The 288,358-nt window shown below is 40.5% G+C and overlaps 4 protein-coding genes and 1 non-coding gene across 17 annotated transcripts in view; 2 read left to right on the top strand and 3 right to left on the bottom strand.

Annotated features, from left to right (window-relative positions):
* GPNMB (glycoprotein nmb) overlaps positions 1 to 11,982 on the top strand; it is a 25,479-nt gene extending 13,497 nt beyond the window's left edge. Inside the window, exons 7-11 of the mRNA XM_061165073.1 lie at positions 3,117 to 3,215; positions 4,004 to 4,106; positions 6,466 to 6,680; positions 10,360 to 10,453; positions 10,894 to 11,982. Coding sequence (XP_061021056.1) covers positions 3,117 to 3,215; positions 4,004 to 4,106; positions 6,466 to 6,680; positions 10,360 to 10,453; positions 10,894 to 11,047 — 665 coding nt within the window. The 3' untranslated portion in view covers positions 11,048 to 11,982. The remainder of the gene's footprint in view (positions 1 to 3,116; positions 3,216 to 4,003; positions 4,107 to 6,465; positions 6,681 to 10,359; positions 10,454 to 10,893) is intronic.
* Positions 11,983 to 34,925: 22,943 nt separating this feature from the next.
* MALSU1 (mitochondrial assembly of ribosomal large subunit 1) lies at positions 34,926 to 62,432 on the top strand. Of its 2 annotated transcripts, none has more exons than XM_061165077.1 (4): positions 34,926 to 35,217; positions 36,406 to 36,584; positions 59,965 to 60,046; positions 62,220 to 62,432. In XM_061165077.1, exons 1-4 carry the CDS (start codon positions 34,962 to 34,964, stop codon positions 62,405 to 62,407), a joined length of 705 nt encoding a protein of 234 aa, XP_061021060.1. In that variant the 5' UTR covers positions 34,926 to 34,961; the 3' UTR covers positions 62,408 to 62,432. The 2 variants fall into 2 exon arrangements, with proteins under 2 accessions (XP_061021060.1, XP_061021061.1); XM_061165078.1 differs by lacking the exon at positions 62,220 to 62,432 and adding an exon at positions 61,893 to 62,213.
* Positions 62,433 to 62,935: 503 nt separating this feature from the next.
* Positions 62,936 to 206,335, bottom strand: IGF2BP3 (insulin like growth factor 2 mRNA binding protein 3). Of its 3 annotated transcripts, XM_061165075.1 has the most exons (16): positions 206,318 to 206,335; positions 205,173 to 205,365; positions 203,905 to 203,965; positions 165,731 to 165,779; positions 101,087 to 101,138; positions 100,930 to 100,993; positions 88,800 to 89,078; positions 85,088 to 85,222; positions 83,685 to 83,807; positions 81,395 to 81,530; positions 79,708 to 79,833; positions 72,418 to 72,537; positions 68,866 to 68,940; positions 66,306 to 66,437; positions 65,490 to 65,603; positions 62,936 to 65,198 (listed from the first exon to the last, which is right to left on the bottom strand). In XM_061165075.1, the coding sequence occupies exons 2-16, from the start codon at positions 205,345 to 205,347 to the stop codon at positions 65,100 to 65,102; spliced, it is 1,740 nt and encodes a 579-aa protein (XP_061021058.1). In that variant the 5' UTR covers positions 205,348 to 205,365; positions 206,318 to 206,335; the 3' UTR covers positions 62,936 to 65,099. The 3 variants fall into 3 exon arrangements, with proteins under 3 accessions (XP_061021058.1, XP_061021057.1, XP_061021059.1); XM_061165074.1 differs by lacking the exon at positions 206,318 to 206,335 and having other exon boundaries at positions 72,418 to 72,534; XM_061165076.1 differs by lacking the exons at positions 203,905 to 203,965; positions 205,173 to 205,365; positions 206,318 to 206,335 and adding an exon at positions 201,026 to 201,194.
* LOC133073233 (U2 spliceosomal RNA) lies at positions 106,651 to 106,841 on the bottom strand. The gene has a single exon (XR_009696936.1). It is a non-coding gene; the product is annotated as a U2 spliceosomal RNA (small nuclear RNA).
* A 26,480-nt stretch (positions 206,336 to 232,815) lies between the features above and the next one.
* Positions 232,816 to 252,146, bottom strand: TRA2A (transformer 2 alpha homolog). 10 transcript variants are annotated; one of them, XM_061165086.1, is made up of 9 exons: positions 251,927 to 252,145; positions 251,330 to 251,397; positions 241,703 to 242,425; positions 238,341 to 238,440; positions 236,985 to 237,173; positions 235,126 to 235,241; positions 234,015 to 234,143; positions 233,633 to 233,700; positions 232,816 to 233,473 (listed from the first exon to the last, which is right to left on the bottom strand). In XM_061165086.1, exons 4-9 carry the CDS (start codon positions 238,371 to 238,373, stop codon positions 233,463 to 233,465), a joined length of 546 nt encoding a protein of 181 aa, XP_061021069.1. In that variant the 5' UTR covers positions 238,374 to 238,440; positions 241,703 to 242,425; positions 251,330 to 251,397; positions 251,927 to 252,145; the 3' UTR covers positions 232,816 to 233,462. The 10 variants fall into 10 exon arrangements, with proteins under 10 accessions (XP_061021069.1, XP_061021072.1, XP_061021068.1 ...); XM_061165089.1 differs by having other exon boundaries at positions 241,703 to 241,836; positions 251,308 to 251,397; XM_061165085.1 differs by having other exon boundaries at positions 251,308 to 251,397.
* Between the last annotated feature and the right edge of the window lie 36,212 nt (positions 252,147 to 288,358).

Consider the following 288,358-nt stretch of genomic DNA (forward strand, 5'->3'; position numbering starts at 1 on the left):
TAAAATTAATGCATATTCGTTAGTAAAAATTCAAATTCAGAAATTTCAAATAAAAGTGAAAGCTCCTGCTTATTCTCTCCTCCCAAGAGTAAAACCTTGTTAAGAGTTGGTAGTGTTTGTTTCCAGATCTTTTCTGTCCATTTACAAACATATTCCATAAATACAAATAGGATTTGTGGTTTTAATTTTTAGGTAGATGGGCTCACACAATATATATTGCTTTACAGTTTGCCTCTTTTCATTTAACAAGCATCACAGACATCTGTCCATTATAAGTACATGTAAGTGTAATTCACTTTATTCAATGACTTCTTTATTTAACCGTTCTTTTACTGATGAACACTTAGTTCATTCTAATTCTTATTATAAATATAACTGCCTTGAACAACTCTAAACATATAGCTTTGTTTTGGTATTTCTGGAGAAGAGTCAGTTTATTTATCCACAAGAATTGATGGTCTTCCTTACAAATAAGGACATCAAGTGTAAAATTCAAAATAAATTACAGATGCTTGCTTTGTCTATGTAGAAATTCCTGAATGGTAAAGGTTTTAATGTTAGTCTATTTTGAATTGCATTTTTATAAAGCAAGATTATTTTTCTTAGAACATATTTGTATCATAACATATGCAAAAGATATTTTAAGTCAATGAAAGGGTATTTTAAATGTGTTGTTATTTTCTATAGGTTAAACCATAAGATAGAAGGTAGCAACCTTATGAATTCATTACATTTTATAGTGAAAGGAAGCTACTTGACTTCATCTAAAGGTGTTAGATCAACCATAATCAATCCCAAAATGCCGTTGAACAACTGTGAGACATGGATGGACAGAAATATGTAATGGGACCCAAGGTGATGATAGGAGTTAGCCCATGACTTGAGAAAGGGGTTAGAGTGCTTGTCCTCTGGGGAGAGAGCATTTTTAACTACATAGACCATATTAACAGGCTGGGACTGTTGAGCACTGGATTGCTATTTGACCAGAAATTATGTTGTCTCTGCTTTGGTAAGTGGCTTCCAAATAAGTACAGCTATTACATAGAAACCAAATGCAGCCACAGGAGTGAGACATAAGCAAAGTTGAAGTGGTGACTCAGGGGGATAATTACGTTATAGGATAGACAGGTGTGCACTAGCTTTAAGCCCCAGAATTCTCTTCCCTTAGCTAACAGTGCCACTGATCATTTTTCAGAATTTTGTGCACAAATCTAAAAAGATAAACCTTTCCAAGACTGATGCTAATCAGTGTTATAATATGATATATGTATTTATGCATGGCTTCCCTGATGACTTCAGTGAAAAAGAAGCTGCCTGCCAATGTAAGAGACTTAAGAAATGTGGGTTCGATCCCCGGGTCAGGAAGATTCAGTAATGGCAACCCACTCCAAAATATTCTTGCCTGGAGAATCCATGGACAGAGGAGCCTGGTGGGCTACAGTCCATGGGGTCACAAAGAGTCCTTCACGACTGAAGTGACTTAGTATGTGTGTGTGTGTGTGTATGTGTGTGTCTGTGTGTGAGTATAATGTGTATATATATATATATCATGTTATATATATATCATATATATATTATCTATGTATGTGTGTGTGTGTGTGTGTGTATATAAATAAAATCTCCTTGCAGTCCCGGGGACTCTCAAGAGTCTCCCCAGCACCATAATTCAAAAGCATCCATTCTTCGGCACTCAGCCTTCTTTATGGTCCAAACTATAAAGAAGTTTTCTAGGGAAGAGGCTGCCACCCCTAATACCCTTCACAAACATATCTTTTGCTTTGAAGCCCATCCGTTAAATCTCAGAATACAATGAATGATTACCCTGCAACTTCCAAACGACCACCTTGAGACTCAAGGAATATAGCCAATCTGCCACAGCCCGCGCTGCTGATAAACCACACCTACATCTGAATCTGACATGGTGTCAGAACCTTTCTGAGTTTTACCCAAACAATGTTTCCAAAGCACTCATTTCCAGAGTTGCTCTGAGAGCTGTTCTGCGAAGTTCCCTCAGCATAGGAGCATCACAGACACACTCGTTCCCCACTAGAGGCTCTGAGGCCCTAGAGACATCTCCCAGTTGACTCCATCCTTACATACTCCTATGTTAGAGCTGCACCTCTTATGAAGTTTTGATTCCCCCCAAACTGGGTCCATTTTCATGTCTTTGGAAATTTAAGAGACAATGATGTTGTATTTTCAATATTATATTTTCTTTCCAGTCTTTTTATCTTGCTAATGGAACACCAACACCTTATTTAGAGCCTTTTAAATTGTAACTAATAGAGCATTAAATTTTTTGCTCTAATCACATTCAAAGGGCTATTTTTCAAAAGTATCTTGTATTCCCTTCTTTCCTTCCTCACACCTCTGCTCATCACAGTGACTGTAAGACTTCGAGAATACAAACCTAGAATCCATGAGACATCCAAATGGGGAAAGAATTGCCTTTTTACACGTTGTTTGCTTCTTAACATTTAAAATTACATGTCATATATGCTATAACACACCTATATCTAAATAAATATATATATATATAAGAGCATATTGGGACAAGGAAATGAATATTTATTAATTACTTCCTATGTGGCAGGCATGAGAAGCAAGTTTTATATGTCTTATCTATTTAAGTTTAATAGTTCAACCCTGGTAGGTCAGTAAATATTGTTCCTGTTTTACAGATGGGCAAATTGAGGCAAGGAGAAGTTAAATGATCTGCCCATGGTCTGAAAGAACTGAAAGCAAGGGGCCTAGAATTTGAGCCCAGAATACCTTCTTCCAAAATTACAATATAATTTTATCTATTGTAGCCTGCTTTATTTCATGATTATTATGTTACACATTTTAAAATGGCTTTCACCTTTCATTTGCTATTTATATTTGAATGAGACATGGGACTGTGTTTGCTTACATAATTTAACAATTTTATAATGTAGCTCTCACGTCTCATGAATTGTTATGCATTTAGTTCAAATTTCTGAAGCAATTTAGTAGTATAGAATTATTGATGTTTTTCTAAAGAGCAATAAACAGAGGTTTAGATCTTTAGTTATATCATGGACATCTTTTGCATTCTCAGAAACTTATCTAAAAATCTTTCTATTTAAACCCTCTAGTACCTACTGGTGACAATACCCTGGAGCTGAGGGAGATTCCTGATGAAAGCTGCTATATTACCAGATATGGCTACTTTAAAGCCACCATTACAATTGTAGGTAAGACCATGGGGGAAAGATGTTAGAATCCACCTTGGGCAACCCACTCCCTTCCCTGACTCCAGGGAGGGGTGGGGTTGGGAAACGAGGGCACCCACTCAAGGTGCTACCACACGTGCACAAAAAAGACTCCACTAGCTTCTAAATTTCCACCTGCCTTTCCAGCCTTCCTTAGACATCACTCTAAGAGATGAAACGAGGTCCTCGGTGGAAACAAGCCCTCAGTGAGGCCCGCTTAGCGAGGAGCCTACAGGGGGCCTGGACCTCCTCACCCTGTGCAGCTCAGAAATCTGAATGAATGTGGCCTGAAGGAAGGCCAGCTGCAAGTTCCCACAGCTCCTGCTTTCCTCTCCTGGGTGATTTCACAAAGTCACACCTCCTGTGTGTGAGAAAGGGGTGGAAAAGAACAGCCACGCAGGGCTGTGCATGAGGGGCACTGCTCACTGGTGCCCAGCAGAGGAGCTGGGTAGGGCTACAACTCACGTTGTATGCTCTAGGGCTGAGCCCCTTGGCAGGAGACACAGTGGATGCGGCCTCCCTTCCTCCAGGGTCATCTGCCTCCTGACACGTACACAGGCTCCAGGAATGAAAGTCAAGCTTGGACTGAAGAACAGTTCAGTTTGACTTTGAAAATGCAGCCTGGACATGTATCCAAACTCTGGGATAGCTTCCCAAGTCTGGCATGGTGCACAGCTGTGTTCATTTTGTTTGGCCTTCTGATTTGTTAAGAGGTGGTTTGGTTTTCATTGTATTTTGATGTGTTTTTCTATGGGGTATTGTTCCATTAGAGGGCATTCTAGAGGTTAACATCATCCAGGTGACAGATGTCCTGATGCCTGGGCCACAGCCTGACAATTCCCTGGTGGATTTCGTCGTGACCTGCCAAGGGAGGTGAGTACACAGTCTCTGAGGAAGGAAGGGGCCAAGTGAGAACCCCAGGTGGAACAATGACCTTCGCACACCTCCCACCTGTTAGGTTGATTTGGAATCTGTGTACCCAGTTGCTCACTCAGTTCTGACTCTTTGCAACCCCGTGGACTATAATTTGTCATGCTCCTCTGTCTGTGGGAATTCTCCAGGTAAGAATACTGGAGTGGGCTGTCATTTCCTCCTGCAGGAGATCTTGCCAACCCAGGGATCAAACCCAAGTCTCTTAGATCTCCTGCACTGGCAGGCAGACTCTTTACCACTAGTGCCATCTGGGAAGCCCCAGATTTGGATTCTAGTTCCTCACTAAGCCAGAACGAGGACGGGCCCTCCCAAGTACTCTCAAGTGTGCACTTGCTTTGCTAGAGTTGAGCAATGCTCATCACCTTTAACTGTTGAATAATTACTAATTGGACACTTACTGTGTCCTTAACATTTTACTTCTGTTTTCATGTCAAATCCTCACACAATCATACGAGTCTTCTCATTTTACAGATTGGGTCACCAGATACACAATGATTATAGTACCTCTCCAGATGGTGGGTACCTGGCAGAGCAAGGTTCGCAGGCTCAGAATCTCTGAAGTTCCCTGAGGCTCCTCTGGGGTCTGGGGAGCCAGTGTGGAAGGGCTGTGGCCTTGTGCTAATGCATAGCAACGCCTGATTAACCTGTCTCTCTTTAAACTTATAAAACTCTTTCTAACGTACTACATAATTTGACTTCCTGTGGTTTGGTTACAACTATAATCAATAGGGGCTTCCCTGGTGGCTCGGTGGTAAAGAATCCACCTGCAGTGCAAGAGACGTGGATTTGATCGCTGGATTACGAAGATTCCCCTGCAAGAGGAAATGGCAACCCACTCCAGTATTCTTGCCTGGGAAATCCCTTGGACAGAGAAGCCTGGCAGGCTACAGTCCATGGGCTCCCAGAGAGTCAGTTGTGACTGAGCATGCACATAGATAGATAATAGACTAAATAGAAAGTAATTACTATATAAATACTTTATCAATTAACCCATTAAATATTTACATAATTTAAATATAATAAATGAATCAAGGAATTAAAATGTATGTGTATATGATATATATGGGTTTCCCTCGTAGCTCAGACGGTAAAGAGGTTAAGAATTTGCCTGCAATGCAGGAGACCTGGGTTTGATCCCTGGGTCAGGAAGATCCCCTGGAGAAGGAAATGGCAACCCACTCCAGTATTCTTGCCTGGAGAATCCCATGGACAGAGGAGCCTGGCAGGCCGCAAGAGTCGGATATGACTTAGTGACTATATGTATGTATGTATGTGATGTATAGATTAGAGAATGAGCCGGTATAAAAATGAGGCCATACTTGATTCAAAGGGAGAGCTCCAGGGAATTCTCTGGTGGTCTAGTAGTTAGGACCCCACTTCCACTGCAGGAGGCATGGGCTCATCCCTGGTCAGTGAACTAAGGTCTGGCAAGCTGAGTGGTGCAGTGCAAAATAAGAAAGGACTAGCTCCAAAGCTCTCTGAGTTGGGGAGAGAATGGGAGGACAGAGAGAGAGAACATCCTGACTGGAGAGGCAAAGGTGCTACCAGAGGCCTGGGGTGAAGAGAGCATGAACTCATCTAATTCCCTGAGCCTTTATCAGCCTCGCTTCAGAGCCTGGTCTCTCCATTCAGGAGGTCTACTCAGACGTGAAACAGAGGCTAAGACAGTAATGCATGGGAGCTGAATGGTTACAGGGACAGCTGTCAAATATCTTTTATGCAAATCCCAGCTCCACCTCTAACTGCTTTTGTGGCCAGTGAGCTCTCCTCCCAGGGCTGGTTTCTCACCTGCTGCATTAGGCTACTATGACTTGCCTCGTCAGGTTGCTGAGAGGAATAGACAAGGCCGCGTCGCTTATCTGAGACTCAGAGCCCTGCACACAGCAGGTACTGCATGAACAGCTCCGGCCGCTGCTGCTACTGTAGTCAGATATCTGCACGGGCCCACACAAGGTCGGCTGACATTTAGCACTACCTTAGCCTAACACTTAAGCCACCTGCATCTTTGAGTGTCTAGGGAGCCAAAGAGAAGAGGCAAGTTCCCAGCAGCCCCTTGGCTTGGGGGAAATAAGTTCCTCCTTCTGCAGTCCTAGGGCCTCACCTTCCCGAGCATATAGAGGAAACAACGGCTCACACACCCAGGCTTGTTTAAGAGTAAATGGTATGTGACAACTTCACATGATATAGTTTGAGTAAGACTAAGGTGGGATTCAGTTTCACAGGAGTGTAATGATGTTTTCCTCTTAAACTGAGGTCGTACTCCCCTCTCTCTCCCTCTGGATGTCATTCATACCCCCAGCATCCCCACAGAGGTCTGCACCGTCATCTCTGACCCCAGCTGCCAGATCACCCAGAACCCAGTCTGCGACCCTGTGGCCGTGGAGCTGGGCGACGCGTGCTTGCTGACGGTGAGGAGAGCCTTCAGTGGGTCTGGGACATACTGTATGAATCTCACTCTGGGTGATGATGCAAGTCTGGCCCTCACGAGCACCCTTGTCTCTATCGCCAGCAGAGGTAAGTTTTGTTTTATGGTTGTACGAACATTTCATGTTGCAGATAAAGCATGTGTCAGATACTACACTTCACTCTCATTGTTTAGCTTTATTCCAGTGTAAAATTCATTGAACTGTCATTAATGTGGATTTGAGAAATGATATTACAATACAATAGCAAATCTACTTAGGGAAGGGATGAGAGAGAGGGAACTTATGAAATAATGGCCAAAGGAAAACCTTTACATTTATTTATTTATGGCTGTGCTGGGTCATTGTTGGTGTATGGGCTTTTCTCTAGTTGCGGTGAGTGGGGGCTACTCTCTAGTTTCGGTGTAAAGGCTACTCATCGCAGTGACTTCATTTCTTGTGGAGTGCAGGCTCTAGGCAGTCACTTGGGCTTCGGTAGTTGTGGTGCATGGGCTTAGTTGCTCTGCGTCATGTGGAATCTTCCCAGGCCAGGGATCAAACCTGTGTCCCTAAATTAGCAGGAGGATTCTCAACCACCAGGACCACAAGGGAAGTCCAAGAAAAGCCTTTTGATGAAAAAAATCAGCTATCATCATGGACAAGTAATAATGGGATGTGGTCACTGAATGCTTGGATAGGTTTGTATTTCAAAGGGAAACTGTAAAGCCCAACATCAAAAAATAACAATGTTCTCCAATTAAACTATAACAAAGGGGAGACTGCTGTCATGTCCTCAGAATCCACCTGGACAAAGACATGACGCCAAGAAGAGAAATGAGAAACCAGGTCGACTCTTGGCTCCCTTCTAAGTTACCATGGACCCTTCTTTTCTTTCCCAAAGTCTACCAAGCATTATGCTGAGACGGAAACAAACCAGATTACTCAGTCCTTAAATTTTCAGCAGACAGACTACTCCTTGTCCCCTTAACCTCAGAGGGGTAACATGTTGACAAAGTGGATGAAGGAATTTCACTGAGAAATTCCCATTCACTGGTGGCTGTTTATTTTCCCTAACCCCTAGGGACTCTACCTGGTGACCCTAACTGAATTTCACATATAACTGGCTATGTTGTAAAATATTTCTTTACTTCTTAAAAGAAGTGCTACATTGTGGAACGGAAGGGACAGGTAAAATTGTGCACACAAGACAGCATGTATTTTGCTCTTAAATTATTTATTTATTTATTTGGCCGTGCTGAGTCTTAGTTGTGGCACACAGGATCTTTAATCTTTGAGGCAGCATGTGGGATTTTTAGCTGCGGCGTGTGGTTCTTCACCTGTGGCATGTGGGATCTAGTTCCCTGACCAGGGATCAAACCCAGGCCCCCTGCATTGGGAGCATGGAGTCTTCGCTACTGGACCACTAAAGAAGTTCCCACTTTGCTCCTTAATTTGAGTATTGTCGGGTATAATCTAATGACTAACTTACAAATAATTCTTTTGGTCTTGGAGTCTATCTTATAAAGTGAAACGTACTTAAATATATATTTACTCATTAACTGTATAAAAGGCAGCTTTAACCTTATTGAAAGAAAAGCATAAGTAATAATGCATATAATTATTTGCTTGAGCTTTTATTTTTGGTGAGAGCCAAGGTGTACATAAAAAAAAAAGGATGCAAATATACCCTGCTTCCTTGAAGGCAGGATACTTGGGGCTTGGGGTGCAGGACTGGGGAGCATGGGAAAAAAGAGGTAGCCAGAGCCTCTGTATCCTACTGAATGTGGACCTTCTATGCCGTCACTTTTGGGAGCTACTGGGGTCATTCTTCTTGTGTTGCCGCAGCTGATTTTAAAACTGCCTAACCTAGTCCATGAAGCTTCCTCAGTTCTGGCAAATCACCATTCTCTTACCTGGATTAGATGCTTGGATATTTGCTTTCCTTTAATACCTACTGTAGTTAGTGATAACTTTAGGTGTGACCTGAACTGTGTGTGTGTGTTTTTTTAATGTATTTATTTGGCTGCATTGGGTCTTAGTTGTGGCACGCAGGACCTTTGTTGTGGCATGTGGGATCTAGTTCCCTGACCAGGGATCACATTGGGGCCCCCTGCATTGGGAGCACGAAGTCTTAGCCATTGTACCAGCAGGGAAGCCCCTGAGCCATTCTATTTATTTATTTATGGTTGCGCTGGGTCTTAGTTACCACGTGCATGAGCTTTCTCTACTTGAGGCAAGTGGATAGTCTTTGCTGTGGCGCTCGGGCTTCTCACTGCAGTGGCTTCTTTTGAAAATTTCAGAGCACAGGCTGTAGAGTGTGGGTTCAGTAGTTGCGGGGCATGGGCTTGGTTGTCCTGTGGCATGTGGATCTTCCCGGACCAAAGATCAAACCCATGTCCCCTGCATGGGCAGGTGGATTCTTAACCGTTGGACCACCAAGAAAGTCCCTCCCTGAGCCACTTTTAAAATCCAAAAAGGAAGGAAAGAGAGCTTTTAATTCAATGGAAATTGTAAACTGATGGCTTGTTTCAGAGTCAGAATTTCCAAAGGTGACCACTGTTCAAAGGCGAGTGCATAGACTTTTGGCTGAAACGACTTTTAATCATTGATTCACTAAATGTTCATGAAGCACCTGGGATGTTTTCAACAAATATTCATGGGGTATCCACTCCATGCCCAGCACAGCTCCAGGCACCACAGAGAGAGTTGTAGATAGAGTGAGAACAAGGTAAGGAAGATGCCTGCTTTAGTAGGCAGAAACAGGGAATAAACCAACAGGATGATGTTTTGAAGACAACGAAACAGAGCAGGCAGGCTGACAAGCAGGGAAGAAAGGAGACAGACGTGGACTCTCGATCGGGAGGTCAGGAAAGTGTGCCAACCTGGTGGTGCCTGCTTGGCAAAGGGCCCCCTCCGAACTGAGACCTGCATTTCCAGAATGAGCGGCCCACCTAGATCTTTATGTGCACTGATAGGGTCTGTGTTTATTCTGTGTGTAAGGGGAATCGCTGGCAGGGTTGGAGCGTGATACGATTAATACTTTTAGATGATCATTCAGACTGCTGAGTGAAGCCAGGGTTATTGGAAGGTAACACTGCAAGTGAGCAGATGGTGAAGATGTCCTCACAAGGGAGAGGGCTGGTGGCTGGAACTGTGATGGTGGCGGAGAAGACAGAGGGAAAAGAGACCAACTTTGCTTACACTTTGGTGGCAGAGACAAGGCTAGTTGATTTGCTGGGTTCTGGAAGAACAAAGAAGACATAATCCAAAGAAGGAATTGTGATAGAGTGTGGTGGAGGCAGAGGAAGGGTGACAAGGATAGACTTGACAAAGGAAGGCATGACCCAGTGCCCTCATGCATGTCTGGAAGGCGTTGCAAAGGGTGAGATGCTGGCAATGAGCTGGGGGATGGAAATTTGAAAGAGCATGGGGAGGATGGATCTACAGCTGGAAGGTAGGCAGTGGAAGATGAGGCCAGAGAAGTGGGCGGAAATTTCGTGAAGCCCTTTGCTGCATGGGCGTGGCTGGGTTAACTCAGACCAGAGCAGGTGTCTTCAGGACATGACATCTTCTAAGCCCTTAACACAGTGTTCCAGACATGCTAACTCATTCTCTAAATGGAAGGTAAGCTGCCCTGAAGACTATGTATTATGTAATGGGAAAGATTACTGAGAGCTCAGAGGGGCTATATATCTTCTGTTTGCTCCCTTCCTCGTTGATTTAATTACATTACAAGCAGCATGTCCTCTAGGTGGAAGCTGTCACTAATATGACCTTGCTTCTGTTTTAAGACCCAGCTTCCCTTTCAAGAGTGGCAAATGGTATCCTGGTCTCCCTTGGCTGCTTGGCCATACTCGTCACTGTGATTGCCTTTTTGATGTACAAGTAAGTTGCTGGTTCTAACACTTTAAATCACTAGAGTATATTGTCAAAAATAAATGGCATATTTCTGCACAAGTGGGCTGTTTTCCCTTTTCTGCTTTGAAACATTTTGTGTGTGGGAAGAAAGTCTTCTACTGAATGATGAATAGCAAACTAGCCTATTAATTTTGCTGTGGTTTTTTTTAATCCCTAAAAATGCTACCAAATGTCAATAACTTTACCAAATTGTCAGTTTAATGCTTAACATATAATCTCAAGTTATAGTAAGCAGGCACATTTCTTGCATGAAGAAGAGAAAATGTATTTTAATAAGATAACACTGTCTTAAAAGCCATAAGTTAAATGGAATGAACGATTCTGCACTTGACTTGTGAAAGACTTATAGAAAGCAACCTTTTCCAGCTGGAGATCTCTTTTTAATCTGTCCAACACATTGCTTTCAGAAAACACAAGGAATACAAACCAATAGAAAACAGCCCTGGGATCAAGATCAGAGGCAAAGGCCTGAATGTTTTCCTCAATCATGCAAAGACCCTGTTCTTCCCCGGAAACCAGGAAAAAGATCCACTGCTCAAGAACCAACCAGGAATTCTTTAAATCTTCAGCCTTACTTCTGACCAACAGCTCATCCTCAGCACCATTTATGTCAGCTTGCTAGAGTGGATGATGATAACTTTTTAAAAAGATTAATGTAAAATATAGATTGTGGGTGAGGGAGGTTCAATTTTTTAAATTTTTTATAGGTTAAGTGACATTTTAGGGACATGGCTGAGGTTGCATGTAGTTTAATTCTTTTCCATGTTGTATAACTGATAAAACCAATTAATAGAGCTTCCTTTCATGATGATTTATGTTTCACTTACAATGTCTTAGGCAATCAGTAGGATAGATACGCTATATTCAGAGCAGCAGGAGAAGGTGCTATTCATTAGAGTCTGACCTAAGTTAATTGGAAAGAGAGGCTGGACATGTTCTAGCTTTCCATATAATCGTATACATAAAACCAGTGAATTCCTGTTCTGAAGGTCATGATCCAAGCTCCCTGAATCCTGTGTCCATGAACATGCATGAGCTCCCAACAGAACACTGACAGGTCAGCTTTTAGTAAGCTGTGCATGCTTGCTATACTAAAAAAAAATACTAGGCTAATAAATGTGTGAATATTGTCATGACTGCCTGCCCAGTCCAAATGTGTAAAGGATCAGTGCTCATTCATTCATTTTTCCCATGGACATTTATGTAGCACTTTCTGTATACCAGGCATGTTGCCAGGTACATAGCCCTGTACTTGTGTTGACAATCTTGTGGACATACCTGAATTTCTGTAGACTCTGGCACTCATAGTTGAAATGATGTATTATGATTTCCCAAAGAAGGAAGTCTTTCTGGTTTTCCTACCCATTTCTCTATTCAAATGACACAGAAACTTAATCAGTAAGGATTTTACTTTCATTTGTAACTGAAACCACCATGTGTCAGTCATGACATTCTTTTTCTCCTTCCTGAAAAATAAAATATGAGAAGAGACCAGATCTTGGAAATATTTTTCTAATTTTTGTGTGCCTTTCAATTTCCTGTACACTTTTAACACATAAAAAGTTGTTTAACTTTGCACCGTGGAATGCTGATAATTTATGAGTATTTTATATTTTAAGTATATTAATACAATATATGAAATTTTGACTAATTATATATATATATATAATTACACCAATCTAAAAGAAGATTTTATACAAACAGTTGTTCTGGAGTCTTTGTTTGAATAGTCAGTATTGTAATAAAAATAAAGGGGAGAGGATAGTTCTAGGTCACAGATTAGCAATCATTTTCTGTAAAGGGCCAAGTAGTAACTATTTTAGGCTTCATGGGCCATATGGTGTCTGTTGCAACTACTCGACGCCAATACTGTAGCAGAAATGCCATCATATACATAAATGAAAGGGCATGGCTTTGTTCCAGCCTGAGCATATTGACAAAAGCAGGTGGCGGGCCAGATTTGGCCTATGGGCCATAGTTTGTGGACCTATATTCTAGGCTAAAAGAATATAGAGATACAGTAACCAAAAGCAGTTTAGTAACCTAGATTGCATCCTAATATTAAAAAAAAAAAAAAAAACAGCCATGAAAGACATTCTTTGGGGCAACTGAGGGAAATTTGAGTACACTCTGGATACCAACTGATATCACAGAATTGTTATTAATTTTCTTAAGAATAGGTAAAGACTTTCTTAAGGAGTTGGTGTGCTGTGCTTCCTATGCTTAGTTGCTCAGTCGTTTTGGACTCTTTGTGACCTCATGGACTGTATCCTGCTAGGCTCCTCTGTCCGTAGGAATTCTCCAGGCAAGACTGCTGGAGTGGGTTGCCATGCCCTTCTCCAGGGCATCTTCCCAACCCAGGGATTGAACCCAGGTCTCCCACATTGCAGGAGGATTATCATCTGAGCCACCAGGGAACTGAACTTCACAGGGCTCCTGCAGGCCGCTCTGAAAGAATGAATGGACATGAAAAGCACTTGCGTATATGGCATAATGGTATGGATACTACATGGGGGAAGCAGTGTGAAGGGGCTTTGCCATTTTTATGATAACTAGGAGGCCAGGACATTCATACCTGAAGCAGAAAAGTAATATCAAGTTGCAACAGAATCACTTGTAGGTTTATTAAACACAGGCTACTGAACCAAACCCCCAAAATTATGGGTCCAGGCCCCATAACTTCTGTTTCTTAACAGTTCCCATGTGATGTTGGTATAGCTGCTCCCAGACCTAACTTGGAGAAAATAGTGGTCTTGAGAGCCACTCTTGCCTTCTATCAGCAGAGGGCAGCAGAGAGCAGCAAATATGCAGTCCGTCACCAGGGAAGCCAGTTGAAATCCTCAGGAAACCTCCCTCGGATTCAATCTAACAAATGGCAGGAGAGAGAACTGGAACCGTGAATTATTTAGATTTATATTCTCCGTGTGACCTTGGCAACAAGTCGTCTAACTTCCGCCCAGTTGCTATCTGTGAAATGGGGAAAGTAACCTAAAAGAGAGTGGGATGGCTTGATTAATGTCTGCTGAGAATTAGAACTTCCGAACAAAATTGAAATGTGTTCTGGGAATTTCTTACTCCTCAGACTCTTTATAAATGTCTGCATTTTAAACACTTCCGACTCATTCATAAATATTAGTTGCCCTTGTTGAATTTTCAATTGTTTAACAGTTTAGAAGGCAATACTTTAAATGCATTCATTATATCCGGAATGTGTGAGAACTCCAAATCTATGTGACAGGCTTAGATGAGAAGACAGCTATCCAAGGGATGAAAGTGCCCACCTTCTGACAGGGCCTTTGGGAGGTGGGAAATCATTTCAAGTTTTTTCAGAGTGGTCCAAAAGCTGCTGGAATAGATAACCTAAAAATTCAGAGACTGCTTCCCAGGAATCACCCCTTATAGACTGATTTTGATCCTTTAACCATCATTTATTGAGTACCACTATGTCCCAGGCTCTGGTCTGAAGGCGACAGAGCCATGAATAGGAAACAAGGACTCTGCTTTCTCAGAGTTTGAATTCTTACTGCAGTGAGAGCCCTACTCCCTGGCCTGGAGTCCCCTCATCCCGTCCACCACATTGGCCTCATCTAATCTGCAGACTCATCTAATCTGTTTCCTCTGCTACTCACAACAGAATTGCCTTTCCTTTTTGTCCTCAAAATTCTGGAATAAAATTTGCTCTGGAGATCTTCATAAGCCTTTTGGAATGTAGATGCCTTAATGGTATTTTGTATTTAACTTTAATTCTCTGTATAACTTGAGCTTACTGAATCCTTAATTTTAAGATATTTATTGGAATAAATTCCTTTAAAGTGAAAAAAAAAATATGATGAACTGCTGATGAGAAATGGCAGGAGGATTTTGTGGCTGTGGATGAAATCTTAAATTTTGATTTTTGGAACCAAGTGGGAGAAGGTAGGTAGGACTTAAATCAAGACACCCAAGCTCCAGCCTGACACTGTTACTCACAAGCTGTATGGCCTGAAGTCAGGCACCAAAACCTCCTCTGTGAAACAGAGGAGGAGAGGGAAACTAATCTGGATGAGGTCTCAGGTTCTCACACTCTACTGCATGAAGTGGTGAGGGTGAAGTTAGCCACTTGCCTCATGATGATGTCAGGAAGATGGGTTCTAAAGCCAGGGTTGGCCAACTCTGCCTCTGCCTGTTTTTCTATGGCACACAAGCCAAATTTGGTTTTTATATCTTTTAATGTTTGAAAAAAAGAATATGATTTTTGTTTCACACAACAGTTGTGTGAAGTTCTAATTTCAGTGACCGTAAATAAAGTTTTATTGGCACACAGCCACAGTCATCCATTTCTGCATTGTCAGCAATGGCCTTTGCACTCCAACAACAGCGTTGAGTACTTGGAACACAGATGGTATGGTCTGCATAGCCTAAAATATGTGCTATTTAGTCCTTGATCAAAAAAAAATTTGCTGATCTGTGTTGTAAAACACTCTTGAACTCCATTCTGAGCTGAATTGAGAAAACAGAATTCTTCAGAGAATTTCAATTCTATGAAATGTACATTTCTAAATTGAGCACTTTGAGCTCTTACCCTCAATTTCATGTCACATTATTCTGTAATGACAACACACACTGTATTATCGATCATAGTTAAGTGTACATTGCCTACAAACTGCTATGGGAAAATATCAAAAAGGCCTTTCAGAAGAAAAAAAAAATCTGATAATCCTCGCAAGAGAAATTACAAATAGAATCACAATATGAATAAGCAAGTGATGAAGGATTTTGTAAATCCCCCAAAACACCAACCATAAAGAAAATGATTGATATATCAAATTATGTCACAATTTTAAAGTACTGTATGAAAAAGATGCCACAAACTTCTTGTCTAAAAACCTACAGAATTCTCAGACTCCACTAATGAAAGTGCAGGAAAGGAAACAATTCAGCCTTTTGGAAAATAGCTGTGCAGTTCCTTATAAAATTAAATATGCAGTATACCATATCATATGGCTCTTCTACTCCTGGGTATTTACCCAAAAGAAATTAAGACATATGTTCACACAATGACTTTTATGTAAGTGTTCATAATAATGTTATTTGTAATAGCTACAAGCTAGAAACTGCCTAGATTTCTGTCAACTGGTAAATGGATAAATGTAGTGTATCCATACAATGAAATACTACTTGACAGTAAGGAATAAACTATTGACAGGTGGAAGAATATTGATGATTTTCAAAAGCATTATGCTAAATGCAATAGTCAGATACATTGAATGAGTCTGTTTGTATGATATCCCAAGAAAGACATGACTATAGTGACTGAGAGCAAATCTGTGCTTGCCTCACACTGGAGGTGGGGGAAGGAGAGTGACTGGGCGCATGAGGGAAATTTGGGGGGCGAGGGAGACATTTTATGGCATGATGTTAGTGGTTAGACAAGGGTATCCATTTGTCAGATAGCAAATTGTAGGCTTAAAATGGTTAAGTTTATTTTGTAGAAATTTGTTGTTGTTTAGTCGCTAAGTTGAGTCCAGCTCTTTTTTGATCCCATGGACTGTAGCCTATCGGATTTCTCTGCCCATGGGATTTCCCAGGCAAGAATACTGGAGTGGGTTGCCATTTCCTTCTCTAGGCAATCTTCCTGACTCAGGGACTGAACCCACATCTTCTCCATTGCAGGCAGATTCTTTACCACTGAGTCACCTGGGAAACCCTTTTGTAGAAATATACCTCAATAAGGTTAATTGAAAATTGAAAGGTACAGAGTGAAAGAAGATTATTTGCAATACATGTAACTGATATAGATTAGTACCCAGATTACATAAAGAATTGTTCAGTTCAGTTCAGTCGCTCAGTCATGTCCGACTCTTTGCGACCCCATGAATCGCAGCACACCAGGCCTCCCTGTCCATCACCAACTCCCGGAGATTATTCAAGCTCATGTCCATCGAGTTGGTGATGCCATCCAGCCATCTCAGACTCTGTTGTCCCCTTCTCCTCCTGCCCCCAATCCCTCCCAGCATCAGGGTCTTTTCCAATGAGTCAACTCTTCACATGAGGTGGCCAAAGTATTGGAGTTTCAGCTTCAGTGTCAGTCCTTCCAATGAACACCCAAGACTGATCTGCTTTAGGATGGACTGGTTGTATCTCCTTGCAGTCCAAGGGACTCTCAACAGTCTTCTCCAACACCACAGTTCAAAAGCATCAATTTTTCGGCGCTCAGCTTTCTTCATAGTCCAACTCTCACATCCATACATGCCCACTAGAAGAACCATAGCCTTGACTAGACAGACCTTTGTTGGCAAAGTAATGTCTCTGCTTTTTAATATGCTATCTAGGTTGATCATAACTTTCTTTCCAAGGAGTAAGCATCTTTTAATTTCATGGCTGCAATCACCATCTGCAGTGATTTTGGAGTCCAAAAAATAAAGTCTGACACTGTTTCCACTGCTCCCCCATCTATTTCCCATGAAGTGATGGGACCAGATGCCTTGATCTTAGTTTTCAGAAGTGCAAATCATCACACAACCAGATTGGTATCATACCCACCAGACTGGCAATGAAAAAATATCTGATAAAATCAAATATTGGCAAAAGTGAGAACATAGGATCACTTGTACTTTGCTGTTGAGAATTTAAATTGGACCAGTGGTTTTGTGGAGCAATTTGGCATTACCTGGTAAAGGTGGAAATGCACAAAGCTAGGAGCCAGTAGTCTCACTCTTTGTTGTAGAATGCCCCAGAGAAACCCACAGGTGTTCCAGGCAACACGGACAAGAATGTTCAGAGCAACATAAGCGTCCCTCCACAGGAGAATGGCTGAAGCAGTTGTGACATACAGTGGAATCCTAGTCATCAGTGAAAATGAATAAACCCACAGCTATAAATACCCAAAGGAAAGACTTGCAATGTAATATCGACAGAAAAAAAATGATAAAAGGATGCATGCGATATGATACAATTTACATCAAGTTTTCAAAAGCATGGAAAACCAAGCAATATAGGAATGCATAGAAACATATGTAATAAACCTATGGAAAAGAAGGCAAAAGAATTGTTGTGTGAAGCTCAGCACAGTGGTTGCCTCTGGGGAGGAGAAACAGGGCGGTAGCTAGTGGAGCAGTACTCAGAGGGCTTCCATAGCGCCAGCCATGTTTTATTGCTTAAGTTGACTGATAGATTTGTTTTACTACTCTTCTTTATATTCTATCTTCATGCTATATGTATTCTTTAATAGTTTTCAAGTATTGCCTTTTAAAGCATTTTTATTTTATCAGTATATTGGTGTATAATTGATTTGCAATGTTGCATTAGTTTCAGGTGTATAGAAAAATGATTAAAAAATAAAGAAAAATGATTCAGCTACATATAGCCATTCTTTTTCAGACTCTTTTCCCATATAGGTTATTACAGAATACTGAGTAGAGTTCCCTGTGCTATGCAGTAGGTCCTTGTTGATTATCCTTTTTATATATAGTAGTGTGTGTATATTAATTCCATACTCCTAATTTATCCCTCACTGCCTGATTTTCCCCGTTGATAACTGTAAGTTTATTTTCTATGTCTGTGAGTCTGTTTCTGTTTTGTAAAAAAGTTCATTTGTGCCAGTTTTTTGGATTCCACATGTGTGATCATATGATATTCATCTTTCTTTTTCTGACTTACTTCACTTAGTATAATAATCCCTGGGTCCATCCATGTTGCTGCAGATGGCATTATTTCACTATTTTTTATGAAATACTACTTGTTTTTTAAGTGAAGTAGAATAACTTCTAAAAGAAATTTTAAAATAAAGACAACTCATTATAAAAAATTGACAATGGCTTGTGAATAGACAGTCTATAGGAAATCCAAATGCTGATGCACAGATGAAAAGATGTTCAACCTAAGTTGTTCAACTAAGTTCCCCTAGTAACTGGGGAGATGCAAATGAGGAGAACAGAGATATGTCAACCATAAACCATTGGTACAGTATGATAATATTTAGGTAAAAGTTTTAAACATTTAAAACAATACTGTAAATTGTTTACACTTACATATAAAGTAAAGAATAGAAACATGCATGGGAATGGTACACATCAAATTCAGGGTAGTGTTTGTCTCTTTGATGGAGGGATGCATGGGATTAGGGAGGGTTGTGAAGGTGCTTTAGCTGAATCTGTGACATTTTATTTCTAAAGAAAAAAAGAACGGAAACAAACAGTAAAATGGGTTCCCTCAATCTGGTGTTCATTTGTTTTTCTCCCCACTATATTATATGTTTAAAAAACTTTATAACTTTTTAAAAGAATGAGTTCTTAACAATCTTTTCATTCCTCATGTGTGGTGTGAACAAGGGGAATGAAATATAAGCTCTTTCATTCCAAACTGTCCAGAGCTTTGGAACCCAGCGTTCTGATCTCTTTGCCTTTTTCTGCAAAGTCCACCCTTCAACTTTTTAAAAACTTTCACTGGAGTATAGTTGATTTACGAGGTTGTATTAGTTTCAGGTGTACAACAAAGTGAATCAGTTATACATATGCATATATCCATTCTGTTTTTAGATTCTTTTCCTATATAGGTTACAGAATATTGAATAGAGTTCCCTGTGCAATACAGTAGGTACTTGTTGTTTATCTATTTTATATTTAGTGTATATATTAATCCCTATCTCCCAATTTATCCCTCCCCTCTTCCTCCCTGGTAACTGTAAGTTTGTTTTCTATGACTGTGACTGTATTTTTGTTTTGCAAATGAGTTAGTTAGTACCATTTTTTAATATTTCACATATAAGTGATATCACGTGATATTTGTCTTTCTCTGACTTACTTCACTGGTATGATACTCTTTCTCATACTAGTGAAAGAAAGCTGAGCACCAAAAATTTTATGCTTTTGAACTGTGGTCTTGGAGAAGACTCTTGAAAGTCCCTTGGACCACAAGGAGATCCGACCAGTCCATCCTGATGGAAATCAGTCCTGAATATTCATTGGAAGGACTGATGCTGAAGCTGAAACTCCAATACTTTGGCCACCTGATTTGAAGAACTGACTCATTGGAAAAGACCCTGATGCTGGGGAAGATTGAAGGCGGGAGGAGAAGGGGACGACAGAGGATGAGATGGTTGGATGGCACCAACTCGATGGACATGAGTTTGAGTAAGCTCTGGGAGTTGGTGATGGACAGGGAGGCCTGGCGTGCTGCAGTCCATGGGGCCACAAAGAGTTGGACACGACTGAGCGACTGAAGTGAGCTGATGATACTCTCTTCTGCTGCTAAGTCCCTTCAGTTGTGTCTGACTCTGTGCGACCCCATAGACAGCAGCCCACCAGTCTCCCCCATCCCTGGGATTCTCCAGGCAATAACACTGGAGTGGGTTGCCATTGCCTTCTCCAATGCATGAAAGGGAAAAGTGAAAGTGAAGTCGCTCAGTCGTGTCTGGCTCTTGGCGACCTCGTGGACTGCAGTCTACCAGGCTCCTCTGTCCATGGTATTTTCCAGGCAAGAGTACTGGAGTGGGGTGCCATTGCCTTCTCCAGATGATACTCTCTAGGACCATACATGTTGCTGCAAATGGCATTATTTCATTCTTTTTTTTTTTTCATTTATTTTTATTAGTTGGAGGCTAACCACTTTATAATATTGTAGTGGGTCCTGTCATACATTGACATGAATCAGCCATGGAGTTACATGTATTCCCCATCCCGATCCCCCCTCCCACCTCCCTCTCCACCCGATGGCATTATTTCATTCTTTCAGTGACTGAGTAATATCCCATTGTATATATATACTACATCTTCTTTATCCATTCCTCTGTCAATGAACATCTAGGTTGCTTCGATGTCTTGGCTACTGTAAATAGTGCTGCTATGAACATTGGGGTACATGTATCTTTCAAATTATGACTTTCTCTGGATATATGCCCAGGAGTGAGATAGCTGGATCACATGTAGCTCTATTTTTAGCTTTTTAGTGAACCTCCAAACTGTCCTCCATAGTGGCTGTACCAATTTACATTCCCACCAATAGTGTGGAAGAGATCCCTTTTCACTACACCCTCTCCAGCGTTCATTGTTTGCCAATTTTTTGGTGATGGGCATTCTGACCGGTGATACCTTGTTGTAGTTTTGATTTGCATCTCTCTAAAAATTAGTGATGTTCAGTATCTTTTCATGTGTTTTTTGGGCCATTGGTATGTCTTTTTTGAAGAAAGGTCTGTTTAGATCTGCCCATTTTTTGATTCAGTTATTTGGTTTTTTGACACTGAGTTGCATGAGTCATTTATTTTGGAGTGCCCTCAAACTTAAAGATGTTTCTGATTGGATTCATAGTGACTGTTGGTGAGTAATATCCCAAATTTACTTCCCCTCACGTACAAAGTGAGGGGACTTGACCTCTGTCACCCCAGGAGCCCCTGACAAGAGGTGACCTTAGAAGCTCCACAGCAACCGACTCCTCACAGGGTCATGGCAGAAGGCTCTGCTTGGAGAACCAAAGTCTCCCTCAGTACACATGCTGGGTTTCCAAGCTGCCCGCTGTTTTTCTTCCTTACTTTATACCATATACTGCTATTGAGCTATTTCCCAGTTGGGCCTGAGCCCCAGGAAATCAGACCATGTTCTGAGGGTGCAGCTGATTCTACAGCCAGTGACATTTTGATTCTAGTCCTAGCCTCAGTCTCCCCTAAGCAACCCCATAAGGTTATGAGGAGAGCAATGGAAATGTGCTTGGCCATACCATTTATCCCCTGAGAATGCCCTTTAAAATATCCTTAAATGACGAATGCTCTTATGTGGCCCTTTAAAGAATATGCACTTCTGAGACTTTTTTTTGAAAAACAGAAGTTCTCGCTTTTCTTCTCCAATGTACTTCCATCAGGCTGTTATCACTTCAGATCCGGATTACTAATAACGCTCTCTAAACGGCTCTCCCAGTTCTTTCTCTGTGTGTCTCTGTCTTTCTCTCCATATTCATACTGCTTGGTGCTTCCAAGGCCTGCTTTTAAAAGATAATTTTGGAATTGTTGAGCTGGTATTAAGGAGTCTTCAGTCGCCACCCCATCACCTACAGGGAAAACCAGACACTCATGTGACCTTGAAGATTGTCTATGGTGTCAGGTTGAGAGGCATATCATCTGTAAGTAATAAAGTGCCTTTCTTCAGATGAGGATTCAGTTTAACCCATAAACCACTGCCTTGCCCTGGGATGAGGACAGAGCAGAACTGAGGTGATATCACAGCTCATACCTCAGGCCTGCATTTGGGTTGATGACCCACATACGATGGGCCTCACTGTGTCAAGATTGAAAAAGGGGTACAGTCGTGCTGCAGTCTGGCCCCCACTTTCCTTTCCACCTTCATGCTCTACTCCTTGCTGCCAGAACCTTCCCTGTTCACCATTTGGTTTATTCACTCTACCTAGAATCAAACATATCCAGCCTTGGGCCCCCACTGTCTTCTCCTCTCCTACCCAGCAAAAAGTGCTTTCTCCTCTGTTTCAACAAAATGTTCCTCGAGTACACGTGAGCTGGTCTCTCTGCTGAACTTCTTTCGCACAATTTGAATGGTTTGTTTGGAGGTGAAGTGGGTGTCAGTTACCATGGCTGCATAACATCCCTAGCTTAGTGGTGTGAAGTCTCTATCGTGTTGACCAATCCCATGTCATAGGGGCTTAGACAAAGCACTACAAGTTCGGCTTTTTTCTCCTTCATGATGTCTGGGGCCTTGGCGGGAAGACTAGGGGCTGGAATCATCTGGAGGCTTCCCCAATCTCATGTCTGGGCACCACCTGGGCTGCCTGGAAGGCTGAGTTCAGCTGGGACTGTGGACCAGAGCAGGTTAGTGTGGTGTCTCCATGCACACCAGACTTCTCACCAGGCGAGATTTGTATTCTGTGCGGGAATGTCCCAAGAGCAGTCATTCAAGACAGCCAGGTAGAAGTGGCATCGCCTTTTCTAACCGAGCTTCAGATGTCACATGGCGTCACTTCAGCCGTGTTTTGTTGGTGGAAACACTCACAAGCCCATCCAGATTTGAGGGGAGGGGACACAGACCTCACCTCTCAATGGGAAAAATATCGAAGAATTTGGAGTCATATTTTAAAACAGCCGCATAGCATTATGCTGTGGCAGTATATGTGCTTTTTGTGCTTGGGTGCTCAGTCGTGTCCTACCCTTTGCAACCCTTTGGACTGTAGCCCACCAGGCTCCCCTGTCCAGAGGATTTCCCAGCAAGAATACTGGAGTGGATTGCCATTTCCTTCTCTGGAGGATCTTCCCGGCCCAGGGATCGGACCTGTGTCTCCTGCAGTGGCGGGCAGATTCTTTACCACTGAGCCACCTGGAAGCCCCTGTTGCAGTCTATGCTGTTAATTAAATCCTGTCTTGTTATTTTCCAACCTCACATATTTGTGTCTTTTTTTGCACTGCATGCTAAGTCCAATGATGCCAAAAACTGGGTCTTAGACTCGGAGTCCTTGGAGTGCCTTATCCGTCCCTTTCTAACACAGAACACCTTTTGAAAAAAATCTCACTGAAATCAATAATCATTAAGTGGCTGCTCTGAGGCAACTTGCTGGTTACCTACTGTTTAAAATACCACAGACTCCAGGTCATTAGCTAAGGTATTTTTTTCAGCACAGAATAAGAGGCTGAAGGTCAGCCACTGTGTTAATAGCATGGTTGGGGAATTAGGGCTACACATAGACTAATTAGTCTAGTTAAAACTCCTACCACCCACACCCATGGGAGCTTCTACAGGAGCTGTCCTGTCATCATGCAGACAGAAGACCTCAGAGAAACATGTCTCAAGAACCCCACATTTCAACTCTGTCACAACCCAAGAGACAACTTTTTGTTTTGTTTCGGTTTTTTTTTTTTTTAATTAATTTTTGTTGGAGCATAGTTGCTTTACAATGTTGTCTTCGTTTTTTGCTCTACAGCAAAGTGATTCAGTTATACGTATGCATCTACCTATTCTTTTTCAGATTCTTTTCTCACGTTGGTTATTACAGAATCTTGAGTGTGTAGTTCCCTGTGCTATATAGTAGGTACTTGTTGATTATCTATTTTGTATATAGTAGGATATATAAGTTAATTTCAAACTCCTAATTTATCCCTTCCCTACCCTTTCCCCTTTGGTAACCAAAAGTTTTATTTTTGAAGTCTATGAGTCTGTTTCTGTTTTGTAAATACATTTATTTCTATAATTTGTTTTAGATTCCACATGTAAATGATATCATATGATATCTGTCTTTCTCTGTTGGACCTAATTTACTTAGTATGATAATCTCTAGGTCCATCCATGTTGCTGCAAAAGGCGTTATTTCATTCTTTTTAATGACTGAGTAACATTCCATTGTATATACGGACCGAATCTTTATACATTTCTCTGTCAGAGGGCATTTAGGTTGCTTCCCTGTCTTGGCTGTTGTAGATCCTGCCGCTATGAACATTGAGGGGCGGGTATCTTTTCTTTTTTAAAAAAAGTTTCTGTTTTATACTGGACTCGAGTTGGTTTACAATGTTGTGTTAGTTTCAGATGTACAGATCTTGCTTCAAATTCTGTCAGTGTTCTGTCTGTGTTTTCCCCAGAGGAATCACTTTTGATGTGGTCGTCTGGCAGAGGGGAGCAGACCCAGTGTGAAACAAAAGCAAAGCAGAGTTCAAGCCATTCTGTCCTCGAGCAAGGGAAAAGCCTTTGTGTGGCGTCTCAGCGTGAGAAGCAGGCTTTCCAGGCAGCTGCAGACACACGTTGTCGTGTGTTTCTCGTGGTCATTGCCTGTGTGGTGAGAGCCTGGACATTTCAGAGAGAAAGAGATGTCGAGGCAGGGGGTGCTCAGTGAAAGAGAATACAGACTTAGAATGCTTCTCAACTGGAATCCTTTCAATGTAGGATTGGCTTTAATTTATTGTCTTACAGTCAGTCCAGGCCACTGTGATTTGCCCAACATGAGTTTGTCTCATCACAGCTGTTGATACTCTTAACATCTTACCATGTGTCCCCCTGGGAGAGGTGTTTGGGTCTTACTTTGATCATAACCATATTATTTCAGAACCCTAAAGAGAGCAACAGGAATGAGAAGAAGGAAGCAAAGATTCCCACCATGGCTTCAGTCAGGAAGCCCCCCACCCCACCAGCAGAAGCCTCCTTCTTAGGAAATCATAGATATCTTATTTTGTAGAAATAAGGGCAGGGTAAATCCTCTCATTAAAACAAAGAAACAAACAACTGCTGCATCCTGGTATGATTTAGATTATGTAAGATTCTTCTTGGTTATTTAAGAAGCATTCTCCTTACGTTTAAAAAAGAAAGTTAAAAATTGTACCCTGACTGTTATGCATTGGGTTTTGGTTTTGGACTTTGAAAGATCCTCTAAGGGTAGAAAGTGATCTAATTTCCTCAGTGTCAAGTTCATCTGCCGCATCCCTGGTTTATTATGTATATAAACTTGATATACTTTAAAAAAAAACTTCAGACATCACAGAGGCTTGAATTTCAAAGGAATAAAGGGTTGCTTCCTAAGTGTTTGTAAAGTATTGGAAAGAAGAATGAATGAAACCTAGAGCCATGAAAACATTTGTACTCCTTAAGTTCTTCCTTTTCACAAGCAATTAAGGCAACTTTATCCTTGGAAATGGGAATTAACAGTTAGCAATGTGAAAGTTTTTCTTTCTGAAAAAAAAAAAAAAAAAAACAATTTGTAGAGCTGGAACAATAATAACCCAGTACCCCTGTGACTCTTCAGATGATTCCAAGACCTCTGACTAGCCCTATAACAAAGGACTTGCATAGGAGTCAGGACTATCTGAGGGTACAGGGCCCAGGCATCTGCTTCTGAAGGCTTCAGAACAGTGGGGCTGAAATTGAGGCAGGCCAGATTGAGAGGGGTTATCTGCTAGTGCCCATGTCGTGGGCGATCTTCAGTGTCAGATGAAAATGACCCTTTGGGGGACTAAAAAAGATAAAATCCCAATTGTTGATTCAGTTCCCAGTATAAGATGGACCCAATGCTCAAAGATATTCCTCCCATTACAACTCGACTGAAAATATTGAATAAGATATAAAATCATGTTTTTAGTGTATGAGCAAGCTGGCAGGAAAGTAAGGAGAGGCTTTCATGACCAGAATCTATATCAAAAAAACACACATCTAGAGAAAACAAGAGAAATCAAGCAGTGGAACCAGAGTTCTTTCTAGGGGTTTTGTGTGTGTGTACACACACCCTTAGGATGCCAGCTGCTGCTGCTGCTAAGTCACTTCAGTCGTGTCCGACTCTATGCAACCCCATAGAAGGCAGCCTACCAGGCTCCTCCGTTCCTGGGATTCTCCAGGCAAGAACACTGGAGTGGGTTGCCATTTCCTTCTCCAATGCATGAAAGTGAAGAGTGAAAGTGAAGTTGCTTAGCTGTGTCCGACTCTGCGACCCCATGGACTGCAGCCTACCAGGCTCCTCTGTCCATGGGATTTTCCAGGCAAGAGTACTGGAGTGGGGTGCCATTGCCTTCTCTGCTAGGATGCCGGTGCTTGGGTTTAAAGACTTGCTCTTTGGGTTAAAGGTAAACACATGAAGACCAGGCAGAAGGGAAGGACAACCCTCCTCCACCCCTTTCTTGCATAAAGTCAGAATTCTGGAATGATATCCTCGCTGGGTGAAATAGACAAATATGCACCTCATTGGTGTAGAGAGTGGAAATGTTTGACTGAGCCGGCTCAGGACTCTGGTGGTGCGGGTGGAAGTGAGGAATGAAATGAACAGTCCCCTCTGAGAGTTCCGAACCACAAGCCTGTACTCATGTGGTTTTAGAATTGGTATTCACACTGAAAAAATTCATAGTTAAACATTTCGTTTAAAGTGGCCCTCGGTGAGTAATGAATGGCTCCATACACCTGGCAGAAGCAGTACAAACTTTCTCTTCAGGAACTCTAAGCTCTAGAGAATTTCAACAGATAAAATCTCAAGATATATGGGATCATAATTAAAAAACAGAACAATAACTCACTAGACATATGTGCAAATAATCCTTCATGAATGAGTCTGCAGACATGATAAAAAGAGTCAGGCTGGCAACCACTGAATATATTGGAATGGTCAGATACAAAACATAAATTTCGTATGCTCCATACATTTAATGCTATAGACAAGGAAATTGAAAGTATGTTGAGGGAAGGAGAGACAATCAACATTGGCTTAAATGGACTTCTTTCTATTAATAAAAAGCTTCTAGAATTGAGAAGCATACTTACAGTTAGAAACAGTGAGCAGAGTTTCTGTTACTGTGATTTTGTTTTAAAAGTAGAAAGTTTCAGATGCATACAAAAGGAGAGAGAAACCACTCTCAAGACATAATGTAGCTTCAACAATTACTCAACCTTAGTTTTTTGTTGGTTTATTTGCTTTCAAGACAGAAGGTTTTCCCTGGCCTCAGCCACCCAGTCTGATGCTACTAATGCTCCCATGGCAGCCTGTATTTTATACCCTTTATAGCACTTATCAGTGGGATGGTAATCGCCTGGCTTCTGCTCTTATTGTTGTTTATTTATCTCCCAGACCAGAAAGGAAACCCCTTCAGGCCAAGGATCCTGTTTGCAGCATCTGGAATAGTGCCTGAAACAGAGTAGATACTGAGAAGTATGTTTGTGAAAATAAGTGAACCTGATAGAGCCATGCAAATGCTATAAATGTTATTGGCCCCTGAAAGGCTGTGCAGTTGGTGTTGTCACCTTGGTCTTGACAGCAGCAGCTGCATGAGGAACAAGTAACACAACCAAGAGAGCCACAAGGAAACGCAGAAGCCCCAGAAGCCACTCACACAATAACTGGCATCCCAGGGGACTAAGGAAGCCCCTCTGTATTTTAAGCAGCCTGAATGGAGCACTCCTAAACTCACTGGTTACACTTCTCTGAATTTTTCTTGTGGCATGAATTTGGGAAGCCACCAAGGAGATAAGAGGATTGATCTGTTGCAACAGTGGAAATGAATGTGTATTATCACGGCTGCCCTTTAGATGTGGTCCAAAAGTGGTTGTTATTGCTGTTTAGTCACTAAATCATGTCCCACTCTTTGTTATCTCATGGACTGCAGCACGCCAGGCTTCCCTGTCCTTCACTGTCTCCCAGAGATTGCTCAAATTCATGTCCATTGATTCGGTGATGCCATCTCATTCTCTGCCATCCTCTTCTCCTCTGTCCCTCAATCTTTCCCAGCTTCAGGATCTTTTCCAATGAGTTGGCTCTTCGCATCATGTGGCAAAGTATTGGAACTTCAGCATCAGTCCTTCCAATGAATATTCAGGGTTGATTTCCTTTAGGATTGACTGGTTTGATCTCCTCGCAGTCCAACCGACTCTCAAGAGTCTCCTCCAGCACCACCGTTAGAACGCATCAGTTCTTTGGTGCTCAGCCTTCTTTCTGGTCTAACTCTCACATCCGTGCATGACTACAGGAAAAACCATAGCTTTGACTATATGGACCTTTGTCAGTTTTGCTGTTTTAAAGATGAGGTCTCAGGTTCAAAGAGGTGTCCCCTCATCTCCTCTGACGAGTGCCCCTCTGGGCACCCTTCCGCCAAGGTGACTTGGAGTGAGATTGCAAGCCCTCGAAGGCGAGGATCCAGTCAGAGGAGGGGGCCACTGCTGAGGAGTCTGAGCTTGCTTGCTCTGAGCCAGTCCCTGGGAGGTCAGCCGTCAGTGGTCAAACACATCTACTCTTTTGAATTATTCAAGTCTTGGAATAATAATTACAAAAGGGAGGCAACTCATAAAACTGGGATTAAAAAAAAAAAAAAGGAAAATCTGAGCCAAATCTGTACTGGATTGTCAAGGCATCTGATCAGAAAAGAAATCAGAGGCTCATCAGAAATCAGGTTTGGGCTGAAAGAAAACAACTCAGGGTCTTTTTGTGAGGGGGCAGGGGTGGGGGGGGTCTGATTTCTTGGGGGGTCAGGAGGGCCACAGAGCCTCTGAGTGAACATATAGTGCCACAGGTGGAGTTTCACGGGGCTGCGGTTGTCGTTAGTCAATCACTCAAAAGGGTTGTGTAAACAAGGGGGAAACATGTCCTGTTATTAATACTGTTTCAGATTCCCTTAAGAGTGTCACCATCTAATGACCAGCAGGGCTGAGCAGCACACTCAGGGGCCTTGCTCGTTAGACTGCGCAGTTGAGGTAAATGTAGAGAGTTGTCTCTGAAACACCTTTATCTGAAGTGTTGCTTCGGCCGCAGGAGGGATAGCAAAACCACTTCTCAGTGTGAACCGACCCACATGCATCGAGTTTTTAGGCATGAGTGGGATGTTCCATTCTCATGAAAATGATTCCAAAATAGCAGTTTCTCATTATCTGTGATTTATCATTTTCTGTGATGTTAGACCCAGCTTGTTGGCAACAAGTCCTTAAAGTTAATTAATGAAAGCAATTTTTACAGGTCTTCTTTCCTACCTGGTAAAGACTCAGGGGAAAGACTGTTACCCATCAGAGAGGTTCTCAGAGATGCAAAATGTCCCTGTTTGAGAACAGAGATATCTGCTGTTGGGTGTGGACTTTAAGTCCTTGGTTGGTTTTTAAAGACAGAATCAGAAGGGGAGGATGGTTTGATAATCTCTCTCTTTGGGGTGCTGAGAATGGAGGGCTGAACGGCTTCCTGAGGGCATCAGGAATTATAAATTAACCAGTGTCCATGACTACATGGAATTTGAAGTTTGTGGATCTTAATACACCCTTGGTGTGTTAACTGAGGAGCCTCCTGTTCGTTCTGTTAGCAGCAAAGACAAGAGGTTTCTGAACTTGTTTCCTGGAGCATTGTGGGAAGGTAGGAAGGTGGGAAGCTGCAGCTAGCTTCAGGTATTGGGGAGGGATCAGGGGTGCTGGTTTGGAGATGAAACCAGAGGTACCTCAAGACCCTGCATCAGAGAGAACAGAGAGGAAGAAAAAGAGCAGGCTGAACTAGAGAAAGGCTGAGCAGGTTTCTCCGATGGACCCACATTTGACTCCAGGACGCGTAATGCTGCAACTAGTACATCATTGTTTAATAAATGAATGGATGAATTCATACAATTTGGGGACTAGGAAGTTTATCGAGTCCGGTCTTTGCTTACTCCATGCATGAATTTACTATGCTTCTGTGTTTCCTAATGGCTGGACCTTTTGGTTGCAAAGGATATATCACAATTCAATATAATTTTATTATATAAAAAAATTTTATCTTAAAAAGTTGCTTTGTTCATAGCAGCTTTTTGTCATGCATGTGTTCAATGACTAATACTTAAATAGCCACAATTTTTTATTATTCATTGTAGTGAAATAGGTGGGGACCACTTCTCTGCAGCTCAGCTACCCTTCCCGACCTCACAGGCAGCTCATTCCACAACTGGGCAGTAACTGGGCAGTAGCAGCTGTTGGTCAGTATTCCTGCCTCATTTTAAGTTTCACCTATTTCCTCAGATTTCCATTGTCGTACTGTTTCTGCTTTCGGGAGAGCTTGCAGAGGGAAGGGCTAGTATTAAAGTTACCTCTTTCATAAATCAAATTAATTCTGGATGTGCTACGTTTGTGTATTTCTATTTAAAAGTTACTTTGTCCTCCTTTTTGTAGTCTCCTGATTGGAAGAGGGAAAATCCATTTAAGCAGAAGTTCGGTGACAGGGACTCATTGTTTTATAAACCTAGAGGTCGGCACTTCTGTCTTTCTTCACCCCACCTCCCCGCAGAGTGTGGAGTCTGTTTTGCCTGCTGCTCAGATGTTTGCTGTTCATTTGCCAGTCATGTCCTCTGTGCTGCAAGGACACGAGTGCAACCTGGAGTGGGTATTGAGGTTTGCAATGGGATGAACGGTTGGCGTCCCAGGAACCATGGAGCCTGTGCCTTAAGAGCATCACAGAGTCCCGCCTGCCAGGGGCCTTTCAAGGAGGAGGCTCCTTTGTGGGAAGAAACTCCTCCACCATTTTTCCAATGAGCCTGTTTGTTGGGCCAGAGTGCAGGCTCACATTCCCACCCCTTGGCTTAGGCAGGTCTTTTCCCTCAGATTTCAGAACTGTCGCTCACTCCAGAGCTGGGCCTCTGAGCAGCCACATTGTTCCCTCGGTTTCCTGGGTGCTGGCAGGCAACGAGGCTATCTTTCCTCCCACAGCCGACAGGAATTGACAGGGACTTGGAGGCTACCAGCCCTACATGTACTCATCTTCACAATGAAGAGTATGCTTTCTTCTTAATGTGCAGCTTGCATACAGTGGGTCACCCGCCTATGCAGTGATTCACTCTCTTCTCAAGGACGCTCACCAAGGTTTCAGCCAAGCCATTCCAGTGCCAGGCGCAGGGCGTGGGTAGGGAGGGCAAAGGTGAATAGTCCCCGCCCCTCAGGAGCTTCCAGACAGGAGAGAGGATGAGTGGAGTAAATGTCCTCCCTATCACATGGGGCTTTCCAGGTGGTGCAACGGTAAAGAATCTGCCTACGAATGCAGGAGATGCAAGAGACATGGGTTCAGTCCCTGGGTTGGGAAGATCGCCTGGATTAGGAAATGGCAACCCACTCTAGTATTCTTGTCCGGGAAATCCCATGGACAGACGAGCCTGGCATGCCACGGTTCATGGGGTCACAAAAGAGTAGGACTCAACTGAGCAACTGAGTGTGTGCATGCACACACACACACACACACACTCACACTCACACATCCATATCATATATTTGTATTTGAAAGTCCAAAATGTTGTGGGATCACGTCAGCAGTTTTATCGGCGCTGGAAAAAGCACTGAGAGGAAGTGATAAATAAAAGGCTCAAGGAGATTAATTGACTTCAGTGTTATACTGCTAGTAAACAGAAGAGCTGGATATCTAAGTCTTTTCCAATGGGTTATCATCCAATCAAACATGGTAAATGTTAAAGACATTTACGAACAAAGGGATGAAGGGTTGTGGAAGGACCATCTGAGAGAGTCAGGGGAGATATCTTAATGTTTAAAGTAGGTTTTACAGAGAGGGGTCTGAGTTTGCCATGTGCAAAGGTGGAAGAAGTGCTTTCTTGAAACACGGAATGGAATAGTGCTTGCAAAGCTCGGCGTGGAAAGGTTATGGTGTGTTTGGAAAACAGCAAAGACCAGATGAGGCTAAAATAATTTTAGTTGGCAGGATATAGGATGGAAAGAGTAGAGATGGATTAGAGACAGGAGACCCAGGTAGGAGTCTGTCCCAGTAATGAGCCAAAAGTTATTGAGATCTCAGACTAAGGAAGGAACAATGAGAATGAAGACAAGAAGTTGGATTCAAAAAATATTTTGAAAGTAGCATAAACAGGATTTGACAAGGGAATAGTTGTTGCAGAAAGATCCTGCAGTGAATGCAGTCCAGAGTTTAGGAGATTTGGGTGTGTGTGTGTTGATGATCCCATTAAATGAGATGGCAAACATAGGTGGTAAAACAGTTTTGGGATGTGAAAAAATAGTGGAACAGGGAACTGATAGCAAATTCTGGGAGAAGCACCAAATTCATGCCTGCAGGTAAATGGAAGTGAAGAAGATGAGACTTAACTTTATCTGTAACACTTTATTTTTATTATTTTTAAAAAATATCTTGAGGGACTTCCTTGGTGGTCCAGTGGTTAAGAATCTGCCTTGCGATGCAGGGAATACAGGTTTGATCCCTGGTCAGGGAGCTGAGATCCCACATGCCAAGGAGCAACTAAGCCTGTAAGCTGCAGAAACCAAGCCCACATGCTCTGGAGCCCATGCACCGCAACGAAAGATCCTACACGATGCAGCAAAGATCCTGTGTGCCACAACTAAGACCCAATGCAGCCAAATAAATACATTAAAAAAAAAAAAAAATCTTGAAGCAATGTGAATATTAGTGGTGGTACACACAGGTGCTTATTATTAGTTTCTGTGGTTTTTAAGTTTTTAAAAGGAATGCCTGGAGTTCTTTAAAAGAAAGTAAGTAAGGTATCGAGTGTTTGGAGTAGCTACTATGTACTTGGCACTGTTCCAGGTACTTGAGCTATAATATTTGCTCCCTTCCTCTCCTAGCCTCTTCCTTTCAGAAGTTAGCACGCTGGAGTTCAGAATCAGCTTCTGGTTCCAGCTTGGCCCCAGGCAAATCAATTTTCCTCCCTGGGTTTCTTTCAGCTCTCACATCCTACAGTTCAATATGAACTGCACCTCGTATTCCTTATTCTCACTGAGGTGAGCCCCAGGGTGCAGTCCATTGGTATAAAATAAGTCCACTGGGGAGTGTAACTAGGGGCTGACCTAAGCACGTGTTCCAAATGGTCCTTTCTACCTCTGCCTCCCACCCAACCCCATCCCAGGACAGGAGAGTTTCCTCATGGGATTTCCAATTTGCGAGGGAATCTTGATAATTTCTTTGGTAATGGGCTATGTCCTAATTCCAATCTCATCAACAGAAGCAACTTTTGTACATTCAACTTTAGACGCCATGGAGAGAACAGTTACTAAACAAAAATTTCTGCCTTCATACTGTTTACATTTTGGTGAATGGAGACATCAAGAAAAAATAATAACAATAAAAAGAGGACACAGCTTGTCACTACAGTGCAAGGCAACGCAAGGTGAGTAGTAAAATGCTAGTGCTCTGACTCCTACAAAACCTAATTCCTGATCCCTAAATTCTTCTTTTTAAACTGCTAGAATCTAGATGTTTTATTTTTAAATTTTATTTATTTTTTTAAAAATATTTGTTCATTGCTGTGCAGGCTTTCTCCAGTTATGGCCAGAAGGGGCTACTCTCTGGTTGCGGTGCATGGGCTTCTCATTGCAGTGGCTTCCCTTGTTGCATAGCAGGGGCTCCAGGACACGCACACTTTAGTAGTAGGCACATGGGCTCAGTAGTTGCGATTCCCAGGCTCTAGAGCACAGGCTTAATAGTTGTTGCACACAAGCCCAGTTACTCCAAGGCACGTGGGATCAGGGATCAAACCCTTGTCTCTGGCATTGGTGGGCAAACTCTTTACCACTGAGCCACCAGGGAATTCCCTAGAATCTAGATATTTTATTGAAAAGGAAAAATTATTTCTAAGGAAAAATTCATAGAAGTAGAATTGTTTGAAGAAGGAACAGATGTATTTTGAGATTTCTGAGAAAGAAGCAGTGACATTTTACACCCTTTCACAATGTATCAGAATGCCAATCCCCTCTTGCTACTGCCACATGTTATTGATTGGTGCCAATTTTATTGACTGGAAAAGGGATCTCTTTGTTGCTTTTATTCACATTTCTTTGATTGCTAGTGATGTTGAAACAGTATATCCAGTAGTGAGACAGAGCCTGAAGTGAGGGAGAAAGAGAAAGGCTTCTTTTTTTTAAGGTTTACATTCTGATTAATGTTATTAAAATGTGTAAAAATAATTTCTGATAAAATTCTCCACTTTTAAACTAACCTGTCTGTTCCACAACACCTTTTCTATTTAATTATCCCTCTATTTTGACAAATTTCAGATTTCTAGGTGGATCTGGAGGCAAAAGGCATAAAGTGAGGCCTAAGAGATTGGGAACCTTAGGATTACATTGAATCAACTAGTACATTTCCTTTTCTTTCCCTCCTCTTCTCCCAAATGTTAGATTAGGAATTAGATACATATATATTGTGATAATTCTACTCTACTTTTATAGTAAAGTCAAAAACTCCTACTAAATTTTAAAATACTTTTGTATTGTTGCTTTAGTGGTAATAAAACACAAAGAAACCACCACTGGACAAAGAAGGTTAATGGGAAACTGTTTCTCTTCATGTGTTTCAGCAGCTTGTATACAGTAAACATTTTTTAAATGTAGAAAGAGTGAATTAAGAAGAAAGCAAATGAATGTTTACTTGAAACATCTGAATGCTAGCCTGGGGAAAAAATAATTCATAACCAAGTAGGAAAAATCTTAACTGGTTTAACTTTATTTTATGTTGTTTTTTAACTTGAAAGGTTAGAAGTTTGATTCATTAGAGACTCAATTAGTAAAATATTAATTTAGAAAAGATATGATTTTCATATTGTCCAATATTATGTATGTTTAAGTGCCAATGTCGTTTGTCAAAAGCAAATCCAGGTGTTTGGTGGAAGACTGCTATTGAACATCAGTTACTATGGCTCAGTTAGTAATTAGAATAATTACCTATGGTGAGAAAAATCACTCAAAATATTATCAAAGAAAAACCTACTCTGATGGATACGCATTACTTCAGATATTTATCGATGTGTTATACCTAAACGTAAAATTAGCTCTCAAGCTTGCGATCTTATATGTTTAGAAACAGAATCATTATAGCAAAAATGTAGTGTAAATTACAAAGTCACTTAAAAAAATAATTAATATTTGCCTAATACCTAAATTCTTCCGGGTCACTGTTAGGTTACCATCCTCTTCCCCTGCATAGTTTTCATACTCCGCCCACGGCCCACCTTCTGGCCACGCCCACGCTCCTGACGTCAATTTTCCGTGCCGAGCCGCATTGACCTAGCCAATCGAAAGCCGCACACCTGCACGAGCCCCCATTAAGCCCCGCCCTGTGAGTCGACGCAAAGCCGACGATGGGGCCTGGCAGTTTTGTGGCGCTGCGGCTCGGGGCGCTGATGTGCTGCAGGGCCGTTTTCCCCCGCGCTTCGCCCGCGGCTGGTGCCGGGGGTCGGCTTCGGCTGCTGGCCGTGGGAACGCCTACGGCGAGGGCAACACTCAGCAGGGCCTCCCTGGCCTCGGACCGAGCGCGCGGCCTGCACGGCGGGCCAGGCCTGGAGGAGCAGGCGGAGGGGACAGCCGGCGAGGGACTCCCGGAGTCTGGCACCGCAGGCACGGTGATGGAGAGGGGAGGCGGGTCCTGCTGAGTTCTTCTATTTTTCTCGGGGTCACAAAACTTCTACAAAGCAGAAACGGAAGGGCTGCAAAGGTTGTTGGCACCAGCTTTGCATTTCACAGTGAGACCAAGAGATGAACTGAATCAGTCTCCGAAACCCCAGGCGTCCGTCTGAACAGCCACGCCGGACTCTTGGCATTACACCCTCAGCGTCCTCATCTCCCTTCACTCTCTTCCTAGGGTCCCGAGAAATGGACTTGTCAAGAGTGTTGGGGCGTGAGAATTCTGAGGTGGAGCTGGGGGCTGGGGTCTAAAGGGTGCGGTAAGAAGCGCTAATAGGAGATATGGCCAATTTAAGGGCCTCTGACTTGTGTACGTTTTTAGACGCTTGAGAGATGGTAAACAGATCACACCTGTGAAAGTATGAGAGAGAGAGGTTAACATCTAGCGCCTTGGAAGTCAGCTTTAAAGCTTAAGAGAACCGTTAAGTCCAGAAGCTATAATACATCACGGTGACAATCCGAGTATCTAAATCTCCAGAGAGGGGGGAAAAAAAGATTTTCACAGATAACAGTTGTTACATAACCCAAATGGCATTGTAAGAAAAACTTGAGAGTTCAGGATGAGAACTGCTGTTAACTTCTTGCCTTCGGTTTGGTAGCTCTGGGGCCACACATACTTGGCTACGTCTGAGTTTCTCAGATGAAGGTTGTGGGCCGGGTGCTACCCAAGAGCCCTCCCAGTTCCCAGTGCTAGTTCTCTGACCCTTTCTGGCTGGAATTCAGTTTAATATGTCCCAGGGTGTTACCACCTCCCCAAATTGTGCTTCTGTTTCCCTCTCTTTGTGTAGCATTCTCTGCTTGAGCAGTGTTACTTGTTTCCTCAAGTACTGGGACAGAAGCGGTTATTGCTGGTGTATGGTACTACTTGCATTTGCTAATAGGAAAGGATGTGGTGGCTCTCTGTGACCTGAGCACATTCCCAGAAAAGTCGAGCAGTGCTATATGAAGCCAGAGCCCGCGTTCAACTTCCAGGAGGCATGGGCCCTGTTGTTTTACAAAACATTTCAGATCTGAGCACTCTCCCAGAGGAGCAGTTTCGCTGTCAGCGGCCTGCATTTCTGAGTGCACAGCATGTCTGTCTTCACTTAGCCACCTGACACAACCAAATATTTTGCGTTTCAGATCACGCTGGTCCCAAGTTTGACATCGATATGCTGGTTTCACTTCTGAGGCAAGAAAATGCAAGAGACATTTGTGTCATCAAAGTTCCTCCAGAAATGAAATATACAGATTACTTTGTGATTGGTAGTGGCACTTCCACTCGACACTTACATGCCATGGCCTACTACATTGTGAAAATGGTAGGATGCTTTCTTTTTCTTTGAAATCTTTAACTTAATGGAATACTGTCAACGCATCAGACTGAAGAGCAGCACTTGAAAACTAAACCCGTCACAGAGATTATATGAGAAACCCAGAATTGGCACAAGTGTTTTATGTTCTTTGATGGTGAAAAAGTTATAAGGACCAATATCTAGCCTTAGTGGGTCATGCTATTTCATATTCTTGTCTCTGTGTCAAGTAACGTGAGACAGACTAGAATACAGTATTACTGAGGGATTTCTGGAGCAAAACTGTCCAGTTACCCACTAGCCCTATGTGACTATGTAATTATAAATTAAAACTAAAAATTCAGTTCTTCAGCTGTACTAGCCACATTTCAGGTGCTTGGTGGCCACATGTGGCTTATTTGTACTGAACAGCGCAAATATAAAACATTTCTACAGTTGCAGAAAGTTCTGTTGGATAGTGCTGGCCTAGAGTTTAATTTAAATGAAAAGATTTAGTCCTTGTCTTCTGAATTCACAAGTCTAATTGAGGAAAGTAAAGGTAGTTCATTTTCCAACTAGACTGAATAGGAATCAGAATGAGGAAGAAAATATACTTGGACGCTGATTCTGATACCACTCTAGAGGGAAACATACTTCTTTCACCCTGTTGAAAATTAGTCATGGAGGGGACAGTCAAGACCAAAAGAGTACCTGGGATTGCTTTAGAGAAGAGTGGCAAAATAAGGAGACTGAGAACAAAACCCTGGTGCAACAGGGTAGAACAAAGGAAGATTCTTAAAAATGGGGTAGTTGGAGAGGCAAAGAGAACTAGGAGGTCATGGAGGAAAAAGGACCTTAGGGTCTCTGTCAGATATAGTAGTAGAATAGAGTAAGTAAGACTTAGAAGTGACCATTGAACTTGGAGCTGTAAAAAGAATGAGAGATTTTTCAGAGAAAGTTTCTGTGGAAGAGCAAGGGAGGGGAATAGAAATGAGTTTTACAGAAATTTTAGGTGAGAAGGGAGAAAAGGGCCAAGTCAAGAAAGTTTTGTTGTTCTTGTTTATGGGATATAACATGAAACTTAACATTTTAGTCATTTTTAGGTGTGCAGTTAAGTGGCATTAGTTACATTCACATTGTTGTAGGAAGGTTACCTCTATCCATCTCCAGAACATTTTTCATCTTGCAGAAAACTCTGGACGCGTTAAACCAGAACTCCCCATTCTTCCTTCCCCTAGCCTCTGGCAGCACCATTCTGCTTTCCATCTCTGAACTTGACTACACTAATAAGTACCTCCTTTGATAGAATCATACTTTTATTTGCCCTTTTGACTTAGTTCACGTAGCATAATACTTTTCAAGGTTTTTCTGTGTTGTCGGATGTGTTAGAATTTTCTTCTTTTTAAGGCTGGATATTTATTTTAATGTATGTGTATACCATATTGTATCTTATCCACCCAAATGGTGGGCATTTGGGTTGCTTCTACCTTCTGACTGTTGTGAATAATGCTGCTGTAAACATGAGTTCATGTTCCTGCTTTTAATTTCAGAAGTGAAATTGCCAGATCATGGTGATGCTATGTTTAATTTTATGAGGAACTATCATATTCTTTAACATAGTAGCTATACCACTTTATGTTTCCACCAGCAGTTCACAGGTGTTCAGATTTCTCACCACTTGTTATTTTCCGGTTTGTTGATAAATGAGTCTGAAAGTGTGAAAGTGTTAGTTGCTCAGTTGTGTCCAGCTCTTTTTGACCCCGTGGATTGTGGCCCGCCAGGCTCCTCTTTCCATGGGATTCTCCAGGTAAGAATCCTGGAATGGGTTGCCCTTACTTTCTCCAAGGGATCTTCCCTACCCAGGGATCGAACCTGGGTCTCTCGCATTGCAGGCAGATTCTTTACTGTTTGAGACAGTCTAAGGATCATGAAGTAGTACTCCTGATTTTGATTTGCTTTTCCCTGATAATTAGGTTGAGCATCTTTTCACATGGTTATGAGCCCATTTGCAGCACTTGAATACGGTCCTTTGTCCATGTTTTAATTGATTTGTGTGTGTGTGTGTGTGTGTGTGTGTGTGTGTGAAGTTGCGGGAGTTCTCTGCATATTCTGGATATAAACCCTATGTCGTGTATGTGATTTGCAAATATTTTCTCCCATTCTATAGGTCGCTTTGTTACCCTGATAGTGTCTTTTGATGCACAAAAGTTTTTAAATTTTTCTATCCTTGCCTTTGGTCTCATATCCAAGAAATAAATGCCAACTCCAGAATCGTGAGGCTTTCCCCACCATATTTTCTTTATTTTGGCTGTGTTGCATTGCAGGTGGGATCTTAGTCCCCTGACCAGGGATCGAACTCACACCGCTTACGGTGGAAGCTTTGAGTCTTAACCACTGGACTGCCAGGGAAGTCCCTCCACTGTTTTCTTCTCAGGGTTGTATAGTTTTAGGTTTCATGTTGAAATCTTTGGTACATTTTGAATTCGTTTTAGTAGACAGTGTAAGATCTTGCATGTGGGTATCTAGTTTTCCCAACACAGTTTGTTGAAAGGACTGTTGAGTGGACTTGGCACCCTTGTTGAAAAAAACATTTGAACATATGGGCTCTTTATTGAATTGGCCTGTAAGTCTGTCTTGATCACTGTTTTGATTACTGTAGCTGTGTAATAAGTTTTTTCTTTTTCTTAAGTTTTTAAATTAGGAAGCTTGAGATCTTCAACTGTGCTCTTGTCTTTTAAAATTGTTTGTGGCTATTTGGGGTCCCTTTAGATTACATATGCATTTTAGGATAGATATTTCTGTTTCTACAAAAGAAAAAAAGTTGTGGGATTTATAGGGATTGATTGTATTGAATCTGTAGATGGTCTTCACAATATTGTGTTCCAGTTCATGGGTACAGGGTGTCTATTTGTTGATGTCATCTTTGCGGCGTTGTATAGTTTTCAGTGTACAAGTCTTGCTCCTTTGGTTATGTTTATTTCTAAGTATTTTATCCTTTTTTATTCTATTGCAATCGGGATTGTTTTCTTCATTTCCCTTTCAGGTTGCTTATTAAGTATACAGAAACACAACTGATTTGGGGATGTTGATCTCATATCCTGCAACTTTGCTGAATCCATTTTTTCTAACAGGTTTTTTTGGGTGCAGTCTTTACGGTTTTATGGTATAAGATCATGTCATCTGCAAACTGAGATAGTTTTATTTCTTCCTCTCCAGTTTGGTTACTTTTTTCTTTTCCCTTGCTCTAATTGCCATGGCTAGAACTTCCAGTCCTGTGTTGAATAGAAAGCGGCAGAAGTGGGCATTCTTGTCTTGTTCCTGATCTGAGAGGTAAAACTTTCATTTTTTGTGATTGAGTTTGATGATAGCTGATAGCTGTGGGCTTTTCATATGTGGCCTTTATTATCTTGAGATTTTTTTTTTTAATCTTTGTTGAGTTTTTCTCATGAAGGGGTACTGAGTTTTGTTAAATGGTTTTTCTGCATGTATTTGAGATGATTGTATGGTTTTTGTTCTTCATTTTGTTAATATGGTTTATTACATTGATTGACTTTCACGTGGAAACGTCCTTTCCAGAGATAAATCCCATGTGGTCTTGGTGTATTATTCTTTTAATGTGGTGGTGAATTTGGTTTGCTAGTATATTGATCTGCAGTTTTTTTCTTCAACCAGGTAAGCCCCACATATACATATATCCACTCTTTTCTAGGTCATTACAGAGTCTTGTGTAGAGTTCCTGTGCTATAAGTAGGTTGTTGCTGGTTATTTTATAGTACTGTCTGTATGTCAGTCCCAGTCGCCTAATTTATCCCTCTCCCCGTCCCCTTAATGATAATTTCATTTTTCTTTAATTGGGGTGTAATTGCTTTACAATGCTGTGTTGCTTTCTGCTGTACAGCTAAGTGGCTCAGTTATAGGAACACAGCCCATCACCTCCCTCTGAACCTCCGTCCACCCCCTAGGTCACCACAGAGCGCTGAGATGAGCTCCCTGCTCAGGTGGGACATTCCCGCAGGTTCCCACTAGCTAGCTGTTTTACCCATGGTAGTGTACACGTGTCAGTCCCCATCTGCCAGCTCGCCCCACCCCTGCTTCCCCCTCCCCATCCACCGTGTGTGCGCACCTCTCTCCTCCACACCTCCGTCTCTGTTCCCGCCAGCAAATGGGCTCACCTGCATTCCACGTGTGTGCCTTAATACACAGTACTTCTTCCTCTCTCTGACCTCCTGCACTCTGTACCGTAGACTCTAGGTCCGTCCCCATCACGAGTGGTGACCCGGCCTCGCCCCTCTTTGTGACTGAGTGACATCCGTCATGTGTATGTACCACATCTCAGTCTCTTCATCTGTCGCTGAACATCCAGGCTTCTGGGTCCTGGCTGTTGTAAACAGTGCTGCAGTGAACACTGGGGTGCATGAGTCTTTTGAGTTATGGTTTTACCAGGTTATGTGCCCAGTAGTGGAATTGCTGGGTCACACGGTAGTTCTAGTTTTAGTTTTTCAAGGAATTTCCATACTGTTCTCCAGAGTAGCTGTGTCAACTTAAATTCCCACCAACAGTGCAAGAAGGTACACTTTTCTCCACACCCTCTTAGACATTTAATGCTTGTAGATTTTTTGATGATGGCCATTCGGAAGTGTGAGGTGATGCCTCATTGTAAGTTTGACTTGCGTTTCTCTAATAATGAGTGATGTTGAGCATCTCTTCGTGTGTTTGTTGGCCATCTGTATGTTTTCTTTGGAGAAATGTCTGGTTAGGTCTTCTGCCATTTTTTGTTTGGGTTTTTTTTTTTTTTTTTTTTTTCATATTGAACTGCATGAGCTACTTGTTTACTTGGGAGATTAACCCTTTGTCACTTGTGTCCTTTGCAAATATTTTCTCCCATTCCGAAGGTTCTCTTTCTGTCTTGTTTATGGTTTCCTTTGCTGTGCAAAAGCTTTTAAGTTTAATTAGTCCCATGTGTCTTCTGTTTTTCTTTTCATTTTCATTAATCTAGAAGATGGATCAAAAAAGATCTTGGCTATAATTTATTTAAAGTAGTGTTCTGCATAGGTTTTCTTTTCTTTTCTTTTTTTTCAGTTGGAGTATAATTGCTTTATTGTGTTGTGTTAGTTTCTGCTATCCAAAAAAGAGACTCAGCTCTACATGTGACTGTATCTCCTTCCTCCTGAGCCTCCATGCCACCTCTCTAGGTCACCACAGAGCACGGAGCTAAGTTCCCTGTGCTCTCAGCAACTTCCCAGTAGCTATCGGCTTTACATGGGGTAATGTATATATTTCAGTGCTACTCTCTCAGTTCATCTCACTGTGATGAATTGTGTCCCCATCCCCCACTGTGTTCACAAGTCTTTTCTCTATATCCGTGTCTGTATTCCTGCCCTGCAAATAGGTTCATTGGTGCCATATTTCTGGATTCTAATTAGGATATTTATTTTTCTCTGTCTGACTTATTCACTCTGTATGAGAGGCTCTAGATACAGTTCAACTGACTCAGTTCCTTCCTTTTTATGGCTCAGTAATATTCCATTGTATGTATGTACCACCTCTTCCTATTCCATTCATCTGTTGTTGGACATCTAGATTGCTTCCATGACTGTCGTAAATAGTACAGCATTGAACATTGGGGTGCATATGTGTTTTTTTTTTATTTTGGTTTTCTCAGGTTATATGCCCAGTAAGGGATTCCTAGGGCAAATAGTAGTTCTGTTTTTAGATTTTTTCATCAGTAATGATCTTCTGTTTATTTTTTAATGGGCGTGGTGGTGGTGGTGGTTTAGTCACTAAGTTGTGTCCGACTCTTGCGACCCCATGGACTGTAGCCCACCAGGCTCCTCTGTTCATCGGATTTTCCAGGCAAGAATACTGGAGTGGATTGCCATTTCCTTTTCCAGGGGATCTTCCCGACCCCAGAATTGAACCCAGGTCTCTGGCATTGCAGGCAAATTCTTTACCAACTGAGCTATGAGGGTTTAATTGCTTTAAAATGATATGTTAATTTATTCTGTCCAACAGTGAATCACCTGTATATACATATATCCCGTCTGTTTGGGCCTCCCTCCCACCCCAGCCCCTCTCCATCCCTCTGGGTAATCACAAAGCAGTGAACTGAACTCCCAGTGCTATGAGCAACTACCCACTAGCTAGCTGTTTTACACATGGCAGTGTATTTATGCAATTCTACCCTCCCAATTGGTCTTACTCTCCCTGTCCCATGTGTCCATACCTCCATTCTCTCCTTCTGCAACTCTATTCATGACCTGCATATAAGTTCAACTGTATCATTTTTCTAGATTCCATGTATATGCGTTAATATATGAGACTCGTTTTTCTCTTTCTGAGTTCACTCTGTATGAAAGGTTGTTGCTGAACCATGAAAGACGCTGGATTTCTTGGCCTCTGGAGGAGAATTCTATCCGGGGCCAGTGATGAGGCTTGATCACTCAGAGTTTTTGTGTAATAAAGTTTTATTAAAGTATAAAAGAGATAGAGAAAGCTTCTGACATAGACGTCAGAAGGGGGCAGAAAGAGTGCCCCCCCTGCTAGTCTTTAGCTGGATATTATACAGCTACTAGCAAGCTTTTAATTATAGAAAGGAGATGTCTCAAACTCAGAGTGGCACCAGGCCACTCACCCATAACATGCATTTTGAGATAACATTGGCACCAGATAAGTCATCCCAGGTCATAAAACGATTGACATGAATCTTGAAGAAAGGCAGGTTTCCAAGTAAATACTTAGTTTTATTAACATAGATTAGGAGAACAATGTATGAGTAAAACATACAGGTTTAAGTCCATTCTGAGTCTTAGGTAGAACTGACTTGAAGACAGTGTCTAGGGTAAATATGTAGTTCATTAACATAGCTTAAAACATTTCCATAAGAAAAATGCTTTGGTTAGCTCAAGGTTTGAGAAAAATTAAGTTCAGGTGGAACCAGGTGTTGTCATGGCAACACAGAATTTTAAAAGAAAACTCTTTAAATTTGAATAGAGAAGGGGAAAAAGTATAACACGAGTAGTTTGTTTCCTCCTGCTGCTTAACAGAGAGAAAAAATGTCTGACACTTACAGCCTATTTCTTCCATTTGGAGACCCCTGGCCTTCCTGCCTGTTACCCTCTAAGAGTCAAGGACCATCCACAGCACAACAAATGACCCAGTTTCTTTCCATTTTATGGCTGAATAATATTCCAATGTATGTATGTATTACATCTTAATCCATTCATCTGTTGCCAGACATCTAGGTTACTTCCATATCCTGGCTTTTGTAAATAGTGCTGCGGTGAACATTGGGCACCATGTGTCTTTTTTAAAAACAGTTTTATTTATTTATTTATTTTTGGCTCAACTGGGTCTTTTTTGCTGCGTGAGCTTTTCTCTAGTTGTGGTGACTCTCTAGTTGGGGTGCATGGACTTCTCAGTGCCTTGGCTCTAGGGCCTGTGGGCTTCGAGCCTCAGTGGTTGCAGCATGTGATGTGGGCCCAGCAGTTGTGGTTCCCGGGCCCCAGAGCACAGGCTCAATTGTTCGGTGCACGGGCTTAGTCACGATGAAGTACCTGATATCCTTCCAGACCAGGGATGGAACCCATGTCTCCCGCAGTGTCAGGCAGATTCTTTACCACTGAGCCACCAGGGAAGCCTCATGTGTCTTTTAGTTTTTTTTCCCCCATGATTAATGATCTTTTCTTTTTTAATTGGAATATAATTGCTTTACATTTTATGTAAGTTTCTGCTCACCAACAAAGTGGTGTCATTCAACAAAGTGAATCACTTGTGTATATACATATATTCTCTCCCTTTCGGCCTCCCTCACACTACCATTTCCCTCATCCCACCACGCCGCTAGGCCATCACAAAGCACTGAGCTGAACTTCCCGTGCCTTCTGTCAGCGACCCTCTAGCTACCTGTTTTACCTATGGCAGTGTGTATATGGCAGTGCTAGTCTTCCTGTGCGTCCCACCCTCCCCATCCCCTGTGTCCACAGGTTTGGGTACTACTTCTGTGACTTTATTCCTGCCTGCATATAGGTTCATCTGTACCATTATCTGTACAAATATTAATATACACTTTTGTTATTTTGTTTCTGACTTCACCCTGTATGACAGACTCAGGGTCCGTCCATGCCGCTACAGATGACCTAATTATCTTCCTTTTTATGGCTGAGTAATATTCCCTTGTGTATATATACATACCACATCTTTATCCATTCATCTGTGGATGGGCATTTAGGTTGCTTCCATGTCCTGGCTATGGTGTATACTGTTGCAGTGAACACTGTGATGTGTGTGTCTTCTTGAATTATGGTTTTCTCTGAGTATATGCCCAGTAGTGGGGTCACTGGGTTATGTGATAGTTCTGTTTTTAGTTTTGTTTCATGAATAATGGTCTTTTTTTAAAATTTATTTTTAATTGGAGTAAAATTGGTTTACACTGTTATGTAGTTTCTTTTGTACAACAGTATGAATAAGTTATAAGTATACATATATCCCTTCCCTCCCACCCCCCGCCCCAGCCATATGGGTCATCACAGAGCATCGAGCTGAATTTCCTGTGCTACACCGCAGCTTCCCACTACTTAGGTATTTTATTTATTTATTTTTTTTAATATTGTGAACCATGACTCATTACACATTTTATTCAAAGCTTAATTAATAAATATTTCTTCTTGCTAAGACAGCTTTTATTGTCACTGGGTGCTACTGATTTTTGAGAAATAGAGCCGCTCCACACTGAATCCACTGGTCTTGGTTGCCCCCACACGGAATGTTGATATTGATCACCACTCGATCCCTTTCAGCACTTGTGTAAACAGGCAAAGATATGCACTCATCAGGGTAATACGGACCATATGCAGCCTGTGGAATCCAGCCCATAAAACAAGGGAGAACTGACGATACACTAGAAGAATCATGCTCATTTTCAGAAAGTCGATTTCCATCAAAACTGCATCCTTCCAGCAGTAAGCCACTGATGTGCCTCAACTAGTGTAGATGTTAATAGCTCAGTTGTGCCAGACTCTTTGCGACCCCATGGACTTCAACCCACCAGGCTCCTCTGTCCATGGGATTTTCCAGGCAAGAATGCTGGAGTGGGTTGCCATTTCCTTCACCATACTTCCGTATTTTATACATGGTGATGTTTATGTGGCAATACTACTCTACCGATTTGTTTCACACTCCCCATCCCTTGGGTTCACGTGTCCACTCTCTACTTCTGCTGCTTTATTTCTGCCCTGCAGAAAGGATCATCTGTACCATTGCTCTGCATGTCGTATCCGTGTGTTAGTATGTGGTATTTGTTTTTATGACTGGTCCATCTGCATCACTACAAATGACCCAATATTGTTCCTTTTTATGGCAGAATAATACTCCATTGTGTACATATATGTATACACACACACACACACACACACACCCCAGGCAGAATAATACTCCATTGTGTACATATATGTACACACACACACACACACACACACACACACACACACACACACACACACACCCCACATCTTTTTTGGGGATGATTATCTATTTTTAAATGAAACAAAGATGAATATTCTTAATGGTAAAAGGTACTATTCACAAAGAAGATAGACATCATAAACCATTAGACACCGAATAACAAACAAAAATACATAAAGCAAAAATCAGAAGAAAATAGAAGCGAAAAGAAAAAATATATAGTCATAGTGAGATGTATTAACATTTCTCTGAGAGTATTTTATCAAGTGCAGGAAAAATAAGAATAAAGGCATTTTGAATGATGTCATTAATAATTTAAAATATAATAGATTTCTATTTATATGAATTTGTATTAATCTTATATCCTACACAAATATATTTAAAATTTTGTATCTCATACATTGTTATTAGATGTCCATAGGACATTTAGAAAAACTGGCAAAAAGAAAAACAGTACTAAATTTCAAAGAGTAGAATTCTTTTTTTCTTGTGATTCAGTTAAACATATATTATTTTTGAAATTATTTTCCATTTCAGGTGATTACAAGATATTGATTATAGTTCTGTGTGCTGTATAGTGAACCTTTGTTACTTTTTGGATATCTTTTTTTTTTTTTTTAATTAAAAATCTAGCATTCTATACTAAGTCAAACAAGTGGAATCAAAATGTAGATTTTGATTTGATAAATTTTTTAGTTAGGCAAAACTTGTAAGTTTTCTAAAATATATATAGTTATACATATTATCTATATATATGTATACAAGGGCTTTTTTTCTATGCTTGATAAAGCCTTGAGAAAGAACATCCAAATAAAAGAGATGGAGAAGGTGGAAAACAAACTAAATGAAATGGGATCAGTGAAAATGAAATAGAAAAAATGAAATAAATTGGATAAAAGATCCTCATATAGTCCAGTTGTTTTTAAACATGGCTGCTCATTAGAAACGTATGGAACTCTGACCAAAATACAGCAATACCTGGGTATTTGTATTTTTCAAAAAATTCCAAGGTAAGTTTGATGTGCATTTGGATTTTAAAAAGTGATTATAAGGTTTTCTACTAAATGGTTGTTTTGGTGATATAGAATTCTGTTCTTTTTCTGTTAATCAGTCATGATACACTGAAGTGAGTAATAGTTACATAATCACAATATTGAAAGATGTTTATCAGTTTTCACAACCAATAGCCAGACAAAAAATAAAAGGTAATTGCAAACCATAATGGGAGCATGATTAACCTAACAGTATAGAATAATTACATACACTTTGGGGGGTCAGGTGGAGTGATGTGGTGAGTGGAAGTGCATTATGCACATGCTTCCATCTGCTCAGTCTCTGTCGTTGGTTGGTGCGTTTAATCCATTTACATTTAGGGTAATTATCGATATGTATGATCCTATTACTGTTTTCTTAATTGTTCTGGGTTTATTTTCTGTAGGTACGTCTTTTCCTTCTCTTGTTTTCTGCCCAGAGAAGTGGTGCTGAATTCCCTTTACTTTTGCTTGTCTGGAAAGCTTTGGATTTCTCCATCAAATCTGATTGAGTGTCTTGCTGGATAGAGTATTCTTGATTGAGATTCTTCCCTTTCCTCACTTTCAGTATATCCTGCCATTCCCTTCTGGCTTGTAGAATTTCTATTGAGAAATCAGCTGATAGACTGATGGGAGTTCCATTGTATGTTGTCGTCTTTCCCTCGTTGCTTTTAATATTTTATCTCTGTCTTTAATTTTTGTCAGTTTGATTACTGTGTGTCTTGGTGCGTTCCTCCTTGGGTTTATCCTGCCTGGGACTCTCTCTGCTTCCTGGGCTTGGTTGACTATCTCCTTTCCCATGTTAGGGAAGTTTTCAGCTATTACCTCTTCAAGTATCTTCTCAGGTCCTTTCTCTTCCTTCTGGGACCCCTTTAATGCTAATGTTGGTGTGTTTAATGTTATCCCAGAGGTCTCTTAGGTTGTCTTCATTTCTTTTCATTCTTTTTTCTATATTCTCTTCTGTGGCAGTGATTTCTGCATTCTATCCTCCAGGTCATTTATCTGTTCTTCTGCCTCAGTTTTTCTGTTAGTGATTCCTTCTAGTGTATTATTCATCTCTTGTTTGTTTGTGCTTTAGTTCTTGTAAGCCTTGGTAAACATTTCTTGCATCTTCTCAGTCATTGCCTCCATTCTTTTTCTGATGTCCTGAGTCATCTTTGCTATCATTATTCTGAACTCTTTTTCTGTAAGGTGGCCTACCTCCACTTAATTTAGTTGTTTTTTTTGGGGGGGGGGGTTGTCTTGTTCTTTTATCTGGGACGTAACTTTCTGCTTTTTCATCATGATTAACTTTCTGTAATGTAGTTTTTGTTTTAGTTGCTGTAGAACTGCGATTCTTCTTGCTTCTTCTGTCTGCCCTCTGGTGAAAGGGGCCAGGCTTGTGTAAGCTTCCTGGTGGGAGGGACCGTGGTGGGGAAAAGCTGGGTCTTGCTCTGGTGGGCAGGGCCTTGCTCTGATCCAACTATCTCCTAGTGGATGGGGTTGCACTCTCCCTGATACCTTTTTGGCCTGAGGCGCCCCAGCCCTGAGGTCTGTGGACTCTGGTAGGGTTAATGGTGACCCCCAAGAGGGTTTATTATTCCAGGGGGGACCTTCCCAGACAGCTGCTGCCAGTGCCCCCGTCCCTGTGATGAGCCCCTGCCAACCCACGCCTCCACAGGAGACCCTAGCAGGTAGTTTTGGTTCAGTCTGCTGTGGGTCACTGCTCCTTTACTCTGAGTCTTGGTTCACACAAGGTTTTCTTTGCGCTTCCTAAGACTGGAGTCTCTTTCCCCGCCTAGTCCTGCGGAAGTCTTTTAATTGAATCCCTTTGGCTTACCAGTGAAATTACCTGGGGATTCCCAGGCCCTCTGTCGGATGCCCAGGCTGGGAAGCCTGACGTGTTTTAGAACCCTCACAATAGTGGGAGAACTTCTTGGTATTATTGTTCTCCAGTTTGTGGGTTATGCATCTGGCAGGTATGGGATTTTATTTTATCTTGTTGGACTCTGTCCTACCGTCTTGCTGTGGCGGTGTCTTTGTCTTTGGACATGGGTTATCTTTTTCTGGTAGATTCCAGTGTCCTCCTGTCGATGGTTGTTCAACAGCTAGTTGTGATTTTGGTGCTCTCGCAGGAGGAGATGAGTGCACGTCCTTCTACTCCACCATCTTGAATCCGAAGCCTACCACACCTTCTTAAGCCATTCATCTGTTTATGGACCTCTAGGTCGCTTCCATACCCTGGGTTTTGTAAATAGTCCTACATTGAGCATTGGGGTCACTGTGTCTTGTTGAATTATGGTCTTCTTATATGCCCAGTAGTGGGATTGCTGGGTCATATGATAGTTCTGTTTTTAGGGGATTTTTTTTTTTTTCATGAAAAGTGGTATTTTATTTAATTTTTAAAATATATTTTAGTTGGAGTAGAATTGTTTTGTTGGTTTTTTTGTGTTAGTTGTGTTGTGTTAGTAGATTGTTGTGTTAGTTTTCGATGTATGGCACTCTGAATGACTTACAAATATACATATATTGCCTCGAGTGTCCCACCCATCCCATTGCTGAGTCCCTCGCCTCTGCGTCATCATAGAACTTGAAGCAGAGCTATCTGTTTTACACATGGCAGTGTGTATATGTCAACGCTAGTCTCCCAAATCATCCCACCTTTGCCTTTCTCCTTGTCTACATGTCCCTTCTCTATGTCTGCCTCGCTATTCCTGCCCAGCAAATAAGTTCATCTGTACCATTTTTCTATATTACTTATATATGTGTTAATACACGATACTTGTTTTTCTCACTTCATTCTGTATGACAAACTCTGGGTCCATCCATGTCACTGCACATGCCCGTTTTGTTCCTTTCTATGGCTGAGTAACACACCATTGTGTGGGCTTCCCTGGTAGCTCAGTTGGTAAAGAAACTGCCCGCAGTGCAGGAGACCCGGGTTCAATCCCTAGGTCCAGAAGATCCCCTGGAGAAGGAAATGGCAACCCACTCCAGTGTTCTTGCCTGGAGAATCCCATGGAGAGAGGAGCCTGGTGGGCTACAGCCCATGGGGTCACAGAGGTGGACACGACCTAGTGACTAAACCACCACCACCAATACACCATTGTATGTACGTACCACATTTCTTAATCCATTTATCTGTGGGTGGACATCTAGATTGCATCCATGTCCTGGACATTGTAAATACTGCTGCACTGAACATTGGGGTGCATGTGTCTTTTTGAATTACAGTTTTCTTAGGATACATGCCCAGTGAGGGATTCCTAGAGCATACGGTACTTCTATTTTTGGTTAGTTTTATTTGTCCAGCATTATTGGTCTTTTAAAAATTCTTTTGAGTTTATTTTAAAATTGGACTACAATTGCTTTACATCGTTGTGTTATTTTTTGCTGTCCAACAGAGTGAATCAGGTGTGTGTATACATATATACCCTACCTGGTGCCTTTTTCCCACTGCCACCCCCTCCATCCCACCCCTTTAGGTCATCACAAGGCAGTGAGCTGAAGTGCTGTATAGCAGCCTCCCACACATGTCACTGTATATGTGACAACGCTACTCTCCTTAATTGGACGTACCCATCCCTTTCCACGTGTCCATGTGACGTTCTCCACTTAAGCAGATCCATTCATGACCTGTATGTAAGTTCATCTGTATCATTTTTTAGATTCCATACACATGTGTTAATATATGATACCTGATTTCTGAGTTACTTCACTCCGTGTGACAGACCCTAAGTCCATCCACAGCAAACTACAGGTTACCCAGTTTCCTTCCTTTGGGGGCTGAGTAATACTCCATTATATGAATCTACCACATCTTCTTAACCATTTGTGGATGGACGTTTAGGTTGCTTCCATGTCCCGACCGTTGTGAATAGTGCTGCAGTGAACATAGCAGTGCGTGTCTTTCTGAGTTGTGGTTTTCTCTGGGTATATACACATCAGTGGGATTGCTGGGTCATAGTACAATTCTGTTTTTAGGTTTTTTCTTTCCATGAATAATGGTTTTCTATTTTTTTAAATTTATTTTTAATTGGAGTAAACTTGATTTTGAGTGTTATTTTCTGCTGTAAAACAATGTGAATGAATTATACACATATCCCCTTCCTCTTGAGCCTCCCTTCCACACAACCCTTTCCCCATCCTGCCATTCTGGGATATCACTGAACATTGAGCTGCGCTCCCTCTGCTTACAACTGCTTCCCTCCATGTATTTTACACGTGGTAGTGTATATGGCAATGCTGCCCTTTTGTTTGTCCCACCTTCCCCTTCCCTGTGTCTGCATATTTGTTCTCTGCTTCTGCCTCTCTCTTTTTCCCCCGCAGATAGGTTCATCTGTTTCAGTTTTCTAGATTCCATATATTTGTGTTAATATGTGATACTTGATTTTCCTTTCTGACTGACTTCACTCTGTTTGAGAGTCTAGTCCTACATCACTACAAGTAGCACAGTTCTGTTCCTTTTAATGGCTGAGTAGTAGTCCATTGCATGCGTCCCACATCTTTATCCATTTACTGTGGGTAGACCTTTAGGTTGCTTCCGTTTCCTGACTTTTGTAATTAGTTCTGCAGTGAGCGTTGGGATGCCTGTGCCTTGCTGAATGATGGTTTTCTCAGGGTATATACCAGTAGTGGATTGCTGTGATATAGCAGTTCCATTTTTAATCTTTTTTTAAGATTAGTGATCTTTCGTTTCTTTAATCTACATGTTAACTGGAGTATAATTGCTTTACAATATTGTGTTAGTTTCTGCTGTTCAAAATAAAAAGAATCAGCTGTTTGTATACATCTATTCCTTTTGTGAGCCTCCCTGCACCCCAGCCCACGTTGTCCCACTGTTATCGTCACAGAACACCAAGCTGAGCTCCCCGTGGTACACAGCAGCGCCCACCGGCTATCTGTTGATATTTCACACGGGCCGTGTGTGTATGGCGAAGCTCCTCTCCCCGGGCGTCCTCTCTTTCCCTTCCCTCGTGTCCATATGTCCGTTCTCTACTTCTGTGTGTCTGTTCCTGCCTTGCAAGTCATTTCATCTGTACCATTTTTCTAGATTCCATATATTTGTGATAATATATCATATTCGTTTTTCTCTTTGAGTTTTATCTGTATGACAGAGTCAGGGACCATCCACAGCTCTACAAATAGCCCAGTTTCATTCCTTTTTATGGCTGAATAATGTTCCATTGTATGTATGTACCACATCTTCTTAATTCATTCATCTGTGGATGGACATCTAGGTTTCTTCCATGTCCTGGATATTGTAAATAGTACTGCATTGAACATTGGGGTGTATATGCCCTTTTGAATTATTGTTTTCTCAGATTTTATGCCCAGAAATGTGATTACTGGGGCTTATGTTAGTTCTTTTTAATTTCTTTTTAAGATTACTGACCTTTTTTCAGTTTTTTTAATTTGAATTTCTAACTGACTCTAATTGATTTAGAATGTTTTGTTAGTTTATATTGTCCACCAGAGTGATCAGCTATATTTATACATAATCCCCTCCATTTGTGATTTCCTCCCACCCCTCTAGGAAATCACAAAGCACCAAGCTGAGGTCTCTAGCTCTACAGCAACTTCCCACTTACTAGGTGTTTTTCACATGGCAGTGTATATATGCAAGGCTGCTCTCTCCATTGTTCTTACCCTCCCCTTCATGCCTGTCCAAATGTCTGTTCTCTACTTTTGCAACTCTTTTCATGACCTGCATATATGTTTATATGTCTAATTTTTCTAGATTCTATATATGTGTTAATATGTTAATATACAGTATTTGGTTTTCCGACTTATTACTTCACTCTGTACAACAGACTCTAGTTCCATCCATATCTTTTAATGACCCAATTTCCTTCCTATTTATGGCTGAGTAATATTCCATTGTATATATGTACCACATCTTCTCAACCATTTATCTGTGGATGGACATTTAAGCCGCGTCCTCGTCCTGGCGTTTGTGAATAGTGCTGCAGTGAACATTGCGGTGCGTGTGTCTTTTTCAGTTACGGTTTTCTCTGGGTGTATACACAGTGCAATTACCGATTCATGTGAAAGTTCTGTTTTTAGTTTTTTTTCATGAATAATGGTTGTTTTTTAAAACTTTATATTTAATTGGCATATAATGGATTCCCAGTGCTGTGGCCGTTTCTGCTCTACAGCAGTGTGAAGGAAATATAAGTATACATATGGCCCCTCCCTCCTGAGCCTCCCTCCCACCCCCCAAATCACACCCATCTGTCTTCACAGAGCATGGAGCGGAGCGCCCTGCGCTATAGAGCAGCTCCCAGGAGCCATGTATTTCACGGATGGTAGTGTATGCATGGCAATGCCACTCCACCAGTTCATCCCCCCTTGCCCTTCCCCCATGTCCACATGTTTGTTCTCTGCTTCTGCATCTCTGGTTTTGCCCTGCAGATAGGTTCACCTGTACCAGTTTTCTAGATTCCGTGTATATGTGTTAATATATGGTATTTGATTTTCTGGTCTGACTTACTTTACTCTGTCTGTCATATGACAGACTCTAGGTGCACCCATATTGCTACTTTCTGGCTAAATAATATTTCATTGTATTTTCCATATCTTATCCACTCATCTGTGGATGGAGATTTAGGTTGCTTATATATCCTGGCTGTTGTAAACAGTGCTGCAGTAAACATTTGGGTGTGTATATATCTTGGTGAATTATGGTTTTCTCATCCCCACTAGTGGGATTGCTGGGGCAGACAGAATTAACAGTATGAAATTTTAATTTTATTAACATACAGTATTAACTTCTAATTTTTTAGGATTATTAATCTGTTATTTATTGCTTTAAATTTATTTTTAATTAGAGTATAATTGCTTTACACTATTGTTTGTGCCGTCCAACAGAGTTAGCTATATGTATACAAATATCGTCTCCTTTGCATTTCCCTCCCACTGCTATTTCCTCTCGTCCCACCCTCTGCGTTCTTTATTCATTCATCTGTGGACACACATGTAGATACCTTCTGTGTCTTGACTTTGTAAGTAGTGCTGCAGTGAACATAAGGGTGCATGTGTCTTTTTGGATTATCATTCTCAGAGTATATCCCCAAGAGTGGAATCTCTGAGTCATGTGCTAATTCTGCTTCCCTCATAGCTCAGTTGGTAAAGAATCTGCCTGCAGTGCAGGAGACCCAGGTTTGATTCGTGGGTCGGGAAGATCCCCTGGAGAAGGAAATGGCAACCCACTCCAGTATTCTTGCCTGGAGAATCCCCATGGACAGAGGAGCCCGGGATTGCAAAGAGTTGGACACAACTTAGAGACTAAACCAAGTGATATTTCTATTTTTAGTTTTCTTTTTCACAATTAATGATCATTTTTAATAAATTTATTTTTAATGGGAATATAATTGCTTTACAATATTGTGTTAGTTTCTGCTGTCCCAGAAAGAGAATCAGCTGCATATATCCCCCTTTTCTGAGCCTCCCGCCACTCCACCCACCCAGTCCCACTTCTGCAGGTCGTCACAGAGCACCGCTCTGAGCTCCCTGTCCCTACAGCAGCTTCCCACTAGCTCGCTGCTTTATACACGGCCGTGTGTGTATGTCAGCGCTGCTACTGCTGCTGCTGCTAAGTCGCTTCAGTTGTGTCCGACCCTGTGCGACCCCACAGACGGCAGCCCACCAGGCTCCGCTGTCCCTGGGATTCTCCAGGCAAGAACACTGGAGTGGGTTGCCATTTCCTTCTCTAATGCGTGAAAGTGAAAAGTGAAAGTGAAGTCGGTCAGTCGTGTCCAGCTCTTAGCGACCCCATGGACTGCAGCCTACCAGGCTCCTCCATCTGTGGGATTTTCCAGGCAAGAGTACTGGAGTGGGGTGCCATTGCCTTCTCCACTGACTCAATTTGTCTCAGGCTCCTCTTTACCCATGTCCACACGTCTCTCTCTATTTCTGCGGCCCTATTCATGTCCTGCAGATAGGTTCATCTGTACCATTTTTCTAGCTTCTATACATGTGTATTGATATATGGTATTTGATCCTCTTTCTGACGTACTTCACTCTGTATGACAGATCTCAGTACATACACATACAAATGACCCAGTTTAGTTCCTTTTCTCTCTGAATCATGTTCCATTGCATATGTCTGTACCACATCTTATTATCCATTTATCTGTGGGCGGGCATTGAGTTGTTTCCATGTCCTGGCTATTGTAAATAGTGCTGCAGTGAACATGTGGTGGTGTGTCTTTTTGAATTTTGGTTTTCTTTATGGTTATACCCAGCGGTGTGATTGCTGGGCTGTATAACTCTTTTTTGTGGTGAATAATGGTGATCAGAATGTTCGGTTTACATTGTTGTGTTTCCGCTATACAGCACTGTGAGTGAGTTATAAGTATACACACATACCCTCCGTCCCCAGCCTCCCTCCCACGCTGGCCTTTCCCCGTCCTGCCCCTCTGGGTCACCACAGAACACGAGCTGAGCTCTCCACGCTACGCGGCAGCCTCTCACTAGCTGTGTGTTTTACATACAGAGGTGTATATATGGCACCCCTCTTCCCGACTCATCCCTCCCTCCTCTTCGCCCGCTTGTTCTCCACTTCTGCTTATCTGTTTTTGCTTTGTAAATCAGTTCATCTATACCATTTTTCTAGATTCCATGTGTTACTATACTGTATTTTTCTTTCTGACTAAAGTCACTCTGTATGATAGACTCTAAGTCGGTATCACTAGAAATGACCCAGTTAAATATTTTTATGCTGAGCAGTGTTCTTCATCTCACCCTCCCCTTTCCCTGTGTTCACATGTCTTCTCTACTCCTGTCCAAATAAGTTCATTTGTACCATTTTCCTGGATTCCATATATGTATGTTACTGTGTGATGTTTGTTTTCCTGATTTATTGCTGTGACACTCTACCCATGCAGATTTACTGCAGACGGCCCAAGTTCATTGTTTCATGGTTCGGTGGTACCCCTCTGTATACATGCGCCACGTTGTCTTTATCCAGAGGTTGCTTCCATCTCCTGGCTGTTGTAAATAGTGCTAAAAAGAACACTTAGATGGGTGTTTAATGTTGATTATGGTTTTTCAGAGTATATACCCAGTAGTGCAACTGCTGGGTTATATGTTAGTTGCATTTGTCATTTTTTTTTCAAGATTACTGATCTTTTACTTTTTAAATTCATTTTTATTTGAAGTGAAATTGCTCTACAATGTTGTTAGCTCTTCTGTCCAACAAAGTGACTCCCCTATGTATATATACAGCCCTCCCCCGTGCCGCTCCTCTGGGTCATCACGGAGCGCTGAGCCGAGCTTCCTGTGCTGTGCGGGAACCTCCTGGTAGCTGTTTACACATGGCAGTGTGTATGTGACAGTGCTACTCTCTCCGTTGGCCCCATCCTCCTTTTCTCTTGTGTCCACATGTCTGTTCTCTGCTTCTGCATCTGTTTTTGCCCTGCAAATAGGTTCATCTGTCTCAGTTTTCAGATTCCATGTATGTGTGTTAATATATGACACCTGATTTTCTCTTTTTTACTTCTCTCTGTAAGACAGACTCTAGGCCCATCCTGTCACCGCAGATAGCACAATTTCATTGCTTTTATTGTTAAAAATACTCTATCGTTTCCAACTATTCCAAATTTTCAACATCTTATCCATCCATCTATGGATGGACATTTAGGTACGTCCCACGTCTTGGCTTTTGTAAATGGTGCTGCAGTGAACACTGGGGTGCATGTGTCTTCTTGATTTATCATTTTCTCAGGGTATATCCCTAATAACGGGATTTCTGAATCATATGATATTTCTATTTTTGGTTTTCTTTTTCATGATAAATGACCTTTTAAAATTTATTTTTAATTGGAGTATATATGCTTTACAATATTGTAAAGCTGACCCAGAAGGAGAGTCATCTATGTGTGTACACATATCCCGTTTTTGAGCCTCCCTCCCGTCCCACCCCCGAGGTAACCACAGCACCGTGCTGAGCTCCCCGCCAGCGCTTTTACACGTGGCGGTGTGTGTGTTAGTACTGCCTCCCAGTCTGTCCCCTGCTCCTTCCCTTGTGTCCACACGTCCATTCTCTGCTTCTGTGCCTCTGTTTTTACCTTGTAAATAGGTTCACCTGTACCATTGTTCTAGATTCCATGTATATGTGCTAAGATATGATACTCATTTTTCTCTTTCCTACTTACATCACTCTGACGCTCCAGTTCCATCCATGTCACTATAAGTGACTCAATTTTGTCCACTTTATTAGTGAGTAATATTACTTTGTATATATGTACCACACTGTCTTACCCATTCATCTCTGGATGGGCATTAAGGTTGCTTGTGTCTTGTTGAATTATGGTTTCTCAGATTACATTCCCAGTAGTGGGATTGCTGGGTTGTGCGGTAGTACCATGTTTAATTTTTCTTTATTATGGACCCTTTTACAATTACATTTTTTAATTGAACTATAATTGCTTTTCAATATTGTGTTAGTTTCTGCTGTCCAGCAGAGTGAATCAGCTGTATGTTTACATATATCCTCTCCCTTGATGCCTCCCTGCGACCACCACCCCATCTGTCCCCCCTGCTAGTCATCACAGAGCACCAGGCAAGCTCCGCGCTGCGCAGCGGCTTCCCACAGCTCCCTGTTGACACGTGGTAGTCTGTGTGTGGCAGCAGTACGCTCCCAGTTCATCTCAGCCTCCTCTCTCCCCATGTCCACACGTCCCTTCTCTCCTTCTGCGACTGTCACATCCTGCATATAGGTTCTTCTGTACCATTTCTCTAGATTCTATGCATATGTGTTAATATACTATATTTGACTCTTTCTGACCTACTTCACTCTGTATGACAGATTCTCAGTACATCGACATCGCTACAAATGACCCAGTTTAGTTTATCACTGAATGATATTCCATTGTATGTAAGGACCACATCTTATTATCCATTCATCTGTGGATAAAAATCTAGTTGCTTCCATGTCCTGGCTGTTGTAAATAGTGCTGCCGTGAACAGTGGGGTGTGTGTGTCCTTGAATTGCTGTTTTCTCTAGGTGGTGTGAGATCCATCCTGTGTTGTGATTGCTGGGTCATATGATAGTTTTTTTCCCCCCGTAGATAATGGTGATCAGAGAATATTTTACATTGTTGTGTTAGTTTCTGTGAACGAGTTGTAAGTGTACATGTGTCCTCTCCAGCCTCCCCCCCCCTCCCCCCCCGCCCCGTGCACACCTTCCCCATCACCCCTCTGGGCCACTGCAGAACATGAGCTGAGCTGTCTGTATTTTACACAGGCCAGTATATATTAACAATTCTGCTCTCTCAGTTCATCCCACCCTCCTCTGTGCCTGTGTCCACCTGTCGTTCTCTACTTCTGCTTATGTTTTTGCCCTGGAAGTCAGTTCATCTGTACCATTTTTCCAGATTCCATATTTTATGTCTTCCCTGGTGATTCAGTTCGTAGAGTTCGCCTTCAATGAAGGAGACCTGGATTCAGTCCCCGGGTCGGGAAGATCCCCTGAAGGAAATGACAACCCACTCCAGTACTCTTGCCTGGAGAATCCCATGGACAGAGGAGCCTGGTGGGCTACAGTCCATGGGGTCACAGAGTCGGATGCGATTGAGTGACTAACACTTTGACTAGAAATAGCCCAGTTTTGTTCCTTTTTATGGCTGAGTTATGTTATTCATCCCATCCTCCCCTCTCCCTGCGTCCACATGTCTTTTCTGCACGTCTGCTTTTCTATTCCTGTCCTGCAAATAGGTTCATCTGTACCATTTTCATAGATTTCATGTATATGTTATTTTTCTGATCATTGCTGTGTGACACTCTAGTCTATCCACATTTACTAAAATGACCCAAGTTCATTTTTTTTATGGTTCAGTGATATTCCATCGTATACATGTACCACATCTTCTTTATCCATAGGTTGCTTCTATCTCCTGGCTATTTATTGTAAATAGTGCTGCCATGAACATTTGAGTGGGTTTTTCTTGTTGATTACAGTTTTCTCAGGGTATAGACCCAGAATTAGGATTGCTGGGTTACACATCTAATTGTTTTCAAGATTACTGATCTTCTGTTTTAAAATTCATTTTTATTTGGAGTATAATTGCTTTAGTGTTGTTAGCGCCTCTGTCCAACAAAGTGACACCCCTATGTGTGTACATGTAGCCCCTCCGACCACCACTTCCCCATCCCACGCCTCTAGGACATCAGAAAACACCAGACTCTGCTCCCCCCTGCTGTGTGGCCACTTCCTGCTAGCTGTCTGTTCACACATGGCAGTTTGTATATGGCGGTGCTACTGTCCCAATCCGTTTTAGCCTTCTGTTTCCCTGCATCCACCTATTTGTTCTCTACATCTGCTGCTTTATCCTTGCCCTGCAAATAGGCTCATCTGTACCTTTTTTCTATATAATATAAAATATTAACATTAATATATGATGTTTTTCTCTTCCTGTTTTCACTCTATTAACAGATTCTGGGTTCATCCACATCACTACAAATGACCCAGTTTCGTTCCTTTTTATGGCTGAGTAGTATTCTATTGTATATATGTACTACATCTCATCCATTTGTCTGTGGGTGGACACACAGGTTGCTTTCATCTCCTGGGTATTGTAAATAGTGCTGTATTCAATATGGGGTGCATATGAATAGCCTGAGCCCTGAAACAGGAAGAAGCATCTGTCTCCCCTGAGGGTGAAGGGAAGCTGTGATGGACAGAAGGAAGTTGGTGAGAACTGGATATTGAATTTAGGCTTGTCTACCTCAGAGGCACTTTGATTGCCTATCAAAATGGTTTGGGCTTCAGGAGAGAGCTGTAGGATGTGGGTAGGATTTAAGGGGGGAGCTGTTATTAAGGGGTTTGGCATAGCTGTGAGGAATGAATAAGCATGTTCCCAAGTAAGTCCAAGACTCCTCAGTAAGAACAGACTTCCCCCAACCTCTTCCCCTTTAACATGTCACCTGGCTTTTTACAGTACAAACACCTGAAATGTAAAAGTGAGCCTCACGTAAAGATTGAAGGGCAGGACACTGATGACTGGCTCTGTGTGGACTTCGGTAAGTTACTTTAGCACATTCTACAGGTAAATAATTGATAATGCACTAATCGCAAACTATGTTCAGTTGTGAAAGGATCAAGGTCTGGATGTTTTTCCGCAAAAAGTTTTTGATAGTTGTTTGAAGTTCTCTTTGGTTTTAACCCACTCACTCGGTCTTTTTCCCATCTGAAATCCTCATCTCACCTAGTGTGTATTAAGTAGCCACACAGGTCAGAAAGCTGATGGAGAACAGGATGAATAACATCAGAGAGATCCCCAGTGGCGGTAGAAGGCTCCTTGGTGTGCATAGAACCTTGGCCTTAAGTAACTCCCATAAGTTGAAGGGCGTTCTAGGCACAGGGAATGATAAGAAAAGCAGACTGGAATTCTGAGAAGACCTAACAGATTTGAAAATTAATATATACATAGTTTCAAAGTAACTCCCCAGAATGTACTTAATACAAAGGTAAAAACAGTACCTGTAGAACTGTGCAGGCTCTGAAATCTTGTGAGCTGAAAGAGTTATTCAGGGGTTGATAAAACAGTTTGTTCCTCAGCAAGAGCAGTAGCAACATCAAGCAGCATTTTTGTACCAGGTTCCCCGAACAGCACAGCACCGGATGGCACCTGCCCACGGAATTCAGAGAGATGAACCCAGAGATTAGTGCGCCCCTATCTTTTGTGTGGGCAGGAAGCAGGTCTGCAGTTACTCTGGGAGAAAACAACAGGGTTTCTCAGCCATGTCACTGTTAGCACTTTGGGCGGGGAGGATTACTCTGCGTTGTAGGAGGTTTGGCAGCATCCTTTCTCCTCTCTGCACCCTGTAAAGGTGACAATTAAAAATGTCCTGACGGATGCTCACTATTAGAGGGATGCAGCTCAAAACTACAATGAGCTATCACCTCACACAGGTCAGAATGGCCATCAAAAAGTCTACGAACAATAAATGCTGGAGAAGGTGTGGAGAAAAGGGAATGCTTTTGCACTGTTGGTGGGAATGTAAATTGATACAGCCACTATGGAAGATGGTATGGAGATTCCTTAAAAAACTAGGACTAAAACCACCATATGACCCAGTAATCCCACTCCTAAGCATATACTCTAAGGAAGCCAAAATTAAAAAGACACGTGTTTCCCATTGTTCATTGCAGCACCATTTATACTAGCTGAACATGGAAGCAGCCTAGATGTCCATCAACAGATGAAAGGATAAAGAAGTTGTGATACATATACACAGTGAAGTATTAGCCATAAAAAAGAATGCCTTAAAGTCAGTTCTAATGAGGTGGATGAACCTAGAACCTATTATACAGAGTGAAGTGAGTCGGAGTGAGAAAGATAAATCTCTTATTCTAATGCATATATATGGAATCTAGGAAAATGGTACTGAAGAATTTCCTTACAGGGCAGCAGTGGAGAAACAGACATAGAGAACAGACTTGTGGACGTGGGGAGAGGGGAGGAGAGGGGGAGAGGCATGGAAAGAGTGACGCGGAAACTTGCATCACCACAAGTGAAATAGAGAGCAGTGGGGATGTGCCGTGTGGCTCAGGAAACTCAGACGAGCTCTGTGTCAACCTAGAGGCGTGGGGGGGACGGTGGGGACGTTCAAAAGGGGGGAGATGTGTGTACCTACGGCTGAATCATGTTGAGGTGTGACAGAAAACAAACTTCTGTAAAGCAGTTACCCTTCAATAAAAAAATAGGTGAAATTAAAAAAATAAATTAAAAAAATGTCCCTGATTGAGAACCACTGTTGTAAGGAAACTTTCCCTTTGTTCCGGAAGGAGACAGTATTTTTAAGAATATTTGCCAGCATCCTCAAAAGTACAGTCGAGGATAAAACTCTGTTGTTTTGCTCACAGGCTGTGCAGAATTACAGTACTTCTGGATTGTCTACCAGGCGAAACCTGATAGCCCCACCTCTGGTTGTGTAGGTTATCCACAAGCAGTGTTACATACTGACGTTATATAGCATGTGTCTGATGCACTGAGAGAAGCGCAGCATCACTTCTGCAGTGTTTTTGCTAGATGGTGTCCACAATTTACATTTCTAGTAAGTTCTCAGGTAATGCTGATCTGGGGTTCACACTTTGAGAACCACTGCTCTAACTGTCACAGATTTGTGACATCAGAAGGATGAAAGTAAATGAACTGCTTCTTCACTTATGATTTTTATCTGTCCTTGGTAGGCAGCATGGTGATTCATTTGATGCTTCCAGAAACCAGAGAAACCTATGAATTAGAAAAATTATGGACCCTACGTTCTTACGATGACCAGTTAGCTCAGATAGCACCTGAGACCTTACCTGAAGACTTCATTCTTGGAATAGAAGATGACACTTCATCTCTGACTCCTGTGGAGTTTAAATATGAATAAAATGAGCTGCTTTAGTCATTTCAAATTTGGATTGAGTCACTTCTTTTAACCTAGTTGGTTGTTATGAAAACAGGTATTCTCTTTGGGTTCTAATCCTGACACATGGAAATTGTAGGTAAGTGAGCTCATTTTCATACCACGAATCGTTACATTCAAATTAAATATATTGTCTTTATTTTTGAGACTCCAGCAGATCACCTAGAAGTTGCATTGGCCCCTGTGTTTCACTTGAACTGTCTGCTCAGAGTGTAATCTTACGTTTAAATCTTATTCTATAGAATAGTATAGCCAAAATTTTTTTAAAAAGCAAACAAAACCACCCCACAGGTCCTGTAACTTACCTTTTCATTCTCAGTTCATATGCAACAGTATTATTATCAAGGTTCACAGTAAGGCCAGTAGTAGATACTGGTGCCTACTTTGAGACTGACATGGATTTTTAGCAATACGAAGTTTATATTTTGATGAAATTCAGGACATTCAGAGTAATCTGAAAAGCCAAAAATAAAACATACCACACACCAAGGCTGCACCTAATAATGAAGTACTTTATTCTGCATCAAGGTATCTGGAAAATGGAGCCGCATTTGGGGCACATTACAGGTGAGGAATGATCCATATGTGGTGAGTACAAAACTCAATTACAGAATTACTTCCTAGTATTACCAGATACTCCATTACCAATACTTCATTGAAAGTAAAACATGATTTGCCACACTAGAAGGCTAGAAGTGAAATATGACAGAATTTAAACAGGCAGATATAAATGTAGCACCTATCTGTATTTTAAAAAAAAAAAAAAAGCTTGAAAAATCAAATACTGAGGAAAAGCTCTGGCCTTAAGCCCATTTTACCCAAAATCCAACCAGAAAGCCAATCCATTACTTTTTTTAAGCAATTCATTGTATAGAAAAAAAAAGCTTGATGAATTCTGTGACAAAAAGGGCACTTTTTGGCTAAAACTACAAAATAAACTGGTTTTCTGAAAACATTTAGAAAAACATTTCAAGTCATTTTCAAAATGTTTAATTGATACAGTGATCTTCAGAAGAACTTACCTAGTCCGTGTAGAAATTCATCTTGAAATACAAATGAAGCAAAATGATACTTTAAGGGTTATATCTGCCCTTCAGATCGGTATTATATGATGACTGTGATTATTTAATGAACAAAAGCAACACAATTCTGAGAGCAGTGTGGCCTCGGAGACCACTCACACCCATGTAATTGTACATACCAGGCTTTGCCATCAAGTTAAGGAATGGGTGAATGCGTTCAGTAGCAAAGGTCAAATGTATTATCACAGTCATTGAAATTATATTTCCAAAGGTCTTTTCTTTTTCTACCTTTTGACTTATTTTCAGATAACTGGTTGCAGAGAATACAGAAATCCTCCTGCATTGTATGTAATATTTTAGGTGGCCTTTCATTTATCTTGATTTATCATTGCTTAAAATCTTCAAAACAGCTTACTTTGAGGCTCACGACAGTGCCTGGCACATGGAGATGTAGCCTTTTTATTGCCTTTAAACACTGTCACACCATCTGACTGCCCCACTGGTCTTCACAAAGCAACTCTTTTGGGGTCTGCTCCAAGCATAGACCAACTGGTCTGAAGTGTATTGGCAAACTAAGCATCCTGTAAGGCAAGCTAAAGCTCTCTTCCTGCCAGTCAGTTAAGTTCACGGGGGCTGCATGTCTCCATAGATACACTTACTTTAGGTAGTGATAGTCAAAAGCAGAAAGCATTTATGCGTTCAGTCACATAGCCAAACAGAAAAACTAGTCGTTCCAAAACCTCCTGCAACCACTTTGCTCTGTTAGTACCATCAAAAACTTCCCTACCACAAACAAAAGGTATTTGCTGCTCTCCAAATATAGGCACTGCTCCGTATCACTGAACATTTATTGGATTTTCCAACTAATAACTGTCAGAAGCCTCAAAAAACGTGAAATTTTTCCAGCTTTACTGTCACCAGCCAGAAGTAAAATTTTTCAGTTATTTGCCTTGTTAGCTAATTAAATTTATTTTTAAAAAACAGTTGGACTTATCTTTATAAAGTATATAAAATTTTCAGAAAAACAAAACAAAACAAAACAATTTTGCTTTCATTGCATTACTGAGTACCTGAGGTAGTTGAGTAAAAATGCACGTTTAATACCCCTGCCAACACCATTCAGCACTTCCCTTAGGTTATTTGTGTTAGTGTTAAACTGAGAACAGTCTTTCTATGCTAATAGGTTAACATTTAAGTACTTGTAATAATTCTGTTCTGATCCAATTTTAACAATTGGACTTAGGAGCAATCTAGTTTTATTTGATGAGTTTCATGAATGCACCATTTAAACCAATTTCTGGCATCATGGGGGAAATGAGTATTTTAAAAAATTAGATATTTGTTATACTGAGAAATGCAACAAAAGGGAAGTGCAGAGTTCGTCTCTTTCCCTCCTTCCCCCCTCATTTTTTTCTTTTTTCTTTTTTTTAAAGCTGGGTGTCATACATTTCAGAGAGCATAAAGTATACATTCTCACAGAGACAGGAGTTCGAAAGTTGCCTGGTCCTCAGAAACAACTGGCTAGGTAAAAACTTGTGCATGTGATGCTGGGTGGGGGTCAGCGCCCGGCTGTTGGTTAAGCAGTCTGTCTTTGGTTTGGCGTCTGCCTCTGTGGTGGGCTGTTTCCTGAGCCTTCACTTCCGCCTTGACTGAGATGGTCCACTCTGCAGAGCTTTCTGCTGTTGGTGCTGCTTTACCTGAGTCAGAATTTCCTGAATTTTTCTCTGGGCAACCTGCAAAAGGAGAGGGCCTTGAAATTTCTACCCGATCACATATTCTAGGAAGTTATTTTACCTCTTCCATTTTTTAAATTAACTTCAAATTAAAATTTATTTGAAGATTAAAGATACGTACTAATTAGTTTGCTAGCAGAGTCTCTAAAACCACCTGCTGAAAGGGGGATTTACGTATTAAGCATCAAACACAGCCTTGAATATTTATATGACGTGGAGACCCCCATGGAGAATGGCTTCCGTTCGCGAGGGCAGCAGCAGCGCTGCCCTGATACACTGGAGCCCACTTGCCTGGCAAGCATAGAAGTGACCAGTTATTTTGACGACCACCTGGTCATTCTCATCAGGAGTCTGGTCACGGGGAACAACAACTTCTGCACTTGACAAATTCTGGAGCTCATTCACCTGAAGGAGATAAACAGAAATCATGTTAAGTGGAACTGTTGGGTTTTTTTTATTTTTTAAAAAAATTACCATTGCCTGAACACTTGTACCAAAATATTGAGCTATGTCTTTGTAAATCTCATCTAATATACTAATAATTCTATTTGGTTATTAGTATTGTCCCATTTCACGATAATTAAAACTAAGCCCCAAAGAAACTGACTTACCTACAGTTACATAAATTAATGACAAAGCCAAATTCAAACCCTAAAAATCTGATTCCAAAAATAATTGCAGTCACTTCCAAGTCATTTTCAAAGCTGTTTATGATTTTGAAGTTATATATGTTAAAGAGAAACTGGAAACCAGTTTTCAGTTATAGAGGTGTAAGTTATAAACGTAGATGAAACTTTTTAAAGCTTTCTTTTCATGTCATTAAGTATTTTTGCACAATAGAAATAAAAAGCTGATGTTTATCAACAGAAAAATGCAAAAGGCCCCTCATGAGACAGTCCTCTCCCACAGAGTGGCCTGAAAGAGAGGCACTGCTTTCACCAGGAGCTGACACCCAACACTCAGGAGGAACAAAGGCAGTCTTCTCCAAACCTTGGCCCAGATGTCCTGCTTTTATAAGTTAGCCAAAATTCAGGGACTTGGAACTCCTAAGTACCTTTCAATGCTTTCCCTTTCATACCACTGCACAGGTTTTGCTGAAGTACTTGCCGTTTTGCCTCCTTTTCCAATAACTCTGCCAGCAGCAAAGGATGGCACTCTGATGTGAGCTTCAAGTTTCACCTCTTCTTTAGGACTAACAAAATTTTCTTCTTTAATTTTTCCATAAATTCTTCCCTGAGCCTACAGACGAGAAGATAGCCTATCAGTGTCATTCATGCAGGAAAGGCCAAAAGGTTCCTTAATTTTACAGTGGGTAAAATGAATGGCCTGGACCCACTGGAGCAGCGCTTTGCAGTGATGCATCTGCACCTGATGGTGGAACACTGCCCGAGAGATGGCAGGAAGCCCTAGAAAAGGTTGACGACAGTGGTGGCGACATCACAGATGAGGCAGCTCTCCAGTCTTGAAAGGTGAAACTCTCCTGCTGGCAATAAGATAGTAACTGCATTTTTCTTGAGTAACAGAGACTGAATGAACTCCAGAGCCACCTACATGAGGCTCACAAGAAGCCAAGCTCATGTCTAAATGGGCCAGCAAGGAATATTTTCTGTCAAACATTTCATGAGCCAGATGGTTTCTACTTTGAAGCTACAAAATCAAGTTAACATATACAACTGATATAGTCAAACATATCCTGTCAATTGCTGCATACAACCAGAAATTATACATAGTAAATCTCCTATTATGTATAACCACAAATTTGCCCTGGTATACACCAAAGGAAAAAGAAACCAGAGTTGGTTTCATCCAACAGGCTGCCACAGCAGAGAACAAAAACACAGGTACAAAACATGTTTTCATCGGTGCAGAGGTAAGCTCGTTTTAGGGGGCTACAGACATTTAAAAAAACTCATCTTAGTACCCTATATTTCAGTCATCCTCAAAGTCTCAGGCCACAGGTAATAATTATTAACACAGCCGAAGGACACAAAGGATATATATTGTCCTCCAAAACAGTGTTTCTTACGATTTTATTTTTTTCATTTATTTTTATTAGTTGGAGGCTAATTACAGTATTGTAGTGGTTTTTGCCATACACTGACATGAATCAGCCATGGATTCTTTCTAATATTTAGATCTGTTTCTAATACTTAGATCTCTAAAATAATTTGTAATTATCACTGATCACATAACTGATATTGAAGCATTAGAGCTTTTCTTATATGTCCCATTTAAGACAAGTGCACAATATGGGCAATGGAGGGTATAGAGAAACAACTTCTGAATTTCCCAGCATACAAGCATTATAAAAATTACAAGATCCATTTATAAAACAGTAAAGATAACTGATGTTTGTATTCATCTTTTAATATTTCAGGCTAAAAGTAGCTGGTCCTGTAAGTATCTGGGGGAGGATGTAGTTTTCAGCATTTCTGAGTTTTGATCTGAACTGCTGGGACCACAAGGCTGGTATGAAGAAGTAAATTTCTTGACCTGAGTCTGAGCCTAGCCAACTGTACCTACATCTCAAAGCACCTCCTTTTGTTTCCTGTACCCCGTAAATGAAAAAAGTTGCAGATTTTTAGTGAAAAATGGCCCATGGAAAAAGAGAGGTGAAAATGATGGTTTATAACTTAGCTACATTTTAGAGCTAGGAGAACTAAGGCTTAAAGAGTTGTTCTGTTAACACAGCTGCTAAGTAGTAGAAACAGGACAGGGGTTTCGGGTAAATTACCCTGAATTGAGCAGCTGCTTTTACCTGTGACAAACCAGACACCCTAACTGAGTTCTGTGGAAGAAATCATAGACTCAAAGGTATGTATGTATGTGTGAATTTGAGGATCTGGCATGGTCTTAGTCTGATTCATCCCAAGTCCGCTTACCACCACTGGCGCATTTATACTGTTTCCTATGTGTCCAACACTACTTTAACCACTTGATTTATTAAACCATATAACCTTGTTTAAACTTTGTGGATGTTTTTAACCCCAATTTTACTGATGAGGAGCTAGCCAGGAAAAGGTTAAGTAACTTGCCCAAGATCATATCACTAGTAAATGGCAGAGCTGGTACTTGAACCAGCAGCCTGGCTGCAAAGGCTCTGGTCTTCATCCCCCTACTACACCACCTCTCAGGACAGAGTGGGAGGCATTCTGGCCCCAAGCCCCCCAAAATGACTGATGGTTCATACCAGGACAGATGCCTCAAGAGTCCCTGCCCTTTCTACGTCTAAAATTCTGAATATTAGAGTGTCTAATAGAGAAACTGTGGACCAGGGAGTTAACTGAAGTTAACTCAAGGGTAAGAGGAAAAAGGAACATTTGAAGTCAAGGTCGAAGATTCTTAGGGACAGGAGGAAAAATCTGAGAGTAACAAAGCATACAAACCATTCTAACCACGTCACCTTCACCTGTGCTAACAAGGCACTGAGCAAATTCTCCCTTGGGAGATAGGCAAACCCAACAACCATAACTGTCACACAAAGGTTTTGGTTTATTTTTAAAATGTAATGTGGGGAATGTCTCTACTCTGTTCTTAGTCTTAGCAATTTTCACTGAGAGATTCCTTCTACTGAGTACTGGATTTATTTAAGGGAGAAGCCAGGTTATAGAGTTTCTGAAAAGAAGGCATTCACCTGTCACCTGTGCACACACTCCAGGGCACGTACCTTGAACTGAGCCTCCGGCGGCCCGGTGATAATCACCATCCTCACTTTAGCATCTGGTGCTTCAGCTGGAGCGATCTGTAACAGACCAGAAATGGTCACAACACTCTCCAGTTCCACTGATAGAAAATGTTACACAAACCAGCCTGTCTTTGCACATGACTTACTGAAATGTAGAAAATACGCCTTCTGGAAGAAAGTTACAGAGAGGCAGTGATGACTGTGGGTCCATTAGTTATGGCTCCTGCCACATCCTGCATGCTCACACTACACCTGGCCCACTTCACCAACAGGGAGACCAAAGGCTAGAGAGTCACCTGGCCCCTGATCACACAGGCTAGTGGAGCTGGAGGAAGAGCTGTGTCCGGCTCCACCACCGTGTTGCTCCTCACTGCACCACTGGGTGCTCAATGTGTGGTCCTTGGTCCCACACGCAGCGTCACACCCTGGGCTTCCCACATGTGCAAGAAACTGCTTGGGTCACAAATCTGCAACGTGGTGTGTATACATACGTATAGATATGTGGTAGTAATGTCCCCCCAAAGTACACTCCCTGGAGTAACACATAGAACATACATTAATCTGACAGAAGAGTGAACTCCGACTTCTATTTTGGCAGAATGTATGAAATCACATAAAAGGCCAGGCCAGGGATACACTGCAGAGACTGTTGAAGGGGAAAAAAAACCAGCATTCCCTCAGTAAGAAAGGATTTAGGCAGTCTGGCTGGTAGGAATTGTTTGAAGAACAATATTTTGCTAGACATTTGCTATGCAAGAAGCAACTCCCTATAGTAAATAATGGGAGTAGGAAGCAAAACCCACAATAGAAGCCGCCGCACTTACCATTCAGCATGATCACTATCAATCACTTACAGTCTAGCACACCCTGTCCTACACAGGTACAAATCAAGACCAAGTGTTTTCTGTTAACACAGTCATGCTTTCTCACTCCCTGAAAATAAAGCTAACATTTCTGTTACTTAGAGGCCCAAAATATCATTCCTTCTTTACGCTGGGCACTAATTTTGAATCTGTAAAAAAAAGCCAATAATTATTTTAGACCACACTCTTAGAATTATTCACAGAAAACCCCTAGAAAGAAGGTATCATTCTGATTTCCCTCCCCCGTACCCCTCACTGGGCTACCCAGCCTGCAGGATCTCAGCCCCCTGAGCAAGGATCTCACCTGCACCGCCCCTGCGGTGACAGCACAGAATCTTAGCCACTGGACCACCAGGCAAGTCCCTGGCTTGCTTTTTTAAAAAGAACCTTTGTTTTTGTCAGTCCTGGTGGTAGAGGACTGGAGGTGAGAGCACTCATATACTGAGGTTCAGTTTGCTTGAGTCGCTCAGTCGTGTCTGATCTCTGTGACCGCAGCACGCCAGGCCTCCCTGTCCATCACCAACTCCTGGAGTTTACTCAAACTCATGCCCAATGAGTCGGTGATGCCATCCAGCCACCTCATCTCCTGTTGTCCCCTTCTCCTTTTGCCTTCAGTCTTTCCCAGCTTCAGCGTCTTTTCCAGTGAGTTAGTTCTTTGCATCTGGTGGCCAAAATATTGGAGCTTCAGCTTCAAACATCAGTCCTTCCAATGAATATTCAGGACTGATTTCCTTTAGGATGGACTGGTTGGATCTCCTTGCAGTCCAAGGGACTCTCAAGAGTTTTCTCCAACACCACAGCTCAAAAGCATCAATTCTTAAGTGCTCAGTTTTCTTTATAGTCCAACTTTCACATCCATACACGACTACTGGAAAAACCATAGCTTTGACTAGACAGGCCTTTGCTGGCAATGTCTCTGCTTTTTAATATGCTGTCTAGGTTAGTCATAGCTTTTCTTCCAAGGAGCAAGTAAGTGTCTTTTAATTTCATGGCTGCAGTCACCATCTGCAGTTATTTTGGAGCCCCCCAAAATAAAGTCTCTGTTTCCATTGTTTCCCCTTTCTATTTGCCATGAAGTGATAGGACCAGATGCCATGATCTTAGTTTTCTGAATGCTGAGTTTTGATATTGAGTTTAATACTGAGGTTAGGAGTACAAACTGCTCTAATGTTTGAGAAGCTGAAAAAAAAAAGCACATGCCCTGAGACTCACCAGATCCACTTGTGTAGACTCATGTGAAAGAATAAGGTTGTAATGACAATATGACCAAAGGAACTTAGTCCATCACTGTGCAGGAGAAATTGGAACGATCTTAATGTGCAGTAAGTTAACAAATAACTATGGTTTGGTGATGCCAGACGTGCAGGTACATATTAAAGTACCTACGTGGGAATTTACATTAGGAATCTAGCCAAGTGCTAAGAGTGCTAATGCACTTTGCACATTATGCATGTTTCAGACTTTTTGGAAAGAAAAATAGTTTGCCGTCATCATCAAAACTCCAAGAAAGACAAAGAAAAAGAGCCCGGTGTCCAAATACCCAATTCTTGTTCATAAAACATTCACTGCAATTTTTCCAAAAACACAGTATCTGGCAGGTTCTTTTTTGTGCATGAACATGTTTTAATTCATTAATCAGGAAACTAACAGGACAGTAAAGTTAGTTCACCACTTGGTCTTTTTACCATGTCTCTTCCTTTACCTGTCTGTTTATTCTGGCTGCATTTTCTGTTCAGGTATTTCTCTTTTGCTACGAGAGCGCATATGAGGGCTTTCCTGTGTATCTTGCTTTCTGACTAACTGTGAAGTCTGTGTACACTAAACTCACTTGGTGACAAATGCAGTTGTAAGCTCCACCACAACCGACAGTCTGGCACTCTCAAAATTTCCTCATGCTGCCTCTTTGTTTCCACCCCTTCCTCCAACTCCTGGCAACCACTGATTTTTCTCCTCCATTTCCATAGTTCTGTTTTTTCCACAACTTTCACAAGTGGGATCATACAGTATATAGCCTCTTGAGTCTTCTTTTTCTTAGCATAATATGTGTGGTCTTTATCAATAGCTCCCTCCTTTTTAGTGCTGAGTAATCTTTGTTATATAGATAAGCCACAGTTTATGCATTTGCTAGTTGACTCCTTCCCCCTTTCCTGGTTATAAATAAAGATGTTATGAACACTTGAGTGCAATGTGGGTTTTTTGGTACTATTCAAATATTTACTTGAATATTTATAAGACATAACCAAAACAAACCCTCCAGCACACTGATGTTTTCCTGACGAAAGCTATGACTGTATCAGGACTTTGTCAGTTTGTGTATTCCTTAAAACGCAAGCATTACAGCCTTGATTGTTAGGATGCACAGTAGCATCATCTGGGAGGGAGGGACTAAGGCCACCCCCAGGGAAGATGTGCTAGAAGGAATGTCTACCCAAGGTCACGGTGGAGCAGAACCCCACTCCAGGGCTGGGCTCCTTACCTCCAGACTGCTTTTTCTGGAGAGAGAATTTAGCTTACCTTGTTTAAGCTAGTGTTGTTACACGGAGTTTCCCATCACACCCTATGTAACCCCAGTACAGACTGCTACATTCAGTTCACAGAAAGTGGCAGACTCACATCTCTGTAACGTGCTGTCCTTAAAGCAGCAGGAGAGCCGCAGCTCGCAGGACAGTACCTTAATAGATGCTCCTGCGAAGCGAGAAAGCTGTTTGATGTGCTGCCCTTGCTTGCCGATGATGGCGCCTACAGACAGCGCTGGGATGAAGAGATGGACGGTCTCTGTTTCAGATTGCTGCTGGAAAAGACAGGACATCCATGCTTAGTGGATATAGATCAGGCTGTGGTGTGGGCATAGGGATGGGGGCATTCTTCTACTGTTAGGAATATTAGGATAGTTTTAGGAAAAAATCACCACAGTAAGTTGACATGACTACCTAACAGGCTGGGAAGTTCTCATATTCATCCTGAAAGTATTAGTATTTAAAACAATACCACTTTTCTGTGTAAAATTTCCTTAAAGCTTAGAACGTTGAGTTACAGATTTACAACAAATTGTGTGGCACTTAATTTAACGTTCGTCCACCAAATGACATAACCACTCTTGGCACACAAAGATTACGAGTGTCAATAACCACTTCCTTTCCTCCCTGTAAGCCCTGTGTGGGGACAGAGAGCGTGCCAAGTCTTCAGTTTCTTTCTCTGAATCACCTGAAAATGTATGTCAGTTATACCTCAATTAAAAAGTTCACCCCCCCCCCCAAAAGAGTTTAATTGAATCACAAAGGAAAGATGCTCTACTAGACCAAGGAAAAGAAATCAACAGGTTTGTTGTCTCATCTGCATACATCCATCTAAAGCATGTGTAAAACACTTTTAACTGAAATTTTTAAGGATTATGAGAATAAAACACATCACAGAAAAGTTGCCCCCCAAAAAACCCAATTACTATATGTTTCCCTGACAGTTATATTGTTCTATCTGAGGACTTTTTGGGGAACACTTCAAGAAAGTATGGTTTCCAGTTTCTCACTAATTTGTCTAACACTACAGTCGGGTCTTTTAACATAAATCTTGTGCCCATGTACAAATACTTCTAAGATTTTATGTAAAAAAATAAAAAAAGATTTTATGTAATAAAAATGCTGGGTTGCAGCATGAACATTTAAAATTTATATTTCTAAACTCTCATGCTAATTATCTTACAGTCAATAAATGTGTACAAGACAGAGGGAAGTCATTTTGGTTTAAAACATGCCTTTCCCACATACAAAAAATTAGAGCAGTGTGTGATTCTAGACTTCATGTCTTGTTTCCTACACAGAAAAATCGGAACTCTGCTCTCCTAAGCCCCTTTCTTTTTCTGTTAACCACCCCTGCCCCACGTGCCCCCTTAGTTCGTATCCAAGTTAACCTAGCATTCAACTCTAGAAAGTGTTCTTGACAAAAGCCATTGTACTTTTCTCTGATCATGACATTCTGTTTCTTCAGCATCAGCATAAACAGATGTGCACACACTACATTCTTTACAACCTGGCATCCCTGTGTCTCCCAGGATGCTCTAACACACTTTACAACCTGGCATCCCTGTGTCTCCCAGGATGCTCTAACACACTTTACAACCTGGCATCCCTGTGTCTCCCAGGATGCTCTAACACACTTTACAACCTGGCATCCCTGTGTCTCCCAGGATGCTCTAACACACTTTACAACCTGGCATCCCTGTGTCTCCCAGGATGCTCTAACACACTGCAGGGCTTCATACAGTGTCAGCCTAAGGAGTCTCCCTGGGGGCTCTGTAAGCATTCTTGGAACACACAAACCAGAAAAGGTTTTGCCTTCCCACTAAACTCTTGCCTATAGGGATTTGTGGAAAAGGCCTGTTCTGCACAGCCTGGCCAAATTAACTTTTACTGCTATTCATCAGTGAAGAACAAAAATAAAATTAGTTCACCCTTCAGTATTTCCAAGTCATAGGAACAACGCCTCTCTCTGGAAAGCACCATACATCACAGCCTGCCAGGGTGTTACACAATTACCATATACTATTTATTCCAGGGGCTTCCCAGATGGCACAGTGGTAAAAAAAAAAAATCCACCTGTCGGTGCAAGAGATGCAAAAGACACAGGTTCAATCCCTGGGTCAGGAAGATCCCTTGGAGAAGGAAATGGCAACCCACTCCAGAATTCTTGCCTGGAAAATCCCATGGACAGAGGGGCCTGGTGGGCTATGGTCCATGGGGTCACAAAGAGTCAGACACACCTAAACACAGCACCCAACTCATTTATTCCAGAGGTACAATTTAAGGCCTCTCTTAGTAACGACAGAACTGAATTAATGGTGACATTGCCTATCAACTGTGCTCAATGTTAATACCAATTTATTTTGTCATTCCGGTCCTTAAATTAAAATTTGTATATTAACCAATTTTCTGAAGTAAAGTGAAAGTTGCTCAGTCGTGTCTGACTTTTTGCGACCCCATGGATGTCCATGGAATTCTCTAGGCCAAAACATTGGATTGGGTAGCCTTTCCCTTCTCCAGGGGATCTTCCCAACCCAGGGATCAAACCCAAGCCTCCCGCATTGCAGGCGGATTCTTTACCAGCTGAGCCACAAGGGAAGTCCTTCTAAAGTAAAGATAGGATCTATTTTGTCTTGCTAAGAACATCCATGTAATGTTCTTCTGAGTTCACTTTTTTTTAAAGGGGGTGGTGAGGAGTCAGGGGTCTGGCAGTAATAAAGACCTTTCTTGTTTTGTTTTTTTAAAGACTTTTCTAAGGATCAGACTAAATCTATCATGTACCTTGCCAAAATCTGCCCCATTGTATTTTGCCATGACTATGTCATTATTTGCTTTCTGGGCCATGTTCCAGGAATACTTTATGCTGCTTACAAAATACAGAAGATTTAGAAAGACAAAAGAAGTGAAGAAATAAGAGCAGAGGGACCTCAACAGAAAAGATAAAATCAGAAATGCTGTTATTATACAAATTTGGCTCTATGCTTCTTAGCAGTTAATTAAAGCTAAGAAAAAAATTAACAGCATGATTTACCATATCTTCAAGAGAAAAGCTATTTGTTTAGTAAAAACTAGTTTTCCTGGGACTGACCCCAGAGATCAACTTCTGAATGTTCTTAGCGGCCTAAAGCACCAGGATCATCAGACCAGAAGTCCCAGAGCCTCACAGGACAGCCTGAGCATCTCAGCCTAGAAGAAACATGCTGACCACCACAGCTATGAGAAAAACCCATGGGCATAAATAACTACTGTCATCTCAAAAGCTGAACAAAAGCAACCATCTTTCCATACAATGATGGATGAGAGGCTACAGGTGCTTTTGTTTCACTGACTTTGGGGAGGTGGGAGTGAGGTAGGAGATAATGAATGAACACATAGATTAAGGTGAGTGAAGCTCTAGGAAAGCAATGCTGGTGAAGAGACCAGGACTGAGAGGATCAAGCAGAAAGAAGGGCAAAGTCATGAAGCAAGCATCACTCTGCAGACAAAAAGTGCTCCACGCTGGGATGAAAGCAGAAGCAACAAATCTACAAGGCGGGTTAGCAGGAAGTGAAGGATGCATGCCGGGAGGCGGTGCCCCGGACTCAGAGACTGTGGTGTGTGCTCTTGACGATAGCACCTTAATGAGAAGGTGACTTTTCAGGTGTCTGCAGCCTGATGAAGACCTCTCTGAATGCCACCCAGATCCCTCTGTCCAGTTTCACATCCAACAAGCACATCCCTGACCATAAATTACTTCTCAAGCAAAATTTCCTCCAGGAGTATAAGGCACCTCACATAAACCTCCTGTCTACCGGAGAGTCATTAAACCGGCCCACTCTTGTATGGGACTCTGTGTGGTAAGCCATGCTTTCAGCGTTAGGACACCCAAATAAGTAAATAGTTTTTACTTATAAAGTTCAGAAGCCATAACAATGGGTTATGACAAGTCTCTTTCACCTGTGAATTTAAGACTCCGAGGTGGTTTTGAGAAGATCCATCAGCTTTACCTTTTCACGTTACACATTCTTCGCATGGAAGTTAATATTCACCTGCGTTACCCTGAACCCTTCTCCCTAAACCCTCAGAGGTGAATGATACTCAGGCCACAAGCCGCTTCCCAGTGGATTTCTGCCAGATGCCTATTGGCAGCACTTCCTCTGGAGTTCTTGGCAGCCTCCGGGCTATAGCTTGAAATAACAGAAGAACAAAGCTGCTCAACTGAAAGTTTGCTTAACTGGTGAAGTCTGCCAATGAGTAATTTCTAATCATCTATCATGAGGAGATAGAAGAATGAGCAAACAGTAAGGTTAAGTGTATTTACTTAGTGGGGAACAGAACCTAAGACACCACAAAGGCACGGACACAAGCATGCCGGCCAACAAGCCCAGCCTCCAGGAACCTGGCAGGATGCCAGCAACGCCCTGTGGCTCGTATAGACATACTCCTGGGGGTTTTGTTTCATTTGTTGTGTTTTAATGGATTTTGGCCTGGAACTGGAATCGAATTTACTCAACTTCATGACCTGAACTCAAGTCTTTTTTTAAGAAAGGCAAAGAAAGTTTCTCCATATACTAAGTACAAGGCCTCTTAGAGATAACATATGCAATGAGTTATTTACTTTGAAACTGTTTACTAGCAAGTGAGTCACACCCGCTATAAGACATCCTCAAGAGGAGGACTAAGACTCCATGAAAGTCATTTAATCTAACAGTCCCTTTCAAATTACAGTTTTGCTTCTTAAAGACCACTTCAAAGTAGATGAGACCCAAGAAAGTGTTCACCTTTCTTGTCTCTTCCATAAGCAGAAAGTTAGCAATTTTAAGATTACACTGTTGTTCTAGAGGCTTGGGAAGACTCCAAAGGCGCTATCAAAATGATGGAGAGGACAGCTCTTGAGCTAAGTTCTGCCAACCCCAACGCAAGCCGCCAAACCACCCAGCTGTGGGTGGTGGCGTGTGTGATGCCGATTCCAGCTCCTCCTCTGCTCACTAGCTGCCAACTGCCTCTTCCCTACTGTTCCAGCATCTCTGAAAGGAGCATTTCCTGTCATTTATAAACTCGAAGTCTGCCAATTAAGTACTGCATGAGCCAGCTGCTAGGCAGGAACTAGAGACTTTTTGTCTGCTGGAAGAACCGACTCTCTGGCTCTACTGCAAACATCAGCCTGGCAGGCTGCAGGAAGAAGAGTGTGTTTTAGCGGGAGAGACGGGCAAAGTTCTGGAACAGAACAGAGACGAGGAATTTGTCCAAAGACGAGATGCATCAAGTTCTACTTCACGTTACAAAGCAAAAGTGAGAAAACATGAGCAGAAAAAAGGAAACAATTCTCAAAGAGGAAGCAGTGCATAAAAACAGAGTCAGTCTTTGAACCATTTAGTCATCAATACCTACTCCTTGCCAGGCAATGTAGAAAGTAAAAACAGAGATTTGCTACTAACCTACAGGCATCGAGGATAAAGAGACTATCTTTGTGAGTAACCTGACTTCTCGGTAAGAACGTCTACAAAACAGTAATGGAGGAGAGTGTTGTCAGTGCCGAGAGCAAACACCTCCCGACCTTTAATTCTCTAACCCAGTTTTTAAATACAGGCACACCCCAGAGACACTGCAGGTTCAGTGCATTAGATGGAGTATCAGAATAAAGTGAATCGCACAAATTTTTTTGTTTCCCAGCGCATGTAAGTTATGTTTCTGCTATACTGTTGCCTATTAAATGTACAAGAGCATTATGTCAAACTGTACATACCTGATTAAAACTAATGCTATTGGAAACATGTTACCAACAGATTTGCTCAATGTGGGGTGCTGCAGACCTTCAATTTGTAAGAAAGAGTTTCAAATTCTGTAAAAATTAAAACTGTTGGAAAGAATAGTTCTTAGAGATAATTCATCTAGCTCAGTTTTTTCACCATGTGGATGAGAAACCTAGAGCAAGGAGGAGACTGACCTACAGTGTCAGAGAGACGGTGGGGCCCAGGGTCTCCCTCCAGGGCTCGCTTCTTTTCCACCCATCCCCTATAGCACCAAGTTGTAAACACATGAGCCACTCCACATCACTCTCAGCTGTGGCACAAAGCCATGGGTGTCCGACCCTGTCCACGCCAGACTCTTCTGTCCATGGGATTTCCCAGGCAAGAATACTGGGGTGGGCTGCCATGCCCTCCTCCTTCTAGACCCAGGGATCGAACCTGTGTTTTTTTTAAGTCTTCTGCTTTGGCAGGTGGGTTCTTTACCACTAGTTCAACCTGGGAAGCCCCACAAAGCTTTAGAATCAAGTCTATTCACACCTGATATGAAATTCTGATGCCTATCTTTAGATTAAGGAGCTTTGTTACATGGTTTCTAGGCCCCAAAGAGGTTTGAAGTGGCAGGTGAGCTGGAGGGGAAGATGCAAATGTCGCCCACAGCAGTGGCAGAAACACACACGCTACAAGACCAGAGCAAAAGCTAATAGCACACCCAGCAGCCGGGTGGCTTCAAGGACAGGCAAAGGCAATTCGCATTCTTACAGGGATAAAATGTGATCAATCTCATAACCCGTGTTCTTCGCAGAACTCCAGTGGCTTTTTATTCTACAAGTGCTCTAAGCACTGACAGAGCAGAACCCCCGCCTTTTCCCTGAACACTTCCCTCAGTTTGGTGTAGCAGGTACCACTCACAACTTTATGTCATAAGAGAGTCAAATAGGAAGAAAGAGATAGAAAAACAAATTCAAGAAGGAAGATCCTAGAATGTTAATTTTATTTCACATGCTTGTCTTCAATTACTGTTGATAATGCAACTGAGCTGAGAACTTCTTTCAAAAAAAATTCTTGTATACAGTGTCTGCTAGGCTGCATTTATTTTCATACTATCACTGGCCTATTTCTAACCTCAGGGAAAATGCTACTCTTAAAAAGCAAATATAAAAATTATAATTTCTTAACAACACGATTATTTCTTAATGACACACCTGTTTACAAAACAAATAAAAGCTGTTTAATGTCTGCACACAAACACACACACAGCACATTTGTGGGCAAGACTATCTGAGCTCACCACTTAATAAAGCACAACATTCAAAATGGAAAATGTGTCTAGGCTTTACTGACCTTTCAGGTGAAGTTCAGGATGAAGGAAGCCTATTCAAAATCCTCTCCTTTACATTTAAAAGTAAGAAACCTCTTTCCCCCTCCCCAGAGTCTCAAATTTTTCTTTTGATATTTGAAAATGCACGTTGACAACCCTGCCACCCAAGAACTTCAAAAGAAATAACTCATGTATGTCTATGAAGAGAAGAAGGTCCTTGTGACAAGAACTGGAAAGCCCGTGCCAGATCCAGACTGACAAGTGGTCACACAGGGGTCAGGTTTTACCTTAAGATTTTCCCCAATTAGCATTTAATGTCACACCACTTGAGGGCAACAAAGTCTGACTGTGTCCCTTGACGTCACCCCCCTCAACCATAAGGAAAGGATATGTCTTACCTCAAACTGTGGGTAAGGAGGAGTCATAGCTGATGGGGGCCCTGAGGTGGGAGGTGGCATCCCAGACGTGGGTGGGAACAGACCCAAGGCGTTCAGATTTAATCCAGGAATTAGATGTGCTTGAAGCTGCAATGGTAAAAAAAGGTCCCTTCATTTTACAGTTACAAGATCAAGTACAAGCAAGCATTTATACGTGATAATATCCAGATTGTGACCTCTTGTCAAGTAAAGAAAAAAATCATTTTGTGAGTTAAATTTTAAAACAAAGCAGATGTTCCATGTGATTATACTTCAGGTCACAGGTTATGTCTGTACATAATTCTTGCTATTTTAAACTCCATGTGCTGTCTTCCTCCTCTTTGATCTGAAGGCACACTGGGTTTCTCAAAGCAGGGAACACAGCCTTCCTTGCCTTTACGAGCAGCTCTCAGTGCTGACATACAAGTTATCTGTACTCTCTGAGCACACAGTAAAGAGAGACTGAGTATCTTGCATGAATTGAAGAAGCAAAAAAACAAGATATGTTCATTGAAAAGCAGAACAGATAACAGATATTAAGAGATCTTTACTCCATGAAAAAACTTGGTGGTCATGAATCTACAGACCTAAAACAAAATCAAGCTCTTTGGGAATCAGGTTCCATGCTCATGTCCCTTCAAATAAACTGATCTTTGGAATGGATCAAGAGCCAGAAATGGGATTTGGTTTTGGTTTCATTTGCCAAGGGTTGAGAAAATAAGGTGAAGACTACAGAGTTCAGACTTGAGCATCCTCAAGCATGTTTTTTCAAGGCCTGTGTGGGCTTGGATTTACTCCCAAGTGACCCTGAAACACCCGGATGAGCAGTGATCATATGAAGGTAGGGAGGCAGTCATGTGGGGGTAAAATGATTAGCATTTAAGGCACTTCTCACAACGGCAGTATCATTTTTACACTTTCCCTTCTTTCAAAGTGTAGTGTTTCAGATGGCAGGCCCAGCTGATGAACTTTTTTTTTTTCCAATCGTTTACTTGAAAATTCAAGATGGACTTTTGATATGCTACATTTTCCATACCATTCCATCCGTTATGGCACGTCAGCAATGCACTTTAATTGCCTTACCTGCACTACACAGATTTGTTTTGTCACTGGAAATTCTTTTATCGCCAAGCTTTACGAGTAACCAGGTTTTGAATTTATCCTCATTACAGTACTTTTTATGTATGCACTGTAGCTATTATAATCCTAATAAGCATGCAGTGTAGGCAGCAGCCCCATTTTACAGATGAGGAGACTGTGCTCAGAGAGACTAAGTAAGTCGTCCATGAGAATAAAGCTACAGCTAATAAATGGTTGAGCTAAGATTCAAACCAGTTCACACACTCCTAAAGCCCACATTCCTATAATACTATAATCTCCCTCAATTCACACTGTATGGGAGAGATTAGCCTTTTTTAGGGAGGTATTAACCTTACCTCACAGGTAAGGAAGCTAAGGCACAAAGTTAGCTAAAATCACAAAAGAGGGCCAAGCCTGAGGTCCAAGTTTGTGTCTGCCCAACTATCCCAGGGCACTCACCGTGATGCTCAAAGTCAGTTAGAAACCACATCTAACAATGACGCCATTAAAGAAATCAATGTTAAGGCAATTGAAAACATCTCTGAACTGTTGATCAAAACAAAGACATTTCCTTCACATGAAAACTAACATTCATGGAAGCAATGTCGTTTTCGTAAGACTCCCTGATTTTCTTCATTATCTCTTCCTCAGCCCTGGCGCAGGTTTCCACGCTGCCTTTCACCGTGATGGTGCGTTCCGGATTGTACAATGTCAGCTCCTGCAATCTGCGGATTGAAACGGAGAGGCAAGGAAAAGACTGGAAATTATAGGAGGGAGACAGTTAATAACAGTTCAACCACAATTGGCAATTCAAACCCAACTGTGGAGGCTGGCAATGTGTAAAAGGAGGTGGTTAGACATCATGAAAAATGAGTATGCCCCAAAAGTTGTGAATACAAGAATTGTAAAGCTGCAGGGGAATAGAAAATACTGCCCCTCCCACCTTCTCAATAAGTATCTCTGGGTGTACGCAGTTCAATTAAGTCCATGTTTTAAACAAATTATACTTCTTGACCACTTAAGGTGAGCTTTTTTCACAACAGTGAAATGTAAAGAAAATGATCCAGAGGAACCTATAGTTTTAGTGGAGCCCAAGAACCAGATGAATATAACCTTTAATAAGTGCGTTTCTAGTCTGCCCTGACCAATTTGGGGTGTAATTGGCCTTGTCATGCAACTGCATTTTTTGGATCACCAAGCAAGGGATAAGCAAGAAAATATTCCAAAATGGCACGCAGAATTCATATGTCTAAGCTTACTTTTGTTGCTAATTTTAGAATTTAGATTGACGTACGCTTGAGGAAGTAACACAAATCCACCCATTTTGACTGAATTTTAAAAATAGTCCCTCGATGACCATTTAGACAACTAAAAAGCTAAGATGTAACAGCAATATTCAGAAACTCCCTGCTTGTCTCAGCTCCTGTAGAAGCGTCAAAATCCATTCAGATGACACTACCACCATCTAAGTCTCAGCCATTCAACAGCCTTGAAGGGAAACCCATGGGAGGTACTTACCATGGAAACAAGACTCAGGAAATGGATGGAAAGGATAGAGAATATTGGGACCGTTTCCTTTCATATTCTTAGGGTTAAAACTCTCATTTTCACTACTAGCAAAGTGTCTCAAGCTAAACGTAAGGCAGGTGAATGGGATGCTATTCCTTAACGTCTTCCTATACTTGTTAAAATATAAACATCCACACAATGAAGATGCTTCGTCTCAGACCCCGTACACAAGTGTATGTCTCCTCTTCAAGCTCAACCGATTCTCCCCTGAAGAGCATTTTCTATTACAGTTTTTAAAATAGCTGCTTCCAGAACAGCCTTTATGATATATTTTTTTCCTCTTGAAACCTTCTCCTTTCTGAGCATAAAATTCAAGAGAGGGTAGGATCCCTTGTTCTCTTTACTGGTTTGCAGTTTTTCCTTTCCCACCAAGCGGGACTCCCCACTTCCCTTCCACTCCCACTTCTACAAAAACTCCTTGCTCCATGAACATACTGCCCCAGTCTTTCTCTACTATTCTTCATTAGTTTGTCAGTCTCTTTCCCCCTCAACTTTTTAGCGTGCCCTGAAGGAAGTAAAAGTCACCCTCAGAAAAGAAAGGCCTTTCCACGTAATTTCATAGCACGCATGGACTGTAGGCATGGGACTAGCCTCCATGATCCCCACTCCCCAGTGACTGCCCCTCCCACACTGACTGAAGCTGACTTGTGTCAACAACAGCAGAAAAAAATGGTAAAGAGAGTGACTTCTGAGACTATGTCACAAAAGACACAGCTGCTTCTGTCTTGTTGTCTCTTAGGTTGTTCACTGTGAGGGAAGAGAGCTGCTATGACTTGAAGACGCCCCCAACAGCCCTGTGGAGGAGCTGAGCTGAGGTGAGGAGCTGAGGCCACATTCTAAGAGCAGCCATCAGCTTGGCAGCAACATCAAGAGACCCCCCCAGACCAGGACTACCCAGTCGTGCTGTGCCCCCGAATTCCCGCTCCACAGAAACCAGGTGAGCAATGAACGTTTACCCTTGTCTTTAGTGGCCAGTGTTGGGGTAATCTGTTATACAGTGATGGATAATACGCAGGGTTATACACTCCAGCTTTCAGAGCAGATGCCAGAAAACCCCAGCAAGACCTCAGTGAGGAAATACACACGGCAAGCATTAGTGTGTCCTGCCTCTGTAGTGGGAACAGAGAATGCTTTCACTGTGGGTTAGAAACAGATAGCAGGCAAGAGGGAAATGGGTTTGAGAAGTGAAGCATAAGCAGGGTGGTACAGGCCAGCTCCAAGAGTTGTAATCCACTTAATATATAACCTATAGCTTGGAAATGGTATTTCTCAAAGTTTTCTAATTCTAAAGAAAGCAAGGCAGCACTTACGGAGATATTGTGATTTTAGTGTCAGTGTCCTGCTCAATTTTTTTAAGATTCCGTCCTTCCTTACCAATGAGACGTCCTACAAAGTTATTATGGGCTAAAATCTTCAAAGGAATCTCTTCTGTGCTGTAAAGAAAAAGAAAATAAAAAGGCCACCAATCAGAGTAAGTGTACCTATTCTAGGGTAAAAGGACAATATTCATTCATTAAACATTGACTTCCTGCCTACCGTAGGGGAAGCATTCTGCCAGGGACACTGTAAAGCCTGCTGACCATCAGCCCACATTCTAGCAACGCATGAAGAGAGGGGGATGAAAAAACACTGACAAGTATTTGGACAGGAGTTAATTTTTAAAAGTTTTCTTTTATTCATCTCAGGGAATGCCTTCCAATAATGGCTTCTAGTTAGCTCTTTGAAAACACCTTACTCAAACCCATATTCTGAAACCCCCAATACCAGAACACCACCGACAACACGAAATAGCACAGTTTTAGAATAATGTTTAAATACACCCCTGGAGATAAAATGCACAACTTACAGAGGGAAACAAGAAACTCAACAGGGTTACACTTTGGAGGGAAGAGTGTAAGAGTAAGAGAGGGGACTTTCACTTTTCATTTTGTACCTTTCTGACTTTCCAAGTCATGTACATAGCACTGTGTTAACATGTCACTGGGGTCATCTAAGTGGTGGGCTTTTTCTTCACTTTTCTCTATACTAAAAAGTAATTTTAATCTTATAATAAAGCAACATATAATACCTTCTAATTAAAATACATGTAATGTACTTCAAAGGTCCCTCCAAATTAAATGCCGGTCATTAGGTCCCCAGGCTAGGAGCAGCGTCTTACTCTGGACCCTCCTTTCAGCACACCACCATGCTAGATGCTACAGGCAGCAGAGAACCCAGCCTCTGCTCAAGGCTCCCATGCACAAGAGATTTAGAGTTTCAACCTGAAGCACCCGAATCAATATCCAGTTTCCCACGGTACAAGACTGGGGCCTTCCCAGCTCCATTCTCCTGCTCCTGCAGGGGGGCTGGCAGACACAGGCCGAGCTCCTTTGAGCTCCAAGCATAGGAGTGAGGGTTTGGGGTCCCTGCTTTGGGTAAATCCCAGGGATGCTTCTTGGACCTTAGGTGAGCTTCCTGTGACCCCAACTGCCTTCTTTTTACAGCTGGACTTTTCCCATCAACACCACTCGCAACATTGCCAAACATGAACGAAAATGAAGCGTTTAAAAGACTTATGCTCCATAACCACCAAAACAACACTGCTGACCCTCTGTCGCTCTTCGGGACAGCATTTCCCTTTGTCTGCTGGCAATTCCCAAAATTATGTCAAAGCATCCCAAAAACAGGACCGCATAAATATCAACCTCCCCACTGGTTAATCCTCTTTACTCACAATTTTATATCTTGAGCTTCTTTATGCATAATCTCCAGAATAGACTTACAAGCTGCAGAGGTGCCCTCGGGGGTAGAGAGGATAGTAATGGACTTCTCGGCGGCACCTGCATTCTCCTTCCGATGGACATCAATTCTTTGGGTGGGCACAAGGGGAAAGGGAAACGAGCTGTAAGCATGTATTCACAACAGTCTGTCATCACCACCTATACAGTCACTGCACTTCTGGGCAAAGAGTGGGTGACGCACTTTCCTCAAAAGCAAGTCTTGATAAGCCGTCACCATGGATGAGACCAATGTTAAGTCCAAGAATATTTCCCTCTCTCTGCTCATGCAGGGGGCATCTCTTTATTCTGGCCAAGCTGCACATGCTTAATTTTCCTTTTCAGGGCTACAGGTCAGTCATCTCACATCCAGGAGTCTGGGTTCAAGCAAAAGGCTTTCTTCCACTCAAAGAACAAGGGAGCCTGGAACACAAGCCAAGAGGACTGGTGCTGAAATCCCACAAGTCGGGGGCTCCTGACTCCACTCACACAGTGTGACCACCATCCGTCACAGGTGGGGATTTCACTCCTCGGTTTCCTCTTGCCGGGGTCTTTCTACATTTTGCCTTCCTGATCAAGGAAAAGTCCACAATAAACAGTGATAGGAGTGGACCCCAAAGAGATGGCAGCGGTTCTATATAAAAAAAGAGCAAATGGCCACTAAACACGCAGTGATATTCAATCTCACTGGTCCTTGAAACAAGGTGGTGTTCTCTTCCAGACCTGCACAGATGCGATTCAGTACTGGCAAGAGGATGGGTGTCTGGGACACGCACACCTCTGGCATGGTGCGGAGTACAGAACAATCTGCTGAACTGCTTATTATCTTTTGACCCAAGAATTCTACTTCCTGTAATATCTCCTACAGATGAAGTCTCATACGTGGGCTAAGAGTGGTGTTTCTCACCCTCCGGCAGCATTGGCACTTTGGATCAGACTAGTTCTTTGGTGTGGAAGCCAATCTGTGCATTGCAGGATAGTGAACAACATCTCTGGCCTCTACCCAGTAGATACCAGTAGCACCCCCGCCCCCACCTAAGCATGACAACCGAAACTGTCTCCAAACACTGACAAATGTCTGCTGGGGGAAAACATCACCATGGGTTGAAACCACTGGTGCAAGCATGTTCACCACTGCACTATTTGTAATAGAAAGAAAATTGGTATTTCCAAGATATTTCCAATAAGGAAGAAACGGTTAAAGAACATATCCGTATCACACAGTTGTTCATAAATGTGGTAAAATTACAGGTGCCAACAAAGCAAAAGGTCCTCGATCTTATGTGAAAAAAAACACACTACATACCATGATATAAATTCTCTTTTAAAGCTACATGTGTTAGTAGATATGAGGAACAAGTCTTATAAAGACATATTCCCAGCTCAACAGTGGTCACCTTGGGGGTTAGATGGAGGTTAACTCTTTTATTTTAATGTACATACTTGTACATTTTGAACTAAATACAAAAACAAGTCTTCTGTTTAAAAAGTACAAGAAAGAAAATCAACTATTCAAAAAAGTGTGTTCAGGGAAAATTATTTTAAGTTCCTTTGGCCACTCAAACTCTAGATGGAAAGGCTATATAACTCGTTGTCATGAGAATGACCACTACATCTTGCTAATAAAATCAGGGTTTGGATTTCATTTTCCTAAATGCCTAACTGAAAACTGAAGATTTATCTCAGAATTAAAACCTATAGCTAAAAATAAGGGCAATGCAGAAGTGAAACAAATAAGGAATATCTAGAAATGACCAATAAAAAGAGTATCTTGTAACAGATCTGATCTCAGGAACCATCTCTCCAGTCACTGGTTTTAGTTTCCAGTCACTGTAAGTATTGCATCTCTTCTAGTCGGTGATGTGCTCATCTCCCTCCTGGTTTATTTCCACCTGCTCACTGTGCTAAGGATTACCAAACTCTGATCCTCTGAGAGTAAGGAATGTTGCTTTACAGATTAGGGCAGCCCTGTGAGGCTATTACAGAAGCAGAAGATCTGATAATGACGAGTTTCAATGGCAAGAGTTAATTAAATCTGTTGGCAGAGCTGCAAGTGAATCATGGAATACAACTATCGCTTCCCTTCCCTCTCCATCCTCCATCTTCCTGCTTAAATAAAACAAACAGTTTCATTAAATCACAGAATCTCTTTCCTCTGACAGGGAAATGAGCAGCTTTAATTTAAAAGGAGCAACTTTCATCTGCCATGTGATGAGGAAGGGAAACGACTGAATAATTAGTTTCTGCAGGTAACAGGGAATCAATGCAAGAGAGACGCTCTTGAAATAGAGAATTAAAGAGAAGCTCTTGTATTAAAATGAGGCAAATCTGAGATGAAAACTGATTGGGCCATGGTTGTCTTCCCTACCCTCTAACATTACGAAGTCAAGGCCACCGACTTTGCACAAAGGTAACCAGCACTCAGCATCTCTCCCACTCCCAAGTGTGGGAAGGCAGGGCCAGGCGCCACTCTTCAGGGGGAGTGGGTGGTGACCACCACTAGACACAGTTCGTTTTGCTTCTACATCAGAAATGGGCCAGCCACCTGAAGGCTGGCATGGGGCCTGTGATGAACGTGGATAACCTCTTAAGCCTGCTGGAACAAACACAGCACCATAGTTGTACTTTCCGAAAAAGGCTCTGCTTAACTCCTTGGACCACACAAAATAATTTTTCTCACTAAATTTAAAAAGCAAAATGATCCACAATCATCTCTGTAGCTGACCCAAGGCCGTCTCCCTACCCTTTTGTGTAGAATGACTTGAGCGGTGTGTACACACTGCCTCTTCTCCCTTACATCCACAGTTCTTCAGGAAATATGGTGGCAACTGTCCCAGGGATGTGCCTGATAGCAATTTACAGAACTAAGGGCAAGGACAGAGTTCACCATCAAGTTTTTTTGGGTTATATTCTTCACAAACAGCATAACAGGATGGTTACTAAAGCAAAACCACAAATATACAATCATTGGAGCTCCAAAACTGAGACAGTGCCTTAGATGTACTTTAACAGAATTAAACATAATTCATATGCAGTTATTTCACTCATTTGACAAAAATGAGAGCCATCAACAGATCCAGTGTTGGGACTACAGTGGTAAATAAAAACAAACAGCTCCTGCTTTCTACTCCTAAAAAGCCTGAGTATTTGATGGAGAATCTTCTAATTCCCAAAATCTGCAAATTAAAACTATCAAACAACATCCTAAAGAAAGAACCATTCTAACTACATGGCTTAAACACAGGATAACTACAGATCATAAACTGAATTATTCTTCATTGAAGTAAAGCAAGACTAAAAAACTCTTCTGTGTTGGACCCAGAAAATTACTTCTAAAAGCACAGAAGGCAGTATCAGTGGAGGTCGAAGAGGAGATGGGGGAGCAGAGAAACACCTAGAAGTTGCCCTTTTGTTGGTCAGGGCCTCCCCCATCAGGAGTAACATTTATTTTCCATTCATGTGTGAAAATCTAAAGTTCTCTTTGAGATTAAGGTTTAGCCCCAGGTTTTTAGAAAATGAACACTAAAGATATCACATCACAAGGTTTTCCCAGATTCCCAAGTAGCATACAAGAAGGGATCATAACCATGTTCAGGAGGACATGAAGTAGCAAACAACAGACTCTCTTATGAAGATTCAAACACCCACCGCGCCCCAAGAAATACTCACTTAGACTGGGTCTGTTTGGTGATATTCCGAATGGTGGCGCCTTCTTTTCCTATAATGGCTCCAACGAACTGGGTGGGAACCAGCAGGCGCAGAGGCAAGTCGCACGGCTTTGGCTTGGACACTGACCCTGGAGACCCCTGCCTCGAGGAGCCCCGCTGCCCAAAGCCACGTCGGCCACGAGGCTGCTGCGAGGGGCTCTGCTGGGCTGTCTCATCAGGGATGTAGGCCACTCTCAGCGTGAAGTTCTCCAGCTGGAACCCGTTCAGCTTGTCTAAAGCTCTGCAAGTGAACAGGGAGCAGGGGTGGGAAGAGGAACCAGGCTGGGTAACAGCAATACCACCTCTTCCACTCAGGATTCCTGGCTCTAAAGCTCCTGAATAAAGCCACTGAGCAAACAGCAAATCCAGAACACACCTAACACTCCCCGCCCACATTCCCTCTGAAGGACACATGGGGAAAACAGACAGGTTTCCAAGGGAACATATTAGCCATTTACCAGTAAAGTAAAACAAAACAAAACAAAAACCATTTTGTCAAACTCTAACTAGGGAATTCCCTGGCAGTCCAGTGGTTAGGACTTGGTGCTCTCACTGCTAAAGTCTGGGTTCAATCCGTGGGCAGGGAAGTAAGATCCCAGAAGATACACAGTATGGCCAGAAAAAAACCCAAACAAACAAAAAACAACACTCTTGACTAAGCTATTCACCATGAAGTCAATAACAGTTTATGAGGACCCACACAGAACAAGAGGAGGGGGCTCTCCTTCTCCTGGCTAGTCTTTCCAAATCAGAATAGAAAAGATGTTACAATACACACCTCTCTTGCTTTAACGTCTTAAAAACAAATATTTAAAACACTTTCAGAATCAAAGGACAAAAATCTCTGAGCCACTCACTAGAGGAAGTAGAATTTAATAGTCATGTTACTTACCACTATAAAATCACTCAATACCTATTACGAGCCTGTTCTTAAGGGAAAAAAGCAATCCATGACCTTGTGGAATTTATGATCTGATTTGAGGCAGGGCGACAGGGGTGGTGGTGAAAAGAAAACAACAAAAGCTGTCTTCTCCCTATCTATCCATCCATCCATGCACCCATTCATCTATTTCAAGAGGAGCTTTACTTTTTCTGGTTTTTTTTTTTTTTTTTCATTTTAGAGCCTTGTTATGGAAAAGTACAAAAATTAAAAGACACTTGTTGCTCCCTGGAAGAAAAGCTATGACCAACCTAGATAGCATATTAAAAAGCAGAGACATTACTTTGCCACTAAAGGTGCATCCAGTCAAAACTATGGTTTTTCCAGTAGTCATGTATGGATGTGAGAGTTAGACTATAAAGAAGGCTGAGTGCCAAAGAATTGATGCTTTTGAATTGTGGTGTTGGAGAAGACTCTTGAGAGTTCTTTGGACAGCACAGAGATCAAACCAATCAATCCTAAAGGAAATCAATGCTGAATATTCATTGGAAGGACTGATGCTAAAGCTGAAACTCCAATACTTTGGCTACCTGATGCAAAGAACTGACTCACTGGAAAAGACCCTGATGCTGGGAAAGATTGAGGGCAGGAGAAGAAGGGGATGAAAGAGGATGAGATGGTCGGATGGCATCACTGACTCAATGGACATGAGTTTGAGCAGGCTCCAGGTGTTGGTGATGGACAGGGAAGCCTGGCGTGCTGTAGTCCATGGGGTCACAAAGAGTTGGACACAACTGAGCAAGTGAACTGAACTATGTAAAAGTACCCAATCTTAAGCAAACATCTCAATGAATTTTCACACAGTGAGCATGCATCTCCAAATTCAGAGCTAGGACACCCAGTGTCCCAGAAGCCCCACCAGGACCTCCTTCCAGTGACTGCCCCTCCCCTCGGCTCCTCATGCCATAGACAGATTCTGCCTGTTTACACGTCTATGTAGATACCCATGTCTGGCATCTTTAACTTATCATTTATAAGATAAATGTGTAAGATTCCTAAGTTTATAAGATAAATTGGTGTGTTCTAGCTTACCTACATATTTTAAATGTGAAGAACTCAATAAAAGTTGACAGAAGATACTGCCATATAGACATCACCATAATAATACATACTCCCAGTGCACAACAAAATTAAAAAAAAAAAAAAAAAAAGGCCTCACACTTTCTCCAGGGTTACTCAGAATCTTTGCTCAGATGGTATTCCAGTGGGCCCTGAGTTCGACCCAGGCAAGGAGAGAAGAACAGGCATAAAATGCTCTCTGTCTAGTTGCTCAGACTGATCATTTGTGGTTCACATACTGCTTTCTTTATCTGGAGAACTTTCCTTTTCAACTTTAAGAGATAGGCCCAGCACCAAAAAGGGTAACAAAACCATGAAACTGCATGGCAGATGCAGAAAACCAGACAATGTCCTCAGGACTCAGAATTCTGCCCTTTTCGCATGTCAGTGGCCATGGATGTTCCATCACTGTCCTACAGTTCCATGCATACGAATTAACTCTTTAAAAGATCCCAGTCATACAGACTAACAAAGTATCAAGAAATTTCTGTCACCATGACCTCCAAGACCCTTCCCAGAGTAACTGTTAACTGTGACAACTTCTGCAAACGGACCAGTTCTTTCCATATGCTCACAAAGGTATGTAAGTGTTCAGTACCTCCTTAAAAAAGTAGTAACTGAGATCATGATATAGTCTTGTGATTTGTTGTTTTTCCAAATACAATATATCTTGGGATATTTCCATGTGAGTTCTGTATCAGACGACATTCTTTTCCCATGTATGTGTGTGTGTATGTAACTGAATCGCTTTGCTGTAGACCAATTAACAAGACATTGTAAATCAACTATACTTCAATTTTTTTTTAAAAAAGTAGCTAAAGACGGCATTCTTTTCATAAGCTTTATAGGTGATAGCAGACACACAGAAAAACTTGTTTTACCAATACCCCTATATAAGAACCTTCAGTTAACACATTTTTCCTGCCTTCTTCCCTCTCCTTTTTCCTAATGAATACATGGATTAAGGGCCCTAAAGTATTTTGGCTATTTCTAAAGGAAGACAACAGCTAGAAATTTTATTAACATCGATGATGTACATTTACTACAGGAAGTTCGGAATTACAGATGTTTCAACAAATTAGATAAAGCTTTTCAAAGCCCAAGAGGAACCTATCCCTGAAGGTTACATGAGGAGGAGCCCAATGGAATGAAGGGCTCAACTCCACCTGGGACGTAAAAGGCGACAGTTCACGTATGTTAATCCTTCCCCACTCTAAAACTGAGCACTTCAGAAGACAGTAAGTGACTGTGCAATTAAGTCAGTAACGTTACTTTAAAAAAAGAAGTTGGGGGCGGGGGAGCCCTTCCCTGGTGGCTCAGAAAGTAAAGAATCAGCCTGCAATGCAGGAGATGTGGGTCCCATCCCTGGGTCAGGAAGATCCCCTGGAGAAGGAAATGGCAAGCCACTCCAGTATTCTTGCCTGGGAAATACCATGGACACAGGAGCTTGGCAGGCTATAGCCCATGTTACTAAAAAGTTAATTAGCTTCTTTCCTGATTAAGAGACATATACAGACAGACAGACGTCCTTCTCCATGGAAATAAATAGAGATAAACATATAGGTCACCAGATGCTTCTGTGTAGCCAAATACAGTCAAGTGTGTCTGGAGAAACAACTCTCAACTTGGAATAAACTATAACTTACCAACTTCACTGTACTGCTTAAAGATTTCTTTGAGGGGAAAAGAAAAGACGCTCTTCATCGGGAGCCCAGGTGGCACAGTGCTCCATGACCCAAAGACTCCAAACTCAGGTTGTTCCCGTCAGAGAGCAGAGCGCGTGCCCTGTGTACGCCGCACTCCTGAGCCCTCACCGCAGGGCACTCCACTCCTGGACACAGCTGACGGTGCGGGAGTGAGTAAGCTGCCAGCATGACTATCTCATGACTGAAGACTGTGTACTTATGAGTTTACAGCCTCTCTATTAACCTCTCTACGCCACGTTATCTAGTGGGCTGCTGATTTCAGGGAAAAACATTCTAGTATCTTCACCAACCTTACTGTACATGCAAGATGCATGATCAAAAGCTGTCATCTAATTATTCAAAACATATGCATTCAGTTCAGCAGAACTCAAGGATGTTTATCCCACATGTGTATTACTCAGAATGCTGTTTCCCATCATCACTTGATTGCTCTGCTGTGAATTTGAGTCAATCAGAAGACAGTGAGTAGTATTTTTTGTTTTGCTGCACTGGGTTCGAAGCTGTGCCTCTTGCATTGGAAGTGCAGAGTCCCAACCATTGGACCACCAGGAAATTCACACCCATGAGCAGTTTTACTGGCTAGCAGCACTTAATCGCATTGCTAAGTTTATTGGCGTAGACCACAGGGTAGCAGTGAAAGGGCCTTGCAAGAAAGAATAAGTAGTTTATCTCGAGGATTAAAGAGTAAGAAGAACTGAGTCTCAGAGAAGTTGAATGTATCCAATGGTACACACATACAGAGCTGAGTAGTGAAAGAGAGACCAGAATTCTAAGCCAACTTGAATAGTAAGTAGCCAAGGAGCCTCGGAAAGGTCGTTTTGTGATTTGGCATTAGCAACCTCACCAGAAAAGCTATAAACGACCAGATTTATGGTCTTTCAACTCTATAAATTCCACGTCTAAAATCTTTTCCTTATTCCTAGATCCCACTGCTGGGTATCATGTAGGTCCTAACAAAATGAGGCTTAGCCATCATCCCATTTTATCCTTGTACCAAGGGTAAGAAGTTGAAACATAAAATTCAATAATTACCAAAAGCCTGATAATACCACTGCAGGGAGGCATCTTAAGGAAACAATGAAAGACTTCATTACCAAACTAGTTCTAATGGCAAAAAACTGCAAACAACCTAGATGCCCACCAGAGGACTAGCTACATAGACTGTGGTAGGGATGACATACCAGAGAGAGATTACTAATAGTATAAATACAGCTAATGGAAAGACAACCTGCACAATTCTACAGAATGATCTTTGGCATTTTAAATGTTGTAATGATGACCTATATGGGGAAAATCTAAAGACTGGATATATGTATATGCATAACTGATTCCCTGGTGGCTACCTGGCTTGTAGCTACCAGGCAGCTAGTAGCTGCTGCCGCTGCTAAGTCGCTTCAGTCGTGTCCAACTCTGTGTGACCCCATAGACGGCAGCCCACCAGGCTCTGCCGTCCCTGGGATTCTCCAGGCAAGAACACTGGAGTGGGTTGCCTTTTCCTTCTCCAATGCATGAAAGTGAAAAGTGAAAGTGAAGTCACTCAGTCGTGTCTGACTCCTCGCGACCCCATGGACTGCAACCCACCAGGCTCCTCCGTCCGTGGGATTTTCCAGGCAAGAGGACTGGAGTGGGGTGCCACTGCCTTCTCTGAGCCAGTAGCTACCAGCTGCTCACTCAGCTGGTAAACAACCTGCCTGCGATGCAGGAGACCCCGGCTGGATCCCTGGCTTGGGAAGATTCCCTGGAGAAGGGAACAGCTACCCATCCAGTATTTTGGCCTGGAGAAGTCCATGGACTGGAGAGTCCATGCAGATGCAGAGTCAGACATAACTGAGAGACTCTCACTCACTCACTCATAACTGATTAACTTTGCTGTATAGCCAGCAACTAACACAACATCATAAATAAACTATACTCCAACAAAAATCAATTGTAAATAATAAATAGTAAGTTGTAATGCATGAGACAACGTCTATCAAACTTGATGTCAAATTTCACAGTGGTTATGTCTGCATGGCAAAAAAGGCAAGAAATTTTTTTGTCTTACTACTTGATCTATTATTCCTTTTTCTAGAATAAATTTTCCGTTTACATAATTTTCAAAGTTTAAGAGTCAACATCCTAAAAAAAAAAAAAAAAAAAAAAAGAGTCAACATCCTCCCCTTAGCCATCGGCCAAATTATTTCTAACACCTCTGTGTGTACCTTATACAAATCTTCAGGCTGATATGAAAAGATCTGCAATAATAGCTGCAATATATAAACTATATTTCTATTCCCCAGCAAGAAAACACACCATAAAAAGAATCCATGGACAACAAAGGTCTTACCGTATAACACAGGGAACTATATTCAATGTCCTGGGATAAACCATAATGGAAAATACAAAAAAGAATATGTGTGTGTGTGTGTATGTATGTATGTATACACACACACATATATATGCGTGCTAAGTCACTTCAGTCATGTCCAACTCTTTGCAACCCCAAGGACTGTAGCCCACCAGGTTCCTCTGTCCATATGATTTCCCAGGCAAGAATACTGGAGTGGGTTGCCATTCCCTTCTCCAGGGGATCTTCCAGGCCCAGGGATCAAACCCGCATCCCCTGCAGCTCCTGCATAGTAGGCAGATTCTTTATCACTGAGCCACTGCAGATAACTCAGTGCATTACATATAATACACACATACATATGTATGCATAACTGAATCACTTTGCTGTACAGATGAAATTAACACAGCATTGTTAACAACTATAGTTCAATTTTTAAAAATAAAATGCCAAATTTATCTTTAGAAAAACCTTAGGATCATCGAAAAAGCAAGAGAGTTCCAGAAAAACATCTACTTTTGCATTATTGACTATGCCAAAGCCTTTGACTGTGTGGGCCACAACAAACTCTGGAAAATTCCTAAAAAGATGGAAATACCACCTGACCTGCCTCCTGAGAAATTTGTATGCAGGTCAGGAAGCAAGTTAGAACTGGACATGGAACAACAGACTGGTTCCAAAGAGGGAAAGGAGTACGTCAAGACCATATATTGTCACCCTGCTTATTTAACTTATATGCAGAGTACATCATGAGAAACGCTGGGCTAGAGGAAGCACAAGCTGGAATCAAGATTGCCAGGAGAAATATCAATAACCTCAGATATGCAGATGACACCACCCTTATGGCAGAAAGTAAAGAACTAAAGAGCCTCTTGATGAAAGTGAAAGAGGAGAGTGAAAAAGTTGGCTTAAAACTCAACATTCAGAAAACTAAGATCATGGCATCTGGTCCCATCACTTCATGGCAAATAGATGGGGAAAGAGTGACAGACTTTACTTTTTGGGTTCCAAAATCACTGAGATGGTGACTACAGCCATGAAGTTAAAAGACATTTACTCCTTGGAAGAAGTTATTACCAACCTAGACAGCTTATTAAAAAGAAGAGACATTACTTTTGTCAACAAAGGTCCATTTAGTCAAGGCTATGGTTTTCCCAATAGTCATGTATGGATGTGAGAGTTGGACTATAAAGAAAGCTGAGTGCAGAAGAATTGATGCTTTTGAACTGTGGTGTTGGAGAAGAGTCTTGAGAGACCCTTGGACTGCAAGGAGATCCAACCAGTCCATCCTAAAGGAGATCAGTCCTGAATATTCATTGGAAGGACTGATGCTGAAGCTGAAACTCCAATACTTTGGCCACCTGATGCAAAGAAATGGCTTATTTGAAAAGACCCTGATGCTGGGAAAGATTGATGGCAGGAGAAGAAGGGGACGACAGAGGATGAGATGGTTGGATAGCATCACTGACTCAATGGACATGAGTTTGAGTAAAGTCTGGGAGTTGGCGATGGACAGGGAGGCCTGGCATGCTGCAGTCCGCTGGGTCGCAAAGAGTTTGACACAGCTAAGCGACTGGATTGAACTGAACTAGATAACAAACAGCCCTAAATACAAAAGAAAAGAAAAGAAAAGAAAAGAAATAGGAACTCTAAAATAAAAAAAAGAACTAAATATGTAGAAATTCTGAAAGGTTACTTCTTTGTCACCCATGACAAATCTTTCAATGAATTAGTGTCTTTGTTATCTGAGCACCCCCAGAAGATGGAAGGAATAGGTTATCCATGAGATCCAAGGCTGTCTTGCTTCCAAGAACAAGAAACACTAAATACATATTCCTGATTTAAATACGTTTTCATTATTTTTACTCGTTTACTATTCTAAGAAATTAGTAATTTGAGGCTTGTGGTTAAAACAAATATATGTTATTTCCTAGTACTATTAGCACTGTTAACTTTTGATTTTTTTCTTATCCACAAGGTGGCAGGAATTTCCATGTTAAATTCTGTCTTAGAGACATAGCCTTACTGAGGAATCCTCTTAAAAGTGTCATTCATTATCAAAGAAAGAAAGAAAGAAAGAAAGGTGTCATTCATAGAGCTTTAAGTAAAAAGAGGCTTTTGAACTAGGTCTCTAACTCCTGAGGGTTATAATAACTCCAGTTATTATCTGAAATGAAGTATCCTGTACAATAACAGGGCATTCTCAAAAGCAGTGAAAAATGCTGGGTAAATGTTTAATAGCTATTGACTTTCTACCTTCGCATCTGACAGATAGGATTATATTAAGGAACATTAACTTGAGCAGAGTCACAGCTAGAAAAGTGTCACAGGGAGCCCATTCCCTGGAACCAGACTCTGGAAATGAACCCTCTTAGTCTCCACACTGTACTCACACCTCCACAAGCGCAGCCCAGTTACAGAGAGGCCTGTGTTAACACACGCTAAGGAAAAAGAAAAGAAGTCAACTGGGAATGTCAACTCAGCCCTTATCACCTAGAGAAGTAAGCTTTGGATGGCTGCCATGGGAAAGGCAGGAAGAAATCATGTCAGCTTAGCTGAGGCAGCAGACAGTCTTGGTGGAGCTCAGAACAGGCTCGCTGTGTTCAGCAGACAAGTCCTGAATGGACCCGCCTTCCCCCGTGCAAGCCACGTCTGGCTGCTCTGTCGGTGCCCAGAACCAAAGGGTTGAGCCAGAATTATTATTTACTGGGTGCCAGGCCATTTGATAAGACCACTGTCTATAAATATGGGCATATATGCACAGATATATTCGTTTCTTGTCAGCCCTCATTTTGTAGCTGAGAAAAATGAAGCTCAGAGAGGTTAAGGTTACAGTCAGAGCTGCCTGACTTCAGAGTCTATGCTTTCTCCACTTTATCAAATGCCTCTCAAATACAATTAATTCTGCTTTAAAAATGAAAGTGCACTTCCTATCTTTAAAAAAAAAACTTATTAGAAAACTGATAGCTTTCATAACACTGTCCACAAAACTGATTTGTCCATTCTGTTAACTTCCTGTGAATACTCACTTTTTGTCTAATTCTTTTTGATCTTTGAAATTTTTGAGGTGGAGAAAACCCAGGATTCTTAAAAGGAAAATTCAACTTGGACAAGAATTAAATCAAGTAATCCCTCTCCAAATATTCTTCCAGCACCAGAGGGCACACCCTTGAGGACAGAAACTTTGCCTTTATTCATCAGCAACCTTTGGTCAGTAGTTGACACTCAATAAATGTTAATGAACTGACTACCAGATAAAGGACATGATGACTTTCCCTCCTTGAAATGCCCCACTGATTTGTTTAGATGCTATAGTTACCTAAACCACAAACTCCTAACAGTCTTTTCTTCCCTCCATGTGATCCACAGGATCCTGACGATCTCTAACAATCATTACAAAGTACTTTTAGAATTACAGTGTCTCCACATTTGCTAGGCAAGTCTTCTGCCCTGACGAGCCGTCTACCCTGTGCCTGTACTCCTCATGCTTCGGGATTTTTTAAGGGGGGTAGGGGTGCTAAATGTCAACCTGTCCCCATTCAAGCTCACTTTAAATCTCTTCAAAGCTATGGAAAGCTATGTAGGTATCCTGCATTCTCCCATATGGCTAAATAACTAGTTACACTAAGCATTTCCCTCTTTACCAAGCTAGCCTCACGTAATAAATCATCAAGTGAGGCAATTGGGACTGGCCTCTGACAATCCTCAAATATCCTTGGGTTTATCACGTCCTCCCTCATTTTCCTTCTACCAGAGAGCTGGCTCTGTCAAGTCTTTAGCAGACCTCTTTGTAAAAACTGAATCATATAGATGAACAGAGCACCTGTGTTTCTCACTGCACACTTTTACCCTTACTCTACTTCAGGTATAAAGTGTGAAATTTTCCTGTTGTTCCTGTCATATCATGATTAACGAATAAACTTTGTGAGACATCAGTTTATTTTACAACTCAGACTACAATTCTATGTCTTCATATAAACTGTTGAGGCTTCCCAGGTGTCTCAGTGGTAAAGAATCTGCTTGCCAATGCAGGAGACTCCAGAGACACAGGTTGAATCCCTGAGTTGGGAAGATCCCCTGGAGGAGGAAATAGCTACCCATTCCAATATTCTTGCCTGAAAAATCCCATGGACAGAGGAGCCTGGTGTGCTACGATCCATGGGGTCGCAAAGAGTTGGACGTGACTAAGCATATAAGCGACTAAGCATATAAACTGTTAACATTTATGTTAAATAAATGAAAGATTCAAAGAGAAGGAAAATTTGAATATTTTAAAACCTATTAAGAGTCTCTACAGACATGGAGATCAGACTTGTGGTTGCTAAGGGTAGTGGGAGGGATGGACCAGGAATTTCGGGTTGGTAGATGCAAAACAAACTGTTGCATTTAGAATGGGTAAACAAGGTTCTCCTGTTTGGCACAGTGAACTATATTCAGTCTCCTTAGATAAATCATAATGGAAAAGAATATTGAATAAAGAATGTATATATGTATAAAACTGAGTCACTATGCTATAAAGCAGAGTTAGCACAACACTACTAATCAACTATACTTCAATTTAAAAAAATTTTTAAATATACATTAAGAGTCTCAAATTAAAGCATTAAAAGTGAATCTCGAGTCTGGCTTCTGAGAAAAATGTGAAATTAACATGATTAGATACTACTTTTTACTCACTTGACAGGCCAGGTTTGATAAAGCCCTGTGTTAGGGAAAATTAAGGAGAAATGGACACTCTCATAGTGCTGGGGGAAAATTTAAACTCATTCAAGATCTAGAAAGGATAACTCATCAACATTCAACAAAAAAGGCACACCCTTCTTGACTTAGCAAATTTACTTCTAAGAATTTAACCTATGACTGTACTTACAAACTTGCAAAATGACTGCAAAAGGGATTCACTACATCTTTGTTCACAACTGCAAGAGACCTAAAAATCTAATTTGATACTAAGACATTCCACATCTATACAACCAAATTCTATGCAACTATAAGAGACATGTTATATACGTACAAAACCTTCAAATGCTATGGTATCATCTGTGTAAAAAAGGAGGAAGAATACACAGATGTACTAGTCTTCTACATGGTTATCTCCAAGGAAGCAAAGTAAAGCAGCTGGGGAACAACACTGGAAGGAAGATTTGCAGTACACACATCCAGACTTTAAAAATTCTGAGCTATGTAAATATGACTGACTTTTAAAAACAAAAGTTCCCCTTGTGTTATGCACATTTCCATCTCTTTCCCCAGCCCCATCTTCCTTCTCATAGTCCCTCCACGGGCGAGCACTGCCTTTGGTGGCCCAGCTGTATTCCCACCCGTGCTGCTGGTTGTGCCCTTCCCCTCTGGGGCTCAGGGTCCGTCGGCATGGCCCTTGCTCCCCCACAGAGAGGACAGTGGCTCCGCCTGAACGTGAGCGCAACTGGGCACCCTGTGTGCCAACCGTCCACGTTTCTGTTCTGAGCAGACAGTCAAAAGCAGTATCTGCGGGAACCTCATTTCTTCTCTACAGTGGTCAGTTTGTTAGATTATTCCCAAGCCTACAGAATTATCTTTTCCTAGGGGAAATTTTTTGATCTGTGAAATTTTGCCTGTCTGTTGCATTGGAATATTTTTTTTCCACCAAATTACATTAGTCCCATGCCTACACACTTCTAAATGACATTTGGTAATTATCAGAAAAAGAAGTGAACAGGTAAATGTAACATTTAACACATGATCAACTCAACAGCTTTGGGTAAAACAGCAACAATGTATGTATCATACCAATAATAAGGGGAAGAAAGGTCTTTAACGTAATTTGGCAATGATACCCAGGTGCAGAACATTTTGCAAACAGGATATAATTCAGCATCATATTATAACTATTATTGGCATTAACATTATATTGAAAATGTAGTAAAACTTTAACCGATGTAGATTCTTATCAGACATTCAAACTTAGATTTGCAAAGTCAAACTTCACAAAATAAAGTTGTCTGCTACCCACTAGCCCAAAATAAAAGTACTATATTTAACCTTGTTATTACATAGAGATTAGAAGCTTCAAACTGCTTACTGTCTGGCTTGCTCCTTGTTGGAATAGGTTACATTGACGACGGCAGTTTCCGAGTCAGTGTTCACTACAGGAAGAAAAAAAGAAGAGGAAAAAGAAGTTAGTTTTCTTCCTACTTTCTTCCTTTTACAAATTTGAAAGCAATTGAGAAGACATGTACCTTGCTCACAGCTCTCCACCACTCCATACTGGACTAGTAAACTATCCAGCACCTATCAGGAGGGGGAGACAAAATTACAAGTTTTCAGTTTCCTGTGTTATTAGCAAGGGCAGGAGAAGGTTTTTAAGTAATTGTGATGGAAATGAGCCCCCTAAAATTAACTGGGATTTGGGACTACAGGAGTGCGAGAAGGGCCCCAGAGAGAGCATCTGGTGGGTTTTCACTCCTGCCTCTCCAGAGGTCCTTGACTTCAAGCTCATCTAACCAAGATGTACGGATGTGCGTTGACCATAAAGGAGGCTGAGCATTGAAAACTTGATGCTTTTGAATTCTGGTTGCTGGAGGAGACTCTTGAGAGTCCCTTGGACTGCAAGGAGATCCAACCAGTCAATCCTAATGGAAATCAACCCTGAATATTCATTGAAAGGACTGATGGTGAAGCTGAAGCTTCGATATTTTGGCTACCTGATGTGAAGAGCCAACTCTCTGGAAAAGACCTTGATGCTGGAAAAGATTGAAGGCAAAAGGAGAAGGGGATGACAGAGGATGAGATGGTTGGATAGCATCACCGAGTCAATGTACATGAGTCTGAGCAAACTCCAGGAGATAGTGAAGGATAAGGAAGCCTGGTGTGCTGAGGTTCACGGGGTTGCAAAGAGTTGGACACGACTTGACAACTGAACAACAACAAAAGGCACAGAAAGCCAGTGTTCAGAGCTACAGCCGCTGGTTCTGAGGCGGGAGGACAAAGACGCGTGTGTTTCTCATACACACACCACCAACACACAGTCACACTTTCTCCTTGCAGAGAAGGGCCCAAGTTAAGGTTTATTTTTTAAGATTTTCCTTTTTAAAGAACTTCCTTCTACAGCTTAAAGGATGTATCAGAACAGACTACTCTCAAGGCAGGCCAGCAAAATGAAGAAAGATATCCTGCCTGGAGTCTTCAACTAAAGACTAATCTAAATGGTTTATCAATTCCTGAACAGTAGAAAATATAAAAAGAAGTGCATCTATACTAAGAGTCTTCTAAGCCTAGAATGGGTTGGAAAAAAGTACAACAGGAAACTGTCTTTCCTGTGGCTGCATTATTACACATGCATGATAATGTAACAAAAGGCTGTTAAAACAGTAACTAAATTTTATCATACTATTAACTGTAGGCATACACCTCATCAGTATAAACCAAATTCAACTATCTTTTGTTCCTAAGAACTGTAACAAGTTTTTCTTAAAAAGTAAAACAAACTAAGCTTCTATTAGTTTATAGTAAAGCACTTACTCATCAATTTTATTGTAAAATTTGAAGGACAGCCCTTAAAAATGTTTTCTGGCCCCCCCAGGACACAGTAAACCATCAAGAAACACACTGAATAAGTTTCAATGGCAATTTCCTACTAAACTTTAAGCAATTTCTTCTAAAGGAGTGTTTATCTTACATGGTACATTTCAGGCTTTTGTCTGCTGTGCTGAGTGCAGACTGAAATCTACAGCAAGGTTTGTCTGGAGATGAACTTTTAATTGTTTTTCCATTTTAAATAAGGTTAACCCCTATTTGTGAATGGAACTATTAGTATTTTCATAGGTTAAGCTTTGACATGGTGAATTTCCTGTGGGTGAGATCTAGAAGCACAACGATCTTTGTCTCAAATTACAGCTACTGTTTAAATCATAAAGCTTCATTTTTTTTTTGTTTTGTTTTCAACTCAAAACACTTAACTGACTACCTAAAATTTCATTTGTCTGTCTTAGTCACTAGAAAGCATGCTCAGTGTGAATAGAAATTTTTTTTGTTTGTTGTACTATCCCCAGTACCTAAAAAAGACATTCAAATAGTTCATAAATGAAGTGACTAGTTCTCAGGAGGAAACACTAGTATAACTTAATAGGAACAATATTCTGTATAACAGTGTTTACCTGTTCTAGAGATAAGTTTGCTGTGCATGTAATGTAGGATGAGACATAATTTTTAATAAGGGCCAAAAAAACAGGAAATTATCCTTAATGCCATGAAATAGGTAATACACAACATGTAATTCCTTTAAAAAAAAAAAAAAAACTTTAAACATAAATCTACTTATATTTTTTAAACTAAAAAAAAAAAAAAATTTTTTTTTTACCAATAAATGGTTTTCTGTGTCACTTAACAGAATTCTTAAAAAACATTTAACTCACCCCAATTTAAATAATTAAAACAGCAGGAAAGACATCTGCCATTTAAAATTTAGCTTTTAAATGAAAGTCACTCTAATAGTAGAGCTTTAAGGCAACTTGGGTATCTTGAGGGGCAGGGGTACTGAGGCGGCTAGAGATGGTGGAGGAGGCATGTAGAAAATAGGGTGTAAGTGCTAATTTAGTATGATAGTTTAAATAAACATCATTAATTTTTCCTAAAGGCAATTTTTTCACTAAATACAGTAGCCACCACATAATTTAGCTTATACTACATTAACTTTTACTATTAAGAGAAATTACTAGGAAAGTTAAATACTCATGACTTACAAACAATGCTGACTAAACCTGCAACAATGCTCATGTAACTAATGTCTCCAAAAGGCCCATTGGCAAAGTGATATATTTTATATATACATTGATATGTATTTATATGTGAATACATATACACAGACATAAATAAATAATACAAGTAAATTCTTAACTAAAATTGATGAAATGTCCAAGTTTTTCACTGCATATATTATATAAAGTTTAGTATGTTCAAAACAAAATTGCTTATAAGAGTTACTCATCCTATTCCTAAGTAATGATAAATGCTATTGGTTGTCAACTATCCCATGTGTAAAATCTCTAGGAATTAGAAACTATAGCCCTTATATGTTAAATCATATGTAAAAAATTTTTTATTGTATGTAAACTTGACTCTAAAACCAGAAGAAAAAAAAACAAACAAACTATAACTCTAAAAGAGTCAAGCATCAATCTTGGTACATCAGTTCAGTTCAGTAGCGTCTGACTCTTTGCGACCCCATGAATTGCAGCACGCCAGGCCTCCCTGTCCATCACAAACTCCCGGAGTCTACTCAAACTCATGTCCATCAAGTCGGTGATGCAATCCAGCCACCTCATCCTCTGTCGTCCCCTTCTCCTGCCCCCAATCCCTCCCAGCATCAGGGTCTTTTCCAATGAGTCAACTCTTCGCATGAGGTGGCCAAAGTATTGGAGTTTCAGCTTCAGCATCAGTCCTTCCAATGAACACCCAGGACTTATCTCCTTTAGGATGGACTGGTTGGCTCTCCTTGCAGTCCAAGGGACTCTCAAGAGTCTTCTCCAACACCACAGTTCAAAAGCATCAATTTATTGGTGCTCAGCTTTCTTCACAGTCCAACTCTCACATCCATACATGACCGCTGGAAAAACCATAGCCTTGACCAGACGGATCTTTGTCGGCAAAGTAATGTCTCTGCTTTTTAATATGCTATCTAGGTTGGTCATAACTTTTCTTCCAAGGAGTAAGCGTCTTTTAATTTCATGGCTGCAATCACCATCTGCAGTGATTTTGGAGCCCCCCAAAATAAAGTCTGACACTGTTTCCACTGTCTCCCCATCTATTTCCCATGAAGTGATGGGACCAGATGCCATGATCTTAGTTTCTTGGTACATAGTTGAGAACAATTTAACAACACAACCTCAGTGGTTTTGACCTAGACATAAATGGATGCCAACTCAAAGCTTTATGGGGGTAATCACAACTGAGAGATGGGAGAAGTCTGTCTACTGTCGGTAACCTCGTCAGATACACAAATCCCAGAAGGGTTTCCAACCCCTAACTGACTTGAGCAATGCCATGGTAACCAGTTCTAAATCTGCTAGGTAGGCACCTGGACGTGCTTCAGGACTACTCCACTGTATCACGACACCACAACCCATGGAACTCTCACAGAGCAACCACCACTTGGACCTGGAGAGTTCTAACGTTTTGACTCATCCTGCGTTCACTAGGAGAAAAGACAAAGGCTCCTAGTATCTGTCACAGAAACCACCTGCCCCTAGGTTCTTGTCTCCTCTCCGCTCCTAGAACATCTTATATTTTCCACCTCTCCCTTCTAGCTCAGCCACTAAATGTTTTCTTTTAAACAGCCTTGTGTAGAAGTTAAAACAAAAACACCTACACTGCTCATTTCCAACATTTTCTTTAATCTCTTAATAAACCCCAATTCTTATTTCTAAATACATTTATTTTACTCAAACCCAAAAGGAAATATTTCTCTATGACTGGAGAGTTCAAATTCCAGTTGGAGGAGAAAGAAGGAATCGAAGCAAATTAAAGCCTCATAGGAAATGTCTTGGTCGAATTCCTCCTTTTTATACATTTAGGACTTAAAAATCCCAAATGTTCAACATTATTTTAAAATAGTCATCCAAATGTAGAAAACAGCAAGGAAAGAATAACAGGATAACTGCAAAGATCATTGCTTGCCATCAGAGAGCAGTAAGAATTAAACTTATAACAGAATGAAGTGGAAGCAATATAAGTGTGCATCAACTGATGAATGGATAAACAGATTGTGGAACAGCCACTCAATGAAATTTCATTCGGCCATAAAAAAGGAATGAAGAACTGACATATCTCTACAAACTGAATGAACCTTGGAAAACTTTGGCTTCTTTCACTTACAAGTTTTCCAAGGCTCATCCATGTTGTAGAGATATGTTGTAGAGATATGTCACGAAAGACCACATACTGCATGTGAAATATCCATTACGGAGAACTCCATGGAGACAAAAAGTAGTGGTTGCCTAGGGCAGGTGAGAGTGGGAGGGTGGAGGACAACAGCTAAAAGTTTCTTTCTGAGGGGATGGGAATGTTCTCAAATGGACCGCGGTGACAGCTGCACATACCCGTTAACATTAAAACTACTGAACTGTACACTTTCAATGGGTGAATTATATAGTATGTGAATTCTATCTCAATAAAGTTGTTAAGAATAACTAAGGTCAATATTACTAGATAATAGCCTTGTTTTTTTTTTAAACCTTGAAATATTATTGAAGGACAACGAACTGCACAAAATTTGATCAGTTTTGCCTTTGTGTATACGTTCATGAAACCATCATAATTAATAGTTTCTTCTTGCCCCTCTTCAATCTAGAACACCAAAATAAAGAACTGAAAATCTTCCTTTGAGCTTTACACATCAGATTTCCTCTGCCACAGAACTCCTCCTTCCACCCTCCATAAAACCATATTTCAGCTCACCCCTTATGGTTGCTGTTGTTTAGTTAATAAGTTGTGTCTGACTCTTTTGTGACCTCATCATGGACTGTAGCTTGCCAGGCTCCTCTGTCAAAGGAACTTTCCAGGCAAGAATACTGGAGCAGGTTGCCATTTTCTTCTCCAGGGGATCCTCCTGACCCAGGGGTCGAACCCAGGTCTCTTGTGCCTCCTGCATTGTTGGCAGGTGGATTCCTCACCACTGGGTCAACAGGGAAGCCCGACCCTCTATGGGCGTGGTGTAATCCATGATCTGCAGATAAATCTACTGTTGATGACTTATTCTTTTTTTTTTTCTTTTTCCTTTTTTTTTTTTTCTTTTTCTTTTTTTTTTGTTTGGTGCACCGTTCCTGGAAGTACTGCAATACCAGGTCGATGCGTGGAGTGGACAGAGCAAGCTCCTATTCCAACTCCCAGCTCCAAAAATCCATTTAATATATTGTCCTCGGATAGAGGATGTATCAGATATTAAACTGATTAGAACAGATACTACACTTGATCTTAGCCAAAAGGCCTAGAAGCGATGATGACTTATTCTTTATACCCACTGCTCAGGTCCCATCAATTCTGAATCATCTGAAGCAAGGGTCTGATTGAATCCTTTCTTCCAGCCCAGTAACTGCCCTCCTGCTAGAAGTTACTTCTCTTTGGTGTCTTCAAAATGCCAAGCTTCTACCTGTGCAGGAGGTAATCAATGATCTGGTACTGCCCACATCTCCCATCATCTTCAATATCCTTCCCTCACACACTTGCTGCAGCCATACCCTCAAGACTGTGAAAAGCATCCCCATTTCCATAGCACCTGAGCTGACCTAATCCTGGGGAAAAAAGCAATGTCATTTCATGATCTCTTCCCTGATCTTTATTCTCCCACCGGATTAGTGATTATTAACCATAGTGATGTGATTATTTGTCAGGAGTGTCACAAGTAACCTCTTCCTAAATGTTACACTGGCTCTCGTGCTCCAGATAATGGATAACACATGCATGGCCCTAGATTCCAAGTCCTCCTTACTGAACGTGTGCATTTCTGAAGATGATAGGATAGTGTTGGGGATACAGTCCAGGCACCCTCTTCAGTGGGAGCAAAGGAAACAAATTCCAGATTCACTAAAAAGTCCACAGTGATATAAAGAAGTATTTATCATGAATAGATATAAAAAGGGCTTCCCAGGTGGCACTAGTGGTAAAGAATCCGTCTGCCAAAGCAAGAGATAAAGAGAAGCAGGTTTGATCCCTGGGCTGGGAAGATCCCCTGGAGAAGGGCATGGCAACCCACTCCAGTATTCTTGCCTGGAGAATCCCCATGGACAGAGGAGCCTGGCGGGCTGCAGACCATAGCGTTGCAAAGAGTCGGATACAAATGAAGTGACTTCGCACGTGCACACACACATATTAAAAAAAAAAAGTACACGTGGAAAGTCACAAGCATTATAAAAGCCAGTAAAATTAAAACTAAAAGCAGAATATTCAATACTCTTGCCCCAGCACACTTTTTGTTCACACGCAGACACACACACACAAGAACCTCCCGAACCAAAATCAAACTCAATCTTTAAGGAGGGGTTACAAGAATGATGTCATTCTGCCTATTCTTCATTCCCACAGGAGCAGAAGAAAAGCCATCAGACATGAAAGGAACTTCCTACAAACACAGCTCAACAAACTTTACGGGAACAGGAACCAGTTGTTGCCAGCTATGGCTAAATCATCCCAGGAACTTTGTTCTCTTACATCTGTCTACAGACAACCAGCTACATAAATTAAAAAAAACAAAGAAAAATTCTATACTGCACGTACCAATTACATTTCTAGTAAATAATGGTACAAATTTCAAATACAAGATAATTTTTAAAAATATCTACCTTAATATATATTTCTCTTAAATGTTACCATTATAACTACTTGGATAACATTCAAACCATTCCTGTGAAATGGACTTTCAACTCAAAGGGATCAACATACACAGACAGACCAGATCACTGCCAACCTCACAAGCCATGTAGCACATCATCTTCATCACTGACAAAACCTAGAAGGAGCAAATTCCCTGGCAGTTCAGTGGTCAGGACTCCACACTCTCACTGCCAAGGGCCAGGGCTCAATCCCTGGTCAGGGAATCAAGATCCCATGGTGCAGTCAAACACAAAACCGACAAAAAGCACGGCTAGAGGTTTTAGAAAGGGGAAACCATGGAAACAGTGCCAGACTTTATTTTCTTGGGCTCCAAAACTGCTGTGGATGGTGACTGCAACCATGAAATGAAAAGATGCTTGCTCTTTAGAAGAAAAACTATGACAAACCTAGACAGCGTACTAAAAAGCAGAGACATCATTTTGCCAACAAAGTCTGCATAGTCAGAGCTATGGTTTTTCCAGTCATCATGTATGGATGTGAGAGATCGACAATAAAAAAGGCCAAGTACCAAAGAACTGATGCCTTTGAACTGTGATGCTGGACTCTTGAGAGTCCCTTGGACGGCTAGGGGATCAAAGCAGTCAATTCTGAAGGAAATCAACCCTAAATATTTGCTGGAAGCACTGACGCTTAAGCTGAAGTTCCAATACTTTGGCCATCTAATGCAAAGAGCTGACCCTGATTCTGGGAAAGAATGAGGGCAGGAGAAGAGGGCAACAGAGGATGAGATGGTTCTATGGCATGATCAACTCAATGAACAATGGACTGACTCAATGAACATGAGTTTGAGCAAACTCTGGGAGACAGTAAAGGATAGGGAAGCCTGGCGTGCTGCAATCCATGGGGTCACAAACAGATGGACACGACTGAGTGACTAAACTGAACGAACATCCAGAGGCAGCCTCCAGTGTAGCACACGGATCTCCCAGTCCTCACAACTTTCTAGCCATCTTCAACTGTCAAAAGATAGACTCTCTTACACGGGGAGGCGACTATAAATTTAGGATTCCATAAAATACGGGATTAGAGCGATTGAGAGAAAGAACAGTCCAAGTTACCCTCCACTCACACAGATCTCGAAGTCACAGAGAAAGATGATCACCTTCTTCAGGCGATGCTTGAAACCTGACACCTGGGTCCAAGCCCAATAGTGAGTCCCTTTCTCCTCTGTTACTACATTTCACAGTAAGTTGGCAACACCGTCTACAGTCACGTATGCCAGGAGCCGTGCATTCAACCTGGGTAACTGCACCTGCATTTCCCTCAAGCTCATCAACAGAAGTCCACCTACACACACCACCTCCCATCTATTGCCTTGGGCCTGCCAGCTGCTTTCTTCTCTGCCACCACCCTGCCTCCAGCATCTCTCTCTGGACTACTGCAACATGCTCCCAAGTTGTCTCCCATATTCACTTTTGTTTCCAGTTGTTCTCATAATAGATCTTCATCATCCAAAGTCTGTATGTAGCTATTAAGCACTGGGATTGTGGCTAATCATGTCCGAGATGAGCTTAAGTATAAAACAAACAGCAGACTTTGAACAGTTAGTACAAGAAATATAAAATCTCAATTTTAAAAACACTGACTACATGTTAAAACTGTAACATACTGGCTTAAATAAAATATCAAAAATATTTTTCATTTCTCTTTTGCTTTTTTAACACGGCTACTGGAAAATTTTAAACCATGTAAGTGGCCTGAACTAGCTTTCTATTGGACATCATTGGCCTAGACTAATTTTTAAAAGCTGAGCTAATTTGGGACACAATCCAAAGTCCCTAATAAGGACTTCCCTGGTGCTTCAGAATTCCCATGCTTCCAACCCAAGGGCTGCATGTTCGATCCCTTCCTGGAGAACTAAGATCCCACATGCCCGTGGGGTGGCCAAAAAACAAACAAACAAAGACAACAAGAACAAAAACCACAAAGTCCCTACTGAGAGCCTGAAGACTCCAGGTGAGGGGCCCATCATCTACAGCACTCTCGCTCCAACTACACTGGCCCTTTTTTGGTAATAAATTATGAGTAATAACATTTCAGTGCTTTCTGGTGGCAGCACTGTCCCAAATGTTTCATCTATTTCAACTCAGTTAATCCACACAAACCCCATGACGTAACATCCCATTTTACAGATGGGTAAATTAGACATGGAGAAGTTATACAGTATTTGAAGCTGGACAGACAGAGAAGTAATGGAGAAATGATTTAAACCCCAGGTGTCAGATTTCAGAGCTCACACTCTTGAGCACTTGGTCAAATAAACTGCCTCATTTCCCTGTACAATTAGAAGAAATATAATGGTTCAGATGGAAAGCAATCTAAGCCTTACTTTGCAGCAAGATCAAAATCATCTTTCAGAAGGCAAAGAACTACATCAAATCTTTGGGTCCATAAACCTCCCCACCCCGTTCAAGTGCTCAGTTTATTATGTACCTCAATCAGACGAAGATATTAACCAGCATGAACTTGTTCTATAGTTTACTAACAGAAATACTGGCTACACACACCCACACACACACTCTCTAAATGATGCAAAGCTAGGGTTCTTATTGACTAGGTAATCACTTTCAAACCAGTTATTCCCCCAAGTGCTAAAAGAAACCATGGTCAGCTTTGACGGGTCTTTCCAGGTGTTTTTAGAAGTATGTGTGTTACATGAAAAGATGCTCAAAACCATTAGTCATTAAGGAAATGCAAATCAAAATCAGTGAGACAACATTTCATACCTACTAGAAAGGCTATAATAAAAAAATAAAATATGAAAATAACATGTCTTGGCAAGGTGTAGAAAAATTAGAACTTTCACACATGCTGGGAGGTATGTAAAATAGTGCAGCCTCTACAGCAAACACTACAGCAGTTCCTCAAAATCTAATAAAAGAATAGAATTACCATATGATCCAGCAGCTGCACGCCTGGATACCTACCCAGAAGAATGGAAAGCAGGGATCAGAGATATCTGTACACCCATGTTCACAGCAGCGTTATTCACAATCATCAAAGGGTAGAAGCAACCCAAGTGGATACAAACAATATGGCCGGATCACCACGCCAAACAACGACAGGAAACAGAGAAGACATGGGCTCAGAAGCCTGATGAAGCTGCCGATGTAATTCTGCATAAAGGCACTAACTGATGAAGGGACTTATCTACCTTTTCCAACCCAAGGCAAAAAGAGGACACTATAATAAAAAGTTACCCATATTTTCTCTTTCCCTCAATATCTGCCTTCTTTCTCATTAAGGTAAATATCAGAAGTTCAATTTCCCAGTAATTTCTTTAATCTTCTAAGTACTTGCTTGCAAGAACTGCTTCTAGGCCCTAGGAAGGACCTTGGCAATAGATTATACAGTTAATTGTTCTTAAAGCTGCAAGAGACGAACACATACTGTGATTAAAATAAACACAACAAACCCCTATTTCTACTCTGAACTGACCTGTCATACACCCGCTAATGAGTGGGGCTGGAGTTTGGGGGATCCAGTTAGAGGGAGCTGGTTGGACAAACACCAAGTTAGAGATTAGCAGGATATCTTAAGATTCACATTCACATAGCCTATAGTTAAACTGGCAGCAGATTGGCCCCAGGGCAGCCACTGGCAGCAGAGAGACCAAGGAGCCCTCCATTCCTGGGCATCCTCCAACACTGGCTCCAGCCTCCCCTGGACCCCCTTCCCAGCCACTCCAGCAGGGCCTCTGCCTCTACCCCAGGCCGCCCGCTGATCAACACTTGACAGCCACTGAAGGTTTCACACGATCAACGAGAACCAGCAGGGGAACAACCAGGGCTGAAGGGCATGTCCCTGCTAGTTAGGGCCTGACAAAACATGGTCCACTGGAGAAGGGAATGGTAAACCACTTCAGAATTCTTGCCTTGAGAAACCCATGAACAGTATGAAAACACAAAAAGATAGGACACTGAAAGATGAGCCCCCCCAGGTTGGTAGGTGTTCAATATCCTACTGGAGAAGAGCAGAGAAGTAACTACAGAAACAGTGAAGAGGCTGAGCCAAAGCAGAAACAACACCCAGCTGTGGTTGTATTTGGTGGTGAAGGTAAAGTCCAATGCTGTAAAGAGCAATGTTGCACAGGAACCTGGAATGTGAGGTCCATGAGCCAAGATAAACTGGATGTGGTCAAAGAGGACACGGCAAGAGTGAACATCGACATTTTAGGAAACCAGTGAACTAAAATGGCCAGCTGTGGGCGAATTTAACTCAGATGACCACTGTATCTACTGCTGTGGGCAAGAATCCCTAAGAAGGATGCAGTAGCCCTCAGAGTCAACAAGAGAGTCCAAAATGTAGTACTCGGCTGAAGTCCCCAAAATGACAGGATGATCTCAGTTATTTGCCAAGGAAAACCATTCAACATCACAGTAATCCAAGTCTATGCCCCAACCACTAATGCTGAAGAGGATGAAGTTGAATGATTCTGTGAAGACCTACAAAACCTTCTAGAACTAACACCGAAATAAGGTGTATCCTTTTCATCATTGGGGACTGAAATGCAAAACGAGGAAGTCAAGAGATACCTGGAGTAACAGGCAAGTTTGGCCTTAGAGTACAACATGAAGCAGGGCAAAGGCTAACAGAGTTTTGCCAAGAGAACACACTGGTCATAGCAAACACGCTCTTCCAACAATACAAGAGGTGACTCTACACATGGACATCACGAGATGGTCAATACTGAAATCAGATTGATTATTTGCAGCAGAAGATGGAGAAGCTCTAAACAGTCAGCAAAAACAAGACCAAGAGCTGACTGTGGCTCAGATCATCAGGTCCTTATTGCAAAATTCAAGGCTCAAATTCAAAAAAGTAGGGAAACTACAAGGCCATTCAGCTATGACCTAAATCAAATCCCTTATAATTATACAGTGGAGGTGACGAAAAGATTCAAGGGACTAAATCTTAAAGACAGAGTGCCTGAAGAAGTATAGATGGAGGTTCGTAACACTGAACAGGAGGTGGTGACCAAAACCATCCCCAAGAAAAAGAAAAGGAAGAAGGCAAAGTGGTTGTCCGAGGAGGCATTACAAATAGACGAGAAAAGAAGAGAAGGGAAAGGCAAAGGAGAAAGGGAAAGATATACGCAACTGAAGGCAGAGTTCCAGAGAATAGCAAGGAGAGATAAAAAAGCTTTCTTAAGTGAACAATGCAAAGAAACAGAAGAGGACAACAGTATGAGAAAGACTAGAGATCTCTAAGAAAACTGGGGGAAAAAAAGGGGGTGGGGGGAAGAAAACTGGAGACACCAAGGGAACATTTCATGCAAAGATAGACACAAAAAGGACAGCAACAATATGGACCTAATAGAAACAGAAGAGATTAAGAAGAGGTGGCAAGAATACACAGAAGAACTATACAAAAAATCTCTTAATGACCCAGATAACCACGATGGTGTGGTCACTTATCCAGAGCCAGACATCCTGGAGTGCAAAGTCAAGTGGGCCTTAAGAAGCATCACTACCAACAAAGCTAGTGGAGGTGACGGAATTCCAGTTCAGCTATTTCACATCCTAAAAGATGATGCTGTGAAAAGTCACACTCAATATGCCAGCAAATCTGGCAAACTCAGCAGTGGCCACAGGACTGGAAAAGGTCAGTTTTCATTCCAATCCCAAAGAAAGGCAATGCCAAAGAATGTTCAAACTACTGCACAATTGCACTCATCTCACAAGCTAGCAAAATAATGCTCAAAATCCTTCAACCTAGGCTTCAGCAGTATGTGAACAGAGAGAACTTCCAAATGAACATGCTGGATTTAGAAAAGGTAGAGGAACCAGAGATCAAATTGCCAACATCCACTGGGTCATAGAAAAAGCAAGGAAATGTAAAAAAAAAAAAAAAAAAAACACCTACTTCTGTTTCACTGACTGCGCTAGAGCCTTTGACTGTGTGGATCAAAACAAACTGTGGAATATTCTTGAAAAGATGGGAATATCAGACCACCTTACCTGCTTCCTGAGAAACCTGTATGCTGGACAAGAAGTAACAGTTAGAACCGAACTTGGAACAATGGACTGGTTCCAAATTGGGAAAGGAGTACTGTCATCCTGCTTTTTTAACTTATATGCAGAGTACACATGAAATGCTGGGCTATTTGACTCACAAGGTGGAATCAAGACTGCCAGGAGAAATATCAACCTCCTCAGATATGCAGATGATACCACTTTAATGGCAGGAAGTGAAGAGGAACTAAAGAGTCTCTTGATGAAGGTAAAAGGAGAGTGAAAAAGCTGGCTTAACTTAACATTCAAAATAAAAGATCATGGCATCTGGTCCCATCACTTCATGGCAAATAGATGGGGGGAAAAATGGGAAGTGTCAGATTTCACTGAGGATGGTGACTGCAGGCACAAAATTAAAAGACACTTGCTCCTTGGAAGAAAAGCTATGACAAACCTAGACAGCGTATTAAGAAGCAGAGACATCACTTTGCTGACAAGTGTCTGTATAGTCAAAGCTACGGTTTTTCCAGTAGACATGTATGAATGTGGGATTTGGGCCATAAAAAGGCTGAGCACTGAAGAATTGATGCTTTCGAACTGCAGTGCTGGATAAGACTCTTTAGAGTCTCATCCAAGAGCAAGGAGATCAAACCAATCAATCCTAAAGGAGATCAACCCTGAATATTCATTGGAAGGACTGGTGCTGAAGCTCCAATACTTTGGCCACTTGAGAGGAGCCAACTCATTGAAAAAGAGCCTGACGCTGGGAAAGACTTAGGGAAAGAGAAGGGGGCAACAGAGGATGAGCTGAATGGATGGCCATCACTGACTCAATAGACATAAGTTTGAGCAAACTCAGGAAGACAGTGAAAGACAGGGAAGCCAGGCATGCTGTAGTTCATGGGGTTGCAAAGAGTTGGACAGGATTTAGCAACTGAGCAATAATTAAAATTGCTAGCTTCCAGAAAAACCCCTACCACCCTATGCTGCCCCATCAGACATCTGACACAAAGTGTGCAGGGCTAGAGGTTGCATATCATGACACAAATGCACCTACGGCCCCTTTCCTTAAGACCTATCTGGTAAGGGGAAGAGAAACCAGGTTTATGATATATGAAATGAGAATCTAGCCAGTAGAAAATTTTTCCAGGCATCAGAAATGTGAAACTAAGCAGAGAATTAGGTTCCCATTTTGTCTATTCAAAATGGAAGCCTTTCTTATAGGAATACAGTAGATAGTGCGTTTTATATCTTTAAAAAAAAAAAATTTCCCCCCTGATTTTGTGAGAATGAGTAAAATAAAACTTTTCAGTATTCCTGTGGGAAATAAAAGAAATGACTTATCTAAATGAGGTGAAAAATATTCAAAATTGTAGAGGCCTTCAAAAGTGGTAGCAGACCGTCCCACTCCCCCAATTAAAGCTTATTTAAAAGTAAAAAAATAGCATCTGGAGAAGAAAAAGAAAGGTTGGTTCCAAAGTAAATACTGATAAAATATTTCCTCCAGATGTGCAGCAGTTCTTCTACTAGGTCTATGGGGTCTTATAGTAACTGGAACTGATGAATAGGTCAACAATACATGATACATTCATGCACTGGAATATTATCAGAGCTATAGGAAAAAAATGCAGTAGGGCTTCCCTGGTGGTCCAGTGGGTAAGAATCTGCCTTGCAATGCAGGAGACGTGGGTTCGATCCCTGGTACGGGAATATCCCGAGGATTCCACATGCTGAGGGGCAACTCAGCCCATGGAGCACTACTGAGCCTGTGCTCCAGGGACTGAGTCACAGCTGCTGAGGTCGTGTGCCCCAGAGCCTGTGCTCCTCAGAAAGAGAAGCCTGCACCACCAGTGAGCAGTCCCTGCTCTCTGCAACTAGAGAAAGCCCACGTGCAGCAGCAGAGATCCAGCGAAGCCAAAAATTAATGTAAAAAAAGAAAGAATGAAGTACATATTACAACACAGATGCACCTAGAGAATAGTATGCTAAGTGAAAGGGAATACGTATAATTCCATTTACATGAAATATCTAGAATAGGCAAATCCATGGAAACAGAAAGATTAATTGTTGCCAGCAGCTGGGAAGAAGCTGGAAGGGGAAGGGCAGTGCCTGTTAACGCTGTGAGTTTATTTACTCTTTGGGATAAAGAAAATGTTCCAGAATTAGATAGTGGTGATGGTTCCTAGCCTTGTGAATACACTAAAAAACACTGCAAGATAAACAAGTGTTAGTTGCTCAGTCGTGTCCGACTCTTTGCAACCCCACGGACTGCAGCCCGCCAGGCTCCCCTGTCCATGGGATTCTCCAGACAAGAATACTGGAGTGGGTAGCCATTCCCTTTTCCAAGGGGTCTTCCAGACCCAGGGATTAAATCCAGGTCTCCCACATTGCAGGCAGATTCTTTACCATCTGAGCCACCAGGAAGCCCAACTGTATGCTTGCAAGGGGCATATTTTATGATATGTACTTCACAGCCCAAATTCCCAATACAGAAAATCTGAAAGCATAACAGGATATAAACAGACATGACCCAACCTTGTAAAAGCACCTACCATACTAGACTGAACCTAGAGTCTTACATTACAATGTGGCCATCAGGAGAAAGGCTTTTTCTTCTGGTCACTTTCTAAACTTTCTACAAAGAACAAGTAATCATGCAATCAGGGAAGAAAAGAGGTCATTAAATTAGATTATATTGGCCTTTACACTGTTTTCCAAAAAGGTAATTCCAAGAAATAAGAGTTGGGAATTCCCTGGCAGTCCAATGGTTGGGACTCCAAGCTTCCACTGCAGAGGGCATGGTTTGATCCCTGGTCAGGGAACTAAAATCCTACACGACTCAAGGCCACAAAAAAGAAAGAAAGAAAGCAAGAAAATGAGGGTTCTCCTCTCCTATTCTTAAGACTCTCACTGGAGAGTGCTAAAGAAACAACTGAACCCAAAATTGGTTAATTCCTTAATAACCATCTTCAAAATAAAACACATTTTTTGTTCAACTGAACAAACTGAACGTTTGAACCAAAACTTTGGCTTATTCCTTAATGACCATTTTTAAATCATCTTTAAAATGGAACGTGTTTTTGGTTCAATTGAACAAATGGCAAAGCCACACCCATGAATTATTTGGGGACTGGGCAGAGGAAGGAAAGCGTCTACCCACACCAATCCTCCAGAACAGTACTGCATAGACACTGCTAAGACAAGGTCAGGGGGCTAGAGGGGTGGCCTGGGGGTAAAAGTCGAGTGAAATCCTCTCCCCCCATGGCTTAAGTATTCCTGTGACAAACATGTATGTCAGAAGTTGAGTTGCTTTTGACCAGTGGTGTGGACAGGCCATCACAGCACTGCCAACTTAGTGACAAATGTCGCCTATACAAAGGTCCTTGGCATTTCCCCATTCTGAAATGCTTTGGTCAGCTGGGGCAGGAGGGTCCCCCAGGGCGTCCCCACACTCACCCAGGCTCTCAGTCTCAGGCAGTGTGTGTTCAAAATCAAGGCTTTACTTGGAGCGCAGACATACATTTGCTATACTTAAAAACTGCTAACTAAGCCCCTAAGTATTGCTTTCGGTACCAAATTCTGCTGCACGAGCTTTTCGCCCAGACTGCACGCCTTGCACTGTAACATGATCCTCCTCCATTCATGCTGTTTAGAAAGATCTGGGTACCAACTTGGATAGCATCTATTACTGATAAATTGGGACTGGAAGTGGACATGCTTAAGTAACTGTAGAGGTTTTAATAAATAACAAAGTTCCATCAACAGTCAAGGAGAGGGACTTCCCTGGTGGCCCACTGGCTAAGACTCTGCACTACCAATGCAGGGTGCCCGGGTTTGATCCTTGGTCAGGGAACTAGATTTCACATGCCACAACTAAGACCCAGCACAGCCAAAAAAAAAAAAAAAAAAAAAAGTCAAACAGAAGTTATACTTGAGGAAGACAATTTAATTAACTGCCAACTTTTCAGGAAAGCAAGTCTATAAAATAGCAAATTCACCTCTTAGAAGTTCTGTTAACTCACTAACCAGGGTCACCTGGGGTTTGAGAAGATGCTGGGGGTCTGAGAAGAGGTGGGTCTCAATTTTCTGCTCTTCCAACCACTCCTCTGTGCTTCCTTCAACTTCAGAAATTCCCAGAGTCCTGTCTACAACTCATCACCTCTAGCACATATTTGGTTTGGAAACTGTATGCTCTGTGGCTTCTACTTGGTCAGTTTAAAACAGACCTCCACGTACTTGCTTGTCCACATGGCAACTCCACGTCTCTATTATTGCTCACTCAATCGAATTCTTATAGAGGTATATTTTAGAAGCAAAACCATGGTCAGCTCTCTACATCCTAGTAGCAGGGGGTGCTAAAAATTTGAACACCAGTTTTTTAAGATGGGTTGGAAGATCCATAACCTGGTGATTTCCTCAAATATAGAAAAGCTATTTCAAAATTAATATTCAGCCATGAGTACAACAAACACAGCCACTATACTATGTGAATTTTAAATTTAAAACCCTTGAACCTCCCCTTGGCTCTCGGGCCGGGGGCGCGCGGGGAGGAAACCATGCAATTTCATATGGTTCAAAACATTATCACGAATTACTCTCCAACCTCATCTCTCATCAATTTTTAAAACAGAACAATTATTGGTTCTTATTATTGTCTAGAATGCCATCCTTCAGTCTCTTGTTCTAGGTTGAAGAGTGTCTGTTAAAAATCCATGTCCACCGGTACCGGTGGTGGTTTCATCACTAAGTCATGTCCAACTCCTTGCAACCCTGTGGACTATAGCCTGCCAAGCTCCTCTGTCCATGGCATTCTCCAGGAAAGGATACTGGAGTGGGTTGCCATGCCCTCCTGCAAGGGATCTTCCCCATTCAGGGACTGAACCTGGGTCTCCTGCATTGCAGCTGAATTCCTTACCATTTGAATCACCAGGGAAGCCCCACTAGTACTTGTGAGTGGCCTCTAATCCAGTGACTGGCACCGTTTAAGAAGAGGGAAAACCGGACACGAAACACACAGGTGGAGCTCCACAGGACCACACGGCAGAGCCTAGAATGACCCAACTACAAGCCAAGGGATGCCCACGATTGCTGGCAGCCACCAGGAGCTGGGAGAGGGGCTCGCCACCACTTGATTTCAGACTGCTACCCTCCAGGACTGTGAGAGATGACATTTCTCTTTTAGCCCTCAAAGTCTGTGGAAATGTGTTATGGCAGCTTTTTGAAACAAACACACCCCTCCCCCATCCTCCACACAGTAAGCACCTTATACTTAACTGTGGGTCTTGTCTTTACTATAATAGGCCATTTATCTGTTCGCTTTTGAATCAGAATGTACTTCATGGTGCTATCTTTGCAAACAATTAATTACAGGACTTTGCAAACAATTACAGACTGGAAATTCCACACAGCAACAGAGAACCCAGGTCACTGGCAGCTCTATGTACACCCAGAAACTAACCTCCAAATACTCTTTCAATTCTTCACATCGACATGAGTCATAAGGGAAATGCAAACTAAAACTGTAATGAGGTATCACTTTACACCCACTAGGGCAGCTATAATCTAAAAGTTAGATAATAACAAGTGTCAAAGAATGTGGAGGAACCAGAAGTCTCATATGTTACTGTTAAGAATGTAAAATGGTGCAGCCACTCTGGAAAACTGTTTGGCAGTTCCTCAAAACCTTAAGCAGAGTTACCATCAGTCTCAGCAATTTCACTACTTGGTATATATGCAAGAGAAATGAAAACATATGTTCACACACCAAAAAAAAATTGTACGTAAATGTTCAAAGCAATATCACTCTCAACAGCCAAAAAAATGCAATCAACCCAAATATTCAACGGCAGATGAATGAACAAACATGCTATATCCATATGATTCAGTATTATTCAGCAATAAAAAGCAATACATACTACAACATGAAGAAGTCTTGAAAACATTTTGCTAAGTAAAAGAAACCAGACACAAAGGCTACGATGATTACATTTTATATGTCCAGAACAGGCAAATCTATAGAGATCGCAAGTTTAGAAACTGCTTAGGACTAAGAGAGATGGGGGTGGGGGGAGTGATAGCTAAAGGGTACAGGATTTCTTTTTTGAGGTGATAAAAATATTCTAAAATTAATTGTGGTTCTAGTTGTACATATCTGAATATACCAGAAAACACAGAATCGTGCACTTTAAACAGATGAATTGTTTGATATGTGAGCCATGGCTCAATAAAATGCTATTAATTAAACAATAGGGGGCCAGGGGGCCCTATTTGTAAGAATAAGAAACCAAAAACAATCTACACACAAGATAAATAAATTAGTTTTACCAATTATACAGACATTAAAAAAAAAATGGTCATGAACTGTTCCCACAGCATATCTGGTAGGTACCCAAAACTAGCTTGCAAAAGAGCCCTGCCCGTATCATCCTCTTTGTGTAGACCACATGTGTGTAGCCAAAACTTAAAGGATGTTCAGAGAGTTGTCCACTCAGTCCCCTAGCCAACTGAAATTGTGACTTTTTGTGTGGTATTCTATCTAAGCACCCTGTATTTTCTTTACAACAATAAGGAAAACTTTTAGTTCACAGTGTTATTTATATGTCAGCTTCCTTGCTTTAATAATGAAGACAGCAGGTGCACTTTCAAAAGGACCCAGGAGCCAACTTGAAAGAACTCCCAGAGGCTAAAAATGAGACAATTTGACCAGAATTTGACCACAGTAAGGCTAACAAAAAATAGACTGAAACAGAAAGTGTTATTATAAACTCAAAGTATTTCAAGAAAAGTATCAGTTACTACTGGAGATCAGCAAGTTGGTAAATAAATATTAGCACATATTCATCTTGCCATTTTTTAAAGAACAGAACGTCATGATAACCATGCAGTACATCTGAGGAAGTTTCTTTTTATGAGAGTGGTTCAATTAATAAATGAAAAAATAATAAAATCAGAAAATCACCCCTTTGCCGTTCATGAAATAGATTTCTCAAAATCTATGGCTGCTACACCATAGAGAAAACCAGGTATGCACTTCCTGACCAAAGTCTGTGCCTCCACCTATGAATAATTCTTGCTTAAAGAGAAGAGGAGGAGAGGAGGAAGAGGAAAGGGAAGCTGAATATGATCAAGCCTTTTGTGGTTCTCTACCTTACCAAGAGAGCAGAATCACTTGAGAAGCCTAAAATACTGTGCCTAGGTCCTAATACCCTGGAGATCAGATTTAATTAGTCTACAATATAGCCTGAACACTAGAATTTTTTTTTTTTTTAATAAAAATCCCCAATTGATTGTAACATGCAGCCAAGATTAAGATCACTGCTCTAGATCTAACTACCAATACACGGGACTATAGAGGACTAAGAAACAAAAGTATAATGCAAGGATCAATCAGCTAATCGACAAAAGATGGGGCAGGACCAAAAAACTGCAGTTTAACAAATGGCAAGGAAACAAGAAACAAAAAGGAGTGGCCATCCCAAAGATCAAGAGGCATAAGGGAGAAAAAGAATAACAAACTGACTATCTGCAAAGTATGAACCTATTTGGGTCTTAATGGAAACAAATTTTGTAAATGTGTGGGGCAACAACAATATCTGAATGCTTCAAATTTTATAATATGAATTTGTATGATGATACTGCTTTATTTTCTTAAGTTCTTATATTTTAGAAATACATGCTGAAATAATTATCAGTAAACTTATTTAGGAAGGTTTATTCAAAATTATCTGATGGGGGAGGAAATGAGATTGGCTATAAACTGACAGTTGTTAACATTAGGTGATAGGTCTATGGGATAGTTTATTATACTGGTCTCTTTACATTTGTATATGCTTTAAACTATCCATTTTAGAAAGCTTTAAAAAAATGAAACATTTTTGAAGTTAAAAGATCTAATATAACTAAAGAATGAGGACACAGTTCATGCAAATCAATAAGATAATAAGAATTACCACCAATATTCTTTGAAAGACACTTTAGAACACAAGACAACAAACCAGAGACTGCAAGCAAAGAAAATATCTGATAAAAAGCCTTTATCAAAAAAAAAAAATAGCCTTTATCAGAATATATATTAGAAATTTCAAAACTCAGTGATAAAAACAAATTTTTAAATGTTCAAAAGATTTATTTTTTTTTAATGTTCAAAAGATTTAAACAAGACTTCACACACACACACAAAAAAAGATCGAACAATAGCAAATACACACATGAAAAAAAATTCAATTAGGGAAATCTAAATCAAAATTATAATGATACTCCTTCATACCCTCTGCTGCTACTGCTAAGTCACTTCAGTCGTGTCAGACTCTGTGCGACCCCATAGACGACAGCCCACCAGGCTCCCCCGTCCCTGGGATTCTCCAGGAAAGAACACTGGAGTGGGTTGCCATTTCCTTCTCCAATGCATGAAAGTGAAAAGCGAAAGTGAAAAGCGAAAGTGAAGTCGCTCAGTCGCGTCTGACTCTTAGCGACCCCATGGACCGCAGCCTACCAGGCTCCTCTGTCCATGGGATTTTCCAGGCAAGAGTACTGGAGTGGGGTGCCATTGCCTTTTCCGTCATACCCTCTAGGATGACTAAAATAAAAAGACAGAAAATAAATGCAGGCAAGAATGTGGAGAAATTGAAACCCTCATGCATCGCTAGTAGGAATATAAAAGGGCCCTGTCACTTTGGAAAATAGTTTGGCGGTTCCTCAAAATATATTGTTGCCATATCACTCAGCAACTCCATCAAGAATTATTCTACTAAGTCTATTATCAAGCGAACTGAGAATATATGCTCACACAAAAGCTTGTATCTGAAAGGAATGTTCACAGCAGCATTATTTGTAACATTCAAAAAGTGGAAACCATCCAAATGTCCATCAACTGAAGAAGAGATAAACTGTGGTACAGGAGCACAAGGGAATATTTAGCAATTAAAAGAAATGAAGTATCAGTAATATTTAGCTTAACATAGACAGCTACACATAGATACTCATGGACATTTGTAACACAGGTTAGTATAAACACATGCATGCCCTTGCTCTGTCATGAAAGCAGTAAGCACCCCAGGAGCAAAGGTCATAACTACTGCCCAGATCTTGGCTTCTAATACCATTCTCAAACAAAAGGAGCCAAATCTCCTTAGAGAAATGGCTGATTCTAAGACTGAAGCAAAAATTATACAGGATGATTATGGAATATCTTCTAGTGCCAAAAAGAAAGTACTTAAAAAAACAAACAAGCAACCACCAAACACATACAATGGTGCTTAGGGACCCAGGAGCTAACTGAAAGTTCTCAACAACCAAAACTAGACCAACAAAACCAAGCTAACACTGGAGTATAATCCAAGGTACAAAACAAATATCCACGAGTCCAAATGACTGAATAAATGAATGGGGGCGAATAGATAAATATATACGGAGAAGAAATCCTAATAATTTACACAGACACTCCACTCTCATGGAAGAGCGCAGAACACCCTGCTCCCCTAGGCTGACTTCTTTCCATGAGTACAGTATGAAAGGGGGCTTGGGGTGGGGAGGAGTTTTACAGTGGAGCAATCTAACATACATATTTCATCAAGGTTAAATCAACAGCAATGTCATGTTGATGGTATGCACTCTTTTGATACGATGTAATAGGAATGACATTTTATCTCTCTGGTCTCCCTCCCCAGGACCCATAAAACCAGCTTAATCACAAGAAAAACTTCAGACATGTCCCAACTACGGAATTTTCTACCAACAGGTGACCAGTACTCCTCTAAACTGTCAAAGTCATCAAAAACAAGAAGAGGCTACAACGACTAAAAACGAAAGTAAGGAGGAACTAAGGAGACAGGACAATGAAATGTAACGCAGAATCCTGCATGGGATCCAGAAACAGATAAAGGTTGTTAGGTAAGAAGGAAGGAAATCTAAACAAAGTATGAGCTTTAGCTTATGATCAACCAGGACCCAACAATGTTGGTTCAATAACTATGATAAATGGGGACTCCCCTGGTGGTCCAGTGGTTATTAAGACTTTGTGCTTCTAATGCAGGGGGCATAGGTTTGACTCCTGGTCGCTGAACTAAGATCCCACATGACTCATGGTGCAAAGAAAAATGATAAATGTACCATAAAATGAATGAAAGTTGTTAACAACCAGAGAGACTAGGTGTGGAGAAAATGGGAACTCTCTCTTTTCAATTCTTCTATAAATCTATAACTATTTAAAACAGTTTATTTTTTTAAAAAGGAATGAAACACTAGAACACACTGCAACACAGAAGAACCTTGAAAATACACCAAGTAAAAGAAGCTGGTCACAAAACGCTGCTGCTGCTGCGGCTAAGTGGCTTCAGCCGTGTCCGACTCTTTGCCACCCCATAGACGGCAGCCCCCCAGACTCCTCCATCCATGGGATTTTTCAAGGGCGAGTACTGGAGTGGGTTGCCATTGCCTTCTCTGACAAAAAGCTGCATAATGTAGAATTCCATTTATATGAAATGTCCAGAATAGGCAATCCATACAGACAGAAAGTAGATTAGTGGTTGTCAGGGGCTAGTGTGAAGGGAAAACCAAGTGAATGTTAATTGCTTGTTTTTGGAGTGATGAAAATATACTCTAAAATTACACAGTGGTGATGTTCCAAAACTCAGTGAATATACTAAAAGCCACTGAACCGTACACTTAGGACTGAATCTCTCATGCCCTGCTACTTTGGAGAAGTTCGGCAGTTTCTTAAAATGTTAAACATGGACTTACCATATAACCCAGTAATTTCACCCTAGAATTCCCACCAAGAAAAATCAAAGTGTTGGGAGGAAAAAGCTTATCATCTCCCAAATTAGGTTCAGTGATTGGTGGCTTGTGAATTTAGCTGACAACAGACAGATTAACAGGAGAAAATATAAAGTTTGTTGATACATGTGTGTTGAAGCACACAAAAGAAGTGGCTCTTTAAATAAAGACAGGCATTTATACTCCTAACTTGATGAGGGAAAAGGAGGAGGAGAGAAGAGGTTTCATCGGAAAAACAAATGGGAGATAAAGCTTGTGATGATGTTTGCTTATAAAGGAGTGAGTGGTCTTCATTTCTTTTCAGACCAGTTAAACTTCCCAGGAAAGTATTTATGGCAGCCTCACTCCCAGAAGCTTCTGCCTTTAGTCAGATAAGGAAAGCTCTGAAAAGGCTTCTTTCTGCATCTGTTGAATTTTAAATGTCTTTAGTTTAAAATAAGTTTCATTATCAACCTTGGTGGTCCAAGTGAGTCCCCACAAAATCATACATGCATACAGAGGCCAGCTCATAAATGCTCATATCGGCTTTGTTTATAGTAGAAATCAAAACAGAAAACAAGCTAAATATCTATCAGCAGATAGATAAACAAATTGTGCTATGTCCACACAATGGAATACTACTCAGATCTTAAAAGGAAGGAGCTGTTGATTCACTAACTTGAGTTGAACTTAAATCATGCTGACTTAGAGAAGCCAGACCAATAGAATATATATTATATAACTCCTTATATACAACTCCAGAAAATGCAAATTAATTTATAACGAAAGACAGCAGAGCAGTAGTTGCTTGAGGATAATATAAAAGGGCATAAAGAAACTTCTAGGCAGTAATCGTTACACTCTTTTTTAATGTGTGTGGTGATGGTTTCATGGATAAACTTTTGTCAAAACTTAAAGTAAACTTTAAAGATATTACTGTAACATATAAAATATTTACTAAAATGGCTTAAATTGTCATAAATTGAGAAAATAAGATTTACTCCCAATGTCTGACACGCGGAAAAAGTTCTAGGGTTTTTGTTTTTGACATATAGAATGTTTAACTTCTAAAATATTTCACACATTAAAAGAAAATGAAAGTAGTTCAATTAACCCTTGAGTGCCTATTATCCATTTTAAGAAATAAATCAAACCCATGGATCTAAAGTCACTTTGCAAAGCCGTCTTATTCCATTTTTCCACAAAGGGAACCACTGTTCACCATTTTGTGCTTATCATTCCCCTACTCTTCTTTAGAGCCTTATCACATATGTATTTATACAGAAGTAATATACTAAGATACATATTCTTGAAATTTTTTGTATTCCGTGAAAAATTTTTTTCTATTCAACGTTTATGTTTTGAGTTTCACCCATATTAAAAATAGCTATTTGTGCCTTAACATTTTTTCTTCCTCAGTATTGCCAGAGACTCATCTGCTTTATCAGTTTTTTCAAGGAAATGTTTGTCTTTGCTGATTATTGTATCTTCACTTTTCTATTTCACTATTTTTCCTATTTATATTTTTATCTTTCTATAAATGTCTTCTATTATAATTATACATTTATATTTCTATAAATGTCTTTCTATTCATTCTATGAATTTCTTCTATTGTTCTTCATCTAAGGTTAAAGGGTGGAAAACAAAAGCAGGATATTAAGTTACATACAGCAGGATCAAGACTGATTTTTAAAAATTTCAAGCCTGCAGAAATGGAAAAAAGAAACAAAGAAAATGGATGATAAATCTTTTAATCACAAACTTTGACACACATTAACTACCGTATGCCCTAAAAGTGTGAAAAGTTATTATCAAGACATAACTGGAGAACAGAACTGACAGCTAAAAATGGTTAACATGCATTTAAAAATTTTCATCATTGGTCAAAGGTATGTAAATATACCAGCTGAAATAACCATGCCAGTTTTTGCAAGTAAAATTGGTTAAGATTTTTAATTACTTTAACATGAATTATGCTGGAGAGGATAAGGGTGAATAATTAGTCTCATCTCTTCATGGGGGACTTATAAAGGAGCACAAAATTTTAGCCTACATTTTCTAACAGTAAATGGCCTAAAAATTCACACACTGATCTGCCAATTCAATATGTGTATTTCTGCATAGGAATATGAAAGGTATGCTAAAACTATTTTGTACTTTACTTTCTAAATATTATCCAATGAACCTGCATTTCTTACAATGGGGGTGGGAGCAGGACAGTTATTTAAGTCATTCTTTTGACAGAAGCTTGGGGGGGGGGGGGGTGGGGTGGGGAGCGGTGAATGCAGCTCAAATCAAAACACCAAATGAAAAAGAGTTGGCCTGTCTCTTGACCAGCCAGGATACGAAGGATGAAGCCATGAGAATATCGCGAGATGCGGCAGAGCACCACACCTCTATCAGGAGCAGCTAACTGAAAGAATCAGGGAGCAGGCAGCCCCTCCAGGACACCTCATTTCCGCACGTGAATGAAATCCCTCAGATGCCAGCTAGAGCTAAATACAGAATCTCAAAGCACACAGCGCCCTTACCCCTTCCCTCCCTCCTCAGGGTGTATATGCAGGACACAGATGCCATACCACGATTTTATAGTGCACAGAACTCTTATTTATGGAAAGAAGCCTAAAAACTTCACAGCTGCTTGTTACTTTGATTTTGTCTTTGCCTTTTCTTAGTTCTGTGGCTACTGATGTAAGATCTGTCACCCACAAATGGAGGGGGGAGCCTCTCCACAACACTTTCACTTTCCAGGGCCGCAAAGACAGCTCTGACTATGATCGGCTTTGAAACACACGTAGACATTACTATTCCAGACCTAATACTGGAAGCCCACACTATCCACTTTTAACCCCTTCAGAACCGAACCCCAACAAAACACAAAACTAGGAATTACATTACGATGACCAAGGAGCTACAGACGGCCTTTCTTAGAATCAAATATATCACCAAAACAAGGCAGAATAAGAAAAAGACATTTCATTCAAAAATTACAAACAAAAAAAACTTTTCTGTGGGTAGAAACAAAAATAGCTAATACTGACACATGTCTGTAGACAAGCCCAACATATACTGTGGTTGACAAAATCATAACATGTAGAAAGCAGAATAAAATCAAGATGAGTAAGATGAAGCAGAAGGAATGCTGGTGGTTTTACAGTATCCACCACTTCTAACCCTTACTCTCAAATTACTACATTGCTAAGTATCTGTAAACAAAGCTTAAAAACACAGTAAAATCTCATTACTGACCACTCTGGGATATCCATGACATAAAATACAGTGCATTCAGATTAAAATGCACACCACCACTGTCATCTGCTACACATCTTACCCAGCTTAGCTAGCACTACAAAAATACCAAGAGACAACATTCGAGTCCAGAAATGATTTGGGAGGAAAGCATACAAAAAAAGAAGAGAATGCTCCTCTCTCCTTCGAGAATGCTCCTTGATTGTAAATACTGCCTATAGTGCCACAGATGTGGCCAAAGCCAAAACTCAGGCAGACCTGCGGAACCGTCCTCACTGACCTGTGAAGAATTCCCAATGCCTGGCTAAGCCTCACATGAGAAAGGAAACACTGGAGTGAGCGAACTTGTCAGAGTCTCAGATAGCACAAAGGCTCAGCTCAAGAAAAAGCTGCTTCACTCAGTGCAGAAAACCATTTTGGAGGAAAAAAATGCAAGGACAGTTAACAAACTCACCCTTTATACAGATCAACAAAAATACCCAATTAGTAATGATAGCAACCTCTGGAGAGTAACATTATAGGTGCTTTGGGGGGGCGGGGGGAGATTTGATCTTTTTCCTACAATGAACACAAAATTTATTATTATAATTTTGACTGCAGTGGGTCTTCGTTGCAAGCGTTTGGGCTCCTCTCATTGTGGGCAGGCTCTAGAACATGCAGGCTCAGTAGTTGCAGCATGTAGGATCTTAGTTCCCACACCAAGGACTGAACCCGGGCCCCCTGCATCAGGAGCACTGAGCCTTATCCAATGTACCACTATGGAAATCCCAACATAAAGTACCTTTAATTTTAAAAATTTTAATTTTAAAAATTAAAATGGACAACACTTGTTACTATCAAAGGCCAGTGGTCAATTTCTTAGAAGTTCATAGTGAGAAAAACCCAGTTCCTCAAGGGGACTTGTCTCATTAAGTCTTGTCACCTTGCTTAGAGTTAACACACTCTAGCTTCCATGACTAAGAACTAACTTTCCCTCCAGACCAGGGTCTCTGCTGTGGAAAGGAGAGGCAAGGCAACCCAAGTACCATGGATGTCCCACCACTGGTCCTTGATCATTGAACTGGGTCCTTCAGAGGCAAGAGAGTTGCCATAGAGTTACTGACAGAATACTGGAGTGGGTAGTTGTTCCCCTCTCCAGGGGATCTTCCCAACCCAAGGATCAAACCCAGATCTCCCGCATTGCAGTGGATTCTTTACCAGCTGAGCCACCAGGGAAGCCCAAGAATACTGGAGTGGGTAGCCTATTCTTTCTAGAGGGGATCTTCCTGACCCAGTAATCAAACCAGGATCCCCTGAATTGCAGGCGGATTTTTTACCAGCTGAGCCACCAGGGAAGCCCAGAGTAATTGTAAGGGGTATATAAATCCATACACACTTTCATGAATTTTTGGCAAGCTGAATGAACAATGAGTCTTACACATATGCATATCATAATTTTTGGAGGTATATATGGGTCATTTGATTTTAAAAACTAATTAGAAACTGGGACTCTGACAACCTAGAATGGTGGAATGGGGTGGGAAGGAGACTCATATGTATATCTATAGGTGATCCATGTTGATATATGGCAGAAACCAGCACAATATCATAATTATTCAATTAAAAATAAAGAAAGAAAAAACTAAGAGTTATTGAATCTCCTTTTCTAAAGGTAGGAGACCATGAATCTACTTCATACACCAAGGTCTTCTAGCTATAGAAAAATCTACACTTTCCAAAAGGATGAAGCAACTTACAAAGACAACATTTAAAAATTTCTTTTCCATGAAAGAAAAATAAAGCCAGAGGAAGTTAAGAATTTAAAAAACTAGTATGAAGTTTGTGAGAAATTAAAACCAAAAAACATACTATCAGGTGGAGGTGAACCTGAAGCTCAGTAATAGCACTAAGCTGCACCCAGTAGAAAGCAAGATTCTGTCGTGTACTAAATACACAGCTCAGTCTCTGGAAGCAGAGGGAAGCACAAGACCAAAGGTCCTCTTATTAAACAAACATTAATTAATACCAAGTCAGAATAAAATTTCTGGCATATAGAAACAAAGCTGTGTCTGATTGAAGACTTGCCCATGTTTAATTAAGCAACAAAGAAACATGATTAAGTTGTCTTATGGAAAAGATGTCATGAAGATTATTTAAAATAATCAGAGATGTTTGTTGAGCTGGGCCACTTCACGTAGCATTCAACAATAGTGGAATACTGGAGGCGCAGAGAACTTGCTCAGAGCTGATGGGCATCCGATTTGCTGAGAAAGGAGAACGTAGAGGTAATGATGGGTGTAAACTCAGGAGGACTTAGCGTTAATCCTCCCTAATGAGCCTGGCATCTGGGAGCACAGCCTGCTCGGCAACAGCCAACGGGAGCATCACTCAGTGATGCGTCTGACTGCTTTGTGACTCATCGCTTCGACATAAGGTCTGAGATTTTTTCTTGGGGGTCGGCGGGTGGGGAAGGAAGAAACAGCTTTACCTCAAATACAAAGCTGAATTTTAAGGTAAAATGGTATTTAAAAAATTAACTCAAAACACTTCAACTACTTACAACATTAAATCAAGCAGCCAAAGCAAGATAAAATACCAGCCAGATTTCTCACTAAAACACTTGTTCCCTGCTAGCAAAGGGCCCCATATTGCTTGTAGCAAGATTTCAATTTGCTTCTGCCCACCCCTTCAAAAAATCCTCAAACAAAACAAGCACAAGAAACAAAATCAACACCATTAAAAAAAAAAAAAAAGACTTCAATGACTCATTCCTCCTTCAGTAAACTCAATGACTTGAGACAAAAAATTTCCATCTTATTTTCTTCTACCTACCCTCTCCATCCCTCCCAACATTCCCCCCTAAAATTCAGCCGACTATTTAAAAAAATTTAAAAACCCATTACAGAGTTGAAAAAGTTTCCAGCCAAGAAATGTATGTGAATGCTGACTAGCTTGTCTACACCAGGCTTGGTTCTATGTCTTTGATGACAGCACAGAAGACAGCCCCTGGTCCCCAAGTTGAGTCCGATGGGAGAACAGAAGTCAGTCGGAAGGCAATTCAAATATCAAGTGCCGAGTGGTGCTATAGTGTTAAGTATAAGAGAGATATAGGAGACACACCAAATTCAGATATGGCAGAAAATATAAGGCGTTGTGAAAGAAATGACGTCTTAAAGGCTAAGTAATTACGGGAATTAAGGAAAAAAAGAAAGGAGCAAATGGATTACTGGCAGAGAAAACGTGTGTGCAAAAGCCTTGAAACGAAGAGAGTATGGGGTTTTGGCTCCAGCCAAAGAACGAAATCTGTTGAAGAAGTTTATTAATTCCTAATAAACCATGGGGCGAGGCACCTGTGTTATTTGCTGGTTCTCATGGTGACCCTGAAAGGGAGAGGCTCTGTCAGGGTGAGTCACCTTCACACAAAGTTCCCAGTCTTCCACTCCATCATTCAGGGGTTAGATGTCTGAACACAGAAGCCCTGTCACCTCTGCCTTATGTTCTACTAAGACAAGTCTTCAGACTTACTGGACAAAAAGCAAAGCCCTGGAAGCCTCTCCAGCTCCCGCACATAGTAGGGACTCAAATCAGTTTAATAAAGGCTTATACGAACAGACAGAAGCAGAGATGGGGAGGGACTGGGCTCAGCAACCCAACGAGAGAGAGATAAAAATGACCCTAGGTCTGGGAGAACAGTCACGCAGGCTGGTTAAGGTCAAGCCCAAGAGAGGGCAAGCACAGTACCACCTTGAACGTGATGTCCGGAAAGGCACCAAGTTATTCACCAGCACGTGCTTCCTTCTTCCCTGTTATCGGACAGAAAAGGTATGTCCTCAGTGCAAAATGACAAGCTGTATTCTGAATCGAAATCTCGCTAGGTTTGGAAGAGCTTGGCCTTCATGTGTTTCCCAGTGATTAGGGCCCCTCCTCTTTGAGACTGTGTCCCTACTATTAATTTGACATCTGAGTGCTGACCACAGTGTGGTCCTACTGTGGCACTGTGAATAATGCTTTCAAATGTGTCTACTTCCTAATCCGTGAAGTATCTCGTATGGCAAACGAGACTCTGCAGACATGATTCAATTAAGTGTCTTGAGCTAGGGAGCTTATGCCTGGTGATCCGAGTGGGCCGGATGTTCTCACAAAGCTCCTTACACAAGGGTCACAAGAAGCATCAAAGTCAGAGAGATGACCGTGTGATAACACAAGCAGAGACCGGAGTGACATACTCTGAAGATGGAAGAAGAGGCCACGAGCCAAGAAATTCAGGCAGCCTCTGAACACAGGAAAAAGGCAAGGAAATGGTTTCTCCTCCACATCTGGAAGGAAGAGCCCTGTCAACGCCTTGACCTCTGAGACTGAGTTCAGACTCCTGGCTTCTAGAACTGAAAAGAGAATAAAATTTTGTTTTAAGCCACCGAATTTGTGCTAATTCTTACAGCACCAATAGGAACCTAGCATGCCTATTTTTATGTTTGCACGTAAAGCCAATGCTCTGTGCCAGTCAACCCTAAATTGCTTAAAATAGTCCCCCCAAACCAAAGTTAGGGGATATAGATAATAAAACAAGAACAGAATACGGATAATCTTTAAAGCTGGGTACACGGAGGTTTATTACACTATTTTCTGTATATGTATGTATTTGGAAACTTTCAAACGACAGAATTTTACAAGTCACTTTAAAATTCCTAAGGAAGACAACATACAGATGGCCAAAATGCACATGTTCATCCTGATGGATTATTAGAAAAATGCAAATCAAAACTACAATGAGGTACCACCTCTCACTGGTCAGAACTGGCCATCATTAAAAAGTCTGCTAACAGTAAATGCTAGAGAGGGTGTGGAGAAAAGGGCACTCTCCTACACTGTTGGTGGGAATGTAAGTATGACCCACTATGAAGAACAATATGGAGGCTCCGTAAGAAACTAAAACCAGAAGTAGCATATGATCCAGCAATCCCACTCCTGAGCATATATCTGAAGGAAACCATAACTCAAAACGTACACACAGCCCAATGTTCACTGTAGCACTATCTACAACAGCCAAGTCATGGAAGCAACCTAAATGTCCATCAACATAGGAATGGATAGACAATGTGGTACATGTATACAATGGAATATTACTCAGTCATTAAAAAGAATGCAATAATGCCATTTGCAGAGACATAGATGGACCTAGACATTATCATACTAAATCAAGTCAGACAAAGGACAAACATCATATGATTATCACTTATATGTGAAATCTGAGAAAATGGAACAAGTGAACTTATTTACAAAACAGAAACAGATTCACAGACTTTGAAAAGAAACTTACGGTTACCAAAGGTGGTGGTGGGATAAATTAGGAGTTTGGGATTAACATATACACATTACTATATACAAAATAATCAACAAGGACCTACTGTATAGCAAAGGGAACTCTACTCAATAACCTGTAATAGCCTATATGGGAAAAGGATCTGAAAATGAATGGGTATAAGTGTATGTATAACTGAAGCACTCGGCTGTACACCTAAAACTAACACAACACAATACTCTAATACAAAATAAAAATTACATTTTAAAGAGTCAGTTTTAAGATAAAATTTCTAAGCAGAATACCACATCTCTACACCATCCCCAACATCTTAGTCATCTCGAGGTGCTGCAGCAAATACCAGAGACTGGACGGCTCACACAACACAAATGGACTGCTCACAGTTCTAGAAGCTGGAGTCCCAGATCAGGGTGCCAACCTTGTTAAGTTCTTGCTAAGGGCCCTCTTCTGGTCTACACACAGTCCCTTCCTCCTATAGTCTCACGTGGCAAGAGAGAAAGAGTCTCCTGTGACTCTTCTTGTAAGGGCACTAATTCGATACACAGGACTCTACTCTCCCTATTAATCTAATTACCTCCCAAGGGCTCTGTCTCCAATGCCAGGACATTAGGGATTATGGCTTCAACGTGAAAATTCTGGGGAGACAAATATTCAGTTCACAGCACCCAGGAAGGCCAGACGAGCCAGCTATTCCTCCAACACTGGAACAAATCGTTCTTTCTTTACAGGGTCTCTCGGCTCAAGATGGCAGAGTAGAAGGACGTGAGTTCACCTCGTCTTACATAAAAATCACAACCAACTGCTCAACAACCATCAACCCAAAAAACCACTAGAACCTATGAAAAGAGATACCCTACAACTGAAGACAAAGAAGAAGCCACAACAAGACAGCAGGCGGGCCTCCACCGAGATAAAACCAAATCCCATAAATACCATATCAGGTTACTGGCTAGTGGTTATGGGACACGTGACAAAAACTACAGATCTTTCAAGGCTGTAAGAGAGGCACACGGGAGCTGAGCAGCTGAAGAAGCATTCATATTTCTTGTACCCCATTTCCCTAGGATGGAGGATAGTGGAGTAAAACAATATACAGAAATTCTCCACCCAAATTGTTATACTGCTCTTTATTGCTGACCACATATAGGTAAATTCACCTAGGATGAACACAACTCAACTCCGTAAAAGTCAAAGAGCAAGATGTATCTGAGCCATATCTGAACAGGTGGTTTTAGGTACAGAGAGCCCCAGCTGACCGTGCTCTGCTCCTCAGGACACACATCTTGAGAGCCAGTGCTTTCAACAGAGCTTCCCCAAAACCACCTCTGCCACACAGCTGTCACAGCGAAAGGGGGCTTCTCCAACGAGGCCGACCTAGCCTCACAAGGCAAGGTAGGTAACAGAATTATGCCCTTCCACCAAACAGCATGCGCGTGCACGTCAAGTCACTTCAGTCGTGGCCAACTCTTTACGACCCTATGGACAGCAGCCTGCCAGGCTCCTCTGTCCATGGGATTCTCCAGGTAAAAATACTGGAGTGGGTTGCCATGCCCTCCTCTAGGGGAACTTCCATCCCAGGGATGGAGCCTGCGCCTCTTATGTCTCCTGCATTGGCAGGTAGGTTCCTTAGGGACACTTGGGAAGCACAAATAGCATGTTACATGCACCCCAAAAAAAATTTGTTTTATGTTCAGATTTTATTTTTTTAATTCTTTTGGCCACACCACATGGCTTAGGGATCTTAGATTCCCAACCAGAGATGGAACCCATGCCCTCGGCAGTGAAAGCGCAGAGTCCTAACCACTGGACCTCCAGGTAAAAATTCCCTAATGCACCAAAACCTCAAGGCCCCAGCATTTCTGGTTCATTTCAAAAGCCATCTCGTGGCTCTGTGCCCGGGCCCACCCCTTATGCACTTACACAATCACAGGCCAAGGCCAGCTGCATGCATCATAGCAGAAAGACAGAGTGTAAGCAGTCAGTTGGAGGAGGGAAGGTATTCAGGATGGTATCACACACAACTCAGGTTTTTAACTTACACTTGAAGGAAGAGCTCTACCAAAAAAAAAAAAAAAACAACCAACTGTTCTGTTTCAGACAAACCCAAAAGGTAGGCAAAGGAAGCCAGTCACATTTCAGATTCAGTCACTGAGCCAAAAGCATCCATTCTCTCGGGCAGAGCTTGCAGTTTCCCCACAGATTCTCAGAACACAGGTGCAGGGCCCCTGCTGAGGGGGTTCTGCCACCAGTGTCGCCAACGTGAACTGCTGGAGGCATTTTGTCATCTTGGCTTGTTGTAAAAATTTTCGTCATTCACTAAGACTCTTCACAGTATCAAAAACATTGCAGGAAGTCCTCTGAAGATTGGAAAAGTCACTGCTTCTCTATGGATTTGCATAGAGAAAATGCAGTAGACTTCAGTATATAAAGCTAATGAGAGATCAAACCAGTCTGAGTTATGCCTGTCACACAACACTGCAAATTTGTGTCATGGAATAGGAAGTATCCCTGGATAATGAAGGCAGTTAAAAGTTCACTTCCAACAGTAAGAATTTTTATAAAAAGTAATATCTATGGACAACAAAGGAGGTGTTGTGAACAAAACCTTTTAGCGCTTGGTTAGAGAGAATGAAACTATAATCTTCCAAAAGAAAGACTTTTTCAGATACATACATTCAATTTGGATGACATCAGGGATAGAAAGACGGAGAGAGAGAGACCATACCGTGACAAGGTAGGTTCAGAGTGAAGATTAAGCATTTAGAACTTTTACAACTTTTTACAGGACATCCCCTGGCAGTCCAGTGGTTAGGACTTAGCACTCAGTGCTTTTACTACAAGGTCCAGGGTTCAGTCCCTGCTCAGGGAACTAATTTGCAGAACAGACAAAAGGATAAAAAGAAAGAAATTTTTATGGCAGATCTCCAGGCATTTATTATGTCTGCTGAGTCTATTAATAAAAGTCAGGACCTGCCTTTTGGACTGACTTTTAAAAGTTCATTTTCCTAATAATTTTTGCATTAAAAAGTCAGTGATTGATTAGAAATTTCAAAAACTCGTTCTTGGAACTTCCCTGGTGGTCCAGTGGTGAAGACTCCACACTCCCAGTGCAGGGGGACATGGGTTCGATCCCTGGTAGGGGAACTAAGATCCCGCATGCCACATGCAGAGGTCAAAAACAAAACCCAAAAAACTGATCCTACCATTAAGCTGGGGAAGGAATGACCTAGAGCAGTAGTTCTCAATGGAGAAAATCACACAACTTAGGGGGTGGTTTTAGAAATCTGTGGGCCCTCTGGGGTAGGAGAGGGCCAGTCTATCACACTGGACAGGCAGGGACCAGATACATCACTCATCCTGACTCAAGCAGGACAACCTCACACAGGGGAGATGCCCCTGCCACGCACAACTCTTCAAGGTCCGTAACATTCACATACACAAAAAACACATATTTTTCTCAGGATATACCCTAAGGATTTATTGCTCAGTTTTAATATGTAGTCTACCTTCCAGAACTGCATCCACCAAGTAAGTCAAGATACAATTATGTTGTGTTTTTTTTCTTTTATTTACTTGCTGTGCCAGGTCTTGGTTGCAGCACACAGCATGTGGGATTTTAGTTCCCCAACTGGGGATCAAACCCATGTCCCCTGCATTGCAAGGTGAATTCTTAACCACTGGACCATTAGGGAAGTCCCAAGATGCAATTATATTTTAACCTGCTTATCACCATCATTGCTGAAGAATTGATGCTTTCAAACTGTGCTGCTGGAGAAGACTCTTGAGTCCCTTGGAGACCAAACCAGTCAATCCTAAAGGAAATCAACACTGAATATTCGTGGGAAGGACTGATGCTGAAGGTCCAATACTTTAGCCACCTGATGCAAAGAGCCAACTAATTGGAAAAAGACCCTGATGCTGGGAAAGATTGAGGGTTGGTAGGTGGAGACAGGGAGACAGAGGATGAGATGGTTGGATGGCACCACTAACTGAATGGACATGAGTTTGAGCAAATTTTGGGAGATAGTGAAGGACAGGGAAGGCTTGCATGCTGCAGTCCATGAGGTCACAAAGAGTCGGACAGAACTGAGCAATTGAACAATGAACAATAAATCACCACTATGGCACTTCCCTTAGTGAAGAGGTGGCAAGAATACACAGAAGAACTATACAAAAAAGATCACGATGGTGTGATCACTCACCTATAGTCAGACATCCCGGAATGCGAAGTCAAGAGGGCATTAGGAAGCATCACTACGAAGAAAGCTAGCGGAGAAGGCAGAATTCCAGTTGAGCTATTTCAAATCCTAAAAGATGATGTTGTGAAAGTGCTACACTCAATATGCCACCAAATCTGGAAAACTCAGCAGTGCCCACGGGACTGGAAAAGGTCATTTTTCATTCCAATCCCAAAGAAAGGCAATGTCAAAGAATGCTCAAACTACCGCACAACTGCACTCATCTCACACGCTAGCAAAATAATCCTCAAAATTCTCCAAGCCATGCTTCAACAGTATGTGAACAGTTAACTTTCAGATGTTCAAGCTGGATTTAGAAAAGGCAGAGGAACCATAGATCAAATTGCCAACATCTGTGGATCATCTAAAAAGTAAGAGAGTTCCAGGAAAACATCTATTTCTGCTTTACTGAGTATGCCAAAGCCTTTGACTATATGGATCACAACAAACTGTGGAAAATTCTGAAAGAGATGGGAATACCAGACTACCTTACCTGCCTCCAGAGAAATCTGTATGCAGGTCAAGAAGCACCATTTACAACTGGACATGGAACAATAGACTCATTCCAAAATGGAAAAGGAGTATGTCAAGGCTGTAAACTGTCACCCTGCTTGTTTAACTTATATGCAGAGTACATCATGCGAAATGCCAGGCTGGACGAAGCACAAGCTGGAATCAAGATTGCCAGGAGAAATATCCACAACCTCAGATATACAGATGATATCACTTTAATGGCAGAAAGCAAAGAGGAACTAAAGAGCCTCTTGATAAAGTAAAAGAGGGGAATGAAAAGCTGGCTTATAACTCAACATTCAGAAAACTAAGATCATGGCATCTGGTCCTATCACTTCATGGCAAATAGAAAGGGAAAAAGTGGAAGCACTGACAGATTTTATTTTCTTGGGCTCCAAAATCACTGCAGATGGTGACTGCAGCCATGAAATTAAAACATTTCCTCCTTGGAAGGAAGGCTATGACAAACCTAGACAGTGTGTTAAAAAGCAGAGACATCACCTTGCCGACAAAGGTCTTTATAGTCAAAGCTATGGGGATTTCTCTGGTGGTCCAGTGGCTAAGACTCTGTGTTCCCAATGCAGGGGACCTGGGTTCAATCCCTGGTTAGGGAACTAGATCCCATCTGTCGAAACTAAAGATCCCACATGCTGCACCTAAGACACGGTGCAGTCAAATAAATAATTTTTTTAAAAAGCTACAGTTTTTCCAACAGTCATGTATGGATGTGAGAGTTGGACCATAAAGAAGGCTGAGCGCCAAAGAATCAATGCCTTTGCATTGTGGTGCTGGAGAAGACTCTTGAGAGTCCCTTGAATAGCAAGGATATCAAGCCAGTCAACCCTAAAGGAAATCAACTCTGAATATTCACTGGAGGGATTGGTGCTAAAGCTCCAATACTTTGACCACCTGATTTGAAGAACCAATTCACTGGAAAAGACCCTAGTGCTGGGAAAGACTGAAGGCAGGAGGAGAAGGGGACGACAAAGGATGAGATGATTGGATGGCATCACCAACTCAAGGGACGTGGGTTTGAGCAAACTCTGGGAGATCGTGGAGGACAGAGGAGTCTGGCATGCTAACATGACCTAGCAACTGAACAGTAACATCATCACTATATATTAAAAAAAAATCACTTAACTGAGAGCAGCACAACTGTCACGCATGTCATTCCTATCTATTAGTGTTGGTTTGCTGAGGGCTGTTGTGTAATAGTACAAGTACCAGCCCTTGATTATTTCACTGTGCCTCAAGCTCTGGTCATCCTCAAGTGTTTATGTGTGGAAAAATTATTTTGTATAAACTATTTACCTTTTATTTCTCCTTTCTGATATTACTAGGACACTATATTGATTTTTAAATGATATATATTTTAAAATATTTATATCATGTATAATTGTTACATTTTCTATGAATCTCACTTCAGCAGTATAATTGTGACATCAGAAAATATTTGGTAAAAAGAGGGTGCAGGGACTGCCCTGATGGTCCAGTAATTAGGACTCTGAGCTTTCACTGCAGGGAGCATGTGTCCAAATTGCTGGTAGAAGAACTAGGATCTGCACGCTGTACAGACACAGAAACAAAAGCAGGGTGTAGGTCTGAGGGTTGAAAATGCAGGTCTATTGATTTAAATATCTCAGTATTTATTATAGGCCAAACAATTTAAATATCTCAGTATTTATTATAGGCCAAACATAGTAAGAAATTATAGTCTATTTAAATAAAAACATGCTGATAAAGCTGATGTTCAAAGTCATAAACAGACATGCTGGGACGTGAAAAGTCATATTCCTGTATTTACATATGAGATGACAAAACTACTGCAGTTTAAGCTCCAAGACCTAGGCAAGTCTCTCCATTTCTCAGCTACCTTCCTTCCACCCCACCCCCTAAAGTCAGGATAGCACTATTTCCTTCCTATATCTAGGGTTGGCTGGATGAATCAAATGAGAACTCTTTTAGAGAGTTTAGCATCCTGCCCTGCTCATGGTCAGGGCTTCCGATGTATACGCCACTAAGCTGACCTAAAACTTAAAGGCAGAGTAGTAAAGAAAAGAGGGAAATGGGAGCTAGCAATGGGATCATAAGCCTAAAAATGAGTAAAAAAAGGACAAATATAGGACTTGTTAAAAAGAAAAAAGACTGAAATATCAATTCATTACCATCAATTCAACTAAGCTAACTAAATAACTTTCATTTTCTTATACTTGTACATGGAGAAGAAGTGATACAAAAAAACATCAGACCATGAAAGAATCTATTAAGATGAACACCGATGTCTGTCTGAGTTATGGTCATGTCCTGAAATGCATCACATTACTTTCTCAGTTTAACCAAGGCTTTCTGAATACCTCCTTTTGTCTGTAAGTACTAATAGCTGAGGAATCCTCAAAAGATGTCAGTGCATGTATATTATACATCTAGGGACGACTACAGAAAATTATAGCCTTTCTCATCCCCACATAAGAAGAACTCTAAATAGTAAGACTGTATTTTGGGTAAGATCAAGTAGGCCATTCAGCAACACAGAAACACAAAGGGAAAAAATTGCCCTGAGTACTGAGGCAACCCTGCCTCTCTGGTTGCTGATGCTAAAATTAGAAATAGGATTAAGAGTGCCCTGCCATTCCCAGTTGGTTTTTGTTCTAAACTCCTGCCTGGGAACCTTTCCCTCCCTCGTGTTAACCCTGAGTATTTTGTTCATTAACATCAGAGGTGGGAAGCAACAGGAAAGAACCAAAAGTAAAGGCTTTTATAAGTTTAAATGTGAAAGGATCTCTTTTAGCATTACACACACACCTTCAGTACTGGATCACATGGACACAGGTTGAATACAAGTTTCTTTTTGTATATGATAGCTAAGTTCCTGCTCAGCCTTAGTTCAACCAAGGGTTACCTATGAAAAAAAAAATAAATAACTTTAAAGCAAATTACTTAGGAATAGTCATTCTATTCTTGAGAAACAAATGATATCGAATCATTTATCACTAATTTCACCTTTTGAAATTTAGAAGTAACAAGAAAACTATAAATGGAGTGGGGATGTTCTACCCTGTTTCTCCCATGGAATGATGATAAAATCTGGACAGAACATATGACACAACTATTTGAAGACTCTGAAATGTGTATGACAGCAGGTGGAATGGGGAGTTTGAAGGGCCACTGAATGAAAGCTGATTTTTTCTGCCTTTCTTCCCTCTGGGATGCCCCAGCCTAGACTTGAAACAGTTTAAAATCTTGGAAACTCTCCTAGACAGAGCTCTAGGAGAAGACCTGTAGCTCTGGTTCAAGAAGCAGGAAAGGGTGCCTAAAACTCTGATGATGGAAGGAGTTCTGGTCCCCAGGGGTGGGTTCAATCATTTCGCTTTTTTGCCCCAGTCTTCCTGCCACTTAGTCCCAGACATGAATGCAGTCATGAGAAATACACAACCACGCACAGTAACTAAGGCTGTATCTTTTCTGGCTGAAGAACCAGAAAGAGAAGCCCTTGGGAATCAAAGCCCTATTCAGTTGATGCAAAAAGAGGAGCTCAGGAAAGCAACAGCATGAGGTTGTTTAGGAACTCCTGGATTTAGCCCCAGTGCGTGCATGCTATGTCAGAACCCAAACAGCATACCCAAGACTTGGAGAGCAGAACCATGGGAGAGATCACCACCCAGGGCCCAAACTGGCCACCCCTGAGTGCTACACACAAGAGACAAATCCAGACAGCACTTCAAAGGCTTCAAAAATAGAAGTGAAATTGCAGAAGGCTGGCTGCAACTCACAGCCTGAAGCCAACTGGGTCGAATTGCACTCGAAAATGAAATTATCAACATTCTCCACAGGATGTGAACCAAGATCCAGAGTCTTATAATACTATACTCAAAATGTCCAATACACAATCCAAAATCACTTACATAAAGAACTAGGAAAATCTCAACTCACATGGGAAAAGTCAATCAACAAATGCAAATGCCAAGAATGACATAGATGATGGAATTATGACAGACTTTAAAGAAACTGTGATAAAAATGTTCCAAAGGGTGAGCACCCTTGAAAAGAATAGGAAGAAAATGTCCATGAAGCAGGAGATAAACAAGAAATAAAAATTTAGAACCAAAATAAACCTGAAGTAAGCTCATGGGATAAACACAATAGCAGACTGAAAACAACAGAAAAGTGTCACTACTCACAAAGAAAGATCAACAGCAATTATTTAATCTGAACAATTTGAGGGAAAAAAACGAAGAGAGGCTAGGAAGACTCATGGGAAATTACCAAAGGTCCAAATTTTATGTTATCAGTATCTCAGAAAGACAGGAAAAAAAGAAAAATGTTTGTTGAAAATACCTTTGAGTAAATGGTTATTGAAGACTTTCCAAATTTGGTAAGAGATATAAACATATAGATTGAAAAAGTTCAGCAAACCCCTGTGAGATAATAGAAAATACATATATTGGTCTCCCTACCTCAACCTCTTCCCTTCCAGGCACAGAGCTCCTAAAATTCTTCTAATTTCCTAAGTGGTAAGAGCATTAGGTATATCTCCTGTTCTACAGAGGAAACTCTAGGTGGGTTCCTGGATGGCTCGTGGTTAGAAGCTGGTCACCAGGAAGAGCCAGCCATGATCAGAAGTTTGGAATTTTCAGTCCCATCCCTCATCCTCCAGAGAGGGTAGAGGCACTGGAAATGGAGTTAATAACTGAACCTACCTACATGATGTCCCAAGAGTAGGGGGTTCACAGAGCTTAAAGGTGGTGAACACATCCACAGCGGCAGGGTACCCCAGCTTCACAGGGACACCAGCTCCCGCTCTCAGGACCCTCCCAGACCTTGCCCTATGGATCCGTTCATCTGGTTCCTCATCTCTATTTTTTATTACATCCTTTAACAAACTGGTTGTCGTTACTGTTTAGAAGTTAAGTCATGTCCGACTCTTTGCAACCCCACAGACTGGAGCCTGCCGGGTTCCTCTCTCCACGAGATTTCCCAGGCAAGAACATCGGAGTAGGTGTCATTTCCTCCTCCAAGGGATCTTCCTGGCCCAGGGATTGAATCGAAGTCTCTTGCATTGCCAAGCAGTTTCTTTACTGCTGAGTCACAGGGTCAGAACAACATTCACCTTTGATTCAGTTCAACTGCCCTCTAATGAGCATCACAAGAAGCAAAAACTTCAATGGAGGACTAGTTTTGTTTTAATATAGTTCTGTGCTTTCAAAACCAGGAAGGGAAAAAAAAAAACTAGAGGGAGGAAAAAAGTGAAGCATACAGAAGAGGAGGAAGCCCCATGCCCTCCCCCCTTACCTTTTGTGACTCTTACATTTGGCTGTTCTTAATTCAGATCCTTTATGATAAACTGGTAACAGCAGCAAGGGGCTTCCTGGGTAGTTCAGCAGTAAAGAATCTGCCTGCCAATTCAGGAGACATGGGTTCAATCCTGAATTGGGTAGATCCCCTGGAGAAGGAAATGGCAACCTACTCCAGTATTCTTGCCTGGAAAAACCCATGCACAGAGGAACCTGGCAAGCTACAGTCCATGGTGTCGTTAACAGTTGGACTTAGCTACTAAACAACAACAATAAATAAACTGGTAAATGTAAGCATATGTTTCCCTGATTTTAGTAAGCCACTAGCAAATCAATCAAAACCAAGAAGGGAGATCTTTGCAACCTCTTATCTACCGCTGGTTGGTCAGAAGCATAGGTAATAATAACCCAGATTTGCAACTAACATGTGCAGTCTCCTGGAACTGAGCCTTTAACCTCTGGGATCTGACACTTTCTCCAGGCAGAAAGTGTTAGAATTCAGTTAAATTATAGGACACCCACCAGAAGCTACAGAGAATTGCTTGTTGAAAGTAAATTTTCCACGTAGTTTGGTGACTTGAGTGACAGAAGTGAAGTGTTCTGAGTGATAAAGGAGACACTCAGGGAAGAAAAGACAGAGTCAGAAAGAACTGGGTTTTTCCCAACATAGGAGGAAAACTGGGTGCTTCCTCTTTACAGCCTCAACAAGATAAACCCCCAAAATCTATCTTCAGACATATCATCAATTGTTTAAAATCAAAGACAGAGAAAAAGAACACATTACTTACACAACAGTGGTTCTCAGCTGGGGATTAAGTTGTCCCCAAGATGATCTTTGACAATATCTGTTGACATTTTTAATAGTCACAACTTGGGGAGGTAGGGAGCTGCTGGTATCTAGTAGGTAGAGACTAAGGATGTTAATAATAATAAGCCTACAAAACCATGTGCTACCTTAAAGAAACTCATTCAGGGCATTCCCTGGTGGTCCAGTGGATAAAACTCTGCATTCTTCTTTTTTTTTTTTTAATTTTTTTTTTTTAAAACTCTGCATTCTTAATGCAGGGGGCCCAGGTTCAATCCCTGGTCAGGAAACTAGATACCACATGCCACAACTAAGACCTGGCTCAGCCTAAATAAAAAAAAAAAAGAAAGAAACTCATTCAAACTTCAAGGTTAAAAAAATAGTGTAATAAGATACCATGCACACATTAATCAAAAGAAAGCTAGAGTGGTATTCAATCTCAATGTAGAGTTCAGAGCAAAGAAAGCTATCAGAGATGAAGAAGGTCATTACATCATAATAAAAGGGTCAATTCACTTTGAAGACATAGCAATGCTAAGTTTATATAGACCAAACAACAGAGCTTCAAAATATATGAAACAGAAACAAACTGAGAGGAGAAATAGGCAAATGACTGTTAATAAGAGATTTAAATACTCCACTCTCAGGAGAGGATGGAACAAGAGACCAAAAATCAGCAAACATACAGAAGAACTGAACACTATCAACCAACTGGAACTACAACATTCGTAGAGCCCTCTACCCAACAACATGAAACATTTGCCAAAATATGCTATATCTATCTAAAATGAAGATATAAAACAAGTGACAATCAATTAATGAAATGTAAGTATACAAGGTATATTTACCAACTGCAGTGTAATTAAACTATTAATGCAAGTTAAGGGATTTCTCTGGTGGTCTAGAGGCTGAGACTCTGTGCTCCCAATGCAGGGGAACCAGGTTCAATCCCTGGTCAGGGAACTAGATCCCACATTCTGCAACTAAGATGCAATGAGGCCAAATGAATAAATAATTAAAAAACAAAAACCTACAAGTTATTAAGGAAAAAAGTCCATAGGTCAAAGAGCAAGTCTCAAGGGAAATCAGAAAATACTCTGAACTGAGTAAAAATGAAAAAAAAGAAAACAAAACCAAGATTTATGGCATTGTTATTTAAAGGGAAATTCATAGCATTTACACTAGGAATTAAAAAAGGGTCTCCAATTAATAACCCAAGCTTCCATCTTAAACTAGCAAAGAAAAGCATAAAATAAACCCAAATAAAGTAGAAAAAATAAAATAATGAAGAGTCAAATCAATGAAAAGAAAAAAGCAGGAAAAAAATTAATGAAACCACATACTGTTTCCTTGGAGAAAAAAGATAAAATGGATAAACCTGTGGCAAGACTGACAAAGATGATGAGAGAAAGAGGAAGAGTGTGTGCACACAAGAGAATACATTACCAATATCAGGAATAAAGGAGATAATACCACAGACCCCACAGACAATTAGAGGATAATGAGGGAATACTGCAAAATTTTGTGCATCTCTATTCAACAACTTGAATGAAATTAACCAATTCTGAAGCAACTACAAATCACCAAAACTACCCAAGATAAAATAGCCAAAGAAGCTCTATAACTGTGTAAAAAGATTGAAATTGAACTAAAAAAATAAATAAAACATCTTCTAAGGAAGAAATCTTTATGCTCGGGTGGTTTCACTGGCAAATGCTATCACACATTTAAAGAAATACTGTCATCTCAGCACAATCTCTTCCAAAACACATAAACAAGCACTTCACAAGACAGTTTGAGAGATATTACCCTGATAACAAAGTCAAAGACAACACACACAAAAAATAAAACTACCAACTAATATCCCTCATAGACAGAGACACACTAAATTGTCAACCACAAAGTTAACAAATTGAATCAAGGAAGAAGTTCAAAGAATAAAACACCACAACCAAGTGGAATTTATCTCAGGAACCTAAGATTGGTTCAATATTTGAAGAACAATGTAATCCATCACAGTAACAGTCTAAAGCTACTGCATGATCATATCAATTTGTACAGAAAAACCATTTGACACGAACCAACATTCACTCACTATAAAGACTGTCAACAAACTAGGAACACAAAGAATATCCTCAACCTGATAAAGGGAATCCACAAAAATACTACAGCTAACATTTTACTTTATTGAGCCCATCTTTGAATGAAACGTTCCCTTGGTATCTCTAATTTTCTTGAAGAGATCTCTAGTCTTTCCCATTCTATTGTTTTCCTCTATTTCTTTGCACTGATCGCTGAGGAAGGCTTTCTTATCTCTCCTTGCTATTCTTTGGAACTCTGCATTCAAATGGGTGTATCTTTCCTTTTCTTTGCTTTTCTCTTCCCTTCTTTTCACAGGTATTTGTAAGGCCTCCTCAGACAGCCATTTTGTTTTTTTGCATTTCTTTTTCTTGGGGATGGTCTTGATCCCTGTCTCCTGTACAATGTCATGAACCTCCATCCATAGTTCATCAGGCACTCTATCAGTCCCTTAAATCTATTCCTCACTTCCACTGTATAGTCATAAGGGATTTGATTTAGGTCATACCTGAATGGTCTAGTGGTTTTCTCCACTTTCTTCAATTTCAGTCTGAATTTGGCAATAAGGAGTTCATGATCTGAGCCACAGTCAGCTCCCGATCTTGTTTTTGCTGACTGTATACAGCTTCTTCATCTTTGGCTGCAAAGAATATAATTCAATCTGATTTTGGTGTTGGCCATCTGGTGATGCCCATGTGTACAGTTTTCTCTTGTGTTGTTGGAAGAGGGTGTTTGCTATGACCAGTGCGTTCTCTTGGCAGAACTCTATTAGCCTTTGCCCTGCTTCATTCCGTGCTCCAAGGCCAAATTTGTCTGTTACTTCAGGTGTTTCTTGACTTCCTGCTTTTGCACTCCAGTCCTCTATAATGAAAAGGACATCTTTTTTGGGTGTTCGTTCTAAAAGGTCTTGTAGGTCTTGTAGAACCGTTCAACTTCAGCTTCTTCAGCATTATTGGTTGGGGCATAGGTTTGGATTACCGTGATATTGAATGGTTTGCCTTGGAAACAAACAGAGATCATTCTGTCGTTTTTGAGATTGCATCCAAGTACTGCATTTCAGACTCTTGTTGACTATGATGGCTACTCCATTTCTTCTAAGGGATTCCTGCCCACAGTAGTAGATATAATGGTCATCTGAGTTAAATTCACCCATTCCAGTCCATCTTAGTTTGCCGATTCCTAGAATGCCAATGTTCACTCTTGTCATCTCCTGTTTGACCACTTCCAATTTGCCTTGATTCATGGATCTAACATTCCAGATTCCTACGCAATATTGCTCTTTACAGCATCAAACCTTGCTTCTATCACCAGTCCCATCCACAACTGGGTGTTGTTTTTGCTTTGGCTCCATCCCTTCATTCTTTCTGGAGTTATTTCTCCACTGATCTCCAGTATCATATTGGGCACCTGCCGACCTGGGGAGTTCCTCTTTCAGTATCCTATCTTTTTGCCTTTTCATGCTGTTCATGGGGTTCTCAAGGCAAGAATACTGAAGTGGTTTGCCATTCCCTTCTCCAGTGGACCACATTCTGTCAGACCTCTCCACCATGACCCATCCATCTTGGGTGGCCCCACACAGCATGGCTTAGTTTCATTGAGTTAGACAAGGCTGTGGTCCTGTGATCAGATTGGCAAGTTTTCTGTGATTATGGTTTCAGTCTGTCTGCCCTCTGATGCCCTCTCTCAGTGCCTACCGTCTTCCTTGGGTAAGTAAGTAAATGGTATGAAGCAGAAGATATTAAGAAGAGGTAGCAAGAATACACAGAAGAACTGTACAAAAAAGATCTTCACAACCCAGATAATCACGATGGTGTGATCACTCACCTAGAGCCAGACATCCTGGAATGTGAAGTCAAGTGGGCCTTAGAGAGCATCACCACAAACAAAGCTAGTGGATGTGATGGAATTCCATTTCAAATCCTGAAAGATGATGCTGTGAAAGTGCTGCACTCAATATGCCAGCAAATTGGGAAAACTCAGCAGTGGCCACAGGACTGGAAAAGGTCAGTTTTCATTCCAGTCCCTAAGAAAGGCAATCCCAAAGAATGCTCAAACTACCGCACAATTGCACTCATCTCACACACTAGTAAAGTAATGCTTAAAATTCTTCAAGCCAGGCTTCAGCAATACGTGAACTGTGAACGTCCAGATGTTCAAGCTGGTTTTAGAAAAGGCTGAGGAACCAGAGATCAAATTGCCAACATCCACTGGATCATCAAAAAAGCAAGAGAGTTTCAGAAAAACATCTATTTCTGCTTTACTGACTATGTCAAAGCCTTTGACTGTGTGGGTCACAATAAACTGTGGAAAATTCTGAAAGGGTTTGGAATACCAGACCACCTGACCTGCCTCTTGAGAAATCTGTATGCAGGTCAGGAAGCAACAGTTAGAACTGGACATGGAACAACCAGACTGGTTCCAAACAAGAAAAGGAGTACATCAAGGCTGTATACTGTCACCCTGCTTATTTAACTTATATGCAGAGTACAACATAAGAAACGCTGGGCTGGAGGAAGCACAAGCTGGAATCAAGATTGCCAGAAGTATCAATAACCTCAGATATGCAGATGACACCACCCTTACGGCAGAAAGTGAAGAACTAAAGAGCCTCTTGATGAAAGTGAAAGAGGAGAGTGAAAAAGTTGGCTTAAAGCTCAACATTCAGAAAACTAAGATCATGGCATCCGGTCCCATCACTTCATGGGAAATAGACGGAGAAACAGTGGAAACAGTGGCTGACTTTATTTTTCTGGGTCCCAAAATCACTGCAGATGGTGACTGCAGCCATGAAATTAAAAGACACTTACTCCTTGGAAGGAAAGTTATGACCAACCTAGACAGCATATTAAAAAGCAAAAACATTACTTTGCCAACAAAGGTCCATCTAGTCAAGGCTATGGCTTTTCCAGTGGTCATGTGTGGATGTTGAGAGTTGGACTATAAAGAAAGCTGAGTGCAGAAGAATCGATGCTTTTGAACTATGGTGTTGGAGAAGACTCTTGAGAGTCCCTTGGACTGCAAGGAGATCCAACCAGTCCATCCTAATGGAGATCAGTCCTGGGTGTTCATTGGTAGGACTGCTATTGAAGCTGAAACTCCAATCCTTCGGCCTCCTGATGCGAAGAGCTGACTCACTTGAAAAGACCCTGGTGCTGGGAAAGATTGAGGGCAGGAGGAGAAGGGGACGACAGAGGATGAGATGGTTGGATGGCATCACCGACTCAATGGACACTGGTTTGGGTGGACTCCGGGAGTTGGTGATGGACAGGGAGGGCTGGTGTGCTGCGGTTTATGGGGTCGCAAAGGGTCGGACAAGACTGAGCAACTGAACTGAACTGACTTTATCTGTATCTGACACAGTATGTACACTTGCCTGACCATCAATCTTAAAGCTTCCTCTTGGAACCTAGAAAAATGGTACTGATGAACCTATTTGCAGGGCAGCAACAGAGACAAAGACAGAGAACAGACCTGTGGGCACTGGGGTGGGGGCAGAGAGTGGGATGAATTGAGAGAGTAGCACTGAAACATATACATTATCATACATAGAAAAAAAAAAAAAACCAGTGGGAATTTGCTATATGATGCAGGGAGCTCAACCTGGGGCTCTATGACAACTTAGAGGGGTGGGGTGGGCTGGGAGGTTGGAGGGAATTTCAAGAGGGAGGGGACATAGGTATACCTGTGGCTGATTCATGGGGATGTATGACAGAAACCAACAACACTGTAAAGTAATTATCCTCCAATTAGAAAAATCAGGCTTATTTCTCTCCATTTTCTTCTTGGACTCAACAATTTATCCCTATTTTGGTTATCAAATAAGCCCATATTCATCCTTAAAGTACACTCAACCTTAGTTTCCAATTAAGAGTGTTTAAGTTACATCCTGTATAAAAAATAAGGGTCTTAATGATGAAACAGAGATCCTCTGAAGAAGATAAAAAATAAAAGTTACCTACAAGGCTCTCACAGGACTGTTAGCGTTCTGGTTTTTGCTCTTCTGGCCTTGTCCTTTCACATGTGTTCTTAGATGGTCTGTATGAGTAAACTAAGCATTCTTCATGTTTTCAGTATTTTGAAACAGTGTACTCTTTGTCTCCTTAAAGTGAAGTTTTCACTACCATTTTGTTTGTTTTTTATTTATTCTTTTGGCCATGAAGAAAGGCTTATGAGATCTTAATTCCCCGGCCAGGGATGGAACCAGGGCCACCACAGTTAAAGTGCCAATCCTAACCACTGAATCGCCAGGGAATTCCCTTCACTGTTGTTTAAAAACGAAACCCTCGCTGGGTGGCGTGGGGGCGGGGAAACGGGGACACACACACACAAATGTCCCATTAAATTACAGGCTAACTCTCACACCTCATTTTGATGACATTCACTGAGTTTGATCCACTTTTGTATATACCACAGAATTAATAGATCAAAACTCACCTTTGATTTAGTTCAACTGCTCTCTAATGACCATCACAAGAAATGCAAATCTCAGTGTGGGACTGGGAGTTTTGTTCAAATATAATTCTGTGCTTTCAAAAACAGGAAGAAAAAAAAAAGCAGAGGGAGGGAAAAAGGGAAAGCCTCTATGAGGAGAAGAAGCCCCATGCCCTTCCCCCATACTTAGCCCGATGCATCCATTTCACTTGGCTGTTACTTATTTGGACACTTTATAATAAACTGGTAATAGTACCAAGAGGTAGAAAGGGGAGGGAGAGCTCAAACTACCATATGGGACACATGGTGTGACTTTCAACCTTACTCCTAACTCAGAACTCTCACCAAAGGTTTAGTGGGTTTTTTGGGGTTTTGTTTTGGCCTTCTTTTTCAACTCAAGCTACTTGGTAATCTACTGGGTTTGGGAATGCCTTCTTCTAAATGACCAGAATGCCCTTGTACAATAAGATGGTTACAACATATGGCTAGAATTCAACTTGTTCTTCTACCATTTCTACTTTGAAAAGTTTTGTGTCAGGGATGCCAGTCACGGAGGATAAATCTGTCTCCTGAGGCAGAAGAAATATGTATTTGGTCTTCGTCCCTGGTTCCCAATACAGAGATCCTTTTGTTTCCTGAATGACAGGAGTGACGAGGAATATCTTTCACCCTGACGAGGCCTGTCTCAGTGGGTCCCTAGATAGCTTCAGGATGAGGGACTGGTCGTCAGAAAGACTAAGGCACAATTGGAGGTTCAGAACTTACACTCTCATTTCTCCACGCCTGGCAAGAGGAGAGGGGCTGGAGATCGAGTTAATCACCAACGGCCAATGACTCCATCAAGCATACCAGTGTGAGGAAGCCTCCACAGAAGCCTAAAAGGACAGGGCTCGGAGAGCTTCTGGGCTGGTGACTATGTGCAGATGTGGGGAGAAGGCAAACATGGAACGGGGACGGAAGCTCCACACCCTCTCTTCACACCCTACGCTCTGTGCATCTCTTCCACTTCGCTGTTCCTAAAGTGTATCTTTCAGAGTAAACTGGTCATGGTAAGTAGCGGACATTCCTGAGTTCCGTGAGCCATTCTAGTGAACTGTCAAAGGGCAGTTGGGGCATTGTGGGACCCTCCATCCAGCTTTGTGGTCAACCAGGAACAACTGTGAGTAGCCTGGGCATTCCTCTGCACCTGACGTCTGAAACGAGGGTGGTCCTGTGGAGTCTGATGCTAAACTGAATAACATCAGAATTGAACTGAACTGTTAAGACACTTAAGTTGGTGTTGGAGGAACAGAGAAGTGGTACTGGAAAAGATGCCATGTATTTGAATCAGAAATGTCAATAAAATGACACAGGTCCTCTGTCTTTATGGCCTCAATCAAGCAGACAAATCTCTTACTTCACACTCAGGGTACCATTTTGCACCAAAAACAGCAAGGGTTAGGTCAGTGTTTTTAGGGCTCTTGGCACATTAAAACAAAGATCTACTGGATCCTGTGAAAATAAAAGATGACAAAGTTTTAACATTTTTAAAGCTTTTTAAAAGTCACTTTTTCTGGCTACGGAACATTAAAGTTTGAATAACTATAACACTACTTCCCACCCACAAGTACTTAACTTCTTTTCCTCTCAGTGGTTTTTCATGGGATTGCATTTATTCCTCATCACCAATCTAAACTTGAAGCAGTGCAGCAATCATGTAAATCAGAAACAGAGACTTACCAATTATTTCTTCTTTAATCTCCCATGACTTGAAGCGAATACTACTGAAACTGAAAACTTCTTTTTATGACCTTTCCTGTTTACAACCATAAGCAATCTGTTTGTGGTTGTGAGTAGTTTAATGTAATTCAGACAGAAAAGGGCCAACGGTTTTCACGGGAAGTATTATAGGACTCATCTGCAGGTTGTGAAATTGAAAGAGCTTGGCACTTGGCAACTTGGCCAACTAACACAACTTGGCAATAACACAGCATCTTAAAATTAGTGCTCAGGCACCTCTAAAAATTATCTTAAAGCTTGAGAACACATGAAGAGCAGCCCTCCATGGACACTCCTCCATAGGATGGTTGTGCCTACAGGCTGTTTTCCCTATTTACACATGGTGAGATGCTTTCAGTGGCTGACTTACAGGTGAATCCTACACAGGGTGGTCATCAGGAAAGAACACCAAACCAAAGGAAGCATGGGGCTGGGAGTGGGGGAGGGGTGCTTCATGACACCTGGCGCCCTGTGGTCAGAGAGCAACCGGGAGAAAGAGAATCAAGAATAACGTCAAGGCCAAGCCCAAACGACCTAAGTAATATTACATTTCACAGAGAAAGCAGAGCAATGATTCAAGAGAGAAGATTTGATTTTAGACACCTTAGTTGAATGGATATTTAAGTAAATGTTTGCTTCCAAATACAAAGCGAAAACAAAAACAGTAGAAACAAGTGGAATTTTTCAGAGAGAGAAAACAAAGAGTGCATAGAACTGTTCACATCTAAGAATGGAGAAGCATGGGACTTCCCTGGTGGTCCAGTGGTTAAGACTCCAAGTTTCCAATGCAAGGAGTGCAGGTTCAGTCCCTGGTGGGGGAACTATGATGCTGCATGCAGCTCAGCATGGCCAGAAAAAAAATAAAGAATGAAGAAGCACATGTTGGGGAATAATATACAAGAGTAACCATGACTAAAGCCTGCAGGGAGGGGAACTGAGAGCATACATGCTACAAGAAAATGAATGACCAGGGAAATGCCAGTGGATGTGGTCCAAAGAGGGGTGTGATCACACTATGATCTCTAAATACCATTTGCCAAGAGAGCAGGCTTTTGGAGAAAGGGCTTATTCCAGTCCTTGCAACAGGAAATGTACAAGACAAACTTAGAATTTCTTAAACCAATGATCAAGGAAGCTATTAACTACTAAGGAGGCATCAAGAGGACAGGCCTCTCAGGTCTGGATAACCTGATCATCAGTAAGAACGACTCTAGTAATTTTGAAACCCACGTATGTTTCAGATCATGAACTCACAACTACACACAAAACCTCATTGGTTCAAAAACAAAAACAACTCATTGTAGGATGCCAAGGCACCCAATGTTTATAAGGAAGTAAATGACTAGAAAGAATCAACCATTTTTCCTCTCTCCTACACAGACTATTGCTGCTGCTCAGTTGCTCACTCATGTCTAACTCTTTGAGACCCCATGGACTGCAGCTCACCAGGCTTCCCTGTCCTTCTCTATCTCCTGGAGCTTGCTCAAACTCATGCCCATTGCGTCAATGATGCCATCCAACCATCTGTCCTCTGTCATCTCCTTTTCGTCCTGCCTTCAATCTTTCCTTTAATAATTCAATAGCTAAGAAGGACAAGTTCCTCTATACAAATGCATTCTAACTGATATAGGAAGAAACTGTAGAATTAAGAGTAATACCATCCTACAGCCACAAAGTATTGAATCTAACAATGATCAACGGCATTTTACAACCCAAAAATGTGAATTATGTTAAAACAAGCCAAACGTGAACTTGATTCTAATCCAAGTCCCACAAGGGTCAGAGGAACGTGTGAAGTGACCACACATGGATGTAGTTCAGCAAAAAATGTGAAACATTCTGAAGAATAAAACCAACTTCAACAAATACACTACACCCTCCCAAAAAGATGAACCTATTAACTGTCTTAAAAAAAGATCCTATCTGGATCCTGACTCAAAAAAATTTTATAAAAGATAACCACGAAATATGATTGGATTTGATATTAAGAGTTACTATTCATTTAACACATGAATTTTTTAAAGACACTGTTAAGGACTGAATTATATCCATCCTCTCCAAAATCCATAGGATGAAGTCTTGATTCCTAGTACCATAGTTCAATTGTATTTGGAAACAGGATATTTACAGAGGTAGTCGAGGTCATTAGGATGGTGCCTAATCCAATATAGCTGGTATCCTTATAGAAAGGAGACATCTGGGGACTTCTCTGGTGGCCCAGTGGTTAAGACTTTGCCTTCCAATGCAGAGGGTGCAGGTTCAATCCCTGGTCTGGGTGTTGAGATCCCACATGCCTTGCCGGCCAAAAAAAACAAAACTAAATATAAGGCAGAAGCAGTATTGTAACAAATTCAGTAAACATTTTAAAAATGGTTCAAAATAAAAAAATCTTAAAAAAAAAAAAAAAAGAGAGAAAGAAATCTGGACGGACAGACACACAGCAACACCATGTGAAGGTTGGATTTACAGTGTCACAAACCAAGGAACTGCCCGAACAGAGAGCCCTCGAACAAATCCTTCTCTCACAGCCCTCATGCATGCGTGCCAAGTACACTTCAGTCCTGTCTGACTCTTTGTGACCCCATGGACTGCAGCCTGCCAGCCTCCTCTGTCCATGGGGATTCTCCAGGCAAGAGTACCAGAGTGGATTGCCATGCCCTCCTCCAGGGGCTCTTCTCAACCCAAGGACTGAACCTGTGTCTTAGGCATCTTCTTCATCGGCAGGCAGGTTCTCTATCACTAGCGCCATCTGATATCAGACTTCCAGCTTCCACAATTGTGAGACTGAAAAATTGTTGTTTACACCACCCAGTGTGTGGTGTTTTGCAGCAACCCTAGCAAACTAATAGAGACATTAACTTTTAGAGATGAAGTCACTGTTTACTGAATTAAGTGCTGTGATGTCCAGGATGTACTTCAATAATCTGGGAAAAGATGGAAGAAGCTAGAGTTATTTTAAAAAGAGAGAGACTGGGACTTCCCTGGGGGTCTAGTGGTTGGGACTCCATCTTGCAATGCAGGGTGGGGGACAGGTTCGATCCCTGGTCAGGGAACTAAGATCCTGTATCTCAGGGCAACTAAGCCCTGCTACCTTAGCTACTGAACCCGAGCCACAACTAGAGCGTCAGTACGCAGCAACAAAAGAACTTCGTAGCACAACTGGGACCCACCTGACGCAGCCAAACGAATAATAAAAATAAATACTTTTAAAAAGAGGGACTGACTGACTGCACATTGATAATGGTTGCAAAGTATCATTAATTTAGCCTTTTTGTTTGATATTTTTCATAATAAAAAGTTTAGATAAAGGACATGGAGACCTTTGAGATGACTATCTCAGAAGGACTATGAAGCACAGGACACAAAAAGTCCAGGCATCACATGCAAGGGTGCAGTAAACACAGATAGGGAGCCGGTTAGGACCAGAGCACATGCCTCGTACACCGCGCATCTAGGGCTCACAGGCAAACATGTATTCCCCGAACAACTTGCACCAGCTCATTTCAAACGAGGCCAAGTCTGGGCCCTCCCAGAGCAACGATGCATGAAGAACTCTATTGTCCACAGTTGGCTAAACAGAACAGTTTACCAATAACTTCCCCAAATAATCTGTCTGAGCCCATTCATTGCACATAACCATATATTTCCTCCAGACCCAGGGAAGATCCAATTTCTATTGGGTTCACTGTCAAACTTTCAGGGGCATGCTGAAAGCAAATAAATGATGATCATTTCAAGAAATAGAAACTTACCTTTCAGGGGAAGTGTTCTGTTTGAGTAACCTGATTAAGAGCAGAAACCCTACCACTTTCCAGCTGCATGACCCTGGGCAAATTACTTCACCTCTCTGACCTCAGCTGTCTCCTCTGTAAAGTAGGATCATGGGACTGTGGTGAAGATTAAAACAAGTCAATTCAGCAGATTAGGACCAGAAATACTGGCACATTAGTGCTCAGTAAGTGTCAGCGGTTTATTGGCCAGTCCTCAGAGTCAGGCCACGGGGAAGAAAGATCACTTAGCAGAGTCAGTGGTCTCATTGTTGCCTATTATGTCCCTTCAAAATTATTTGATAGACATCAACTACTTCTAACAACTCTTCGTACTCAAATTCACTGAAGCCATGATGATTTTTCAAACAATCCAACAAAACCTCCTCTTTCAGGACTTCCCTGGTGGTCCAGTGGCTAAGTCTCCGTGTTCCCAATGCAAGGAGCCCGGGTGCAACCCCTGGTCAGGGAACTAGATCCCACATGCCACAGCTAAGAACCAGTGCAGCCAAATACATAAATATTTTTTTAGAAAACACTTTCTCTTTCAGGTTGCTAGGTCCAATTCCAACACGTGGAGGGGGTGTTTCCCACACCAACAATAACCAATTCTCAGACACGAGATGCGTGTCCTATGGTTCAGCTCAATTCTGACACTTCCTACCTGGAGATAGAACCTGACTCCACAGGTTAAGGGTTCAGTCCCACAAGATTGCCCTCCACCCTTCAGAGGCCAATTGCCCACGCTGTCATTTACGCTTCAGACCAAACAACTATGGCTATTTATATTTCACATTAATGCCTATGACTTCTTGCTCAGGTATTTTTTTGCTGTTTGAGTTAAAGGACCTCATCATGTTACATTGTTGATTATATTTAAGATGCTTTGGTCTCATCTAATTTTTGTATGGCATTCATTCGCATACCCATCATGGACCACACAGCACCAAACCACGCTGACCAGGGCACCAAACAGGACTCAGCACTTTGAGAGATGAGTATGAAGGACAGATCCTGTGGTTTTAAGGACATCAGCCTTCACTGGGGACTTCAGCTCACAGACTCCAAGGCCCCTGCCTCCTCCTTCATTTGGAAGTGACCCCACCCGAACCGAGTCTCTCAGGCAGTCTGGTTCTCAGCACACAGTCATCCAAGGCTTCCCATGAGGGAGTGGTATGAGTTAGTTCTATGCTATGCTAATATTCTATGCTATGCTTCTAACTATGCTATTATTTATTTCCCCCCAGACTAGTTAACAAGGCACCACTACTTTCTTGCTTCCTTCCTTGTTTCTAAATAAAGACCCCTTTGTTTTCCCTACTGCCAGCACCCAGCATAATGAGATTGCTATTTCTATATCACAGTAGTGAATTCAGGGAGGTCTCCTATTATCAGCCTTTCTTACTATATCCAGAGTCCACACAGAAAGAAAGAAACAGTCTTCACAGAGATGTTACCAGCTTTAAGAAACTGTTATTAATCATATGGAAATTTCTGACATCTACAACTCACCCTCATTAGTAAGCATTTCTCCATTAGAGGTACTTGCCTTATCTTATAAGAAGATGTCTGATCAGAGTATATTTTTCAGTACAGTCTGAAATGCGGGCATCTCTCTCAAGTTTGGGCCCTTCTACCACAGTGGCCGGGACTCACTTTGGTGTAATTTACAGGGAAGTTTCGCTTCTTCATACTACATCTTACACTAATGCCATGCTCCCCACCCCCGAACTTCAGAGGGAAAAAAAATGTCTTTTAATCATTGAAGGAAGCAAAGGCTTTCTAACATTCCCTACGCCCTAGAAGTCAAGTTTCTCCAAACTAGGAGGTACGTTCAAAGTGACAAGCCTAAGTGTTTCAATAAAGAAAGTGCTGTTAATACAATCCTAGGTCCCTACAGAAAAAGCCTTGCAAGATTTCTGACAAGATCCACTTACTACCAAAAATTGCTTCAAGCTTACACAGAAGAACCAAAGAGACCTCTGAAAGAGAAATTAAGATGACTCTGCTGAGAAAAAAAAAAGCAAAGAATATTTTATATTACAATGTTTAACTTAAAACTTTGAGTTTTTATTTTCAGTGTACTGGCTACTTGCTTTCCATGCCAAGAACCAGAGGCTAATCCACTGGTATGTCAGAAGCCTGGATGCAAGCCGAGGATGCTTTAGTTATGAAGGGCCCCCCCCCCCCTTTACTTCCCTACGTTGAGACCAGGAGACAGCTCCTACTTCCTTTATTCCATCACACCAGACAACGAACGTGGCAGAAAAATGAACTTTACACTGTGGAAACCTCTTCAGAGTTTCTTCCTGAGATATTCATCTTCTCACCTCAATGAAGTCCAGGAAATATCTGATATCTGGGCCTTGAGATAAAGCCAACTTACATTCTTCAGTTTCCAGCAAACTGTAATTTTCTTTTTTTAAATTTTTCTTAATTTATTTTAATTGGAGAATAATTACAATACTGTGGTGGTTTTTGCCATATATTGACATGAATCAGCCACGGATGCACATGCATCCCCCCATCCTGAAACCTCCTCCCTCCTCCCTCCCCGCCCCATCCCTCTGGGTTGTCCCAGAGCACTGGCTTTGAGTGCCCTGCTTCATGCATCAAACTTGCACTGGTCATCTATGCATTCCCCATCAGTATTTGTCAGATCACATATTCAAAATTCTGCCTCCGAAAACACATATTCAAAATCCTGCCTCCGAAAATACCGTCGCTCCAGGCAAGAGCAGACCATTAACCCAATAGCTCAGTGTATTTTCCCAGACAATAACCTCTGTGAGAACATCATTCTGCTTTCAATACGTGACCCCCAAATGAGAACCTAACTTGCCCTTTACTATAGACACTTCATTTAGGTAATTAACGGGTCTTACACTTTCCTTCAGGGGAGTCTCCCCTTTTAACATGTTGTAAGTACCAGTAACCTTGACTGGAGAGTAGCAGTATTAAGACAGTAAGATTAGGAGTAACCCTAACAAGCCCTTTCCTGAGGCCTTGACAATTCATTTTTTTAACGAAGAAAGACACTCCTTAAACTCAGAAAATGGGACCAATTTAAGACACTGAGTTAGGCAAAAGAAAAAGGATTCTCAAAGGTGTTTGTTTAAAGTCAAGCGCTCTGCTGGGGCTCTATCCCCTCCTCACCTCTTTGATGTTTGCACAAGAACCCTTAAATCCTTGTCCCATAAATCATGTCTATGTCTCTTGAGGCATCTGAGGATCCAGGTCTGCCCACCATCAGGACTATCTATCTTTAGAGGAGCCCTTCCAGTTCTGGTCACATCACAAATCTACTCTTCAAGTACTTTAGCCAAGTGGGTGGCTTGAATATTACATAATTTTGAATCTGTGATCTGAAAAATACTTGAGAAACGCACACTTTAAAATTACAACTTGCTGGAAAATGCAGAATGTATGTTGGCTTTACCTCAAGGCCCAGATGGTTCATTGACAGAGGAGTAGATCAAGAGGATGTGATACGTGTACATAATGGAATATTACTCAGCCATAAAAAGGAAGGAAATGGGATCATTTGAGGAGACATGATGGAACTAGAGTCTGTCATGCAGAGTGAAGTCAGGGGTGGGGTGGTGGGGAGGCAAACATCATGTATTAGCCTATAGATGTGGAATCTAGAAAAATGGAACATATGATCTTATTTGCAGGGCAGAAATAGAGATACAGATGCACAGAACAGGTGTATAGATACCTAGATTAGGAGACTGGGATTGGCATATGTATAGTTGACACTATGTATGAAATAGATAACTAATGAGAACCTGCTGTATAGCACAGGGAACTCTGCTGAACACTCTGTGGTGACCTAAATGAGGAGGAAATTCAAGAGAGGGGATATATGTGCAGGTAGAGCTGATTCACCTTGCAGTACGGCAGGAACTAACACAACATTGTAAAGCAACTATGTTCCCCAAAAAATTAATTTTAAAAAATCAGTTGATTTCAATAAAAAAGGCCACAGGGTAGGAGGTGGAGAAGAAACAGTTTCTCCTAGTTCCCTTCTACACTCCGCATGTGTGGGGGAAGAAACATACCTACCTCTCCGGCAGCAGGTACTTCCAAAAGTTAGTTTCCCATATTTTACCTACTAAGACACATCAGTGAAACCCTGAGCCACTCCAGAGTCCTTGAGTGCACTTTATCATCATCCAAAACAAAACGGCTAGAAATCACTTAGCGCCCGCATGACCCACAAAGCATGCAGGAGGTGGTATCCCAAGAACCTGGGTCCGCTTGGGTCATTCGGTAGAATATAGTGGTGTAAAGATACTATAAATAAGAAATAGAAAGTAAGCTATCACAGTGGTGTAAGGATCATTCACAATCCAGTTACAGACTTTATAAAATGCCTCAGAGCATCATGGACCCAGAGCCTGTCACTTCTTTGATGACCCCACAGAAAACGGCCTAGAAGAGAACCAGCAGCACAGGGGAGGGATCTCTGCTTCTGAGATGCAGCTCCGACTGGCTATTAAGCTCTCAGTTCCAAATTCACCTTTCAACTCTGCGATGCTGGGGGCTGGGGCTTGGCACCCTGTCGCACCTCTGTCAGCGGTTTCCTGTTGGCTTCTGCTGATAGGAGGCACTAGAAGGCGGACCTCACTAGTGGTCTTGTGGCTAGGCCTCCGTGCTCCCAATGCAGAGGGTGTGGGTTCGATCCCTGGTTGAGGAACTAGACCCCACACGCTGCAGCTAAAAACCTGGCATAGCCAAATACATACCCACATATATAAAAATTTTAAACAGTCAAAAAAGAAGGCACTAGAGGGAAACGGGAAGACAGAAGAAGAGATGGCACATGTTCTTCCCCATTAATCAGCTGTTCCTCTCAGCACTGTCCTAACAGCAAGGGGTTTCAGACTCCAGCTGCTCTGGGCATTCCCAGAACCGGCTTCATCACCTCCCTTCTTCCCCATCCCGTCCCTTCCTCCCCATCCCAAGCACCAGCCACAGCCAGGCAGCATCCCTTTGCTCACTCTCAGTTACTTGAGCCCTTCGTTCCAGCTTCTGGTATCTGATCACCTCAGCCTCTGCCCTTGACCCCTCTCTTCCCCACTCAGCCTCCAGTGTAACTGCTCTCTACAGTCCGTATCTATGGATTCCATCTTCGTTCGTTCAGCCGTCTCGCACGTGTGTACCCTGCACATTAAATTTCCCTTGGTGTGATACCTAGTGGTTTTGTGTGTTGTGCTGTAGGCTGGATCTGAGTTAAGCACAAGAACTTAAAGTTGGGAGGAAATGAATTCGTTGCTCATTTTGCAGCAAAAATGTAGCATGTACTTGTATGTACTAAGCATTTTTTAAAGGCTTTAGCATATATAATCCTTCTAATGCCCACAGCAATTCAATCAAGTGGCTATTATTATCCCCATATTAAAAAAGGAAGAAAATGAGACTGCAAGAATTAAAAAAAAATCACTTCAGACATCACCTAACTAGTAAGTAGTGGAGCTGGGATATAATTCTGACTCTAAAAGCCTTCTGCAAAAAATTGAGGCTTTTCAAGAAACTCCACACTGCTCCTTCCAGACTGTTTACAAGGTTCACAAATAATTTAGTGCAGGTGTATGATTGCTTTTTTGTTATCCTCATAAATTTCATTCCTTAACAGTCCCCTTCCCTTTTAATATGCCATCGCTTGATAAGTAAATAATGTCGTCTCTCCTGTGCAATGTCCCATATACTGGAGTTGGCTATTATGTTTCTTCACGGTATCATTTCACCTGTGCCTCTCCCTTCCATACTTTTTATAAACTCAAAGTCAGATTGCTATATACTTCATATTGTATCAAATCAGGAAGTATGCAATGTGTGGTGATTCCACATAGTGATTCTAAGATTAATTAGTGGAGTCAAAGTCTAACATCTCCATTGTACACGGAGTCCAAACCTGTCAGTGCAAAACCATCCTCTACAAGGCTTTGGCATCAGACAACTGCCACACTCAATGTGTTCAAATCAAATGTTACACAAAGAGACTCCTCAGAGTAATGGAAATAAAAATGAAAATAAACAAATGGGACCTACTTAAACTCAAGAACTTTGCACAACAAAGGAAACAATAAACAAAACGAAAAGACAACACACAGATTTGGAGACAACATTTGCAAATGATGTGAGCAACAAGGGATTAGTCCCCAAAATTTATGAACAGTTCATGATGCCTCACAGCATCAAAAACAACAATAAACAAATGGGCAGAAAACCTAAATAGACATTTCTCCAGAGAAGATACAGAGATGATCAAAAGGCACATGAAAAGATGTCCGACATCACTAATTATTAGAGAAATGCACATCAAAACTACAATGAGATACCACCTCACACCAGTCAGAATGGCCATCATCAAAAAACCCACCAACAATGCTGCAGAGGGTGTGGAGAGAAGGGAACCCTCCTACACAGCGGGTGGGAATGTAACTAGATATAGCCACTGTGAAGAACAGTACAGAGGTTCCTTAGAAAACTAGAGACAGAGCTATCATATGACCCTGCACTCTCACTTCTGCACAGATATCCAGAGAAAAACATGATCCAAAAGAATATATGTACCCCAATGTTCACTGCAGCACTGTTCACTATAGCCGAGACATGGAAGCAACCTAAATGTCCATCAACAGAGGAAGGGACAAAGATATGGTACATATACATATGGAATATTACTCAGCCGTTAAAAAGAATGAAATAATGCCACTTACAGCAACACAGATGGACCTACAGATTGTCATACCAAGTGAAGTCAGAGAAGGAGAATTATCGTACGACATCCCTTACATGTGGAATCTAAAGAGAAATGATACAAACGAGAGACTCACAGACTTAGATACAGAAAGCGATTCAGACTTAGAGAACGAACTCATAGAGGCTGGGGGCGGGGTGGGGGATAGTTATGGAGCTTGGGATGGACGTGTACACACTGCTGTATTTAAAATGAGTAACCAGCAAGGACCTATAGTATAGCACAAGGAACTACGCTCAGCGTTATGTGGCAGCCTGGACGGAGCGGAGCTTTGGGGAGAACGGATATGTGTATGTGTGGCTGAATCCCTCCGCTGCTCACCTGAAACCATCACAACATTGTTAACGGGCTGTACCCCAATACAAAATAAAAGGTTTAAAAGCAAAGACCCAAAAAAACTTGACTCCTCAAAAAGGAAATAACAAGTGGTGCTCATTCAAGTCTTCAAGGAAAGCAAAAATCCCAACAGTTCATCCTACTCCTGACAAACCCTCAATAAATTTTGTTAATCAGTATTTCAAACTACCCTTTAAATTTCAAAGGGATCAAAGGTCAAGAGTTTCAAAGTCTAGTTCCATGCTTCTTTAAATTCTGTATCTGTTCTTACTTAGTTCTTTGAACTCTGTGGGCCCGTATTTGCCCAATTGAAAATAGAGATAATGTCTCCAACTTTACTTCACCTCAAAGGACTACGGGGAGGGTAAAATGAAATATAAAAGAAAAAGTTAGATATGACAAATAAAGATTTATTATCATAGATTAAATTTTACCCAGAATAAGGAAGAATGCAACGAACTGAAAGCTTGAGAAGCCACCAAAAGTAGAATCAACAATGCTTGAGAATCCACTGCAATCCAAATTTGAAGCAATAGGATGGATGAATTTTAAGGCAACAACCACTGCCTACAGATGATATGCTAGAACACTTGTAACTCGCCTAAAAGTGGCTGCCACCACTTGACTCTTTCATCGAAAGCTATGTTACACCAGATATAGTTCCCAGATAGAAAATCACGTTTAACACTGCCCATGTTAAAATGAAGAGATTAATGAATACAGACACACTACTATAAATAAACTAACAAGGACCTTCTGCATAGCACAGGGAATTATATTCAGTATCTTATAATAACCTATAGGGGCTTCCCTGGTGGCTCAGTGGTAGAGCATCCACCTGTCAATGAAGGTGTCACAGGTTTGATCCCTGGGTGGGGAATATACCCTGAAGGAAATGGTAATCCACTGCAGTATTCTTGCCTAGAAAACCCAATGGACAGAGGAGCCTGGTGGGCTACAGTCCATAGGGTCGCAAAGGGTCAGACACAACTCAGCGACTAAACAACAACAAAATAACCTATAATGGAAACTAATCTGAAAAAGAATATATATGTGTATATATGTGTGTATGTGTATATAATATTGAATCACTTGGTTGTATACCAGAAACTAACACAACATTGTAAATCAACAATACTTCACTTCAAAATAAATTAATAAAAATTGGGATTAAACCAGTAATCTTGATACAGTAGCACTCAATTCAGGGACCCACCCTTCAAGATACTGAATTTCTTAAACAAATGTTAAACTAAAACAAGAAAACACATTGAGTTTAACCTAAGAAGCCACTGATTCTGTCTACAAAATATACCTTTTATACATTGTGTAACTTGAAAAATGTTCAGGACAGACCAAAGAATCAAGTCCTCCTGCAAAGATTAAATTCAGTAATACTGTTCTGAAAATACATGTGCTGCAAAATACTGTGAGTATAAGCGATCTGTTACCAACTGGGACCTTGGAGAATGAGACCTCAGGCCAGCTTCCCCCAACTCAAAGAAATCTTTTAACCATTCTGTGCATTTTGATGACAGTTATAGTTTAGTTTTCTAAAATGACATTTGAAGAGTCTCTAATGTTAAACACACAAACCTAGTTACTCCTGATTTTTATATTAAAAATACATAAAAGCTGAGCAGTTTTCCCTGCACTAATATCTCCAAAGTAGGTTTTAAGAATTTTCACATTCCATTATCTGAAAGAGTCAACAGACATTTTCTTTTATCTTTTCAACTACTGGGTTCTCAAATTCTCACCTTGACATCATCAACATAGTTTGGAAATTGCTGACACAGACTATTCAACTGTGCCAAAAGATTTGGGTTTATATACAGTTACCACAGTGCCACCATCTGAGCAAAAGAAAGCACAGTAACATTTTAAAATAAAGCATAAATAGCAGTATTTATCTTTTTAAAAAAGACTGCCAAACAGAGAACTTCATATTTAAATACAATTAGCAAATCTCATCAGAAAGATCTCAAACAAGATTCTGTGGGATGTGATTGAATGAGGAAGTTTGCCCAGTTACACCAGAACCTATTTCAATTTCTTAAAGTATCTCAAAGAGCAGATTGTTTTCAAAGAAGTAATATACTGTTACAAAGAAAAGCCCAATGCAAGACAAAGACCATAATAGAGAAGGATTGTGTTCAAGCACATCCAAGAGGCGGAAAGAGGAGGAAAATCTTCGGAAAAACTACCAACAGGCTTAGATACTAATATCTTAGTTTTAAACATAGAAGTTCTTACCTCCCACTGTAAATGAGGCGGGATATTTCGTATCTGAAGTTTCCGAATCCTGCAGAAGAATTAAAATGTGTTTTAAAAGAAAACAAAAAAAAAAAAAACATAAAAGCAAAAGATACTTACAGCCAACATGGATGTTTTGAAACTACCTAAGATATATTTATTCACTACGTATCCATACATACTAAGAAAACACAGCCCAAGAAAGAAAAAAGAGACCAAGTTAATCACAAGATGCACACTGAGGTTTCACAAGACCATTGGAAACTGAGCATCATTGGATGGTTGTGGCTTACTCTAAAGTCACTAAAACTGGCAGATACAATGTCTGAACACATTTCATCTAATGACTATATGCTAAGTTCAAACCCTTTAGCCTCAAAGTAAGCATCCCAGAACACAAACAAAACCTTAGTCCAGATGTTCTTAATCTGAGATCACAGCCAAAGGGTTCATGGACAGAATTTAAAGAAGGTGGACCGGAGCAGTGGGGTGCAGTGGGGTGGGGGGGGGGGGTCACATTTATTTTCACTATCCCCTAAGTGACATTTAGCCACCTTCAATAGTGAATGTTGGCCTTAAACCACAGTAGAATTACATGTCTTGTACTCTTGACATTAAAATAAATAAGTCAGGCATTTTCATTTCACATTAAGGTGTTGCAGATCTTGTATATTCACTACTGTGATAGTTAGCTGTGTTGCTAGAACTTGTTACTTCTTATGTTAAGAAAGACATGTTATTATCAGCTTTAACATTTTCTAACTGTATTTCAAAATAATTTCCTTTATAATCCTATGTGCTTTATTTTATGCATTTAAAACTATTCTAAGAGGTCCACACATTTCAGGCTGCCAAAAGAATAATCCAGGGTACAAAAATAAAACATTAAAAATCCCCCACCTGAGTTGCAATGCCTACACATATTCCTATGTATACACTATGAATATAAAACACAATATATACTTTGTAAAATAATAAAAACTATTATACTATACATCTCCTCCTCTTCTATCCCCTCCTCAAAACTATCAGAGTAAGAGAGGGAGGATGGAAAGAAGGAAGCAACATGAATTATGTGAGACTGTACTATGGAATACCACACACCAATCACTCTCTTACAAGGGAAAGGAATTTAAAGTCAACTAGCTGTTTTTTAAAAAGAGACTAACAAGTGGGCATGACACCTCAAGTGAAATAATTAACCTCCTCTAGATCTACAGTTAATTTCCCTTTCCAGGTCCAATGATCCACTTCTAGGTATCACAGCGCAGACTCCATTGATGGTCTAGTTCTTTCCCAGTCACCACAAAACTTACATGAATCTCACAGACACTGCCTATCCCTTCGCTGTTGTTGTTCACTCGCCAAGTTGAGTCCTAGCGACCTCATGGACTGTGGCCGCCTTTAGGGAACTCTCAATTAGCATGTAAATTAGCCAAACTCAGGTATGTCCTGTTTGTAATCATAAAATAGAGGATGAAGGAAAAATCACTTTTACATTATTTTTATTAGTAAAACAAAGCATAATCACCAAGGGCAAAGTATCAGAGATAGTGAGAGAATGTCAATTTAAGAAAACATTTTCAAACACCATGTAGTCTTAGATTTTACACATCCTATCCTGGAATTTGTTTACAAGATAAATCATGTGCTAATAATTGTTAAAGCTGCTGAAAGCATATTATATCTCTGCCTTTGTATAAGTTTTATATTCTTCTATAAAAACCTTTAAAAAATACACCCTAATAAAAGTATTCCTAAAACACAGATTTCAAATCTTCCATGTACCGCTTTAGCAAGCAGAAAAGTTACTCACACTGTGTAAATATTTACCCTGCCTAACTAAGAAGTAAGAATTATTTACTACACATTTGCAAGTACTCATCTGTCTTAAGCAACTGACACATTAAGAAATAACAGCACAATGTTAAGAAATGCAGTGTTCAACTATACTGGACTGTTTTGGGATATATGTATTACTAAAGAAATTTCCCCAACGCACACACCAAAGGGTACATACAGTTAAGGTCACCAAGCAGGTAATTCTTCTTTATTACAACAACAAATACCTACTTCACAGGGCTCCCAAGAATTTCTTTAAATAGGACACCAATTTTTGTACATTAGAAGTAATCCATTAGCCATGTTTTCCCCACATATTCTTCAAAATGTACATCTGACACCTATTTACTTATTAGAAGTTACACCAGAATAATTATTTCCCTTAACTGACTGTCCAGTTTCCATTATCTCTCTAAAGTTTCACTTTAGACAAACACCAGGATTATTTTCATAAAGTGAGTATTTTGACGGGCTTCCCTGGTGGCTCAGAGATAAAGAATCTGCCTGCAATGCAGGAGATGCAGGAGATTCATGTTCGATCCCAGGGTCGGGAAGATCCCCTGGAGAAGGGCATGGCAACCCACTCCAGTATTACTGCCTAGAGAATCCCATGGACAGAGGAGGCTGGTGGACTGCAGTCCATGGGATCTCGAAGAGTTGAACACGGCTGAAGCGACCAAGCACAGCGCAGTATTTTGACATCTAGAACTGTGTTTTCCCACTTTGTTTTCTCAGCTCCCATCTCCCATCTGAGCTTTTAGAATTAGGTTATATTTACATTAAATTCTAAATACCTAAGAGTCAAGAGAACAGATACTGGTATTTGTTTCTCCTGTGTAATCACCAAATCATTAGAGTTTAATTTTAACTACCAGCAAAATAAGCTGGCATTTCACCTCCTCCTAAAACACACCCCATAGAGGCAGGGACTTGTTAGGCTGTCTTGTTCACTGTCGCATTTAGAGCCTGGAACACTGTTTGGCAGCTGAGAAGCACCCAATTGACAGTTAAATTAACATTTGTTATAATACAGAGAGGGGGACGAGAACACAAGACACACAGATGCACCATGCAGAAACTACCAACATTCCCAATGATTTTATTACAGCTGATGTAATAAAATCACGGTGGGATTACAGTGAGAAGACAGTGGGAATATAGAAAATTACCGTGTGAAGATCAACAGCCCCAGAAATAGGAGAATAAGAAGTTAATCACCTGTGCTATTTCAAAGAAAACTTTGAGGTTTTTGAGACCAGAAACAGGAGGAAAAAGAAGTTAACCACCTGTGCTATTTTCAAAGAAAACTTCCACACAATCTATTTATAAGTTAATCATATAGAATTTAAGACTTTTCTGCCAACAGGGAAAAATGAGGTAAAGTTTAAGTTCTCATTTAACCTTTTTTTTTCTTTTTTGGCCTGCCACTCACTCAACCTGTGGGATCCTAGTTTCGTGATCAGGATCAAACCCACACCCCCTGCATTGGAAGTGTAGAGTCTTAACCACTGGATCACCAGGGAATTCTTTCATGTAACCTTTAAAAAATGCTTATTATGCTTGAAATAGTTTCTATAAAATCCAGTACTCATTATTTATTAAAAGGTGATTTAAGGACAGGATAAAGAGCCAACAGAACTCATGTAGACTTTCAAGGGCATCTTCAAAATTTTTAGCAATAAACAGAACAGATTTAAATTGATTTTATACAAATTTTCATATTGACACCAAACTAGAGAACTTGTATCAACCTCCATAAGCCTGTATCAGTTTATCAAGTATGATTACCTACCTAATCTTATTTCTACTCAAATATGTACCAACAAATCCCACACACACGACCTGTCATGCTACAGTACATCTGGAAAAACCTACTAAAGGACTTTTTCACTTTAAAAATAACTGTCACCATAATAGTTTCTTAAAATGATTAACAAAAATTCCTTAAGAACAGAACATTTTTGGTGTTCAGTCACTAAGCTGTGTCCGACTCTTTGCAACCTCATGGACTATAGCACACCAGGCTCCTCAGTCTTCCACTATCTCCCTGAGTTTGCTCAAACTCACGTCCTCTGAGTCGGTGATGCTATCTAACCACCTCATCCTCTGTCACCCCCTTAGCCTCCTGCCCTCAATCTTTTCCATCCTCAGGGTCTTTTCCAATGACTTGGCACTTCACATCAGGTGGCCAAAGCATTGGAGCTTCAGCGTCAGTCCTTCCTATTCAGGGTTGATTTCCTTTAGGATTGACTGGTTTGATCTCCCTGAAATCCAAGAGACTCTGAAGAGTCTTCTCCAGCACAATTCACAAGCATCAATATTTCAGCGCTCAGCCTTTTTTATGGACCAACTGTACATACTTCATCTCACATTGTATATGATGAGTGGAAAACACAGAGGTTTGACTATATAGACCTTTATCAGCAAAGTGATATCTCTGCTTTTTAATATGCTGCTTAGGTACAGAATACCCACTCTATTTCCAATTGCTTAATTGCTATTTTACAGTTGATCTGCTCATATCAAGATCCCAACAATATGCCCACATGTGTAGAGCAGATGTCTCTTAAGGTCTGTTTGACACAAGAAAATCCCTTCACTTCATTTTCTTGCTATTTATTTGAAGATCAAGGTCATAAACTTTGTACAAGTACTCATTCTTGGTTTTATTAATTGCATTGAGTCATTTTAAATATTAATAATTGCTTGCTATGTTGAATTTGATATACACAGATGCATAACATCTTTATATTGTTAATACAAAACACAGACATATATGAATCCACCCACCCAAATAATTAGAACAAGACAACTGAAACTACCATGCTCTTCCCCAATGCCTACCTCCCAGAATGTAACCATAACCCTCATATTATTTGTCATTCCCATGTCTTTTAAAATAGTATTTTTAGTAACTCTTTAAGTCTGTCTTTAAGTTACTCTTTAAGTAGACAAATAGCAAGTAGAATATCAAGGAGAGATAAGAAAGCCTCTTTGCAACCCCATGGACTATACAGTCCATGGAATTCTCCAGGCCAGAATACTGGAGTGGGTAGCGTTTCCCTTCTTCAGGGGATCTTCCCAATCCAGAGATCAAACCCAAGTCTCCTGCATTGCAGGGGGATTCTTTACCAGCTGAGCCACAAGGGAAACCCCCTGTTGTCTGACCTGAGGCCAAACTATGGTGGAGGTAATGAAGATAACGGCGAACTCCCTCAAAAGGTCCCATGAATGGACTGCCGCACTCAGTCAGGAAACAAAAAAACACAAACCTGCAATTCTCCTCTGGTTTCTTACTGCCTGGCTTTTGCTACATACACTCCCCATGGTGGTGTTTAATATGTTACTCTGACCCTATAAAGAGTAGTAGTTGGATTTGAAGGTTGTTGTTTGGTTAGGGAGAGGTTGTGTACTTCCATGAAAAGATACATTATCTCTGGCTGTCTTCCTGTGATACTGCCGTCACTAATGATCAATCCCTAAATCCACTGTTTCATTCAAGGTTGAAAATGGATTTCCTCCTTGTATCAGGCCTTCCATACTTTTTTAAATTTAGCTGGAGTTCTTCCATGAATAACAACTTTCCTTTATTATGTTTCTGGAGACTCTGAACCACAATGAATAGAGTGAAGGCAGGATAAACATTTGATTCTTTCCTTTCTGCAGCAGATGGTTTTGTGCCACTTATCACATCCCCTAGCTCATCTCTGATTTCATCCACCACCATGGGACAGCCCTGGGCACAGGGAAATTGTCCCACCTTCTTCTATCCCTAAGCACCCCTTCAGTTCAGTTCAGTCGCTCAGTCGTGTCCAACTCTTTGCAACCCCGTGAATCACAGCACGCCAGGCATCCCTGTCCATCACCAACACCCAGTGTTTACTCAAATTCATGCCCATCAAGTCGGTGATGCCATCCAGCCATCTTATCCTCTGTTGTCCCCTTCTCCTCCTGCCCTCAATCCCTCCCAGCATCAGGGTCTTTTCCAGTGAGTCAGCTCTTCTCATGAGGTGGCCAGAGTATTGGAGTTTCAGCTTCAGCATCAGTCCTTCCAGTGAACACCCAGGACTGATCTCCTTTAGGATGGACTGGTTGGATCTCCTTGCAGTCCAAGGGACTCTCAAGAGTCTTCTCCAACACCACACTCTAAGCACCCCTTAGGCATCTGTTTTTCCTCAGGTTTTTCACCCAAGCCTCAGCAGAGTTCAAGGATAGCCCAGAGGAAGAGGAGAGATGAAACCCTGAAGACAATCTGCAGATTACAGAGGAGAATGTAGGAGCCAGGAGATAAATGCCCTTGTCTTCCACCTGGGAGGCATTTCTGTTCATGTCTCAAAGGTCCCGTTTCCTTCTGGCAACCTCAATAAAGTGCCCTTCGTTGGCTTTTCCTAAACCTCCATTTCACTCTTCCCACTCCCTCACTCTTGCTTCTTGAAACCATCTCCAAAAACAAACCAGCTTCATGCAAACCCTCACCTCAGTGTCCTCTTTCTGTAGTTCAAAGCCATTGTTATTTCAAACTTTTCAGAATAATAAGTTGGTCCCCTGGCATTGTCCAAAGAGGGCTAAATGCTTATTTTCTACCGGCCTGCCAATGCAGGTTAGACAAAAGAGACGCGGGTTCAATTCCCGGGTAGGGTAGATCCCCTAGAGAAGGGCACTGGCAACCCACTCCAGTATTCTTGCCTGGAGAATCCCACGGACAGAGGAGTCTGACAGGCTATACAGTCCATAGGGTCGCAAAGAGTCAAGACATGACTGAAGTGACTTAGCACACACACACGTTATGTATGCATGGATATTTGGTGTTTATCAACCCACTGCACTAATTGGCCAAAGGTGGGGGCTTCAGCAGAAGCCTCTGCACCAGATCCTGCATCTTTTGAAATGACGCAGCTCTCCAGTAATCTTTGAGAGCTTGTCTCTTTTGTTATGATTACCCAGGTTCCAATTTGTACACTTCCTGCCACCATCTTCAACCAGTTCTGTCTACATAAAACACTGGTTCCTTTTAGTCAGAAATAATATACTGAGACACAAGCTGGTCACTAGGGTGCTCACTGATATTGGGCTGGTCATTGCTCCTAGGCCAGAACTAGACAAGATACATTTTTTTTCAAAGAGAAATAAACCACATGTCCATGCCGTTTACAGTCATCCTTCCACCGTATTCAAAGGGATTGGTTCCAGTAGCCCTCCCCCGCTGGCCAGATACCAAAATCTACATATGTTCAAGCCCCTTATATAAAATGGGTAGTATCCCAAATACTTTAAATCACCTCTAGATTACCTATAATACCTAATGCAAAGTAAATGCTATGTAAACAGATGTAAATACAATATAAATAAAAGGTAGATGGTTGCCCACACAAAGCAAATTGAAGTTTTCCTCTTTGGAACTTCCTGGAATTTTTTTCCATTATTTTTCATCTGCAGTGAGTTGAATCCATGGATGCAAAACTCACAGACATGGAGGGCCAATTGTTATTTTCTTACTTATTTTTAAAAAATACTAAAAAAATACTTATTTCTTTAAATGGCTGCTCCAGGTCTTAGTTGCAACATGTAGACTCTTTTAACTGCAGCATTTGAGATCTAGTTTCCTGACCAGGGATCGAACCCAGGCCCCCCACCTTGGGAGCAAGAAGTCTTAGCCAGTGGACCACCACGAAGTCCAACTGGTTATTTTCGACTTAAATTTAGATTACTAGGTTTTTGCCAAAAGTCTTTGATCTCTACTTTCCCCCCCTCATATTAAAGCTTGACACCAGGAATAAATAAAAATGTAAACAAGAAAATGCTTTATGTCCACTATGGACTGAATGTTTATGTTTCCCACCCCAAATTCTTATGTTGCAGCCCCTTTCCGTATGCAATGGTGTTAGGAGATGGGCCTTTGAGGATTACTTAGGCTTACTGAGGACAGGGGCATGGAGCCCCCATAATGGGACTACAGTTTTTCTAATAAGAGAGACCAGTCTTCACTGCACACTCTGAGGAAAGGCTATGTGATCCCACACCACAGCAAGAAGGCATCGGTCTACAAGCCAAGAAGGGGGCCCTCAGCAAGAACTCAAAGAACCCACCTGCACCTTGACCTTGGACTTCCCTATTTTTAGAACTGTGAGAAATAAACATCTGTTAAGCCATCCAGTCTATATAGAAGCCCAAGCTGCTTAAGACACCATCTGTTATCTAACCTCACAAGTCAGCATTTTACAGATTCTAAGACAAAAGCACAAGTTTACCTGTCCAAGGGCTTCCCTAGTGATTCAGACAGTAAAGAATACACCTGCAATGCAGGAGACGTGGGTTTGATCCTTGGGTCAGGAAGATCCCCTGGAAAAGGGAATGGCAGCCCACTCCAGTATTTTTGCCTGGAGAATTCCACGGACAGAGAAGGCTGTCGGGCTACAGTCCATGGGGTCGCAAGCATATGCCCGAGTGACTAACACATACAAAAGAAAGAATATTACATGAAACAACTGACTAGCTCAAAATTGGGAACGGAGTACAGTAAGGCTGTATATTGTCCCCCTGCTTATTTAACTTATATGCAGAGTACATCATGTGAAATACCAGGCTGGGTGAATTCCAAGCTGGAATCAAGATTTCCAGGAGAAATATCAACAATCTCAGATATGTAGATGACATCACTCTAATGGCAGAAAGTGAAGAGGAACTAAAGAGCTTCCTGATGAGGGTGAAAGAGGAGAGTAAAAAAACTGGCTTAAAACTCAATGTTCAAAAAAGTAAGATCATGGCATCCAGTCCCATAACTTCATGGCAAATAGAAGGGGAAAAAGTGGAAGTGGTGACAGATTTTATTTTCTTGGGCTCCAAAATCACTGCAGATGGTAACTGCAGCCATGAAATTAAAAGACATTTGCTCCTTGGAAGGAAAGCTACGACAAATCTAGACAGCATATTAAAAAGGAGAGACACCACTTCGCTGACAAAGGTCTGTATAGCCAAACTATGGTTTTTCCTGTAGTCATGTACAGATGTGAGAGTTGGACCATAAAGAAGGCTGAACACTGAAGAATTGATGCTTTCAAACTGTGGTGCTACAGAAGACTCCTGGGAGTCCTTCGGACAGCAAGGAGATCAAACCAGTCAATCCTAAAGGAAATCAACACTGAATATTCACTGGAAGAAATGATGATGAAGCTGAAGCTCCAATAGTTTGGCCACCTGATGTGAAAAGCCAACTGGTTGGAAAAAACCCTGATGTTGGAAAAGACTGAGGGCAGGAGAACAAGGGGGCAACAGAAGATGAAATGGTTAGATAGTATCACTGAGTCAATGGACATGAATGAATCTGAACAAGCTCCAGGAGACAGAGAAGGACAGGGAAGCCCGGCATGCTGCAGTCCATGGGTCACAAAGAGTCAGACATGACTTCGCGGCTGACCACCACCATCTTGTCCAAACACACACATTAAGGAGTGGCAGAGTCAGAATCCAGCTCTGGGGATTCTGGCTCCACAGTCCATCCTCCTAACTATATTCCATCTTACTGATTTCACTCATAATCCAATCAATCACATAACTATTATCAAGAAAAACTTCAGAAAAAGTACAAGGTTGCATGTCAAACCCAAAGATCAAAGATATGCCAACCTCAAGCAAAATGCTCACTTTGCCCCACAGCTTTAAACCATACAGTCAATTCACATACTTAGAGTCAATACTGACATTAAACGGACATGTGTGAACACCAAGAAAGTATGGAAACCATCGTTTCCAACTATGCCGGAAACTCAGCTAATTCAGCTGCCTCAAGATATATTATGAAAATTTTATACACTGGCACCTAGGCACTTAGTCATTTCATGCTAAGTCCTAATGCAAGACACGAAAGTGTGTGTATCAGACTTGCAATCTTCCATCCAAATGAGCTGTAAGTCTTACATGTTCATTTTCTTTATTCCTCCCAAAGACCATCCGTGCTTGCTCTTTCTACCATCTCTTAAACAAATCAAGAGAATCACCAATTTCCCACATCACAGATAAAGAGACTGAGGCTTCAATCATGATGTAACACAGCTAACACCGGCTGAAGTCGGGAGGAGAAAACCAAATCTAACTAAATCTGTGACATATTCCTCTTTGCCTTGATTTCTTACACAAAGAGCTGGGACAGGAATTCCCTGGTGGTCCAGTGGCTAAGACTCCTGAGTTCCCATTGCAGGGGGCGTGGGTTCAACCCCCCATCAGGGAACTAGATCCCACATGCCACAACTAAGAGTCCACATACAGCAGCTAAAGATTCTGCATGTTGCGACGAAGACTAGGTGCGGCCAGCTAAAAAAAAAAAGAGCCGGGACACATGATCCACATGTGCACCGTCTGTGTTAGTGGCTCAGTCATGCCCAACCCCTTGCAACACCATGGACTGCAACCTGCCAGTCTCCTCCATCCGTGGGATTTACCAGGCAAGCATACTGGAGTGAGTTGCCATTTCCTTCTTCAATGTGTGCACTGGTCACTTTCAAATAAAAAAACCAAGGCTGTGGACTCAGAGGAGTGTGGCATGGCCTCTTCAACCTGTCACCCGGAGACACTCTTTACCTGCTGCAGATTTTCATTCTTACCTGTATCCAACCAACACAAGCTACGCCCAAAGAGGAACTTGTTCAACCTGGCCAAATTCAATACAATTATCTGTACTAATTCCAACATTCAATAATGTCTTAATAATTAAATCTATCTTTTCTTATTTTATACAGTTAAGAATGAGCCCCTTAAAAGGCAGACCTCAATTTTTTTTTAAGCAGAACACCCCAGTTAGATGAATTCCAGGGGAAATGACTCATTTCACACTGCTGGTGACGGGCACCAACCGGCATAACCTTGCCTCTTGGGTGAGCCAGCAGTCTCTTATGAAGTCCTCAGACAAGCGGCGCAGCCTCTCAAGCTCTCTCCCCTTACATTCTCCCTCTAGGCAAAGCTGTAGCAGGCTCAAAAACTTAGCTATAAGTTTGTAAATGAGGAAAACTGGGAAGAACCCAGATGTCCAGGCGAAAGGGCTAAGCTCAAAGGAAAACAAGTAACCTCCCCCCTAAAAAATATATATACACATTCAGGGATAGAAGTGCTCCACATCTTGACAGTGGCCGTACTTTCACGGGTGTACACAGTTGTCAAAACTCACTGCTTTGCACCGTTTTAAAAACATGCACTTGGAGATGGCAGGGGATAAGTTGGGAGTCTGGGATTAACATAAACACATCATTATATATAAAATAGGTAAACAACAAGGACCTACCGTATAGCACAGGCAACTCTTCCAGTATATAGGTTACCTTGTAATAACCTATACTGGAAAAGAATCTGAGAAAGAATAGATCTATATATGCATAACTGAACCACTTGCTTGTATACCTGAAACAAACACAACACTGTAAATTAACTATGCTGTAATTTTAAAAAGATGCACTTAGACAATAAAATAATAAAAATAAGAGATGCTCTTGAGTCTAAACCATACCTCAATAAAACTGTTGGACAAAAAGGGGTTAGCTAAACAAGTTACAATATATAACAAAATCTCAGAGACATTACAAATGTGTAATATTTAATGAGGACATATGTTCATAACATTGTTCATTGAAAAACAGCATATTATAAAACATGGAATATGATCTCATTTTAAAATGGGTTTTACCACAATAAATGAAAAAATGTCCCCAAGCATAAACAGAAAAAATGTGCACACAGTCACATAAACAAACAGAAATAAAGAAGAAGTATAACACCAAAATACTGACTATGATGAGCTCTGGCTGGTAGACTCAGGGGCAGTTTTCAATTTCTTTTTGCTTTTATGTTTTATAAAATAAATGTTACTAATTGTTAAGGGAAAAATAAGATATTATTTCCTATCCATAAGATTAATCAAGAGAAAGCAGTTACAGATTCCAACAGTTCTAACTAGTTCTCTAACATCAGTTTTTTCTGTCTCCCAAAGATTTCTGAGTCTTGCAGAAGAAATTAGACATTTCAGGACACTCTTCAAGAAGGGTCAGTAAAACTGGGAAGGAGGGAGCAAGGTTGAGAGTTAGGAGTGAACTGAGTAAACCTCAGGTTAAGAATCTCTACATAAGACCGAACCCCATCTACTGGACTGACAGTTAAGAAGTCACATGTCCTGTAAAGAAAGCATATTTGCTGCAACACTTAAAGGCAATGTCAGAGCCTAGTGAATTTAATTCTGGATGGAGGAAAGGAAAAGAAAACAAATTGTTCCCCTCCACTGTACCAGTAAAGAGACGTCATTCCGGAAACAACGTAAAGGTCCACTGATAGCTGAGCGGATAAAGCTGTGCTGTGTAAGCGTAACGGAATACTACTCAGCCATTAAAAATGAAACACTGCCATTCACGGCAACATGGGTGGGCCGAGAGCGCTTATCACACCAAGCCAAAGTCAGTCAGAGAAAGGCAAACACCGTATGACATCACTTACATGTGAAATCTAAAATATGGCACAAATGAACACATCTACAAGACAGAAACAGACACACAGATAGAAAGAACAGCCTTGTGGTTACTAAGGCGGGGAAGGGGCGGAGGAGGGAAGGTTTGGGAGGTTGGAATTAGCAGATGCAAACTTTTATATATAGGATGAATAAATACAATGTTGTATAGCATAGGGAATTATATTCAATATCCTGTCATAAACCATTATGAAAAAGAATATGCATAACAATCACTTTGCTGTCGAGCAGAAGTTAATACAACAATATAAATTAACTATACTTCAATAAAATTAAAAACTAAGGAGATGTCATTCCACGTGTGGTCTAAAGAGCATCCACATTACCATCACCAGGAAGGCTTACTTAAAATGAAAACGTCAGGGCCCCACTACAGACCTCCTAAATCAGAACCTCTGGGGATGGGGCTGGGAACTGCGGTTTCACACACACTTAAGTTTGGGGGCCACTGAGCACCCACGCACCCATGAGGTCTGTTTAATAGGGCAAGTCCCATGAAGGCCAAGTCATTTTTATCTTATTCACTATTGTATACTACAGCGCTTAGCCGACTGCCTGGTTCGTGACCGGCAATTACCACAGTCTCTTTAAACATTACAGTTCTAAGTGAGAAACTAAGGTGATTCACTTTGTCATTTCCCAGCTTCCAGATCTTCATGGGAGTAACATCCATGTCCCCTTCACGGAAACAGTGGTATTTCTCTTTTAAAGGTGCACACTCTCATCTTCATCTATAGGGAACAGTCTGACAGCCCTAAGTGTATGGCTGGAAACTTGGAAGAATCAAAGAAAGGCTGGGTGTTCTTCTGCGTGCCATTCCTATTACTAATGTCTGCAAATAGGCACTGCCATCTCTTTTCCTTGTGGGAGATTACATGTCCCATAAAGTTCTTGAAATTTACTAGGATATGTGCAAAGCAAGATTTCAGATCACTTTGAAAAATAATAGTTGAATTAATAGAACACAAACTGATCCTTAACTCCTGAATAACCAAAAGATTTCTCTAGTCTTCACACTGAGAAGCTGAAAATGTGTCTTTAACCAGAAAAGTCACCATGAGTATTTCAACCAACCAGAGAAACACATGTAGCTGAACATCAGAGACAGTGTCTATTTAAAGAAAAGACTCTTTGCCTGTATGACTCCAAATGGTAGCTCTTTCAAAAGGGTAACATTAGCTGCCTGAGATTCCCTATTTGAACCAGGGCACCTGCACCAACCGAGAAAAACTCTTCTCCCTTAACAGAAATTTCAATATGTAAACACACATGCTCATACACACACACACACATACACAATGCTTCTATGCATACTTATCTGCATAGAAAAATATCAGAAACAACCTAGATGTGTATCAATAGAGGACTCACTAAATCAGCTGTTACAAAAAACGAGCTAGTTATATCTTGATAGAGAAACAAATTCAAGATATGTTTTTAAATATATGGGGAAGAAAGCAAGTTGCAGGGGGAAAAAACTCCATCGCTGAGTAAAAAAGAAGGGAGGAAAAAAAATGTATGTTGGTTTTTGTTTGACTATGAATAAAGAAACTACCAACATGGACACATGGAAGAGACTGGGGATGAAAACTGAGTGCTTGAGGTACAGGAATAAGAAAGAACTTTCTTTTAATGTCTCTTAAAATATTTTAAACCATGTACTATAAACCATGTATTCGAAATTAAATTTAAAAAATTTGAAGTGTAACATAACATAGCAAATTACACATATATTTCTTGAAAATTAGGGTGGTCACAAGGGAATGAAGTACTAAGATATGAAATCTCTACTTTGAGTCACCCTGAAAATTAATCATTCCCACATTTTTCCACAGTTGAACTAATTTTATAAATACCCTTACATTTTTTTCCAGCAAGACTCATATTTTTAACAAGTGATTTTTACAAGCCGTGTATCTTAAAGCTACTCTGTCCAATGGACTTCTCATTGGCCACACCCAGTCCAAACTGAATTGTTCTATGAGTGTAACACATTTAACAGATTTTAAAGATGTACAAAAACAGGAGTATAAAATTACTCAACAATTTTTATAATCATCCCACATTAAATTTAAACATTTTAGGTTAGACAGTATAAAACAGTAATTTCACCTGCTACTTTTTACTTCTACCTGAGGCTACCAGAGAAGTTTAAATTTTATATATATATATAGTTCACATCTTTCAATTAGACGAGCTGATCTAAAACTTGTTGTTTAGTCCCCAAATCATGTCCAACTCTTTGCAACCCCATGGACTGTAGCCCACCAGCCAACTGTAATCTATGGGATTTCCCAGGCAAGAATACTGGAGTGAGTTGCCATTTCCTTCTCCATGGGATCTACCTGACCCAGGATGGAACCCCTATCTCCTGCATTGGCAGGCAGATTCTTTACCACTGAGCCACCTGGGAAGCCCAGTATAGTTGTAACTCAGGGCCAAAACTGATTTTTATTTCCATTTATCAAGGTAATTTCAGGATCTAACAACATTTTATATAGAATACTTATTTTCCATATAAAAGTCACCATCACTAAGTGAACTATACCTACAAGAAGGTGTTTTAAGAGGACTAAAGTTACCCAAGTTTTGTATTTTGAACATAGGGATATCCCTATATTAACATTTTATTTCATATTACTCCTACCTGGATGTGGTCCTTACCCAAGACAAATCCTCGGATTTGTGTTTTTTTCTTTTTTAAGTGAGAAAGTTGCAGTGGTCATTATCAAGTTGTATCTTCTCATTAACTTTAGTAACTACAATAATCTCAGTACACCTGAGAGTCTGAACAATGAAGTTTAGATGCCTTGCTTCCAAGTAGAGTTATACAATGCACATGGTTTATATTTCCAATTGTAATACATTTTGTATAATCAAGCAAATAAAATAATAATTGTTATTGCTTGCAAGAGAATCTGTTGAAAATTCTGCATTATGTAATTGAAGAATTTTTTTTCTGATTTGGGGTTTTTTTAAATTGAAATATAGTTGATTTACAATGTTGTGTTAGTTTCTGGTATACAGCAAAGTGATTCAGTTATACGTATGTACTATTTTTCATATTCTTTTTTCATTATAGGTTATTGTAAGACATTAAATATCATTCCCTGTGCTATACAGTAGGACCTTGTTGTCTATTTTATAGAGAGCAAGTTTGTTGTGTATCAAGAAAACAAGGTGGACAAGTTTAATCCAAGTCTCTCTGACATTCCTCATCAAAGGCAACTCTTTTCTAGGCTTTGCAAATAACCTAACCTAGATAGTCTAATAGACTTTGCAGATAACCTTTCAATGTGATAATACACAAAAGCACACTATCGATGACTAACATCTCCAAGCCCATGGAGGACAGAAATCTCTCAAAGGAAGAAACTCCTGGTCATCTTTATTATATGGAGATGACTGGCCAACAAGTTTAGCATAAGCCAGAAGGAGAGGACACTGAGAGCATAGGTATAAGAGGCTCTCACCTTTGCAGAGTAATCACTAATTACCCTCCAGGGTACCTAGAGGTCATCCATCTGCTCTCAGACTTCCTCCATAACACAGACACTGGAAGTTTTACATGGCCCTTTCTCCTCCCACTCCCAAAATGTTGTAACCCTTTTGAAAGCTTCACTATTAGAAAAACCACCATAAACTAAATCTGTCATTAACAATCTGTACAGGACATTAAATTTTAGTGGGCTGGACTTTAGACTTTAAGATCTTGTAAAATGTTGAAATAAAAGCTTATGCATTTTCAAAACACTTAAGAACATGTAAAATAGCCAAGCACTATAATTGCCTAAAGACGGACTTGTAGAAACAAGTGCAAAACCTATGCGAGCCAGACAGACCATCCACCAGGGGGCAGCACACTAGGCCTCTGATCCACCTCTCTCACCACCACTGTTCACATATCGGGTGGTTTTTACTTTTACACAGGCTTCAGAAGGGCTGGGGAAAGACCTCGGTCAAAATTTTAACTTTTTTTTCCTAAGAGGTTCTACATTATACACATACACCTACATTTAGCACATTCCACTGATGATGAATACCAGAACACATCTTAAATGTATCAGTTACATTCCTCCAGGAACTCTCATTGCCAAAGGCGCAGGTTCAATCCCTGGTCAGAGAACTAAGATCACACAAAACCAAGAAATGAAGTAAAAAAAAAAAAAAAAAAACACAAACATTGAGAATCCTAAATACCTTCCCTATACATTTATCTGTTGGACATCACTAAAATAGTTATTTACTCTACATTTATAACTTTAGGTATTTGGGGACTGGGGAAGACTCTAAATATATAGTGGGTAAGTTTTTAAAAACTAGCTACAAAATTCTATCTTCAGTCTCATACAAGCAGAAAAACCAACATGAAAAATACTATATATACAACTTGGTCTATCTTTCCAAGAGCCTATAAATTCACTCTTAACAGTTATGAGATCAAACAAATAGCATCAAGATATCCAACCAGAACCAGATCTGACTTATCTGTAACAACACACACATTAAAGTTCTATAGATTATATATAAACACTTTCAGAATCTTAACAGCTCTTCCAAAAACTGCAAATTACCTAAGCAGACCATCTAAAAAACTCAGTCCAGCAATGCATTTAACATTATTGCCAATTACGACAATAGCTAAAAATGTTAATGTACATATCATTCTTTAAAATTTGCTTTCTTAACTGAGTTAAGATTACTATAAAATGTTAATCTTCCTCTTTCACAACTGGAAGTTACTGCTTTTGTGTCTCTCTAGCACCTGGGCACACTCAACTCACAAGCTGAAAGAAAATAAAACTGCAAATTCACTACAGACCTTTTAAAAGGCCATCTCTTGAAGAAAAGTTTTATCAATTGGCTGTGGATAAAAGGCATCTTGGAAATTTTTCAGTTTTGCGAAGTCAGTAAAAACTTTGCAAAGTCAGAACTATGTATTTTTTTTAACTTTATTTTCAAAAATTTCAATTCTTAGCATTTTTTGTGTTTTCTTCATTACTAGAATAACAAGAAATATAAACACACAAACTCAGATTTGATTAAACCAATTATGGATTCTAAAAAGTTTTAGTGTTTCAAGTTTAACCAAAAAGTTAAATATTCGTTTTTAGGTTTTCTGATGTTACTAAAATATTCATTTAGTCCTTTCATAAATATAGAGATTTAGGGTGGCAGTATTTAAACCAAATTAAAAATTACAATGAAACTAGTTAACTGGAATTTTATGTTTGACCAGACCATTCAGAAGCAGTTTAGTGAAATTTTAACTTTTAAATTACACTATCATAAAATTTAACACTTGTTATGAAAAAGTTAAACACTAATATTACTAATACAAAAATCTAACATGAGCAAAACTGAGATGTGTCAGATCTACATATTTATACAGTATAAACAGCGATATTTTAAAATAAACAGTGAGTCATTTAAAACTCAAGACAACTAATCTTAGATATATTGTATTATGCAGTAATGGATTGCCAGCTATAATTCTATTATGAGACGGTGAGTAACAACTATTTTATTACTTAAAACCTATTAGTTTAAACAAGTCTATAAAGAATCAACCAGACTGATGGACACTAAATGTCCTTCACTTCTATTTGGAATTAAAACACATCGTTATTTCATCTCACTTGTTAAAAACTCATTAATGTAACTTCACTTTAAAATGTTTATACTGAAGTTTAAAAACTAAAAATAATTATTTAAAATCCTAACCTATTACCTTTTAACTAACAGATCAGTTTCAGTATTTTCCAGAGTATTTTAAAGATTTCTCTGTAAAAAAAAAAAAAACCCTAATTTTAAATAGCTGTTTGGGAACCCAAAAAAACAATTCAAGAACACCATTAAAAAAAATAAAAACAAAAAGTAAAAAGACTAAAAGTAAAGTTAAAGTTTTAAAGAAATTTTCATAAACAAAACGTTGGGGGAAAAATCAATTAAATTTAGAGCACTCAATGAGTTCCAGTTAATCTAACATTATGTAAATACTATTTTAAAAGGACTAATTTGAGGTTTTTCAAGGGCTTGGGGGTTTTTTCATTCTTTTTTAAATTTTTGGTTTAACACTGCACAACACATTTCTTCATTCTGTAACTGATGATAGAGGTAAACCACGTGCTGGAGTTCTCAGAAAATTAGAATAATCTATACCAAGTACTAACAATGAAACCTAACATACTGTTAACATTCTATTAATAACAAACACATTTAAACAAGCTTTAATGTATTATCAGCACATATATAGGTAAGTATACTTTATTCTTACCCAAAGACTCCACAATTTTAATAGTATCGAACATACATGGATTATCACAATTTTACCCCCTCCCAGGTTCCAAAGCACCTTTAAAACTGCTCTTTAAAACATCAAAATGGTAAGGGGCAGAACTAAACTACTTTTGTAAAAAATAAAGAGTCATAGATGCTTGTATATGTATAAAAGTCTTGTCCCCAACAATAAAGCCACAAGAAACTCCACAGTGGATCCATTTGGGGAAGGAGAAAAAAGATTATAGCCATCATTTTAGCCATTTTTACAGTTTAAACTTTACTATATATACTATGTTTTTTTTTTAAATCTTCCAACTTTTTTAATTACCACACACAAAAAAAAATCTAGTTTTGCTTTATTCTGGTGGGTATTCTATATACAATATATTATCTCCAAAAAAAGTTTAAGATTTCATTTTAGTGTGCACACAGCTTACCAACAGCTCTAAGGTTAAAGAGAAATAACAAAGAAACAGATGGCAATATTCTTCCAATTTCATACCTATTATAGAATTAGTACATCAAAATGCAATCAACTGGGGAAAATACATGGTCATGAGCGAAAACAAAGTTAAAATGGTATGGAAAAAACAACCTACATATGATTAACAATTATTGTAAGTGGTGCACATACTAGGTGATTATTACATTTTCAGGGGCAGAGTTTAAATTATCTGAATTTAGACTTCATGTGTCATATTCATGAAGAATGACCTTTCACTAGTTGTAAGACAGCCCCAGAAGAGATTCAAATATATTAGATTTATGGCACTTAGGCAGCTAAAGTCTGTTTTTAAGTACAAAGCCGCTAAAATGAGGTACAAGCACGCACAGATTTCACTTGGTGTTGTGGACAGTAGATCATCACAATCATTTTTCCACGTGTGCTGAATCATGTCTTCAGCACACATCACCAGGCTATAATACCTCTCACCTTAAAGACCTTCACTGTCACAGAGCCACAAAACAGCAACATGTTACGCTCTGTAAAACAATAATGAATCCATACCAATATAAAGGAATAAAATAAACGGAGTACGGATAGGGTGGGACGAATTGGGATGGCAGCACCGACATACACGCTACCATGCGGAAAACAGACAGGAAGTGGGAAGCCGCTGTCATACCGGGAGGGCAGCTCAGGGCTCTGTGACCTCGGGCGGATGGGGGTGGCCAAGGGAGGGAGGCTCCAGATGGAGTGGAGAAAGTTCTTCTTTAAAGTAAAATTCTAACTAATGTAACAAATAACAGAAGTGGAGAGTCACCATTTGGCAGCCACTACAGACAATAGTAGTTTCAGGTAAGAATCACCAATGAAATCTAAAATCAATGAAAGCATGATGAGAACAGAATCTTTATATTGTCTCAAAACATTCCCTCACAAGAGTCTTCATACAAAGGAGAAAATAGTAACTCTACACTGGAGAAGTCTGGCAGACACAGCTTAGCCAATTGGCAACATCTCCAGGAGTACCAAAAAAAAAATCAGCATCTCAAACCTCCTGGTGAGATACACTGACCACATCATCTCTGAAAGAACATAACCAGATTGTAACCACAGGGAGATATCAGACCAACCCACACTGAGGGATATTCTACACCATAACCAGCCTACACTAATCAAAAACATGAAGTCCATGAAAGACAAAAGACTAAGGAACTGCCCCAGTTTGGGGGGGGGGAGAAACACCCAACTAAATGAAGTTTATAATCTTGGATCCGATCCAGGATCCAAAAAGACCATTTGTGGACAACAGGCAAAAGGTGAATAACATCTGTAGAGTAAATACCATTGTCTCAATGTTAATTTTTTTAAAAATAATTTCACTATAGTCATTTAATAGAATGTCCTTGTTTTTAGAAAATATACACCGAGTACTTAGAGACAAATGGTAATTCTGCAACTTACTCTCAAATGACCCAGGGAAACTGGAGTAGTCAAAACCAATATTTGGGGAAACCAGATGGAAGGTACATGTATAATGCGTACTGTTTTTGCATCTTTCCTACAAACTGAAATAGGAAACTTTTAAAGTCCTCCTTTAAACTACAACCCCTCCCAAGTACCACCCCATTTCTCTGCAGTCTTCACAGCAAATCCCGTGAAAATTAATCCACGCTCACTGTCGACTTCCTCTCCGTCTATCCATTCCTACATCCCCACCACTGAGGGCTCCAAGCCCTACCGCTCCATCACCACTGCACCTGTCGGGATGCCAGTGAGGACAATGTTGCCACCTCCAGCTTCACTCTACTGCACATCATTTGTCACAGCTTGTAACTCTTCTTAAACAGGTTCCTAACCACCTCCAGGAGCTTCTTTCAAGTCTCTCCTCCCAGCTCACGAGCTGTTCCTTGAGCTCCTTCCTTCCCCACTCTCCTTCACTTCCTCACCATCCTCTCAGAACCGCCACTCACACTGCCTCCTGCCCTATATACTGTTTACTCACTGTTCTCGCTCCACGTCTTAACAGGCATCTCAAACCTGGCCAAACCGAACTCATCTCCCTCTCCCCTCATCATGATGCTCTCATAGTCTAGCTCATCACAATTAGTGGAAACATCATCCTTCCAGTTGCTTGAGTCAAGGTTATCCTTGATTCTTCCCTCATTCCCTGCACCCACTCCCTCCATGTTCAAAACACAATATTCTAACCATGCATCACCACCAACACTGTGGCCTTTTCAATTGTGTGGGCTCAATTGTTTCCAATTCTTTGGGACCCCACAGACAGCAGCCCATTTTCTCCTAACTGGCCTTCCTCATCACCCTTCACCCACCATAGTCTAACCTCAGCAGAGTTCCCCCCTTTTTTGTGCCACATCCTGTGGCGTATGGGGTGTTAGTTCCCCAACCAGGGATCGAACCCACACCCCCTGCATTGGAAGCAGAGACTCTTAACCACCAGACCGCCAGAAACAGAGAAGTTCCAGCAGAATTCCCTTTTAAAGGTTAGACAGGACTTAGCGACTGAACAACATCCAAAGTGTCCATTCTGTAGACCCTCCCATGGGTTCCTCTCATCCCATCCCTCCCCGCCAGCAGGCACTCCATCCCCTACGGTGTTCCCCCTTCCTGCGCTGACTCAGCCACGATGACTCCGGGGTGACTGGAAAGGCAGTGAATATGTGCAGGTGTTGGTACTGCTGGGTTCATCATCCCCTCTTGCTTCTGTCCCTCTTCCCTGGGGCACCCACCTGCTCCACTCACACCCCCTCACCCCCTATAAACCTTTGCTCATGAAGCACCACATAGATGAGGCTTCCCCTGATCATCCAACCTGAAAACCCTAAACCCAAACCCTTGCCAACTGTCCTCATCCCTCCTTACCCCGCCTTATTTTTCCCTCTGTAGCCTTTAATGTGCCTCACATGGTGTGTTTGTCCCCTCTTATCTAAAGCAGTGCTGTCCAAGAACATAAAACAAGCCACAGATGCAATAATATTAAATTCTCTAATACCACACTCAAGTAAAAAGAAAATAGGTAAAATTAATATAAAAGTTATCCATGAGACATTTTATATTATCTTTTTGAACCAACTCTTCAAAATCCAGTGTGTATTTTACACGTACACAATCTCAATTTGGACAAGCCACATTTTGACTGTTTGACAGTCACATGTGGGCAGTGCAGTCCTAGACGCTAAACTTCATGAGAGCAAGTTACTATCTTCTGTTCACTTCTGTCTCCCAAGAATCTAAAGCAGTACCTGGCAGGTAAGAAAAATTTTGTTGAATGGATCACTTAAAAAATACCAAGATCTCTAACACAAAGCCATTTGAAAAAGAGAACCTGATAGCAAGCTACCAAGGTTTCTCAAGCCAATAAAAATACAAGAAATGGAAAGACTTGTGAAATATTAATACTGTGAAAGGTCCTTGTTGTATTTAATCCTTGAAAAGGAAAAAAAAAAAAAAAAATCATTGCCTAAGAGAAGAAAACTACCTCTCCAGAGATATGAACAAAAGTAGTTATTTTCTAAAATTAACTAACTTATACAGGACAAGAAAAGCTGGCTGAAATGTGTCAGAGGCTTGACTCTTCACTGGTCACCCTTAAAATATGAGTCGCCACAAGCTTCCAGCCTCAAAACATCTCAACTGCCGAAAGAAACTTTGATGTTGCTCCTCCATTCTAATAGTTAGGTCTTTTAACATTTTAGGAATAACCAAAGGTTATCATACTGAAGGCTGTTCATTTTCTCAGGCAAGACTTGTAGTCACCACGTGGGGTTCACTTTGGTTTGAGGAACTTAAAGCCGAACTGTGATTGCCCAAATGTCCACACTCACTCCATTTTGCTCAAGCACACTTAAGTGCTCCCTAACTATTTAATTATCTTGTATACACCTATATTTTTCTTTCATATTTAGTTTCTTGTATTTTTTTCATCTTTTTTTTTTCTCTTCACACTTGTTTTTCACAGACTGACTTGGGTAAAATTCCCTATTGAATGGCTAACATGTCATGGAGCTACATAAAACCCTCACTTTCTCTTGCCATCTGTTGTGTTATGATGCAAATACATATTCACACGAATACCTAATTCAAGTAATTTCAATTACTAGAGCAGCAATTCCCAATATACAACATGTGGACTCCTGGGGGTCCTGGAGACATTTTCAAAGAGGTCCAAGAAGTCGAAACTATTTCACTGAGATGTTATTTGCCTCTTCTACCGTGTCGACATTTGCCCTGATGGTGCAAAACCAGTGGTAGGTAAACTGCTGGCACCTTAGCATGAATTAAGGCAATGGGACTAACCTGTGGCAGTCGTAATCACAGGCACTTGCAGTATAACAAGTTTCTTTTTTTAATTTTAATTAATTTTTAATTAACGCCACACCAAGCAGCATGTGAGATCTTAGTTCATGGACCAGGGATCAAAGCGTTGACCCCTGCATTGGAAGGCAGTCTTAACCACTGGACAGCCGGAGAAGACCCTTGAGTTTCATTTTTAAATGTCCTTAATAAAGCGGTAAAAATTAATTTTCTCAAGTAACCCTTGAGAACATAACCTGTTAAAACCTGTGTGAAGAGAACGGCTGTACCCAGGAAGCACATGGGCTACCTAATACGGCTGTCTGCAGAAAAGGCACTGTGTAACAGTGAGCCACTCACTTTTTTTCATGGAGCACCATTTTTACTTGAAATAACAATAGACTGACGATGGTTATTGAGCTTCCCTGGTGGCTCAGATGGTAAAGAATCTGCCTGCAATGCAGGAGACCCAGGTTCAATCCCTAGGTTGGGAAGATCCCCTGAAGAAGGGAATGGCAACCCACTCCAGTATTCTTGCCTGCAGAACCCCACGGACAGAGGAGCCTGGCGGGCTACAGTCCATAGGGTCACAAAGAGTCAGACACGACTGAGTGACTAACACTTTCAGTTTTCAACCATGGTTATTAAAGATCGAGTGTCTGATAGACATTTTCTCAAAAGAGAACAAAACCAGCCAGTTACTTCAAGAAAAACTAATAGCATTTGTTGCCAATGACGGAATTTTAAGCTTTTAAGTAAAAATCAGAACTTCAGAAGACTTATCTACCACCTAGAGCTTCGACAGTTTCCCAATACTTCAGGATCAAAGTGCAAGACAGACCAATGGATTTTAATGTAAGCAAAGTACAAAAAATATTTACTGGTATGATTTCAGGTTCCACAATGCAACTAACCTTTAAAAAATTCCACTTGCAGAGTTTTAGTACAGAAACAAAAATACCCACAATCATGTAAAAAGGCGATTAAAATTTTCCTTTCCTTTTGTAAGAGTTTATCTATGCGAAGCTAGATTTTCTTCATATACTTCAATCAGAACAATATACTGCAACAAATTGAATGTTGAAGTAATTATGAGTGTCCAGCTGTCTATTAGGGCAAACATTAAAGAAATCTGCAAATATTTAAAGCAATTCCACTTTTCTAATTTTTATTTTGGCTTTGGATGAGTTTATTACAAAAATCTATTATTATGTTTATTATAGTAACATATATTATAATATACACACTATGTACTATTCATTTAAAGTAATAAAACAATATTGTAAAGTAACTGGCCTCCAACTAATAAAAAATAAAGGAAAAGAAAAAATAAAGTAATATAAAATAGTATTAAAAAAAAAAAACAGTATTCAGCTGATTTCTAATACAGTGTGTGCATGCTCAGTCCGTTTGACTCTGAGACTCTAAGAACTGTAGCCCACCAGGCTCCTCTGTCCATGGGATGTCCCAGGCAAGAATACCGCAGTGGGTTGCCAATTCCTTCTCCAGGCCATCTTCCCAACCCAGGCAGGGATGGAACGGGCATCTCCTGCATCGCAGGCAGATTCTTTATTGCTGAGCCACCTGGGAAGCCCTCTACACAGTATATTTCAAGAAAAAAAATAAAAGCTCTTTGAGGAGCCTCAGTTTTTAAGTATCAAAGAATCAAAACCAAAAAGTTTGAGGACCATTAGAATGAAGAATAAAGCCAAAGATTAGCCTCTCTCCTCATCAGTCACTTCTTATTTGCAAAGATAACCAATCTTTTTGGTGGTTAAGCTTCTAGCCTTTTACATGTGCTTTCATGCAAATGTGCCTATGAAAGTTCCACCCCCCCACTGCCAAACATCTATCTTTTAAGAGCTATACCATATTTATATTACTCTTTGTAAATGCTAAGAAATATACCACAGTATAATTTGTTAGAGTATGGTACATTTTCTGTGAGTGGACATTTATTTCCAATTTTCTATTAAACAATACTGTGGAGAGAAAAAAAAAAATGTCTTTTTAACAAAGACCTAACAGTTAAAAACTGTTTAACATTACTTCAAAGTGCTTTGAAGAAAGAAAAGCAGTTCTTGGTTCTCTTCCTCCTTTTCAAAAACCTAAAGCTCAAAAATGAGTAAATGCAAAACATTCCAGACAGCCAAATTAAGGCTAAGGATCTTCTCTGCTTGGAAAGTAGACAATAGTGGAAGTTCCAGATTATCTCATAATACCTATTAAAATGTAATGAGTAAAATAATAAAACCTGAAAGTCTATCTGCACATATTTTGGACTTCTACCCAAAGACCTTTTTTTTCCCAAGTCCTGCCTAGCGATTTGAGCTCCTTTACAATACTGTTCATTACAAGTATGCTTACAGACCACACAACTACGAAAACTAGGTTGTACCCCATGATACCTGAAGGATATTCACATTTTAGTTCTAACAGATACTCCCAAATAGCATGCCAAGAAGTCTCTGCTGTATGAATGCCCATACCTACACATACTTGCCAATACCAGTTACTATTAATCTTGTTCACTTTTCCTAACTTGATGGAGGAAAATGGCATTACAACTGGCATTTCCCTAATGATGAGCAAGACAGGATATCTTTCCCTAAGTAGATGAGCCTTTCAGGTATCTCCTTCTGAACTGCTGCTTATCCTGTGTACATTTCTGTCATATGTTGCCTACCTTTTTGAAATTAACAGAAATTTATCTCCTGGCCTTTTTAAAAAATATGATCTCTCAAGATAATTTCCTAACTAACTGCATTTTAGGGATTCCAAGACATACACATCTAGACCTAAAGTACAAACTCTTAACTTATCCACAATGCATTACTCATACTCTACAAAGAAGTGTCAAACATTTCCATGTATCAGTAGCAAACTATGGGATTACACAGAAATAGATACACTCATCTCTTATTTTCAATCACCACTTGTAAATACACAAGCTTACTAATATGAAACAATACTACTTGTGTTAGATATTCCATGAAGTCCTTTCCAAACATTGATTTAATTCCCAACAACCTTGTACAATAAGGTTTATTACTATTTACAGATAAACTTATACATTAAGTTTATTGCTCCTATGTACAGATAAAAAGGCAGAAGGAGAAGTGGATGACAGAGGATGAGATGGTTGGATGGCATCACCAACTCGATGGACATGAGTTTGAGCAAGCTCCAGGAGTTGGTGATGGACAGGGAAGCCTGGCGTGCTGCAGTCCATGGGGTCGCCAAGAGTTGGACACGACTGAGTGACTGGATTGAACAGATAAACTGAGAAGTCCAGAGTAGCATCAGTTTGCCAGGGAACACAGAGCTGAGCAAGGATTCTAACTGATGTTTGTCTGATTCCAGGCAAGAGATCACTGATCCTCCCAACAGTGTGCACTGCTGCCTCTGATTTTGCTCAGTTAATAGCACATGCACATTGAAGGGTCTCATTTTTCTCCAAAGGTTCATTACATCATTTGAGATGTCATAATAAAAATCAAATACTAGGTGCTTTAATCATCACCACTGATTAAAACTGTGACTATCATGTGCTAAGTCTCTTCAGTCATGTCTGACTCTGTGTGACCCCATGGACTGCAGCCCGCCAGGCTCCTCAGTCCATGGGACTTCTCCAGGCAAGAATACCGGAGTGGGTTGCCACGCCCTCCTCCAGGGGAATCTTCCTGACCTGGGGATCAAACCCACGTCTCCTGCATTGACGGGCAGGTTCTTCACTCGACCTTTAAAAAAAGCAGCACAGGCTCAGTCAGCCTTACGATAGCATTCCTAGTCCTCCCACAATTTACCAAATCCCAGTCAGAGGGCTGGGAACAGCTCCATGCCCCATGGAATGATTTGGGGAACAGCTGTTTCCAGGAAGCACTTATAAAGTAAAAGCAGTTCAACATAATCTCTGGTGAGCAAATCCCAAAATTAACCCCAAGCATCAAGTCTTGCATGAGATGATCCCAAATAACCATCTGCTAACTGACATAAACTGGACTGAGTGAACCCCTAAAGTTAGATACACACAGAACGGGAACCCCTAAAGCACAGCGGCTGCTCTCGCTGCCCCTCTGGGCACAGCCTTCACCAACATCCTGCCTCACACTCGGGTCTCTCTAATTCCAAACAGCTTGCCATGCCCCCACACACACCAGGGTATTTCACACTTCCATGCCTTGGCTTCTGTTTCCCTTCTGCTTTTCCATCCCCACCACACACAGCTTCAATTGCCTTCACACGCCTTGCTCTCTGAACCTCTCTGGCTGGCTGCACGGGCACTCAGCTAAGACCAACGGCCCTCCTCTGTTTCTGGGGTATCTCATACATACCCCGCGGTGTATTTTACAACTCCTCTACCTGTAGAGGTATTACTCCACCTCTGGGATCACGGGCACAGTGAGCCACTGTGAGTGTTAAGACAAAAATATCACTGAGGAATTGAAGCAGAACAAAGTACAAGTCACTATACTCCATGTACTTTTTCTTCAGAAAAAGAAATGTGTTCTTTCTAGCCCCTGAAATCTAGCATGGAGCTGTCTACCAGCCCAGGTACTCCATCTATGCTAATTAGGCTAAGAATTTTTATAAGCTGTAAGGAATGAATCCATTTCTGAAACTCAAAAAACTACAGCAATACGTAAACTTGCAGGCCACAAAATAGAGAAATTAAAATGTTCAACCTCACTTATCTCGCCAAAGAAAAGCAAGAGTTTCTCCATTTCTGCAAGAACAGCTGACTTTTTAAAAAAAAAAAAAAATCAGCATTTGGGGATCACTAGAAAGAACTCAGTCACAGCTCCAACAGTTTTAACATCGTCATAGGTTCTCTTAAATAAGCTCTCCAGTACTCACCTGGCTAGTTCAAGTGGTAAGAGGAGTAAAACTTTGTTTTGAAAACTAATTTTTTTTTTAAACTAATTTTCAATCAAATTTCTCCTCAAAATATTACTCAGTAAAGCTCCGACTGCAAAAAGATATTGCTAAATTTCTGGGGTAAGATCCAAAATCCAAGGTGCTAAAAGAACATACACCCCAGGTAATCAAACTCTAAGTTAGCAGATTTGGGGCTTCGCGGGGGTGGGGGAGGATGCAGGCCAGTCAGCATGTGGGAATCTTAGTTCCTTGACCAGGGACTGACTCCATGCCCCCTGCATCCTATGCACTGAGTCTTAACCACTGGACTGCAAGGGAAGTTCCAGTTATCAGAATTTAATCTTTATAGCTCTGACTTAATTTTTACATGCAAGAGACACAAATCAATCAGGACCTAGACTTACTTGGCAGAGTCAGCACAACATCCCTGTAGAAAGAATAAGGCTGTTCCTAAAATGATACAGTCCTCCATGCTTGAGAATACAGCTTTGACCCAATAGTCTCTCTGTCCAATGCATTTCCAACAGCTCCTTGGTTGTCAAAGTATGACTAACCGTATCAGTCAGTAAACGTAGTGTTGTTTTAATCAGGATAATTGCCTTACAATGTTGTGCTGGTTTCTGCTGTACACTAACATGAATCAGTCATAAGCATACGTCCCCTCCCTCACGCCCCCTCATCCGGACCGTCTAGCTCATCAAAAAGCACCAAGCTGAGCACCTGTGTTACACAGCAACTTCCCACTAGTTATTTACATTGTAACACATGCATGTCAATGCTGCTCTCTCCATGTGTTCCACTCTCTCCGTCCCCATGTCCACAAGTCCATTCTCTACATCTTCATCTCTACTCCATTTTTCTAGATTCCATATATATGCGTTAATATATGATATTTTTCTCTTTCTGGCTTACTTCACTCCACATGACAAATTCAGTGTTTTGGGTAGAGTACTTCCAAATTTAAATGTGCATGTCTTTTGACAGCCATTTCCAGTCTAAGAATGTATCTTATAAAAATATGCACGTAAAAAGAATATCCAAGAGTCCCATGACATACATGTACTCATGGTCAACTGAAATCACTATGAAAAGAACATTTAATTTGTTGCACTCCTATGCAAAACGATGCAACTGCTAGTTTCAGGAGAGTTAACTATTTGTACCTACACTGAAGATTCTTCAGAATACATTACTTAGTAAAAGCAAAAAAAATAAACAGTATGACTGGTTACTAAAAAGCGTTTGTAGATACATGCATAGGAGAATTTCTGAAAAATAACATACTAAGTTACCAAATGTAAGACCCTGGGAAATGCATGGGAATGGGGAGGATTAAAGAACAAGTATTTTCACATTTTCATAATTCATACATTTTAAATAAATTTAAGTGTACACAACTGTAAGAATTTATCAAGATGTTTACTTAATATTTATATACTCTATTGTTCCTAGGTTATATCTTTTTTAAAAAAGTAATTCATGCTCAATGAACATAAAAGCACAAAAGACACCACCCAAAGATTTCTACTTTTATGAGCACACGTCCCAGAACAGAAGAAAAATTTTTCTTATTTCTGTTATTACCACCAAATAATATACATCCAGCCTTCACATTTCAACATCAAGGGGAAACAATACAACAGGTGATATGGGATTGACTACTGGGTGATGCTGTATTGATGCTTTATACACCTCCCCAGGGTTCTATAAGGCATCTTTTCCACACTAACCTCCCAGATTTGATTTCCTCATCCTTAGACATTTGACATCATGAATTCAGAAAGCAGAGGTGGGATTCAAACTCAGATGTAACATTCTTCTGGCTACATCCTTCTATTCAACAAGAGCATATGAGGCAGGAATCAGGACTTTACATCAGGAGGTTTCAGCATGACTTCTCCCTCCTACTCTTTCCTAATCCTTACTATTCCAGGTTTAAGAGACTTTTTTCCCCCAGGCAGGATTCTTCTAAACTTGGTGACAAACTGGGACAACCAGGCACCATGGACTCCACTCAGGACACCTCTGCATCCTTTTGTAATCTAAAACACATGCTGGGAGTCACAACCACCTGCCTGGGGTAAAGCCACAGCATCTGCCTCTCATGCCCTCTGTCCCACTCTCTTATCTCCTTAGGCCCCCTCCAACTTCCATGCCATTCATTTATACTAACGTGAAGCTGCTTTTTAAAAAAAAAAAGTTTCAAGAAAAAAGTAGTCTCATTTTCTATCTGAAAACTGGATGTCCGGATATTTTTATTCTGTAGTAAGCCCAGATTCCAGACTACCTGTACCTGTCCTTTTTCCAAGACAATAAAATCAACCCTTCAAAGAAGCCAAACAAGATTTCTTTTTTCTTCAGAGACACCAAGAAACAGTGTCTGCTCTGACTTGCCACTGCAAACATGATCAGGCTGCTGTGTAAGCTACTTTTTGAGGATTTGACAACTTTAAACAGGAGGAATGAAGACAGGGAAGAGTCACAATTTGGAAATGGGTTCCATTAATCAGTGCCCTGGGCAAGTCACTTATTTTCCCAGGGCTTATGGCTAATACCACTGGGGGGCGGGCGGGGGGAGGGAAACACACCCTATTGTGCTATCTCATTTTTATTAGTTTTCCTCTCTTAAAACAGTAGGTGTTTAACACATTCTGAAAGTAGTATTCTATAATCAAAGGACTTGCACAGACAAAGAAAGTCTTAAAAGAGTCATTCAGACCAAGTCACCTGTCTCAAAACCAACTACTCTAACACATCACCTGTTTCGAGATGACTTCTGTGGCCAAAGACGGAATTCATAATTTGAGGCGGCGGCTACTTTACCAAGGACCAGATTTTTTAATATGCAAAAATGAGGGAATTTAGGGTACTTGAAGGGTTTCTTACATTTCTTACGACTTAAATGTTATGAATAAAATACACGGAATGTTTTACTTCTTCTAGTATACTAAAATGACAAGGTGATTGAAATATTTTAAACCTAGCCCATAATATTCATAAATATTGTGACCATTAGTTTCCAACATAGTCTTTAATCAAGTATTTAGACCAGCACATGGAAGCACTGGACTTTGCACTGTTTTGGAACCAAATGCATACTAATAAAAAGCAGAAGAGGTTTTCTTCGAGAAAGCGAGCTCACAGTCACCCGAAGTGTCAAAACAGATGTCAGCGGGTAGGTCAACTGTCACCAACGTCTTACCCACTGAGCAAGAAGAGGATCTACTAAACTCAGGAGCCTCTTCCATCTCTAGCAACTTATAAATTGAATATGTTTCTAGATGTTTCCAGAACATTTTTTTTAAAAATGAAAAAAGAGCCTAATACATGAATTCTGGAAGAGAGGCTATATTTTAGGTTGCTCCCAAATTCGTAAATCACTCTCCATTTATTTACAGCACAGCCAGAAGGTTGAGACTTAACATCGGTCACTTACTCATACATCTAAAGCACACACGCTCAGTGATATTCTACACAGTGGATTAAACTCTCCTTCTCCACAGGCTTTCCTCACTTCTCTCTCAAAAGCACTTGATTTCCACCATCACTGGCCTCCTTCACTCTTCTCTGCGAGCCCCTTTTCAAGAGTTCCACGCTTACTTCCTTGATGACCTTGTCCAATTCCGTGACTTCAATACCGTAAGCTAACAAAGCCTCTGATTTTTCACCTGCACTTCCCACCTTCTCTTGGGCTCCAGACCAATATATCCAACTATTAATATCTACTCGACTTCATCATTTCAAATTTCTAACAAGAATTAGAAACATAATATGCCAAAAAGTAAAGCTCCTAATTTCTACCCAAGAACCTATTTGTCACACAATACCCTCTCTTTGCATAAATGGCAACCCCTTCCACCCAATTGTTCTGGCCAAAAAACTTTGTCATCCTTCTCTCTTCAAACACCCCTCATTTAACCCATCAGTAAATCCTACCAGCTGTTCCCTAGAAATAAACAGAGACTGACCACTATTCATCACCTCTGAGCTAACACCATCCTCTCTCTTGCTCAGACATTACAAGTGGACTGGCTCCCCATTTCTAGAGCTAAATACAATTTTCAGATATTTTATGTTCTGAGCATTTTCAAGCCAAAATGCATGTGGAATGCTTGTGGATCCTCCAACTCATGGAAGAACTACACCGATTGCAACCACCAATTCCTCCTCTCTGTACATGCACGCCACTCTAGCATTAAGTTCTTTCCACATTCCCCTGGAACCTGTGCTGGCCTCACGGCCTGCCTTAATCGACAGAATGAGATTAAAAGCAATAAAGTGCCAATTCTGCACCTAGCCTTCAAAAGGCCCAGCAGCTTCGGCTTTCACTAGGGGTAGCCAGCCAGGGGCCACTATTGAGTGATGAGATCCCATGTGGTGAAAGATGACCTGGACAAGCACCAAGAGGCCAGACATATGAGTGGAGTCCTCTTGGACCTTTTAGCCCAGCTTAGTAAATGACCCAAAATGATACCAAATGGAACAGAACTAACCACCGAGCTGACCCATAGGATCATAGAGAAGAGTAAGTTGCTGTTGTCTTGAGCCACCAGTTTTCGGGGTAGTTTACTGTGCTGTGCTAAGAGAACTGAAACACCATGATCACAATGGAATCAATGTCCTAAACAACTAAATGATAATGGCCAATATTCTACGGACTCAGGCTTCTTCCAGCTTAGAGTTCCACTGCCTGCCTGCCTGCCTGCCTGCCTGCCTGCCTTCCTGCTGTGCTCAGTCGTGTCCAACTCTTTGCAACCCCAGGGACTGTATAGGCCACCAGGCTCCTCTGTCCAAGGAATTTTCCAGGCAAGAATATTGGAGCGAGTTACCATTTCCTTCTCCAGGGCATCTCCCTGACCCAGGGATCTAACTCACATCTCGTGTCTCCTGCACTGGGGCAAGCGGGTTCTTAGACTTACACTAGATTCCTCAAATAAAACCTCTATAATTTCAAACTATTTCTTAAGCAAGTTAAATAGTCTCAGCATAATTCTCTAAAACACATAATTTATGTACTATAGATTCCCCTTCAGGGCAACAAAATTCACATACTATATTGGTATTTATAACTGTGTGTATTTACCAATACCGAACACTTACCACACAGCAATTTCGGACCATGATAAAATACACAGTTTTAATGGAGCACTGAAAACTATGTTTGCAACCAGCTTCCAAACAAAACTCCACAGTCAAAGCCCACTAGTAAACATAAGATTTATGGGGCAGAGATCCTAACTAAAAATGCCAATTCTATCCCTTGGTCACTGCTCCCACACTGCCACCTCCTGTCTTACGACTCTACAAGCCTGAATCAGAACCAAAAGCTGATAAAGGAACCTCCACTAAAAATAGTAGACTCTTTCCTCCCAGACCAAACCAACTACCAGCGTTCCTGAATGGATAATTCACACTTTTGAAAATTACTGCTAGAATAGTTGCTGTCTGAACACTGTTAAAGAATGTTAAAATGGAGCTGCTTCAAAATATATATCAAGGTGGCTCAACAGCTTCACTTTAATATGGAATCCCAGACCTACAACAACACATGAGCTGCAGTGGTGTGACTCACAAAAGCCTTTCCAAGTATGGTGAAGATCGTGTCCCTCATGCTGACTGCCCAAACGAGGTACAGCGGCAAAAGCAACTAAGCTGCCATACTTCAGAAAAGAAATGCAAGCTCCTTACGGGGGAAAGCCCATCTCTCTGTAATTCCCAAATACACCTTTAAATCTTAGCTGGTAACTCACTTATTTCAAGCAGAACTCACAACTCTGAACAAAGTATGCCCCTTGTTAGTTTATTATAATGGCGTTTGGCATGAACAGAGAATGTAAGTCATCCCACAAATCAAAAGGAAGTCAGAAACAGAAGCCAAGATTCTCAGTTCCCACTGGCTCCAGGCACATGTCATGTTGTCAAAACGTCTTCCTTGTTATCACGGACACACAGAAGCTACTTATCAATATATATATTTTTTAATCTAATAAAGTGAGAAAGAAAAGCAAGAAATCTTTCTAACTTTCTCAAACTGTACTGAGAAAACAACATGAAATCAAGAAAAATCTCATTGGCAACAACCACTTAAGCAGTCATGCATTACTGCTCTTAAACCCTGCACTGCAAAGATAGCCTTTACCAGCCACAAAAGTTTCCTCAACTTCAGGTCTACAAATGTGTGAGAAATTTCCCTAATTTCACAAGATTCACCTGGACCACCACTGATAACCCAGGAGCATCCCTGTTAATACACCTTGGGGCATATCTTGTTAAAATATTTAGCATTAAAAACAGCTTTTAATGTCCTGAGACACCACAGGGTCTTATGCCCTGGCTAACTGGCACAAGGATACTCCTGGCACCATCCTAGTCTATACTTCACTGCTTTTAAATAAAATGCAGCACTAACTTATACATAGCCATTTAAGCTAAGATATATTTAAAAACCCCAATAACTTTTATACATGCTCTATCCCATTTATATGCTAAACACAAGATTCTAATATTGAAATAAGTTATCCATTTAATTTCCTTTCTTTAAAAATTATTTCAAAGAAGCAAAAAACAAAAGATACTTGAGCTTAGGCACCACCGTTTATTTTAACAGATCCTTCCTGGAAAAATATTAATTATAATATCTCACTAATTTTTTCTTTTACTCAAATATGTTTTTGGCTACATACAAATCTAATTAAGGTTAACAGCTAAAGCATGAGGAAGTTTAAGCTAGAAAAAGTTGGAAAATATGACAACTTTCATAATTTAAAAGTAGTGGAAAACAAACCACCATCCTCTAAGTTCCCCAGTGTCAGCGACTTTCTTGTTCCCTCTCCCATGCCCAACAGCCCACAACATAACAAAAGGAAATCAGTGCTATTTACCAAAATATATAGGGGCACATACAAGGTCCCACAAGACACCAGTGACTCTTCCAACGCAAAGTCAGCTATGGTCTTCCAAAGCCACGACAATTTTCACACCCACCTTTTCCTCCAGGGGTAGGCAGGGAAATTTTTTTTAAAGCTTATACCTCCAGAGTGAAGCCAAGTCTTCATGTGTTGTATCTTTCATATTTGGAACAAAAAGTACAATACTATCACAGGTACTCTATGCAATGTTCTCTTCATTCTGAATGCAGAGGATCTCAAACTCTGAAGCACTGCTATAATCTCCCCCAACTGAGGGGTATTTGAATGCAGAAAAGCAACATTCCTTCCACATTCCCTTGATACAGGAACTAAGCTTGGTCTAAACCAAACTCTGCGATGCCCCTTCCAGCAAGGGTCCGCCCAGCTCTGCTCCCCGTCAGAATTTTGGCCAGCCTACCACGCGTCACATCACATCACCCATTGGCCTGCTCCCCTGTTTAGCTGCTACAAGTCCATTCATCCATCTCAGAGTGCTGCCATAAGCATTCTTCAGCCTAGGGCTCCCAACATGCCTTGCACAGCAGGTATAAAGGTCACTGTTGCACATGTGGGTGTGCCTGCCTCAGATGCCCACACGGTGATGGGATGGAATGCAATGACTGCTACGCACAAACAACTCCACCACAAACAACTCCACCCGGAAGCCCAGCAGGCTCCCCAGCAAGGACTGGGCTTCGGCATTCAAGTCACTCAAGTCACTCTCATCAGTACCACCTGACCATCCTCTAGGTGCTGGGTGTGTGGATCACCGAGGAGCCTTCTCTGCTCTCTCCCAAAGCCTATTCAGACACTGGAACAGTCCAGATAAGGAAAACTGCAACACCGTTTCAAGGGTCAGTTAAATCCAAATTGTAATAGAGGTTCCCAGCAAATCTCCCTGGGCAGAAAAATCAAGCTCCATTATTGGTTTTAACCACTTCAATACAAGCAAAGGGCTTCCATGATGGCTCTCTTAATAAATCAGTTAAAAAAAAAAAAAAAAGTTGTCTCTAACCTACTCACTCCTCTTTGCTAGTAACACTGTATCCTTCAAAATCCTGAGCATTTCAATGACTAAGGAAAATCAGCTAGAAAATTTAATCTACCTTGTTCATCAATGGAAGCTTCTCCAGTTTAATACTTCCTGCCACTAGTAACATTTTACTTTCTGTGCTTTCTTCAATAGTTACTTGTTACTTTATGACAAAGAGGCTGCTCCTAAGTATGTTTTTAGGTTGGGCAAAAACCTTCAAGAACAAAAGCAGTCTCTCACCAGACCAAGTTTTTAATTCCCTACACATGAGGAACAAACTCACACAAGGTTAGAGAAGGAAAATCAGGAAAGTAAGGCAAACTATTTGCACTCACAGGCAGGTCAATACATTTAAAGTTTAAATTTAGCAACTCCTGAATGTTAAAATGTCAGTTCTTCAACACAACTATTTGCCTACTTCTTATTCAACATTTGAAGAAAATTAATAAGACACAGTGGCTAAACAAAAACCAATTAGAATTCGCAGAATATGCTTACTTTTTTTCCAGTAAGGAAACAATACAGACTATCCCTTTAAATTTGTTTTTAAGAAGATATGACTTCTTCCCTAATTTTTCAATTGATATTAAACTGAGATCAATTTAGATAGTTTTCAGTACACATTCTATTGTTTTAGAAGCTTTTAAAATTCCATTCTGCTATATAAAATAATTTGACCACTACCAAAATTCCCAGCTAGAACTATATCACTTCCCAACTATCCTAATGAAAATTAAGTATAGTACATGAAGAGAAACCCATAAGAATCCCACAAGCTCGTGAACAAAAACACAGTTGGTGGAAATTATTTACCTGGAAGAAAACTCCATCTACAAACAGGCCTAAGATGACCTATTGGGTAGCCCATTCTCCAAGTCAAGCACCAGGGAAATGCATATCAAACCCTTTCAGCCCTCCAGCATACACACTTGCACCAATACCTAACCAGATGCTGCTCCCCTCCGCCTGCTCTAGTTTAAATTAACTTCCAGCTTACCGCTGGGCCACGGGTTGGGGGTGGGGGTCGGGGGAAGGCAGAAACCCTCACCCCACTGGTCAGAAGCCAGCGAGGCACAGGCCAACCCCGGTACCCCCTGGGAGGAAGCAGGGCCTTTCCAGCCGGAGTTAAAGAGCCGGGATCTGGCCTGCTCGGGAGACAGGAGCCATTTCTCCAAAATAGTCCAGGGATTAAAAGTCTCCGAACACTTTGTAAACTGACACACTACACGTGCTTTCCAAAAAGTGCAACCCCTCCTTGTTAAGAAAGCAAAAATCTTCAGCCTTCTCCATCTCTTGGTGGTTCATCTACAAGCCAAATATTTTTTAAATTGAGGAGCAGGGTGGGGGGAGGCCGGGAGACAAAGGCGGGTTTGCAGAAAACCGTCTTACTCTGCAGGAACTGAAAGGCGCTTTTGGGCAGGAGAAACCCAGGCGTTCCCTCCCGGGGAGCTCCCAGGGTAAAGGCAAATTCCTCTCCCCTCAGATGCGCGGACAGCCCCCCAGACTCTTGCCCGCCACCGTGGGACAGAGAAGGGAAAGGCACGCCACACCCGCGCGCGGCCGCAGCTGCTTTCACCTCTCCTGTGCTTTCAGGTTGGGGGGGGGGGGAGGGTCACCCCCTGCTTCCCAATTCCCACGGATGCCCAGAAACTGCCCTCGGAGACTCTTGATTTCCTGTTGCACCAACCTGACCTACTCTGCCGGAGAACATTTAACCGAAAGAGCTTCCTTAAGCGACTTTATATACCAGTATAAAAAGCCGATGGCAGGGGCCACAGACGAGCTATCTATTCCTACAGACCAGTGTGCACACACACACACACACCTGCCAGAAACATAAATGCAAAAGAAAACGAAAAACGCCAAGCCACACAGCAACCCCAGTAAGTGGAAAAGTTGTTTTCAGCTGTGTTCTCTCCTCCCGATGGCCGAGAAGGGAATCAATGAGAACATGCTAAGCAAGCTCACCTCTGCCTTTTGGGGACCGAGTGCTCAACTTCTATGAGTTTTCCGTGCAGTTCCACTTTACCTGCGGACACACAAGAGGTGCAGGACAGTTGGCCGAGTTGAGCGGCTCTCTGGGCCTCCTCAGACCCCGAGCGGCTCGAGGCCGAGACAGAAAGCGGCCCCGCGCGGGTGGGAAAGGAGGAATCAATGGGCAGAGGTCGGTAACACTCTCCCCGCCCCCCTCGGCCTTCCCCGCCCACGTCCCCCGAGACCCTAGCAGACAAACTCGGGGCAAAGGGCTGCGTGGGCTTTCCTCAGGTGGGGGCGCCTAGGCCCTTCTCCCGGGGGTTCCGGCCCAGGCCCGCCGGGAACGGGCGGTGAGTGGCGGGAAAGGCTGGAGGACCGCCGGGCAGGCGCCGAGAGAGCGAACGTCCACAGGCGCAGCTGGGCACCAGCGGAGCCACGCGCGAGGGACGGCGCCCGCCACCCCGAAAGGCACGCGGCTCTGAGCGGGACCCGAGCGCATCCTTCCCCCGCGCGCGCCCGACCAGCCCCGGAGGCCGCGGCCCGAAGCCCGGCCCCGCAGGGGGACGCGCTCCGTGGCGACCCCTGGTCGCCCGCGCCCACCTACCCCTGTAGCTCGTCGGACCCGGGAAGGTGGAGCCCAGAACCTGGGGGTTGCCCTCGCCCACCTCCCCGCAGGGTCGAGGGGAGCGCGGGGCCGCCCGTGCGCGGCACCAGCCCGCGGCCTCGCTAGGCAGCGGGATCCAGGCCACTTTGGAGTTCTCCCGCGGCCCAGCTCTGGGGGCGGGAGAGGAGGCAGCGAGTCCACCGCCAGAACCACCCCCCCGCCCCCCCCCCCACACACACACAGAAGCGGGGGTAAGGAAGGAGCGAGAATCCGGCGTTCGTTCCCGGCCCCCAAGGCCCGCCGTGCCGGAGCCTGGAGCACGCGCCTGGGCCCGGGCGGCGCGCGGGGCGAGCTTCCCCCTCCCCGCTCCAGCACCCCCAGCCCCGGTCCCCGGCGCCGCACGGTGCCCCGGCTCCCCTCCGAACCCGAGTCGGGGTTCTCTGGACAGCGCGCTCGCCCTCCGCCCGCAGATCCGGGCGGGGGAGGGGAGCCGCGGGGCCGAGTAGGCCCCCCGGCTGGGGGAAGGGCCCGACCCGCGCGTGCGGGCGCCCGGGCCTCGGCCGCCGTCCGCAGGCGCACCCGCACCCGCCCAGGCCGGGGCCCGGTGCGGACAGCAAGGTGTGGACTGCTGCGGGCCCGACCCCGGCCCGGGGCCCACCTGAAAGCGCCTCGATGGCCTTGAGGGCCCAGCTGTCGTCCGGACAGTCCACGAACGCGTAGCCCGTCTTCACCAGGAAGGGTCCCGACACCGGGATCTTGGCGTCCTTGAAGACACTTTCTAGGTCCGAGGGAACGGCGTTCTCGCTGAGGTTTCCGATATACAGTTTGTTCATTGTGAAGAGTGGTTGTTGCTTTTTAAAAAAATTAGGAGAAAAACGAAAAATTAAAACCACCCACAGCGATGGATGGATCCGGCGAGTTCCCCTCCTTTTCTCGCCGTTAAAATACACAAACACAGTAAGAACCAAGGACAGGAACGAGAAGCGGAAAAAAAATCAGATCCGAGGGTTCCTGTTTTTTCCTTTTCTAGGTATTAAAAGAAAAAAGAAAAAACCTAGCGACAACCCAAACGCATCCAAGAGTCTTCCTAACTCGGAGGAGGAGGCGGGATTAGCGAGAAAAAGGAGAGGAAGGAGGGGGGAAACTACTTTTTGTCTTTTCCTCCCCAAACCCTCTGGCATCGACCGACGGACTGTGAAAATATCACACTACGAGAGGGCAAGCGCCGCCTCCCCGTAAAAAAAAAACCCCAGAAGGGTGACTGGCAGGAGGGAGGGGAGAAGGGGTGGAGGGGAGGAAGGCGAAGGAGGCGGAAAAAATCCGCTCCCAGTGTCCGGCTTTTTGAATGAGCCACGTGTTCAAACTACAAATCAACGTCTCACGTGAGGAATCCCAGCGCCTCAATTAGAGTGGGTTTCGCAGGGGGGGGGAAAAAAAAAAAAAAATGAGCTAGCATGAGGAGGAAGAGGGGGAGGGGTAACGAGATTGGGCGAAGGACCCTGCGCAGGGGCGGAGAAAGAGGGGCGGAAAATGCTAAAGGAGCCGCAGCCGGGGTCGCGGAGGCCAGCGCGGCTGGGGGAGCTGACGGTCACCACGGAGTTTAGAAAGGGTTATTTGGTCGGGGCGGATCCTCCGGGAGGGGAGAGCGGGCGGGAGGAGTATTGATTTTTTTTTTTTTTTAATGTGATTGGAGTGGGGGTGCTAACTAGGCAATCCCTCAGCTCTATTTACCGGAGTTTTAAAGACTCGATTTTTAAAAACAGGTAATCAAACAAAGCCGAAGAGTCACAATTCCGAACTCGCCTTGTGGCTTCGATGACAGGAGAAGTGTAACCTCGGCAAACCGCGAGCACCTTTCCAGGGGTTGGCGAGGACGGAAACGCAGCTGGGGGGGTGGGGTGGGAGGGGGCGGAGAGGCGGGCCGCCGCCCCACCCTGTGCACCCTTCGCTGGCGCGGGCACCCGCAAAGTGGGGCGGCCCCGAGCCAGGCCGGTGGGGGGATGGGAGCCCGCGGCGTCCTGGGCGGGTGTCTGGGCGACACCTCCTCCGCCTCCGCCTGCGCTCGCGGTGGCTTTGGGCTTCGCGTTTGCTATTGGTTGCGCGATTCAGAAAAGGCTCCGGGATCAATGAGGCCGGGGGCGGGCTTGGCCACCGGTGGGGGAGGGGAGCGCAGGGGCCGAGGTTTCTGGTCTGGTCATGGGGGGGGTCCCGGGCCTCAGAGGCCGGAGCAGAAAAGTCAAAGTGGGAAAAGTAGGTATTTAAACGGAAACCATTTCTTCCTGTAGTTTCCAGAGGAGGAGGAAGAGGAGGAGTGGGGTAGGCTGGTACTTTTATTTAAAGAATTTTAGTTGGAGAACTTGGGACTCTTAAAACAGGAACACCGCTCTGCGTTACCCCTAAGTGGTAACTTGCACTTGAAAAATTGCTGGAGTCTCTTTCTGCTGCTTTTCTGCCTGCATTTAGCCATTATAGCCATTCATAATTTCCCCTGTATGTAACGAGTACAATGGTGGGCGGTGGGGGAGGGTCTGGGCCCGATGGAGCCTTACAGGGACAACGAAATGAGGACTGGAGACGAGGAACACGGAAATGAGTGCTGGGTTTCTTTTCGAAATCGCCAAGAGTCGTTTAATGATTTTGTCCTCCACTCAAAGGCTTCATTTGCACCAGGATTCTTGTGGTATATTTTTAACAGGTATTCCATGGAAAAAGAATGCTTATTTTTAAAAAATGATTGCAATTATATATATTAATAGGATGGAAATTTAAACAATATAATCACTTAATACTCTTAGAAAAATGTGTAGTAGAGAAAATACTGTTTACACTATATCATCAGTAATTATGATAATTGATAAAGTTCATTTCTTTTGGTCAAACCCATACATTTAAAGATGTATATTTTTCAACTGAAAGATGAATGGAAAATTATTTTTTCAATATGTGGGAATGATTGTATGATATAAAGAGCATTTACATTTTTTCTTTTAAAAAGAACTTACAATTTTGTGTTAAGAAACCGGAAGGTGTCAGATCATCCATTTTAAATACAACTGTTCTTTCTAACAGGTTTTTCTTTCCTGCCAAGCAAATCCAACTTTTTAAACGTAAACTCACTTTCACAATATTTTCATTCATGTTTAATTTAGTGAAATGTTTTTACTTTATGATATGGAGGGTGTAAACATGTTCTTCAATGTTTACAACTGTATTATGAACAGTATCTTCAAAGAACATTTAAGTGGTGAAATTTTAAATTTATGGTTATAACTTTTTTAAAAAGCTTACGTATTTTTCCTTTTCATATTTTTGAAAAGAGAACCTTCGTTCCAAGAAAGAAAAAAACACATGTATTATTTGATTCTGTCATATTCAAAATGTAAATACTAAATTATAAATTTTTATTTACCTGTTGCATGTGATCAAAAGCTATTTACAGAAATATACTTTTCATTCACTTAGTAATATTTGCTTTTCTTTAAATTTTATAAACTAGTCTGTTGATCATTTAAGTTTTAGTAATTTTTCTTAAAAACAATTTTCTAAGTTCAACATGCTTTCAAAAATCAATTGAATGGTGCCTTCTGGATTGTTGACTGTATTTGCTCTTACTAAAACTGAGACCTAAGAAAATATCTACTTCTAAAGCATGGGATAAAATGTTTTTTTTCCATAAATACTAGTCCATGCCTGTCTTTCACTATCAAATCTAACAGCTGGGATTTAAAACAAGTGTGTGCAGTTTTGATGAAATATGTTCCTGGGACTCTTGTGAACTTAATTTGTGTATTATTATAACAAACTGGATACTCCGTCTAGGACCTTAAAAACATACACGAGTTACATAAGCTCAGCCATCAAAAAGGGAGTTAAATACAGTCCACTCCATTTCGACTCTTCCATGCATTTGAGGGATCAGTAATATAATCAATGGCTGAGTAAAAAGAGCATGGGTAATTGTTTTTTTACTGACATTTCAAGTGTAAAAATACCTTCGGTGGATTTTCAAGAATGCTTATAAGATTAATCTAACTTCCAGTCTTAATGAGTATCACAGGAAATTAACCGTGGGTATGGGCTACTCCAGGTTCTTTCTCAAGCAGCAGCAGCTCCTAGTAAATGTTAAGTCCATGAAGGACTCCCACCCATTGTCTGTGCTCTGATGCGGTTGAGGCTTCCCAACTGCAGCCTGTTTACTCTTTGGACAGTTGCACTTCCTCCTGATCTCCTGACCTGAAGGCAATAAAAATGTTTCTTATGGGTCAGTGTAATATTAAAGGAGAAAAACCGTGTTTAGAAGGTCAGTTACCGCTGCTGTATCTACAGGTTATGAGCGACGGCTTAGCAGGCAGAGGAGGGGGAGAGGGCATTCTTGTTGCTAACCCTAACTCCCGGCTTCCTCTGAGACCAGCCCAAAGCCGAAGTCCTTAAGGCGGGTGGGCACGTAATGCCGCGTCGCCTGGGCCTCATAGAAGGTATTTTTTAACATACTCTTGCTCCTTCGAACAGCTCTCGTGGACTCTGATCTGTTAAAACCAGATGCATAATAATTAGCGGTAGCCTGGCTCTTCCCTGTCTTCGAAATATGCCTTCAGTGATTTTTATTTAAAATAAAAGATGGTGCTCTGAGAGATGTTTCCTCTTACCCCCCGGTCCTGCCGGGAGAAACTGGGCGGGATCCTTGCAGCTCACAGTCGGGAAGATCCTTCGTCAGCCGCTGCTCGCCTCGGAGGCCCTGGACCACCCGTCCGCCCTAGCCCCGCCGCGCGATAGGCACCTTCTGGCTGCGTCTCGGCTTCGGTCCCTGCGCGCGGAGCCGCGTGGACGCGTTAGACGTGGGGGCCCGGGCAGGGGAGCCCGTGTCCCCCTCGCCGCACTACCCGACCTGAGCACTGCCCTCGCCCGCCCGGGCGAACCTGGCGGTGTGTCTGGCGGCCCTGCCGCACTTCCGGCCTGTTTCCAGTGTGCGAGGGGCTCATCGGAGCCGGGGGATGGTTGGTACCCACGAAGAAAGATCGCAAGGAGCAGCCGCTGAGCCCTCTGCCTCTGGCCGGGGCGGGGCGGGGCGGTGAGAGGGGAGCGCTAGGCGCGCAAACGCGGCTCCGGGGAGGAGTTCCGCGCTCCTAGGGGCCGACTCGCCGAGCCCGAGTTAGAGCAGCCGGCGTGGAGAGAGACGCCGCCCCTGGCTGCGGAGGGGGGCAGGGGGCTTCTCTCACCCGATTGGTGGACGGAGGGAGCCTATCACCGTCGGCCGCCGCCGCCGAAGCAGTTTGCTGGTTTCCATTCATTGGCCCCCGAGCCGTCCTTGGATTTCCATCTTTTGTGGCGCGAAAATAACCCTTTGCTCCCTCTCATTGGTTTTGTTCTTGTTGAGGGGTGAGATTGGCTTCCCCTCTTGCATCTCTCATTTTTCCTGCCCTTTAACTGTGAGCCCAGTCCTAACCCCCAAGGAGAAAAGAGGGAGGCAACTGAGGAAGAATGAAAAAATAGTTGTGCATGTGAATTCCGCCCTTGGGGCTGACCGCGTGGTGCCCGCTGAGTCCCTTCCCTTCCCCCAACGTCCAGCGTCCGGAGGTCGTAGGTTTGCTCCTTGCTCCGCACTGGAGCCCCATCGTTTCCCTACTCGACTCCACCGACGCTTTAGAATTTATATCTTTTTTAGTTAAGTTAACAATACGTTTCTAGGTGCTTGATTTTTCCGGGGCTTCTAGAGAAATCTACTTATTCCGCCCCCTCATTTCCTAACCCCCTTTATGGGCCACAGCGTTGTTTCACACAAAACCAAACAATCCCCTCCAAAAAAAGCAAACGAAAAATTCCTGGTGAAATCAACTCTACGGAGACCACGTTTTCGTTAAAGCTTCCCTAAGACTAAAGAGCTGAGACCGACCTTGAAGGATTAGCGATTTCTGTAGCTGAAATGTTCTAATTTTACTGACGTTTGGTGGAGACGGTGAGAAAAAATAAATATGAATTTATCTTGGAAAAGCACAAAACAAACGAATGATCGTATTTAATTAGATTCAACGAAAAAGCTACCAGCAATAGTGATGTATTCTAGGTAGTGGTGTGTTCGATATATTTGTAATTTATACATAAATTGCTATTGGTCTCGAAAACAAATTGAAAATCAGAATTCTGATCATTACAGAAGAGGGAAGTATGAGTTTGTTTGGTATATCTAATTCTATAACAGGCTTTTCAAGTCTCTGAGTATTTAAAGAAAAGGAAATGTATCAGAAATATAACAATAATTTGTTTACAGATAATTTTGTGGTTCTTTGTAAGTCTTGACAAAATACTTGATTTGATTTAAAACTAGTAAAACGAAAATAGCCTGGTAAATATTTTAAAACTTTGAGAGAATTGGCTGAAATCAGAGGGTTCAGATTTTTTTTCTATATTGTTAACTCTTAGCTAGTAGTCAAGTTACATCATCCTCTAAAGTTCATTTGGAAAAACTACTTAGTTTTGTATTTTTTTCCCCCTTTAGTCTCTTAAAAACTATCTAATTGAAGGGATATAAATATAAATTGTACATGGCAGTTTATATTTTAAAGAGCAGCTCTTTAAAACAAATTTTTAAAACTGACTTAATTAGTAAAGAAAAACTTTTAGAATGCATTTTGTTTACATTTTGTCTGATTCAACAACATTTCACTAACGTGGTTAATACTTTTGAAGTTTTCATGTAAAATTATTTCTTAGAAACCAGAGTAACTTACGAATGGTTTACTTTGACTTGAACAAATTAAAGCTTAGAGAATAAATTTATAGTGTAAATACTGAAGATTACAGAGCTAATAATTTATATAAATCTTAAACACCTAAGAAATTTAAAATATGAAGATACAATTATTTGTAAAATGACCCTAGACTTTGATTTACATATTGTGTAACTTTTATATTTTGAAAATGATATAGTAAATTTCAATTGTTAAAAAAAGTTCCAAAATAATCTGGACAAACCAAAACTCTAAAACCTGAGCTATTTTCAAATGTTTTCTCGAATTCAAAGAATTATATAACCAATACTTTATTAAGAAAACTTTTCTGGTTAGAGAAGTTTATTTCTTTTTTTAAAATTTGAATTATTAAGTCAGGAATCGGAATTTTCATCTATCTAGTAACTTAAAACATAGTTGTTAAAGCAGTAGATAAACATGATTCCTTTTATTGCAATTCTTGTTTTACTGCTTCACATGAGTGAAACTTTAAAAAAAAATATTCATTTATTATTACTACTCTAGGGAGTAAGGGGATGAAACTTTTAGTGAAAAGACTCTTTGGCAATTGATGTGTATATAAGCTTTTGCAGACCAGCCATTGGAAACAAAGAAGATAGGCTTTTGTTTGTGGGGGGAGGGGTATAGAGAGGCTGAGAAGACTTGGATATTTAAACTTGTTTCTTGGTTGCAACTCATTTATCTTGCAGTTTTTCCTGCTAAGGGTGTAAGATGGTAGTAGAGAGAAAATGTATTGACTAATGGAGTAAAATGGGACAGTAATCCAAGCATGAAATCCCACTGGAGAGAACAATAAGAACCTCCTCTCCCCACTAAAATAATCTGAAAGCAAAGCACATGCTGAGGTTATAACTAGTTACCAGCATTTTCTAACACATTTAAAATACACATCTTAGGTTACCATTTTCACATTGGGACTCTTTGTTTTCCAGACATTATTTTCCAGAATCCCATTCAAAGAAGAAGAAAAAATAAAAAGGAATTAAAGTTCCCTTAATGAAACAGCAGATTTCATGACATGTATATACAAATCAGCTTTAGAGATAAACTGATGAAGCCCTCATGCTGTCTATAAATCAAAACTTAGTTTTTAGATTTAATAAGGCAGAGTATATTTATAAGTTCCTTACTTGCAGGAATGATGTCAGATCATTATCATTTACACTTTGAGTCTTTAAAATTCATTCTTTCTTGAGTTCACTTTACATTTTGATCCTGAGCTTCTCTAGCAGGATGATTCCAGCTTTAAAGATGGAAGCAGGAGGCTAAGTGAAGATTTTATTATTATTTCAAAACGTCTCAGCTAAAATTCATCAGAATCTGAGAACATAAGTTACAGCAGGGGGAAAAAAAAACAAAAAACAATACCTAGTCTAAAGCTTTTATCAACATTGTCACTATAGAGATTTGTCATAAAGTCCATGCCTAATACACTTTGGTTGAAACATTTAGTTCTTTTTTGTAGTAGGTTGTTTAAACATACAAAAATTGGTAGTATTCTTTGTTGCTTTTCTCAAATGACTTATTTACTGATCAGTTATTTTTAAACTAATAGTGCTATGCCTTCTCAAAGGCAAAATTTTGCTTCAACTGAGGTTTAAATTTAATATCGATAACTGAAACTGTTTGATAATTACCCCTTATTTAATTGTGGTTTGGGGGAGGGGTCTTGTGCCAGTCACTGAAGTAATTTTTCTATTTTTTAAGTAATTTTTCTTTGTAAACTATTCCTATCTTACTTGTAATCTAAAAATATTTTTCCAAGACTTGGAGAAAAATTTAAATATAACTAAATCTTATTCTGTAAAATATTGTTAAAGACATAAAAATGTGTATAATTTGATACAAGAAACATATTACTATTGAATATTTTCCATTAAGCTACCATAACTGAATGGTTCCTCTTTTTAATTCTAACCCATTCTAATTCTAATCCAGCTATCAAAAATTTAATTCATAAAAAGGACACTAACAAGGGTCATAAAAAACAACAAAAAATCAATTTTGTTATATAAAAGAAGTATGATTTCTGTTATACTGTTAACTAACATTTTGTTCTGAGACAATTAAATACTGAATGACATCACCATCTTTTGCTTTCGTTTGTTGAAAATTGCCCAGAATTTTGCTCCTTGATCCTGGTACCATATGCCTCATGGTAATTCATTTGCTCTTGCGTTTCTTTCCTACCAAGATTCAGATGCCATTTTTTGGTTTTGACTTAAATGAATGGCTGTGCATAAAAAGCCAAATAAAAATTTTCTAAAATTTTGGTTTAGTGTACTATAGATGCTCATCTCTGGCTACCATAGAGATATATTCCAATTTTATTTTAATCCACAGCTGATATCATGACCTTGCAGATTAAATTGAATTTTGTTTTCAAAATTAATAAACAACAACAAAAAAAGTTGAGAAAATGTTTTAATCCAATTAGACAATAGGGTTAAAAGGTGACATTACTCTTTCCCCTCAATATCAACAAATCTTCCAGTTGAGGGCAGTTTTGTCGGGTATGGAAGGTATGGAATGCAGTCAGTGTGTGCAGTTGGCCAGGAGAACATATGTACATATTCCTGCTGAGAAGCTCTTTGTAGAGATTTGTGGAGTAAAGCAAGATAGAACTTGTGTTCAGTTCTCAAGTTGCAGGTTAAAAGAAGCAAGGTAAGCACTGTTTTACTAAGTTTTGTCTTTAACCATCAGAATACTTCAGTATGATGCTTTTAACAGTGGGAAGGGAGGAGTAATAATACAGACTGAACTGGAATTAGGATGTCATCAGTGCATCAACATTAGAATTTAAGTAATACAAGTATGTTTGGAATTTTCTGTTTTTCTTTGCCTTGTTTTCTATTTTTAAAAAACTATTACACATAGTTTAAAAATATCAAATAACATTATTAAAACATGTGTAATGAATGTTTAAACTTATGGAATAATATCACATGTTTTTAAAATGATAGATGTTCGATTTACTGAAATAATATTATCACAGATCCTTTCTGTCAGATTATTCTACCACTTTGTCTGTACATATGACCCATATATGAAGGGTTCATTTAATCCAAGGTAATAGTATTATTTGATAAAATACCCCTAATTTTAGAAAAAAGCCAAAGGTATGATGTGCTGTTATTGTGAAAACAACAATGTGTTTTGAAACCTATAGAGAGGAAATTCAGATTTTAAGTGAATTTTTACTTTATTATTTACTGCATTTTGTCTATTTGTTGAGGAATAGGAAAACAGATTAAACTGTAATGTTTCTTCAGGGCTGGCCACCAATCAAGTTTTTAGTGGCTATAAATAAAGGATGCTGTTTCAATCAATGATAGCCCCTTCCTACTACTATGCTCAGAGAAGTTTCTCTTTCCTTGATTATTAAATATCCCTAAATTATTTCTTTACAAAGTAGGGGGAAACTCATGTTACATTAGGATAACCAAATATTTTTAACACTTTGAGCTTTTGACAGATGAAGAATGACCACTGCTTTTTAAATAAACAAAACAGTGTCTTTTGTTGTCATAAGCGATGTATTTATTTTCTTTCCTTATCTTTATCAATGTTCTGCTAATACAGTAATAAGCTGAATTTACTCTCAGATGTAATAGTTAATGGAAATAAATATATTACAACCAAAGTGCAGAGAAAATATATAAGCAAGAAAAAAATCAAAATCAGCATGTCTTGATTAAGCTAAAAATTAAAGTTTCTTCCCACAAGCAAACCCAGTGATCAAGCTTATAGTTTTTATTATTTGAAGTCTATAACAGTTAAAATTTGAGTGTATTGTTGGTTTGCAGTTATTACTAATCATGAGTAGAGTCTCTTCAAAAGTTTGTGGTTTTATTTAATCTAACTTTTTATGTGGTTTAAAAATAAATTACTTTTTTTAAACATTTTTTCATATTTCCTTGCAATAAATTTGAAAACATGAAAGTTAAGCTGAATACTACTAGTTATTTTGTTAAAATCTATAATCTGTGGATTAAAATATGGTCTTTTCCATCTAATTTTTCCCTGAAAACTCAAAATATAACCTATTAAAAATCAAGAGATGTAATGGCATTTACAAGCCCATGGAACAGGTTTTGCTGATTTTTTAAAAAAATAATCTTACAGGTAACTTACAGATATTAGAGAACTTCATTTATGTGTATGCAACTATTTGGAAGTTGGACATTTAAATAGAAATGCATTTTGAAAGCAGTATAATTTAAGCAAATTGCCATTGAGTGGCATTACCAAAGTGATTATACAATGTAAAATGAGGTTATAGATTGAATTTTAAATTCCACTATGAATATACCAATATAAATATGCAAATTATTGTTTTCAAAAGCCCAAGCTAAATGGATGTAACCTCAAAAAAGCAGCCTCTGTGGTGTAAAGGGAAGTCAAAATGTTTGAAGCATTTTAGCAGGAAAAGGCTGTTGTGAACCGGAAGATATCTAAATTCACAATAGCAGATAGTAAGTTAGGATATTTCTAAAATGTAATTTTGGTAGTTAAAATTTGGTCTTTGGATATGTAAACTCTTAGCACTTTTTTATTTAATGGAAAGAGAGATTGAGGCAATTCATATTAGGACTTAGTCCTAAAAGATCCAAAGTGGGAATATAGCCTTTTTATGTATTCCAGATTCTTGGATGTTTTGAATAAAGAAGTTTGGACTTTTCGTTTATGTCGTTAATTAGGGAATTGTGCAGAGTATCTTCTCTCTTACATGTCTTTCAGTTGACCTTCTTTCTTAATAAAACAATTCTAAAATTTGAGTACTGGGAATATTTTTAAGGATCTGCTAGATTTTCCTTTTACATTTGAGGAAATTGAGGCCAGGGGAGGTCAAAGCAGACAGACACCCAGCCAGTTTGGTGGCAGGGCAGAGGTGTGTTTATCACTGAGTGAAACCACATGACAATCCTAAGTGGAAGGTAGTAAAATTGCTTTTTCCTATTTTTGCTGATAAGAAAACCCAAGGTGAAAAAAAAAGAAAAAGAAAACCCAAGGTGAGGTTTGCCCAGACCCAGTATCATTACTTTAAAAACAACAAACAAACAAACACCTATATTTATTGAGATCAAAAGTTCTGCAATGTCATTAAAAGGGAAAAGATTGAAGGCAGACAAGACCTTGGAAAAAAAAAAAAATTTACCTGATTCATCTCAGTCACTTTACCCAGGATCTCATTTAAACCATCCCAAACAAGTAAACTTGGTTTAGTGTGAAAAGCTGATAAGGAAGATTTTTCTTCTCTCAAAAGCTTGACTCAAGGCCCAGCCATATCAGAACCTTCAGGAGCCAAGAAATCTGTATTCACAGCCGCCTCACACACACTCAGCAGCAAGCTAAGAAATTCCTCCTCATGTCAAACTTTAAAAATGGTATGTTGGAATTTAGTCCAAATGAGCAATAGTTTTTCACTGGGTTTGAATTTTATTTTCTTTTTGCTTTAGTGAAATTTCAGAGGTGAGGGGGAAGTGTGTATATACATACACACAAGAGTCCGTTTGCAGATGTATCTCCCCCATGGTGTAGTTCAGACTTTCCTTAATCCTGCAGGGGGCAGAACAACTGGCAGAAACCCACCCTGCCCCTAGCTCTTCTCTTATCCACTCACACCAGGACAGAGTGGTGGTCACTGGCCATCATTCCTTCGGGCTTCCCACCCCTCATGAGAGGCATGAGACACAACCTTTTCTCAGAGCTCAAAGTCCTTGGCTGTACCTTTGAATTAAAAGCTGCACTTAAGGAACTTCTTGTACCTATAAGTCTGTTGATCTTCAGAAACCATGGATGCCACAGAGGAGTCTGTTTTCTCTGTGTGTTGCTGACCCTGCTGTGACCCTGGGTCGGTTTTTGGTTTTTTTTAACCTCCTTGGTCTTGCTTGCACAGTTGTAAAGAGAGTTAAACTAAAAAAAAAAAAAAGAGAGAGAGAGGGAGTTAAACTATTTATACCATCCTTTGCCTTTTTCACAACAACAGAACACTCAGGAGGCTTTCTACAAATATTTGTGGTATTTAGTTTTCAGAAAAAGGACTAAGGTTGGAAATATCAATGAAATTATTGGACCACTTCAGAAAGTTCTATCAAATGCAAGAGGGGAAGGGATTATTGCTTGACACTGGAAAATAATGGAGATTTTGTGTGTATGTAACTAGTATCAGAGAAAAGAAAGCTTATTTAAATACCTCAGTTAAATAAGAGTTGGTAGTGAAAGCAGAATACAAATGGAAAACTCTCCCCTATAAAGAAATTCCTAACTGATGGCAACCACCATCACAAGCCAGTGTCTTGACCAGAGATTGTACAAAATTTGTCTCGAATCTCCAAGTAAACCGATTTATTTCCATAAATGGATTTCTTCTGTTAGAATCAGAGCCTCATGCTTCATGTGAACTTAAATGAGAAATTATTACCATAATACAGAGTTAACAGGTAAAAGAGAATTAATAAGGAGAAGCAAAACGTCAAAATTTTGGAACTGATGAATCAAATATCAAATTACTGGATGATAGATTAGTCAGTATGAATGTTTACTAATAACTACATTTTGCCTTTAAATTAATTTTCTGACCACTTCCTTTAGATTACTAAAGAGTGGATCAACTTGGGTATTTTAATTTTATAGAAACAAAGATGATTAGAACAAAAACTGGAGCCTTTCGAGACCAATTGGAAAATATACTAGACCAAACTATCAGGTAAACAAAAATATCATTAGGTTTAGACCATGTACATTGGATTTAAAGAATTTAAAGTGCTCAGTTATAATGTCTATGTTTACTTCTGTTCCTGGTGGTTTCTTGAAATATTCTGTAGGAATTGGAAAAAGAGAGAGACATAAAAATTTCATTTGTGCTAAGGTGACTATCCCTGGATTGGCTTTTCTTCCTCTAGACTGGAAATGTTCATTTGAGCAACATTTTCAAAAGAAATTTTTCCTAAAATTAAAGAACTTCAGCTTAGTTGCTCCCTCATGTTAAATAGCTTTAGGAGTGGTGACTTGAAAAGCTAGCAAGAATAGTGAGATTAGCAGGGCTCTAAGAGAAAATAAAAGATCCTGCAGTTGATTCTTTATTTTCAGTATTTGAAATGAATACCATTATAAGATGCAGCTTTAATACTTTGTGATTATGAGTATCCCTGTGCATTCTATCTGTTTAATTCATTCTCATAAAATGAAGAAGAGAAAAGCTCAATGGAACAAACTGAGTGATTTAGGAGCCATTTCTTATTTGTCACTTATTTAATAAGTTCCAAAGCAAACAAAAAGTAATTTATTGGAAATTATTGTGCTTTTCCCCTATGATGTTTCAAATTTTTTCAGAGACTAAAATTTTTAGAATCTATGCAAATTGAAAATATATTTTGTTAATAAAAATTTTGTAATATGAAAGTAGATGAAGATGCTCATTGATAATAGCAGAGAAGATTATTTAGCTTATTTATTTAGTTTATACCTCTAGTTCTTACCAAAATAAAGCTTTTTATCCTGGTCCTGCAACTTTGAAGTTATTAAAAATGTAAATATAGAAGAGATTTTTACTTTATAAAATTTCTGTTCCACTGTAAAAATTTAAATATATTTTTTTAACAAGAAAAGTCCTGGAGTCCCTCCTCCTCGAGTGAAAAAAGAGAAAAAGAAAAAAAAAAAAAAAACAAGAAAAGTCCTTATGGTCTAAAATCAGAACGAATAACATTTGAAAACAAAGAAGCCAATCAAATTTGGGTTAATTTTTCCTTCTACCTCCTGTGATGTTGTGTGTTTCATGTTGAAAATCTTTCATGCCGATAACACATTCAAAAGTATACACACTGTACTTTACATTTTAAGCTTACCTCATTTTTCTTTGTTCTTTTTATTTTGTAATATAATGAACTTGAAGTAATTATGTACCACTTATTCATAGCTTAGACTACACATGTAGGCTGGTCTCAACTAAGTCATTATTTTCCATGAAACCTGTGATTCTTGACACTAGAAATAACCTCTCACTCCTCTGATGTTAGGGTTTTGAAATGTGAATTTGACATAGCACTTTTTATATTGTAAGACATTTATCATTAAAATTCTTTAAACTTATGTCCTCTATCAGTGTAAGCAAGTCTGATTTATCCTTGTAAATAAAGTAAAGTCCAAGTTTGCAGAGGTTTTTTGTTCGATTTGGTTAGGTCTATGTTGCTTATTGGAGAAGGCAATGGCACCCCACTCCAGTCCTCTTGCCTGGAAAATCCCATGGATGGAGGAGCCTGGTGGGCTGCAGTCCATGGGGTCGCTAAGAGTCGGACACAACTGAGCGACTTCACTTTCGTTTTTCACTTTCACACATTGGAGAAGGAAATGGCAACCCACTCCAGTGTTCTTGCCTGGAGAATCCCAGGGATGGGGGAGCCTGGTGGGCTGCCCTCTATGGGATCACACAGAGTCGGACACGACTGAAGTGACTTAGCAGCAGCAGCATGTTGCTTATTGCTAATTTCCCATTACCTAAAATTGACACGTTGTATATACTCAATAAATATTTGTTGAATGAATGAACACATGATACTGTCTAACATCCAGCCTTTTATGAAGCAAGTCTTCAGTTTAAGTTGTAGAACATACAAATGCTGGGGTTTGGGGGTACAAATCCACACTATTCCACCCTCTAAAAGACATGTGGTAACCCTGTTTCAAAGAAGGAAACTAGTTACTCTGGGGATTGAGAATACAGACTAACTCTGCAACAAAATAAAACTATTTAGTTTCCAGTTTTGTGAAGGTGCTGAAGAATCTGATTAACTCTATTATCAGTACAATCACATCAGATAGAGCATCATAAACTTTAATCACTTCATGCACAGACTAACTTCTAAAAAATAATACAGAGCAGAACTGAATTCAAAGGAAACTTTTGAGACTTAGTGTATGAATGGTTTTTGTGACATTTGGCAACTTACATTGAGTAAGTATAAGGTTTTTATGATATAATCCTATTTTAAGAGAAGAAATGATTTTTTTAGAATAAATGATTTTTTTAAAATTGTCCAGAAAAAGAACCAGTCTATGATCAAAAACTCTAAATTACTACACAGTCGTTTGCAAGTTAAAAAAGTAAAGTTGCCGAGAACCTCATACAGATTATCAAATGGGATTCTGGAAAGTTACTGTGAACTCTTCCCCTTCCACTTTGAAATAACTGTGGTTTTTCAGGTATGGAAATCTATGCTTTTGATTTTTATGGAATCCTTAATTTTTACATTTATCGTTTCATGATGGGCAATATCAAACAGTTAGCATTATCCAAAGTGTAGTAGTACAAAGTCATATGGTTTTATCATGTGGTTAGCTAACAAAAATTGTTTAATCACTAGATTCTGAAAATGATGAATCTAGCAATACATTTTTCTGTAAAGACTTTCATGTTTTGGGTATATTTTGAATTGGACTTGTTCACATCTACAATTCTCTCTTTAATATATGTGGTGTGTGTGTGTGCTCAGTCATGTCTGACTCTTTGCAATCCCCAAGGACTGTAGCCTGCCAGACTCCTCTGGCCATGGAATCTTCCAGGCAAGAATACTGGAGTGGGTTGCCATTTCCTTCTCCAGGGGATGTTCCCGACCCAGGGATTGAACCCGTGTCTCTTACATCTCCTGCATAGGCAGACAGATTCTTTACCACTGCACCACCTGGGAAACCCTAATCAGTGTCATCAAAAAATATTTGGTGTAGTGGTGTTTTCTTATTTATTCAACAAATATTTGAGCCCCCAAAGGTGTAGGACATTGGGGAGGGCAGAAATTGATATGTGAGATGTGGTCCTTTTCCACCCTGTAAGAGGAGCGTATAAATGCCATTTATGCAGCCCTTGAAAATGTCAGTGACATACCCCAAAAGCCCTTAACTTTCTTTAATGGCCCATAAAGATTGTTTTTAGGAATTCTTGCAAACCCTTCTTGAATATATCTAAATATGAAATATCAAAACTATCTTCAAAAAACAATGACTTTATCAAATAAACGAAAAACTTTCTTTTTCTCAGAAGTTTTTTGGTTCATCATGTCCTAACAGAGACGGGCAGTAGAGGTCACAAGAAACTCACTACCTACCCTCCAAAGAACTTGGTTTTTTCCAAAGATCTCTCAGGAGTGAAAGGATGCTTTCTAATTCTAAATACCAAACAAGTTCACATTCATCCTACCAGTTCCTTTCAGCAATTTTTGAACCTTAACCATATAACCTCTTGTTTTAATGTTCTAGCTTATAGAATCTGGGTTCTTTCAGTCTGGTATCTTAAGATACTCATTGATGGCTATCTTTGATTATTTATTGCCTTTTTCTGGACTTCTGTCTTCCTTTCATTGTTTTTGGAACAATAGTCAACATCCAGGCAGGGGTTCACTATAATTTCATGAAAGGAGAATTTCTATTTTTTCATCTTGCTTCGGTAATGTGCAAGTATCACCCAGACTGGATAGATTTCAGGCTTCTTGGACCTGCATCTCAGGCTGCTATTCAAACGCAGCTATACACATAACTTCTCAATCTCTTTCTGAAGTATTGGTTATTGCTTGGTTGAGAGCTCCTCACTTTTCCTCTTACTTACACTGAAGCTTACTTTGTACTCTTTATGTTCTTTCTTTTAAAGTCTTTATTGCTTCTGTTTCATGTTTTGGTTGTTTTGCCTGGAGGCATGTGGGATCTTAGTTCCCTGACCAGGGATTGAATGTGTGCCCCCTGCATTGGAAGTTGAAATCTTAACCACTGGACCACCAGGGAAGTCCCTGCAGCCCTCCAGGCTCCTCCTCCATAGAATTCTCCAGCAAGAATACTGGAGTGGGTAGCAGTTCCCTTCCCCAGGGGATCTTCCCAACCCAGGGATCAAACCCAGGTCTCCTGAACAGCAGACGGGCTCTTTACCGTCTGAGCCACCAGGGAAGCTGGTGAGTCAGAAGACACATTTATAGGAATAGATGGAGGGAAAGAAATAACTGTAAACTAGTGTGTTAATGTGGCGAAAAAAAAATCGTCAGCACTGGTCTATCCCACAGAGGATACTGTTTGCTGCTGTTGTTGTTTAGTCATGTCCAACTCTTGCGACCTCATGGCCTGTAGCCTGCCTGGCTCCTCTGTCCATGGGTTTTCCCAGGTAAGAATACTAGAGTGGGTTGCCATTCCCCTCTCCAGGAGATCTCCCCAACCTAGGGATCGAACCCCTGTCTGCTGCATTGGCAGGCAGATTCTTTGCCGCAGAGACACTAGGGAAGCCAAGAATACTCTTACCTACTAATGATGAACATATCAGGTTTATCTCAATGGTGTCGCACGCAAGCTTAACCTTATAATTTTATCTAACTGTTCCGTAATTTGAAAATGACTGGACTGGACTAAGTGATCTTTAAAGCCCCTTTGAACTCTAGTATTTTACTAATTCTCCTGAAACAGTTAATTGCTACCCAAGGCTGATTTTCCTTATAGCTTATTTGTTGCTGTATAGTATTTAAATACTCTCTAGAGAAATTTATATCACAAGAATGCTGGAGTGGGTTGCCATTTCCTCCTCCAAGGGATATTCCTGACCCGGGGATTGAACCTGCGTCTCTTGTGTCTCCTTCACTGCAGACAGATTCTTTACCCGTTGCGCCATCAAGGAAGTAAAGGGAAACATTACAGTCAACACGGAGACATAATTCAGTTGATTTTTGTGGGAACAAATGCAGAATACACAAGAGGATAATAATTTCCATCTAAAGAGTTGTCATCATAGCAGAATTCATTTTTTTGCAAAACCTCACTTATAAATAAGGGTGAGAGGAAGAGGGAGTGAGCTTTTGTCCCCCAGGCACCAGCCTTTAGAAATTCTAGCATCACTTTAAAAAAATTAACCATTTGACCACTAACCATTTTGACTGTAGTAAAATGTACAATCAGTGACATTTACTACATTATGTAGTTATGTGACCTTCCCATTACTTAGTTTCAGAACCTTCTCCTCACCCCAAGAAGAAACCTGACCTAACACTACTTTTAAGAACCGAGGGAGCCGACATTTCACAGACCCTTGGTCATCATTTGCTCTTTTGGTTCTACTACATGTAAAATTAAACGTGAGTTCTAGCCAAACTTTAGTACTCACCTTCACCTTCTTGTAGGCTGAAACTATCAAGATTCAAGAAACAAAGACTAATTAAATTCATACCTTAAATAGACAAAGTATTAAATAATGAGAGAGTTTAAAGTCAATATATTCTTGTCTATTATGTAATGGTTTTATCTAACTGGTGCTCTTTTAAACATTTTTTAGACTATTCTGTTTATATAGTACACAATTTGCTACTAGTTGCACTTTTCTCACACTATGAGACCATAACTTGTTTTCTAAAGGATTAATCTGCTAAAAAAGATTCTATACCTACTTGCATTATAGTTAGCTAAGTGAAATTCCTTGTGCTAGCCAGGAATGGTAATTCACACCACATATGCTATAGAAGGGCTTCCCTGGTGGCTCAAATAGTAAAGAGTCTGCCTGAAATGCAGAAGACCCTGGTTCAATCACTGGGTCAGGAAGATCCCCTGGAGAATGGAATGGCTACCCACTCCAGTATTCTTGCCTGGGAAATCTCATGGACAGAGGAGCCTGATGGGCTATAGTCCATGGGGTGGCAAAGAGACATGACAGAGAGTCTAATACTTCCACTTCACACATGCTACAGAAATGCTCTTTGAGGAACTGGGTTAGCCATCTCCCTTTTGTTTTACTTTTTTTTCTTTGATAGTTTGCTGCTTAAAACTGGGATTATTTTTACTTTCAAAGCTAAGGTTTTTTTTCCAGTTTTTTAAGAAAGTTATAATTAAATATGGATTAGCCACAGTTGTCTCCTTTTTAAGTTATAGGTTGGAAACATTTCAATTTTTATTTAAATAAATTTGTGCTTAAAGAAACTTTGAAGAAATAGTACAGTGAATCCATATACCTTTTTTATTTATCTTTGTATATACACATTGGTTTTTTGTATGAACTATTTGAAAAAGGCTTCAGTCATCTTGACACTTCACCCTTTCAGTCTGCAACTTCTAAGAAGAATAATATTCTCCCATAGAATCATTATGCTATTTTTCACAGCTAAGAAAATTAACATTCATTCAATCGTATTAGCTAACATGCATTATTCAAATTCACTTTGCCAAACTGACCCAAATACCTTTTGTGGATGTTTATTTGTTAGGGTCTAGATGCAATCAAGTTTTAAGTGTAGCCTACAGAAATCATATCTTTTCAATGTCTTTTAATCCACGCCATTCCATCCCCACCCCAGCCTTTCAGGTTGGTTGGTTGTAGAATTTCTTACATTCTGAATTCGTCAGATTAGTTTCTCCAAATTAGATTCAGGTTAAACAGTTTTGGTAAGAATACTCTTAAAGTTGTAAACCCTACACTTTATTACAATACAGGTTCACGGAGCACTTATGTTGTTCCACTACTAATGTTGCTAAATTTGGTTCTTTTGTTAATGTGGTAACTGCCAGCTCTTTCCCTTGTAAAGGAATAGTCCTTTCTTTTATGATTTTTTTTCTTTTATGATTATAATGTAGCATGAAACTTTGACTCCATGCAAATATCCTTTTTTCCAACAACCATTCATCCAAGGGTTTTAGAATCCATCGCTAATTTCTGACTGAATTTGTTATTATATTGAGGAATAGATGATGACTTTATAATTCTGTCAGTTATACGTTTACTAACTGGCATTCACCTGTAAAGAACTATCCCACACTTTCTCTGTGTGTGTGTGTGTTAGCCTTCATTTTTAAGAGTTTGTGGTGGGGTGTATGTGTGTGTGTGTCAAACATGAAGTTTGACCCTTTAATATATTTACAAATATTTTCTGCAGTTTATCCTTTTCCTTAAACTTTATGGTATTTGTCATACAGTTTATGTCTCTATGTCATTTAATTTATCAACTTCTCTTATTGCAAATGGATTTTGAGTTAATAGAAAGGATTCTGTCACACTTAAATTATAAAGAAATTTGCTTATGCTTTTTTTCAAACTGGTATGATTTCATTCCTTTTATTTAAATCGTTGCTTCATTCTAATAAAAAATAAAAACAGAACTACAAAAAAGAATAGCTATTGAGAGAACTCCCTGGCAGTCCAGTGGTTAGAATTCTGCATTCTTACTGCCAAGGATCTAGTTTCAATCCCTGGTTGGGAACTAAGATCCCACTAAGTCATGTGGCATGGCCCCAGAAAAAGAAAAAAAAAAAGGACAGTTATTGAATTTGTCAAGAGTTATTAGACAACTTGGAGATAATCATATAATTTTTCTCCTTAGACTATTACTATGATGAATTTACTATTAAACATCCTGTATATACAGAATGAATCCTCCTTGGTGCATTTTTTTTTTTTTTTTTTTGGTGCATTTGTTTTAAATGCTGCTTGGATTCTACTTGCTAATAACTCATTCAGAATATTTGCATTGTCATCTTAAATTTGTCTGCAGTTTTCTGTTTTGTGCCGCTTTTAAGTTTAGATATCAATGTTAAACTTACTTCACAAAACAATTTGGATTTTTAAAAAGGTTTTCTGAGATAATCTGGATAACCGTGGTATTACCTGGTTTTTGAGTCAGAATTACCCTTGGAAATCACCTGGGCCTGGCACATTTTCCTGAATTAGTTCTTTAATAAATGTATCTATTTCTTCTAGAAATTGGTGTGTTTAAGCTTTCTGTCACTATGGAGGGCATCACTGATGAAAGGAAGCATATTTCAACATGAATAAGCTCAACTGATACCTCCAGTTCAAATCCATCACAGCAGAGATCTCCCTCACCTTCCCTTATTCTTTCTATGTATTTCTATCTTCCTTCTCTCACAAAAAGAAAAATAGCGGCTGCCAACAGCAGTATTTCCACTCATTATTTTCAAATTATGCACAGCTTCAATTCTATTAAGTCCAAAAGACCGTGTTTTTTTCATTTGGGGAAGGTTATGATCACCTCTTAGAATCTAATGGAAGTGTTAAATTCTTTCTTTAGAAAAATAAACACAAACACAGCTAGTTCTGAACACATATTCAAAGGCTCAGGGTTTCTCTAACACTACCCCCAAGCCAAGGACCCTAGGTTAAGCCTCATTTCCTTAAACTACCTCCTGTAAGGAGTATCTTGTTCTAAAGAAAATTCAGTGATTAGATGGAGATTTGGGTTAGATCATTTTAAGACATTACTCAACCCTGAGGTTCCAATTTAGAATGTTTAACTGAATGGTAAAACAAAATGAAGCAGTGTGAAAGACTGACCAAACATTTATGGACTACTTATCCAAATGACCGATTTTAAAGGTCTATATGAATTTAAGAATGGCAACTGAGAGATGCTTCCAGGTAAGAGGGTGCCTCTCTCTCTTTTTTCTTGAATAATTTTCTATAAAAAAAATTTTTTTCCTAGATATTGAGAATTATTTTTCACTGAATTTGATGAAGTATACCTACCACTCCATATTTTAAAATGCTACATTTTATCTTCAGAGTTAAAAAATAATCACAATTTGATTACATTATTTTAGATAGATAAAAACACCTATGTTTTTTAATTCAAACAGTACTAAAAAAGGTAGTGTGAAATTTAAGCCTCCCTTCAGTATGTGACCTGCAGTCAACTAGTTTACCTCCCAAGAGGGAATGTCCATGTCATATGTATTTCCAGAGTACTTACAGCAGGTGTTTTCATATTTCCACTTCATGGGTGAACACATACATGGGTGAACATACCTAGAGACACAGGAATGGCAGCATAGAATATATATTGTACTACACCTTGTTTTTCACTTTACTCATGTATTTTGATGGTTATAGCAGTACATATAGATTGTATCATTTTCTTAAGGTTTTTCATTTTTTGAATGACTAAACAGTTTTGAATAAGTTGCCATAATGTATTTTTACTAGTTTTCTGTTGATGGACATTTAAGTTGCATCAATAAGGAATTTCATATGTGAATATTTGTGCCCATGTTCATGTATATCTAAAGTATATTTCTAGAAATAGCTATTAAAATTATTTTGGTTGGTTTTGGTGGTGCTGCTTCAGCTTGCAGGTATTTAGATCCCAGATCAGAGACTGAACCCAGGCCCTCAGCTGTGAAAGTGCTGAGTCCTAACCAACCACTGGACCCTCAGGGAAGTCCCACTATTTAAATTTAAAAGCAAACTTTTCATATTATATAGTCTGGCAATTAGTAAGTAAAATAAGTGTATATCTTTGGGTGTATCTTAAGATATAAACCCAATTTAAAATGTCAATTAGTTTTTAAAATGTACTAGTATCCTATTCTCCAGAGATGACTTAGAATTCTAATGTTCAGTTCAGATTTAGAGTACTGTATATTATCAACATATTAAACTCAAACTTTGGCCCATTTCTGTGAATATTCATGTTATGATTTGGTTTTATTTATTAATTTTTTGGCAGCATGCAGGATCTGGTCAGGATTTCCTGTGCCTGCTGTGCCCGTTGGAAGTGTAGAGTCTTAACCACTGGACAGCCAGGGAAGTCCCAAGATTTAGTAAAGTTGTGATCAGCTCTTGGAGTGATCTGGTTAATTAAATGCTCTCATCAATTGACTTTTAGTGAGAAACTCTTTTATTTCAACTCTTGAAGTTTTAAAAATGTTTGCTTCCTGCTTTTACTCCAATAAACAACTTTTTAACAATCTTCACACACCTTAATGTCTAACTGTATTTTATTGTGGAAATTATAGGACCTTTACTAAACAGTCTAAAAGTCGTGGAATGAAAATTGTTTCACTAAATAAGATCTTAGCACTTTGTTTTTTTATGACACATCTCTGTCACCTAAAAGTAGAATAACCCTTAGCTTAGTGAGAACTTAACTTCTGTGCTGTGTGGTGCTGGCGCTCAGTCATGTCTGACTCTTTGCAACCCCATGGACTGTAGCCCATCAGGCTCCTCTGTCCATTGGGATTCTCCAAGCAAGAATCCTCCAGGGGATCTTCCCAACCCGAGGATTGAATCCAGGTCTCCTGCATTGCAGGCAGATTCTTTACCACCTGAGCTACCAGGGAAGCCCTAACTAACTTTTACTTAAACTCAAATACAACCTTCTTTTTTTATACCAATTCAGTCTGTCTGGAAAGTCAATTTACAGAATTCTCTAATACAGTAAGTACTAAAGAAGTACTAAGAATAATTATTGATATGAAAAGGTTTCTGTGCTCTGTAACTGTTAGATTAAAAATATAAACCCTGACTGTATATATTTAATAAAAAATATACACTTAAAAGTGGTGAATATAATTTTATGTAAACTATACAATAAAGCTGATCTAAAGAGCTAGAGGAATGATTGATCAATGGTACGAATCCCCATGACTGAACAAAATGAAACCATCTAAAAGTCATATTTTAAAAAGAATAAAAGACAATCCTAGATCATGGTTTGCAGTTTGTCTTTTTAGTTTCCTTTATTCCTCAGTCTTATCTTTCATGACATTGGCATTTTTGAAGCATATAGTCATTTTATAGGCTGCCTCTCAGTTGGGAGTTATTTCTCCCATGATTAGAGTCGTTATGTATATTTTGTGGACTGTCACAAAAGTGATATTGTCATTAGTGTTTCGTATCAGGAAGCACGTGATGTCCATCAGCTCCATTACTGTAATGTTACCTTTGATCACTTGTTTAAAAGATCTCTGCCAGGTTTCTCCAGTATACAATCAGAGTTGACTCTTGAACAACATGAATTTGAATTGTACAGGTCTACATTTATGTGGCTAATTTTCCAGTAGTAAATACTACAGCACTACATGGTCCTGGTTGGCTGAATCTGAGAATACAGAGGAGGTGCAGATATACAGACAAGCCCCTGTGTTGTTCAAGGGTCAACTGTATAAACTATTTCCCTTCATAATTACCAATTATCTTCAGGGGAAAGATGTTCAGACTGTTTTTCTCATTCCTCACACCTTTACCCTAGTTTTGGCATCCATGAAAATCTTGCTTAATTATTACCATCATGGTTGCCAAATGGTTAATGTGTACCTTCATTTTTCACATTTAGGTATCTAATTCATCTGTTTAGTTCAGTTCAGTTCAGTTCAGTCGCTCAGTCGTGTCCGACTATGTGACCCCATGGACCACAGCAAGCCAGGCCTCCCTGACCATCAACAATTCTCGGAGTTTACCCAGACTCATGTCCATCGAGTCGGTGATGCCATCCAGCGATCTCATCCTCTGTTGTCCCCTTCTCCTTCTGGCTTCAATCTTTCCCAGAATCAGGGTCTTTTCAAATGAGTCAGCTCTTCACATCAGGTGGCCAAAGTATTGAGGTTGCAGCTTCAGCATCAGTCCTTCCAATGAACACCCAGGACTGATCTCCTTTAGGATGGACTGGTTGGATCTCCTTGCTGTCTAAGGGACTCTCAAGAGTCTTCAACACCACAGTTCAAAAGCATCAAATCTTCGGTGCTCAGCTTTCTTTATAGTCCAACTCTCACATCCATACATGACCACTGGAAAAACCATAGCCTTGACTAGATGGACCTTTGTTGGCATTAATGGAGTGTAAGGCAAGGGTTTGTCTTCCAAATAGTAAATTTTACCATCTCTTAATTTTTCTACCAAAATGAAATGTCATCTTTATAAATTCTATGTAGTTGGATCTATTCTGGATTTTATTCCTGTTTATTCAATCCTACGTACATTCTTCCATCTGGTCCTTGGAATAACTTCATCCACTCCTCCCAAACTGCCCATCTTATAGAGGTTATTATAAGCGGTTAACAAACCCCTTCCCCCTTTTGCATGTTTATACATAAATTTTGTGTAAGGATTGGAATATTTATACTACTAGGTCTTCCCATTCAATAATGTATAATGGAGTAGGGATCCTTGTATACAAGACAAATGTTTTTGGTTTTCTTCTTCTTGAATTTGCACATATTAAATTTACATTAAAAAGTGAAAACCCTAAATAATTGAGAAACCAGATCATATAACCTGTACTTTTAAAATTTAAATTGTATTAAAAGTATGTCTTCACAAGCAATTTTTTAAAGAAATACTTGTTAATGTAACAGTACTTGAAAATAAAATTCATGTCCCTTTTTATGCTTCAAAAACCATTTTCCATTATGACTACTCTGCACTTGATTTTGTAAATATCAAATAGAATACTTCAATTATCTGACACTAGGGATGTTTTGGATAATTGAATTTTCAAGGTGACTTAAGCAGCAATACTTTTTTCTTTTTCTGGCTGCACCATGTAGTTTGCAGAATTCTTAGTTCCCTGACCAGGGATAGAACCCAGGCCCCTACAGTGAAAGCACTGAGTCCTAACCACTGGACTTCCACGAAAGTCCATAATTATTAAATTGCCTCTTCCTTTATTCAACAGATTTATATTAAAAGTGATTCTTAATCTCTTTTTAGGGTCATTATGATTCAGCCTAGACTCCTTCTGTCATATCCCTTTTATACTTCAATTTTAACTTGATGGAAATTTTGGACTGGGAATTTCATCAGTTAGCAGGCTCCACCAATGACTTCCCTGTTAACTCACTCATTTATATATGTATTCATTGGACACTTACTCTACCAGGAATAACAGGTACTGTAACTATTACCTCATTGTTTACAAATGTGTTGACAAAGAGAAACCTGGTAGGCTACAGTCCATGGGGTCGCAAGGGTCGGATGCAACTAAACAAACTATACATAAAATTTACCATTTTTAAGTGCAAGATCTGTAGCATGAGCATGTTCATTGTTACACAACCACCTCCAACTTTTTCGTCTTCTACAACGGAAATTCTATTTAAGTTAAAATCCCTATTCAACCATTTGTCCTTTTTTCCTAAAGCGATCAGAGAGCCACATTTGATGCTTTAAAGCTGTCACACTTCAATTACCCATGTGTCCCAGTTTACCTTTGAGGGAAGAGTAGGATTAGGCCCTCTCTTCATTTGAAGAATGAAGAATGAAGTTTTTCCAAGTTTGTCAATTTTATCCCCAACTCACTGTTAAAGGATGTTGCCAGTTATATTCCCTACATTAAGAAAGTATTCTCTCAAATCTACAAAGCAGTAATTATAGCAGTCTGATAATCACACCCTGAAAATCTATTCCTGGATTAAATTACCATTAGAGAGATACAACAGTTCCTCCTTTCACTTTCTGTAGTTTTAATTACCTAAGGTTGACCAAACAATCCAAAAATATTAAAATTCCCAGAAGCAATTCCTAAGTTTTAAATTGTAAGCCACTCTGAGTGATAAACTCTTGCACCATCCTGCTTCATCCTTCTTAGGATCTCCAACCATCAGCATCATCATAAATCCATGATCCAGCATCACCTGGAGCACATGATCCTCCTCCTGACATATTACCAGGTCGACTGTAACCTAACAATGCCTTTCATTCACCTAATTCATCACATGGGCACTGAATCATCTCACATTATCATAAGTTTGAGAATGCATTCATGCACCTTTATTACAGTATGTATGTGTAATTTTTTTTTGGCCACATTGTATGGTTTGTGGAAATCTTAGTTCCTCCACCAGAGACTGAACTGTGGCCCTGAGCAGGCAGTGGAGTCCTAACCACTGAACTGCCGGGCTATTGTATTCTCTACATACTGTGTCTTTAATCATGTTCAGTATCTCTTTATGTGGCTATTAATTCTCTTCCACATTTTGACTAACATTTTTACTTTTTGATGATACATAAATTTTTAAAGTATTCCTACAGTCAACAAATCAGTGTTCTCATTAGGGCAATGATTTCCAGTCTTTAAATAACCCCGCTTAAAGAACAAAAATCCTGTAGGGACCAACAAGAGAGAGCTTTATTCTCTAAGATAGCCCTTAGTGGCAAGTTAGCTTTTTTTTTTTTGCAAGTTAGCTTTTTAATAAAGATGTCCGAGGTATTTGTATTCCATAGATCTCACTGAGCTAGCATACAGATCATAATAATCTAATTTTATTCCCATTGCTTTGAGGGACAAAACAAAGGAGGCTCATGTTCCTATACTTTTTTAAAAAGGTCACCTGAAAAATCATCCACCTCTACATTCAAACAGCTTCCCCTTTCATTACATTACAGTCATTTAAGTGTGTTTTCCCATTAGAATGTGGGCTTCTTGAAGACATAAACCATGCTCTTTATCTTTTCTTCAACATTGAATACTATCAATATTGATAGTTGACAAAAAAAGGGAGGAAAGAAAAGGGTTTTTCAAGACTGAAGCATCCAAAAGCACTAGGAAAAAGGAAATCCAAGTTAATCCAGTTATATTTTCCCACTGTACCACAATAAAGAAAGAGTCCCATTTTCAAAGAAATTAACTTTTATTTGAAAGACGACTACTCCCCCTCACTACTTCTAAGAACTCTATACAAACAGCCTGCCTAAACCATTGTCCCAATACCAAAATTTCTAATAGCAATTATACAATTGCTCTAAATAATAAATAATAAGGGCTGTCCTTCACTGATTAAACTTTAATAAATTCAACACAAAAATCACACTATACGTTTTTAAGTTTCAACAAATGTATTTTAAATACAACATGTTTTGCAGGAGTCCACAAGCTTTTCATTTCTAAAAAAAAAAAAATGATGTAATTTTTAGGGTTCAAAAATTCTGTTCTTCAAAAGAAATGACCAAGTAAGCATTTTTTCTATAGCTTCAAACTTTCTACACTCAACTATTTGACTGTTCCATGCCACCCCAGACAAACTTGACCTGACTGAACTACTACTAACTTCCCCAAAAGAAAGTTAAAAAAGGAGTTTGTAGTAAATGCAGACCTCTAATACAATGTCTAATACAATATCTAACACAAAAGAAGCTTTAAAAAGATCATTTCTTTCCTCATTTTGATAAGCTAGGAGTGAATTTCCCATAAAAGCAAAAAACAAACAAAAAATCATTTACAAAGCTTAACACTGGGGGTTCCTTTTTTACTCAAGATGTTTAACTACTCAAAAATGACAATTACATCTTTAAGAATATAATAAAAGGGGTGGAAAATAGCAATACAATTGACAAAGTGTAGATGCTAAACAAACCAAAGATTCTTTAAGGGTTCTTTTTGAGGAGTAGGAAGGATTAGAAGCTTGGCGAAGTCCAGAATTTAAAAAAGAGAAAAAGATGTCCTCAACTGCAACCGCTCTGCTTATTAATAGCGTCCTGGAAAAGAGTTAAAAAAAAATTAAGTCAAATGACAATTACAGTTTCACTTGCCTAGTATTTTCCCAACTATTAACAGTCACCATACACCCTAATTTTCTAAAAGAAGCCATTAATTACAAATAAGGTTCTCAATGTGACAAGCAAAAGTATACATACTTGGGCTGTAGGATCGAGATCTTGATCGTGATCTGTATCGACTGTAATAAGGAGAAGGTGATCTTCTTCTGTAGGAAATAAAAGATTACTTAGCAAAGCACATAATCACTACATTGAAGCAGGCAAAAACAAAAATTTCATCATTCAAAATAGTAGCAGATCTAAGATAAGCTATTAATTTTTCAATGCACCAACTATACAAGGTGAGTATTGGCCAATAGAAATACACATGCCTCTTCACTGCAACCAGAGTATCAACACTGGACTGCCAAGGAAGTCCCATATTTCACTCATTTTTATCAATACACATTAAACAAATTCAAAGTGCCAATACTACTATTATCATCTAATTCAGAACAGAAATCATAAGTTGCAACGTTACCTATACCGGTAATCATAGTCTTCGTATCTGTCGTACCCACGATCATACCCTCGATCATAGTAAGAATCTCGACGTCTGCCACCTCCTCCACCTCCTCCTCCGCCGCCACCGCCACCGCCACCACCACTGCTGTAGAAAAAGGTGAAAATTCCACATCAACAGGAATGATTATTTTCTATTATCATTTAATACAAATAGATGCTTAAATAAAATGGAAGAAGGTAAGAGAGAAGTAATAACCCTTTCATGCCAGTTACTTCAATGTCTTACTTTGTTGACTCCTATGGTACTCTGCTTAATTATTTACAACATAAATAGCCAGGAATAATTTCACTAAACTCTACAAATTATAAGGCACTTAGAACGCACTATCCAATTCAGTAAGACCTTTTCAATAAGGTGAAAAAAAGCACTGTGCTGAGAAAAAGTACCAAAGTACTAAGACGTATGTTCTATGACCAGTTCAAAAGCAGTTAATAAACCTCAAGAATTTAAAAGTATCCAAGCCTGAACACCAAAGAAAACTAACTACTTTATACTGAAGTCCAGCACTAAATGTTAAGGTCTAGTGTTCAAATATCTATCAGTGAATTTAAATTCTAAGCCCTCTTTTCCTTGTTGTTTTCCTAACTCTTAATCATATGGACATTATTTTCACTTTAGTTTTCAGTGGGCTCTCCTTGTCAAATCCTTTTTTTCCCCAAGAGGCTTCACATTAAATGAAAGCCTATATTCCTTCTTTCCCTCTCTGGTTTTAATATATTAAAAAACTTTTTCCTATACACAGAGGCTTCCAAGGTCACATAAATACAATGAGAAGTATTTAAAAGCATACTGTATTTTTCTAGTGTTTAGTAATTTTTCTATTGTATAGTACAAGAAAAGAACTAGGAATGCACTTCAACTAGTTTTAATTTGTCCCCCTGCTCAAATATACATATAAAAAATTAAAGTGATTCAAAGAACATATATAAATATATATTCACATCAAGTAACTTTCAATTATAATTACAGGGGAAAAAACTTTTATCTCTTGATTAACCAAAGATGTGCAACATTTCTGGTGGCTTCCTGACTCTTAAAATTCAGCTTAGGAAATTCGAAATCTTACTGAGTTGGTCTGCCCATGTATATGCCTGGTGTTGGTGTGTGTGCTCTCTTGGTGATAGAATAATCCACCCGAATTCTTCTACCATCCAGTTCCATTCCATTTGCCCTTTCCATAGCCTATAAAAGAGAACAGGCACAGAAAGTCATGCATAACTTACCAAGGGGAAACTTTCAAAACTGAAAATCTGGTAAACATTTCTTTCAAGTAAAAACAGCAAGGACTTGACATAGTAATTCCTGCTATATGCCTGTCAATAATAATGAATTTTCAATGTATACAAGAACACTTACGCAGGCTTGTGTTAAAAGTTATAAAGAAGCAATCACAGAACCTGCAGAATTCTGAGGCTTCAGAATCTAGCTTCAGTCTGAGCAACTCAAAGCACAAAGTGCAATTCAGTGAACAGGTCTAAACTAGTCAAGCCGTTCCTTAAAGAACATACTGCCACCTAGTGAGCTTCAAATACAAAGGAACTTTCTAATCTGCCACCAAGATTATACCTGTGCTCATATTCCCTATCATTCTCCCTTTGGTACTAATACTAATAAAAGCATTAGTAAATCAACCACTTTAACACATTTTAAGAAGCATTTTGGAACTAAGTGAGCTGTCATTTCCGTTTTACCTCATTCAGAAATAAACCTAAGGAGCGGGGGTGTCAAAAGGCAGGGCAAACAAGCTTCACATTTAAACAAATTTTAATTGTGATATTGTCTGCACTTTTACTTCAGGTCAGATATCCTGGTATTTCTAAATTTACACCTTTATCCTTTAATTGAGAACAGGAAAAAACAAAACACAAATATGCAACAATAAAAAACCACTAGTCTATCAGTATGTCTATCATATAAATCCCTTCAACTGAGAGCATTATTTTGTTAGACTTATCCAGGTTTTTCAACAACACTACCACTGACATTTGGCAGTGGTTAATTCTGGGTTGTCAGGGGCTACCCTATGCATTATAGGATGTTTAATATCATCCCTGCTTTACTACCAGATGTCAACAGCATCTATTACTGTTGAAAGATATGCTTTTAATATGACTGTTTATACTGTAATCAAACACTACTGATACAAAGAGCAATAATGATCTATACCCAACTACTGTCCCATATAAAATGGTACAAAAAAGACAAGCCAGTACCTTCCATCCTTTAACAAATGAGCTTCAAAAATTCCTTAAAATGGAATTTTCAATTCAATCACCATGAACTTTTGAAGGCAAGCCTATTGCTTCCTCTACAATCCATTACCTAGTACATTAGAACAACACTATTTCAAATCTCTGACACTGACTGGCATCATTCTGTTAGGCATATTAAGGGCACTAAACAAAAACGAAAAGGTACCAACTCTTTCCATGTATTATTTTTCATTTATAGAACAGAATGATAGATGAATATTTTTTTTTAAGTTTTTTTTGGATAGATGAATATTAAGAGAATAGAAAAACAAAGCTCTGTATAGACATGGAGATAATTAGACACAAAAAAATTAAACAGATTAAACCTAAACACAATTTTCAAAAAGTCAATGTAATCACTTGCTTAGAGCACGAATAAGGCTTTTTCAAAAGAGAACACTTAAATACACTTCATCTTTTCCATTTAATTCATACACTACTTCACAAGGCCAGATTTTACTCAGGATATACCTATATGCATTTTAGCTGGAAAGTGAAACTGAACATTTCAATTTTAACACTAACAGGCAGAGTTTAAGTCATGTCAGAGAATTAAAGAGCACATAATGTTTATGGAACTGGAAATTTATTAATCAACTTTCAAAAGTAACTCAATACTAAATAATGCACATCAGAAAATTTTCAAAGTGACAAATATAACACAAAAAATTACCTCCTTTGAGTCATCTATTCTCTCGAAATAAACAAAAGCAAATCCTCGTGACCGTCCAGTTCGCTGGTCATAAACCACATTGACACCACTCAACGGTCCATATCGAGAAAATACTTCGCGAAGATCTCTCTCTGTTGTGTACAAACTGAGGCCAAACACTCCTAGACAAGTATTGGGATCAGGATTCGCCTGTTGAATAAAGATGTTATTTAAGTTCCAAATTAAAAAAAAAACAACAAACATACAGAAACACTTTTGCTTAGGGCACTTCACCCAATACACAAAGTCACTTGGGAAACAAGAATTTAAAAGGAAAAAACTAGATGAGCTATATTTTACAGTTCACAGTACACGCAAGCCTTCTTTAGAATATACTTCAGGTTATAGACTGAATAAAATGTCCCTAATTCACTAGTCCAGCAACTTTCAGGACATATACTAAGAATTTATGTTTAGTTTAATGTCTATTTCTAGTTTATTCAAATGTTTTAATCCCTTATAGATCTGTACTCAACCTGACTTCATCTGCAATTGCTGATTAGATTCCCCTCTTCTATTTTCACTCTTTAGCAAGGATATTCTTTCCATATTTGAAAAATTAATGTGCAGATTTCAAAACATTAAATAACAACAGACCCCATCACCGTTAAATACAATCAAACCTCAATGTCACATATCCAAGACTCCATTTCTTTATCAATAATAAGGTAACCTGTCTCACGGAAAGGTTAACTGCATATATTAATGCACCGAGGAACTTTGCATATTGCTCAGTAGAAGTGTTAGCTTGGTATTTCCTTGCTACCCTCTTCCCATGGTAAAACTTTTAATCTCAAGAATATTTTCAAGTTAAGCTTTTTATTTCAATTCCTGCAACATGTTTTCCCCCAAATTTCTTTTAATGACTCCAAAGTCAAGAAAAGAAAATACACTTGAATGCATATAAACAAGATTCATATAGCCAAGGATGTTTCTGGAGTACCACTTCAAAACAGTGCTCTAGCTCTTACAAAAGCAAGGTTTTTTTTTTTTTTTCTTTTCAAAAGCAAGGTTTTATACTATGACTAAAGACACAGGAAACACATAAAAAGCTTTCATTAACTTAAAAACCATATACACGTTGCTACAAAAATAATACTGAAATTGGACAAGACCATCCTTTCTATGTTCATGTCTTTCTTGGGGCCAGCAGCCTTGATACAATGTAAACCACTTGTGTTTAAGAGTAAAAACAGTACATGCAATTTGCATTGAACTTAAAAATGAAAATCATGTCACCGTGTTGTAATCTGTTGGTGCTTTTTTTAGAATGTAGCGTGATCATGACAAAAAAAAAAACAACAAAAAACCATATACCCTGCTGCCTGTATGTCTTCTCCGGTTAGACATTGGAGAATGACTTCTGCTCCTTCGACGCCGGTATTCTGGTGTGTATGACCTACTTCGAGACCGTCTCCTATGAGAGTGAGAATGGGATCGGGATCGAGTGTAACGTCTATGAGAATGCCTCCTTGACCTCGACCTTTGAGAGAAATAAAATTAGGTAAAGATACTGGAACAAAATGGCTAACGCTGTTAAAAATCAAAAATAAATGGACACCAGCTGAAGCCTCTCTGGAAAAAAACAGATTGGTCATTATTTTAATCATCAAATACTTGAAGACATCGCCTACTCACCATATAAGCTGCTTTGTATTAATAACAACATACCACTGAGCCTCATTCCATGTTTGGTTTGAGAGCTCCCTATTTGTAAACTGTCTTTTTGGTATGTGCACAGTAAATTTTTACAAATTTTGTTAGTGATTCATTCGTTTTACTTTAGCTTTCTGCACTTTTGACAATTCCAAGGACCTATAAGTATATCCCTGCTTGTTTTCAGCTTGTTTTAGAGGAAAAAGTATTCTTCCTCTTGTAGACTGTATCTCCTCCTAGTTTCCAGTTAACTTTTTTCAACTTACCTTACAAACATGTTAAGGCTTCACCTTCTTTAAAAAGAAAGATATCAACTAGTACTAGAAAGAAAATTCTTTAATACTCTACAACATGGATAAACCTTGAGGACATTATGCCAAGTGAAATAAACTAGTTATAAGAAGACAAATGATTGTGATTTCACTTAGATGAGATACTGAAGAGCAGTCAAAATCATAGAGACAGAAAGAAAGATGGTGGTTTGTCAGTGGCTGGAAGGGGAGGAGAATGAGAGTCCTTGTTTAACTCGCAGTTTCAGTTTTACAAGATAAAAAGAATTATGGAGATGGATGGCTGTGATGAGTATACAAAAATATGAATGCATTTAATACCATACTCTTAAAATGGAAAAAAAAGACAAAACAAACCACCAACCACCATCACAATAAAATTGTTTTGATTCTTATTACCTTTCCAGTATAGTCCTATATTCCCTTCATGGTTAAGTATCATTTCCTCTCCAGTCTTTCCTTAGCCTACTGCTAAGTCACTTCAGTCGTGTCCGACTCTATGGGACCCCATAGATGGCAGCCCACCAGGCTCCGCCGCCCCTGGGATTCTCCAGGCAAGACTACCGGGGTGAGTTGCCATTGCCTTCTCCGCTGCAATCTAGCACCTGCTAAATTAATTCATCACAACCTAAACTGCCCACCTAATCTAACAGTCCTCATGTTTAATGGTCTTCATTTTTTCAGACCTTCTACAGCATCTCACCAATTTTTCTACTGCTGATTCCTTAGTTCATCTACTGTTTGATTACTTCCAATTACTCACATTCTTTTCATTGCCAAGAAAATGGAATTTCTTATTACTATTCATCTGATTCATCCTTAAACACCCAGACTAGTAGTGATGACAGTCATACAAAAAATAACTTCTATGAGGCACTCAATAAATGTTATAAATGCTAAGGGCCAGAAAATTTAAACAATAAAGCTGAGAGATTTTACTAGGTAGACACGGTAAAAGTGTTCTAGGAATACCAAGAGCAAAGGTTCCTTGGCAAACAATTCTGAGTCGGAATGAAAACAATAGCATGAATGGCCTACTATCCAAAAGAAATTAATCATGGGGAGGTGGGGTAGAACAAGAAAAAACTTCGTGTCCATATAGGAACACTGCACAGGGTATTTTCTATTTTCCTTAGCATTAATTTATAGCTTCAATTTAAAAAATATTAATAAAACTAGTTGTTAATAAAATACCAACTGTTACATTTAAATGTGCCGGTGCTAGGTATGGAGGGCTGACAGTACTATGCCATTTTACATAAGGAACCTGAGCATCTCAGAGGGGCTTGCCAGGTAGTACTAGTGGTGAAGGACACACCTGTTAATGCAGGAGACTCAAGAAACAAGGGTTCATTCCCTGGGTCTGGAAGACCCCCTGGAGGAGGAAATGGCAACCCACTCTGGTATTCTTGCCTGGAGTATCCCAGGGGCGGCGGAGCCTGGTGGGCTACAGTCCACAGGGTTGCCAAGAGTCAGACACGACTGAAATGATTTAGCACGCACCCACAAGCATCTAAGAATTTGGTATCCACAGGAGAACCAATCCCCGCCCCGCCACAACAGATACTGAAGGAGGACTAAAGTAATGAAAAGTGACACGAGTACCTATCCTTTCTTTAAGTTAGACAGTGATAAATATCATGAAAAAATTAGGAGTAAGGGAATAGAGTGTGCACACTGGTATTTAATGTTCTCCAGTGATACAGGAGCACAAAACTGAATCAAGTGATGATTTGAGAATATCATGAAGGAAGAATATTCTAGGTTGAAAGTACCAACCACAGAAGTCCTAAAATGAAAATATGCTCACTTCTGTTTCCACACCAGAATTCTACGGAGCGCAATTCTGCACATGTGGATTCAGTTAAATATGTAGAGTGGTTAACAAACCAAGCACTAGGCTGGATCCTGGATACAACAAAGAAAAAGAACTAACTGTAGATTACAAGAAAAATACAGCCTTTGATTCTTGTTTCATGTCCCCTTGCAAGCATACTCTATTCAGAGACATAAATTATGTCTTTTAACAATGACTTATCAAAGTAACTGTCCAGATTTCTTTTAAGTGTTCCTCCCACCGCTCCACAACAGTACACCTGAGGTGTCTGAAACAGTGAACCCTGCAATGGCTCACTAGTCTTTGCTGTAATCAGGGGAAGCGGCTGGAACGCTGAATCACTCCAGCACCACTTTCCAACAATTCTATCTCATCAGAGGATCAGAGTTCCACCCTGGACCTAATGGGTCAAAATCTTCAGTTAAAGAATGTAGCTGTAATGTGAAACTTGAAAAAGCTTCTCAAATCATTCTGATAACCAGTACAACGTACATATATCAACCTTTTCTGAATTAAATTTTATGCCAAGTCTCCAATGGAGAAAATTATCCTTTTGTTTTGCAAATATCACTGAAATAAAATCAAACAATAACCCTCAAATGCTAAGCACATTTAAATCAATCAACACATATTTAATTTGTATTAATAGCGAGTAATAGCTCTAGATTAATAGGGCTAACAAAAGATTCTACCTTATCTAAGTCTTTGTATCTGTAACATACCACTGATTTCTAAACTCCATTGTTCAAAAAAAAAAAAAAAACACACCTCATGATTTTGAGTGAAATTTCCAGAAAAAAATGCAACAAAAAATGAGGGATTTGGTAAAAACCATTGCCCAGAAAAATCCAAGAAAAGCATTTTAAACATACTCACGTATTATTTTAAACACTTACCTGGATTTTGATCTTGATCGAGAATGGGATTCAGAGTGTTTGGAAACCCTTGATGGACTACGAGATCCTGACCTGCTCTCCGATTTTACACGAGCAGGAGTTCCCGTTGGAGATTTTGACTGAGAGCGAGACTCCTAACAAAGAAGACAGTATTACAAATGGCACTGGTCACATAGATGCCTAACACCTAACATTTAAAGTACCGTAATTATTTATATTGATTGCTCCTGAAAAACAAATGGTTAGGCAACACCCTCCAGAAAAAATTTCAGCTCATTAATAACCCATTGTTAATACTGCTAACTGTCCTCAATAATTCCCTACTTGCACCAGATCACCAATTCTCTATTAACTAAGTAATCATGCAAATTCATCTACAACTTGATCATACAGACACTGGAACATAAACCATACATTTACTTAACCTAGGACCCATTCATTCTTCCAGATTCTTTTAATTCTACTTCACTCTTGCTTTCTACTTCTCTTCATTCTTCATTGAGTTTTTCATTTTTCATACTTCGTGTATTCTTCCCCAAAACAATTCAAAATAGCCTTAAAAAAAATATTCAAGGGCTTCTATCTGACCAATCTTCTGTTCAATTTTTTCCCCCATTCAATTTTAATTTTCTGATCTTTAATACTTTTCATTAGCCTTCTTTTATCTTGATTTATCTTCCACATTCTTGGAAAAAACTCTTCAATTTCTTCACGAACATTAACCTTAATGGAAAAAGAACATTTAGTATATTTAAGCACGTGGGGATTATAAAACTCTGCTGGAGTTCAGAATGTTATCTACCAAATGGAAAAGCCAGCAGGTAAAGTGCAAATAACTAGTTTATTAAAAAAACAATTTTATAATCTTTAAAATTGTTCAAAACTCTAGTTTTCTAACAATTAAAGAGAATTTACTGAATTTCTCTAAATGTTTTTTACCATACTGTTCACCCTCCTCCCCTTTCAAGTTTCATCCTAGTTCCTAAAATGTGAGCAGTTTTAATATAAATACTTAATTCAAGCATAACTCTAACATTAACTGTAACCCCCCCCCCCATACCTATGTCTTAAGTTTTCACTAATTTATAACCTGAAGATTCCCAATGATCTCAAAATAAGCTTTCCCTAAGCCAGGCTAAGATACCAAGATATAGTTAAAGCAAAGCATCACAGGCTGGAGTATCTGTACACACCTATCTAAACTCAACTATTATAGGACACATGCTGAGGTTCAGAGAAGTAAAACACAATTAGTAAAATTACTAACATTTCCTGATTGTTTGACCACTATCTTTGCTCACTCTGACTTAACCAGAAAGATACAATCTAAAATAAAACAAGCACACTGAAAAAAAAAAAGGGGGAGGGTGGTGGAAGATATATGAAATTTAAAAATTTTCCCCTTTGCCTTTTAAGTTTCTAGAAGTTGTATATTTTTGCAACAGAGCCATTTTAAAAATTCTATTTTATCCAATGAAGTATCATAATGTACCCTACAAAATTAGTATCATGGTCTTTATTGTTTATCCTACCTTTTTTATAGTTTTTGCATATTTTATATAGTTATGCATATTTATATTCCCTTCAGTGACAATATCATTTATCAGAAAACTGACTGGCTTCTTAAAAAATTGGATATAAATCAAAACTTTCCAAGTCAAATAATTTAAAACTTATTAGAAGCCTGTTTTTAAAATTTTGATAGATATATGAAGAACTTATGATCAAGGTAGGATGGACAGTTTGGTTTCTCTGTCCATTTAACCCTTGATTATTAGTGAAAACAAACCCATTTTCCACCAATTTTCATTTATGTCATTAAGATTATCACCCAACTTCCTTGAAGTTTTCCTTCAGGCTAATGTCAAAGACTTATTTTTCCAAAAACGGTACTATTGATGCTGCCAGGCCTTTTTTTTTCCCAGATGAAAACAAACTGAAATAGATAGCTACCCTTTGGTTCAACATCCACCTTTTCCATTTATTTACCTACAGAAAGTCTTTCACCACATCTCAGATACTTTCTAAATTTCTGGACAGATGCATGGAACAGGCATAGCAGTTTAGGTTTTTTCATTCACTGAAACTGTAAAAGCAGCATATTCAGGACTAAAAACAAAAGTATGGCCACTCATTTGTAATTGAAGTCTCATAGGCCAGTTCATTACCTATATTTCATTAGGTAAAAATATACCCCCCCCCCCTTTTGGCTTTCCCTTATATAAACAGATCCCTTGGTATAAATCTACAAACATCACTACAGCCCTTGTTATATACACAAAAAACTTTGTGTTCTGTGTGCTCTGATACTCTTAAAACCTTTCATTTTTAAGACAGAAGTAAAAAGTTTATATACTAAAGACTTCTATCATAAAAACAATAGTAGAAAATTATTCAATAGTGCTGAATGTAACCACTTTTTAGGTATTAATGTTAACAAGGTAACTAGGTAACAATTTAAATTTTAAATCTCATTTCTGGCATAGCAACCCATTGGAAATGTATAATTTTCCTTTTAGTTTGTTAACAAAAGCTAAGATATGACAGAGTATCTTTTGCTTTTTATTATCTAAGGTGTCACAAATACCTAACCTCCTCTGTTACCTACCTTTCAATTTTTGTATCAGGGAAACCTCAAACTGTATCTATTTTTTCACGGAATCATTCAAGGTTAAGAAAGAGTGCTCATAACCCCCCCTTTAACTTACAAAGATGTCAGTCATTTTAACTTCCAAAAACAATTTAGAGACATCTAGCTAAAAAGGTAAATCAACAACTGTCAGTAAACTTAAACTAAAAAATAAAACTACAGAGCATAAAAAGCTTTTACTCTTCACTGTGCATTAGAAATAAGACTATAATAAGTCCTTTGTGGACAAATATTAATTATTCTTTTCCAGCTTTGACTATCTTCATTATGAAATGGTAATATCAACTTTCCCCATAGAAATTCATACAACTATTCAGAATTTGGAAAAGGAATTAAAATTGCAAAGAGAAAAATAAACATTGAGAAGGGTGTTATCTGTCCCGTTTCACTAGAGACTACTTAACCTACTCTTAAATCTGTCAAAAGTTCTGCAAATTCCTAAGTAACCTGCATCTGGACCCACCAACCAATATAGTGCCTACTTGAAGTGGGCAGATTTATGACAACCAAATCATATCACAAATTTTAATAGAAATATATCTTAAGTAGGCTTCTAGTCTACCTTACCTACTATAAACCAGGAGCTGGGCAGAAAGTTCTCACAGAACAATCTGCTAAAATAGTGTTGTTGTTTTTTTTTAACTATTCTTTATTAACAAGAGGCCTCTAGTGGTAGCTGAAGTACACAGCCAAAAATAAGAAGGAGCTAACTACAATTACTAAGAAATTACTATGGTGTATCCCATACAAGCAGTGTAAGAACTGTCTATGTATAAATATACCATGACCATGTACTCAATCTAATAATTATCTATGTGTAAAAATATTACAACCATGTACTACTTTTTAATCAGGAAAAAGGTTTAAACATGCACATGTAGTTGCAGAACATGAACAAATCCTACAGCAAATAACTAGTGTCTTTTAATACAGCTAGTATATTATAGATAGAAAACAAATTCCAACCATATGTATGCTTAATACTTAAAGCCTATTAAAATAAACCAATAAAAATGTTACACTATAACCCATTCTAATATTATGGCAAGGCAAATTCCAAGGCAAATGCCAAGTAACAGTGCCAAGTTTACAGAAGTTCAAGTCTATATGAATATAGTCTAAGTTTTTAAAACAGATTCTCAAAATGTATTTCTCTACTACTTTGTAAAATTGAGAGCTTTCACAGAAACATACTAGTGCATTTAGGTGGACTATACGTGGGGGTGGGAGGGATTTAAATTACCCAAATAACTTATATTTATTGTACTAAGAACTTCATTCTTTAGGACTTGTGGACAACAGCCTGTGTTTATTCAATTGACGTATTTCCGTCTTTCAGTTTACAGCAGTTCTGCTTCCTTCCTTTTGAGTATTAAGCTGTTTCTTTTATAGATCCTTAAGCTTACAAAAGAAATATTTTCACTATTTTTAATCCATAACTAGTATTAAAGCAATTTCTTAAAAAGAAAATACCAACTGCTCAAAATATTAGCTATTTTTAAATAATTTACCTTCTTTTAAAGTCCAGTATGCTGCATTCTAAGTGAGATTAAAGTGGTTTTTGTATCTACAAAGGCTCACAGATATTCTAACTTGTATGTCTTTATAGTCTCTAAAGTTTGGGATAATTTTGGCAAGGTGTTATACAAATTATTAAAGAACTGGCAGTTAAATTTAAACTCATGTCACACTGTGAAATTACCTGTAAAATTTACAAATCTTCCGTACAAATTTTATTTATTTAGCCATGCCATGTGGCTTGCGGGATCTTAGTTCCCTGACCAGGGATCAAACCCTTGATCCCTGTGAAACATGGATTCCTAACCACTGGACCACCAGGAAATTTCCTTCTGTACAAACTTTAAATGTGGTTCATAAACCAATCAGCTTATACGCTATGATCAGTTGTCCAAAAAGCTAGTGTGTAAGCAGCAACTTCAAAGGTATAGAAAATAAATGTAAAAGGACTAAAGTAGTTTAGCTATATTAAAACAAATCACTAAGAACCCATTCCAGAATTTCCTAGTTATGTTCTCATCTTTTAGTGTTACGGAGTATTTACAAATCTTCACTAAGACTACAGGGCCTTAGTTTCAAGGAAAAAACTTAACTTTTCTTCTGCCTCAGACTGTTCAGGTCTAGTCTCTCACACTTGGTAAAACTCATGAGACAATAAAGATTATACAGAACTACATTATGGCAGTAACTTGAAGGAAGGAGGGGAAACCACATTTTCTTTCATTATTTCCTTCTCAATTTTTTTCTTTTTACAGTGTTTACTGATTCCCCATCCAATCATTACCATTTTCTCATCTTCACTTCTACTAAACTGGTTACGATGTGTGAATAGTAAGTATTAACTGACTCAGCTTGAGGATATATACCTTTTATACCCAAAGGGGAGGGGTCTCAGGGTTAGTTACATGACTACCGAGCACCCACTGATGCTATCAAGAGGTTTTCACAGTATTTACAAGCTCTAAAAAACTTATGCTGATTACTCAAGGCCATTTTTACACTTGTATACTACACACTATACCATAAGGACATAACTTCAGTTCATTTACAAAATTAAGTCCATAAACAAAGTTTATCTGTATTTTAAAAAATGACTCTCATCTCTAAATATTAAAATCCCTTGACAGTCTTTCAGATCCCAAGACTCTTTATACTCGTTTTAGGAATGGTACAAAAGAAGTATCTATGGCAAATCTGTAAAAGTACAGTTAGGCATCCTGGGTACAACTGGTTGTACTGTTCCTTTTAAAAATTCCACCTTCTGCTTAGATTGTGCAAATGAGCACCCTTCAGTGAAAGAATCTCAAATATTAAAATTTGAATGTTAAAACATGTCCTTAAATTTTACAAATTCTCTGCTTAAATAAATGGATGGGGAGAACAAAAAAGTATTAAAATTGGATACATATTACTTCAGAAAAAAAATTTAACTCAAGAGACACAGACTATTCCCTAAGTTTAATACTCCTACTAAAAGAATGGAAGCCTTATTACTCTTTTGCAACAGGTTGATGTGATGAGATATGTAAAATTAAATTGCTGAAGAAGTTAGACTGAATTTTTATTTAAACCTAAACTGCTAACTTTTTTTTTAACGTTCTTATCTATAAAATAGGATTTCAACTTTATTTGTATTCATTAAAAAAAAAAAAAAAAAGACAAGAGGGTTTTTTTGTAAAAAAAGAAACTAGTGGCCAAGCTGGGTTTTTAATGGCACAATCATCACCCTTATTATTACAAAACAGGTTTCAAATAAGAAAAAAAACAAAAACGCCTTCTCCTATTTTTTATATTCTTTAACAAAATATCTTAACACACACAAATTTGAATTCCAAATTGATAGATGAATTTATGTTTTGCTCTTCACTTTTATTATCCAGTTAATCATCTCATATATTAAGAATGGGAATCCTAGGGTCTTTAAAATATCCCAGCTACTCAAAAAGCCAGAACAAGCTCTCAAAACAGGATGCCAGAATAAGTAGTATCCTTCCTCTTCAGCAATTTTACTAAGTATACACAATCATGGAATTATAAGATAGACTCCTTCATGATAAAGAATCCTTAACCTAGATTAAAAACTCAGGACCACTGTTTAAAAAAAAAAATTGGGACTCAATGTTTTTCTAAGTTTCATTTAAAAAAAATTAGGGAGGGACTTCCCTGCTGGCCCAGTGGTTAAGACTCTGAGCTCCCAATGCAGGGGCCCCAGGCTCGATCCCTGGTCAGGGAACTAGATCCCACATGCTGCAACTAAGACCTGGTGCAGCCAAATAAATGAATAAATATTAAAAAAAACAAAAACAAAAAAAAAAAAATTAGGGAAAAAAAATTAGGGGTAGAGGGGAATAAGTAAAATAACAAGAAAATATTAATTTCTATTCCCCTTAATTTCTATCAAGGATACTAGAATTTTTTGAGATTGAAATTCTAATTTTAGTTGAAGTCGTACACAGCAAACTATTCGTTATTTTTATGAATATGACATGCAAAGAAAGTCAGCTCAAGTGCCAATCTCACTCCTAACTCCAAATAAAGATAATCTCACTTAAAATTCTGTTAACTTGATGCACATGTCAAGCAAACTGCTTAAATGGACTTATTTTAATAAGTATTGCTATTCTTCTGGATCCCTTGAAATTGTCTTGCTCATTCTTTACATCCCACTGCTGTCCAGTTTAGATCAGATTTTTCACAAGCTTCTTCCTTAAATATTTTAAGTGTGCCCTGCTGCTCTTCCTATGCTATTTTCTGTTCTTTGCTAAAATTCTTTTCATTATGCTACTCTCAGAATTAAGAATCTATCAATGGCTCCTTACCACATATTGGATTAAGTCCAAATTCCTAAATCTAGAATTCAAACTCCTCCACTATCTGACTACACAGTCAAGCCTATGTAGTCTAGCAACCTCCTCATTGTCTCATTTTTACAATCAATACTCGTATTTCCCTTATCATAATATGCAATGTTAAGTCTTACATACTAAATAAAACTTTTCCTTTCCTCTGGGTTCACAAAATCATTCAACTTCATTTTCTGAATTTCTTATTAATTCTATCATACAGTACTTGATTATATTCTTCTTTTTTGTTTTTTATATTCTTTTACCCAGATTTGAGCTATCAGTTATCACAAATCAGACTCCAAATTCTCTCTTTCGACAACATCTGGTCTTTACAAAAAAGGTAACAGATGCTTAATACTTTCGAAGGGAATATGATTGATTAACTGCTAGGATGACTTAACAAAAATTTGGCAAATTTTATTTTCCTTCCTAAAGCTCTTTTATGTTTTAGGAAACTCAAGAGGTAATTATCTATAATGGAAAATTAAGTTCTTGTAATTGTTCTTAGCAAACTCCATTAACAGCTCTGAGACACTGCCATGGAGTGTGCTCTTTTAAGAAAAGTAATCAAAATATATACATAGCATATTTCATGCATGCAGTGAGCAATGGATTGGGACTTGCAAATCTCAGATTCCTGGCTGCATTGTCTTTTGCGTATCTGTTTTTAATTTCTAAAATGGTAAGAGTTCTCCAGCCATTGTAAATTAGAAAATATGTCAAAGATGGTGAGGGGGGACTGTAAAACGCTATAAAAGTAGGAACTATTAGTATCAATCCTCTTTCTTTAATATGTTCCAAAGTTTCCATAGAGTCACTCTCTAATTTTAAATCTTTTCAATAAGATATGGTTAACATATGTTGTTTATTCCTTACATAAACGAAATGAAATTTGAACACTGACCTATTGACATTTTCTTTGTTTTAATAAAAAAGTTTGAAGTATAACAACTACTTAAAACATTTCAGAAACACCATTTAAAAATCCTTTTCTGAGACTCTCTAAAACGTTATTACCTTTACGTACAAAGATAACACAACAATTGTATTTTATAAAACCAAGGTCACTATAGTTTAAAAACTAAAAGCACTGCTGAATATGAAACTGCTTTAAGAGAACAAAAAAAAGTATATCATCAGAAAACTGTCTCCCACTCTTCTAATTCTTCTTCCAATTATGAACAATTACCTCAACCTACCAAAAAAACACAAAAAACAAAAGGTAACTGGTGAACGTACTGAGTTCATTAACTTGGGTATCAGATGTGAAAAATTATTTCCTATGACCATGAGCACTGTAAAAGAGGAGGAAAAGGTAAAAATGCCTTTTCCTATTAAAATATATAGTTAATGCCTACATGCATTTTAGCTTAAAATTGGGTAGGAATCTCACATATATTACTTTCTTAGCTGGGTAAGGTAACAATTATCTAGAACTTGTCAAATTTCTCAATTTGATGACCCTCCCCCCCCCAAAAAGGTAAGACCTCAAAGGAAAATAAGGTCCCCAAAGTAGTTCTCTTCAATTCCCCACAAACCAAAACAAACATTAACTCCCCAAAATTGTACTTAAGTTACTGACAGTAAAATTTCTTCCCATTAATAGCTAACATTTTCAAAACAAGCAGCAGCTTACAACTACCTATTATCAAGCATTACACGATTTTTAAAAAAGTTTTCTTGGGACCGTCAATACCTCACCCTAAAAAATGAGCAGGTAATTCATTGATATCTACAAGCTTTAGATTTTAATTGAGAAAACCAATCTTAAAGGCATTCAAGATAGCTTTTTTGTCTTAACCTCAAAAAGAACAAAAGTCTAAATTGACCTTCTTCTGGTTTAACCGTCTGTTTCCAGATGCTTATGAGCGTCTAAAAAAAGACAAAACTCATTCCTTCCAGCACACACCTAAAGTGTTTTTGATGCGTTTCCCCTAGTGACCAGAATGCCAACACAGGAGCCAGAAAATGCAGCCTGGGGATTGTTTTCTTTACAGGGCTTTACACTAACTCACTTCCATCAATTTTCACTAGAGGGTAACTTCCGAAATATAACCCAATCACTGCTAAACGTCCTAGTATCTTTAAGCTGAGGATAAGGTTATCTTTGTGATGTTTATACTCATCACACCGAAAATAATGAAAAACTTCGAGCCCTCTTTGCTGGAGGATGGGTCGAGAAGAGAAATGGGAGAGAGAGGGGCTGGAATTTTCAGGTAACCTTTTTGAGTTAAGAGAATAGCACACACTATTGTAAAAATATTGAGCAATGAAATTTGTTCAGTTATGTAAGATTAAGACAGAAGAATCCTTTTTGTTTTTTACCGTAAAAACCTGTAAAGGAGTGGTGAGTGTTTAGGTTAAAGGTCATAGGAGGAAAAGCATTGGAAGTTGAGATATAAAGAAGAAAGAAAAAAAAAAAAGCCCAACATTAAGGAATTAGAAAAATAAGGCGTTATAGCATTTCCACATTCATGTTGAAGTGAAAAGAAAGCAGAAGGGACAATAAAGGAGAAGGGCTCCTTGCGTAGTTTTCCCCTCACAGCTCTCGTCTTAAGAACGCTTAAGGGTCGGTGCGGTCGTTGACTAACCACTTCATTAGGCTCGTCCCACCTTCAACCTCAAGGCTTTCGCCTTTATAGACGCAACGCTGCCGGTTCCAACAGAGACGCGGCCGCTCACTGCAATAGAGAGCCAAGGAGACACAGGCCCCAGCTAGTCCCGCGCCAGCTTCTCCCCGCCCGGACAGCAGCCCCGCGCACTTTCGACCCCGAGACCCTCTACGATGCTCGGGGTCGCCAGAATCGCCACCGGAGGAAGCACCTACCACTATCCGGCCGGAGGGGAACTCCCTGCCGTCTCCTCCCGCCCCACCGCGACGGGGACCTACACCTTTGAACAGCGATAAGGAAGCCTCGGGGTGGGAAGAAGGCAAGGTGCCCCACGGGGCGGGTGGGAATCGAACCCAGGAGTCCGGCTATCAGTCAGTCTCCAAAAAAGGGGGGAGAGGGGGTGATCCGTGGTATTTGGGGCAAGAGTGTAACCTAGAAGCCATCTTGGGATGTGAAGAAGCGACCTCGATGGCTCCAGAGGCTGCTCCCAGCGGGCCCCCGCAAGACTCCCCGCAACCCCGCCCGACCGCGCTCGTCCCCGCGAAACCCCGAGCATCGGGGCGGCCGCCGAAGACGGCTCCCGCGGCTTTGTACTCACTCTGCCCTCGAAGTTGTTCTCCTCTACATCACTCATGTCGGCCAGGCGCTCCCCAGAACTAAATAAGAGACAAGTCTCGGCTTGAGGGCCGATGGCCTAATCAACCCGCTGACTGGACCGTGGGGAGGAGGAAAGAGTCGGCAACAACGGCCGCTCCACTCCACTCCCACTCGGTCGCAGGCTCCGGCAAAATGGCGCCGGCACCGCCAGAAACCTTCTGGCCTCTCTAGTGTACGACGTAGGGGGCGGAGCGCCTCTGTGACGTCAAGAGGCCCCGCCCCCAAGGAGGCTTTGTGGTGGCCTGGGCCTAGCAACGCCCGCCGCAGAAGCTCTGACCCTCGGTGACTCGGAACCGACCGCCCACCTGACGTTCCAATTTCAGACTCCTTAAGCGCCAGTCCATTTGAAGATTTTCAGTCACCACATAAGCTTTTACTGACTTTAGTCCCTTTATATGTTTTCCAAGTGGATTTAGATGGAACAGAAAAAACTGGAATCGTCTTCATAATTAGTAGGGTTTTTATTTTGAGTGGTTTCAGTCAGCACTCAACTTTTCTTCAGCATTTGCTGTCATGCTATTGAAGTAATTTATTCACAGATGGGATTTATAATGAGTTCACTCCTCCCTGAGACAACTGTGTCAATTTTTAAAATAATCCTTATTTCCCTGCTAATCTTTTTAAATTAATTTATTTAATTATATATTTTTGTGCGGGTTTTAGTTGTGGCATGGGGACTCTCAAGTTGACGGGCGCTGGTTCAGTAGCCCTGAGACATGTGGGATCTTCGTTCTCTAACTATTCAAATCTTGTACCCTGCACTGGAAGGCAGATTCTTAACCACTGGACCACCAGGGAAGTTCCTCTTCTAATCTTTTTAAACTCAGATGTTTTTATAAATCTTCATAGTCAAAACTCCCAAATCTGTCTACTTGGTTTCAAATCGTGGTGATACTTTCTGAGATGACTTTGAGCTTTATTTGCATTTTGCATTTTTAAGATTAGTTTCCTCATAAAACTTTTTTTCCCGTAATACTTTGTGATGAAAGGTTGATGTGAACCTTCAGCCACAGTTCTATGTTAGGAAAGGTAATTGAAAAACATTATTAAGATTGCTACCCCTGGTCTAGATTTCAGGACTTGACTGTGTCTGCTGTTGATAGAGCTGTACATATATACTATCTGCTTTAAAATTTTATTTCTATTTTTGGCTGCGCTGGATATTCGTTGCTCCGTGAGCTTTCTCTAGTTGCCAAGAGTGGGGCTACTCAAGTACGGCCTCTAGGGCTTGTGGGCTTCCGTAGTTGTGGTGCAGGGCCATAATTGCAGGGCCATAATTGCTCAGCGTAGTGTGGAATCTTCCTGGACTAGAGATTGATCCGATGGCATGTCCCTTGCATTGGCAGGTGGATTCTTAACCACTGGCCCACCGGGGAAATCTTATAACATTGGCTTTGTAAAAAAATATTTATTGAAATATAGTTGATTTATAACATTGTGTTAGTTTCAGGTGTATAGCAAAGTGGTTCAGTTATCTATCTACATATAAAACTCATTTTTTACAGTCTCTTCCACTATAAGTTTTTATAAACTATTGAGTATAGTTCCCTGTGCTATACAGTAGGTCCTTATTGGTTATCTATTTTATATATGGTAGTGTGTGTATTTTAATCCCAAACTCCCAATTTATCCTCCACCTTTTCCCTCTGGAGCCATAAATTACCAAACTGTATGATTGTGAGTCTATTTCTGTTTTATAAATAAGTTCATTTGTATTAATCTCATTTTCTAGATTCCACATATAAGCGATATTATATATTTATCTTTCTCCATCTGGCTTACTTCATTTAGTATGATAACCTCTGAGTCCATCCATATTATTGCAAATAGCACTATGCCATTCTTTGTTTTTAATTTTAAATTTATTTTTTAATTGAAGGATAATTACTGTACAGAATTGTGTCCACTGTGTGTGTGTGTGTGTACACACATACATATATATGTATGTTGTTTAGTCACTAAATCCTGTCCAACTCTTTGCCATCCCGTTTTCTTCTCCAAAGAAAACGGGATGTATATATATATATATATATATATATATATATATATATATATACATATACACCACATCTTTATCCGTTCATCTGTCAATGGACAGGTTACTTTCATGTCTTAGGTATTGAAAGTAGTGCTGCAATGAACATTGGGGTGCATGAATCTTTTCAAATTATGATTTTCTCTGGATATGTGCCCAGGAGTGAGATTGCTGGATCATATGGTAGTTCTATTTTTAATTTTACTTTTAATTTTTTTAATTTTTAAAGAAACCTCCAAACTCTCCACGAATTTACATTTCCACCAACAGTGTAGGAGGGTTGCTTTTTCTCCGCATCCTCCCCAACATTTATTATTTGTAGACTTAAAAAAATATTTATCCATCTGCTTGGCTGTGTTGGGTCTCAGTTGTGGCATATGGGTTCAGTAGTTGTGGCACAGGGGCTTAGTAGCTCCACAGCATATGGGATCATAGTTCCCTGACCGGGGATCAAACCCTCGTCCTCTACCACGCAAGGCGGACTCTTAACCCATTTTTTGATTGGGTTGTTTGATTAGATGTTTATAACATCTACTTTTAAAAAAGATTTTGAATTTTATAATGATGGAATCAGCCAGATAGCATTTGAACCTCCCTTTACTGGATCTTGTTGCAGCATGTGGGATCTAGTTCTCTGACCAGGAGTCAAACTTGGGCCCCTTCCACCGGAAGTGTGGTGTCTCAGACACTGGACTGCCAGGGAAGTCCCTCAGTCAATCTTAGTACCATGAAAAGTGAGATACTTCTTCATGTGATGAAGTAAGAACTACAAAGCACCTTCTTTAAGTATTCATGATTCCTCCAAATTCAACTCAAATCTGATTAAGGCTTAGCCCTAACCAGCAATTTATATGAAATACAGGCGATAGAAAAATATCTTTAAAAAAACCGACCAAACACCAAGAAGAAGTAATCAGGTTTCATAGGACAAATAACCTAATTTCTCCAACAAATTAAATAAATTAAAAAAAAATGTGTAAGGGGAAGGTGGGCTATCAAAAAGTAAGTCTTAAAAGACATAATCAAATATGTGCCTCATGATTTTGATTCAAACGAACTGATTCAAGACACCAAAATTTGAATTAAGCCTGGGAATTTGCTCATTTTCAGGAATTCATATTAGTAGATGTAATAATGTTAAGGTGTATATGTTTAAAGAAAAAAAATCTTTACCACAAAATGACATCTTGGACTTGCTTTAAATTTTTCCAGAAAGAACCCAAATAAATAAATAAATATTGTGAATATAATGAGGATGCTGCTGCTGCTACTGCTGCTAAGTCACTTCAGTCATGTCCAACTCTGTGCGACCCCATAGACGGCAGCCCACCAGGCTCCCCCGTCCCTGGGATTCTCCAGGCAAGAACACTGGAGTGGGTTGCCATTTCCTTCTCCAATGCATGAAAGTTAAAAGTAAAAGTGAAGTCTCTCAGTGTGTCCAACTCTTCGGGACTCCATGGACTGCAGCCTACCAGGCTCCTCCATCCATGGGATTTTCCAGGCAAGAGTACTGGAGTGGGGTGCCACTGCCTTCTCTGATAATGAGAATACTTATTGTTAAAACTGGGTCATGGGTACGTAAGAGGTCATGGTGGAAACAAAAGGATTATTCCTTCCACTTTTTTGTTTGAAATTTTCCATAATAGTTTTTTAAAAAAAATATTGCAAGAAAATATTGCAATATTTTCTTGTGTCACATTAAAGTGATACAGAAAGCACTTTCAAAAGAAAAAGCCAGAAACTTTTCACAACTTTACAATAAATAACATTTCAGAGACAGTATTTTGAAGGATAATAATTATTTGAACAAAGTTTTATTTTTCTCTTTTCATTTTGAAATAATTTCAAGCTAATTTTTTTTAAAGTTGTAAAAATAGTACAAAGAATTCTCTTCACTCAGCTTCCTCAAGTGTTTTTGTGTTGCATATTGTTGTTGTCCATTTGTTAAGTCCAGTCTGACTCTTTGCGACCTCATGGGCTGTCGCACACCAGGCTCCTTTGTCCTCCACTATCTCCTGGAATGTGCTCAAATTCATTGAGTTGGTGATACTATCTAACCATCTCATCCTCTGCCACCCCCTTCTCCTTTTGCCTTCAATCTTTCCCAGCATCAGGGTCTTTTCCAGTGAGTTGGCTCTTTGCGTCAGGTGGCCAAAGTATTGGAGTTTCAGCGTCAGCAACAGTCCTGTCAATAAGTATTCAGGGTTGATTTCCTTTAGGATTGACTAGTTTGAATCTCGTTGCAGTCCAAAGGACTCTCAAGAGTCTTCTCTAGCACCACAATTCGAAAGCATCAATTCTTCGGTGCTCAGCCTTCTTTGTGGTCCAACTCTCACATCTATACATGATTGCTGGAAAAACTATGACTTTACTATACAGACCTTTGTGGCTATAATCATCAAAACCAGGAAGTTTACATACTATTAACTAATGTGCAGACTTTATTCAAATTTCATTAATTGTCCTACTCTGGGCAAGGATCTAATCTAGGATTATACATTGCATTTAATTGTCATCTCCCTTTAATCTGGATAGCTTCTCAGTCCTTGCCTTTCACCTAAAGTCATTGAAAGTTTTGAAGAATACTGGTCAGCTGTTCTATCAACATACCTCAAATTGGGTTTGTCTGACATTTTTTTCTGATTAAATCAGTGTTAACGCATTTTGGCAAGAGTATCACAGAAATGATGTTGCATTCATCTCAGTGTATCATATCTAAAGGTTCATGATGTCAGTATGTCTTGTTACTGGTGATGTTAACCTCAGTTACTGTTTATCAAGTAGTAGTTGCTGGATTTCCCCACTGTAAAATTACTTTCTTTCTCTTAGTAATGAAAAAGTGTTTTATGGGGAGGTTTTTTTGAGACTCTGTAAATATCCCCCTTCTCAATACTTTCTTGCCCGCAACAAGAATTACCCTACCATTTGTCAAATAGTGGTTTTATATTTCCATCATTCCTTCTACATTTATTAATTGGAATTCTATGCTAAGGAAAACCTTTCTCTCTTCTCCCACTATTCTTCTCCCATTATTTCTCTCTCCTCAATTATTCATTTTTATCAGTATGGGCTCATGGATATTTGTTTCATTCTATGTATTCTAATCCATTGCTATCATTTTGTTGCTCAAATTGTCCTCGATTTGTCCATAAAGAGTCTCTTTAAGTAAACTCTCTATTTATGAGTTTAAAATTTTTAATTTTTTATGTTTAAACATACATATTTAAACATATATATGTTTAAACATTTATATTTATGTCTGTTTATATCTCTTTCTCATTTTCCTATTGGATTTGTCTCTCAATTTTGAAGAGTTTTTTATGTATTAGGAATATTGCCCTTTTATCTGTGATATGTTGTAAGAATTTTCTCCTAGTTTGTGAGTTGCCTTTTGATTATGGCTTTTTTTTTTTTATTTTTTTTTTTATTAGTTGGAGGCTAATTACTTCACAACATTTCAGTGGGTTTTGTCATACATTGATATGAATCAGCCATAGATTTACATGTATTCCCCATCCCGATCCCCCCCTCCCACCTCCCTCTCCACCCGATTCCTCTGGGTCTTCCCAGTGCACCAGGCCGGAGCACTTGTCTCATGCATCCCACCTGGGCTGGTGATCTGTTTCACCATAGATAATATACATGCTGTTCTTTCAAAACATCCCACCCTCACCTTCTCCCACAGAGTTCAAAAGTCTGTTCTGTATTTCTGTGTCTCTTTTTCTGTTTTGCATATAGGGTTATCATTACCATCTTTCTAAATTCCATATATATGTGTTAGTATGCTGTAATGTTCTTTATCTTTCTGGCTTACTTCACTCTGTATAATGGGCTCCAGTTTCATCCATCTCATTAGAACTGATTCAAATGAATTCTTTTTAATGGCTGAGTAATATTCCATGGTGTATATGTACCACAGCTTCCTTATCCATTCATCTGCTGATGGGCATCTAGGTTGCTTCCATGTCCTGGCTATTATAAACAGTGCTGCGATGAACATTGGGGTGCATGTGTCTCTTTCAGATCTGGTTTCCTCAGTGTGTATGCCCAGAAGTGGGATTGCTGGGTCATATGGCAGTTCTATTTCCAGTTTTTTAAGAAATCTCCACACTGTTTTCCATAATGGCTGTACTAGTTTGCATTCCCACCAACAGTGTAAGAGGGTTCCCTTTTCTCCACACCCTCTCCAGCATTTATTGCTTGTAGACTTTTGGATAGCAGCCATCCTGACTGGCGTGTAATGGTACCTCATTGTGGTTTTAATTTGCATTTCTCTGATAATGAGTGATGTGGAGCATCTTTTCATGTGTTTGTTAGCCATCTGTATGTCTTCTTTGGAGAAATGTCTGTTTAGTTCTTTGGCCCATTTTTTGACTGGGTCATTTATTTTTCTGGAATTGAGCTTCAAGAGTTGCTTGTATATTTTTGAGATTAATCCTTTGTCTGTTTCTTCATTTGCTATTATTTTCTCCCAATCTGAGGGCTGTCTTTTCACCTTACTTATAGTTTCCTTTGTAGTGCAAAAGCTTTTAAGTTTCATTAGGTCCCATTTGTTTAGTTTTGCTTTTATTTCCAATATTCTGGGAGGTGGGTCATAGAGGATCTTGCTGTGATTTATGTCAGAGAGTGTTTTGCCTATGTTCTCCTCTAGGAGTTTTATAGTTTCTGGTCTTACATTTAGATCTTTAATCTGATTAAGGCATTTTTTGTGTACAGTTGTTTTACCTACAGTTGTTTACGTGCCAGATTTATTTATTTATTATTGCTCTTGATTTTGAATAATAGAAAATCTTCCACTGAGGTTAAAGGAGAATTTACTCATGTTTTCTTGCAACAGTTATGTAGTTTCATATTTTACATTTAGGTCCTTGATCCACTTGGAGTTTTTTCTCATGTATGGTGTGACATATAGCTTTTTCCAAATGGCTACCCAGTTGTTCCAGCAACGTTTATTAAAAGTCTCATCTTTGCTGCAATGATGTAAGATGCCACCTTTACTATATGCTGAATTTCCTTATGCCTTTAATTTTATTTCTGCATTTTCTATTCTGTTTGCTCAGTCTTTTTGTCTATTCATGCATCAGTACCACACTGTTTTAATTATAAACACGTTTAAGTTTTAATGACTGATAGGACAAGTCCCCTTCTTGTACATTTTTATATTTTTTTAACTTAGCCTGATTACTTAACAGCCACAATCTTTTTTATGGGGAAATGATACCTTTTAAAAAAATTTTATCTAGTTATTTATTTTTGATTGTGCTGGGTTTTTGTTGCTGTGTGCAGGCTTTTGTCTAGTTGTGGTGAGAAGGTGAACTGCAACTAGCACCCTAGTTGCAGTGTTCAGTAGTTCTCACTGTGGCTCACCGGCTCTAAAGCCCAGGCTCAATTACTGTGGCCCATGGGCTGAGTTGCTCTGTGGCATGTGGGATCTTCCTGGCTCAGGGATAAATGATACATTTTTATTGCTGACTTTCTGACAAAGGAAAAGAGCAATCTTCCTAGTTCTCTCCTTCTTATCATTACCGTGATAGCATTTCTACCATCATCATGATGTCATCCACATCAGCTATACTATCTACGTAATAACCATTTTATGCACATTTTCTTGTTAATAAAGCATCAGCATTCAGATAGATCTTGGGAGGAGTTGAAAATATGTTAAGTGTCTTTTCCCTCCCCAAGCTCACCTTCTCATGTGAGGAGGTTTTGGTTCTTTGAATCTAATTGCCCTGTTCATATCTGTATTCATGGGAGTTTAGAAGAGAATCCTTTTTGATCAGAGATATTAGAAATAGATGGTATCTCCAGTCTCCTCATTTTAAATGCAAACATGATAGAGAGAGATGGAAACAAGTTTAGAAATAATCTAATCCAATTTCATGGCAAATAGACGGGGAAAGAGTGGAAACAGTGACAGACTTTATTTTTTGGGGCTCCAAAATCACTGCAGATGGTGATTGCAGCCATGAAATTAAAAGACACTTACTCCTTGGAAGGAAAGTTATGACCAACTTAGACAGCATATTAAAAAGCAGGAACATTACTTTGCCAACAAAGGTCCATCTAGTCAAGGCTATGGTTTTTCCACTGGTCATATATGGATGTGAGAGTTGGACTATAAAGAAAGCTGAGCACCAAAGATTTGATGCTTTTGAACTGTGATGTTGGAGAAGACTCTTGAGAGTCCCTTGGACTGCAAGGAGATCCAACCAGGCCATCCTAAAGGAGATCAGTCCTGGATGTTCATTGGAAGGACTGATATTGAAACTGAAACTCCAATACTTTGCCCACCTGATGCAAAGAACTGACTCATTTGAAAAGACCCTGATGCTGGGAAAAATTGAGGGCAGGAGGAGAAGGGGAAGACAGAGGGTGAGATGGTTGGATGGCATCACCGACTCAATGGACATGGGTTTGGGTGGACTCCGGGAGTTGGTGATGGACAGGGAGGCCTGGCGTGCTGCGGTTCGTGGGGTCGCAAAGAGTCGGACGTGATTGAGCGACTGAACTGAACTGAACTGAATCCAATTTCTTGGTTTTAAAGAGGTAGAAGTTTGAGTGACCCACCAAAGGTCTCATAGCAATAATAACACCTGTGGGTCCTCACCAGGTATCAGGCACTGTTCTAAGAAATCAATATAGTTTATCTCACTTATTACTCACAGCAACCTGAAGAATTAATATTATTACCTCCAGTTTGTAGATAAGAAAACTGAGCGTAAAAGTAGTAATTTGTTCAAGGTGAGCAAGCCAGCTGGCACAAGGCAGAGTTGGGATTTAAACTTGTGTGGGTTAACCACTAGACTCCAGTGCCCCCAGCAATCCTCTGGCATTACAGATACAGAGCTCAAATGAGCAGACCCAAGGTTAATGTTCAGTCACTCAAAACTTGCTTATTTTAACCAAGAACTAATGTTGAGATCATACAAAACTTTTTCATAAAAGTAAAAGCAAACACACAAAATAGTTTATATTGTTTTAACAGTGCAGCAGGACTGTCCAAAAAGTTCATTATCTTGCAGTGATAGTTTTTTTCCAACATATAAAGTTTTAATTTGCTTTAAACATCCACATGAAAAAGAGAGACTAGTATAATGCTGAAGTGTTTTAAATTAAATTGAAATACTCTGATATTGCATAACTTCCAATATGTGTATCTTAAAATATGACTTTTCTTGTATAACTGCAAAATTATTTCCTACTATACCATTATCACACCTAAAATTTAAAAATTGCCTAATGCTACCTAATAGTCCATCCTTGAATTTCCACTATTGTCTTAAAACTCTTAAAATTTTTTTTTAAAGTTTGGATCTAATCAAGCACCAAGATGGCTTTTTCTCATTTTATCTTTAATATCTTTTATTTAGAATGATCCAATTTTTCTTTTTCTTTCTCCCTTCCTTACTTCCTTCCTCTCTACCCTGCACCCTGCCCCCTCCCACCTCTCTCTTTCTTTTTTAAGTGACATTCACTTGTTAGCGAGACCTGGCCTGTAGACCTGTGGTAAGTCCATCTTTTTAGGTATATCTGTTTCCTCATAATGTCATTTAATTGGAGGAGGAAATGGCAACCCACTCCAGTATTCTTGCCTGGAAAATCCCATGGACAAAGGAGCCTGGCAGGCTACAGTCCATGAAATTGCAAGAGTGTGACATGACTCATCAAGTAAAAAACAAACAGCAATGTCATTTAATGGGACTTTCCTGGTGGTCCAGTGGCTAAGACTCCACCCTTACAAGGCAGGGGGTTGGGGTTGGATCCCTGGTTAGGGAACTAGATTCTATGTGCTGCCCCTAAGACCCAGTGCAGCCAAATAAATAACTAAAAATAAATACTGAAAAAATAATAATGTCATTTAATTTGCTCCTGTATTCTCTATACTTCCTAATTTTTAATGGCTTGATTAAATTCAACTTAACTATTTCTGGCAAGATTATTTCATGGGTGAAGCAGCATGTTTTATATCAGAAGCAACATGGTATCAAGTCACCCCATCAGCATTGACACAAAGACAAATCACTGAGTCAAGGTTTTGATACACAGATCCTTCCCCTGTAGAACCACATTCCACCATTTTGACCAGCAAGAAGTCAGGGATTGATATCTCCAAACCATCCAAATATACAATGTCCCATCAGCATTTCATGTAACAGGCTTAGTATCCATTGGAAATTCTTGCCTATATCAATCATTCTATTCAAAATGGTGACTTTCCCCCTCCATCTTATCTCTATGCTCACCAGCTGGCAATGTTCTGTTAAAAAGATAGCTTTTTTTTTCCCTTTTGAGTTTTAATTCATTTTTTTTAAATTCTTTTCTAATAATAATCTTTAGAAAGAGCTTTGTTCATAAACTGTAAATTATTTGACTACTCTGAAATATATTTTCTACTAAAAAGGATAAATGCTTAATTTTTTACCTTTAATTGTCAATTTCAGAGTGAAGTGTTGATATAAGTCATTTCCAAAAGTGGCACATGAGGCTTTTCAATGATAGAAATGCAGGGATTTTTACTTGCAGTGCTTTTCCACTGAGATGCATTTTATCACCTAGGTAGCTCATAGCAGGTCACTGCCAGATTAACCTATAACAGTTTAGCCAGTTCTGAGGAACTAGATTTTAACATTGACAAGTAAAGAAAGGTCAATATCAATCAGAAAAAGGTAGATAAATGAGATTAAAAAAATAAAGAGATAAATTAAAAAAATTAAAGTGTAGTTGATTTACAAAGTTGTGTTAATTTCAGGTGTAGAGCAAAGCGACTCAGTTTTATTTATACAAGTACATATGTGGGATTCTCTGGGAGCTCAGCTGGTAAAGAATCTGCAATGCAGGAAACCCTGGTTTGATTCCTGGGTTGGGAAGATCCCCTGAAGGAGGGCATGGCTACCCACTCCAGCATTCTTGCCTGGAGAATCCTCATGGACAGAGGGACCTGGCAGGCTGTAGTCCGTGGGGTCACAAAAAGACGGACACAACTGAGCGACTAAGCACAGCACATGAACATGTATATATATGTGTATTTTTTTCAGATTCTTTTCCATTATAGGCTACTATAAAATATTGAATATAGTTCCCTGTGTTATATGGTAGGTCCTTGTTGTTTATCTGTTTTATATATAGTAGTGTGTGTATGTTAAATCCCAAACTCTCAATTTATCCCTCCCCCCAAAATTTTTATTTATTTATTTTGTTTTTTATTTAATTTTTATTTTATATTGGACTATTGTGTTAATTTCAGGTGTACAGCAAAGTGATTCAGTTATACATATATCCATATTTTTCTTTTTTAGATACTTTTCCCATGTATATTATTACAGAATTATTATAGAGTAGAGTTCCCTGTGCTATACAGTTGTTGTTTAGTTGCTAAGTTGTGTCCAACTCTTTTGCAGACCCCATGGACTGTAGCCCTACAGACTCCTCTGTCCTTGGGATTTCCCAGGCAAGAATACTGGAGAGGGATGTCATTTCCTTTTCTGGGGTATCTTCCCAATCCAGGGATCGAACTTGCGTCTCCCGCATTGGCAAGCTAGTTCTTTACCACTGAGCCACTAGGGAAGCCTGTGCCATACAGTAGGTCCTTGCTTTTTAAAAAATTTTATTTATTTTTGGCTGCACTGGGTCTTCATTGCTGCTTGTGGGCTTTCTCAAATTGCAGAGAGTCGGGGCTCCTCTCTAATTGCCATGCCCAGGGGCTTCTCATTGTGGTGGCTTCTCTTGTTGCAAAGCACAGGCTCTAGAGCTCAGGCTCAGTCGTTGCAGTGCCCTGGCCCAGGTGTCCCATGTCATGTGGGCCCAGGGATGGAATCTGTGTCCCCTGCATTGGCAGCTGGATTCTTAACCACTGGACCACCAGGGAAGTCCCAGCAGGTCCTTGTTGATGATCAGTCGTGTGTGTATGTTCATCCTCAAACTCCTAATTTATCCCTCTCCACATGGATTACTTCATTTGCCTGAATTAAATCCACTACCCTGTTTGCAGTCTTCCTTTGCTCTTCAGGGACCTGTCTTCAACCCGTGGGCCAAACTGTCCTACCTTTATCCCACACGTGTGTGTGTGTTTGTGTGTGTGTGTCTCAGATGGAAAGAACGACTGTCTGGTTCAGCCTATCCTTTCATCTTGCTAATGTTGTTACTCAGTGAGTGTTACTTTGGAGATAATTGATGTGTCCCATTTTGGTGCAAAAATTTACCTTGTCCTGGGTCACATGACAAATGTAACCATAAAAAGTTTAAAATGCTATTATTTAAAATTTATTTTCTCATAAAAATGTTTTGTGAAATGATCATAATTTGAATGACTTACTCTATAGTTACAATACATTATGCCCTGGCCTCGGGCCAGGTCTGGGAATCCTGGAGCCTCGCGAGATTGCTGTCAGAGCGAAAACTCTGCAGCCCAGAAGCCGTTGTCTCTGTTAGCAAGTCCGTTCCAGTTTGCATCAACCTGAAACTCCAGCTGCACAACGTCCATTTTATATTCTTGCCTCTTGCTCCTAAAACAGCATATCTTTGTGATGTTACTGTGGAGATATAGAGGTTCTTAAAAAAGTGGGTTTATTTCTTAGCTAAAGGAAATGCCTGATGTGGCTGGAATCCACTGTCTAGCATCCCCTTTGTGCTTCACCAGTGATTCCAAATCTTTGCTTTGGGGACCCTCTTCCCCCAAGCTTGTCTGACCTCAGAGTCATCTGTAGTGCTTGGAAGCAGGAAATCTTGGTCATCATTTAGTGATGAACATGGATCCCAGAAACCTTCAGTGTTCCTAGCATAGGGTGAGGGTGGCAGTCACCACCTGACAATGCTGCATCCCTGCTAATGACTGCAGTATACAGTATACAATACAGTATACTGTATATATATATAGGGTTATCCAATACAGTATACTAATGCATATATGTGGCATTTAGAAAGATGGTAATGATAACCCCCAAAATTTTTAAAATTTTCTAGGTCAAAGGACATTATCAACAGAGTGAAAATACAAATCACAGAATAGGAGAAAGTATCTGCTAGAGTTTAGTATCTAGACTGTATAAAAACTCTTACAACTCAACAAGAAAACAAACCCAAATGATTCAATCTGAAAATGGGCAAAGGTCCTGAATAGTCATTTCTCCAAAGAAAATATATAAATGGCCAATAAGCTCATGAAAAGATGCTCAACTTTATGTGTCATTAGGGAAATGAAAATGGAAACTACAAGATACCACTTATACCCACTCAGATGGTTTGTAATTTTTTAAAACCATAACTATACTCCAATATAAAATAAAAATTAAAAGAACAGACAATCACAAGTGTTGACAAAGATGCAAAGAAATTGGATGTTGAAACTCTCATACATTGCTCATAGGAATGTAAAATGGTGTAGCTGATGTGGAAAAGAGTTTGGTAGCTCCTCAAAAAGGTAAACAGAGAATTTCTGTATGAGTCAGCAGTGCCACTTCTAGCTACATACCCAAGAGAACTGAAAACATGTGTTCACACAAAAACTTATACACAAACAGTTATAGAAGCATTGTTCATAAACAGTCAAAAGGTGAAAACAATACAAATGTCTGTCAGCTGATGAGTGGATAAAGAAAGGGTAGTATATCACTGCAACAGAATATTATTTGCTACAATATGGATGAACCTTGAAAATATTATATGAATTCAAAGAAGGCAAACATAAAACATCACATACTTTATGATTAATGTGAAACGTCAATGAAGGCAAATTCATGGAGACAGAAGGTAGATTAGTGATTGCCAGAGAATGAGGAGAAGGGGGAATTGGGGACTAATTGCTAATGAGTACAAAGTTTCTTTTTGGGGTGATGGAGAAGTTCTGAAATTAGATAGTGGTAATGGTTATTATTGTCACCCTGCTTATTTAACTTATATGCAGAGTACATCATGAGAAATGCTGGGCTGGAGGAAGCACAAACTGGAATCAAGATTGCTGGGAGAAATATCAGTAACCTCAGATATGCAGATGACACCACCCTTACGGCAGAAAGTGAAGAGGAACTAAAGGGCCTCTTGATGAAAGTGAAAGAGGAGAGTGTAAAGATTGGCTTAAAGCTCGACATTCGGAAAACTAAGATCATGGCATCTGGTCCCATCACTTAATGGGAAATAGATGGGGAGACAGTGGAAACAGTGTCAGACTTTATTTTTTTGGGCTCCAAAATCACTACAGATGGTGATTGCAGCCATGAAATTAAAAGACACTTACTCCTTGGAAGGAAAGTTATGACCAACCTAGATAGCATACTAAAAAGCAGAGACATTACTTTGCCAACAAAGGTCAATCTAGTCAAGGCTATGGTTTTTCCAGTGGTCATGTATGGATGTGAGAGTTGGACTATAAAGAAAGCTGAGCGCTGAAGAAATGATGCTTTTGAACTGTGGTGTTGGAGAAGACTCTTGAGAGTCCCTTGGACTGCAAGGAGATCCAACCAGTCCATCCTAAAGGAGGTCAGTCCTGGGTGTTCATTGGAAGGACTGATATTGAAGCTGAAACTCTAATACTTTGGCCACCTGATGGGAAGAGTTGACTCATTGGAAAAAGACCCTGATGCTGGGAGGGATTGGGGGCAGGAAGAGAAGGGGACGACAGAGGATGAGATGGCTGGATGGCATCACCGACTCGATGGACATGAGTTTGAGTAAACTCTGGGAGTTTGTGATGGACAGGGAGGCCTGGTGTGCTGCGATTCATGGGGTCTCAAAGAGTCGGACACGACTGAGCAACTGAACTAAACTGAACTGAATGGTTATTAAGGACAGAGGAGAAGGGTGGGCTATAGTCCACAGCGTTGCAGAGAGTCAGACATGACTGACAACTGAGAGCTAACTAAAATAATGGTTGTTACACAGCAGAGTAAATATACCAAAACCCACCAAATCGTATAAACTAGTGAATTTTATTTTATATGAAGTATTTCTCAAATTTTTAAGTGCTATAAGTAAAAAAATAAAAAAAAAGAGGTCAACAAAAAGAAAGCTAAACAAGCTATCTGGAATATGAAACCATTATGTTGACCCTTAGTCACTTTAAGTGGTTCCAAAATGCTGTCAGATGATATTGCCCCAGTGAGGCAAAAATGAATCTGTGATGATTTTTTTTTGTTTGAGTTTATTGCAGCAGTAAAAGTGAATGAGGTGTTGTAAACAAGGACACTATATAAAAATTATGATGCTGCATGACCTATTAAATGATATATAATCAATTATATAAACTATTTTTCTTTTTTTTAAACTTTATTTATTTTTTTATCCTTTGGCTGCATTGCAACATGTGGGATCTTAGGTCCCCAACCAGGGATCGAAACTACACCTCTCTGCATTGAAAGTACCAAGTCTTTTGCCACAGGACCTTGAGGAAAATCCCTATGTAAACTATTAATACAGATATATAAATATGAGTTTTAAACTGTGCTGTATATAACAATATCATTTATAACTGTTCAAAAATGGTAGTGGTGTGGTCATGTCTAAGAATATAACATATTAAAAAAAAACCCATTCAGTATCCGTACAAGCTTACCTTGTATGTGCACAGAGTATCTCTGAAAGGGTATAGGAGACCCTTATATCACTCTTTCCCTGGGGATGGGGAACTGAAAGACTTAGGTGAAGGGAGTCTTTTTACTATAAACCTTTCAGTACCTTCTTTTTTTTAAATTTATTTTTGGCTGTGCTGGGTCTTAATGCTTTGTGCTGCACGGGCTTTTTATCTAGTTGTGGAGAGTGGGGGCTACTCTTGATTGCAGGCTTCTCACTGTGGTGACTTCTCTTGTTGTGGAGCATGGGCTCTAGGGTGCATGCAGACTTCAGTAGGTACGACTTCCAGGCTCCAGAGCACAGGCTCAATAGTTGTGGCATATGGGCTTAGTTGCTCCAGGGCACGTGGGATCTTCTTGGACTAGGGATCAAACCTGTGTTTCCTGTGTTGGCAGGCAGATTTTTTTTTTACCATTGAGCCACTAGGGAAGCCCTCAGTACCTTCTTAATTTTGAACCATGTGAAATTGATTACTCAAAAAAATATTTTAAACCACCAACATTATTTTTACAGAATAGTCAGATTAAACTTAATTTCAATTTGTAGCATCTTTTCCATTTTTCAGAACTTGCTGTGATGACATTCTTGCTTTGATATTTCAACCTCAATGCACAATGGAATTTCATCAGTGGCACTCCTGCATTGATATGGAGCTTTGTCTTTATAGCTGCAAGAATAGCAAGGCCTGTTAATTTATTGACCCTGTCACCAACCTTCCTTAGGCGGTGGTGACATCAAAGAGAGCAACTTCAGAAGCAGAAAGATACCTTTGCAGAAAACAGAGAAAATTCATTTCATCTTTAAACACTTTGATAGGACCAACCTTGATATGTCAGCTGCTGATGGTATGATTTGACTGGTACACAGAAGACCTTTCAGCTGAAATTTATCCCCATCTTTTCCACTGTGCCTTCTGGTGCTCATGGTTAATCATCTGCAAAACCTCCCTATGTTTTAACTCTCTTCTTTGAATATTTCCTGCACACTCTTCCTCTAGTTCAGTGGTTTTCAAAACGTCCCCTGCTCCCTGGGGACATTTTGCAGTATCTGGAGATATTTTTGGCTGTCACACTGGAGGTGTGAAAGAAGAGAAACGAAAGGCAAGAGAGGAAGGGAAAAATACCCAATTAACACAGAGTTCCATAGAATAGCAAGGAGAGATAAGATGGCCTTCTTAAATGAAAAATGCGAAGAACTAGAGGAAAACAACAGAATGGGAAAGACTAGAGATCTCTTTAAGAAAACTGGAGATATCAAGGGAACATTTCATACAGGAATGAGCACGATAAAGGCCAGAAATGGTAACAGAAGCTGAAGAGATTAAGAAGAGGTAGCCAGAATACACATAAGAACTATACAAAAAGGGTCTTGACCCAGATAACCATGATGGTGTGGTCACTCACCTAGAGCCAGACATCCTGGAGTGTGAAGTCAAGTGGATCTTAGGAAGCACTACTACGAACAAAGCTAGTAGAGGTGATGGAATTCCAGCTGAGCTATTTCATATCCCAAAAGATGATGCTGTTAAAGTACTACACTCAGTAGGCCAGCAAATTTAGGAAACTCAGTAGTGGCCTTAGGACTGGAAAAGGTCAGTTTTCATTTCAATCTCAAAAAAGGGCAATGCAAAAGAAAATATTTGAGCTATTGTTCAATTTCACTCATTTCACATGCTAGCAAGATTATGCTGAAAATCCTTCAAGCTCGGTTTCAGCAGTACATGAACCAAAACCTTCCAGATGTATGCTGCTAAGTCGTTTCAGTCGTGTCCGACTCTGTGCGACCCCATAGACGGCAGCCCACCAGGCTTCCACGTTCCTGGGATTCTCCAGGCAAGAACACTGGAGTGGGTTGCCATTTCCTCCTCCAATCCATGAAAGTGAAAAGTGAAAGTGAAGCCGCTCAGTTGTGTCTGACTTTTCGCGACCCAGTGGACTGCAGCCCACCAGGCTCCTCCGTCCATGCGATTCTCCAGGCAAGAGTACTAGAGTGGGGTGTCATTGCCTTCTCCTCCAGATGTATAAACTGGATTAAAAAAAAGCAGAGGAACTAGGGATCAAATTGCCAACATTTTCTGGGTCATAGAAGAAGCAAGGGAATTTCAGAAAAAAAATATACTTCTGCTTCATTGACTACGATAAAGCCTTTGACTGTGTAGGTAACAACAAACTGTTGAAAATGCTTAAAGAGATGAGAATACCAGACCACTTTACCTACCTCCTGAGAAACCTGTAAGTAGTCAAGAAGCAACAGTTAGAACCAGACATGGAACAACGAACTGGTTCAAAATTGGGAAAGGAGTACATCAAAGCTATATATTGTCACCCTGCTTATGAGTACATCATGTGAAATGCCAGTCTGGATCAATCACAAGCTGGAATCAAGGTTGCCAGAAGAAATATCAACAATCTCAGATATGCAGATGACACCACTCTAATGGCAGAAAGTTAGGAGGAGCTAAAGAGCCTCTTGATGGTGAAAGAGAAGAGTGAAAAAGCTGGCTTGAAACAACATTCAAAAAACTAAGATCATGGCATCCAGTCCCATCACTTCATGGCAAATAGAAGGGGGAATAAGTGGAAGCAGGACCGACTTTATTTTCTTGGGCTCCAAAATCACTGTGGACAGTGACTACAGCTATGAAGTTAGACCCTTCTCTTCTTTCACACCTCCAGTGTGACAACCAAAAATATCTCTAGACACTGCTGTCTCCTTGGAAAGAAAGCTATGACAAACCTAGACAGCATATTAAAAAGCAGAGACATCACTGCCGACAGAGATCCATATAGTCAAAGCTCTGGTTTTGCTCATAGTCGTGTGCAGGTGTGAGATTTGCACCATAGAGAAGGCTGAGCGCTGAAGATTTGACGCTTTTGAACTGTGGTGCTGGAGAAGACTCTTGAGAGCCCCTCAGACAGCCAGGAGATCCAACCAGGCCATCCTAAAGGAGATCAACCCTGACTGATGCTGAAGCTGAAGCTCCAATACTTTGGCCACCTGATACAGTTCACTGAAAAATACCCTGATGCTGGGGAAGATGGAAGACAAAGGAGAAGGGGGCAGCCGAGGATGAGATGCTTAGATAGTATCACTGACTTAATGGACATGAATTTGAGCAAACTGGGGAGATAGTGGAAGATGGGGGACCCTGGTGTGCTACAGTCCATGAGGCTGCAAAGAGTCAGACACGACTTCGTGACTGAACAGGAACAATAGCTGGAGTTGATGCTACTAGCAACTAGTGGTTAGAAGCCAGGGATGCTGCTAAAGATGCTGCAAAGCGCAGGACGGCCCATCACAATAAAGAATCTTCAGGCCTTAAGCATCAGTAGGGCTCGGGTTGAGATCCTCTGTCTTGGAGGAACTACTTCCCCTGCAGCCTTCTCTAATAGTAAAATCTAATAATAAAATGTCTGTGTTTTCTTATAACAGAAGTTGGAAGTATCTTATCTCATCACTGCTTTCAAACAGTCCTCCACCCACCCACCCCTAAATCCTTGAGGAAAAGTTTAGTTGTGAATTTCTTTTCAGTCTTGACACTCCCTCTCTTTACTGCCATCATCTGCCTATTTGAGCTTCTCTTTCACTGTCATTCTCTTCAATGTCTTAAATCTTGGTCATTTCTCTCTATCCATCCAACATCCTAGATTCAGTTCCTTGTACTCCTCTCCTGCAAGAATCTTACTCTCCACCCTACCTCAGTCACCTGCTCACTTCTCATTGTCATTGACTTTAACTGCAACATTTCCATCATGTCATGCAGTCCATTTTCTGACCACTCCCTCTTTTCATTTTTTACTATTCCCTCTAGTAGTCTGATTTCCACAAGCTTTTGATCTGATTAGGACAATCAATCTATTGATCCTCACAACTTTTCCTTGTCCCTGGTAAAATCTGATCATCCATCTACCCAGAGCCTACACCTTGCAGCTGGATGTGACTGAAGAAAAGCATTCAGTTATGCTAACTGTTCTGTCTTCAGGCTTATGACCACTAACCTCAAATGGGCCTTTAATGCTACCCAACAATATATTTTCCTGATCTCTTTGTTCTCCTCTTGTAGACAACTATTTTATTTCTTTCCTCTTTCTATTTTCAGCTTTATTGAGGTGCAATGGACAAATGAAATCTTAATATATTAAAAGTATACAAAATGATGATTTGATATACATATATACAACTGAATGACTAACACACACACCCTGTAAAAGGATTCCCACCATGGAATTAATTAACACAACCACTACCTCATATATTGAATTATTTTTCCCTTGGTGAGAACACTTAAGTTCTACTCTCAGCAAATTTAAACTATAAATTACAATAGTTTTATCAACTTTATTGTTGTTGTTGTTCAGTCACTAAGTTGGTCCAACTCTTTGTGACCCCATGGACTGTAGCCCACCAGGTTTCTCTGTTTATGGGATTTCCCAGGCAAGAGTACTGGAGTGGCTTGCCATTTCCTTCTCCAGGGGATCTTCTGGACCCAGGTATCAAACCCACATTTCCTGCATTGGCAGGTTGGTTATTTATCACTGAGCCACCTAGGAGGCCCATTATCAACTATCAGTTCAGTTCAGTTCAGTTCAGTGGCTCAGTTGTGTCCAACTCTTTGCGACCCCATGAATCGCAGCACATCAGGCCTCCCTGTCCGTCACCAACTCCCAGAGTTTACTCAAACTCATATCCATTGAGTTGGTGATGCCATCCAGCCATCTCATCCTCTGTCGTCCCCTTCTCCTCCTGCTCCCAATCCCTCCCAGCATCAGGGCCTTTTCCAATGAGTCAACTCTTCGCATGAGGTGGCCAAAGTATTGGAATTTCAGCTTCAGCATCGGTCCATCCAATGAACACCCAGGACTGATCTCCTTTAGGATGGACTGGTTGGATCTCCTTGCAGTCCAAGGGACTCTCAAGAGTCTTCTCCAACACCATAGTTCAAAAGCATCAATTTTTTGGCACTCAGCTTTCTTCACAGTCCAAATCTCACATTCATACATGACCACTGGAAAAACCATAGCCTTGACCAGATGGACCTTTGTTGGCAAAGTAATGTCTCTGCTTTTTAATATGCTATCTAGGTTGGTCATAACTTTCTTTCCAAGGAATAAGCGTCTTTTAATTTCATGGCTGCAATCACCATCCGTGGTGATCTTGGAGCCCCCAAAAATAAAGTCTGACACTGTTTCCACTGTCTCCCCATCTACTTCCCATGAGGTGATGGGACCAGATGCCATGATCTTAGTTTTCTGAATGTTGAGCTTTAAGCCAACTTTTTCACTCTCCTCTTTCACTTTCATCAAGAGGCTCTTTAGTTCTTCTTCACTTTCTGCCATAAGGGTGGTGTCATCTGCATATCTGAGGTTATTGATACTTCTCCCGGCAATCTTGATTCCAGCTTGTGCTTCCTCCAGCCCAGCATTTCTCATGATGTACTCTGCATATAAGTTAAATAAGCAGGGTGACAATATACAGCCTTGACATACTCCTTTTCCTATTTGGAACCAGTCTGTTGTTCCATGTCCAGTTCTAACTGTTGCTTCCTGACCTGCATACAGGTTTCTCAAGAGGCAGGTCAGGTGGTCTGGTATTCCCATCTCTTTCAGAATTTCCCACAGTTTATTGTGATCCACACAGTCGAAGGCTTTGGTGTAGTCAATAAAGCAGAAATAGATGTTTTTCTGGAACTCTCTTGCTTTTTCGATGATCCAGCGGATATTGGCAATTTGATCTCTGGTTCCTCTGCCTTTTCTAAAACCCAAGTAAGATGGTAGGTGTTGGGAGAGGGCATCAGAGGGCAGACACACTAAAACCATAATCATAGAAAACTAGCCAATCTGATCACAGGACCACAGTCTTGTCTAATTCAATGAAACTAAGCCATGCCGTGTGGGGCCACCCAAGATGGTGGGGTCATGGTGGAGAGGTCTGACAGAATGTGGTCCACTGGAGAAGGGAATGGCAAACCACTTCAGTATTCTTGTCTTGAGAACCCCATGAACAGTATGAACAGTATTATCAACTATAGTCACCATCTAATGCCTTAGGTCTTTAGATCTTATCAATCTCATAACTGAAAGTCTGTACCTTTTATTTTAACTTTAAAATATTTATTTGTCTGCACCAATTCTTAGTTGTAGCATGTGGGATCTAGTTCCCTGACTAGGGATCAAACCCAGGCCCCCTGTATTCAAACCCAGACCATCAGGGAAGTCCCTGAGAGTCTTTTACCAGCCTGTCCCTATTTCCCCACCACCTGGCCCTTGGCAACCACCATTTTGCTCTCTGTTTCTAGGAGTTTAACTTTTTTTTTTAGATTCCACATATAAGCGATACTGTGCTATATGCTCTTTATCTATCAGAAAACAATAGAACAGGAAAGACTAGAGATCTCTTCAAGAAAATTAAACATACCAAGGAAACATTTCATGCAAAGATGGGCTCAATAAAGGACAGAGATGGTATGGACCTAACAGAAACAGATGATATTAAGAAGAAGTGGCAAGAATACACAGAAGAATTATACAGCAAAGATCTTCACGACCCAGATAATCACGATGGTGTGATCACTCACCTAGAGCCAGACATCCTGGAATGTGAAGTCAAGTGGGCGTTATGAAGTAACACTACGAACAAAGCTAGTGGAGGTGATGGAATTCCAGTTGAGCTATTTCAAATCCTAAAAGATGATGCTATGAAAGTGCTGCACTCAATATTTCAGCAAATCTGGAAAACTCAGCAGTGGCTACAGGACTGGAAAAGGTCAGTTTTCATTCCAATCCCAAAGAAAGGCAATGCCAAAGAATGCTCAAACTACTGCACAATTGCACTCATCTCACATGCTGGTTAAATAACGCTCAAAATTCTCCAAGCCAGGCTTCAACAATACGTGAACCGTGAACTTCCAGATGTTCAAGCTGGTTTTAGAAAAGGTAGAGGAACCAGAGATCAAATTGCCAACATCAGCTGGATCATCAAAAAAGCAAAAGTATTCCAGAAAAACATCTATTTCTGCTTTATTGACTGTGCCAAAGCCTTTGACTGTGTGGATCACAATAAACTGTGGGAAATTCTGAAAGAGATGGGAATACCAGACCACCTGACCTGCCTCTTGAGAAACCTGTATGCAGGTCAGGAAGCAACTGGATGTGGAACAACGGACTGGTTCCAAATAGGAAAAGGAGTACGTCAAGGCTGTATATTGTCACCCTGCTTATTTAACTTATATGCAGAGTACATCATGAGAAATGCTGGGCTGGAGGAAGCACAAGCTGGAATCAAGATTGCCGGGAGAAGTATCAATAACCTCAGATATGCAGATGACACCACCCTTATGGCAGAAAGTGAAGAAGAACTAAAGAGCCTCTTGATGAAAGTGAAAGAGGAGAGTGAAAAAGTTGGCTTAAAGCTCAACATTCAGAAAACTAAGATCATGGCATCTGGTCCCATCACTTCATGGCAAGTAGATGGGGAAAGAGTGGAAACAGTGGCTGACTTTCTTTTTCTGGGCTCCAAAATCACTGCAGATGGTGATTGCAGCCATGAAATTAAAAGACGCTTATTCCTTGGAAGGAAAGTTATGACCAACATAGACAGCATATTAAAAAGCAGAGACTTTACTTTGTCAACAAAGGTCCATCTAGTCAAGGCTATGGTTTTTCCAGTGGTCATGTATGAATGTGAGAGTTGGACTATAAAGAAAGCTGAGCACCGAAGAATTGATGCTTTTGAACTGTGGTGTTGGAGAAGACTCTTGAGAGTCCCTTGGACTGCAAGGAGATCCAACCAGTCCATCCTAAAGGAGATCAGTCCTGGGTGTTCATTGGAAGGACTGATGTTGATGCTGAAGCTCCAATATTTTGGCCACCTGATGCGAAGAGTTGACTCATTGGAAAAGACCCTGATGTTCAGAAATTGAGGGCAGGAGAAGGGGACAACAGAGGATGAGATGGTTAGATGGCATCACCGACTCAATGGACATGATTTTGGGCAAACTCTGGGAGTTGATGATGGACAGGGAGGCCTGGCATGCTGCAGTTCATGGGGTCACAGGGAGTCAGACAGGACTGAGCAATTGAACTGAACTGAACTGATCTGGCTTATTTCACACAGCATGATAACCTCAAGGTTTATTCATGTTGTTGCAAATTGCAATATTTCCTTCTTTTTAAAGCGTGAATAATATTCCATTTTATATATCTATCACATCTTCTTTATCCATTCATCTGTCAGTGAATACTTAGGTTGTTTTCATACCTCTACTACTGTGACTAATGCTGCAATGACCATGGAATATATACCCAGATGTGGAATTTTAAATTGTAAGATAGTTCAATTTTTTATTTTTTGAGGAAACTCCATATTGTGTTCTTTAGAGGCTGTACCAGTTTATATCACCAGTAGTGTATCATGGTTCCTTTATTCCACATCCTCGCCAAGATTTGTTATTTCTTATCTTTTGAGAATAGCTATCCTTACATCTGTGAGGTGATGTCTCATTCCAGTTTTGATTATTTCTCTGATGATTAGTAATATTTAACATCTTTTCACGTACTTGTTGGACATTTGTTAAGTTTTGTTTTTGAAAAAATGTCTGTCCAGGTCCTTTACCTATTTTTAAATTGAACTATTTGTCTTTTTTTCTGCTCTGAATTCCTTGTATATTGTGGATATTAATCCCTTATCAGATACACACTTTGCAATTTTTTTTTCCATTCCCTAGGTGCCTTTTCATTCTATTGATGATTTCTTTTGCTGTGCAGAATCTTTGTTATCATTTTGCTGAATCAATTTTTGTTAAGTAGGGCCCCAGGGTGACATATGGTTCAATAAGTGACCACAAGAGAAACGGACAGAGGAGTTTATTACTCTCAGGTTCTGGAGAAAGTACATAGTGAAATACCTCACAGGGCCATAAGAAGAGATCAAGGCAGGGGGTAGGCAGAAAGAATGACAGGACCTGAGGTATGTGCCTTCATTAGGGTCCAAAGGTGGTGTGCTTTATGGTTCCCAGATTAAGGCTGATTGGTCAACGAAAAATGAGTAGAATTTTTATAAACTTTATCGGGGCCGGGGGGCCCTTATCCACAGTGGAATGCCTTGGGAGTCAGGGGAAACTGGCATAGGGCCGTTGGAGGAGTCATATCAGGAGATTACTTTTGTTTGTGACTTTATGGGTTGTTGGGGGTTCCCAGGTGGCACTAGTGGTAAAGAATCCATCTGCCAATGCAGGAGATAGAAGAGATATGGGTTCAATCCCTGGGTCGGGAAGATCCCCTGAGGAGGAAAGGACACCCCACTCTAGTACTCTCTCTTGGAGCATACATGGACAGAGGAGCCTGGTGATCTACAGTCCATGGTGTCACAAAGAGTTAGATATGACTGAGCATCTGAGTCACATGACTTGTTTTCCAGGGCAGGCACCTGAATGATGGGCTTGTGTCAGTTTGAAGCACCTGCAGGTCATTTGGCCAAACAAAATATATGCCAAGGCAGCAATACCATGGAGTTGTTGTTTAGTTACTAAGTCGTATCCAACTCTTTTGCAACCCCATGGACTGTAGCCTTCCAGGCTCCTCTATCCATGGTATTTCCCAGGCAGGAATACTTAAGTGGGTTACCATTCCCTCCTCCAGAGAATCTTCCTGACCCAGGGATCAAACCTGCATCTCCTGCACTGCAGGCGGATTCTTCACCATTGAGCCACCAGGGAAGCCCAATTCCATGGAGTAGCTCAGCTAAACTCTCAACGATCCATCTTGTGATGCCTCAGCATCAGGAATACAATCACCTGTGTAGCAGATATGATAAAGGATATAGAAATTGTTTTCAGAAGCCATCAAAAAGCACATTTAAGCAGGTAAATAATGACAAAACCTATGATGAATAGACTCGGTACCATTTGAAATCCAGTCTAGCCATTGTGCTCAGGTGAACAGAGAGAGCCATGAGTACAAATTAAGGACCTCAAGGAGTGTGGGAATTTGTTGAAGTATTTTAATTATATTATGCATGATCTGTAAACCTTGACATAGCTTGTGGAGGTTGGCCTGTACCTATCCAGACTTGTTAATGTACCTGCAATAAGAGTTGCCTTGTAAAAAAAAAAAAAAAAAAGAGTTGCCTTGTGAAGAACAGACGCCACCCTGTTCTGCCAATAGGAAATCTACCACTCGTCAACTATCCATCATCTTTTGTGCTAGTGAGTCATGCTGTTGTTGCATCAGACTCAGAGGATGGTGTAGTGTCTGCCTGTGGTTGGTTACGGTGGGTGCTAATTCCTGGGTGGTTTTTAATATTTGATCTTGTTGTGCTAGGGTAGAAGCACCTGTTCCTATGGCTGGTAATAGCCAGGCCCAACAGGGTAGAGAAAAGAATGACTCTCTTGGTATACATGAGCAGACAATTCTCTAGCAGAGAAATACCAAGAGGGGAAAAGGTAGCTAGAATATCAAAGGTGATAGTGTTGCAGCAACAATAGCCATCTATGCAGATTGCTTGCAGATGGAGCAGAGTAAAATGGACTTGATACTGGCTTCCTGACTTAGATCCACAATAAAGTTTGCACGAGATACTATTTATCACTAAGAGGCAGTAAGTATACACTGGTGAGGTCCAGCCTTTGGGGTTCCAGGAGAGTTGGTAGAAAATATCACTGTGGAGGGATAATTATTTTGATGCTTACCCACAGGGTACCCTGTTTGGAGTCTAGATTAGTGGTTTGGTTTAGCCCAAATGAGGCTTATGGTATTTTGGAGGGAATTAGCCAAAGGGGCTGATCAGTAGGAAAAACCGCAGGATAGATAGGTCTACAGGCATCTGTAGGTGTGACCTGTGTGATGACAAGCCCAGCTACATTTTACTTTCAAGTCCTGGGCTGCTCTCTTGAAGATTTGTATGAATATAGTTTTTTTTTTTTTAAATTTATGAATATAGTTGTATCAGACCCGGCCCACTTGGTTGTCGTGTGGGCAGGGTTGTGGCACACGATGTGGAGGGCCTTATGGCTGCTATGTGGAAGGGAGTGGAGATAGCAATTTTGATTGTGAAGTGGGTGCTGGTGGTCATGGTGGGAATAACAAGAGAAATTGGATCTGTCATGGATACATCGTGTGGAAAGCAAAGGCTGTAATCTAGTATAGCAATGAACATAGCCACAACTAACTGTGGGATGTGAGCAGGTCAAAGTGCCTTATTGTGTCCAAGTGCCTTATTGTGGCTGATGTGGTTTAGAATACAGAGTTTGGCTTACCACAGAGGTGAAGCAATGTCTAGTGCTGCCGGGGGACTTACAGTTCTGCAAGCATTCTGACACAGAGGCAAGGTTCAGGAGGCCAGCAATTAGCTGTTTTGAAGAAATAGTATTGAATGACTTCCTCTGGGTTCATCAACTGAAAACATTTTTGCAACTCAGCCTGGAGGTTAACAGTCACCATAGTCTTTTCCCTCCTGGTATGGAAGTGATCTGGGAAGGACAGTCCCAGTGTCTAGTAGGGTTGGAGTACATTGCTTTCTTTGACTTTCAACTTTCTCTTGGGCTGTGGCGTCACCATCTGAGATGCAGCTGTCTCCAGTGGTGAGTTCTTGGCTGGGGCCATGTCATCAGAGGGGTTGATGTGCTTGGGGTGGGCAAAGGCCAGCTTGAGGAAGGATCACCTTGTGAGGTAGAGATCCAGAAAGGGCAGGAATGGCTGGCTGGGGGTAAATTCTGAGTACATATGCTAGAGGCCTGCCTCTGGATGGAACTGCAAGGATGGACTCCACTGCTGGTTGAGAGGACCTCAGTGATCTCTTTCAGGGGGCCCCTTGCAAAACTGTGTGTGATCTCCATGACTGAGTTTGGCAGGAGTGCCATCCACAATTTATACATATTCTGGGCATATTGATAAGCTAACTGTAGGGCCATTTTGTGGATAGCAGCTTTACCATCCAGAGATCACCCCATTAAAACTGTTAGTAAATTCATTAGTGTACAAATCTGCCAGCCAGAAAAGTTTGATTTGGCTACATTGGGAGGGCCATTCTGCTTGGGATATAAAATTTGCAGCATGGAAGAAGTGACTACATTTAAATAAGGAGGGAGTGACTAAATAAAACACTGCTTCCATTGGTACCATATAAGGTAGAGGGAGGTGAACTCTGGGTCAGAATCCACACCTTTTTGTTTACTCACTTGTTCAGTTGCTAAGTTGTGTCCAACTCTTTGTGACCCTGTGGACTGCAGCACACCAGGCTTTTCTGTCCTTCACTATCTCCAGGAGTTTGCTCAAACTCATGTCCATTGAGTCAATGATGACATCCAACCATCTCATCCTCTGTTGCCACCTCCTCCTGCCCTCACTCTTTCCCAGCATCAGGGTCTTTTCCAGTTACTCAGCTCTTCACTTTAGGTGGTCAAAGTGGACCTTTGACCACCTAAAGTGGACCACTTTAGGTGGTATTGGAGCTTAAACTTCAGCATCAGTCCTTCCAATGTTCAGGGTTGATGTCCTTTAGGACTGACTGGTTTGATCTCCTTGCAGTCCAAGGGACTCTCAAGAGTCTTCTCCAGCACCACAATTTGAAAGCATCAATTCTTCAGCGCTCAGCCTTCTTTACGGTCCAATTCTCACATTCATACATGACTACAGGGAAAAACATAGCTTTGACTATATAGACCTTTGTCAACAAAGTGATGTCTCTGCTTTTTATTTTTTATTTTTGTTATAGAGTTATTTTTTATTTTTTATTGAGCTATAGTTGACTTACAATATTAGTTTCAGGTATACAACATGAAGTGAAGTGAAGTGAAGTCTCTCAGTCGTGTCCGACTCTTTGCGACCCCATGGACTATAGCCTACCATGCTCCTCCATCCATGAGATTTTCCAGGCAAGAGTGCTGGAGTGGGTTGCCATTTCCTTCTCCAATGTCTCTGCTTTTTAATACACTATCTAGATTTGTCATAGCTTTCCTTCCAAGAAGCAAACGTCTTAATTTCATGGCTGCAATCACCATCCACAGTGATTTTTGAGCCCAAGAAAATAAAATCTGTTACTGTTTCCACTTTTTCCCCATCTATTTGCCATGAAGTAATGAGACCAGATGCCATGGTCTTAGTTTTTGAATGTTGAATTTTAAGCCAGCTTTTTCACTCTCCTCTTTCACCTTCATCAAGAGGCTCTTTAGCTCCTCTTTGCTTTCTGCTGTAAGGGTGGTGTCATTTGCATATCTGAGATTGTTGATATTTCTCCCGGCAATCTTGATTCCAGCTTGTGATTCATCCAGCCTGGCATTTTGCATGATGTACTCTGCATATAAGTTGTAGCCCTTCTTTAACAGGGCCTGCCAGCATCTGGCACTCAGTCATCCAGTGATGCAGTTGTACACCTGACTGGTTTTGCCTCGGCTCATCTCCTGAGACAGTGTTAGGACCGAGGGGTGTACTCACTATACTGTGACATGGGATGTGGGCACTAAGAGTAACAGCCACAACGAAGGAGAGCATTTGCATTTGACTAGCTTGAAGGGCCTGCTTCTGGTGAGCAATCTGGATACTGACCAAAGGCTGACTGTACTTGTTTTGGAGCAAGAGTTGTTTACCTCTTCCTTTAATGTGGGATAGGGACCTGCTCTAAATGAACTGACAGCACAGTAGATTCCAGGGTTTCCATTTGGATTTCATTTCCAAATGTGACTGGCATCCACTAGGTGGAGGGCCTCTGTTCCTGTCTCTGAAATCCATACAGTTTTCTAGTGGGTCCTGTAGTTTTTATTGCAATCTTCTGCAAAGTTTTTGCTGAATTTGGTTTAGTTAATCAGGCTTTATAACTCGAATAGTGAGACAAAGACTATGGCCCTAGCTCCCAGGCTGATACTGGACCATTGTCTGGGCCAACAAAATCTGTATAATCATGATCTGCACACCATTTGATAGGAATTTGTCCCCTTGGGTAAAATTGCACAATCTGCCCTTGATTGGGTTACCAGCATGTGAAAGATGGTGAAATGATAGAAGCATTAAAATGGTAAAGTGAAAGTGAAAGTCGCTCAGTCATGTCCGACTCTTTGTGACCTCTTGGACTGTAGCCTGCCAGGCTCCTCTGTCCATAGAGTTCTCCAGAGCACAGTACTGGGGTGAGTAGCCATTCCCTTCTCCAGGGGATCTTTCCAACTCAGGGATTGAACCCAGGCCTCCTGTATTACAGGCAGATTCTTTAAAATGGTAAGGGGAGCATTCATCTGGTGAACACATGTGAACGGTATCCTCTCTGATGTCAGAGGAGAGGGGTTCCCTGTGAGTACTTAGGAAGGGAGTCTTTGAAGAAGACTGGTAGTTGATGTCAAGCCGCTGGAGACCTAGGGGCTGGGACTTAGGCAGTATTAGAGCCTGGAGTAAAATTTTCGGCCATTTGGGGACCATTTGTTGTTATGAAGCTTGAGGACCATGTCTTTGAGTAGGTCATGTGTCTTGCAGTAAGTACAGCCTTCTGGGGCTGGTGAACCAGGTGGAAATTCCCCAAGGTTCTATGTTCTAGAGTCCAGAACTGAACAACTTGGGAGATGATATGGATATCTTGATTTGAATTTATGGATGTCTGGTGGGCCACAGGGGATGAGCACATACCTGGTTAAGAAGATTACATGATAGGAATCTACCAGTAGGTGTTCCATGAAGGTTTGGGTGATGGTGGTTCTGTACTCATGATTCCAGCAGAGAACAGCAGCAAACTGATAAAATCAATTTGCCTTTGTGAGTAGGGTCTGTCGTCCAGGGGTTCATGTCCCCATGTGGGAGCCTTCCAAAGTTTTGTTTGGGAGAAAAGTCTATTATCAACCACCACTTTGGCTTTTGAACCGTGGTGTTGGAGAAGACTCTTCAGAGTCCCTTGGACATTAAGGAGATCCAACCAGTCCATCCTAAAGGAAATCAGTCCTGAATATTCATTGGAAGGACTGATGCTGAAGCTGAAACTCCAATAATTTTGCCACCTGATGTGAAGAACTGACTCACTGGAAAAGACCCTGATGCTGGGAAAGATTGAGGGTGGGAGGAGAAGGGTATGACAGAGGATGAGATGGTTGGATGGCATCACCGACTCAATGGACATGAGTTTGAGTAAACTCCAGTACATGGTGATGGACAGGGAGGCCTGGTGTTCTGCGGTCCATGGGGTGCAAAGAGTCAGACATGACTGAGCAACTGAACTTGGCTAGAATTGGGCTAAGGGGTTTAAACTGTGTGGATTTACTTATGCATGGATTTTTTTTCAGTTGATACAGTACTACACCACCCATGGTTGTTTGCAGTCACAGATGTGGAGGGCTGACTGTAAATTTATAGGTGGATTTTTGACTCTGTGGGGGTCAGCACCCCAGCTCCTGTATTGTTGAAGGATCAGCTGTATATGCCCATTAGTGAGTGCTGTCGCTCTCCTAAGGCCTGATGGAATACAGACTCACTCTGCCAGTGGATATGACATCTTTGGACAAATTCTTGTGTCTGGGACTGTGCCTGGTAATTTGGGAAATGGCTTTTTGGGGGCCTTGGAACGGGTGTGTAATTTGGATAGAGAGTGGCAGTATTGTTATAATTTGCTTCTTGTTTTCTGGCTTGTGCAGGCACAGACATCAGTGACCATATTCAGCGTGATCATCTCTTTCTGAGTGGAGGCACCCAGACAGGCTTTCCCTGAATCAAGAAATTATCCCTTTGCTATTGTCCAAACCAGGCAGTGAGCCTGTTGAATATTGCCCAGAAGCCAGTTAAAAGTGTATGCCCTTGGGAGTCTCATTTTCATGGCGTATTATAGAGTCAGGCATACTGTCACCAACTCCACCAGGCGGGCTGAGCCAGGAGAGCACTTCTGGACTAGGGAGATGCCACTAGCAGGATGACAGGCTGTGACCTTTTAGTGGGCTGTGTTGTATACAGTGGTGGCGCTGCCATCAGTGAAGATCACCCACTCCTTTTCCATGTCAGATAGTTCTATCCCAAGGGGCTCCCCAAAGTGTCAGAGAGACTGGCAGTAAGGGTGCCACTAGTTGCACCTCAGTGTCAGTGGGCAAGGGGCTGAGCATGCAGGAAGCCATGGCCTCCTGTAATTTGGAAATGCCCTGGACATCAGGTTTAAGTCTTCCCTGAAGGTACCACTCCATTTTAACAGGGAGGCTTCAGTGGCCATGCTGAGCTGCCTTTGTATTGAATTTCCAACCCAAGGCAGCATGGGGACTTATATGTAAAGTTGTGAGATTATTAATGCTACTGTCTCTAAAAGGCCCAGTAGACTCCCACAATGTTGTGCTTGAGTGTTTATGTAACCAGATGCAATTTGGGGCAGACATTTGGTCCAGAACTCCATGGACAGTTATGTAGAGCTATACTCAGTCTAGAGACTCTGTGAGGTATTCATAGTGGTTTGACTTGGCGGTCTGAGCCTGGCGGGACTGAGAGCAGGGCCTGATGCATGTCTTGTTGGACCAGTCAATATGCAGTTTGTTGAGGTTCTCTCCAGTTGAAAAAAGCTAGTTTTTTTTTTTAAAGCTAGTTTTCATGAAACAGCATGAAGTAAGTAGAGTGGATAAGTGTGGAATGTGTTGTCTCTCAAAGGTAAAGAGAACTTGTGTGTGCTCTGCCTGCTGTAAGTAGTGGGAGGCTTGACTGTGAGAAGTTGATATTTTAGTCAGAGGAATATTTTTGCCCTCAGCTACTGACCACATCATGTCAAGAAACTTGACTTGAAGTGGTCAGTTCTTGGATTTTATGCGGGTCAAGGGCCCATCTTCTCTGCTATAAGTGTTGCGTTACTAGGTATGTCTCCCGAGATGGCATCCACAGAGGCCCCCTCTGGTAGACTATCGTCTGCAGTGGTCCCCACCCTTTTGGCACCAGGTACGGATTTCGTGGAAGACAGTTTTTCCATGGATCAGGGGCGAGGGGATGGTTTCGGAATGATTCAGGCACATTATGTTTATTGTGCACTGTATTTCTAATCTAATGCCACTGCAGATCTGACAGGAGGTACTGGTCTGCAGCCTGGAGTTTAGGGACCTCTGATCTATAGGGTGTCAGGGCAGCAGTGGGTTGGTTTGAGCAAATGTAGATCTTGTCTGCATAGGTTACATAGGGTGGCAAGGTTATTCAGATAATCCATGCGCAGCTGAGTAAATGTCTACAGGGGGCCCTGACTGAAAGCAAATTGAGGCTGTGGGACCAGGTTAAATATGTTGATTAAGTCTAGGATAGCAAAGGAGAGACCCTGAGTCCTTTGGCTGTTATATCATTACTATAATATTGGCAATGAGAGCCTTAGTGGCGGGAATCTGTGCATTTAAGTGTTGATAGTCAGTTGTTAATCTCCCTTCATTGGTTGCCAATTTTAACACTGGCCAGTTATGGTTGTTTATCACAGGGTGAGATGGTGGGCCTAGTGACCCCATGCATGTGTGCTAAGTTACTTCAGTTGTGTCCATCTCTGTGTGACCCTATGGTCTGTAGCTTGCCAGGCTCCTCTGTCTATGGGATTCTCCAGGCAAGAATACCGGTGTCGGTTACCATGCCCTCCTCCAGGGGATCTTCCCAACTCAGGGACTGAACCTACGTCTCTTACGTCTTCTGCATTAGCAGGCGGGTTCTTTACCATTGGTACCATGACCCCAGGGTCAAGCATATTTCTAATGATGAGCCAAAGGTCCTCTGCACCTTGCTTTAGCCTGTATTGTAATGTATTAACTATTTTCACTGGTGGAGACAGCTAGATAAGTCCCCTTTTGGCAGCTCCCATGACAAAGGCCAGCAGTTTGGGTTTAATCCTCCAGGTGAGTCCCTGAGTGAGGACATCCATACCTATAATAGGAAAAGAGAGAGCCAGGGTGAGAACCACCTGCAGCTGTTTGAGAAATATGCTGCCAATAGACACATCTAGCTTAATTTGTACTCTTTATAGTTTTACCAGCTATGCCTTGTGCCGGAGCCTGCCGGCAAACGAACTGGTCGAGAATGCAATTACCAGAGTACCTAGGAAAATAAGACTCAGAAAGATGGGGTTGAGAGGGGCGGAGTCCGCTTGCGTCTGACTCCGCGGACTTTATTGAAGAATACCACGCCTATATATATGCTAACAGGAGTTACTAAGAATAGATCGAGGGTTTGCATACGTGCAGAGCTACAGATGTTTTAAATTCCCACACTTAAGATCAGTAAAGCATTAATTACCCTAGCGCCCAACATGATTAAGATCAATAGAACTAGATAGAAAACAGGCTTCATCAATAGAACATTAACTAGATAGAAAACAGGTTCAGGCATGACGAGTTTATCAGTACCAGGAAAACAGGCAAAAGGTCACCGGGATGTTTTTTCCTTGAAGGAGACAAATGCCAGTCTATACTTTAATAAGAAGGGGTGGCAGGACAAAGAGAGACCCTTTGTTCTCTCTTAGGGCCGTAAGGGGCCTGTACATTCAGGCCGGCTCCCTGCAGCCTTGTAGGCTGTACGAAGTTCACTTGGGAAATTTAGAAGGGTTACCCAGGGTTACTGTGGTTTAGACTCCTCTGTCTATTAGTCAGAAACATTTATAGCAGACCATTAGATCCTGTGCTACCATGTACCAGAGGTGACCCCAGAATATCCCAGAGGGTCAGAGGATGAAGTGTGACAGCATTGAGGTGTGCAGAGACAGAGGGACTTGGCCCCAGCTGCACTTGCCTTTGCAAGGAGCCCTGACTTGTCCCGCAATGGTTCCCCTGTTGTAGTGGCCAATAATCAGAGTCCTGGGGCCATCCACAAACATGAGGGTCTGTGAAGGCGAGTCTCCTTCTCTTCCTGCTAAGGTTACTGCCGCACACTTTGAGGAGATCACACTTGACCTGGAATTGCCGTTGATACAATGTGACCTTGTGAAAATCTTAACCAGTTCTCCTGACAGCAGTTGTGTCTGTGCGTACAGTCAGACATTATACCCCCAATCTAATGCCCACTGGGGAAATTTACCTGCTGTGGGGCATTAACAGGAGGAAAACACATCTGATGCACTTTAAACCAGCTCCAGTGAGTAATGCTTTGAGGTTTGGGAAGACTCTAGTTGCTTCTTTTGGAGTTTATACTCTGGGATGGGAAGCAGCAGTACACTCCACCTAGGCAGTATGCTGAAGCATGAAGGAGCAGAAAACATGTGGCCTCCCAAGGACCTGTGAGTAATAAACTTCTCTGCCTCAGTTTTTCTTTTGTTGAACCACAGCTCACAAGGGCTCTTCTTAACAAATGCTAACTTAAGAAAACCATAACAATTGGCATCACGGACAGGATGGTAGAGCTGTGCTTGCAATTGACCACAGAGAGTGTCTTTTGCTGCAGTGCAGGTGACTGGCTCTCCCAGGTGGGAAATTCTATCTGGGAGGAGTCCACCTCTGCAGGTCTTTGTTTTCTGCTTCTTTGCAGAAACAGAGTTGTGGTTTAAGTCCAATGTTTCCTTTTTGGTTTTCTGTCTGAATGATCTATCCATTGTGGAAGGTGGAGTATTGAAGTGAAGTGAAGTCACTCAGTCATGTCCGACTCTTTGCGATCCCATGGACTGTAGCCCGCCAGGCTCCTCGGTCCATGGGATTTTCCAGGCAAGAATACTGGAGTGGGTTCCCATTTCCTTCTCCAGGGAGTATTGAAGTCTCCTACTATTATTGTGTTGATGTCTGTCTCACCCTTCAGGTCTGTTAATGTTTGTTTTATGTATTTAGGTGTACTGATGTTGGATGCATAAATATTTTCAATTACTTCTTTTTGAGGGATCGACCCCTATTATTGTACAATGGTCTTATTCAGCTTTTCTTTTAGTTTTTGATTTAAAGTCTGTTTTAAATTTTAGCTATCCCTGTTTGCTTTTGATTTCCATTTGCATGGAATAAGTGCCTTTTTCCATCCCTTCGCTCTCATTCTATGTGTCCAATCAGCCTGGCCTGAGCTCCTGGTTGCTTCTCAAACCTTTGTGATTGACCAAGCCGCCATTTTTGTTCTTAGTGGTTCCCAATAGTTGAGGGCGTGTCAAGACCTGAGAGTGTCCCAAAGGGAAGGATGACAGTTAACTCCTGGATGCAGGCTAATTAGAAGCTGGACCCCCCGGCAGCAGCTGTGAAAGGATAGAGTTAAACCCTTCCAAGAAGAAACTGGGGGACAGGCATTTTTGCCTGTTCCCTCTGCGCCGAGCCCGGGTGTATTAGCTGCAGGGGGGTGGTGACAGGGGGAGGAGTCTCCTGCACCTGTTTATAAAAACTGCTTCTATATCTGCTTAGTCTTGTGGTGCTTTGAATGCAAGTTCCTTTGACTGTCAGAGCTAAGTCACTTGGGGCCTGTCCCCCTTATAGAAGCCTTAAAAGTTGGGGCACTACATGTGTGATCCAAACTCTTTGCTACTCAGGGAGAACCAATCTTAATGAAATGGAACTGGGGATTCCGTCCCAATAGTGTGGTGCTGTGCCAGGGTAGGGATTTACGGTGAGAGTGTGTCTCATCTTTTCCTCTCCATTTTGATGTATTCTCTCATGGTCTGATGCACAGGTGTCACTCAGCTAGTTTCTGGATTTCTCTCAGAGGGAATTGCTCTGTGTGGAGCTGTGTGTCAGGTGTATCCACAGGAGGAGGGAAGTTCAGGAGCCTCTTGGGTCACCATCTTACCCCTGCTTCCTCCTTTCTTTTGAAATTCAAAACTTGTGCTTCTTTAACTCACTTGCTCCCTATGTCCTAGGAAAACAAGAGTTTTTCATTATCCCATCTGCTCACCCTTCATACCTGCTATGATTCTTCGCTT

This window comes from Dama dama, chromosome 18 (assembly GCF_033118175.1).
Source record: "Dama dama isolate Ldn47 chromosome 18, ASM3311817v1, whole genome shotgun sequence".
Taxonomy (NCBI): domain Eukaryota; kingdom Metazoa; phylum Chordata; class Mammalia; order Artiodactyla; family Cervidae; genus Dama; species Dama dama.

Bases quoted from the DNA above. Each gene is read 5' to 3' on its own strand.
- MALSU1 (XM_061165077.1), top strand. From the start codon at position 34,962: ATGGGGCCTGGCAGTTTTGTGGCGCTGCGGCTCGGGGCGCTGATGTGC. The intron at 35,218-36,405 runs GCACGGTGATGG...TTTGCGTTTCAG, and splicing joins CCCGGAGTCTGGCACCGCAG to ATCACGCTGGTCCCAAGTTT. The intron at 36,585-59,964 runs GTAGGATGCTTT...GGCTTTTTACAG, and splicing joins CCTACTACATTGTGAAAATG to TACAAACACCTGAAATGTAA.
- IGF2BP3 (XM_061165075.1), bottom strand. From the start codon at position 205,347: ATGAACAAACTGTATATCGGAAACCTCAGCGAGAACGCCGTTCCCTCG. The intron at 89,079-100,929 runs GTAAGCAGTTTG...GTTCACTTGCAG, and splicing joins AACAAGGAGCAAGCCAGACA to AGCTTTAGACAAGCTGAACG. The intron at 79,834-81,394 runs GTTAGTTTTCAT...TTACCATTGCAG, and splicing joins ACGACATTGCTTCCATGAAT to CTTCAAGCACATCTAATTCC.
- TRA2A (XM_061165079.1), bottom strand. From the start codon at position 251,962: ATGAGTGATGTAGAGGAGAACAACTTCGAGGGCAGA. The intron at 235,242-236,984 runs GTAATTTTTTGT...TCTCTTTTATAG, and splicing joins GAATAGATGACTCAAAGGAG to GCTATGGAAAGGGCAAATGG. The intron at 233,701-234,014 runs GTAACGTTGCAA...TATTTCCTACAG, and splicing joins GACTATGATTACCGGTATAG to AAGAAGATCACCTTCTCCTT.